A 288,358-nucleotide genomic window follows, 5' to 3' on the forward strand; every position below is an offset into this window, starting at 1 on the left:
CTAAAATATTATAATTTTTTTTTTTGGAAAATATACTACTATAAACAGGTGAAATAGCCGTACACTTTTTCAAGAAAATGGATCATCAATCACGAGAAAGAAATAGGGAATAACAAATATCTTCCCAATTATTAGCATTATGATGACATTTTCAATTTTTAAAATGAAAATATGCCCTTTTTGCCAGTATGCGGTCCCCGAATATATTATTTAACTTTTCTCGTTGTTGGTGTTATTTAATTACAAAGACTTCCACCTCTTTGACTGCATCTATTCCCTCATGAATCCGAATAGACTTATTTTTGATGTAGTTTAAATTGAATAATGCATTGTTAGAATGGTTTATGCATTGTACATATTAGAAAATATAAAGGGTTCTTTTATTATTAATCATGTAAACAATGTACTCATTTATTTCAAACACTGCTCTAACATTGAAGTCTTAAGATGGCGAAGAGGCGCCAGCCATTATAGGCGGGATAACAGATTGGCAGACGAAGGCGCGAGAACGGTCGACGGCTTCGGACACTCCTGAGGCAGACCAAAGCACAAAGCGGTTGTAGCACCGGATAAGTAAGTAAGTTTAAACACTGTATCAAATTATTGATTATTTTTTTAAGTTTACTCCTCTAGAAAAATCTAAAACAGATTATTGAGTTGGAACCATTCACTCAATTAACAACTTAGTATACGTATAATTGTTCAATAGAGTATATGCAAACTCTTAACTAGCCAATATACTTAAACATTTGTTTGATTTAAAAATTTAAAGCATTTGGAAAGTGATATATGGTAAACATTAAATAGATGTAATTCAAGTGCAACCAAATTTAACAATAAACCAATGTTCTTTCGAGTTTAAAAATGTTTGTAATTATAGAGTTATTTCTCTTTTTAAAGACAAAAATAGAGGCAGATAAATTTGATTAAAGAGTATGACTTATTTATTTGTCATGGTACTTCGTTCACAACTTAAAAGATACATTAAAAAGACTCACAGTTTGTGCCATTTAAAATCTCAATATGAATATGAGCCATCTTTATTCAAGTATCCAGAAGAAATATCAACATTTCTGAGCCTTCAGTTTCTGCATAAACCACACCAGCTGCACAGTGAGCCATTTACATTCGGATAGTTTACTAGTTAGATGGAAATGTGGAACTTACCGTTCTTCATTTGCACGAAGAGCATTTCTTTAAAACCCTGGCGTCTCTTGGATTTCAAGCAGTAGCAACCACCAGTACATACTGAAAAGAGACTAAGCACAAAGACCAAGAAGTATCTTTTTCTCGCGATTGTTTCAAGGGTACGAACACATAACAACCTGATTCACAACGATACGTTGTACATAATTGCTCGAAGCTATCATCTGTAATATGCCTGCATCTTTCATTCAGCTGTTCCAAATGTTGATAAGAACATCACTGCGACAAGACGTGTTTCTTTAAAATGTTGAACAATTGTTAAGCAAAGAAAAGTATTAACAAACTTTGATTTTGTTTTCATTAAACGAATAAATAAATCAGATGCATGAAGTATTGAAAGACAATCCGATAACTAGAGTTCTACAGGACTTAACGTATGTTGGTAATAGTTAACTTGCACAAGTGTAAATAATTAACGAAACATTGGATAATTCTTCACTACCTCTTAAGCACAGCTTAACAGCATCGAATTCCCGTGAGGGGCGTGCCGTGGGATTATTCCAAAAGAGACCTAATCCATGACGGGACGCATGCTTCTGTTTGACGTGGGGATCTTGTGGAGGATGATTTAAAAATATTATTAGTATTACCCATTCAGCATGTAATTGAAATATGTCTGATTGTGAAATGTTTACTTTTGTCAAATACTGGCTGGAATCCATTAGGGCACAGATTGCTTTCAAGCCTTAATTAATCGCTTGACGCGTACTGAGTAGGTCGTCCAACTGAGTAAATGTACTCATTCTCAACATCAGATGCTGAAATAAGATAGAACAATGTAATTAAATCTGTTTCACAGTAGATCATTTGTGATTGGATAAAAATGAAACTGTAATTTAGGCTAATCGAATTTCTCTATTTTTGATAGAGTTTGTTTTTATCCCCATGAGAAAGGATTTGTTTTATTATCGCGTTCTCTTGCTCGCTACGTTTTGCCTTCGCTCTAAACGAACTCATTTTCACATTTTCCATCGTTTTAATAATAGCAGCTATTTACTCAAAATAATTGAAACGAATGACTTAAAACAAAACTAAATTAAATAATTGATTTCTTCCACTTTTTTCTATCAGAAGAACAGATCCTTTACAAAAAGTTGCATCGTGTTTTTGTATAGAAATTGTACACATTTTAGCATAATCATGCATCATGATAATTTAATACTTTACTCTGCAAAGTGTTTTGATAGGTCATAGAACACAAGTCAAATGATGTTATCTTAAAAACAAGGAACTGTGGTTTGTTTCCTTTTTTAACCAAGAACTGCTGTTAAGTCATAGTTTTACGATGGTTATTTTGTATCTGTTACTACCTCCGTTGCATAAGATAAATGGTTGATTAAAGATACTACATGAGTTGCATTCATTTGTTTACCTCTCTTATTTTTTCTTCGTGAAAAACAAGAGAAAATGTAGCTACAATTTCTCATCATGGGCTTCAGTATAACAATCACACACTTCAACTCCTACGAATGAATGATGATTGCATGATGGGGTTGGGCTTCCTTCATCGATCGAAGAACATACGGGCGAGTGCGGATGTAGAAATATTTATCAGTGAAGTGTAAGTAAGAAAAGGATCGTTAATATGTGTATAGCTGACGTTGATTCGGCGTTGAACCATTACTTGGAAGGGTAAAACTTCCGTTGCATACAGATAATTCCGCGGCAAGGTGAGTGCAGTATTCAGATCTTGTCCTGAATGAACGGATGAGCCAATGCATGATTCAATGAAATTCTTTTAGCAGGATCAAGGGCAAACACTTTGTCTAATAAGTCTTTCAGCTGGGACACTTTCCGTATCTGGTCGTCGGGAAGATTTTGACCAGCGATCAATTCCTGTTGCAGATCCCTCGTTGGTTTGATCATTGACACTACCACGACTTTTTCCTACATAAACATATAAGAGAAAAAATGAGTCAAAGTCTAAACATTTAATTGAATATACGAAATTGTGGAAGCATTAGGATCTGGATGATTCTTTCAAGTGAATTCATTTAATTTTGTTTACATGTGTGTACATGGCGTACTTACGAAAATGAAAAAAAATGAAAAGATAATTAATGACCAGTCTGTTCTTGTAAACATTAATATTTAAACATGTATTGCAATGTACCTACATTATTTTGAGGTTTGATGAATAAAATAGATGAAATTTGCCATAGCGAAAATTATATTATTTTGTTTTAATTAAAAAAATATAAAATACCACAATTACTGTGTTGCCGAAAACCTATCAAAAATTTCATGCATTCATTGCATTTCCACAAGAATAATGAATAGAACTTTAACAAACAAAAGTAATTAATGTAACTCTAATAAATGATACGGGCAACCAGGCCGTCATTACGAGTAAAAAAACTCTCACAACAGTTGGAAAACGATGAATTTCAATTTTAAGTGTTGTTTAAACCTAGAAAAAAATCCGTTTTCTAAATTAATAATTTGGTTTCAAACACTTATTCTATTTGGCCTAGTTTCATATAAATTTGCAGCCAAAACGACATGATAAAGCATGTGAATTTCTTATGCGTTTGTGTATCAGTGTAAAAATTCACAGGGTAAATAATTATTCACTGAAATAAATATTTAATGGCTCAGTAACATGTGTAATCATGAAATAATCCTATTAAGCAACATTTTAATTGAATTCAAGCGATACAAATGCTTACGTTAATATCAGCATAGTTATTAGCATTGTTTAAGATAAGTGACAAGAAAAAAAGTGTACAAAATTAGTGCAATTTTACCGCAATGCCGCATAGCATTCCCGTTTTCTATGAAATATTACCCAAAGAAATGGGAATGTTATACAAGAACATCACATAAACATTGAAATAAATATATAAATTTTACCGAAAAACATGTTTTTGGAATGATATAAATAATTTTGAAAGAATTTTAAGAACAAGACAGCACTGTTACACATGAAATAATACTAGAATATTCTTACCGATGAAGATATGAAATTACAATCATGAGCATATATTGTAGCTTGGATTACATGACACTTACCCTTTCGGTGATTTTATCTATCTCGTGAGATAGAAAGTTGCAATTCTGGTCGAAATGTTGATCCTTGAATTGTCCTTTGCGAATCAGCTTGTTTGGAATTTTGCCTTTCAGATCCATGAAACATTTAAGCATTTGATTATTGGACTGGCCACTAAACAGTATCTTGCCCGTGTACAGCTCATAGATCGAACAGCCGGCCGACCACATGTCGATACCATAATCATACGTTAGGCCAAGAATAATTTCTGGTGCACGGTAGAAACGGGATACCAAGTACGGTGTAATTTCGTTATCTGTGATCGAAGATGCCGATCCAAAATCACACAGCTTAAGCACCAAGTTGTTTTCGTTCACCAAAATGTTATCCGGTTTAATGTCGGCATGAAGAATTCCCGTCTTTTTTAACAATTTCAGAGCAAGAAGTAACTGTTGAGTATAGCTGCGCACTGCTTTAATGTGCAGGCCTACATTTTTGCCATACTTTTTCAATACCTCGCGCAGGTTCATTGACAATGGCTCAAGAACCATGCACAGATGCTTTTGGTGTAATACGAAGAGAGAGAGAGAGAGAGAGAGAGAGAGAGAGAGAAAGAGAGAGAGAGAAAGAGAGAGAGAGAGAAAGAGAGAGAGAGAGAAAGAGAGAGAAGAAAAAATATATAAATATATAAAAATCGAACAATATTGTTAGTTATCTATACGTACTTGCTTATGGAAAAAGTGTCTGTACAAGCGAAGACAGTGGTACCGATCGCTGGGATCAGCGTCGTTCAGTTTCTTCAATATTTCCAGTTCTCTCAAGCCCGTTTTATGCCTGCATTGCACGTAATATTAAATATATTGTTGAGTAAACAACAAAAACAACATCTAATTCAAGGCAAATTAATTTTACTTACATGATCTCGTTGTTGCGAATGATTTTGACGGCAACAAAAGCGTTACCACGTGCTTGGTCCCGCGCCTTCACGACCGTACTGAACACACCTTGTCCAGTGTAGTTAGCGACCACATACCGATTGTCCAAGATTTCACCGATGCGTACACGATAGTAGCCTTCCGCGTCGTCCCAGTTGTCCGTGAGGGCCGGATTCTCGTGCGCCTGTTTGTTTGCCACAACCGTGCCAGGTGAGTCGAAATTCGAGTCGATGTCCTGTTCGGCAAACATGTCCCATTCGGGACGTTTAGAATTTTCTTTCGCAGAAGTTTTTGGTTCCTTACTCTGCCTGTCCAGATCTTTCGGTGGTTCGGGTGATTCTTTCGGCTTACGTTCTACCTTATCCATCAGGGCTTTCCGCTCGTTCGGTATCGGTGGGGTGAGCGATTGGTCTGTTCCGTCGCAGTCGTTATCCTCTGCGCGCTGGCTAGTAGTTTCACGGCTCTCGTTAAGGGATGACGGAGCTGTACTAATCATACTGACCTGTTTAAGCTCGGGAGGCTCCACTTCCGTCATCGTATTACTGTCTTCATTCAACACACCCAGTTTCTGAAAATATAGTATTATTAAAGATGTATATCTAGATAAGCTGTACAGAAGAAAAAAAAAACAATATTTACCTTGAGCAGCGCTTCACGTTCTTTTCGTCTTTTTTCAATAATCTTTTCTTCGTCCTCCTCGTCGTCGATATCAATATCTGCGATTTCACTTTCACTGCTCGACTCTTTTTGTTGCTTTAATCCTTCACTTAGCGAGTCTTTAAAGCGATCGTCATCTGGCTTACGGCCCTTTCCACCAGCACGGCCATCGCGCCCATTTCGCTGCATGCCACGACCGTAATCTCGAGCTCGGTCTCTATCACGAAATCGCTCGCGATCCCTTTCCCGGTCCATCCTTGTTCCAACACCTCGCATATCCCTATCTCTACTCCTACTACGGCCGCGAAAGCGATCACGCGAACCCATGCTTATAGGTCCAAGGCGGCCACGATCGCGCTCAATCGAACGTCTTTCTCGACTTCTATCACGGGGAGAGTATCCTCGTCGATCACGTCGTCTCTCCAGAGAACGATCTCGCTCCCGTTGACGAGCTCGAGCCCGTTCCCTGTCCCGTTCCCGTTCTCGATCCCGGTCTCGTTCTCGTGCCTTTTCCCGTTCATATCGCTCCTCAGCCATACGCCGTTTATAATTATCCTCTTCTCGATTGCGGCGATCGTCTCTGGTTCTAGTTTCACGATCGCGATCGCGGTCCCGTTCAATTTGACGGGCACGTGCCTCCGCCGGATGTATTTGCTGGTCTTTACTTCTCTTGGTGTCGGCATCTGCGTTGTTCCCTCTTTGTCCTGCATGAGCATCCTCTTTATTACCTCGAGACATGCGGTTGGTAACAATCGACGGCTTTTTCCGCAGTTTGTCATCATCCGGCGTCGAGTCACCGTCAATCGTGATGACCGTTTCGTTGGTATCAACCTTCTTTTTCTTAACCGGCCGTTCTCTGGAGTTCATTTCGGCTCTTGACACTTTGCCTTGCCCGTCATCTTCCTCATCGGTTGCATACTCACCGAGGCGCGCTTGTAGCAATGCTTTCTGTCGCATTAAGTCTTCCAGATTGAGCTCATCATCCTCAATGACTGCAACGTCTGGACTAGGAGCATCTTCTACCGCGGTACCATCGCTTTCGCTTTCTACCGACACTACGTCCTCTTTACGCTTTTCCAGATTTTGCGTCAACATTTGTACCAGTTTATCAGGATCGGTTGAAATATGCCCCTTTCTCTTTTCCACTATGTCCTTGGTGCTGCCGTTGTTCTTAGAGCGCGCAACATGTTCAGCTCTTTTATGTCGCTCATCGCTATGCTCATCGTCATCCATGGGTTGTTTTGCTCGAATCGTTTGCTCTACTTTACGGGGTTCCGCCGAAGCACCGTTTTTAGCATGTTCGCCTTCGGAGCTACTCTCTTGATCATCTTCCTCTCCGCGGTGCTTCCTTTTATGTTTTTTGTGTTTTTTCGGTTTGTGCTGCTTGTCCCCTTTCTCGGATTTGGATGATTTTTTGTGCCGCTTGTGTTTCTTGTGTTTACGGGAGCTGCTGTTATGCTTTTGTTCCGACAATTTGTTATGTGGGCTCTGGTCCTCCTCGGTGTCGCTATCATCAGACGCGATGCTGCTGGAAAGAGCACAATCATGTAAATATGGACCTCTGTAAACATTCACAGCATCGAGATTATTCACTAAACTTACATCACTTCCCGGGACGCCATTTTTAAAGATGCAAAGAGTTTGTTGATAAATTGTTTATTTACTGAACACTTTCTCTACCAAATCAATCAACACTGTTAATCTTGTATGACGTGACGTTATGACAACGAATGAACAAGCGAACTGATAGCAGATGTTGAAGAAGTCGAATTGGATGTTAACTTAGTTTTCTGTAGGAATGAGGTGGATTTGATGAATGTTATCTCTAAACACACGAGTTTGCAGAAAAGCAGAAAAATATTTTTACAACGAATTAGCAAGGTACGTCCATGAAGGAATCAAGCAGCCATTTTGACAGCTCACTGATTAATATTGACACATGGCGTAGTTGTACGTCAAATCGATGGCGGTCGGGTTGGACAGTTTGTACTCGAAAATATTGTTCTGTGTCAACTGCTCGAATTTTAAAAAAGCTGGTAAAATGTTGTTTTTAAACGATTAATACACAATACACAAAGTTTATTTTATTTCAAGGTGGTCTCGGAAATACTCTTTCATTTTGAATCAAGAACAAACAGCGTATTTCGCAGAAACTTAGACTTTACCCACATGAATAGCAGCGATCTGCCGATAGAAGAAACGTGTTCTAAGAAACATTGAGGTTGACTTAAATCTCATTACCTACATAAAATTATGTCAAAGAATAGTCGAAATTATAAAAAAATCACTATGCTGCTACGTACATGTTGGGTTGAAATTAAGCTGGTTGCGTTTGGAGCGTCGCACTCACCGTGTGAAACAGTAATGACGTTAAAAGTCTAAATGTTTCAGGGCCTTTTAAAAAGCGCTGAAGCAACATCCTTATGTTAAATTGGTAAATCAAAAATGCAAAAAGTAGAAATTGGTGAAATAAAAAAAAATATAGGAAACTTCTGTATTACAGGGTATGTAAATGTTTTTAGGGAGGTGCAAGGACCTGGGAAACGAACAAGTGAAACAAAACATTTGCTATTTTTTTATGTTCTATATATCGTTTATTCTAATACGTGTTTCGTTACACCGAAGAATCGATTTACCTGAGCTGTTGATCGTTAAAAGTATGATTCACTTCAGCAACAACGGATTGATAAAGCAAGATAATTTAAAGACATTACTGCATTTTATAATCACTAATTTTATAATCACGCCGCATATAATCCAACATTTTTGGTTAACCAAACCAGATGGTGTAATGTTTTGCATATATATTTGAACATTATCCTTTGACTGAACAATGCTCCATATTTTCATGCATATTTTTGGCATATGACTTCTCTTGTCTTAACGTTAAGTAAAATAGCCTCCAACAAATTCTTCTTTTTTTCCTTCTTAGGCACACCAAACGTTATCGGTGAAGGTCTGCCTGAACTACTAATGAGCTTGGTTTTTAATTATTGATTTGCTCAGAGCCGGATAGTCAAGTCCTACGTATGTAGCCAAGGTCCATTCTGGGCTTGAACCTATGACTGGCTTATTGTTAAAGTCGCTCGAGTTGACGACTGTTCCGACCGGCCTAATTAGAAACAAATTGGTTCTAATAATCCATTATATCCATTATATTTATGTTATAGGAGTTATGTCTTCAATCATGTTCAGCAATTATAGTGTCTAGTGTTCAACATCGGAATGCAATCTTAAGTGAATTTTATTTTATGTTTACATTCAACTCCATGAATATCATCAACAAACATTTACGTCTGAATTTCAATTTGAAATATCCAAACAGTAATGGGCTACCGTAATGAACCATTAGGGTCAGTTTGATATGTGATTGATTGATTCATGATTCAGTATAGGTTTTAAAGTTTTACAAACCAATCGAGATAAATTGGTTGAAACTTGCTCTTCAACCCGCTACAAGTGAATCGTTAAGGGTGGCATTAGGCAAAACACTGCATTGGGACTGTAACCGCGTCGATTATTGTTGTTCCATTAAAAAGTTGCTCGGAAGGTTTCCTCGACAAGATGCTCCCGGCGATTGCCACGAGTTCCCGACCGGTACTGTTTCGGATACGCAAAGTAAACAAACAGCCGACGGGAAGCATGGTTTGTGTCGGGTGCAAGTGCCCGTTTCTCTCGTCCTATCTCTATTGCACACACAAAACAAAACGTTTTTTTTTTATCATTCATCCTTCGGATGTAAATTTTTTTTTTGTTGGGCTACTATTATTATTTCGGTTTCTGGTGGATAGCAACGCTATGTGTGGTCTCCGTTTTGTTCGCTCAATGATACGAGTGGCCCCGAGAGCCAGCGTACGATGAAAAGGTGAGAGATGTTTGCGCTGAGCGTTCTTATATGCACGAAAACACTCTCCCTGATAACGGAAACAGATGTTTCTTCAACGCAGATCCATTAGCAAGGGAGCTGATGGAGACGCCTAGTGGCGCACGTCGAGTAATGCAGGCGAGGCGACGTTGCTTCGTTGAATTTTATCGCTTTACTCGTTTGCATAAACATTCCAACCGGTGGCAGTATCAAGCCACTGGCGAGATTTGGCGGTGAGATCACACAACGGACAGAGAGCCAAAGAGAGTTTGTGAGAGAATGCCAGCGACAGCGGATTCAAACGACGTAGCGCATTCGATAAATAAAACGATCCGCACGTCCGCTGGATTCATTCAGTCTTTCGGAGTCGTTGGTAGCACACGGAAGGAATTTATACATATTCTGCTCCTTTTTGCGTGCGTGTACGCTACGGAAGCATAAGATAGCAGAATTGTGTGTTTCTTCGCGAATCAAAGTTTACGGCAGCCAACCTTAAAGGGGTGCTAGAGGTTCAGCAAACGGTGTACCTTACCGAACCATTCGTATAGTAAGAAAGTGGTGTATCGGCGTATCGTACATTTTTGTATATCATGCTTTCTCAAACGTTGTTTGGTGCTGTGTCTAGCTTTTGGAGTGTAATAAATTAGCTTGAATAGATTGGCCGTTGAATGCCTCTCTCCAGGTCGATATTATCTATGTTGTGCGCGAGTGTGTGAGAAACTGTGTGTTTGTTTGGCGGTCCGGTTGGACACCGCAGTGTTTTACATATTTTGTGAGTGCCAACGATAGGGTTGAACGCCAGTGCACAGACGGGTGGTTGGGATGAGAGTGTGTTTTGAATGTATTAAAAACATGCGGGCACAATTTCGGTGGAAAACAGTACAGTACTGATTGAGATAATAAATTTGAATGCATGCTCGCGTTTGCTCAGTTTATTTCGGTCAAAGCACCATATCTGTACGTTGTACTTATGGGAATAGTTTTGCATAAGTTTTACCGCTAATACCACTGGAGTTACCGCACTGTTTGCGAAGGGATTTTACACAGCAGCGATCGACCAGCATACGGCAGGAGCAAGTACGCTCGAAGTGGTCCCGAGCTCGTTCATCATTTTTGGAGTACACTGCGGTTTGCCCTTCGGTGGCCATCATTATACGCTGCTGACGGAGTGAAATTTTATCCAGTGCAGGTAATGTGGGGGAAAGGTTTGGCTGTAGGGCGCAAATCGTTCAAGCTTAACACGTATGCTTACCATAAAGTTACTGAGTCGCCCTCTTCAGTGTCTTGTTCGCATAATTGCTCATATGAGGCGTCCATTGATGTGGTGTTAATGACTTCTTATTCACTCGTGTTCTAATGTTGATCTAATCGATCAATTTTTTAATTAATTTTCTTTATTTTTACTCTCGTCGTTGCAAAATACCATTGTTTAAAACGATCGTTCTACGAATAGCTAATTACCAAATGATTCCATACTGGAACTATGGCATGGTTTCCACAGTTTTGTGGCACGTGACTTAAAAAAAAGCTTATTTAGTAAATGAAGCGGATCGGTTACATGCTATTGCTGGACCAATCGAGGAACGGTAGTCGGTGGCAGGAAAATGAGTGATTACGGTGATTAAATTTCTTGTCTGCAACAGTGTGAGATGCTCAAACTGTTGTATTGATGTAACAGCTCAAAGCGTTGCGATTTAAGATCGAATTCCTGCGATAAATTCCTCGCAAATTTCGTCACATTGCTCTGTTGCTGACGCTTGTTTTAAATCTACAACACAATCAACAAAGCAGCTTTCAAACTGCAAGCAGTACTTTAGCAAATTACTTGAGTGAAATCGGTGATGAAAAAGCTAACTTATAATTACGATTAATTAAATATGTATGTTAACCAACGAATCGTTAGAAAACACAGTCACTCTGCCAGGAAGTGTACCTCTGCGGCAATCGTTTCTTTGAATAAACGATGAAAACTCGTTGATGGAAAAGTTAATATTTTATGACACTGTTCAGACTGCTGGCTTGAAATAAAATCACGTTCGGATACACATAGATCCATACAGCCGTACGTGATTTTTGTTATATTCTTGCGCTTTTCGTAGTTTTTACATTGCACCGCAATGGTTATCCTAAGCCACGATAAAATTCAGTTTAAAGCAGGAAAGCCCGTAACCATATCGATGGATATGAAATATGTACATCAATGCAAAAGAAAGATTAGAGCTAGAACTAACAAAACATTAAAATCGTCTCAGCGACATTCGCAACGAAATATGATCGTTGGTAATTGGAAGCTTGCAGAATGCTGACATTTAATCTAGCTCACAGGACTGTAGAGTGAGTAAATATAATATAAGTTATTTGTTAATGCTGTCCAACGGAGTTAATTATGCTGCAGATTATTACGCATGACGTGTTTAGGTTGAGATTGTACAATCACCTGTGTTGCCTCTGCATGGAAAACGAACGGGTACACGAGAGTCAATTAAAAGGGGGTTCAAGGCAAAATGTATAGGTTTGCATAAAAGGAGCATACACGGAGCGAAAACATGCTCACACACGCACGGTACTTCGAGTTGATTAAAAAAGAGAAAAAATAAACATTAGAAAAGCATTCTCTCTTTGCAAATAGAATCCAGGCAAATACTTTACACGAACCGTGCTGATGTGTTCGCATATAGCAAAGCAAATATTTGAGAATTTTTATTAGAAAAGCCAGCCAAGCAAATGAGTGTAGCAGGTAGTTTGACATTGAGAAAATAAAACAAACGGATGTTGTATTCTTATTTTGCGAAATATGGTAGTGAACGTTGTGGGTAGATGAGACCATAAATTGAAATGATATTTATTGATTGTTGCATTGAATTCATAGCAAGTAATTATGTGTACTTTGCCGCACACACTCGTTCTTTGCATATTGTTTTTGAGCTGTGAAAGTAATAATGTTGAGAATGTTGAATAAAACACGTGGAAGCACGTTATGGTTGATAAGAGTTCAAAGTAAGTTGGAAGCACTACGTTAAGCCAGAATTGTACATCCTTGGTGCAATCGGTTCATTGATGTGGAATTGGACTGCCAAAAGGTGAACAGTAGGTGTTACAGCGAAAGTCATTTTCGATCATGTTGTTGACGCCGTCCGAATTTATTAGTACGAAGAATTGAAAAGCTTCCGTACCAACAGATGTTCGTGGGGAACGTATCGCGTTACTAGCGAATCAGATTTATGAGCGGGCGTATGCTACCAATGTAGCCAGCTACATGTGGGTAGACAAAACCAGGAATAATGGATCCGGCAAGGTGGATTGGTGTTAAAGCTGAGAAGGTAAACAGTTATAAAGTTTACATTGCTGATATTTTTATTCTCATTCATCGTGAATGCCTCTGCTGACAAACATTGTTTGCGTTTGAGCTTATGTAAGAAAAACAGCACTTTATGTATTTCTTTTTTTTTTACTATATTTCCTGAACCGAATATGGAACCGTGTGACAGTTCAAGAACTTCGAATTGTTGTATCTTGAGCTGGGATACAGTATGCAACAGATATACAATTCATATGACACAAGAATCATTGTGTGGTTTTGACGTCGGTCTGTTTGAATACCAGATGGTCTAGTACGGAATAAAATGTATGTCACAAACTGTCACCTCTGTACTGCTTGCCCTCGTATGAATTCCTAAGGGAAGAACATAACATAGTCTTGTCGTCAAGCATTCAGCACGGCTATTTTCCACAAGGAACAGAAAGTGTAATAACAGTGTATAATGTGAAAAATGTAACTCATTTTCATTTACTTCAAATGCATTCATCATAAAAAAATCAGTAGCTACAATTAAAAATTAAGTTAGATGATTTAACATACGCTAGTGAGGATACATTATTTGAAATGCATAATAATTCTTAACAAAATATAAACAGAAACATGATAGATGACAAAACACTGAAAAGATGGAGGACACTTCTTGAAGCCTAGAACAACTGGTTGCCATTGAGGCGTGGTATCGCCTGTATGCTTTTTGATGATGAGATGGATTTTATCGCTCTTTCTTTCAGCGGATTCCCATTGATACACATCCTGTCGAACGGTTCACAATAAGGCACCCAAAAAAGCTACACATAGGCCCAAACCACATATGGTGTTGGCGTGTTCAGGGTACACCTACCAACTCTGACCATTAAGCCGTTCTTTCCGCCAGCTGAGCGTGAAAAATGGGAAAAGCTTCGTCATTTTCCGGTACGAAAGCTGTGCCAAAACCAACATTTGCCGGATATTGACTTTTGTAGCCGTATCCTTTATCAAATAATCGCCCGAAGGCCACAAGTGGTCGTCGAGCCAGAGGCGAGAGGTTGGAAGTGAGGAACGCCAATCCATAATCCCTCAACTTTGGTCAGTCCGTTGGGAAGTAGGTGATACAATTGGTCATCAACCCGCTCACATGTATCGTAATCTATCCACGAACTGTTGCTAAACCTTGCGAGGTTTACATTCGGTCGTCCGATCGGTGGTTCGCCAATTACATCAATCTTTTCCGAGCGATAAGATGCTGGTTGGGGTGGGTGAGATATGATGTTTGCTTTGTGTGTAGTTTGCTTTTACTGTAGATTTGGAGTTACGAAATCTCAAGATTATGTTAGCGTGATTTTCTTTCGCGTACCTTAATAAATGTAAATAGAAGCAAATTCGTATGCTTGCATGTGTAAATAAATGAATAACATTGCTTTGACCCAACGGTTGCTTAAAAAAATGACTTTTTTTTGGATGTCGATAAATAAAACTAAGACAGATACGGTAAATTTCCCATGAAAGGCAGTTATTCGAGCTTATCTGCTAAAAAATCTATGACTTCCGGCAGTTATTCGGAAATTTCGCCATGGCGAACGAAGACATGCGTGTAGACATGGTTATGAGTTCTATCCTCGTTTTGAGACTCCTTATCAACTCCTCCTCAGTTTTCGCGACTAAATTGTTGGTGTAGATCTTACGCTTCAAATTGGTTCAGACATTCTCGATGGGAGGACCAGCTGGCGGAAGTTGGGCCGGTTCGCTATTTAGGATACCACATCAATATTCAGCCACTTCATCTCCACAAATGATCGCTTCGAATTGTGGGGCATTGCCAACAGCTTCGAAACCAGTGAACGTGATATCTGCTCCTTGACATGTATGTTCAAGTTCTCCAGGTACATGTTGACTGTTTGGCTCGCTGCACCGACCACCCAGCCAAGCGAACGCAGCGATGCAGTTGTCAGCAGTTCGAAACCATGCTCCGATTGTTGTCTAATAGTGCCAAGATGTTGGAGATGTCCGTTTTCAACGTGGTAGGGTGCCGTTCTTTGATCGCGCACTTTTCTGAACAAAGTTGCTTCACTTTTTTGACCATCACGGTAAAAATTCGGCTAATAGATGTGTCAAATTTTGTCTGCTGACTCATGGGTTATTGATTATTGTTAATGCATTTAACGTTACGTAACGGATACGGGGATAAGGTAATTTTTTTGTCCATTTTTTAAAATGGAAACATTATTATAATAAAATAAAACTCGTTATGCAACATTTTGGTCAATATGAAGCAAGTATAAATGTACGCTTAGTTTTAGACTTTGGGATGATAGTATGTTTACAATACAAATTGCTAATGAACAGAATTATCCTAGTTACTCATCTCAAATAAACGGATTCCCTAAAAATGTGTGAGGGAATCCGAATAGAGTGATAAACAGTAGCAAACTGATAATTTAAGATGAATGGTGTTTTTTTGCTAACGGCGATTTTTGTAGAAAAGTGCTGCTACAAAAACGACGAGGTTTGATAAATGGTAATATAAAATTAAAAATATGTAACATTCAATAATTCAATTATTACCAAATTATTGAATAAATTATTACCGAAAAAATCTAGAATCACCAGGTAACAAGTTTGCGCAATTTATTTGTTGTATTTCTTGTGGCAAAAGGCTAATTATGGGTTTAAGTGTCACAATCAAATGTAAAAAAATCATGAATGGTAGTAACTTGAACCCAATAATTGTCGAATACTAAGGGTTTTAATGCAACATGATTTTTGCTCCTGAATGGCTGTTGATGCTTGTGTGCTGTTTTTTTTTTCAAAATTCTTAAACGGATGTACACATAATTTGGTTGAAACTAATGTTTTATGCATTTACTATTCTTATTTGTCCAAATAACCGGTTTGATTATACGATTACCACTAGTGGCTATCGGTGACAAATCCACAACAAATTCTTTTAAATACATTTTGCCTAAAGTTAATCAAACGCAATAAGTTTGGAAACAATAGAACCAAAGCTTTTTTACATAATATTGATAGTGAAAAGATTAAATTGTAGTTTTAGTTGAGACAAACCTCATCATTGACATGGATTGAGTTTATTGTGTAAGGTATCACTGTTCGTCAAAACTCTTCAATTGCTTTTCGTCTATACTTGATGCTTTTGTCCTAAACTGTTCTCTGATGGACGTGCGAGTAATGCAAAATGATAACGAACAGCTTAAATTGATGCTTTAGTTGAAGTACTTCCAGAAAATGGTCGGCTAAGCTGTATAAGCCATCATGGAGAAGTTTCTTTGTCTTTGCGTTAAAGTGACCACTCTCGTCTGAGTAGCCCACAGACGGGCCAAAGGAAAGCGAACTTTAATCTACTTGTTGTAGTCACACAATCTAATTATTCAATTTTCTTTCTTTGGGTTCCTTCGTAGATGTTTATTTGGGGTGAAGTTCTTGACCTTCTCAGTTGAGCAATCGGACGAGGCTGATGTGTTGAATGTTATAATATTATGGACACGGTGCATAAACGATCGATGTTCTCTTTTGAAGATGCTCTTTGAAATATTTTTTTCTTTATTTCATAAAATCAGATTTACCTTCTAATCAGGTTCGTTAAATAAGGTCCTATCAAATATAATTATCAGTGCTATTCGATTTTGTTTACATTCCTCAAATTCCTTGGTGATGCAGATAAAGCATGACGAAAGCTTTATTTTGTAGTTGTTGTATAAATCAAATTAACAATACGATTAAAATATACAGTGCAATACAATAAAGAAAATCCTTCATACACAGTAAACGTCGAACTCTGTGCTTCCTAATTTAAGTCAATGTCCTTGGTAATTGAGCAGCAACAGGGTGATGAAAACTTAATCGTTCGAAGTATTTTTTATTGACAAAAACTCAATTTAATGGTAGAGCCCATTAACTCAAAACACGATCCAAACAAAAAGCATATTTATACTGCCAGAAGTTATGGCATGATGTTGAAAGTTTTTTTCTTCAATATTCATGAGGCTTTCCCTCCAACGACAAACTGACAACATTCGTCACGTTTCGTTAACAAATCATGACCTCGGCCTACGGTATCGCTACGACGAGATTCGGCAGTTTTTTCGACGAATTCTTTTTCGTGCCAAAGCTTACTTACTGAGGCTAAAGTGATTTTACAAACAAGCATCTTCTCGCCAATGCTGAGTGAAAGTGAGCTGATTGTTGAGTGGAAGCAAGTGTTCGGCAATCGATGGCATACTTCCCGCTGTCTACACCGTTCAATCATTAGCCCCGTTGGCTGCGAGATAAAATTCGGATGATGCAGAATGTTTGTGATCATGACGCAAATTGAAGGATTATTTGGTAGAAAAAGGTCACGTTAGGTATTTGTTTATGGGCAGTGATTATACGGAACGCATGACTACGAACAAACTAATTCTAATAACTAATCCATGATTACTAATTCTTACGGATAAGTCAGATATTTGTTTAATTCAGTGTATTATTTAATAAAGTGAGTGTTACAATACCACAGGACTGTAGTAATAAACTAAATAAATAATTAATAATGTGTATTGTCAAAAGACTGGCTTTATCACCAGACACATACGAAACACAGGTGATAAAATAATAGCAATAATAAATAACGTAGGTATCATGGCAAACAAACTACATAAACCACACATATTGTGCAAGCGATACAAATACACCCTATTGTATACGTTGTTTGTCAGTCGAAACTGTATCGCACCTGCAAAAATGTGTGCTATTTTTATTAGGTTTTGTTTCATGACTTGTGCATGGTCCGAAATGAAGAGTTATGCTATGGTTAGGAGAGGTAACAAATGAAAAACAACTATCGAGTAACATTATACCTACCCAGAGCAAACACTCCTCTGTATTGCTTTCGTTCGTTGAATTAGTTTTTTATTGTTTTATTGTTATAAACGAGCAAATGCTTTTAGATTTAATGAGGAATAAGTTGGAAAGATAGGAGAATATAAGTTTAGACCGGTTTTTTTATATACACAAAGTCTGTATTGTCTGTTTTTATGTACAAAGACATCCAGGAATAATTCGATTCCATGTTCATTCCATGTTCGATAATTCAAATTCCGTGTTTATTATCGTTCATTAATTTATGACAAGAACATTTATAAAACATTTATTTTTTAAAATAAAAGTTTTTATAATATAGGTAGGACGCATATAATATAATATAGAACGCAGTAGCTCATCGTCTACCATTTGGTAATTGGAATTAATGCTCTATGATTTGTCTCTTGATTTACTCATTTGTTATTACAATATATTGTAGATTGTTTTGCATTAATCTTGTTGTAATTTTATGGTTAACATGCCATTGAATGGGATGTGCCGTACAATTCAAAGTATCATCAAAATCAAAGTTAAATGCAATAATTGTCTAATTATAAGTCACTGATAGTTAAGCCCACTAGTAGTACAGGCAGGCCTTGGCCGACAACGCTTGCAGTGCCATAGAATAAGAAATGCAAAAGTTATAAATATAAATGATAAAACAGATACAGATAAAAAGAAATGGTAGTAACAACAGTCAGTATACCAAACCTTGAATTTGCTATACCATAGGATTCGTTGGATCATGACTAAATTTGAAGAGCTTTTTGAGAAACCAAATACGTGACAAACAATTCCAAAAATGAACATCCTAATCATTGTAATCTTGAAGCATTATCCACTAAATACGAAGTATTAGTCAAGAAGGTATGCATGTTGGATAATTGTTGAATGCGTCAACAGTTTCCAATATCTAACGAGGACATAGCAAGTGACAGCATCAGTATAGCCACTCGAAATTTGCCCATGATCCCACAAATGATTCTCGGAAAGGTACATTCTGGAGCTTTGTTTTCGTTCGTTATCAGAACAACGCACGTTCTATAACTAAAAATAGCTTTTTCAGATCTAAGTTTGCTGGACCATTTTCATAATATTAATAGGTTTTGCAATATAGTTTGCTGCATATTGTTAATTTCTCATACATCCCCGTAGGGGGAAGTATAACTAAAACTACAGTAGTTGTGTTGTGAACATATTTATATGCTTCGTTCAAACAACCTTCTGGAAAAGGTACCAATTGTCACAAAAGGACTACAGCTTTATTGATTCGGGTCTAATCCCATAACTAACAATCCCAAATCCTGCCCTCATATAGTCTAATGTGAAGAAAAATAGCACTACCCCACAATAAAGGACCGGAGAGTGCAGTAATGAAACTGCTGGTGGGATCAATTTGTGCAAGAACAGTGAAAAGCAAATGAACATATAATACGGTTTGCCTGATGAACTATCTCCTAGAAAAAAGCAAATCAAGTAACCGAATTACTAATGTTAATGTAATCACCTTTCACTGATTAGTTTGTAGAAGTGCGACAACGGACATGCTCATCTAACATGAATTTCGTTTTTACCATCTAGCAAATAAGTAATTTATCATCAGTCTATTATTTGGTTCATTCTCGCTAACTAGAAATTGAGCAAACTGATTGAGTTTTTTTTGTTACCTGTCTGTATGACATAAAACAACGGAAGCATTATTTTGTTCACATATTTATTAAACATGTAGTTAATACACCTTTTTCGAGTCTAATATATATTATATAGGCATTATATATAGGCATACATATTTTGAACATTATTTAATTACAAGCAAACATTTGACTTGACTTTTAGTAGTTAAACTAAAATGCTGATGGTTATCTGAACTCAATCGTAACTAAATATTTGCGTTCTCAAATATTTACGTATGTCTTTATTTTGCAGGTCCTTTTCTTTGTTGTTATTTTTTTGCGCGTATTATTTTAGAACTTGATTTTAATTCATTGTGTACTTATTGAATAGTCAATGATGAATATAAAATTAAAAACTGTTGGTAAATAAATTCTAATCATTTTTATAAGTGAAGATAAAAACGAAAGACCAAACTCCATGAAGCAAACGGATCAACTTTAGGGTTTCAATTGTTACGATTGAATAAGGTTCAGGTAGGCTTCAGTATTGCAGTTTGACGTCAAATGTTTACTAAAAGTTGTAAAAATATTCAATAACATCTTAACATTGTTACCATGGGCTCAAAAACGGTGCAAAAAGTGACATTATCACATCGAAATATTGTTCTATGCAAGGGAACCAATGTTCTGACGGTTTAATGCTCAAGTTAACCAACGCTTTATTTAGAAACAGTCGCTAATTAAATCGTTTTTTTATGTTCACGAATCTGACAGCAACGAAATCAACATTTTTCCTGCTACGCATTTACGCATAACAACCACATAACTATGCTTTATTCTAAAAGTCAATGGACTCTAAATCTGTATAGGACTGTTTTCGTTTATATGTATAAGTAAGGGCACGGCAGCTTTATGATTACTACCGCCTCTTGCAGATGTTTCCCATTTAACGTGGTCCTCAAAAACGAGGAAGAGAAATTGGACAAAATCAAACTTTTTCTTTCCACATTGTTTCGTCATGTTTTATGCAATGTTAGCACGTGATACTAAGTTTTCTTTTATTCGTTTTTAAATAAACCACATCTTTTGTAGAGCTGTCTAAAAGATACAGGTTGCGTGTCATTTTTTCTCCTTGATCGGTGGAACCTAAATATTTATGTTTTGCAGCGAATTATTCTATCGTGTAGGTTGGGTGTGTTTACGGTAGGAGTTTTCGGTTTTCCAAGCTTGAGATCTTAATGTCTTCATCCACCCAGAAACCACACAAAATCCACATGCAGGAAACTCCATTCAACCCGTTTGCAGTCGGTTTCGGTTAAAAGTTTTATCAGATCTCGTCCTTTTCCGTGAGATTCTCGGAAGTGCGTATGATGGTGCTTTACGTCGTGGATAGCAAGATGGTGGTTAAATTGCTGGTCGAAATTCTTGTCCATCGTGTTAGGTTAACCGTTGGATGTCGATGTTTGTTCATCGCATAAAAAGAGCTTGAAAAAGAAGCAGACTAGAAAATGGTAGCTACACGCATGTCATTTCGATTGTCGGACTACAAACAGTGAAAAGCTGAAGCGTTTACGTTTCTGAAAAGGGTTGAATATGTTGCGATCTCAGATAAGTTTCTCAAGTGCTAGACAAAAACTAGTGGTCCGAGATACTTAGGATGGAACATGAGGCTGGTTTCCCTTTCTGTGCTTTTTGTAACCAATGACGTATGTTGTTTCAATTAAAAAACTTTATTATTCTGTACGATTCAATTAAAAAGTATTCATCGATTGGGTTAGTAGTCAACAAACATTTATATTGTCTGTGAGTTGGTATGCTTTATTTAGCCCTCTGCTTGTTATCTTTTGTGGGAAGCTTGTAGCCGTGGCCTTTGAAGAATTTTATTGTTTATTGAAAAAATAAAAAAGGGTGGATGGATTTAAAAAAAAAATGTTTGTCGATATTTTCAAGCTTCGCTGCATGCATTTTTCATACCGTTAGATCTCATTGTCTTTCAAAACTATAGATGTTATTTTTTCGGATTTTTCGAAAGTGTTTTTATAACTTGTTTTAAAGGTTTTATAAGTTTTATAAGAATAATAGTTGAATTTCATTTTAGAAACACAAAAAAAACATTTTTTTAACAGGTTTTTTGTTTTGAACTTGCAAACCAAATTTTTAGAACGAGTTTTCAAAAAACTGTAATAGAAATTTTAGTAACGATTCACGGTGCGTTTGAGTGTGTGCTACATTACATATGTTTTAACACTTTAAAATTATTTTATTAAAGTTTAAACGGTTCAGATAATTTTGCAAATTTAGACAAGGTGATGGTATTTGAAAATATATATAAAGAAAGGTATAATAGTGACATACTTTTAAATCCTTTCTCGTTACTTCTGCATCAATTAAGATTCTTTCTAGGGATTAAATTGCACAGGGTTGACTTCATCCTGTTAAGAATGTGGTAAAAAGCGCAAATTAGATTTCATGTCATCACGATGCTTCACAAGAAATCTATGAGAGTGAAGGTGGCGAGAAAATCGTCTCGTTTGTAACCAGTGTCAGCTTTTACTGCTGTTTCTTTTTTAATAGAGTAATGCCATAGCGAATCTTGGCGACCAAATCGAACGGCAGAGCTTGAACATTTTATTTTTTCAGATCGTGCCTTTAACCGTGATTCTGCCATTGGAGAATTTTTCAAATTGGTCTCAACATACCATCCCACGTACTCGGGGGACTGGTTTACGAGTGTTTCGTTAGGGACACAAAAACAGTGCCAAATGGTTGCCGGGTCTGGTTATATCTTTACAATCTAATTTTGTGTTTTTATTACCAACTGGAGAATGGCATTGTTTTTCTTTTGGTTTGTTTTACGCAACATTTTATCTAGACCTTAGCAACAGGAAAAGGTAAGCGTTAATTATATTAATATCTGGTACTTTTGAAGTTTCAATTATTTACATTCTTCAAAATTCCTCGCAAGATGAGAAAAAGTGTGAAGCAAATTGCACAATAAAATAACAGCCAGGGGGGTCAGGAACAGGAGGCCTTACGTAAGAATGAACTTTTCTTTTACTTTTTTTATAAATGTAAAAGTGATGCGTTGTCCAAAGGTTTCTCTAAGTCTTCTTCTTTTTCAGCCCAACAACTGCAGTCGATCTAAACCTATGTATATTTAAATGTAAATATGTAATCTAATAAAGTAGCATATAATCAGGGGTTTGAAGAATATATGCAACTCCAGCGAGTACTTTCACATTTGAACTGACTCGTGAATTAAGTGTGCCTTTCTAACTAAATATATTTCAAACTGAATGTGATTTAACAATGTAATTTATATGGAGGAACTTTCATACTATATATAGTTTGGTTCTTTATTTTAATTCGAAAAAATATAATAACGTACTTGACTAACGATCGTGAATCATCCCCTTCCAGAATTTCTTGAATTTGTCTTTATCGAAAATATGTGTACACACTCTTCCTCCCGTCACTGCGATTGAGTCATTGAGCGTAGCATAAACTTAGCGTGTTTTAAATAATATAATCTACCTATTCTGAGATAACGGTTTTTACAGGCACGAACATTTAATGTGTTATTAGTTTCAAAAACAATCCTTCAAATGCGGCATATCACAGTAAATATCAAACAGCAATTCATAGATCATGTTAAATTAAATATTTGTATTAACTTTAGGTGATTTGCTCAACAATTTAAAAGTAGAATAATGTAATTTACAAAACCTCTGAATGGTAAAGCGTTTTCTGTCGCACGGTAATCAGTGTTTAGAGAAGAATATTCCTCGAACCAGGCATTACTCGAAAATTGCTCATTTGGCCCCTAAGGTCAAGGGCAAATTAAAACCGAGTTGATTATTTTAACATCGCTTGCTCGCGATTCGATGGAATGCTATCAAATTTGGATGCTCTGATCATTCATTCCCCAAGCATCTGCTGTGATGGTGAGGTGTCCGGTACTGTTCGCAAAATAGGCCGCAAGTAGAATAACGAGGCCCTGGGGTAGCTTGCATAGGACAGCTCCCATCCAGGGTTTTTTTTTATTTCGATAAATCCCCACAACGCTCAGTGCAGGATGGAACTTTGTGGTGTGTTTCTGTGAGTAACAAGTTTCAGCGATTCCACGACCTCTACTCTCGGTAATTGTAATTTAATCCTCTGTTTCTGTGGTGTTGTTTCTATTCAGGCAACGGACGGCCATGCTGATCGCAGTTGTAATTACCGGGAGCTTTGTTCTGTCAAATTGTGCAACTATACCGTCAACTCTAAATTGTGTTCACAACGTTGCAAGGTGCAAATTTGTCGGAGCTTCCGTGCGGATACTCAATGACCATCAGCTACCCACATACCAGCTGGCGATAAGTGGGTATGACGGGAAATCGAATATCACGGTTTCATTCATAGACAGTGTGCTAGAGTACGTCCCCGAATTGGTCTTTGCATCACTTCCAAATGTTACTGATATTCAATTAACCAGGACGCAGACATGCATTCTGCATGAGAGAGCTTTTCACGGGCTAGAGCGTGTTGACGCCATTATGATAGCAGAAAATCCTTTGCAGGCCCTGCCGCAAACCATCTTCCATGGATTATATACGCTACGAACACTAAAGCTTATCGATATCGGCCTGACAACAGTTGCTTCCGAATGGTTTCGTGATCTAACTTTGATGGAATCCTTGATCGTGTCAAACAATCGCATAACAACGTTAGAAGCCAATGTGTTTCAATATTGTCCAAACATCCGGGATTTAGATTTATCAGCTAATTTAATTGAAAGTTTGCCAGAAACGGTATTTGATTCACTAAGTGATGTGGAGTCTATCAAACTGGATAGTAATCGTTTGGAGAATGTACCAGAAAATCTGTTCTCCAACACAGGCGATCTACGAACAATAACTCTCAGTAACAATTCCCTAACACTTATTTCGCCTATTTTACTGCGAAACCTAAGCAACCTAGAAGAGCTTAACTTGCAATGGAATCATATAGAAGATTTTCAGCTGCTGTTTTTCCCGTCGATTCAACCATTTGCGCTAGATCTGCGAAATAATTTGCTCACTTATTTTGATCGAGCCATGCTCACTGTGCTAGAAAATCTTGATGCCATATGGCTCAATAATAATCGCATTAGTGGCATCGCGCCTGATACGTTTCATGACGCGGTCAACACGACGTTGATCGAACTCAATGATAACTATCTGGAAGAGCTACCAGTGGAGCTACTGGCTGGGCTCACCCATTTGCGGGTATTTGCGGCAAGCAATAATAAAATAAAATCAGTCCCAGAGGAGCTATTCCTTGAGAATCTGGAAGTGAAGGAGATACGCCTATCAAGCAATTTCATCGAAACTTTTCCATCGAAGTTTTTCGCCGAGCTTCCCATCCTAGAGGCATTGTATCTCGACCGAAACAACCTCATAGAGATACAGGAAGATGCTTTTGTGGATTGTCCGATTCTACGTGTTATAGAATTGAGCTATAATCACCTGGTCTCAATGCCACCGCGTATTTTTCAAAAACAGCAAGAAAGCATTGAATCGCTTGAGGCCAAGGCTAACCTTTTGTCAAATATAGAGTTTGTGAAGAACTTAAAGCATCTCAAAACCTTGAACCTTGAAGGAAACCAAGTGAGCGAGCTGCAGGGAGGAGAATTCAACGGCTCGTCTAATATAACTCATTTGATGTTGGCGTATAATCATTTGCATCGGTTGTCGAATGAAAGTTTCCAAGGTCTGATTAACCTAAAGGTGTTAAACTTGTCAAATAACACAATTAACTACATCGGCTCTGATACATTCGTCGGGATACGAACTCTTCATGAGCTTTATCTTAACGGAAATGATATAACCAGCTTACCAGAAGATGTATTTGTTTCTCAGGAAGCGCTCGAGAAGCTTTCGCTGCGAGACAATGGGCTTGAAAAGATTTCAGTCAGGATAATACAAAACCTACCTCGGCTAAAACACCTCGATCTGTCTAACAATCCGATAGCAAACATTCCAGAACAATTTCTGCAACGGAACATGAACCTAGAACGACTGTCGTTAAACGAGGTACGCCTGCAGCAACTCAGTAAAAAAATTATACCCGAACCAAAGCTGATGAAATATATCAGCCTAGTAAGGTGCTCCATCGTAGAGATTGAGCCGGAAGCATTTTGGTTGTTTGGTTCGGTGTACTCATCGGAGGTGTATTTGCGCGAAAACGAGCTAACTATTCTTCCGAAAGGGTTGTTCCGCACTTCTCGGATGTTGTCAGTGTTGGATTTGTCGTTCAATCGTCTCACTCATTTGAACCCGGATACTTTTGCTTCCGATAGCTCGTTGCATGAGCTTTACCTGGAAGGTAACAATATTCGCCAGCTGGCGGCAGGAGATTTAGCCATTTTCCATAGCCTCAAGATACTGAACCTGAGAAATAACTGTATTGAATGGATTCCCGAAGGTACGTTCGAGGGGTTGGATAATTTGGAAATCCTGGATATAGGCTACAATAAGCTGACACAGCTACCGTTACATGTGTTTGCCAACCTAATCAACCTGCAAATCATTAGCCTTGATGGGATGCTGCTGCAATCACTTGACAGGGATTTATTTATCAACCAGTCCAATCTAGAGAAGGTTTTTCTACAAGATAATATGTTGCGTAAGTTAGAGATCGATTTGTTTCGGAACAATGTTTTAATGACGCATTTGAGTATCGCCAACAATTCTTTCGCCAGCTTTCCATTGCACAATTATAAACAACTTAATGAATCTCTGCGTTTCCTTCACATGTCAGACAACATGATTGATTCTTTCATTGTTACACCGGCTTTAACTGAGTTAAAGGCATCACGCAACAACATCTCACTCATTTTGGCAATGGCCAATGTGGAACCGTCTCTGGTTAACATCGACCTGTCATCTAATCGGCTTTCTTCTATGGAACAACTCAAAGATTTTAAGCATCTGGAGTCATTAAATGTAGCTCATAATCCGCTAGTTATGTTTGATTTTACACAACTAGGTGTGTTCTACAAGCTTAGTCATTTCAACGCTTCCTCTTTGGATGTGCCATCGTTAAATCTAACAACCGATGGTATGTTGCTACCAACATTAACCAGCCTAGATTTGTCCAACAATGGGTTACTTACGGTATCGGTAGAATTTTTAAGAAGTTTTCCACGGCTTGAAAGTCTCTATCTTCAAAACAATCCCCTACGCGATTTTAATTATCAATTCTTCTTTGAAGTGCTGCCATCGTTAAGCCTTCTTGGACTAGACCCATGAAAATGAAATAGACGAAATAGTAAGAATCTAGAAGGGTAGACATTGTATAGTCTGTAATTGAGACATTATAATGAACAAAAAGCTGGGTTTAATTGTTTTCTTTTGCATAAATCGCAAATAACATCATATACATATGAATAACAGATAAATTTGAATAGCAAATGAAAGAATGCCGCGATATTTGTAAAAGATTTAAACTGGTTTAAAATAAAACAAAACTGCAGAAATATATGTGTGTTATTTTGTAACGAACATGGTTATATAAGTTTAACAAAAAACGGAATGTGCTTTTTTAAGATTTTGGTAGTTTTTCGGTATGATTTTAAGTCTGGCGCAAGAAACATGTTATATTTTTATACCTTGTTAAAGAGTGTGATGAATCACCACGATGCATTTTTATTAAATCATTTTGGCCGTCTTACTAAATCATTAAATCATTTTGGCCGTAAACAATGGTCTAAACGGCCCAAGCTGTTCCTTCCGAATAGAAAATAAAACAAAGTATACATTATTCTTCTTACATCAATTTTCCATCTTATTTTGTACTGCTTTTCTAGTTGTACTCATGCACTGAAAGATTTCATTGTGAAATAAGAACAAGAACATTTGATTGCCATACGACAAAACAAATTAAGCAGAAATGTAAAGATAAAAAACTGTAGATTATAAGCAAGGGTACTTTATAATTGGGTTAGTTACCCGAGAACATTCGCTTAACGTCTCTTCAAAGAGATTAATCACAGTCTTCTATGGTGGCCATAGCTTCCTCAAACCTATCTTCAGACGAAATAATAAATAAAGTGAGACATAAAGTGAGGCACTAACAAAAGAAGGAGATATTATTATGACATAACTTCATTCTATTCTAAAAATTCTAAAAATATGAACACTGTAACATTTTAGATTGGTTTTAAAAATTATTGCAAGTAACTGTTGTATCAAAAAGACGCAATCTTAATTGAGAGTCACGTGCATTCAATTTGTTTTTTTTTGTCTTTTACAAGTATATGGTTTCAAAAGCATTTCTTGGTTTTGATGTGTAAAAAGAAGCTAGTGCAAAAAATCAACTTGTACAATTAAAAAGTGCAGTATGCCTCAGAGTTCCGTTTTTTCGCTCCACGGGGATTCCAAGATACGCTGTTTTCAAAAATTGAAACATAAATTGAAAAATTCAAATATTTCATTTACCTTGTTACCCCACCTTGTTACTGCAATTTTAAAACTATAAAAAGAATGAATAACTTGGCTCATTGTACACCATCCCCTCCCCGTCCACGCAAACCAAAAAATATACTTTATTTATGTTATTCTGCATAAAATCGCGATGTTCGACTCAAGCAGATATTTGAGTTTCGCTAATGTCTTCGAAACGCATTAACCGCGTAATTCGAGTAAAGACTGTAATTCATTCAAAATTTAAAATTGATTTCGTTTTTCAATTTACATTTTCACATAGCGAATCTAAACATCGTGTTTGAAACTTTACAATTATCCAGCGGAAAAAACGAAATATATTACGGAGGTTATAGCAATTTCTGATGCGACCAACTACAAAATGGAATGCGTAAATCTTTCCTTAATGGAGTCGTGTGTATGAAGATAAAACCGTAAATCTTCCTTTTTTTCACGAGATAGCCTTTCGCGAGATATCCAGAGAACGCGTGTTTGGTTTATGTCTGCATGGCTTGAATTGTGTATAGGTGTTAGTAGCTTCTCGCGGCAATATTCAACAGGAAACTATGCTCACGGGAAGTAAATGCTAAACAGGAAAACGTAGTTTACTTTTTGCAAGAGAAGAATATAAGGAATCAAATATACTATAATGTTGACAATATGCAGGAAATACAACATACAATTGAAAATATATTAATGCTTCACTTTCTTCACGGGATGTATGTATGTATTAGCAAGCTCGAAGAGGCGTACTCGTAATAAGTTTATACAGCGCAAGGTCAAACAAATAAGATGGCTATACATACTCTATACATCACTTTCCCTATAGAGCTCGGTCCGGCCCACACTGGACACCAATTAGTGACAAGACATTAAACGAATACTTGGAACTGTATAAACATCATTAGACACAAATCTGTGGGCGATAAATTAGTCGCACCTGGTGGGAAGCACTTATCATGCCTAATGCCTCTAATTAAGTGGAATAAAAGGTATCATTTCTAAAATTCGACTCTAGCCTATAAGAAGTTAAATATTAATGAGCCATGAAGTGTGTGTTAGTAGATTAATGAACTTTAGAATCATATCTCGACTAAGAGATACATTTTATTCAGAAGGAATAATTGTTTGTATATTGGTTTTATTTAGACGACGGTTCTCATATTTCAATTACCAACAACGAATCTTGTATACGCGAAGGTCTGAAATAAACTGCATAAAAAGTTTGAAAATGATCGAAACAAAGGAATAGCGTTAATAGTTGTATATAATATGAGACTTTCAGTAAAACTGTTTCGGATTGTTTAGGTGGTATGTCATCAAATAAAATCGTTTCTCCACCGCGGGTTGTGTGAAGTAAAGATATTAAAATGAATTCTGTTAATCGTTTTTTAATGCAAATACAGATACATAAATCGTATAAAAGACTGTCACTACTCTAGAGAATGAATGTGAAATCAGATAGTCACTTATAAGCACGGGATAATAAAAATATATATATAAAGCCTGGCTTTGAGTTATGGGGTTTCAGTTGACTGAACTTCAAATATCATGCTGCTTGTTCAAGTACCAAAGCCTATTAAACGCTTGGAATGAGAAAATATTGAAATAAATCCATCAGCTCCATCTTTCGTCGCCGTCCTTTGTGTTTGATAAATACGATTCCTGTACAGCTTTTTCGACGCGAATCACGTTTGAGAATTTAACGTTACAAATTTATATGACTGGAATTTTAATCATCTAATTTGAATAAGTGCTTGCAATCGTGGAAATCTTAAAAAGAGATGAGCATTTCATTGATAATATGATCACTTGGTTGAACATAATTGTTCTTTGAGAGTTTCTTTTGATCATGCGTATACTGTAAAAAAGCTTGAAGACAATAGATATTTTTTTAAACTTTAAAGAAGTTTTTTGAAGGGTATACTGTAAGGAATTCCAATCCCTAAGTCAAAGTAACGTGTTTGAATTTCTAGATTATGTTCACAATCCCCATCATACTTTTACAACTTTTTTTTAATTGTTGAAATTTGTGGTAAAATAGAGGTATTTGTACCCTTTTGTTCATCTTAATGCTTCATCTTCATTACTTTACATTTACATATCATATCTGAAGTACAGCATCATTCCCAAATAGGTCAATGAGACTGATACATCCACCTTAGAGAACTTTAAGCGACAATTTACATCTTCTGTAATTGAAAAACGGCGGCATCAGAGGAATATTTAACTAGGAAATCTAGCAGAAATCTATAACATTTTAAGGAAGCATACCAAAAATCCGCTCTTGTTAACTCATTGCACTTATCTTATGCATTTATGCGCTAGTAAAATAATTGATAAAGGTCGCACTATTTCGTATTTATTTAAATTGTCCCATCCGGACCTTATCTCCTAATCAAAGACTGACTATCAGACCTACTTACTTACTGATCCGACGCTACAACCGCTTTGCGGTCTTGGCCTGCCTCAGAAGTGTCCGAAACCGATCACGGTCTCGCGCCTTCGTCTGCCAGTCTGTTATCCCGGCCTTAATGGCGGACGTCTCCACGCGATCTTGACACCTCAATTTGGGCCTACCACGCTTCCTCTGTTCTTGTGGACAGCCCAAAAAGATTTTACAAGTTGGATGGTCCGTTTCCATGCGTACAACATGGGCAACCCACCGGAGCCTGGCGAGCGTGATATGCTTCACGACAGTGAGGTCGCCGTACATCTCGTATCGTTTTTTTTTTCTCCTCAACTCAGCTTTCATGCTATTGTCGTGCAAAAATATATTGGTATTTTTTTCAAATTTTTAAAAGCTTTCTTACATGACTTTTTACGAAGACGCGAATTAAGGGTATTAACAAGATGATAAAGACACTTCAAAATAAATATTTTAAAAAAATTGCATTTAAAAATCATCCAAAAATACAAATAACATATTTAAGGAGGGTTTACAGTAATAAACATAAATTAATAATTTGTAAAATAGAACTTTTTCCGAATGAATTGAGATTTTTATTTAACCTTTTGGTGACCCCATATTTCTTTGCAACCTTTGATATGATGTTGTCCATGTGAGGGCTTGAAGTAAGTTTATCATTGAAAATTATTCCTAGATCTACTCAGATTTTTAGATACACTTTTTCTGTTTGTCTTAATTGATACAAATTTAGAGTGGATTTCTCAGTTTGGATTGGATACTAGCCAGTTTTTTATATGGATTTTGACAGTTGGTAGCTGAAATCATGTCAACATACCATATAAAACCACACCAAACAGTCTAAGATTTGTAGCCTAGACTATTTCAACATGATAAATATGTAAACCAACGCCGATTCGTGCCAAGCTCGATTAGTTCATCAAGGATATTTTTGTTTTGTTTTGCTGAGGTATAAATATTTTGTCAAGAAAGGTTAGAAATTCGTAGGCACTATTTTAAAAGTTATTAGAAGTAGTATTACTCATTTCAAACAGAAACGACAGAAAACAAAAAAGATTTCAAAATATATTTTTGTTTGTACCCAAATGCTGAAATCCAATATGATCGAATATAATTGTCATATGGATACAACCCGGATGATGAATATTGTTCCAGTGCTAGGTTGAAATGCCAGCTTGTTGGCTAGAAAAAGGAAAGTGGCGAATAACGGTTTTAAACACTGTGGTGAATTAACGGTAAGCGATACTCTAAATCCGCCACTGATTCTAATATGATTTTCGAAAATGTGAAGAACGTTCATTGGACGAAATGCTTCAGCATTAACTGTACCATACGAAACACATGCTTTACTAATAATTAGTTAATGAAGGATAATTTTTTTTCTTCTATCGCATACGCATGGAAGTCTTTAAATAATGTAGAAATAACATTTTCCAGAAACCGTTTTTTGAAGTGAATTATGTTTTTTAAGATAATGCAATGTATTTGCTAAAAATGGATTATATGAGGTTATATTTCGTAATTCAATAGGTTTCGAATAACCATGTATATTTTCATTTATTGTGCTATTGTCTCCTAATATGATTTTATTCTCTGGTTCTTTCAGTTTCTTTCCACGACCTGTTAGATTTTAGATGTATCAACTTACTGTCTCTCTCTTTCTCTCTCTCCCAGTCTCTCTCTTTCTCTCTCTCCCTCTCTCTCTCTTTCTCTCTCTCTCTCTCTCTCTTTGTACCCCTGCAATCATAATCATGGTTAACTTATACTTAAAATGTTTAGTTCTTTTCAAATAAGTCGTTAAATTTTATAAAATAATTGAATTTTATGACAGCTTCAAGATGCAACGTATTTCTCATTGTGACCGAAAATAAAAAAATATTTATTTTATGTTTTATCTACTAATTAAAAAAACTAAAATAAAAATTTATTTCCTTGTGTAAGGGATATCAAACATCAAGAGAAAATATGTTACTCTGAATTGTTTTACAAAACTCTCAAATGATGCAAATGTATTCAAATGTATGGCAACTTATGCAGCCGATCTTATTAAACATATGTAGCACACATGGACACCATTTTCTGCTGCTGTCAATATCGAATTTGCTTTTTACCTGTGAATATTTGCATCTGCTGTGAAACCTTAACATGTGACACGGAAAATTAATTGTTTTTGTTTTGCAGAAATACGTAGGAGATTCAGACGATGAATTCATTGAAAAATGCGTAGGTGTTATTATATCTTTATCATTGCCTTCTTTGAAATCTATATCGTACACGAGCAAATTAATTAAAAAATGTTCCACCATGCCAACATCCCATAAACCCAGTACGACCAGTTAGTTAAAAAATCTGATCTTTAATGGATTGAAACTTCTATATTTAATATTTTTCTGTACATGCCGGTAAAAAAATAGTATAAAAATAGTGTATGTAGTTTTATGTGTGAACGTTATGGGCGATGCAATTAATGAGCAAATAAAACAAAAAAAAGTCAAAATTGAATAGGTAAGAATATGTACAATGATTTGGTTGAATTAAGTTTTTAATTATACCCTTTACATGTCCCGAGACTTCATAAAGAACTATATTGCGAATCAATTGTGAAACATATTAATGTATACATATGACATTGAAATCCCATTATAATTCCCGAATGAATTGGTTTGATGTCTTGAATGGACAACATCTTTAACCTTCTATTAATAAGGGTCTGTATTTATGACGTTTCTCCATAATTAAGGAGCTCAATAAAAACATACAACATTGTATGGATATCACTAGGATTATTTACGGACTTTGACATTTTTTTTTCAAATGATGCTATAAATCATGTCTTTTTACTAAACCCTTTATGGGTTTACAATTTGAAGTAGGGTTAAAAAATTGAATTGATACATTTTTGACTAACAATAGAATAAAAACGTGCATATTTGTTTCCTTACAAAATAATTTAATAGTGCTTTACATACATTACAGCTTCAGAGTTTCACAGATTCTTATTAGCTGCACATAAGTTCTTCTATACATTCAATCATTAAGAACCATCGCGTTGCATAAATTTTCTCTCTAGCTATATGAAGAATCTAGACAATTTAGGCTGTTATCACGGCAAAAGTTTGGATTAACAAACAATGATACGTATTTAGTTTAAACACATATTAAAAACGACATTTTACACAATTGACCAAGTTCTTATGAATTATTCACACATAATAAGGAATACTTTCATACGCAGAAAACACATACGATACACATACGTTATACGTTACGTTACAAGCAAATGAAGAACAGCGAGCAGAGCTATTAAGTTAAAATAAAGGAGAGAACGCACTGTACCGTGGCAATATTGTGTATGTGTTTGCCACAAACATAGATCTGTGAAATCATGGGATGTTTGCAGTGTACAACATACAGTGTACTAAAAGTTTGTAGATGTATTATAAAAAAACATTCTATAAGTATAAAGAGAAAAGTGTATGTCCAAATAAAATGCAACATTTTGTGATTGTTGTAATCTTCCCTACTGTATAACATTTAATACAAATTGAAGCTTTGAAGCAGATTTATTGAATTTAAGCGCACTGTAACATAGTATAGTGCTAAATCTTAAAAGATTGGGACATGTTTAATGATTAGTTTATTGGATTTCAATCCAATGGTTTTATTTTTACATGATATGACTGATATAATAATAATTTTTCAATTAATTATATAAATAACAAATACAATTGTTTGATGCATTTAAGTTGGAGAAGATTATTTACCTAGAGCATTGATTCGCGATGCCCATGTAAATAAACAAAAAAAGCGAAATGCAAAAGCAAAAAACTATAACGAAAGTGACAAGAAGCTTATCCTGATTATATTTTATACAATAAACGAATTCAACGAATCGCAATCTAACAGCTTTCCATCATTCCACGAAAAGAATTTAAGACACCTGCATCATGTTGTTTCATCATCGTTTTATGTCCAAAATATGAAAGCAAAACCTTCCTAATCTAGCCCCTATGAAAGGTGCGTAAAGCAACATTAAGCATCAGCACTCTCACTTAAAGGCAACGCTTCTCTTAACACATTGATAAATTGAGTGTCGGAACTGGCAAAACATCGTATTACACACTTCTTCGAAAATAAACATTATGGCATGATCATACCATGGAAAGGGGTTTGACAGCAGTTTGATATGCTGTATATAAAATTGTATACATTGCATTCACGACAAACCCCAGTGCCCAGAGCCTGCGGCGTAGGCATACGGCGAAGGCGTAATCCATGCTTACATATGTTATGCGTCCAGATCAGGTAGCATAATCATCATCGTTGTAAATCGTTCTCATGTTGACAATACATCAAGCAAACTGCTGTACATGACAGTACATAAAAAGTGCAATAACGTCACAAGGTTAAGGATAGTGTTCAGATAATACTGAATATGTTGATTGGTATTCAGATTTTATTTCCTATACCCTTTTCCGCAACAATATTTTTATCGGAGGAAAATTCCTTTAGATGCTGTTGCTATGCTGTGACAAGATCCACACAATCGTTACCATGGTCGAGAGGGAAATGACCACTTGAAATTCAGATGCTTCAAACTAACGAGAAGATGAATGCTTCGCTTATGTGTGTGTCCGAAGGAAGTCAATAGCAGTAGCAGTGCATTACCGTACATTTTGACTAACTACTTTTATATCCTTATTTTTCAGATTCTCCGAGGTTCTGAATAGAAAATGTAAGTATTAAAGATTTATTCATTATTTTTTCGCTTGCTTTAACGGACAATTTATTCACCTCTGAAAAACTATTGTAAATAAACAAAATAAGATTTAATGCAATGTAAATATTTATCTCTTAAGCACATATATTTGTAAATATTGTAAATAACCCTTTTCCAGATTGTTTTAGTTGTTTTCATTATGAAGTATCAACAATGCACTTACCTGAATGAAACAGTGAATCAACTACTTCGTCGTGCGTGGATAAAATGATTATCAAGTGATTCCCAATTAAATCAAGTGCTGCTAAACCACGCACGCTCATTGATAGTAGTTTGAGGTTAATTTTAAAAGCAATAAGCACCCGGGTGGGTCATTAGTACAAAAGGCGCAATCTAGTTTCATAATAAAACTGCCTTATTTACACACGCTTGAATGAATGAGACTTCTAAGGAGACATTTATTGCACGAGTCAGCCTACGATCCAGTTGCTAAACAATTTAGATGTTTGCCTGCTATTCCGATCCAAAGTACTGATAGGCTAGATCAGATACGCGATAGGCTCCGTTACCACACGCGTTGCTCGTGTCATCCAGGTCAAGTGTAAAGATGGCTACACCGCCCAGTGAACTATCGAGTACATAGGTGAACTTCTGCACCAACGTGTCCTCCGTTTCGATTCCAATCCAACTTTTTCCCTTGAAGTAATAGGTTGTAGCCGTAACGCTATCGCTAGCGGAATTGTATTCACCAGCGATATTGCAAAATTCGTAACGAGCGATAAGTCCGGGGCGTTTTGTATTGAAACCTGCCTCGCCAGGTCCAGTGCTCCGAGCGCCCACCGCACGCTGATCCTCGCTTGCCAGGACGTATGTGCGACCGAAAGTGGCTACCACGAGGTTCACTTTATTCCGGCGAGCACCAGCCGCTAGCCAAGATGTTACCGTTGAGTTCTGGGATAAAAACGATTAGTGGTTCAGGGAGCAAATGAACCATGAACATTAAAAACAAAATATATAATACTGACTTTAAATATTTAAAACTTTGAATACTTACCACACTGATAACGTTGTTTGGTGTACTCGAGAATAATGGTGCCAAATTTGCGACAGTATTAGCAGTGTTGGTCGTGAAATTATAAGCATGAAGATTTATCATATCAGCATACCTACACCAGGGTAAAGAACATTTGTTTTGTCAGCTGTTTTATTTCTCGTAAGATTTTGTTGAAACATGTTTTGTTCGTTCCAATTGGCATTTAGTCGGATCATCTCCGTTACGCACCAAAGCTACTTACAAGCTTAGCGAAGTGATATCGTACGCATCAGCGAATTGCGCCGAAACGGACACGGACAGTTGCTTGTTAATCATGTACAATCTCGAACGTAGCCTGTTGACAAACCTTGCCAAAGCACTCTGGAAAAAAATGAAATGATGGCGCACCAAATTAGATTACATTGGGTGGGTGTTTTGATACTTCTCCCACATCCCTATAAGACAAGACAAGATCGGCGCTCTTTCAGCACGCCGCCCAAATTGGCCTCCTATACCTTATCGAAATCAATGTTACGTCTGTCTATTTCCACGCCATCGAAGTTGTACTGTTCCAAAAAAATAGCGACACTGTTCACTAACTTTTCGCTCCGTCCTGCAATAGCCTGCGTTGGTGGGAGGTGAGCAGGAAATAAACAAATGAAAAAGTTTTTTGTCAGATTTATGTTCACCTCTGCTCTTCTCTGTTCGCCCATTCATGAGGGATGCTGGTTCATGCATGACGAAATGGAATACACGTGCTTAAATTTAATACAGCAATTGCAATACATTACGTTGGTCAAGTTTTTGCCACCATCACGATCTGAACTCAGCAGCACGTACAGTTTTACATTTTTGGTCCTGTGTATGTTCTGAAACTCGTCAAATCCAGCTAGAGACAAATGAGGAAGAAATCAGTATAAGGAAGAATAAACGAGTGGGATACTTCTGAGTGTATCGTTTAAAGCTCGATATTACATGCTGTGTCGTAGTTGCTCAATATGCGAATATCGCCTTGGGCCGTTACACCAACCCCATCGTAGACGTAATGAGTGCAACTTGTTGAACTGATGTTTTTGGGAAACGTTGCCGACACGTAGTTTGCTGCTCGGCTGTCGTAATAGCATACGATATCTGTAAAGTTGTAAGGTAAAACAAAAGCCAGCAATAGTATAATTTCTTTACCGTGTGCCAGTCACGGCGTCTGATAAATTGATGCTAATCAGCATCGACTGGCACGTCTAACGCCAATCATCTGGACATCTCTTAATAATCATCTTATGCTCTCTTGATCCCATCGCTCGCCTGTCATTAAACATTTAATGGTCTCATTAGTACTAATCTTCTCGAACATATTAGTTTTGCTCCCATTATCATATCCCACGACGTTTGCACCGTTCGACAATTACAGAAAATACCTCTAGATCTTGTTATATGAAAATCACCTGTGTCTATTCATGCTATTATTTAGCCATATTATGGAGCATACAACTAACACTTGGGATCATCATTACTTTGCTGCCAATTAAACTGAATTGTCCCCTCAAATCAGTACTATTTATATTAGTCTGTAAACCTTTTAACTATCATTGAATTGTTGCTTAATTTGAATTTCTCAATGGTTTGACGAATAAAGCATTAACCAACTTGATGAATACTTGAATACACTCACTTTTTGTTGCACCTATTGTAATGCTAATCAAAACTAGGAATACAACGCTGCACCACATTTTTACTGCCAGTAGTATTTGTCCGTATTCTTTGAGAGGCTTCAAACAACTAACACTCATCACACAGATTTATGGGCGAGAAATTCTTTCAAGCATGTGATGATGCTTCTAGCTTTCCTACCGGACGATGTAGCAATCTTTCCATCTTTATTGACACAGTCTGTTCATTGTTTGGTGAATGAACACGACACTCTTGAGACTTTTTTTTTTGGTAAATGAAATTATCAACATTAGGCAAATTTGATAGAAAAATGTCATCATTTATGGCAGATATGCCCTATATAATGCAGTGAGAGGTTAAATACATTAAAAACATCTAGCTATACACATGTATAAGCCAAAAAAAACAGGAACAACTGAAACCCAAAGAAATATTTCATCGTATGCCTCTCACATGCTCAAATGGAACATAAAAAAAACATTTCCCTTTGAAATTTACATTTGTATCCCTGCTTTTATATAGAATATCTGTAAAAGAAACAGCAAAATTATGACCAAACCATAAAAACCAAACGAACCACGAGCCATCTAAAATATGGAAATGCCAGAATGTTGCTTCCGTTTTTTACAAGTAGTGTTTTACCACTTTAAAAACTTTTCAGCTGGCAAATTTTCTGCTGTAGTTAGTATAAGTAACCCTTTTCTGCAAGCGAAAAAAATACCGAAGAACGATGAAAGTCTGTTAGGACTTTTATCTTTTTTTTGTTCAAATATTTTTGTAATTATTTAACTACGGATCTTTTTCTGGTAATCTTCTGGTAATATCTTTTTCCTGAGCACTTACGACATCCTCATGATTTTAATATATAAATAGATGTATATGTGATTTCCATGTCCCTTGTTGTTATCTTAGTTATTGTTTAAACCTCAACTTTTATTTTTTGTTTAAGTCCAGGTGCTGATTGTGCAGTTTTGATTAAGCAAATTGAAGAAAAAAAATCAACTAATATTTAAGCGTTATAAACTAAACCATGCGTGTTGTTATGTTTTTCTACTAATTAAGTTATTGGTAGTCTGGACAAATAAATGTGTTTTTTTTTTTATTAGAAAAATGTATTTCCAAATCGAACTGAGTCGACTGCTTGAGAGGGGGTTATGACCCTGTGGTGAGGCTGAAAGTCGAAGCGGAATCAGTTGTTTACAAAGTAAAAGTAAACGTGACCCATGGGACTGGCACAGTGATACCATTTTTGAGCTTTTTTTGTTGTTGTAAAAGTGAGCTTTTTCCTAAGCGACTGTAATCAATTCTCAGAATAGGTTCTCTCAGCTGTTCAATTGCTAATAAGTAAAAAAAGATAAAACCCATCGGCAATTTACCTATTGAAACGTTTGTTAATAGACCAATAAAATCGCTTCAATTTTGAAATACTTTCAAAGCCTCTATAAAAGGAATAATATAAACGATAAGATAGGTCTTTTCATAAGAATAGATCTTTGGTAATCGATTATGACATAGAGATTATCTGGCTGACTACGAGTGCATGGAAACACGCTAATTGGCAACGTGATATACATCTATGAAATATTGATTACATTTTGCTTCTTTCCTAAACCTGTGTTCGAAAAAAAAATAAATACGAAATAAAAGCATTGTGTCGTGTTGCACATGTAAAAAAACCCAACGGCTTAGAACAAGAACAATAACTTTGTACATTCTCATAGATCCATTTTTATACATTTGATGTAGTTTTTTTTATTTCTTGATTTTATATATCAATTCGTTGGCGGTAAGTTGGCAGGCTGCCACCAAAATTAAAAAAAAAGTATGTAATACAACTTAAAAGTGGTTTGAATTTTAGACAATAATTTGCTAAATCTATCAAACTTCTAATAAATTTGTCTAGATCCAGCGGTAGATGATAGGCATGATACGTGACTTCCATGAGTATGCCATAGATAGCCACATCCACAAAACGCTAATATATGTCTTTAGCCTTCAATCTAATTATCCTTTTCATTATCTAATTATAAATTCTATTTATTTGACAACATTCAACAGTTGCTAGCATAAGAGAAACTTAAATAAATTAATTATAATATATTAAGCAAGTGGATTATAGAATACGATTCGTGTGCTTGCTCTACGGTTGCGGTCTAATATGGCCGGGTTGTCACCCGCTGTATGAGTGTTTTTGGTCCATGACTGCATCGTTTCATTCTCAAATGTACATGATATCCGACAGATTCATTCTAATTTTCACTGAGGTCGATGAACACCTGTCCCCTAATGACGTATGGAGCGCTCAAAAACATAACAAGCAGTAACTATCAAGAGGATATATAATCTTTTCGCTCGGATATGCTTTCCCCCATATTCTTCTGTTATAGAATGTATGTGTTATTATTGTCTATTGCACTTTGGAAGCATGTGCGAACAAATGCAACGGTAGTTATAAAAATCACAATACAGTACATGTAAAAAAAATATTTTCTATAACATTTTTTCACAAATCACAATCACGGAAATGCGGTGTTGTAGTTATAGTGTGATACACTGTATAAACTGATCTAGGATTTGCGATATATATATGACAAAAGTTGTATATTTAACATTATTTTTTAAATAATTTTGAACCAGACAGACTACTTTTAACAGTATTCATGGTGTATTATTCTAAAAAAAAGAGTCATAAACATGTGAAGCAGGAGAAAATCCTAAATAGTGATAAAACAAATAAAAAACATACAACATACTTACTAGCTATGCTTTTCTTGTAAAAGTGATACATATGATGTCACTCCAATACAGTTTTGTTCTTCTTCTTTTTGTAATAACCTACGACGACTATGCCGGCCTATCTTGTGTTCCGAAACTGATCGATACGGTACGGTTGGGATTCGATGCTGACCTGTCCTATAGGACCAAAATCTAAAAAAAATATGTCGAAAAAACGGCCCCAATAAAATCTCTAGCCGGTCAACGCTAACATGATCTGTTCTTTAACGTACGGATTCAAACGAATAGTTATTGCATTCTTTAAACTTATAAATATGCCTGCTGAAATAAACAAATTCCCCAAGATAAATTGTTTGAGCTAGCGATCAAGAGATATAATGATTGATTTATTTAAACTAAAATTCCATATAGCTTCAATATATAACCGCCGCTCAGGGAGGCTGTGCCTAAAGAACGTTCAAGGAGCTTTAATGCTGCCAATGAAGCCAATGAAGCCAGAACGGGCACACATAAAAAAGGGATCGTGCGATTTGACAAAGTATCCTATACAAACAAAAAACACCAATAACCCTACATTCGTTTCATAACCTTAGCTGTGTGTTCAACTTTGGAGAAACCATGGCTGAACTTTGTAATTGGGTGGTAAAAGTTTGATCATTGTGCCTTTTACTAAGATATCGGAGCATAGCAGTGTAAATTGATGTGTGTCAGGAACTGGGTGCGACCACTGCTCCACGTGTTACAGGTGTATGCTGGCTTTCAAAGCGTAGGTTCTTTCGTGTAATGATTAGTAACTGTGTAACTTGCAGAATGTTAATGATGGAAAAATTCGAACGTATTCTGTTGGTGCGAGCCAAGTGCGAAAACTTGATGAAAATAGTAAGTTTATGAGACAGTATGTGTACCGTAGCTGATATGTGTGTTGATGTTTTACTAATTACTAATTAAGCTGTGCTAATAATTATTCGTAATGTTTTCTTTTACTAGCTACCTTTACTCTGTTGTAACTTTCGAAATCAACAAAATTTCATACATTTCAATGTGATAATTCGTGTGTCCCACTGCCTCGTCGTACACCATTTCAATTGCATGATGACTTGCCTCTTGAAATTCTCAGTTATTGGATAAAATATCTGTCCCTCTTCTTGAATGTACCAATCAGCCCACGATATCCCGTATAGAATTGTTATATTCTATGTATCCTTATATCCCAGATTGAATGAACACAAAATTACGGAACCTTTTCCCACAGGCAACCGGTGTTGGACGTTTAGCAATGGTGTTTCAATGGTTTCGATGTACTTAGGCAGTAGTTTATTTGGTTCATTAATATCATCAAAATTGTTTTGCTCCGACAAACTTTCTTACAGGGCAACTCCTTCAAATATGATGAATGTAACATTGAATGTTGAAAGGTATGTATGCATAAAACATATCTAAACGAATCATCAGATGAGATAAAACAATTACAAGAATTCATAGACATAGATGCCATCATGAATATTTGCTCATAAATTAATAGATTGTTGAGCCTTTAAATCATATTTGCATACCGTTTCTTCAGATGAGTAGTTAGTAATATGCTATATTAATTAAAATTATTAAGGGATTTCCCATTACATTATATGATGCAATTACCAACACACAATAATTGGCAGCTTTCTCATCTTAATTTTTATGGGAAATCAGTGAATCGTTGAATTGTATTTATAATTACATTTTTTTTTATTTGATTAATGGAATTCGAATGGAATCCCAAAAATCAACCGTCATTAAAAATAATGCACTTGTTTTTAATGAGGTCATATGATAGTTCATTGCTGTAAAAGTTTCGCACAATGCAATGCATAAATTCCAGTTCATTGAGCATTATACCGCTTCATTAAAATTTACAAATGAATTACTTGTACTCTGTGTAAGTGAACTTCGTGCACTATCAGCTGATGAAATCGTGAGTTTCATAAATATTCAATCAGTTATCTTCTGCTATCAGAAATTTGCTATTGAGTAGCACGAATTCAGACTGTAAAGCTGAAAAACAAATCTGGTATAGTGAAAAATTTTGCTTATGAATTTAGATTTATAATGCCATGTTGTTATTAAAAATGGTTTTATCTTAAAGGTAAAGACAAATTACTTATAATTTTTGTTATATAACTTATAATATAATAATAAATGAAATACACACAATATACAGAATATTAGGACATTTAGAGCATAAAGCAGTATTTAAAGGTACATTGATACATTGAATTATACACCCATAATTTCCTATCACGTGACGAAAACCATCACAAGCTTTTTTTTAAAGAATGACTCAATCGCATTGGTGATGCGATCAAAAAGATGAAGATTTTTTAATGCATTTCTACAACACAAATAAAACCAAAAATAATTTGAAAATATTGTTTTTCAACCCCCAGCTTAATGCTACATAAATTTAATAATTGAAGTTTGAAAGTAATTTTAACTTTTTTTTAACGAAAAGTTTGGACAAAATACGAGCGTTGTTTATATTGGTTACATATCAGTCTGCCCTTTCATCGTAATGTGTCTTGATGGATGAAACACTTTCGCCTCAGTCCCAATTTCATCAAGGAGAAGTTACAGACTATGGGAGAAGTAATTGGACTTTACGTTTACTTTTGCAAGGATGCACACCATAGATGGCAGAAGACGCGATACGGTTAACCCATGACGGGTGTTGCGGTCCTTAAGTAACCAAACCTTGATACAATGTTTGCCACCGGGTTGTGGTTTTTCTGAATAATTCACAACATTCCATTGATGGTATTCGCAACGTCCGTCCGGAATATAGCACTGTCAATTGCCTCCACCAGAAATGACTAATTTGCAGTTATTAAATCACTTTAGGTAAGATTTAAGGTTTACTCAGCGTTACGTATAGGAGGGGCAAGTTTTGCACAAAACCACAAAAGTGCCATACTCATGCGTGTTATCCCGTGTCAAAGACACCGTTGAGATACTGTTCAAAGGTAGAGCTGAACTAGTTGTTTTGATGTTGAGAGGAGTGAACATTTAAAGTGTTTCCCAGAGTGTCAAATATACATCACTTAATGATTATTAATGTTTGGTTCCATTACTTTTGGCTTTCGTAGATAAGGAGCTTTGGTTTAGACTCAAAATCATTGGATTAAATACTGCTAGATTCGCATAAGTAGGAGTTTTTTTTGGTAAATTTCTATCACACTATGGTGAACTGTGTACCAAGATAGCACAACTTACTGATTACTCGGGATGCAGTAGATTAACATGGGTAAGTAATGCTTTTGAAGCAAATTGTTAGAAGGATTAATGGAGCATGCAATTTTAATCACCCCTGTCGCTTACTATTCAATAAGCGAAGCAGGGCATTTATTCCTCAAAGCTGGTGCAAAGCCTTCCAAACTTCAGTAACTAAAAAGTCGACTAGTAATTTAGTATGATATCAACGAGTCATATGTTTTAAAAAAATGTGTTATCAGTTTTACTGGGATTAGTTTTTCAGTTTAATGAAAATAATAACCATATTGTCATATAAATGAAATACTGGTTTATATTAAAAAATGTAAGGTGTGGCACAACAATAACAAACAAATATTTAAAACATATTTTATTTGCCAAAAGTAGTTGCACAGAGTTTAAATATAAGCACCGTAATATAGTCAATCAAATCGATGGACTTCACAACATACACACCATGCGCTCAAATCTCGAATTGAACGAGCTTCCCTTACCTGCCATAAGCTCAATGAAGCGGAAATAACGATCACATAGTAATGTCTAGATAGTTTTATAAACGAATCAATATTTATGATTATCAGTAAATTTCAATTTTGCTGTTATGAAAGCAAATAATGAATATTATTGTTTTGTTGAAATGAATGATCTAGAATGTGCAATAGACATAAGTGATATTTAGTTCTTAAAGAATGAAATAATTGAATTGTTACGTAAAATTAGCAATTCCAAGTGTTATTTGTGCAACATTGAATATTATCCTAACGAATGTATTTTTTAGGAATAACAAGGTATTTTATCTGGTCGATGAGATGGTACTTGTCACACATTTGTCTCACACACTATAACCACAGACGTTGAATCGTTGACTTGTTTCAACGCTTGAATACACCGCCCTCAAAAATATCTTTCGAGAGGCATTTGGTTTCGCACGGTTGTAGGCTATAAAAATTCTGCACATCGTTCATGATGAAATCTAGAGCCATTCGGTTGTTGCCATTGTCCCAATAGCATACCTTGCATATTTCCAGGTAAAACCGTTCGGCGACTATTTATGACCAAAAGCTAAAACATGTTTTTAGCATCTTGTATCCGGCATCTAAACGAATGCTATCACTATGAAGATTTGTGTCTCTGTTCACTCACTCAACTAAAATATATCTGATCATTTTGCACTCAATGTTTATAGCATATTCAATGTGTATCGAGAAAAAAAATCCTAAACGAAAAAAGAAAAAATGTACCTAAATATAAAATAGGATTTAATTTTTTTTTTTCTAAAAAAATCTGATTTTTTCAATAATGAGCACTGCAGTTTACAACAATACCTTTGCAGAAGTCTTTACCGTACGGTGGTAGCCGTTGCTATTGAATAAAAAATCGACCTATGCTTGCACTGATTTCATATCCATATTAACAACCATATGTTATTGTAGGGTTGCAAGTATTTATGAGAGTTTCAACAACATTCCAATCTGATACTCTCTTGATAAATTTAGTTTAGTTTGTTAATTTGATTTATGAGTTTAATTGTATTAATTAGAAGAGAAAATATCGTATGAAACCTCCAGACATCTTATGATGCACAACCTTATTGATAATTGATAATATAACTAATTCACAGATTTTCGATTGTTCACTCCTTTTGTTGCTTACTCTTTTAAATAATTTGGATTTACATGATTGTATTTTTTCTTTTCCAATATGTTACAAATTTGGATTTTGTTGTTGGTACTTGGGGTAAAACTCTTACAGTCGCTCCTAGTTAGAAGAAGTTGTTGTGGATCATTTTAACGGTACCTTTAGCCAATCGGCGAACATTTGAAGATTGATTTTATGAGAAAATATAAATTTAAAATTTCAATCGTATGAAAGTTTCTTCTATTTAAAATAGGGCTATGAGTTGATGATCCTTAATGATAAACAAAACAATTTTAGCCTTTTAAAATAATTTTAATAGATGGTAGAAAGGTACATTGAATAATACACAGAATAATTATATTTTTGTTCTGCTTTCACAGGTCTGATTAAAAAATAGAAGTTAATATTAGGAAAGTTCCAAGTTAAAATGGTTTAATTTTATAAATTGTAGTCGACAGACTGCCTAGTCAACTTGATAGTGTTAGATTGATTTTCCATAAAATAGGAAAAAAGCGTAATCACAGAGATGCTAAATTTGTGTAAAATAAAAATTTGGGGGCGGTCCCGTGGTACAGTCATCAACTCGTCAACTACGTCATCAACTAGCAAGGATTGACTATCCGGCTGTGTGGTTATGAATTAAGTCTCGAAAGCTTGTATAGGCCGGCATGTCCGCGCAGGACGTTACGCCAAATAGATGAAGAATCATTGCTTCATGGAAAATGTTTGTAGCTTGATGGTCTTTAGTAGCGACTTAGCTTATGAAATCATAAGCAATCCAGAAGAATGCTGATACCTTTTCCAAAAAAAAAAATATGTTTGGTATCTTTTAATCAAAGTTGGTATTAAAAATACCATTTCAAAGTGGGTATAATAACTTATGATTATTTAATTTTCCACAAGAAAAATGTTTCAGGTTTTCGTTGGAATTATGTTGAATGTGTTGGACAAAAAAATCCATTCCATTGCACAAGAGCTACAAGCCAAAAGTTCTAGAGGTGCAAACAACAGAAAAGCTTTAATTCAAAAATTTCTTAAAAAACATTTTATAAATATGCTGTGTAAAACAATTATTTACCAAAATAAAAATTATAGCATAATGAGAAACTCTTATTGTGCGCATAATGAAGTAATCACAATAGAACATAAAACATCTCGTATGATGGACATTTGGGTTCCCTACACATGCTTTTCTTCTTCTTTGGCACAACAACCGCTATCGGTCAAGGATTGCCTGTACTCACTAGTGAAGTGAGCTTAGCTTTCAGTGACTTATTGTTACCATAGCAGGATAGTCAGTCCTACGTATGGGGACACGGTCTATTCGGGACTTGAACCCGTGACGGGCATGTTGTTACGTCGTACGAGTTGACGACTGTACCACCAGACCGGCCCACATATGTTTTTCTACATTTGTTTATTTTAAACTTTAGAGAAAATAAAATCTGTGAAAGGGATGGTCCCATGGTACAGTCGTAACTCGATTGATTCAATAAAATGCCCGTCATGGGTTCAAGCCTAGAATGGACCATTGCCCCGTAGCATGGATTGACTATGATTAAGTGGTTATGAATTGAGTCTCGAAAGCCTGTACATATAGGGGTTCACATGTTCGCGTTGGGCTTTACGCCAAATAGAAGAAGAATAAGAGGAAGAAAAGATATTCTATGTAGAAAAAATCCATAACCTTTACATTAATCAAAGTAAAGCATCTTACTTTTTACCCAAAGCAAACTTCAATCTTCTATACAAAATATATGGGCCTACCCATGTAGACAGTTTTAGGTTTAAGGGGTACAAGTCGAATAATAATGTTTTTTAAAATGATTTTTAACATTCTCTAGTGTAATACGGACGTCACACGAAGCGTAAACTTTGGCGTAAACTGAATTTCAGCCATACAACTCTATAATCTTTTGACAAGAAGTTTACGCTCTCCCATACAAATCAAGCGTAAACTTTTTGAGTTTGCGGCTCGAGTGATGTCTGAATAAAACATATCTAGGATTTCCATGAATTTCAAGTCTGTTCGAATTTTTAATCAAAATATATTAAGGGATAGAAGTGCAAAAACTATCCAGACATACGGATGTAGTACAACGTGTATTTTTTTATCGTAGACATTACAGACACAGTATTGATAAATCCCTGGTGATTAAATAATAATTCAATATGTTACACGGCTGTACAAAGCAAAAAAAACAATAACTTTGCATATGTCCCAAATCAATTGAAATGCAAAAACAATTGTTGTGTTAATGAAATTATCCAACCATCCGAGAAATGTTAAACATGCTCAATAAGAAATATATTATTTACGGTTTAGATTCTAAACGTAATATACTTTTGATAGATAATTTTGATTTTATGTAAGCTAAGCATTTTAATTCAGTATTGTGATAATTTCGTTGGAATGAGTTGGTAAGTGAAATTGCAAAGTTTTAGTTGCAGTTTCCTAACGTTCATTTTTTAAAGTTTGAAAACCCCGTAAATAACTGCTCGAATAGACGAAACTGACAGTACCCGATTATTCGTGGCCTCCGGATAACGCGCATGCGTGTAGTTATGTCAGTCTGCAAATTTGACGCATTTTTCAATATGGCGGTGTTGAAACAAAAGTGAACTTTGTCGGAAAAGAAGCGCGGCATAAATTTTCCTTTACTTTCTACGAAAAGTGCTTCAAATATTGTGTTATTGCGTCGTTGCAGGTGCGAAAGTGAAGTTTTGCACAAGAAACTTTAACAAAACTGTTTGTTAAGCCGTATTGATATCGTCTGCTTCGAGTTTTCTTACTGCGTTTGTTTGTAAACGCGTCTGTTTTTGATGTACATTCGCTACAAAAACGCAAAATTCAACATGTACAACAATTCTAACGGCAGCGTCGAGAATTCAGACTCGACCGCCAACGCTAATAAAGAAGATAGCGCTCACGCCGAAAGTGAAAGAGAGGTGATAAAGGTGGATAAATTGCATGATGCTGAAGGCAAGGAAGATTTCAGTGAAGAAGTGGAGCATGAAGAGGAAGAAGAAACGTTAGACCAATCTCAAGGTGACGCGGTGGAGACTGAGGAAATCATTACAGAAACGTTGGAAAAGGGCGCCGAAGATGCAGAGCATTTGGAAGAAGATGAAGGTGACCAAGTGGAAGAAGATAATGTAGAACCACTGGAAGAAGTTGACGATGCAACCGGTGCTAAACCGTCAAAAGTTAAACAGACGCATCAAGAACTGTCCGATGCCGAGGATGATAAGAAGATCACTATCGAGATTTTGAAAAGCGAGCCTAAGGAAAAGTTGGACACCACAGCAAACGTTTCGCGTGAAGAAAAATCCACCATCGCCCTGGATATGTGCCGGGTGTGTATGGGGACCGAAGAGCTGTCAGATATTTTCCAATTCGATGGGCCTGTCCGTGTGAGCGATATCATAATGAAGGTTTGCACTAACATTCGTATCACGGCACGGGATCATCTGCCGCACAAAATATGTGAACAATGTCTGGGACAGGTGCGTATCGTGAACGAATTCAAGAACCGATGTGAAGCGTCAGATAAAGAACTGAGGAAGAATTTGAAGAGAAGTACCAACAAAAGTCGCCGACAAAGCGAAGTAATTGTGGTTAATTGCCCGATGTCCGACTCGGATAAAGACGACGAAGAACCTGTCGATGATGACGAATATAAGGTGTCACAATCGGAGGTAGAATCGGAACCGGCCACATCGGATGACAGCTTTTCGCCACCCAACAAACGTAAACGCACTCCGAAACGAAGGGTCGGCCGTCCTCCCGGCAGAGGTAGACCGGGACGCAAGCCCAAGAACATGGTCGTTAGTACGCCAAAGTTTGCAGTGAAACGTGGTCCGGGTAGGCCTCCTAAGTATCCAAAAACATCTAGCCTGACAAACATTGTGTACATAGAAGCACCGGAAGACAGCTCCAGTTCAGGCGAGGAAGCAGAAGTGACACCTAAACGACGAAAGCGGGGAGACAATCCGTGCCCCAAATGTGACGAGGTACTTCCCAGTCAGCTTGCTCTTAAACAGCACTTGAAAACACATCCCGGCGATCGGTTCGATTGCGACCGCTGTGCTCTTTTCTTCAGAACGGAAAAGGCGCTATCGAATCACATCGAGCGCCACAAAAAAGCGGATAAAATTCGGGAGGAAAAGCGAAAGGAGCGTGAACAACGCATCGAGCAGCGGTCTAGATACACGCCAAAATCTTCGGATGCTGAGAAATCCAAATTGATCAGCCCACAAAGTTCAGCAACTGCGGAAAAGAAGAAAAAATCCGAGCCGTCGGCTGCCAGTAGCGGCAGAGATCTGTTCAAGTGCGTAGCACCTTTGACGTCCACCTATTGGAGTGATAGTTTCTCCGATTAATTACCCGTTTCGTTGTGCGAATAAATCATCGATTTTGCCAGCGATTGGCCAGCGAATGAGGTAAGATTATTTTGTTTTAATTATGTGTGATAGGATAAAAAGATAAACACATACATTATTGGTTTGATAGAATATTTCTTCATGTTTTTGTACATATGGTGCAATTTATAATTTCCTTTTTTGTCATAGAGCTTCAGTAAGCTAATTTATAAAATTGGTTTTATCCAATTCTTTTGTTTTCTCATATCCTATAACATTTATTGACTCAATACAATAAATCTTTATTTGCTGCGACACAATAATGATTGGTTGATTTAACATTTAATCGTTGGTTGAAATTTAAACGTTTTGTTTTATATAATATTTATCAGTTTTTTTTGCTTGTCTTTTTACATACCACCTTTTTAAGTTAGATAAATTTGTATTGCAGATGGATCAGATTAATTACATCATTTGTTGTTTAAGAAATTCGGTATGATTTTTGAGCTCAACTTCTAATGGATTAATTTGTTCTTTTTTTCAGGATCATAACGTAATTTTAGTATATTGTGGAAATTTATAAGGATTTTAGTCGTTATTCTTTAGTCTATTGTTCATGCGATATCTTTCATTGAATGGTGCAAAATAATACAGTGCAAACTGTATTATGCACTATTTGCTGCAATATTTGATCATAAATGAGCTATACATTCGTTTAACAACACTGTTAAAAATTGAAGTTATCAAACTAAAAAAAAATCAGTTTTTTTTTAAACAGAACTGTTTTTCTGTCTGGCATGATACATTTCATTCTAATAAAAGAACCAATCAAACTAAACATCATAAAAAGAGAGAAAATAATGAGTCGATCACATTAAAAAAAGAGATTTATTGGATTTTTTTCATGTTTGAGTTTTAATCCTGATTAAAAAAAAATGTATAAAACTAGACGGTTTTAGGGATGTAACACTAAGAGGAAGGATTTTTAATAGTAAAGTAAGTAAAACTTTCAAAAAGAAAGTTTGATCCTAAGGCAGATAAGAATAATAATTTCGAGAATGCTGCAGAAAATATAGCATAAAGTAAGAACAATTGTATTTCATATTCTTTTTGACGTTAATACTTTTGATACATGATAAAACTGATTTTAATAATAGAAATAAGGATTCAAAAGAGACACATATAAAAAGCTCTAATTTTGTTTACCGTCTATTTTTCAATGCAGGCTGCGTGTGTTCACAAAATTTTCAATTTAAATGCACGATTTGTGATCAGAGAAATGCAAATTGTTGTGAAGTGTCATACTACTATTACATTTGAAAAGGAAATATATGATACCACAATAAATCAAAAGTAGGATCCTATTTTGATTAAACACAAAAATACAGAAAATGGCATCGAACAATTAAGTAAGCTAAGATTGATGAAAATGGTTAAAAAAATTCATGTTTGATTTGCTATGTGTAATAAAATGCTTACAAGTCATTACTGATGGCAATTGTATTCTTTCTGTTGCTTCTGTATCGTATGTAGAGAAATTGGAAAGAAAAATAAACACATTTCCTTACTACTACTCATCATAAAGTTTAGTCAAGGATAACAAGCTAATAGCAGACTCACTTAATGTTGTTTTCCTATCATCCAGCGTTGTGCTTTTCTACGGTGGTCGTCATTTACAAGGGTTAAAAATGTTTCTGACGTCGGCAGGTTGATTGGTCGATCGTCAAGCAACTCATCCTAACAAATATTTTACCCGGTATGTTGATGGCAACAAATCTTCAAGGTTGTGCCGGTACGCAACATCAATTGGGGTTAAGATCATCATGGGTCCTATCTGCGGACTTCTGGTTCATTTGTTGCTCATTCTTGTAAGTTTCCATCGATAGGAGATGAGCGTTAAACGGTTCTGCCTACTCACAAATTACCTAAATAATGGCTTTCTTGCAAACTTCAGATAAAAGTAATAAGTACAATCAGAGAAAAGCTCAAAATGCATTTTGTAACAGAATTTTATCGAATACGTTGCTCAGTGCTGTTCGTTTTTTGTTTAGGCTACTTGAGTTCTGTTGTTTGGTCATTTTTCACAGACAGACATTGGATTGATGTACCCTCTTTGGCTCGTTAAAAAATTTGAAGTATAATTACCTATACAGACCTATTTATTCCTATATTAAATATGTACCTATTTTATTCAACTTGGAAAACTAATTCCTCCCTGCAATTATTAAAATGCCATTGCAGTTTATCACAAGGACAATTTTATCATGTATGGGTAATAACTTGTCGATTGTTGAGATTGGGCCCGTTTTAGATTCAATGAGTTTTAATTTAACCCTGACATTCCATTAAATTTCCTGTGACTGTGAATAAATTAAATAATCTTGCGTTATCCTTATTGCGCAAGCGATATTTGGCCCTCTTTATTGCAAAATTTCGCTGTTATACTAACCGAAAAAATTGTGTTGAAGGTCAGGGAGATTATAATTAGCCACTTTCCCAAACTCGGTCGAAGAGGAACGATAGTTGCTGTTGCCTAGATACAACGCCAATACAATATATACAAAGCCGGTCTCGTGGTACAGTCGTCATCTCGTGCGACTTAACAACATGCCCGTCATGGGTTCAATCCCCAAATGGACCGTGCCGCCATACGTAGGACTAACTATCCTGCTATGGGGATAATCAATAAGTTACTGAAAGCTAAACCCAAAAGTGCAGCCAGGCCTTGACCGACAACGGTTGTTGAGCCAAAAGAAGAAGAAGCATGTACAGTTAGTCCAAAAAGTATTCGTCTAGTTGAATAGTTTACCGGAAAAAGGCGAATTATGGCCGTAATACGTATGGGGCGATAAAAATAATGATGAGGTTTGATAAAGGGACCATCAATACACACGTACTGCTAAAACATAAGCATTTAAATAGTGCAATAGCAACCAAAATACATAAAAAACTAAAAAAAAGTCGTTTGATGGGCGCGCAAAAAGTATTCGTCCATCTAGCTTTTTAATTAGTTACGCTGGACAAACACTACGTAGAAGTGAATTAAATTTATTATTACCAATCTGCTGGTGACTTTCTCCTAAAATAATGCATTTCTGTTGTTTCAATTGCACTTTAAGCGGTCAGAGAGGCACTAAAGGCGGGGGAGTTAAATGATTGGAGCATGATGGCGAAAATCGTATCTTTAACTTATGCATAACCTATCCTACCCATTTTCGAAGGTTACAAAATGTGTGTGAGGCCTCGTTCCTTCATTTGATCAGAGTTTGGCCATTTTTCTGACACTAATTGTGTGACAAACTGCCATGTAAGCAGCCATCCTTGACGGTTAATCTAATGAAAAAAGCGGTTTAATGTCCAAGAAATCAAATATTACTTAGTAATCAGTACATTTTGTGATGGCCAATAAGATCAGGAAAAGAGATTGGTCACATTTGGTTGATGGGTCATGCTGCATTTCATCGTAGCTGGTCATGCTTGAATGAGTGAGTTGTTACAAAAATGTTTTGTTTGAATAATACCATACACAGACAGTGGCCAAATCTGTTAAGGTGCATCAAAAAATTCAGGAATTTATTTCAAATTAGGCTCTACTAACATATTAAAAAATGTTTATATCGCTAAGGTCATACGGCCGACGTCTACCATAGCGAAATCAGTCTACTTAGATGCAGCAGCCAAATCTCGTGTAACGGTAGCATCATGGAGTCATGATACTTGGACTCAGTGAGGAAAGGTGAGCTAGAAAAATGGTTCAAAATTATAGGAGACGAGGTGAGGAAACATATTAATGCAGTTTTTAAGTACTTTGAGTCCCAGTTCTGAGAAATTTTACTTAAAATGTATCACACGTTTCAAGAACTATCAGACATTTGGCGTAATATGCGTATAAAAATAAAGGTTATGGAATCAAAAACTGTCCTGATCTTGTTTCTTATGACTATTCGTGACTACTTGCATAACGCAAGAACTCATTGGAACCTTTAAAAAGGCGTATTTTTGACCCACTCATCCTACAAGACTTGTTCCAATTATTCTCTGGTAGAAATATTGCATTTCCGGACTGCGTGTCCAAGTTCCATTGAAAAAATGGCAACTGATATCATATTGAGAGTCTACTAAATCATTTTCATCAGCTGGTTTGGCGTTTCGGGCAAATGACAATGCCCTGTATGTTCTCCAGCTCGACTGTTCTTCAAACATGTGATACATTTTAAGTAAAATTTCTCAAAACTGGGACTCAAAGTACTTAAAAACTGCATTAATATGTTTCCCCACCTCGTCTCCTATAATTTTGAACCATTTTTCTAGCTCACCTTACCTCACTGAGCCTGAGCCCTAGTATCATGACTCCATGATGCTACCGTTACACGAGATTTGGCTGCTGCATCTAAGTAGACTGATTTCGCTATGGTAGACGTCGGCCGTATGACCTTAGCGATATAAACATTTTTTAATATGTTAGTAGAGCCTAATTTGAAATAAATTCCTGAATTATTTGATGCACCTTAACAGATTTGGCCACTTTCTGTGTATGGTATTATTCAAACAAAACATTTTTGTAACAACTCACTCATTCAAGCATGACCAGCTACGATGAAATGCAGCATGACCCATCAACCAAATGTGACCAATCTCTTTTCCTGATCTTATTGGCCATCACAAAATGTACTGATTACTAAGTAATATTTGATTTCTTGGACATTAAACCGCTTCTTTCATTAGATTAACCGTCAAGGATGGCTGCTTACATGGCAGTTTGTCACACAATTAGTGTCAGAAAAATGGCCAAACTCTGATGAAATGAAGGAACGAAGCCTCCCACACATTTTGTAACCTTCGAAAATGGGTAGGATAGGTTATGCATAAGTTAAAGATACGATTTTCGCCATCATGCTCCAATCATTGAACTCCCCCGCCTTTAGTGCCTCTCTGACCGCTTAAAGTGCAATTGAAACAACAGAAATGCATTATTTTAGGAGAAAGTCACCAGCAGATTGGTAATAATAAATTTAATTCACTTCTACGTAGTGTTTGTCCAGCGTAACTAATTAAAAAGCTAGATGGACGAATACTTTTTGCGCGCCCATCAAACGACTTTTTTTTAGTTTTTTATGTATTTTGGTTGCTATTGCACTATTTAAATGCTTATGTTTTAGCAGTACGTGTGTATTGATGGTCCCTTTATCAAACCTCATCATTATTTTTATCGCCCCATACGTATTGCGGCCATAATTCGCCTTTTTCCTGTAAAATATTCAACTAGACGAATACTTTTTATACCGATTGTATGTAATTTACCTTCGAAAATTATTAGTTATTTATTTGGCTCTACAATTGTTGTGCCATCTATATCTGCTACGTGTGTGAAGCTGCCAATCTCAAGCGTTCGTCTATCTGAACGTTATCCTGGCCTTAATCGCGAATGCTTCCACGCCATCTGGTCATTTCAACTTGGGCCTACCTCACGCTATGGCCTTTTAACGGCCCAAAAGGACATTACGAGCATAATCGTACGGTTCTGCGAGTATAATATGACCAGCTCACCGGAGTCTGACGAGCTAAATACGTTGCACGACAGTATTAACATCGTATAGCTTATCGTTGAACCGGTTCCTTGATTATCCTTCCTCACATACGAGGAGCAAAATTTAGAAGCATCTTCCTCTCTAAATTGACTCAGAGGGATACGTCAGATTTGGACTGTTTCCATGTCTCTGAGGTATATGTTATATTGTAGTTCTGGTACTATAACTATTTTCAGCTTCATAGTATTCACTACTGATTCTTTGGGGAGAAGTGCTTCCTCAGGCTGTCGCAACAAGGATGGATAACTGGTTAGTAATCAGCCAGAGGTCCTATCGCGGTGGGCTCTGTACTTTAATGAACTACTAAACGACCATTTCAACGAACAACTAGAGGCTCCACTAGCAGATAGTTTCATGGTAGTGCCACATAGCATAGAGGAAACACAAAAAACAATCCGGCTGAAAAATAACAAGGCACCCGAAACCGACGGAATTGCAGCTGAAACTGGTCAAGAATGGAGGTGCACGATTAAAAAACGAGATTCATCAAATTGTTACTGAGATGTAGGATAGCTAATCGGTACCTTGTGATTGGAATCTCGTCATCATATACCCCATATACTAGTAGGGAGACAGGTTGAACTGCAACAACTACAAGGGTATTACGGTGTTGAATATCGCCTATAAAATATTCTCCCTGATCCTTCAGGATCATCTAGTCCTGCACGATGAAGAGATAATGGGAAACTATCAAAGAGGATTCCGACACGGAAAATCAGCCACTGATCAGATCTTCACCATGCGGAGAAGATGGCTGAATACAGAAACGACACATACCATCTCTTCATTGTCTTCAAAGTCGCATATGATAGCATAGCCAGGGTAAAACTGTATGACGCTATGAGCTTTTTTGGAATCCCGGCCAAACTGATAAGGCTAGTTAGATTGACTATGACCAACGTCACTTGCCAGGTGAAGGTGGATGAAAAACTCTCAGGACCTTTTGTTACCACCAAGGGTCTGGGCCAGGGGAACGGGCTTGCTTGTCTCCTATTCAACTTGGAGTTAGAGAGGGCCATCCGCGACTCGCGGGTCGAGACTTTGCGAACCATCTTTTATAAGTCAACCCAGATCCTGGCTTACGCTGGTCTGGCAGGTGACAGAAAACCTTGGATTGCTTATAAACAAGGCAAATTCAAACCAATGGTGGCAAAATCAACGACCGTACCAACAACAAATTCAAACTTACATAGGCGTGACGTACAGATAGGTGAACGCACTTTTGAAGTCGTCCTACAATTCACCTATCTTGGGCCAAAGGTCAGCAACGACAATAGCATGGAAGCTAAGTTACGCAAGAATGTTGGCTGCCAATCAGTTTTTCTACAGCTTGAGAAATCAGTTCACCTCAAAGAACCATTCGCGACGGACGAAGCTGGCACTATATAGCACTTATACAGTACCGCTAATCACATACACCTCTGAGACATGGACACAGGCCAAATCTCACGAAACCCTCTTAGCTGCGTTAGAGAGGAAGATGCTCAAAAGGATTCTTGGTCCCGTTTGTGTGAATGGCCAATGAAGGAGTCGATAAAACGACGATGCCTAAACTATCGTGCAGAGTATTGACAGACGAAGAGACAGCGCGAGACCGTGAGCGGTTTCGGATATTCCTAAATCAGGACAAGACCGCAAAGCGGTTGTAGCGACGAATAAGTAAGTAGGTAAGTAGCTTCCTCAGGCGAACGGCTAATGGTCCAAAATATATGGTATTATTTGTAGATGGAAACAATTATTACTAAAGAATTACTTAATTTTAGTTGGAACATTAATCAGAGCAATGAAAATATTAAAAGGTGGTAAATAATATAATTTCTTGTATGATGTATGTGAAAAGAATAATCCAGAGTGAATAAAAAAATATTGACCATTTTATAGTTACACAAATATCTGAAGATTATCTTATATAAAAAGCAACAATTGCATGCCTTAAGCATATTCCAATTTTGAGAGTTTTTAAAATCAAAATCCATGCTTTAATTCTGTTTATTAACTTTTGAATTTTACAGCTTGCTCCATTGAATCAAACACGATATCAGCGTGAAACGTGTATAGACATAAGTATTTAGGTAATTTGATACGTACTCGAAAAGCTGGGCACGGGCACTTATCATTAAACTTTTATGTGAATGAAACGATTCCCATCAACATTGCAGGTAGTTGATATCGTTGAATTGGTAGCACTTTATGCTTTACTGTAATAGATTTAACGATGATGGCGGTTTATCAATCCGTCTAATGAGGGTTTGCTAAACACATCTCTTCACAAGGGTCGGATTTTATGTGCAGCTAATGTATTAAAGTGCGAGCGGAGATAGTGTTAAGTAAATTTTATTGGAATGCATGTTTATGGGTTTCATTTGTCTATCATTTGATAAATAAAACGCCTCATATCTACTTTGTTTCATAGCGATCAAAATAAAAGAAAAATCCATTTTTAATTTTCACTTTCACAAAGTCTCTTTATACATCTTGTATTTGATTATTGATATATTTCATCGTTAGACGTTTTTCTTGATATCTCAGTAGCACAGAATATAGTGCTATTAGTTTCATGTATAGTTTTTCACATAACATGGTAGACTTTCAGGTGGAGTGTTCATAGGTTCTAATACTTTTGACACACTTTTTGGACTTATTCGCACAAGATGTGAAACTTTTGGTGGGTTGATGATAAAGCAGGTACCCTAGAACAGTGCTTCCCAACCTTTTTACGATCGCGGACCACTTGGCTTTGAAAATATATTTGCCGCAGCCCACATTCATTTAGAGCATACATTTTTTTACTTAGTTTAAAGTTGTTGATCAAAAATATGTTTTAATATTATTCTAGACATGCCTGTTGAAAATTTAATATTAATGGTGGGGATAAAAATGCACAACACGTATAAAAATAAGGTTTTCTTTTTTAAAAATAATCAATATCAATACCCGTGCGAAATAGTCCAGAAAGCTTCAAAAACTGTTCAAACAGTAATAATTTTGTATGAGATTCAAAGTACGCATATAAAATCGATCGTAATTCGAACTTCTGTTTTTGTAATGGCAAAAACTGTGTAATTATTATATTTCATTTTATTTCAAAACTAATTCAAGAATAAGCAAGGTTAGACTGCCTAACACGTTATATAGTTTTCTTTGTGTTACTTAAATTTAAAATACATAAAATCAGCGTTGGAGATTGCATTGAAGGTTGCTATTTAAATAGCTTTTTATAAATGCAACCTACAGTTTACTGTTACATTGTCATCTATCGATACTCATTATACACCACACATGGTGCAAAAACAAGGATTTTGTTTCCTTTCCGCTTTACCGCGAACTGATGACTTTTTCACTGGGGCCCGGTAACCATCTGTTATGTATACGGTCGTTTTTCGTATTCCATTTAAATTGTCCCCACCCATGCGCACTCTGCTGTGGATAAAATTAAAATTAAGGTTTTTAGTTGAAACAATCAAAGATATTGATTAAATTATGCGATAAGCTTAGTAAAAATACAATAAAAAAACATACCTCAAAAAGTTGTGTAAACTCGTTGACTCTTTCACGCACTCTGTGTATCTCTGTCGCTTTCTTTCTTTCTTGTTTTAGCCTGCTCACGTCGTCGTGACATGGCCCGGTCAACAATAATTCTTCAGGATGCTCATTCCCTCGCTATAGCCTCCCATCCACGTAGACACCCGATCTCCGACAGGTTTTGCTTCACCTGATCTAGCCAATAAACTCGCTGTTCTCCTCTGTGTTGTGTCGAACTGGGGGTCGAACACCTTCTTGGTGGAGCTCAAGTCCGGCATCCTCATAACATGCCTCAGCCATCGTATCCAGCCAGTCTTTGCCATCGTCAGGATCTCCTCCACATACCGTGGTTTTTATTGACGTTGAACCAACTGTTACAATGAAACCATAATAAAATTTTGATGAAATTGCGCCAAAAATTTCGTCGACAATTTGCTTCCATCTTGATTGTGGGTGAAATGGCTCAGAACCTTAGAACAGAACCGTCATTTTTTTACGAACCGATAAATAAACTATGTTCCATAACCTTCCACATGCCCTACACGAACGTTGCCCAGCGTTCATCTCCATCATAGTACATAAATTGAGGAAATCTCACCATAACCGGAACAGTTTCCATTCAATTGAGCTTTTAAAATACATACACCACTGCCTGGTTCCTCGAAGGAATGGCGAAAAACCTTTACAAAAGGTAAAACTGAACGACAATTTTCTGTTTCCTTTTATTGTGTGTCACGCATGGATGCATTCAGACAGTCTTCGGGTTAAACGACAACAGCCAAAGAACTTGTGTTTTCTTCGTGACGTGTCTTACCATGCGACGTTAACATTCGTGGCGCCACAATACATTTTTATTTCTAGAACGCTAGTATGCAGTCTAACCAGCTGGTGCAAGGTTGGTTTTTGTTATTGGCAACTCCATATGCGAACACATTTCTGTTCCTTCAATATCAAGGTTAAGATCTCACAGTACTTTGCGAAATGTGTGATATTTTTGCTACCTAACAGACACTCATAAATGTATTGTTTAAGTAACATTTTCAATTATATTATTTCAAATATGTAAGGCGTCCAAATAGTTGTGATTTTTTCCCTATGCACAAACCGTCGAAAATGCATTTTTTTACAATCACATAAAATAATAAAAACTAAACTTTGAATTGACATGGCATGTTTTAGATAGTTTATATTTACTTTCCTGCAATGTGCGTTCCCTTCATCCAAAATCAACAGAAATGTTCATATCAAGCACGACGAAAGAAGCGGAATAGGCATGCATAAGTAGCTGGGCCTGGGCGAGAGTTTGACTTGTTGGCGTGCAAAGTAAATTGTATCATGGCAAAAGGAAAAGCGTTGCTTCAGGTTTCCATGCGAACTATTCACGAACGATCTAAGGTTCAATTGCATGTCGCGTATTGAACGCAGGGCGGAATCCGTTTGATGTTTGTTATTTCATGTAAAACGGTCCTTATCGAAAAGGTGTGCTTCGAAAATAGGAAAACATATATACACATAGTTGCTTACCTTCAATTTCGGAAAAACGAAATTGATTTTCTTGTAAAGTTTCCTTTCGTGTTTTTTTTTTGTTCAAGTAAAAATGCAATTTAGAAACGCTGTTCTTATGAAATGAGACAGCATGTTTTGGGGCAGTATTAAGCGGTTTAACACATCACAGGTTGTGTGTACCAATTTGATACAAACTTACTGATCCTCTACTGTCCCATTGGAGTGACGATTTGCTACGCAGATTGCTGTATGGCAATTATATTTAGGTTCATGACGTCTAAGTTTTTTTTTGTTAAAAAGACCTGAAATTTTATCAAGCGTCTCGAGCATCAGTAGCGAATATGTCAAACCTTTTTTTTTAATATACAGAATTACAGAGTTTCGAATGCGAAGACTGCGTTAAAAGGTCTTGAGATAAATTGTATCCTGAAACATGTGAAAATAATAATGTGTCGCTGAAACACGCCCAGAGCATTTGCATCTCTCATTCAGATGGCCCAAGACTCCTAGAGGATAGAGGACCACCGGGCGAAATAATGTGCGAATCAATTAAAAAAGGCTATTTCTGCTGTAATGTAATAAGTAATAATAAGCAGTAATAATCTAATAAGAACTTTAAAAAAATACTACTACATCTCCGTCGCCATGCAATATGAAGTAAAATGCTCATTATTTACTTAAATTAGCGTATTGCTTTCCATCTACGTTAAAAGTTAGTTTTATCGGTAGTTTAAAGCTAATCAATGAATCGATTCGTATTATAATTTCGTACATTTGTCTTGTGCTACAAAGTATCGTAAAATTTGTGAAACCAATTCGCGTGAAATTGTTACCAGAATACATAAAAAAATCAATTTATATCGCCAATGCAAAATCTGTATTACTCTTCGAATTTTCAAATCGATTTCCAATTATCCTAGTGTTTGACACGCTCCCTCTTTCAAAATTGAATTCACACTCTCTCTCTCTCTTTGTGGTATTTCAATCGTTACAATTTCATTTCTTTTCAATTCGTTTGAAATGGTGGCTCCCATGCTGGCTTATTATAGAGAGCTTTAAATGCATAGACTAAAACCCTCAAATTCCAGCATCCTGTGATCTGATTGTGTGAGTCCCAGCTTTAATCCAGCACTTTGAAGCCAATTGAATTGAGTTGACCGAGCGCCAAGTTTATTATGGTTCTGCCAATTTCATTTCTTCTTGTCACCTCTCGTTATTCAAACCCACAATCAAGCGTTGTTAAGAAGTGTTTTGTGTATTTGCATTGCACGCTCGGATTAGCTATGAATACGAAAGGACATGTCAATACGATTACTTCCAAAAAAGAGGATTTCAGCTGGCTGTCAAAAGTACTTCCTAACAGCAGAGCCAAACTTGTGCTAATCGGGTTCGCTGAAATCAACCACTGGGTTTCTTGACCCATTTCAAAACGGATATAGTAACAGTGAACGAAATGTATGTTCTATCCTGCTTCTGGCTCAGCACATATTCCCAACGGTCCGCTGATACGCGAATGAAAGCTATTCCCCTGGTGAGGGTTTTACTAACAGTTTGTTTCATTATAATCCTGTTTCCCATCGTGGTCTCATATGATTGTGATATTCGTTCAACCGAACCACGGTGCATACGGGATGGGTTTCTTTGCAGAAAATGGATTCAGACCTCGGGAACGGTTGGTACGATCTAACGCCGCCTGGCGGCGTTGATTGATCCTGGCAGTATGGAGCACCAGTGTGTGGAAGAACGTGTCTTAGAATGGTTGCACTACATCTACAGCAACGATTCCGCCAGGGCTATCGTGCTGAACGCCGCCGAGTTTAAACAACGGTTACTCTACATACTCGCGACGCGATTCAACATGGACGAAACCGGAGCCAGTTACTATCTGCATGCGTTCGAGTATCAGAACATTACCGAGCACAACATCACCGAGGAGCATGTGAACGACTTCCTGCGAAGGGTGTTCCAATCCCTGAACTTCCTAAACCGAACGATTCCGGACCATGCCGACGTGGACGAGGTGGAAGCGACCAACTGTAGCGATTATTGTAAAGGGGCCGTTCGGGAAATACTGCTCGAGTACAAATTGCTACATGGCTACATTTCACTTGTGGTAAGTTGCTGATTAATTTCCTTTTGCTAATACATTTCTACGCCGCCTAGTGAATGAAAAACTTCCTAAACCCGTCAATGCTTGTGCCAAACTGTCCATACTAGTGAAGACGTATTGGACAATCGTTTAACCTGGGCTACCTATGGAGGAAAATGGGTTTGCTTAATAACGTTAAATGACCAACGTTAAAGCATGATATCCGATTTAACGATTGACTGTAACTATCTATATTATTTTATTCGTGGAATGAAATTATCCTGGAACTACACCGTAATGTTTTTCATTAAACGAATTTACTATGTAATTGGCTTCAGTTGGCACCATCCCAAAGCTCATTGCCATCTGGCCAGGGCCAAACGAATGTACATATGGTGAAAACGCTAGCAAACAGATTTGCATAATAAGACAAGAGACCCACGTGGTTCCCTTTTCCATATACTTCTGAGATCCGAGTGAAATGTGCTGAGCTCCTATCCCTGCCAAAAGCACTTGATGTATTGCCCTCCAGATAGTTCACAGATCTTGCCTTTATGATTACTTCTTTGGTAGTCCATATTCCACTGGGGGGCAAAAGCAGCGAGCAATTTTGTATCCGAGCTGATGTTTACCTCTCTTCTCGTCTTGTCGTCACATGTTGTGTGTTTGTGAACATAGATGCAAGAAAACACTATTGCATCTTTGGGCATTAATATCAATTCTCATTTAGTTTATGTGTTAATTGCTCTTGAACATATTGATATATCTTTGCTTTCGCTACGTTGAATCGCAATAGTTCTTTACATTTTAGATTATTAAATGCTCTTTATTTGTTTATTTGAAAATGCATATGGAAGTAACTATCATGGTTGATATCGTTTGTAAAGAATAATTTAAACTGCAAAAGTCATCTAACTTGAAATAAAAAATGTACAAAGAAAGTCAAAATGATCCTACCAGTAGACGGCTTGATCAACATTGCATGCAGTAACATAAGTCTTTCTGTCATACATGTCATACAAAGTTTACCTGCACTCTTGGGGAATAAAAACACGTGTGCTAAGGAACGCCTGCCTGGAAAGCAGCTTTTCTTTTCCGTACTTTTAGCCCTCGGGATGGTTACCAAAGTAAAATCTCATGCCGCCCGTTTCTGTAGAAGCCAAACACTTTAGCTTTCCATCCACACACAGACACACACTTTAGCATAAATCGCTCGCTATGCTTTCGCACACATTAAACAAGGATGATGTTCTTTTCGTTGGCTAATATTTGTACCACGATAATTTCGGAACAGAATTTGTTTTTTTTTTGTATGGGCATAATTCAATCACGGTAGAAATTCATTCAATTTCATCTGTGTGTGTGTGTGTGTGTGCACGGTTCAAAACAAAGCTTCCTACAAATCAAGGCCGATTAAACTTCAGAAGTAAACTTTATTACCAACGCAATTACTGTGGAACTTTTTTGGCATGCGACGACGGAGGTAATGCAAATTGCGCTTGCGGTGAGGGTGGTTGATTTTCATCTAAATTATCATCAGCCGCAACAATGGTGCATTTATGCTACCAACACATCGGACGCTCATGGAATTTGGTTCGACATTTGCGTGTACAATTATTTCCGAAGCGCTAATGTTGTGGTCAGATAGTATTTAAGATCGGTGTGATATGTTGACCTATTTTTAAATAATGATACAGGAACGCTTGAATTCCGAGTGTGTGGTTTGAGAAACGGAATAATTTTAAATGCTCATCAATCATACTTTTGGTTGCCATTTTTTCAGATATGTTTCTTTGGCACAATAGCCAATATACTCAACATTGTAGTGCTGACTAGGAAGGATATGACCAAAGTGCCGATTAATCGTATTCTAAAATGGCTTTCCGTGACAGACATGTTTGTAATGCTCGAGTACATCCCGTTCGCATTTTATATGTATCTTATACTTCCAGGTGAGTAGTTATATTTTAAAAAAATCCCGCTATATAAACATTTCAGTAAAACCGAGCACGAATAAAGTAAATTTTCAACGCGATGAGCGTTTTGATTCATTAGATTCTTTTTATGCTTTGTATAACAAAATGTGATGTTTCTTAAATCATGTTTTTAAGAAGTCTTTTACGTTTCAACTGCAACCTAGTACATATTTTAAGAGATCTAATCGTTTGGCTCGAATATATGTAGGGTGTGACGAAACCTCATAAAACGACGTGAGTAGGATTAATGTTAATCGCTCGGAAAACCTGTCTAGAGTGCTGCATAACAAACGCTTTTCTTTGTTTCGGTTCAATGCGCCTCCCTTTTCTAGGTAGATACGCATTTCGATCCATCTTAACACATTACACTTATGCTTATCAACAAAACAAACCGTATCCCTAAGGGCAAAGCTTTAGAATCCTTCATGATACAGTTTTTTGGAGAACATTTTTATACATGTCAGTACATTGTTGACAACTTTACATTTTACTCCCTTGTGCTTCAGAAATATACATTTCAATGATAAGACCAGAGAACAGATATTTAGTAATGCTCGTTTTTTTAACCAGCACAGATGTCTCTAACAACAGCTGTCCTAGTGTTATTTCCATATATTGATTTACAATTTTCGGCGGCACATGGCAAATGAATTGGAAACATGACAATGATAAATGAATGAAATATAATGTATTTTGTATGTTATGGCTTGACAACATGCCCGTCATGGTTTGAAATCTTGAATGAATAGAACGAAGTATAGCATAGAATCATAGATAGTTAAACTTTTGATACGTTCAGTGGCAACATAAATCCGTTTATTACAAAAAACCACTTTGTCGATGGAATTTGGCTAACAAATATTTCTGCAACAACAATTTCGTAGATTCAGAGCTAAAGGACGATCTAGATTGACTAAGTTTCTCAAGCCAAAATAAAACAAATAATAAGAAAGTTAAGACGATACATTTAAAGGATAGTCAAATCCATTCAAAATTCTTTACTCTTCTAATCTAATGTCCAGATAATATTAATAGAAAAGTTGAATGATGCTCAACAATGAAAAGCAACAGATGTCTGATGCCTATAGGGCTCATTTCCTGTAACGGGCTCATGTTACGTTTCTTAGCTGTGTCGATTATAACTTTCCAGCTCTAAGAGTGCTGTTCTTTCCGTTGAAAGCTATTATTATGATATGCTTGTCATGTTCTTTCCATTGAATCGTTCCGAACAGTAGATTAGTGTGGTGAAGAAAATGCCTCAGGTCTGCCTCGAGGAACATGGTTCTTGCAAGCATGAGGAAAATATCGAAAACGATAAAACATCTGTCGAGTTTGATGAATTAATTATCTCATCCCATGGTTTTAGATGTAGATTTTTCTCATTAAAGTGAGCCTGCAAGACAAAGTCTGACAGAATAAAAGATGATTTCCGAGAAAACATTCTTCTCTTTCTATTGTATTTTTGCTAAAGACAAATACATCAGTTAATCATATTACAACAAGCGTAATTAGGTACTCTATGTACAGCAAATAACTAAACTATAGAACAAAATAATTCGAGTCAATCCTTTACTAATCATGGCAAATTATTTTATTGCAATTTATTCAAAATTCACCCCAAGTTAATCATTTTTGGGACGTACAGGATATAAGATTATTAGGAATATGAGATATAAGATTAGGAATAAGATTATTGGGATTAAGAGATATCCTCGCCAATGAAGAGAGTCACAATTGTAGGATCTATTATGTATGATGGGAAAATACGCTATTGACCAAATTATCTTAATAGTAAAGCCCAAATATTTTTGTAGATCATCTGTTTTCAATTAAAATATAGTTACTAGTACATACAAGTATATTGAGTTTTAATTGGTTAGATTACATTAAATTATAATAAATTAATAATATTATTTGAATGTATTTTATTCTTCCAAGTTAAAAAAATAATTTTCTATTTCTTTTCCGCAGATCGTCGAGACTACCCATATTCTTGGGCCGTTTATCTAATGTTTCACATGCATTTTACTCAAATATTACATACGATCTCAATACTGTTAACAGTTACGCTAGCAATTTGGAGATACATTGCAATCAAGTAAGTTAATTATCAGAGTTAATTACTCATTCCATTATTCATGACCAGGAATAACATAAACCAGTCGCATGATTCACGTGTTGATAAAAGTCTTCATCGTCTCTGCAGGGTGTCCAAAACTCTATCAAAATGCTCGCTTACCTTTTATTCACGCAGTATCACAGACTTAGCTCAAGCGATACCTTTTTGCATCGTTGTAGATAGCCATCAACTTTAGGCTATTTTTACACGAACATCAAAGGCTTATACTAGTGATTCACTCTTTAAAGAGCATTAAAAAAGGTCGAAGGCTGTAGGCAATTGATTATTTCTTTAATGTAATTTTCCCTCAATTGACCGCAAACCGCCAGATAGATAGGATGGAAAGTTCAAATTTTCTGGCATAAAGATACAATAAATATGTACGTGACCCTTTTCTCAACGTAACGAATTTTCTGAAAATATGTTTAGAGATTGATACTAAACTGTCTCGCGACAGAGGTACGGATGTGTTTCAGAATCTTCCGGAAGCAACAAAGATGAAAGGAGCACCATTTGCTACAAAATTTTTTGAATCATGTTTGATGCCCTACTTCTCAAAAGCTCCCACCATAAAATCGTTTCACACCGAGCGAATGAGGCTAATTGATGTCATCCCTTTCTTGGAATAGCATGCGACTGTACTGGCCTGGTAATAGCAGTCAGCAGCATCATCTGCCGATGGTGCTTTACATTCCTTTTCCAGTTTTAAGATGATAGTACATATTGTGCCATAAGAAATAGCGGTGAAGCAAAAAGCAACTAATGGCGTTGTTAAGAACAGTATTATGCTGCTCGTTAAAGCAGTTATTGTAGCTTAGAGATGCTGCTCGGCGTAAGAACAAAACACCTGATGCACGTTGCTGATGGCCAGTAGCTGGCTTAGTCATTGTCATTTGCAGATGCCTAATTGTTTTGCTCGTATGGTGCAACTGAGATCTATGGATATAATTATATATGGATACAAGGGTTATATGTTACAAAATCATCTAAAACCTTTTAGCCTTACTTTGAATGCGTTCCTGTTTGTTTTGAATTGATTTATATCAAATAAAAAAAAGTTAGTATTACAGGGGTTTTCAGGGGTTCTCATAGTAGTGGGACACTTCCTTGACTCTTTCTTATTGGAAATGAATTTCATTTGTTGGAAATTGGACTCTATGGCATCCTTTTTGGACAGCTTCCTTGGGAATTCGTATTGCATTTGTCGAACTAGGGTGCTATAGAGTCCAATTCACATTACATTAAGTTCATTTCGCTTAACAAAGAGTCAATAAAGTGTCCCACAGTTATAAGAACTCCTGGAAAACTCTTGAACTTGGAAAACTCTGTATTTCGAATATTCATGGCGTTATTAACACTAGGTTTACGGAACCCTTCAATATGAAGGAATTTAATCTTTCAAGTGAAATACTACAATAAAAATACCTTTTGTTTAATCTTGATTTTTACTTTTCGTAAATTTATCATAATATACTATAAGTTTGTAGCATACGTTTAATTTTCATTACTTTCAAAGATTTTCGGATACATATGTGGTATGCCTATCTCTACGGAATCCGTCAAATTGACGGATGGGTTAATCAACTTTTAGTTTATTTAGTTGAATTGTAACTTTTTTCAATAAAAGTTAATGTAGGAATGAAAGAGAACGATAAACCACTTATTATCATACATAACATCTTGATGAATGATCTAAATAAAGTGTTTTCAAACGGAATTCCTGATCAACCTATTTATCGTGTTTTTCGAAAGCTCCCGAGGGAGCTCGGACATCGGGCAAAATGTGGCATTTTAAAAGATATCGGTTCATGTGTTCGCTGAAACAATAACGTCTATTACAATAAATTAGCATTGTGCAGGTATTTATTTATGAAAAACAAAACAAGTGAAACGATTCATAATTTTAATAAAACAGGTTTTTCATGATTTTAACCAATCTAAAAACGTATTTTTATCCACCCGTCAAATTGACGAATGTCCGTAGAGATAGGTATTGTAGAAACGCCCGTAAACCTAGTGTTAAAAGCGAACCCGACGATGTTGTATGTTTCCATTTGGCATGAAACAAAGAATTTCAAATTAAGAGGACGGGCTCGTTCTTAGTTTATCAAAAAGTGTATTCTACTGAAATACAAATAATCTTGGCTCTCATCTAATGGTGTACACCTCACATCGCTCATACTTAATCCGCTCGCTAATATTACGCATTTTAAACAATGTTCGTTTCCCATTATCCATAAATTTAACCTTCAATTGAAACCGAAGCTTAACCGTGATATCTGTATTCTTGTTCAAACAATGCTTTAATTTTCCAACCAATTTTACTCAATTGCTATCTTCTTCTTTGTTTCAATACCAGGCATCCACACGGTTCGCTCGCTATTTATGCTCAATCAAACTACGGGCAGGCTATAGCATTGTGCTACATCTTGGCGCCAATCCTGTGCTTTCCTACGTACTTTGTCTTTACAATACGACAGACATTCGTTTTCGACGGCGACACCCAGATGATACTGTTCCATTTGGATACGGATGAAAATACAATTGTCTATCGGTAAGCTGCACTCTAATTATAAACTGAACTGTCCTGAATGTTTCTTGCTACAGCATTTGAGGACTTTCATGCCATTTCATGCTTTACCCGTACAGATACAATTTCTGGATCCATTCGGTAATTATCAAGCTGCTTCCATGCACCATCCTAACCGTCATCAGCTGCGTACTTATACAGGTACTTTGGAAGGCAAGCAAACGGCGCTTGAAATTGAAGCAAGGGGGAAATTATTCGAAAAATGGAGCTTCCTCCGTCACGCCACAAAGTGGAGGTGGAAGCAGTGGAGTTTTACCTCCGATTAGCAATGGAAATCGGTAAGTATGATAGTAAGGGCAGGTGATTAATCTGAGAAACAAACTTTTCGTAAACATGTTGTTATGCTGTAATAAAAATACATAGTTTCTTTAGGTACGGCATGAAGTGTTGGTAAAGGAACAAATTAACTAATGAATGGCAATGTAGCGCCAGTCCAAAATCTGAAAGGTCAAACTTGATGGTTTTGGCATCAAGTCCTTTCCACAGCTGGAAAAAGTATTTCGCTTTTCAAAAATTCTTAAAACAACTTTTTGCTAGTTAATGAGGTATGCTTTGTTCCTTGTAACTCGGTAACGGGTAGGGTTCGTTTGAGTTCTGCTATAGTTTGTATTTCTTTTCAAAAATGTTCCTTTCATAAAGAAACTAACTTTGTTGTCTAGACTCGTTCTTTGAACAAGAATTAAATCATTTAGTAAACAAAACTTCTCTCATTTGTTCCTTTTGTATACAAGTATTTGTAGCTCAATGAGTTACAGAAATCTGACAACTTTACTAATTTGTTGACCACATTTTGTAAGCTACAGGGAAAAATTATCAAAAAATACCTTTTTACAGAACAAAGTAAAAGATGAGGTAAAATACCGGAGCATTCATATTCGAGCGATCTGGCTTAGTGAATGTTTTTACCGAATTGAACCAATAATTGAATCTTAAATGTTTACCTAGCTTGAATTAAAGAACATTATTTGGCCGTATATACAGGGTTTTTAAGCCGGTCTCGTGATACAGTCGGCAATTCGTACGACTTAACAACATGCCCGTCATGGGTTCAAGCCCCAAATGGACCGGGCTGCCGTAGGACTGACTATCTTGCAATGGGGGAGGGGGGGGGGGGGTAATCAATTAGACACTGAAAGCCAAGCCCACAAGTGGGTACAGGTAGACCTTGACCGATAACCAGCCAAAAGAAGAAGAATCAATTTTTCGAATCTAGGGTTTTTATTTGATTTCGTAAGCGTGACAACGTTGAACGCAACTGCAGCATTTGACAGGACAAGCGCATCAGTTGTTTTCAGAACGTCATCATGCTTAAGGCAACCTTCGCACTTTATATCACAGGCGCGGTACACAATATCACAATTCTAGTATTGTGGCTTCAAGTAAGTATTCAATTACATGTGTTTAAACGGATTTAGGTCAATGGAAAGCTTGAAAAATTGTTTGTTTACCAAATTTAGAAAAAAAATTGACAATACTTTTTCACGGGAATTGTAAGGGACGAAAACTTCACCTAACTCTGTTCTTTCGAGTTTCAGGTGTGTGCATTACTTTGAAAACGTTTATAGGCGGTGGTTAAATGATTGCTTTAAGCCGCAAAACCCTTTGTGATATTGTGTAATGCGCTTGTCACATAAAGTGCGAAGGTAGCCTTAAGCGTGATAACGTTCCGTAAACAACTGATGATGTTGTTCTGCCACTTGCTGCGGTTGTGTTAAATGTTGCTAAGCTTGCGAAATCAAGAAAAAAAAACTTGTAGGGTAAATGTACCAATAGTGGTGCAATTTGTAGTGGTACCGATGTGTTTTAATGGATTTAAAGAGTCAGGAAGGACAATTTCTGAATATTCGCAGATCACAACTATTTTTACCATGAAATACATCAAATTTACGAAAAATTACATATTTTTGTGACTGCTTCGTTGTACCTATAATGGTGGTATGGTTCCTATAGTCGTCGTATTGTGTTCCTATAGTGGTGGTATACAAAGATGCTTCAAAAACGGTATATAATATCAATGAAACTTAGTTTTGAAGCTGTTTTCGTATGAATAGCAAGGATTACTGCCATAATAAAGGTTTCTTGCGTAATTTGATCGTAAAAAATGTATAAATTTGATCGATGAAACTATTGACTAAAGTACTGCATCACACTTGTCGTCAACCTACACCCGGAAGAGTGTGCTTGATTTGAAGTCAATTTTTCATTCAGGTATATAAGTGAATTTTGGCCTGTTTTTTATAAATTACCTATATAAAACTCATTTCTGTTGATTTTGGTGAAAACAGTACGATATGTCAAAAATATCCTCTAAAAAATCTAAAACGACCTGTTTTTATTGATTTTATAACTATAACCACTATAGGAACATGCCTCTTTTGTGTACCTATGATGGCACTATGGTAAAAAAACACTTACAAATGCATAAATATGGTCAAAAGGCAAATAATTTTAGTAAAACAATAACATTTCATAACAGTTATGTTGAAAAACTAGTAATTGCGTGGTTATGTGGTCATTTAGAATGTTAACAGAAAAATGAGTTTCGCTATTAAATCCTAAGGATTTTGGAAAAATGTTGACACATTTCACAAAATAATGGATTTTTCGGTCACTAAGTAACGGAATGGCCCCATTTCACTTTCAAATCCTTTGTAAAAGGCTAAAGAACATTTCACACTAGCGAAAATAACTTAATTACTTGTAATTTGCCGTATGAACCGCATTTTAGTGCAATACCACCACTATTCGTACTACCACTACTATAGGTACATTTACCCTATCTGTAGTATCGTTAATACAATCTAGTAAATAATTTAAACCCTCGATTACTTTGAAAACATTTCATTCAAACAATTAATTGTATTTGTTTCGAGTTGAATTTTGAATTTGATAATCTTCACGAACGATTAACACTGAAGGATACTATTTTAAGCGTTCACGTTTGGCTCTTGGTGTCCGTGATAATACACTTTATGGAATGCTCTGTTTAGTTGTTTAAATTGAAATACGTTTAATTTCATTCAATTAGATTTTTAATACAAATCGGACAACATAAGATACGGGAACACAATTCCAATTAGCAAGTTTTGTATTTGTTCTCTTGAGTTGTTTTGGTATGCCGGTTTGAAACGTTCCTCTTTAATGCTTCCATGAGTCACATTCATATCAGCACTAAATATTTTACGTAAAGGAAAAATTCTATTTGTACGCTTTGGTCATAATTCGCATAATTCACACATCTTAGTATTAAAATTTGTTGCGTTAACATATTTTTTTCCATGGCCCAGCCCCCCGCGAACGGATCGTCGGGCAGATCGGACAACCACTCTGTTAGTGGCGGTGCTACTGCTTTTTCTCTTCACCGAATTTCCCCAGGGCATTCTGGGGCTAATGAGTGGTATACTGGAAAAGTGTTTCTTCCGCCGCTGCTACGGCCTTTTCGGCGAGGTGATGGACCTGCTAGCCTTAATCAATGCTGCCATCGGATTCGTGCTGTACGGGCTTATGTCGAAACAGTTCCGGACGAGCTTCAAGTCGGTTTTTTTCAAAACTCCAACCCATAGGGCCGAGATTACACGCATGACCGGCATCACAACCACCTGTGTCTGATCGTGTCACACCCGCCACGTGCACTTTCCCTTCCGTAATGTTCCCACCAAGCTTGAGTGATCGATGGGTCACCAAGTACCTTCACCTTTCTGTCATAGTTGCCCTTTGTGCCAGAGCTTTCGTGACACTGCTGTACAGCTGGATGGTTCAAAGGTTATCGCTAGGTTCAATTGCTAAACGAATTTTGTAGGTTAAGTCTGCGGAAAATTACCATCCTAAAAGTAACGAAGTGCACAATGCAGTATTTGCAACACAATCGATTGCTGCAACAGTAGCCGATTGCAGTATTCATAGACGTAGAATACCTAGAAAATGAACCTGTTGTAGAGCGATTTTTACTGCTGAATGGGCTAGACGAAAAAAATCAGGATAAAGTAACCATGGTTGCTATTTACTAGCCATGGGTTGGAGTTGTGATTTTATCAAAAACCAAAACACAAAACGAACAAGAAAATACGACTAAGGTGTATATAATACTCGTTAAATTGTACACAGGGCTTCCCCCTGTTGGTAAGAAGTATAAAAAGGAATTATAATCAGCGATAGAAGATGTACAGCATAAGAGCACTAAGGTTGGATTAATTCATCAGATGTTACATGTTCATCGGTTCATAGAGTGATTATCGTTTTTGATGCAAACTCAGAAAAAAATGCAAAGGAAACCATTGTTTTTTTGAAAAAAAAAAAGAGAAATAAAAGTCTATATTGATAATCGTATTGAAACCTGATCAGAATGCAGCGTAGTGAATTGCGATTGACATTTTTAGTTCGAGTTTCCCGGGAATCGAGTTGTCTCGAGGATGGTTTCAATCTGAAAGTTGTAGCAATTATTTAACAATCGTCAAAACCCACCGTTACAATGCAAACCAACTTCACATCGAGAAAAGAAGCCGACGTTGCTCGGTGTGTAGAAATGTTTGCTTCGTGCAGGCTCACTGTTGAATGTCATATCCTGTGCAAGGTCCACTGAGCCCCAAACCTTCTTTAGGATATTCGTCGCATGTGGCCCGAATACACCATTACGGTTATTATGTTGATTTAAGGAAACTGCTGGAAGGAAAAGGTTATGCAACCCGCCACACTTTTAGCTCTGCGTTCAGATCGTAACGATTCTGGACCAAAGTAATGTGAAACCGGTGTGCTTATGTGCGCGCACTTTGAAGCCCATAGCAACGTTCCATTTCAATTATTTTCTGTATTGAGTTACGAGAATAATGTTTATTATCATTTTTTAATTCAAAGTAATTGCTACAACTTCAGAAACTTAACGATAAGAATCCGTGATAATTGAACTATTACTCATCGAAGTATATATTCAAATGTCATTCAAGTTACTTATAGCTTTGAAAGGTTGAAATGACCTTGCAAAACGAATACTAATGTCAATCGTACAAAAACAGAAACCAAATTTTCATGTTATTATCAAGATTTTTTTAACTAGTTGCGTACGTTGTAGGACCAAATGCAAAGCGGCACAACAATGGCATAAGAAATGTTAAAGGCACATCCAAATGCAAACAATGAATGGATGTCCTAGTTAGAGCTTATGTAATATGTAAACCTAGAAACTAAGCAAAACTAAACAAAAAAAAACTCAAGAGAAATCCTAACAAAAATCGATTCCAATTAGTCAAAAACGAATTTAAAACGACGAACGTATTTTGCATTTAACAGAGTAGTGCGATTTTGTGACAAATATAGTCAAAATATAGATGAAGATACTAGGGAATGTGGTGTACGAAGGAATAAGAGTCACTGTATTTTGAAATGTAGCTGCCAAGATGCTGTGTAAAGAGGCGTAAAATTATCTATACATACAAGGAACAATTGTTTGCTTTTATTTTGTTTAGAACATGATGACAAATTTATTATTTTGTCTACGATTATAATTTGTGGTGTGGTATTTCCAATTGATTCACTACCATTTAACTTTTGGTTCTGCTTGCTATTATCGTTTTGTATCGTTTGATAAATGTTGTGTACAGACCGCTGCCTCATCTTGTGGGCTCATCGATGACAGCATGGCTAAAATAAAGCGTTAATAAAACGGCACTAAATAAAATGATAATACAGGCGCGGATTACCCACTACGCAAACTAAGCGGCCACATGGAGTCCCGTGTTCTCGAGGGGCCCAGAAAAAAGAAACCCATTCCATAAGGTAAAATGCTACTCATCTCATCTTTCTCTGGCTGACAATCTTTGATTTAACCACCTGCTCGACACTTCAACCATACCTAATTCGTTTGACCGTTTGACGGGCCTCCACTTGTCTTAATCCGCCACTGCGCTAATATGCAAAGACATCAAGAATGGTATGATCGTGCATATGCATACATAATCTAAATACATAAATAAAAGCAGAATATTGGACTATTGTTTCAGTGTGAAAAAACAACACATTTTAACGACGTCTTGTCTTTGCGCAACATGCCACGAAGATGGAATTTCGAGAGTCAAAAACATCACGCCTCAGATTCGGATTATCATCATCACCATCTCAGCAGATCATCATCACTTAGTGTTCATCATTTATTTATACGACGCGTACTGCGTTGTTTGTTTTCTGTTCTTATCTAACGCCAGTTTGTCTTCATTACACTGCATGCAACATTATATCTAGGACTTGTGTAAATGACAAACAAAAAAACTACACGCCCAGTGGTGAAAGCTCCACCAACGAAAGACGGGATAAAACAAAACAGTCCGAAGCAGTTCAAGCTAGACGTTAAAATTATGCAACACCACAACGGGTTGATACTGCTTTCTAGATTTCAAGGAATCTGAGCCGGGCTATCCTTGGAATAATAGCGTAAAAGCATTAGCTTAAAAAAAAAAACAAGATAATAAAGTTCCAGCCAGCAGTGGACCCTCCATTGCTAATCCTTTCAAGAAGTCTACATCTTTTCCTTTGTTGCAATGCACGTCAGGGTAAATCACCGTCGGAGCCATCCTCTTCGACAGCGCCCTCATTCCGCGTGTCCGCCAATCCACCACTGGACATGTTGACAACAGTTTCATCCTGCATCCGGTGATCCTTCTCGGTACGGTCAAGACCCCCGGTGTGTCCTCCTGTGTCTGGTGCGGTAGGAGCATGAATCTGCCCAGCAGCAGCCACCGCAAGAGCTCCGTTAAGTCGGTCGGCCATTTTTAGGTACTGTGAATGAAAAGGGGTAAGCAATGATAATGGATACGAACAAACCCAGAGCAGACGATGACATGAGGTCAGCAAAAAAAATAAATAAAAATTATTATCCGACGCACGGGTAAAAGAAAAAAAAAACTTCGAACGAAAAGCGACCACAATAAAACGCGTGCTCACTCGCCACGTAAGTGTGCCAAATTTTCCCTTTTCCTTCTGTTTTACGCGCTTCAAAGTGAACCATGGTTGTCGTTTACTACCCCAGCATGCAATCAAATGTAATCATACTTGCCTCACGATGGACCGTAATGTGTTGAGTCATGTCGAGAAAGTTACTCAGATACAGCACGGATTGGTCCGATTTTCCGACTTCGTAACAATAGAGTGCGAAGTTAAGATAGATTAGCGGGTTCTTGACGGCGTCCGGAAGCATGGTTGACTTCTCCAGCGAAAGGTAAGCGTTTCCGGGATCATTTAAATGCCGCAGACAAGCTGTAGTAGAGCGATGGCAGGATAGAAAAGTTTTATCGAGGGTTTTATTTATTGATGTACTCTGGCGTTCGTTCTTGGAAAACATGATTTGAAACTCACTTCCCAGCAACATGTAGCACTCGGCATGCTCTGGCCGTAGAGTTATCGCAGCAGCTAGCGTTTGAAAGGCACTCACGTATTGTTGGGCTGTAATTTGAGTTCAGTAATGGGAAAGAGAGAGAAAAAAACACAGACTTCCTTTCTCGAGCAATATCCTTTCTAGTTTTGGAGCCTACCTGTTACCAACACCAGTCCAAGATTGTAAAGCGCGTTAAAGTTCAACGGCGAAACCCAGGTTGCTTTCCTAAGACATGAAATTGCCTGCGGAAAAATTTGAAAAGTTTATTGAATGAAGGTTATAACTATTCCAGTAATAAGTTGTGCTGTAAGAGTAGTAATGAAAGCAACTTACAGCAATAAATTTTTGCTTCTTGAAAAAGCATAAACCGATGTTACTCCAAACTTCCGAGCTTTCGTCCGTTAAATTCGATATTCGTTTATACTTATTAAGGGCACCGTCAATGTCATTTTTTGACTGTAAAATATTGTAGTATTAATTAATATGCTTGCAATTCGAAAACATAGAAGAAAATGTAGAAAATATTTCATTAAATCCCGGGCTATAAGCGAAGCAGTAAATTGTGCGTCGAGTATTAAGTGACAAACTTTAATACCGTTAAAAAAACTTAAAACCATTGTTGAACCATGTTGTTGACCGGTATGAACCAGTTTTAAAGCTATTCACTCCGGTAAACTGAGTGCTAGTAAACTTATGAAACCATAACATTATGCTTGACCAGGAATTTCTACTTCAAGGACTTTGCGACGGTGAACGTTCATAATCTACGTTTTGTTCGGTTGCCAAGCCTTAGATCGTAACCACGCAACCTAAGGACCGGTTCTATGAAATAAACGTCATATCTGAATCAAAACTGGCTTTGTTTCAGTTGGAAAATATATGGCTTCATTGGAAAATGGCTGCTTGCTTGTTTGAAATTTGAAAAATGTTATCCCAAAAAAGTTTTTTACAATAAAGATTTTACGTAATTGATAAGTGAATAGCTAGCTTAGCTTGTAATATCACTCCAAAACTACCAATCTGTAAAAGGTTTTTTAAGTGTTGTAATTATTATAAAATTTAAGTTTGTGTCAAGTCCAGACAAGTTGATATATTTTTTATGCGGAATTGTATTGTTCCTAAACTTAACTATTTACGGCAAACAAACCTGTTCAGTATTTCCCCGAGTTACCCGAATTTTCAATTTTGACAGTTCATATGTTAAATCAGTACAATTTTCTCCAACAAGTGTCAAATGCAAAATAAATTGAATTATCGTTGATTGTTTGAAATCTCTAAAAAGACAGAAATAATATAATCTTGTATACGATTTATATTAAAAATGTAATTTAGGACATAACAGCAATAAATTTAATCAAAATCAACCATATATCAACAATAGTTTAGCTTACGTGACTTACGTGACATTTGACTTACGCGAAAATCCGAGTTACGCGAATGTCTCCGAGACGCATTATTCGCGTAACTCGGGGAAAGACTTTACCTATGGCCGGTCTATGATGGTTTGGTCCCATAGACTAGTGGTCAATAAAAATGTAAAAATACAAGTAGAATTCTACGAAAATGCCCAAGTTGTACGAAATGTTCAAAGGGACATCAAAATTAGACAGAGACACAAGCAAATCGTTAGCCATACATTTCCGAACATTAGACGATTGATAAACACAAAACAGATTATTGCGAATAGAGCTTTGCAAGCGTGACAACAACAAATTTTCTTATTGCGTTTAATAGAAAAGCATTGACCTACGTACTTGTAATATTGATCCCAATGCTAGTAGGGCGCTTGTATGCTTGGAATCGGTTGCCGTTGCATCAAGTAATTTTTCGAACGCCCGCTGGTACTCGTTGATTTTCAAGTACAGTATACCTATCTGCGTCATCAAGGATACGTCATCTTGTGTTATTCTGGAAGAAATAAGCAAAGCAAATAAAGCCGTAAACCGCAACCAAAAACTAGTTTAAAAAAAGCCTTCGAACTTACTGCAAACAATTTTCTATCATTTCAATCGCTTTGATGCTGTCTCCTTCTTCGATGTAAATTTCGGCCAAAATCTTATAGCTTTCTACGTGCTTACCGCAAGTGACGGCTTGCTTGAGATATTCCTTTGCCTCACCGACACCCGCCTTTGGCTGTCCGAAATTTTTGTAATACAGCTCACCAATGTGATGATAGATTTCGTGGTCAGGTCGTTCAAGTAGAGTTTCCGCTTTCAAAAATACTTCTAAAGCATTGCGAAATTTTCCCATAGAATATCTCCAGGCAGCAGGGAATAGAAAAAATAAGCATTAAAGTCACAATGCATTTTTGTACATATTTGGATTCAATATGCGCCTTTTCGACACTCACAGTGTTTTGGCGAGTTCCTTGTAGTTTTCTGGTTCTTTTTTGTTCAGCGCAATCGCTTGTTGAAAGCAGTGTACGGCTTCGGTTGAGTTGTTTTCCTCTCGCAAAATAAGACCCTTCATGTAGTATAAGTACTGCTTGTCGTAGCAAATGCCCAGCTGACGGTCAATCAATTTTTTGCACTGCTCAAAATGCTTCCTGGTATACAAACCGTGTATCAGCCAGTTCATGTGGCGATTGGTTACACTTTGAGGTTTCATTGCTGGAAGGCAAATAGTGACACAGTTTTTTCTTCAGTTTTGAGAATTCGTTACGGTATAGTACCTCTGTGTCATTCTTTTGCATAAAACTACTGTTTGGTTATGTTTTTGTAGATTCGAAGAAATGTGTTACCAAACAGCACTTACCTGCCTGTGAAGAAAGTTGCTTGTTAGTTGACACACTCACGGTTCGTTCGTGCGCTCGTCCGTTACAGTACACATAACGTTCCGTCATCTTTCTTTGCCTGTTAAAACGCTTGAATTTGTTTTGTTTGTATTCTTTTCTGAAAACAGTTGTGGACAGCACAAAGCTTCGCCAGGTGTCAATTGCAACTGATGGTAAATTTGTTTTGGTAGTGAATTTGGAATTTGTTTGGATACGTTGCCCCTAGCGACCACGTTGCGCAATGGCGGTATGAATGATGACGTATCGTTCCACACCAGTAATGTTTTTTAAGAACTATTAAAGTAACATAGAGGTGCAAGTATGATTCCCTTGTTTATTAATTTGCCTCATCTGATATTTCACACAGCATCGCCTCTCGATTCTGGCATTTGCATCTCGTCAATTGTGTTTCCGAAGCATTACCATGCGCAATGCAACTCCCCGCAATGGCCTTCTAAAAAATATAACATTTTCTTCTCAATTTATTCGTTCCAGATACAACGGCGTTGTTCTTCCAAGTTTTAGACAGTTTACAGTTTTTTTTTAAACAGGATTCGCAGTTTTTAGTCAAAATATATTTCCTTATCGTATAGTTTTGCTGAAAGTGCTTGGTTTTGCCACTTAATATGGGCAAAATGACCCATTCCTTAAAGCTCAGATTGCATTTAATTCATACTATCATTTGTTCGATTTTAACACTCCTTTATCCCTCTTCCGTTCTCGTCTTCACTCTTCCTCATCCTTATCCTTTCCTTAGTAATTAAGAAACATTGTTAAGCCCTCGAGGCGGACATTTGTAGAAATAATTAAATAATTAATTAAATTAGAAAGAAACGATTTCATTTCGCTTCTTTGAAAGATTGTTACATTAAATGCATAAAAGTTAATATCACCATACATTTAATTATATGGTAAAATAAAACTTAAACCCTTTGACAGTCCCACGAATTTTAGGAAATACACGAACCAATAATGAAATAATGGCAAAAATTTAAAAGAAAAAATAAAATAATATTGGCCCGTTCTGCAAGCCGTTGCTTTACACATAAGATGATGAGCAAAATGTGTCATTATCATTGTTTTATCTCCTTCCCGCTCCCCATACACGACGATTGAATCGAAACCGAGAGCAAACCACAGTCTCACTCGGGCAAATCATTTAATGGATAAAGATGGATTTTTTTGCAGATCTGTTTAAGGATATCTACCAACCTTACCTTCCGGCTGCCGAACTATCCGATAGTAAGGACTAACTACATATTCGGCTGCGAGGTACTAAATAAGTCATGAAAGCCTGTATAGGCCGACATGGCCCCGAAGAAGAAGGAGAAATAGAATAAAACAACAGATAGATAATAAATATAACTGATTTCAAGTATGCATCGGATGAGGAAAAAAATCGGAGCTAACCTGGAAGAGACTATTTGTCATTGAATGAACTTGGACAATGTAATCGAAAAGTTACTGAAGTATACATGTTGTAAACTTTGATCATTGCTTTATGAAGAAATATGTTTAGTATTGTTCTAGATATGCCAGTTAAAAATTAAATCTTAACTGTGGGGGAAAATTTGTATTATATGTATTGTTGTAAGCTTTTATTAAAAAAATCAATTATTTTGTGGACATGCCATGCCTTCATGCCTAGGACTACAAGGGGTTCACGGAAAAAATAAACGAGAAAACTCTCGTTAACGTGCATATAATCACAATTCTGTACAAATGTAGGGCAACTTCTATTTGACCATCTGATGAGTTTCACTGTTTTTCATTTACTTGCACTAAGAATCAATTGAACCGGTCGCGTAGTACAGTCGTCAACTCGTACGACTTAGCAACATGCCCGTCATGGGTTCAATCCCCAAATAGACCGTGCTGCCATACGTAGGACTGACTATCCTGCTATGGGGGGAAATCAATTAGTCACTGAAAGCCAAGCCCATAAGTGGTACAGGCAGGCCTTGACCGACAACGGTTGTTGAGCCAAAGAAGAAGAAGAAAAAGAATCAATTATTTTCCGTTTTTGCCTAACGTTCTTTTGTTATAATTTTCCGTGTACATTAACATGAACATGTTCGTTGCGTTGTGTCTTAACATGTAAATATGTGCACAGAAAATTCACAATTTTTTTTTTTGCAAAATAGTTTCAGCCAGTAAAATTGCCAGAGAATTTTGTTCTAATTAAAAATGATGTCTTTTAGGTATAGACCTAGAGATATAGAGAGATATTATTAAAGGATAGTTTTGAGAAGATTTTTTTACCCAGTGTCGTACAACTGTCAATAAGTCTTTTTAAAAATTAAGTAAGTAACGTTTGTATTATAATAAAAGCCGATTGATCGTAGGTTTATTGTCACCTCTACTAATGGAAAATCACATGCTATTTGTTATTTGTTTATTTAATTCAACGGATCAACGGAATTCATGGCCCACCCGAAGCATTTACATACATAATATTTAACATTTTCAGTGTCAGTAATAGCATATATGATCCAGTAAACATAATTTGACACCTCTTTCGATCGAACTCTAACCGTCAAGGCTAAAAAAGTCCAACAACTTTGTTCAGAAGCGCGCGTGAACAAAGAACGACACTCCATCGCATCGAGAACGAACATCGTGTTTCACTTTTTGGATGTCGTATAAGTCCGTTCCAGTTACTTAAACATGTTGGTACTATTAAACAACAATGGGAGCATCCAAAGACAGTCCGGTACCGAACGAACGATGATTCTAAGCAACAAGAAGCTTTTGCTTCGAATCTCCTGTTTAACTTCTCCTCTCCCTCATGTAATGAATCGTGACGTTTGACGATACCCCCCTCCCCCTATCAGCGTTACGTAATTGATAGATGACGCCTAAGCTGAAGAGGAAGACCGAAGGAAAAGAAGCTACATCGCTGCGTTCGCTTGGTCGGGAGGTCAGTGCAACAGGCCAAACAGCAAAAAATACCTGGAAAACTAGAACATGCATGTAAGAAAGCAGCAATATCTGCTTCTACTATCTGTCTACTGGAACCGGAGCTGCAGGCAATGGCGCCACAACTCGAAGTGAACATGTGAAGAGATGGAGCGGACTTGAAGATGGAATATCGATGAGGTATCTTAGTCAGCGAATCGGCTCAATATTTCCTGTCCGTCCCATCGGGAACAAACAAAAACTCAAAAACATGTCCACACGCATGTCTTCGTCCGCCATGCCGTAATTTCTAGATAACTGCCTGAAGGCAGCTCGTAAAAGAGTAGCGTTTTATTTTGGAAGTAAGCTCGAAGCTTTCATGGGAAATTTACCAAAAGCAGTCGTCTGTCGTAGTTTTTTGATAACCATCCAAGTCCAATTTGTAAGTCAAACATAAAATTAATAAAATACATTAAAAATGCTCCAGTCCCATATCATGGCTTCTGAGCTCTCCCCGGTGATAAACAACAACACCATAAGAACGCCACTTATTAGTCGTGGGAATTACCATGGCACCGATTGATGTCGGTTTGGGAACATAAATAATCAGTTGAATTTTATAAGGTTGGGCGCCTAATTTATTTGCGTTAAGACGGTGCGCGGAGAACAGAAGAAGAATGCTGAATGAGGTGGAGTATCGAGGCGAGAACGCATCATCAATGGCAGTGGTCTCCAACCTGTAGTCCGCGGACCACTCAGCTTGAAAAGGCTTGGTCCGCAAAATGATTCCTTTTTTTACAAAAGTTTATAACAATACATTTAAGGAAATCCATCCCCACAATCAATTCAATTCATTCAACAAGATTCAATTTTTATCGGTCATGTGTAGAATAAGATTAAACATATTTGTTCATAAAGCTTGGAACAAAATCTACAACATACTACTGTGTCCGAAAAATAATGTTGTTAGGCGAAAAAATTAAGTGAAATGAAAGATTATAACTAATAGATGTTTTTTTAACCAAATCCAAGCAAAAAGGAAATCAAATTGGTTTAAATTTTATTACATAAATAAAGTGTATCACTTTTACTATGTCACTCTGTACATGTGTTCCGGAGGTCACTGTTCGGTTACTTTGTTTGTCAATAGACGTCTACGTGTGAGAACTCATCGTGCAATTGTCGTGGATATTTTTCGAAAAGGTTGCAAATATCCAAAACCAAAACTTAAAGCACATGCTGGCACTGCAAGCAAAGCTGGCACCCCAATTCAAATCCTTCTATAAAACTGAAAAGGTTTAGGCAAGACGCAGAAAACTGTGCTTTTCTTGCAAACACTGCATTAGCAAATGCACTCACAGAAAAGTATGCCGCCCCCAACATCTTAACGAGTATGCACAGCCCTTATGAGACCAGAGCAATACACAGCACCGCTTGGCTTAGCGATGAGCAATATGGTTTGCCTTCAGAAGATTGAACAACTATTGAAAAGGTTGGAGACGCTATTAGACAGTCTCGGAACGTGAAGCTATCGACTTCGATGAAATGTTCAACGCTCCTGTGGATCATCTACATCACCGAGTCTACCTCCTTGTAAGTAATTTAAACGGCTGCCCTTAACTACAGCATTTCCCTCAAACAAAGAAGTGCGCTAAGGTTATTCATGACCTTAGGACAAATAAAAATTCAACCTTGACATCCAGCTATTGTTCCATTACTCAGATCCCCATGACTGATCGACTGGAGACTTTGTATTGACGCCCTTTAATTTTTACAACTGGTTAGTTTTTTTTGTTTAATTTTTACATTTAATTTTTAATTTTTACAACCAGTGGTAAGTCCACTACTGTGATTATGCTTGACGTTGAGAATGCATTCCATGATACCGTGAGATACCGTGTGGTTATTTACAAACTCCAGCGTTTCCGGCTTCCTCTCTACCCGATAAGAATGATTGACCACTATCTGCGTAATTGCACCATTGTAATTTGTTGTATAGATATGAACTTGTCACAGTTTTACTTGCACACAACAATTACAAATATGTTAAAGGTTCAGACGCGATAGACAAACATCGCCAGCATTAATACTGGGCAACACATCGGAAACTGTCATATCGGGATCGTACGCATTTCGATGCCGTGTTCAAAGTTTGACATATGGTCCCGGGATGCGAAGCGATCGATCCGGGAATTGATCGCCATTGAAGATCGTCATTCACGTTCTGGACGCACAAACCTCTTTACGTAATATGCCGTGAATTCAATGCTGAGTATCTTACATTCGAACCAGGAATGACGCGCATTGAGTTCCTGAATAGTGTTCGTAATGCATGCTAGCTTCTTGTGTTACTCTTGCTAGCTTCTTGTGTTACTCTTTGCATTTAGGTTAAGCCTTGGAGTGTAATTCCGTTTGAAAGGACCGATAAGGCTACTGCATTAGCAAAACAATAACTATAAACAAAACAAAAATCTATACTGCTTATTGGCAAACCCGTTTTAAACAGGAAACGTCGTTGTCTCACACCATCTCAATCATTCAAGAAAATAAGAAGAAGAATCGGCGATTGAAGTGCAAAGAATTGAAGAGCAAAAAAAGCCAAATGGAGCAGCGAGACATTGAAACGGCTAAATGTTAGTTGAAAGGGTATTGTTATGAACTAAATTGAATTTACAATGGAGAAAGTAGATAGTTCTAAGTGATAAAATTGAGTAATGATTTACTATAAAATGAGAACATTCCCGGTTTAGATAACAAGGCACCTCAGAACTAATATTTTTACAATATTTCAACAGTTATATTCGGATGCCAACTGGTGAAAAAAAAAGATGACTGGTGAAAAAATATGGTCAATTTGAGATATTTATTTGAAAAAAAAAAAAAAAAAGTACAAACAGTAGGGTTTATAGTTTATTTTCAATTGATTCTTAATGATTTTGATTATGGGGTTTTTTTTAATAACATATTAGCATAAATTTATATTCCAGCTTCACTTGATAAGATCTTGTTAAACATAGCATAATAATACGGATCTATTCATTGTTTAAAAAGTATTAGTCAAGGTACCAAATGCCGTCTCAATATTGCTTAAGTTTAAGTTTATATTCAACAAGACAAGTTATAGTATAAGACGAACCAAAAATAAAAAGTTCATTAAAATTTGACGCATTTAGTGTCGTCAATTTCACTGCCATGATACCGGGCTCGTAAAATTCATCAACACTAATTAATAGAGCAGGGTGTCGTAAGAGCCAAAAGAGATTATAGTTAGCATTGCTCGATGATAGAGCATCCTGTCAGGTACGCACAGGTAAATCCACGAAGGCACACACTTAAAAATATTTCACGACCTTGGTTAAAAAAACTGCCGAAATTCGTCGGCTCTTTCGATTCTTGCTGATATGTCAGTTGAAAATTTCCCATTGTCGATAATAAGTACCATTTAAAACTGAAATATCAGTTAAACAAATATTTTAACCGAAACTCGGCAACACAACATGCCAATTACGTACGTTAACACTGCTGTCACCGAGGTCATCCGTCAAAATAACCGAAATTTCGGCTATGCTATTTGAGTTAGCCGAGGCTCGGTTTTCTATCTGTCATTCATCATTTTGTCGATGCAGAAACCTTTCGGAGTGATTTTGTGTTATAAAATTAATAGTGTGAAAAATAAATGAAAATATGACACCCAGCGTGAAGAAACCGATCATCAGTAGCGTACGATCGGACACGGGTGGGCTACGAAGCTCTGTCAACGCACGTAGCCAGTGCACATAAGATCGTCGCTCGAAGCAGTCTTTATCCAAGGATTACCGGATGCTAGTCCGATTGGACCAACCTTTGCCGGCCCGTTCGGACTTCCAGGTTTCATTTCCAGTCACCTTCACGAGGTAAATATCCAAATACTCGACCACGTGACTTCCAATCAGGGTTCACTCAGGCTTGTTTCACTCTGCCCGCTTTACAGAACCGTGTCTGTACCGGTGTCCGCTCTATACCCGGCCCATCTTCCTGCACCCTTACTACATCCATACGCTGTACACCATCTGGTTTTGTACCGGCGCCCGTCCCTGCGCTTCCCATCTCACCACAACTCTCCCAAAGGGGGGTGAGGTGATTTCCTGCCGTCCAACTACAGATACGATGGTGGTATCATGCTGCAGAAAATGTACATCGGCAATCAGCATGGGCTCTGGCTGTTACGGCTGTGGCTCAATAAATAATTGTGTTTGTTTTTATAACTCAAACTAACTTTTTACGCAAATAAAACCACTAAAATTAGAAAAAGATTGTTTTTATAATTAGCTGAAATCTCGGATTGCACTAACCGAAAATCTCGGTTAAACGTAAACGTCAAAACAAAATGTCAATTGCCTTTTTAACCAAGATTTCGGCAACAGAAATTTAACCGAGATCTTTGCCGAGATCTCAGTTGTGCAGATCTTGGCAAAAATTAACCGAGATTCGGCAAATTTTTTTAAGTGTGCAGCACAGGACAGTCGATGCTTCCGTTGAGATGCCTTGATAATCTGGCAAGATGTATTCGATCAACGAGATGTGCAAGTCTCAGCAGCAAACATCTAGTCTAGTAGTTAAGGCGCTGATTCGATTCACGGAGCGCAAAACGTGTTGCCTTCTAGTGGATGGACTCTAGCCGGGCAAAAGCCCGAGTGGATGAGGCTCTTGTTAGCGTACTATCACCCAATGTTAGCGTACTCTAGCTGTTGACGCCTTACGGTTGACAAATTGTATTTCACAATTTGGAATTAGAACAATTCGAGTAATGAGTATTTAAAGGATATGATAACTCAGGATAAAAATAAGAAAAACTAGAAAAGTAATGAATTGAACAGGGAATAAACATTCCCACTTGAAACCTCGGCGAGATAACACCATATTATTAATCATTTAGAAGGCGCAACACCAGCAACGATCTGATCAGTGCGTAGAACAGCGTCATGAAATGACCACAAAGCTGGTGCGTCATGTTAACAACCAGTCCAATCAGACGAATTCTTCTGGCAATTAGTAGAGCAAGTTGTTAATGGAGCTAGAGTCTAGCATCTAGAAATACACCTAGAAATTATCGAGGTCCTGGTATCAGCTTATAATTAAACAGTGCTTGAGATCGTGAACGGCTAAAGATTAAGGTCACACAATTATCGAAATAACCTGTTCAATCACGGAAATTAAAGAATGTCGGTAGATTTTAGCAAGATGATGACCATCACGTCATTTATGTAAAAAACAAGAAGAGCTGAGGTCCTAGATTGCTGCCCTAAGGTAAGCCGGAAGAAGCTCTAATGGACCTGAAGCACTTCACTGAAGTTGTCGTATAGTATAGCAAAGTAAAGTATAATGAATGATAATTGTTAAGTGGCCCACCAATACGATTTGGTTACAAATGTTACCCGCAGCTCAAAGAGGTTGCTCATCTCTGCTGTAATTAAATAATTAATAAAATGTTTACTAATAACGGCAGAAAAAACATCATATTGCTGTAGGATATTTTTATTAGTGGCATCTCACTTTTTGATTGACTTTTGTCACTACAGGTTGCATAACATTAAAGTTTATCGTTTCTTGTTATTTGTATTTCTATGCTACTGGTTTGCATACCTCACAGTAACACACTTTATTTTACTTTTCAGAATAAAACATACTTTAATAGAGTACATAATAAATGATTGCTTTGCATAATACGAAAAGGCTTCTTAATTATTAATATTCCAAGTTATTGACATATGAAATAGGTAGGAAGGTACATTAATTGTAAACAAATAAAAATCATTGAAATTCCTTAAATTTATTCTAATACGCAATAAAGTCGGAGATTGAAGTTATTTGAAGCTATGGAGTAAACAAATTTGAAGTAAAAGTTGAACAACATTTCATTCATATACCAATTTGAACACAATCGTAATGGAAAACGCAATCATGCATATATAGTTCATATGGTACCTAACATGTGCGTATAGTAGTTGATTGTTCTACATTAACATCAATTTTAACCCTTAAATGGATCCAAAATATCTCATTAACTAGAAAAGGTGTAACGGGACAAACAATGGTCCAATAAATTGGCTCAGCAAAACATGGTTTTTCTTCTGCTCCAGAAAGTTCTTGATTGTAGAAATCGGTCAACAAACAATCATGATTGTCGGTGCTAGAAAAAGGTTCAGTACACTACAAGACTTCTATCTCTCGTAAAGGTATCGTAGATCAGTGCAGTTCACTTGTTTTACTTTCGTAGTGGAAGGTGTATAGCATAATATAAGAGAATAATATTCATCTTGTTTAGACACCACACATGACATTTTTACTTTACCCATTCATTGTTCTACTGTTTACGCGCTACTGGATTACTGGAACCCGACCTACTCTTTCTTGGTTGTAATTATATCCCTTGTTTTAGAGTTGTATTAAAAAAATCGTAGACATGTATTGCCAGAAATGACATTCAGTTCTACACATGATCAATACATGAATAGTTTTTTTTATCATTGTTTTGCAGTTCAGTTTACTTGGTAATAATAATTAATATTGCTACGAATATCAGCTATAGCGCGTATATTTGCGTTATCTGCTTTTGATAGCGTAAAACATGTGGTTCATCTTACTCGCTAATGCTCAACGTCTGCTTCTTATTCAGTTTTATTTTATCATTAAAATGCTCCACTATTGCTACTTTTACTACTAATAACATCTTAATATTTAATCGCCTACAACACTGTAGGAAAGCATTCGGAAACGATTTGTTTTTACAATCAATCGACTCAGTACCTTCACTACAGCAATACATACACTGCTACTTGCAGGGAAACATCGAACGATGAAAGTACGTACTGGTTGCATAAACTAGATCTTCTTCTATTGATTGAATCAAATCTTCTAGGAATGACTCAAAATACATCTCACGGCCTTTTATGAGCTTTTGGTACGATATGATAAAAGCCTATTTGTTATAAATCAATGAAAAGAGGATTTTCCTGTCTAGTCATTCATTGCGCTTTCACAAGGAACTTACCCTTTTATCGCTTATGGCAAAAAAGCTCTTGTAACATTTTATGAACTTTCAGTGCTATTTGCATGAATGAAGCTTTTGAATGATTATGGGAGCTTTACGGAAGATACTTTTTAGTTACGACGTCTGCGCACTAGGTGCAGAAGGCAAAACTAAAATTCTATGATTTTTGCTCTGGAATGTAATCAGAATTGTCCTCACTGTTCTAAAACCACTGTTGTGAACGATTGTACTAACCATTTAATATAAATGCGTCCGCCTTATCAGGCATGAAACGAATTATTGAAAAATTAATACTGCAATACCTACGGCAATGTATAAGTATCCATTACATTATTTTCAATCGGCTAGGACATCTGTAAAGAAGAAAATAAGAGCAATTATAGTTTTGTTCAAAATGTGTTTGAACAATGATAATTGAAAAAGTGTTTAGGTTGTGAAAAGTTCTAGCTATAAACTTAACCTTCTAAATACTTTCAAATATGATAGAAAGATTATGAAACTACTTACGCAAGGCAGTAAAACGAAGCGTCTTAAGCAAGCTGTAGATGTCTAGATTATGGAAGCAGAACTGGTAAAAGTTTGGAAAGATGTGCTAGACATGCTTAAAGATTGGGCGACTAAGGCTATAGTTTCTAAAAATGTCTTGAAGAAAACTACATTGTTAAAGTAGATACAAAATTTTAAAAATACATGAGGGTTACTTAATCTACTAATCAAAGGGGGAAAAGTTAAGAATCGGCGAATGAAATAACCGAAAACATTTAAAATTATGAAAGAGGTAGACATGTTTTCGTACGTTTTGCCAAATCTATCTACTAAAAAAAGAGTAGAATTCAAATTACTGTAAGTTCTAATGAATTAGGTAAAAAGTGAGAAATATTATAATAGCTAACGAAAGCTAATGAAGTTTACCGAATTCAACCAAACGAATAATTTAGAACTAGTATAATTCAATTATTTCTGTCAATTCATCGCATACCATTCACCATTAGTCCATCCCTGCTTCCGTATTTATAGAAAAATACTAAATTAAAAGAGTCCTGTATTTAAATGTGTACTAAGCTTCAAAAGAGATGAAGCATTATAAATAAAATTGGAAAAAAATATTCCAACGTTGAAAGGGTTTTGCGCCGAGTAAATTCATAGTTTCGATATTGTTTGCACAGAGGGTTTCCGCCCTAATCACGTCAATTAAAATTCTCATTTGAACTCACTTTTTAGCTTAAAGAAAGCAGCGAAAAACTTAAAGCAAATTATTTGCTACAAGAATTATTGTTTAGTTAGTATGCGGAACACAACAAGAAATTTGCGCAGATACATAACCACACACCTTACCCCCAAATCAAGGTAGCGAAACAAAAAGCCCACATCTACTGTCTTGTTACTGCATTAAACAGGATCGCGACATGGGATTGCGTCGACATTGTTGATTGAATACAGCTACCTCGTGGTTAAGATTATCGATCGAACGAGACATACGTCTACGTACGTGGTACTGTTCATTTTCTGGACTTGACTGCCGACGTCTTGAGTGGCAACTAAGCGTGCCAAATGTACAGTGCCGAAACAATGCCTGTAAGTCGGTCTCGGTAGAGGATAGTTTTAGCTGACCGCCGAACGGATCGCCCGAATAACCACTTGTGCCACCCGTCGGTACCGAGTGTTGCTTCTTCAGTAGTAGTACCTCACGCAACAGATCGGGCTGGTGTCGGTGATGGTGCTGGTAGTAATGATGCTGTTGATGATGGTTCGGTTGGTTGTATTGGGTGTTGGTGGAGGAAGTTGAGGAGTACAGACTAGAACAGTTCCATGCATCTACTGAAAGCGATAGAGGACGCGATGCGTGAAAGAGGGCCAGTTTCTTGGACATACCTGCGCGTTCCTCCTGGAACTCATCTTCATCAGACGAATCAATTCGATCCTCAACGAGTGACGATTGGCGAGAGAGTGACTATAAGGGGCAAAATATAAGAATGATTCGTTCGTATTTGTAATTATTTCATTAGCAACAAGTATATTACTTACCGCATTAAGTCTGCGTCTGGGAGGCGATCGTTTATTCCACAGAGCCTCCAGTTGATCAAAGTGCTGGGATTGTGCGAGTGCTGCCTGCTCCGGTCCAAGAGTAGCTTGCGATTCAACATTCTTAGCTTCGGCTAGCTTAGAAATTTCTTCCATGCTGGCGGACACTGAGAACCGTCGTTTGAGACGCTCGTCAACCTGAGCCATCATAACCGAGGATGTGAGGTGAGCATACTTTTTCTGCCATGTGTATGTATCTAGCGACACCTCCTTCTTGAGCAGACGACGAGCAGGGCGCTTTGGCCCGGCCGGTCGAAGGTCCTCAACATCTCGTGCCGGAGCCGAATAGGTCGGAAGCTTTATGTAGCTGGCCGGCGAGTTGTGGAGGCAGATGATGGGTAGACAAGAATTATCCACCAGCTGCACGACTATTCGAGAACATTCAAGACTAATATCGAAACGAGTGAACTGCACGTGTAACTGCAGAGAGGTCAATGCTAAACCGCGTTTCGTTTCCCATACGATAAGTGTCTTATCGTCACTTCCGGAGACAGCTGTAGTACCATCAGCCGACACTTTAACGCAAGTCACGGGGCCGAGGTGACCAGCAAGCGTATGTATTTCCTCACCAGTATGAATATCCCATATAATTAGATTCGAGTCCTTTGATCCTGATATCACCTGGCTCTTGTTGGTAACTGACACGGCAACGCAAGTAACTGCATCCGTATGTCCGACTAGAACCTGTGCCAGTTTACCTCCCGTAGCCTGCCACACCTTCAGTGACATGTCCCTTGATCCAGTTATGACGTATAGTGAGTCGGCTGTGATGATAAAGCAGGTAATCTCGTCCGAATGTGACACTGTATACTTCTCATCTTCACGCGTCAACGACCAGATACGCAGACTAGAGTCTCCGTTAGTGCACACCGCAAACTTCATATTGTTTGTCACGGATAGACACTTGTGCGGACCCTGAACACTTTGCAGAATCATACCTGAGTCGGATATCCATACGTACAACAAACCATCCCGATCGGCAGATATAATACGTCTTGCATCCATCATGAAAGTCACAGAACTGATCGAGGTACAGTGGCCTTTGAAGGTTGCAGTCACTGTACCCAGCCCTAGGCTCCAAACGTTCACAGTTTTGTCCTCTGAGCCAGAGGCGACCAATTCACAGTTTGGTGCAAAACTCACACATGTTACCGTTGCTGAGTGGCCCTCCAGTATACTGGTCAGTTCTGGTGAATTCAGCTGCCAAATCTGAACGCACCGACTAGACGCTACAGCTGCCATTGTAGAATCACGCGATACATCGAAACAGATCACTGGACTTGAAGTTGATTGTAAAGCCAACCGGTTTCGATGAAACTTTTTAAGTGTTTTCTTCTTCTTTGGATAGAAATTGACAATGGAATCTTCGTTGCGGAATGAGTAGAACGTGATTTTGTTACCACCTGCCGTAATAAGGTAGTCGTCCTTCTCCATCACATACACCGCTGTAACGGCGCCAGGATTCGGGGGCAGTGAACGAATCACACGGCCCGAATGCATGTCAAAGATCAGTGCTCTTGTGTCCTCACCTCCAACGATCGCTCGCTGACTGTCCATAGCTATACAAAGAGCTCGTACCTATGAAAATTAAAAAAAAAAAGCTCTAATAAAACAGTTGGCACAACAAACACATACTTTTATAGCATTTGCTGTCATTTTTTTAAATGAACGATTTGATGCAAGTCTTTGTTTGAATGAGTGTATCTGTAGGGTAAACGTATCTATAGTGGTAGTAGTACCAAAGGTCGTGGATTTGCACAAAAAGCACTCCATACGATAATCTGAGATTAATTAAGTTATGAATGTTTTCTTCAGATCTTAATTAAGTTCTCTGGTCTTTTAAAAAGGGTCTTAAAATTAATTGTGGCTATTCCGTTACATAGTGACAGATAAATCCATTATTTTGTGAAATGTGTCAACATTCTCTCAAAATCCTTAGGATTTCATAACGAAACTCATATTTTTGCTAACGTTTTAAATGACAACATAACAACGCAATTATTATTGTTTTAACATAGTTTTCATGAAATATTATTGATTTACTAAAATCCATTGCCTTTGACCATATTTTGGCATTTTTATGTGTTTTTTTTTACAATATTGCCATTATAGGTACACAAAACAGGCCTGTTCCTATAGTGGTTAGTTATAGTCATAAAATCAGTAAAAGCAGGCCATTTTAGTTTTTTCTGTATATTTTTAACATGGTGTACTTACTGTTTATAGAAAATAAGCAACGGAAATGAGTTTTCTGTAAGTAATTGACCAAGAAAGGACAAAACTCTCACATCTATCTGAGTAAAAATCGACTTCAAATCAAGCACATCCTTCCGGACGTGGGTGGACTACAGTCGTTATACAGTACTTTAGTCGATATTTTCATCACTTTGTTTACCACCACTATAGGAACACAATACGACGACTGTAGAAAACATACCACCATTATAGGTATAACGAAGCAGGCCCAATAATATGTATTTTTTCGTAAATTTGTTGTATTTGATGGTAAAAATGGTTGTGATTGCGAAGATAAAACATATTCCATTTACTTTGTGTTAAAATATGCATAATTTTACCTTGCTGTCACTTTAATTCCATTAAAGCACATCTGTACCCCTACAAATTGCACCTCTATTGGTACATTTAGCCTAATAATATAACAATTACTCATTTAATTTTTTTGATTGGCCCCATGGCCACGGCCCAACTATATTCGAAACTTTGGTATAATGCATTTAACTGAAGTTATTCATTTGCTTAACGTTGATCAGTTACATTCAGTACAATAATTAAGAATAACCTTTAAAATTACCTACAAAACATGTATAATCTTAAGAAATATTTGAGAAAAAAAATACATTATTTATTTGAAATTTAATCAATGTGGCACCAAGGCTTAGCAATTACGAACCACAGAATAATAGGTCAGTTGCTTTAGCTTTTGCTTTTTGGATTGCTCGCCTCTTTGTACACGATTCTCCCGAATTCAATGCATTCCAAAATTAAAGCTAATGTTTTGCACAAAAAAAAGCTACGAATCAGAGCAACCAACATTATCTGCAAAGCAATCAAACAGGAATCAAACGCATAATCCTCATGAACATGCCATAATCACCCTTACCACATCAGCCACGGAGCTTAGAAAACGCAAGCTGATCCCTTTGGGTTTGTGGTAAACAGTGTGGCTTATGGAATGGTTCATCCTTTCCAGAAGCAATCAGTTGAATAATTCAATCCGTTGCTCATTTCTTACAACATCTAAAGCCCTAACCACACGCTAAGCTCACTTCAACCAACGTCATCCCAGAACAACGACCCTCTCACTCATCATTGTGTTGAGTTGAAACGTGCTGTACGTAACAGCTACCTAGCCGTACATTATGCCTAAGGGTAACAAGCTTTAAGAATGTTATATAGCAGCTAGAAGCCGCTATCGGTGCAACATGTTTTACATTTTATTATTACCTTTGCCTTTACCTTTATGGTTTGAAAGAAACTCAGCGTCAATCGTAAAAATCACCAACCAATTATTTTTTACGATAGTGTAAAGCACTTTACTTTTGCCTGAGCAAATATCTTTCTCTACCCATATGTTCACACTTCCCAGTTCTATAAAAGAGAGAAAGCTTTTAAATCCCCAATCCTCCAACACATTTTCTGTTTCACAGAAAACGCAATCGTGCACTTTAGCATCAGTGAAAAGATACAATATTTGCAATCACATAGCCAAAAGGTACCGCTGAAGCGTCACGGCATTGTGCTCTTTAATATTATTCACGTTGCGGTGGATTTCTTTTCGGTGACTCCATATAGAGTTTCTCTTCCATAAACAAAAAGCTTTTCGTTTGCCTTTCCTGCACACATACAATTAAGGGAATCCTTATGCTCTCGCTCGTTAGAAGTTAATAAATTCAGTGGTAAGTAAGGGCGAAATGGAAAACCCCACGAAACAAAACCAACGAACCGTACATCGCTCATAGATATGTTGCTGCTGCTGTGGGGTTTTCGCTCAGGCCCGGAAAAACATTGCCCTCAGTTCTTGTTTGGCCTGACTGCTTTTGCTTCCCCCTTAAACTGCCTGCCTCCCGCACACACCGTTGTTCAAAGACTGTCTTTCTCACGCCTTTTTGTCAACGCTACGCACCACGAAATAACATTTAAATCCGATTCCGACCTGGCTGCGTACGATGCCTGTTTGCATGATGGCTGGGGATTGCGATTCGTCTTCACGTCCTCTTTCCTGTGAATCCAGCCACTTCCGACAAACAACATTCATCCATCCATCTTCCCGACCTTTTGAGCACGAACCGAAACGATGCTCCCAAAGCACGGATACGCCACTCGTCAATGCGAGAACCATCGATCATCATGGAAAAGTGTCACTGTCTGCCCGCGCCCATGATCTCCTTCCGCTGATGTTTTCCGCTGTATTCTGTCAACCCGTTTTCTTTTCTGGATACAATGGTGCTGATGTGAGGGAAAAAGCGCCACACGTTATTCATAGCTTTTGATGGGATTACGCAACATGAACAGTACCAACATCTTACACCAATGATCATCGCGAGAAGCGCCCGGTAGTAGGGTAGACAATAGAAACACACGGAAGCACAGTGCGGAGGAAGATTTCCGATTATTTTTAGCCGTTCGGCTTGGAATGCCATTGCTGCATTCCACAGGCGGCTCGGAGTGATGCGCTGGCTTGAGATGAGGAATTGATTTCTCATTTATACCGGAACCGGAATAACCGCATCCGACACCGGAATGCCATCGTCATTGAGCTTTCACCCCTCCGATGTGCTTATAATCGTAAATATTTATTAGGTGCACTGAGAAGCGAATGACGTGGCATGTTAGTCTCAACCATTCCAAAGAACGCGGAGTAAAATGTTAATCAAACGCCCTGTAACATGGGAATGCGGTGAAGAAGTATACCAAATTTCGTCCATTGGATACGAACTATTGCGTTAACTCGGTACGCTGAACAAAAAAAAAATCGTTTGATTGTAGTACATTATCCGAATCATGCTATAAGATCCTTCACGCGTCGTCGCTTGACGATTGCGAGGTTTACTTTACTTTGTGACTGAATCTTTTTTCCATTTCTGTGTTAGACATAAGTTCCCATCGCCCACGTTGCTATGGAACTGGAATCGTGTAAATATTTGTTCACATGTGTACGAATTCCAAAAGATTTTTTCAGTAAAAGGAAAGAGAGTTCCGATAGCTATGATGAATGATGGTTTTGGCTGGTTTGGCAAGCTTACAACATACTGAAGATGCTGTGCAAAGTATTTATTTAAAGGATTCTAAGGTAATCTTATGGCAGATTCTATCTCAATGATATCTTCTTCATATTTTTAGTTGAATATAGCGAAAAGATTAAAATTCTTTACACGTTTCCCGCTATTTCTTTGTAAACCGTGCTTAATGTCATGGCACTGTTGCGGCTTGGTCTACCTTTTTAACATTTTGCTTTAGATCACACACTTGAAGAGCGCAAACTTTTCCACGTAGTTTCCGTTTATGGGATTAGTACCATCAGTAAGCTGCTTACCTTCGATTTGTGTCCTTTCAAGGCGTGAAGCTCCGTACCCGTGGTCAGCGAGCGTAGATACAAACCATTGTCGGCGCAATGTGCCAGCAGGAATGTCTATGGAAGTAGGCACAAAAGCAATAAAAATGTAAGGGATGACATCCTTCGGGAAGTTGGCATCGCATAAGCAACCGCTTTGTTTCCGGCAATCGAGACATTCCGTTTGTGTTGTTAACTTACCGAATCGCACGAAATCTGCATATTGAGAATGGGCTGCGACATCTGGATGCAGTTGAGTAGTGTAAAGTTTTCCAGAGACCACAGACATACCGTTGCATCGTGACTGGATGAAACGAGGACTTCACTGGGGTAGCTCATATGCAGTGCTGACACAGGACCACGGTGATGATCAAATTTGGTTACCTAATATTACACCACCCGAATGATGACTTATCAAAATACTGTATACAAGCGTTTGTGGACAGAAAAGTAATCAAAACTATTTTCCCCTCATATCTTACCAGTTTTCCTGTTTCCAAAAGTGAAACTATAATACTGGAATCATCACTTCCGCTAATGACGTACTTGTTGTCCAATGCCAAAGTCGCACATAATGCCGGAGCAATGTGTTCACTAGAGTAAAAAGGGAAAACATAAAAAGATGAACATTCAAATGGAATTCTCTAAACAAATTATCATGAAAATAAATTGTCAAAATGCAAACGAGCTCATAAAAAATTAATGCCGTTTTCCACGTGAATTCTTTCTGAAACAAAGCTTTATAAACCGCATGACACAACTGCGAGGGCTCTATTTTCAAACCATTGTCATTGGTGTAATCGAAATTTGAGCTTCGCATCGCATAGCGATGTAAAATTACCATTTCTCTTCTCAGCTATGTTAATTGAAAACTTAATATTCACTTTACTACATATGGCTGGGGTGTAAAAGTATACCATCTGCAGCAGAATACTTAGTTTAGTATTTGCTTGCAGAGAAAATAGAACAAGAGCGATAACAACGGCTTATCAATGCAAATGGAACTTTGGCTTGTGCTGACAGCGAGTAACCGCTCATCCGACATGTCAGCAGATGATGTCGCCGGAATAGAATACAGAGTGTGCTACAAGCACTTTTGGTTTCGGTCAAGGCGAAGGATATTCGTTTTGCGAAAATGCTCGTCTGCTCGTAATGAACAGTGTGGACTCATTCATGGAAGAACTACATTTTTATTTGCTTTCTCTTGTACTGCCTTTGCCATTCGATATGTTCTTGGCTTGTGAGTTAATCCTTTTGAAACCATTGCCGGCATATGCAAATGGAAGGAAACAGTGTCATCATTTGCAACACAAATAAACGATAGACGAAATATTGTTCGTCAGATGGTTGATTATTCCACAAGGACACATTTTACATGAGCTTCTTGTGAAGTCTGTAAATTAATACAACTCCCATATTTTAATCACATATGTAATGGATAGATAATAAAACAAATTGATTTTTTTTACTATCGCGCTCTTTCTAACTCTCGGAACGAGTACCGGCTTCGAACGACGAAATCCGTTCGACGCTCATGAGAGAATGAGAACCATGAGATACAACTGTCAAGCACTTAAAGACGATTATATCTACGATTCAAGGATGGTTAAATTTTGAATTTTGTTTTTTTTTGCCATTGGTATTGGATTTCATTCGTTACATCTATATTGGACGATTTGTTATCAATTATAAGGCAGCTTTACTCACTTTCTTGAAATTTTAATTTAAAATAATTCAAATTTAGGAGAGACGACAGGATTGGATTTACTTTATAAAAATGTATAAAAATACTGATTGATTTTATTTAAAAGAGTTATAAGCGTTATTTACATGGTGAAAATGTGATATTTTGAAAATGATGAAAAATGATATTTTTCTATAAAATTTGATGAATACTTTTATACTAAACTTATATACATCATATATCATATATCATATCATATATATCATGTCATATGTATATATATATGTATAATATATGTTATATATATTATATATATTATATATATATATATCTAAATATATGTAATGTTCTTATTTAACTATATTATTATAGATTTTGGTATGTATATTTATATTCCGATATATTTTATGTTTTTTATATACATTTTCAAAACTGATCAAAAAAATTTTTTATTGGCCACAAAACATTTTCAAAATGTTACATATCTCTAAGTTCAATTCACTTCAATCAATTAAAACAAAATTTAAAGCAAAAAGTTTTATTGAACAACATTCGTTCCAAATCCGCAGCGCAAAACCTCGCGGATTTCTCCCCATACAAACGGGAACGTTCGACCCCGGCAGGTAGATGCTCATTCTTTCATGCGCTTCTTACGGTCTCTCAATGGTACGTTATTTTAAAACTGAGCGCCAAGTGAGCGCCTTCTGACAACCGCGGCGAACGGATTTCGTCGTTCGAAGCCCATACTCGCCCCGTCTATCTTCTCAAAATTGAGAGTGAAATTTATATCCTTTGCCACTGTTTTCATCAAATATCGTGCTGATTTGATTTATCGTCGCGCATATTAACATTCTTCTTTACATAATCCGCCCAAAATATGTAATGTAAAGCGATGCTGGATAACTGATCAGAGAACGATTGATCGATTTTCATACCCTAACGAGAAAACAATATCGCTCGGTATCACTTCACGGTTGTCGCGTATCGGGTGTAATTCAATCATGCGATACGAAAAGCGATTGTTTTTCCACACTGCTTTCTTTCTTTTTACTTAAAAAATAAAAACAAAATTTGCGCAACAGTTGGAACACATGGTTTGCCAATAATGCAACAAACGACAAGTAGAGAGGAAAATGGGTGAAAATGATACGCTTTTTGTGGGGGTTTTCTGTGGCGCTTTCAAAGATGAATTAGGCTTACGTTGAAACAAATTTTTATATGTTGCTATGCGTGTAAAATAAGGTGTGCCCGGTTGAAAGAAGTCAAGCCAGGATGATTAAGCATCATGTTAAGAACACATTAATTTCCCGAATTTCATGTGTTCGTGCATGTGTGTTGGTTTCCTTTTCAGATTTCGACATCAACCATCGTAGTGGCTTTAAAGAGCGGCGTCAGGAAGGAAGGTGTGATAAGTTGTGATGCTAATGGTAGAGAAGATACATTGTACGCATGAACGATGGAACGGATGAAAGCTGTGTTTTCATTTGCATATCGACCTCGAAGGAAGTGTACCGTTTTGCTGCCGTAAGCAGCAATGTCTTTCACTTTTTGCTTTGCGTTATGTTTAGGCTTGAGGGTGGGTCCAAACTCCACTACAGGATAAATGTTGTGTGCTACATCTGAAAATCATTATCCTGTTTTACCAACACGTACTTATTGTGTTCTTGTCCGACATGTGGTGCAACTTTTTGACCACAGAGTAAAATATTTCTGCACAGGAACACAAAAAGGTTTGCCACCGAGCCACTATGCAAATGTTTAGCTAACTGCTGATACTATCGAGTTTCAAGAACTTGGCCAGCTGAGCAGCTGACAAAACCTATAAATGAATGTTTAGTACCACTTGGCACGATGCAACCAGTATGAACATGCAAAATTGTAGCATTACCGTAATCTCAACTTCATTGCCAGGGTTTTCATGTCCCAAACGATAACGGATGTGTCCTCGGACGCTGTGACCAGATACTGCGACAGGACTTTCATGTACGTAATCGGACCGCTATGACCTGTTAGAGAGAAAAAAAGAATCAGGATAGAAAGGGAGATAGAAGAAATCGAAGAAAGGGAGACGGCGATGGCAGGCGTGCGTGATGGTCAACACAAAACTAAACACAGAGCATGTAGGTACAAACCGGACATGATACGAGCCGATCTTGACATAATACGACATTAGTGATTGTGGCCGACAACAATGTGTCATGCATAAGATCGTAACTGCTAGCCTGGTAATACACTTGGCTGGAATGATTGGAAAATAAATCGTGCATGGCAACCAGTCCACTTATGTGCAGATACAACTACGGCATACGAAGCCAGTTTCATAAATTCTGTCGCACCATCATCAGATTGTTTCAGAAAAATAAATTGAATTAACACAATCCTTAACAAAGGAATGGTAGATGAACCTATGAACAAAGGAATAGTAGATGAAATTGATTTACGATTGGGGTAAATTTAACATTTTAGTATTATTATGTCATTTCAGTAAAAAAAAACTTTTTGATGGATATGATTACAATCAACTTAAATTAATTACTTTATTCAACCTAAACGTGTCTTATCATTCGGATAGAGATTTAGAAACAAAAATATCTACAATATAAAGATAACAAAACCCCTTAATTTTGAATCTTTCAAATGTCTGCACTTTTTTCCGTTCAATCTAGTAAGCAAAGTATCTTTAGATAAAATAAAACTAAGCACATGATAGTTAATACAATAGGAGACCGCTAACTGGATGTGTTTTACTGGAGTATTTTTTAACTAGAAGTGCGCTAACTGGAGTGAAAAACACATAAATGTCAAAACATTAAACTTCCGCAATCTTACGAGGAGAAATTCATAGCAAATGTGCCTTTTTGTCACAAATTTAACCTCTCAGTTAGCTGTCACCTACTGCATAAACGTACAAAAACAAATCTTGGTAATGCTTAAGTTATTTGATGATACAATTGTTCAAATTTTTGCATAAAGTTCCCTTTAGTTATATTTGTAATGTTGTTCATCGAGTATCATAAAATTTTGTTCTAGATGTTATAAATTGTAGTCATCTTTATCTTCATCGTGAATTTTAAATCGCAACTCGTCTGTTTAGATCGAAGGACATTTATCAATTACTGGTTTGAGATATCATATAACTCGATTACACTTGGAATTTGGTGCTCATTTGAGATGGATTCAAATCTACTCTAGTAAGAATAGCTTATTGCAGGCGAGAACAGACAGTTTTTCTTCCATGATTTTTTACAGCAGTTTTTTAATTTTATATTTAAAAAATTACTACATAATAAACACACAGACATTAAAAATTGTTAATACAACACTTAATCTAAACACATTAATAAGGGTGAAGATATGCATAAACACAGGACTTTTTAAAATCTCAAAAAGCTATATTTTTACTGTCAAAGTGGAAGTCTTTAAATGTATTCAGAATATAATTAATCCATCCAATTATCAATAAAGAAGTTGGAAGGGAAAATCTAGAAAAGCAACAAATACAAACAAACCTACAAAGGGCAGATTATCCCATGCAGTTCACTCTACAACTCCATTGACCGGACCAACGAATGAATCTTTGATTAAAATCCTCACGGACATTTTCCTAAGTCCGTTTAAAGGGCAGCAAAAAGTGCTGAGAAACGTAGTTCCATTATGATCTTTCTACTTTCTTTTATAACTTTCAACAAACACAAACAAAATGATAAGGCAAGGATGAAATATGCATTTTCCCTGTTTCTTAATCTTTATAAGAGGCATAAGAAATCAGCAACGTTTTTCAGTGAGTCAACAAAGACTCTTTTCGCTATGGGGCAGTTGATGAAAACATCAAACCGAATGTTTTGTTTACTTTTTTTGTAAATTTTGCGCATTGACATTTTCATAGAATGGGCAATCAGTTCAGTAATAGAAAAATTGTTAGGTTTAGAACACTTGAAATCATGTCATATTTGATGCAATAGATGCGATAGAAACCCAAAGTTTTTAATATCATAGCTAAATTAATGGATTCAATATGAGCAGAATTAAAAAACCATTTTTAAATGCCAAAAATGGGAAGCCAAGATATCATAGCTGTAAACGAATAAAAGCAAACTAACCAAATAATATCACATACCTTTAAATGTATGAACTAAACTGTTACTCATGATATGCCACAGCTGGGGATCTCCGACTTTTGGTGACAATATCAGGTGTTGTTTGGACGGCGAAACTTCGATGCATCGCACTGGACCTGGTCCAGGAACTGTAATGCAGCGAATTTGACTGGGCAGGGGAACTGGAAGCCAACCAGTCAACGGAACAAGCAATGGCACGGTATAGCCATCACACCATGCTGTTGCTGATTGCACAGTTACACTTAGTAGGGCTTGCGGTCCCTCGTGTGCTGACACAGATTTTAGCCATGAAATCAACTGTAAATATAATATTCTCAACATGAAGACCGCAGCAAATGTGGCGAGTTTTGTCAAAATTCCAGTTCCGTTCAATGGTTCAATTCTTACCTGGGCCCCCAGCTGCATTGGGTCACGTGTCAGAACATCACTCGACTTCCGAATTGTGTAATACACCAGCTCGATATCCCTGTCTAGGATGTAACATCGGACGTGTTCAATCAGGCAGCGCAGATAACTGATAGACACTGTTTGCACCTGTTTACCAACAAATTGAAAAAATGGATATTCAAAGAGAAAATTAATTAATACCTTCTTTCATTCCGCTCTTCAATGTGCCAAATACTCACGGCAGCCAGTAAGAAGTCAAAGTTGCACACAGCAATTTCCTTCAGCTTTTTCGTGTCCTCAGATTTGATTAGGTGGTGCCAGGCTTCCTCTACATGCCGTATGCTGTACGAAATATCAGGCCCTAGATTTAGCACTTGCGTTACATTGTCGTCTTGTTGTGTTTGCATACCTGTAAAAGGATTAATTTTGGAAGAGATTTAAACAATATAATAAAGTAAAAATAATTCTGATTGAAAAAAATAATAACATATATTTTTAAATTTAAATTGTGTTGTGCCGAATGATACAAGCAAATAAATTATGACCTATCTTTTTATCAATAGTTAGTTTAACAAATGACATTTAAATAGGGGCAAAGCTTGACTTACATATATTTATGATACAAGAATTATATACGAGAGCCTTGTGCATTACAAAAAGGCCACCATCTTTATGCATCGTGCGTCAAATAGTCAAGAACATAGAACATAGGTGACAAATAAATGTGTCTTTTTACACTTTCTATTCACACTATATCAAGAACGAGCTACGATGCGAATTCCTACGCTAAAAACGAAGACATGCTCCATCGTCCTCAATTACGACCCGACATTCAACCGACGGAGACAAACGGAACGTTGCGTGTTTTATTATTTCTGCTCTTCGTCATTAAAAGGGGCACAAATAACAAGAAGTCATGCTGAACCGAGTATTCGGATGTTGGATACCGTCAGTATCATTGCACGGTCACCGTCTTTTAATGTCAGCTCAATTCAAATTGGCCGCCGGTAGTACGCTGCTTTAGTACGTTTTATGCTGTTCTGTAATTAAGGCGCCGTTGGTCGACTTGTACTTTTCTCTGTTACGTCCTTCACCCTGGTGTTTTTGATTACGTGTAACAGCCCAAAGGAAGCATGCTGTTTGATCCCATTATTCTATCTCGTGCATGATAACATTTAAGCCAGGGATACAATTTGATCCCTTGGGTGTGACATTGAAAATGCTTTGTAATTTGATTTCGTAGCACATGTTACACAAACTTACATTTTCATCATTGGGTTAGATAAAAACCGGGCTTTGTACTACTGTATACTGCAGACTATGAATTTGTGCCAGAGAAACACAAAATATAAGGACAGATTTTATCCCATAACTGTGACATTTCATTTCGATTAACAACATTAAGGCATTTTTGCAACATTTTTCTACAAAAAAGATTCAACTAAAGTATATTATTCAAATTAGCTTAAAATTTTGAAGTTATTCAGGTTTTATTCTAATATAATATTCTCTATATAATAGGAGTAAGCACTAAAAAACCATTGGTACGGGCCATTCCCCACAATCCGGTTACAATTCCGAGGCAGAAATAAAAATTCAATTAATATCAATTTACAATTTCACACCTTTAGCAAATCTCGTAACAGGTTGCCGGAACACAATAGGTTCACCTTGCATGCCCAGCATAATGAATGCAAAGCGGCCAAGAAGGGACACATAAATCCTCTTCTAACAATACCATTCAAACCCCTTTAGTTGAAGCCACCCTATTGGTGCAAAGTTCCAGAAGCTTGCTGCGTTGCCCGGCCTAGGGCAAATGTTGCTGAGTACCCGAGATAAAAAGTGTGCCTTTGTGGAAAAGTTTTCTTATGCCATTGTTTCTATGCTATTGTTACTTCAATTGTATGGTTGATAAAACGAAAAATTCTCTACCTTTGCCGGGAACTTGCCCAAGTGGGGCAAGTGAGTATAAAGCAACTGTCGAAGTTCTCTCGTCATAATAAAAAAAATCTGTGGAAGTGTTTTATTGTGCTGGCTATTAATAGTGTACGTATGTTATTCGCTCTTCAACTCTTTTAAAACGCGTGTAGCAGCGAAAAAGATGCAGTTATAATTGATGATGAAGAACTCCGTAATAGTGATGTGAATAACAAATAAATAAAGTACATTATACAAAATTTATTGAGATACATAGCATGTTATTGATAATTTTTATTGTTCCTACTTACAAAAACTACAATTAAAATTCAAAAAAGAAAATTTCCAGATATTTTTTTATAAAACTGCACAACTTTAATGAAAATATTGGCTCGAATATGATTATTTAAAAAAATTATAGCTATTGAATAGCTATCGATGTTCAATGGTTGATGGATATATTTTTGAAGTTAACTGTTGCCGCAATACTTTGCGTTTACTTGTTTCTTATATTCATCGTTTTCATCAGAAAATAAGCACGAAGAAAATTATTTAGACACAACTTCATTCGTCGCCACTCAAGTTGTTCGACACTCAAGATTACACTATGGTTATGACGGCATCACTAAACACGCTGTAGGAAGTTGAAATTAGCGCTATCGATTTTTCATTTAACAATAAAGAGCTCTCGAACGACAACCAATTAGCCATCTAAGCATCCCCTGCTGAGGGTGTACCATACCATTTAAAATCATGCCGCAACAGTAAAGGTACTTGTGTTACACTACCAATACGATGGCGACAGTGATCTCTCTCTGTCTCTGAAATGGCAGTCAGTAGTACTGTATTTTTCGTTTCCTTTTCATTCGTAAAACAATGCACTGATGCCATGTCCGGCACAACCTAGTCACTACCCGCATTCAATACCATCATGTACGTCGAGTGGTACTTACTCGATTTTCTGCTGTGCTGTTCGGTCGACATGTCCTCGCTATCGTCACCGTCCGGGGGAAAGAACAGATTCACCAACTCCGAGTGAATGGAACGGGTAATGTCCGGTGTCATGTAGCGAACTCTGGTTATCTCCGCACATATGCTGTGCCGCCAGACGATCAACAGCTTACCGGACATAAGCTTCTCCCTTAGTATGAGTTCTGAAAAAGTTAGAAATGGTTCACCAGGTAAGAACACTCCCAAAAAGGAGGACAAAAATTATACGTACTCATTTGATTGCGTATTGTACGGAAGGTGGAAAAGTTGAAGTCTCCTTCATTGCTTTTGATGACCAGATCCGCGTCTTGCGTTGGCATTAGCAGCTCTAGCAACTCCGTCTCGGTTAACCCATACTCCGAGCACGTGATATAGATGGCTAGCCGACTGAAGCCCTTCACGCCAAACTGCTGCTCCATCGCATCGAACAAACCGTTTACAAGTTGTGCGAACGTAGGTAATTCGTCTGGTGGCGCCTCGGTACAGGAAGGTACCACACCCCAGTGTTTAATTTTTGTTTCATTTTGCTCCAACGACAGGTCGAAAAAATAGTCTGCACACTTAAAACGCTCCTTCTGCATTGGTGTCAACCGGAGTGACTCGATCGGCACAGTGGTAGATACGACCAGAAATACGTTCCAAGGGAGACTTATTGGAAGCCAAGACAACGCAGCCACAATATCGCAGTCCAGCGGGTTCAGTCGGTGAAGATCATCGATGAACAGAAAGAGTATCTCGTTGTGCAGGTCTTCGCAGTGCTTTAGCAAATTTTGAAACCAGTTGTTAATATAGAGTGGGTCAAACGATGCATCCTTGGGCAAGTAGCCTTCGGGGATGTTTAAGATGATGGCCAGCTGTTGACAGATGACACGCAGCAATTCCAAATTGTACGCTGATCGGGGAGTAGCAGAAGCGTATCGTATCACCCGGTGTACTTTGGTATGCTCGAACCATCCTGTCAGTTCGGTGTAGATACGAGACAGTAGAGTACTTTTACCGCTACCGTGTCCACCGTGAATGAAGTATGGCGGATGCCGGCTACCCGAACGGAAGTTCATCTGCACATTTTGTTTTATCCGCTCCGGAACTTTCGACGAGATGTACTTATTTGCACTCAGGTGCTCATTTAAATACATTAAATGTGTTGAGTGCTCGTGGAAAATTTCCTGATGAAATATCACAAGGTTCATGTAAAGGAGAACAAAAAACTCATAAAAACGTTTCAAAACAGTGGCGGCCCGGCAGGAAGAAGCTTAGGAATCTTTTATTAGCTGATATGACCGCGTTAATTGTTAGGCTAAAGAACTTCGTGATTCAAAAATTACCATTGAAAACTATACCAATCGATATTTTTCAGTTCACTTGTATGGATAATATAATGACTAACACAAAGAGTTCCTATCAATTCGTAAAATAGTTAAATTGAAAGATGACTCCACACGAAATTTAATTCAGATATGTACATAAATTGAACCAACTAGATAATCTGCAGACACGACAGCTGCTATAAATTTCCGTTTAATAATCTGGTTCTATGTCAACGAAATTATGAAACACATGGCAAATTGTATTCATCTATAAGGGTGGAAGAGTTCATGGTTCCAGCACAATATCAACATTGGTAATTAAAATATTTAAGCAAATTACAAAATATTGATTGCAAACTGTAAATATTTGTGATTTACAGTAAATGTATTCAAATGCTTCTGCTGTTTCACATGCTAACATGTTTCAGCAAAACATGATAATCAATGACGCTTTACGTCCAAAAGTTTCAAGCAGCGATAGAATTCATGCCATTATTTCCGGATTAGCGAACATATGTACTCAAATGTACTCCTTGCGTAAATATACTGTTTTTTGCTGTACCTTATGTTCCTGCCAACTCACCTGTACAGTTTTCTTACGTCCTTTGCCCCCGTTTGGATCCTTGGCCAAGTCCTGATCGATGGAAGCCTTCATCATTTCGAACATTTTGTTCTTGAAGCTAGTCAAGTACAGATCGTGACACTCGTGCTCGGGGTCGATTCCATTTTCCGCCCAATCAACGCTGTACGTTCGTAAAATCAGTAATGAAAACATCGTTCCAAATGGTAGGTTACGCCATTTGCCATATAATCGGCCGATGGATGAAGAAGGTTGGGGGAAATGAAAGAATAAAACAAACAAACCGGTTACCAAATGAATATTCATGTCTTTTTTCTTACATCCCTTGTTTGGCCGAAATTGTAGAGGAACTCGTCGTACGCATGAGTTTTAGCTGACTCAATGGCTCATATCACTCGAGAAATTCGGAATTGAATGAGAGAAAACAGGTGGTATGCGGCCGATACTGATTTCCTATATTCCCTATGATAGGTAGACTTACGTTAATGTTTGGTGGTTGCTGGCAGGTAATGCTTCTATGAGGTTGGTTTCCAGCTGCTTCACTTCCGTGCCTGTATTCGAACCCAAGTGTCCGTCTTCTTCGAGCTCGGTGGAATCGTTCTCTGGCTGGTTTTTCCAATGGCGGAAAAGTGTCAAAATGCGTCCCGACGAACACGCTAAGCGCAGCGGCAAACACAAACGGTAGTGGTACAGCAAACGTTGGAAAAAAGAAGATGGATGAACGGTTAATGGTGTGCAACACAACGGTGCTGATTATCTATTTATTTAGGTCGATTCCGTTCTAGCCGTTACGGTTTCGGAAACAAAAAAAAAGAATCCTGAAATATAGTGAAGGTATAAATGTGCTCCTTCGAGACTATTTTGTGTAGGATAGCTAGAACTGATAGGGAAAGAATTTACCGTCGACTAGCAAAGTGGCGAATGTTATCGAGACATGCAATCTGCTCATTACAGAGTTCTGGAAAGCTGTTCACTTTTTATTCAAACATTAAATGTGGTCGATTGGCTGGATAAGAATCGGGCAAACGATCATTCTAATAAATACAAATAAATTAAAATAATTAATAAATTTAATGAATACGAAGACATTTATCAAACCTCCCCTTAAATCGTTGGATTCTTTTGCAATATGTTATAGTGGAACTGGTTTTTTTTTCTCCATAAAAGTATTAAATCATGCATTTATTTCAAGGACTTCAATGTATATGCCTTTAAGAAAATCGTAATCAATAGCTAGGTGTTTGCCGTTTCTATGTTCTTCCAGTCCGCCATACATATGTGAAATGAAACATAATCAAACGTTAGTGAACGTTTATCGATTACCGATCGTGGAGACAAAGGGGGTCGCCAGGGCCACCGCTCCACCATCGTTTGCAGTTATCAATTACAGAATCCGGCTGGACAAATCAAGAGCACTGACAATATCTGATCGGCAAACAAAACAAACAATCTCGATAATGAACGCTAAGTGGACACGTTCCGTGCATTGGGAAATGACAACTGATTTCCATTACTCTCTATTAACCTTGTTATGTGATGGGAAAGCTTGATTGAATGATAATCCGCTACAATATGTTCAAGGTGAAATATATATTGGAAGGTCAGCCGGTTTGAATATTCATAAGCCTCGAAAAGTGAACACGAATTAATTTAGTGTTAACTGAATATTCACAAATTCCTCGTGGTTTCATTCAACACGTTTCTATTTAATAGTATAAAATAAATCATGATCTTCAAAAAGGTAAATTTTAACGTTGTACGTTTACACCAGCACACACAGGTACGTTTCTACAGACAGCCATTGCGTCTAACAGATGAGGCACGAGGAAAGCAATTGACAGCAAAACTTCCAAAACTCTATTGAACCACTGAATGGTCCCAAAACTCCTTCCTCGCTCGACAAAAACCACAACACAGAACCGTACATCGTTGACATCCCTGCTCGAACAATCCACTTACCTAAACCCTTTTCAATTTCCCGTGCGATAGCTCTGGTTTTCAGTCGTTTCAGATTATCACAGAATTGTTCCCCGTCCAATCCATCTCCGGCTGATGTTTCTTTGGTCTCAGCAGCGCGAAGCACTTCGTCTATTTTTCGTTCTAGCAGCTCGCGTAACTGCTGTGCCTCTGTCACCCATTCTGCCCTATCCAGTGTCCTGCAAGCGGAAGTAATAGAAAGAACGCGTGGTATAAAGGTAAGTAGAGCGGACTTGGCTGGAAGATTGAAAAACGGATTACGCCACTATCGATACAAAGATATTGTGATGGCTGGGTGAGGAACTGATGCGCGTCCTTGGGAAGGGAAAATAGGTCTTAAAATGAAGGGACAGTCAATCGAAAACGCTAACTGATTTGATCTGAGGTAATAATTTTGATAAAGTGGTTCCACTTCGCTTTACAGCCACAAACGGGACTCATAATTCAAAAACTCTTACTCTCCACAAAAAAATGCCTTGAACTGTGCTGGAGGCAGAATGCCGGGAGCAGCATAATTTCCATGGGAAATTGTTGACGTAGCTTAGCTAATTAAATGTTTCGCATTCTATTGCAATGCGGGCCAGAATGAGGAAGAAAATCGCATCGAAAGCATTAGAAGAACCGGCAGATGGAACAATATCAAGTATCTGACAAGACCAGAAAGGAGCGGTTCCCTTTCAATCACTAAAAGCAGGCAAACGACATTTAGTAAATTTGCTCTTTCCGAGCGAACTTGGCAATGTGCGTCTGTATAGGATAAATTGGTGCTATTGACTTTTCGTAATGAATTTATTCCCTAGGAAAATGGTTTCCTCTTGAAGTACTTGTGTATGCTAGGCTACACAAGTCTCGCACAAAATATGCGATATTTAATAACTAATTAGATTTTTCAGGAAAGTCTTTATCAATTAAATCACCGTAGAATATATTTACATGTTGTTTTATGAAATTATTGCTTTATACATGCGTTAAGAAATCAATTTTCTGCCAGAAGAATAAATGAATGCCTCATTCAAAATATGACTAAGATAAACAATGATGATTGATAACGGTCGCTTTAATATCTCCAGTATCCTTCGATCATTAAAATATAGTCTATCGTTTCCGAAGCCATCGTCCGATTCCAATCAGCAATAAAAATAATCAATTCATCATCCGGCACTTTATGTCTCTTTTCGATACCCGAGGGTGCACAACGACCAAAAATCGAACCATAAGGCTAAGGAAATTGAAATGGCATTCTACCCACCTGTAGTTCGTGGCGAGCCAGTAGCAACCTTCTCCATGCTGGGTGTCTTCTGTCTGATGAATGTTCGTCTTCGGGCATGTATACCACTTCCGCAAACACTGAACTTCGTCGTCGGTGGATAGCTTAGAAATGGCCGTAAATATGCTGGAGTCGAGTTTTGTTGGCAGTAAAAAATTGCCCAAACGTGACCCCAGCAGTACCTGTTAGTATGGGCGATGTTACGGGAAGATCGAAAACGTTGATGCAGTAGAACAACGATGAAAAACGGAAAAAAAGGAAAGAGTAGTGAAACAAACGTTAGTTAAACCGGAAACACCAATCACTCAACGTTGATAATCGGAAACCGAAGCTAACTCATAACTCCTCAAAACAACCCCTCGGGAAGGACAAGAATGGATGCGCTACGGTAGAAATTGATAACCTTGCAGCTGGCTGGGTTTACAATCAATTAATATTGAATTGTTTTATGGTTAAATTGAATTGTTTTGAATAAATCCAGAATAGGGAGGGAAATACTGTTAAATTCTTTATATCTATGTTGTAAATGTTAATGTGTAAATCTATTACATCAAAAAGGTAAGCTAAGCTTCGTAAATATTACATCGCGTTAAAACGTAGTAAGATATTAATGTTTTATACAATATATAAATTTTTGTTTCGAAATGGAAGCAATAGATAAACAACTTAATATTTTTATAGATTATTTTAACCATTTCTGTTCGCTTTATGTTTATTATTTAATTTAACTGTTAAGTAAACAAAATCTCTTTTTATACAAGTTTTATGTTTAATAAAAATATCTTGTAGGAATGCCAAGATTTATTCTTTGGAAAAATCTTGTGATGTGAGAGCCAAGTAAAGTAAACTCTTAAGCGTGGGTTTATCAGATTTGTGCATTGCTAATTTCACAGTGAACATTAATCATTGTTATTATAGCGTATTCATTTGGACTCGCATCCATTTCTTTCAATTTAACAACCTCCAAGCAGGTGCACGATGATGGTGCAGTTTTCTTCCCAGTTTCACTTTGCAAGTTCATCGTTTCAAAGTGAAACGGGCAAGAAATACTGTAATGTACACGGCATCAAAGCACACGTAAAGCACACTTTGCTGACAAATCAATTCTACCGCTTGGATAAAACATGGTCAAATAACTATCAATCCTCTTTCAATGAAAACATTCAAAATACCAGCACCGTCCATTCGATTCCACCATTAGATTTTGTTAAGCTACGGTGAGACGCTACCTCAACTGAGTAGGCAGCAATCACTGTCATTGACGTAGAAACTTACGATTAGAAATACACTTTTCGAGACGCAGTGGCATGTTTCTATTTCCTCCAGGTGATCATCGAGCACGTACGGATCTAGGTCTACTATTGTTAGCCCATCACTACCGGTTCCGAAGTGGATGTCAACTATTTCAATCTACAACCATCGACAAACGATAGTGCAGCGGAAGAGAAGACATGTGCAAATGTGTCATTGGTTGAAGTAGCCGGAATAGTTTAGTAATTCATTCAAAGGCTTTTCATTTACCTCTAGTTGTCGGTCGTCATACAAGGCTTGAAGATCTGGACCAATAATTTCCAGCAGCAGACGACGTTCCTCTTTGAAGTCTGTAACGAATCAGCAGTAAACCAGTTTTGATTGAAATGAAATGAAAACCAGTGCAATCGCCAATGTTGTTCCATTGGTTTCAACTCGATTCAATACGGTAAATAGAGGAATTGTTTTTGATTGGATATCTTAAAGCATCCAAAAGTATCATTTCATAGTCCTTGCATCTTACAAAAATATGGTTATCAAACTTACCATCTTTTAGACTTGCTATATAAATCTTAATTATCCTAGGAGACGGGAGCTTCGTGTGTTCATTGTGATGTCCTCTTAGAGCGTTAAACACTGCTTCCTCTATCGCTGTCGCCATATTGATAGCATTTGATTGCTAATCTTTTGACTTTCGGAATCCTCACATAAACTATGCGACAGATTGCTCTAGAGGCAAGAGATGTTTGCTACTTGGCGATTTCAGTTTCTTCAGCGTTTTATATTTTAGCTTTCAATTATGATTTCTTCGTAATCAACTTTATGAAAATTACATCCACATATTTTCTCCGCATCCTCATTCGGCTTTATCTTACTAACGATGTCCACCGGTTGTGACGGTATTGCTTCTTCTGCTGTCGATGTTCTGCAAATAGAAGTGAATAAATAAAGACACTAGAAAGCGGAAGTAAACAAAACATGCAATGGAAATTGATATACGTTTACTGAATGACTAGGCGAAATCAACAGTATTTGTTGTGCACTATCTTTTGATGATCATTTCCGGGAAGAAATTGTCTAGATCTCGCTAGGCAGAGGAAGACCAAAGGCACGAACGAACGCACCTTAAATCCCTTTATCTTCTTCGATTGTTTACGTCAAATATGCCTTATAATTTTATTCAACAGCATTTTTATTTGTTGTTATTTACAAGCTCTGTTTTTGAAGACTATGAATATCTAATTTGAGCAAAATATGATCCTAAGATATAGTTTTTTTTTACTACAGTTTCCACTAGCCACTCAAATTTCAATTTTAAGTACTGTGGATTAGATAATCGATTGGTAATATGGGGCAGTTCCATGGTATTGTCGTCAACTCGTACGACTCAATAATATGGCCGTCGTACAAGGCTTAAGTAAGGACTGTCCCGTCGTAGCAAGAACTAACAATTCGGCTGCGTGGTTCTAAATAAGTCCGTAAGTGCTACTACAGCCGGCATGGCCGTGTAGATCGTCACGCAGAAAAAAAAAGTTTTATCACAGTTTCCACTTACCACTGAGGTGCCAATTCCAAAGACTGTAGATTCAAAAATCACATGCCAGATGAATGTGAGAATAGTTAAAATTACCGTTGAAATGTGTACACATTGCTAACAGCAGATCTCGGTATGATTCTGCTAAATGTGTTTTACACATTTTTCTATTTGCCGAAAAGACCTTATAAGATTACTTTTAAGACTTATTAAGTATTACGAGGTCGGAATAGTTAGTCCTTGTTGCGGGGACCGGCTCATATGAGGCTTGAACCAACGACGAGCATGTTGTTGAGTCGTGTAAGCTGATGATGGATAAAAATATTATTGACGTCTTTTTTAATAGTTTTCTTGATGTTAACTTTTATGTTTTTATGTTGTGTAAATGTTTATTTCTGATAACAAACAAGTAAACTTTGTGGGTCTAGCCTTCGTTATTTCATTCCGTTGAACCATCCTGTCCTTAAATCTGACCCTAGAAAATACCTCGGTTTCTGTGCAAGTCGCTTGTCCAGATTTTTTCTTGCGATTATGAAGAAATTCAGCATATTTGTGTAGGGTGTAGAAATATATCACGTCTTTAGCAGGCACCCGGCTATGATAAATGAATTATACGACAAGAACATTTACAGTGTGCTTTGCTCAATTTATAGCGTTTCATTTTTTAGTTCAATGAACTAACAAACATTTTGTGTTACACTGAAGAAAGTGTGGCGACAATGTGAGGCAGTTCGCTTTGCACTGAAAATCAAATAAAATTTTGATGATTTGCTTTTACCACAATGGAGTTATTTCAGTTTAAGAACAAAAGACATCAGTTTTGGAAGTACTTTAAAATAATATAAGATAATAGAAGTAAGTACCTTTTCATACACATGCAATCATGTTTTATATGACAATGCCATTAATGCAACGCCCAAAGTTTGTTTGAGTCATCATATAATATCCATAAACGTTTTTAGTTTAAATTAATCACCCACTTTCCTAAACTCGATCGAATTCGGGAGCTATCGTGGCGAATGTCAAAATGACACACAATTGTGGTTTTCTTGGATGTTTTTTGAACAAATGGCCATTTTGAGCATATCTGAGATAGATACATGTAGTCCCCTAGATACACTGTACCTCTTATACGCGGATTCGGAGAAACGCGGTTTTCTAAATTTGACAGTTATTTGAATAACTTGTACTGATTTGACACATCATATGTAAAATTCAATATAATTTCCCTTTTGATCGAATGTTAAAGTCTATTTCAAAAGGTTCCAAGCTGTTATTTTAAGTCAGAATCGTATCAAATAATGAATTAAATGGCTAAAACCACTCGCTACTTGCAAAATTATACGAAAATTAGTATTATTTTGGCTGGAAATCACAAGAATCGACTTACGCGGAAACTCGAGATACGCGATTTTTTGCGGCCGTTTTCGGTCCCCATTAACCGTGTATCTCGGGGTCCGCTTGTACTCATAAAATTAAAGATGAGATGGAAATAAATTAAAGCAATCGTTGTATCTAAGCAATTTTAACTATCGTGCCTCTTCGATCGAGTTTGGGAAAATAGCGAAATACCTGAAAAAATCTCATAAACTGTCAAATAATGCCTAAGCTCATTTGGAAGAGTGAAACGCCGTCATCTTAAAATTGTAGTGGACCATGTCATAGCGCTGTACTATTAGTACCGCGCTTCTCCCAAAATGAGTAAATCTGTTTACTCCACTGGTACCTCTTATAAATGGCAAATTATCGTCTAACAAGCATCACAGTTTGCATTGTTAGTACAGTTTTGTTTAGCGCACGCTTATTTTATTAGGATTAAAACAGATTAGCCGGTCTCGTAGTACAGTGGTCAACTCGTACAACTTAACAGCATGCCCGTCATGGGTTCAATCCCCAAATAGACCGCGCCGCCATACGTAGGACTGACTATCCTGCTATGGGGGGGAATCAATTAGTCACTGAACGCCAAAGCCCACAAGTGGGTACAGGCAGGCCTTGACCGACATCGGTTGTTGAGCCAAAGAAAAAAAAAAATAGATGTGAAAAAAGAGCAGCATGGGCAAAAGGAATGTTAAATAAGATTTGCTACAAAAAATGATCATCATGTTCTAGCATTGTTTTGACCCTGAAACTAATTATTTTACTTCTAATTTAGAACTATCTTCTTATTCTTCTTCTTATGGCTCAACAATAGTTGTCGGTCAAGGCCTGTCTGAACCACTTGTGAGGCTTGGCTTTCAGTGACTTTTGGATTACCCCCCATAGCAGGATTGTCAGTCCTACGTATGGCGTCTATTCGGGGCTTGAACCCATCACGGACATGTTGTTAAGACGCACGAGTTGACGACTGTATCACGAGACCGGCTAGAACTATCAGGGGTTCTAATTATAGGGCTAATACTATAAAGCGGGGAAAGTGGGGGGAAATGTGCATTCTAACCAATCATATTCATTTGAATTTTGCACAAAACATAATTATTCTTACTTTATTATATGCCTCCACCATTTATCTATCCATGAAATACATTTAAATTTAGGCAACAAAGCCTGAAAGTAATGTAAACATATTTAAAAAGTGTAAAATTAAAGTTGATGTTTCACGTGATGCTTCCCCGGGGCGTTAAAAAACTGGGGCAATATATGCCACAACGACAGCGTTTAGTTAGTAGTCAAAAAACTTTTGTTTTCAAGTTCTGTTCTATTATGTAAATTCTTAATTTTCTAAAAATTTTGGCGAATGGCAAATGCCAAGCTTTATCCTCACCAACTCTCTCATATGCTCTTTACGCTCTAGATTGCACACTGCTGTGTTTGTATTCGTTGCTAGCGTGCATTTTGCCTTCTTTCTCTATTGCTTTTTATCATACTCTCTCCACGCTGGATTTGGCGCGATGTACTTGAAATGATCCAAGTAATTACAGTGAAATCTCTCTAAGATGTAGCCTCTTAAAGATGAATTGTTTCTTTAAGATGAATATTTTAAAGGTCCCGTCATATTCCATACATTTTATGTCTCTTAAAGATGATGAACTCTCTAAGGTGAACATTCCATAAGGTGCATATGCGATTTGGCAGTCGAAATTTTCTAAGAAAAATTTATGAACGACAGTTCGCAAAAATATTGGTTAAAAAAATAATTCCCAATTTTTTTGGTGGTTCTTGGAAACTTCATAACAAGAACTTCATTAGTTTTCTTTAACATGAACATCTCTCTAAGTTGACGGTCGCTTGAAGTTTCATTTTAGAGAGATTTCACTGTCTGTTCACAAAATCATAAAAATTACGTGATGGAACAATACCTGATCATATGTGTAGTACTCTTCTATTTTTTTGCCGAATCTCGGTTAAAAATAAACCGAAATTCGCACATCTGCTATGATCTCGGTTGAACCTTTTTAACCAAAAATCTCGGCTAAAAATGACGAATGACGATTACGTGTTTAAGCGAGATTCCGGTTTGAGAAAACTGAGACATCAGTCAATTGGAAGATAGTCGGATATCGCTAATAATTGTTTTTTTTTATAGCCTAAAACTGTTGCATCGTTTTGATAGCACTAGTCAATTTGGCCCGGTTAGAGGATTTTGCAACAGAACCTTAGACGTGTATATTGACTGCAGGGCATGTTTAAAGGTTTCACATGTAGATAAACAATTCTGTTCTATTTTGATGTCTTTTTACTAATACTCTATATGACCGTGTTGCTATCTTGGTACAGGTTCCTATTAAATTCTTATCCCGGTTCATAGCTCATCCATTTTTTGATCTAAAATATGTGGTAAATGTTACATTACATTAGTAACCATGGTCCACTTTCTTTCTCAGTATGTTTGACTATCGGCTGGACTCGTGGGGCAGTCGTCAACACGTACGACTTAACAACATGACAATCATGGGTTCATGCTAATACCACTTAACAACATGCCAATCATAAAAGAAACCCTGATCTAGGAATGTCTATATTCCGTATATGTTATTGTCCCATTACTTTTTTTACTATAGGAGTTGCTGTTCATTTCAGGTTTTCAGTTCAGTTTAGTTTTAATGCTGACTCTACTGCTGAACCATAAGATAATTTTTCCCGCAAGATATACTTTCAATGGATTAATAAATATTGAAATTCAATTATGTATTTATTTTTTGCTTTGTTTCAACTATTTAACACAACTCGTACAAAACCTTATCCACGCATCTACGTATGGAGGCCCGATCCATGGGAAATATAAACCCGTTATATGCATGTTTTTAAGATCTTCCTTTGGACCTAGTTTTTCAGTTCTAATGTGTTCACTATAATGCATTGTATCCGAATTTTTGGATTAATCTATAATGAAAATTTGTATTTTTTCAACGTTCATAGTATTCGATTTTGCAATCCTTTCATGCGAGCATTTGATTTCACTTGAATGATAGTTCGAAGCAAGTACTTATTTGTCTTACTTTTTGTTTAAATGTTTTGTACCACACGACACTACTACGTATGATCAAATAGATGGAACGGGTATAATCTCTACCACAGAATTATTTAGAATCACTGCGAATAATTTGATGATTTTTGATACACTTACAACACGTTGGTAGAAGAATATCTTTCGATTTAAATACCTCAATGATTCAATCAATCTCGTAACTTGAGCGTCACCTCTTACTTCGTTTTGTGTAGGGAGATGTAAAAATAACACAAAACGCCGGTAACATCGATTTATTCTGGATAGAAACATTGAACACCTACAGCTCTTAGTACAAGTTGTTTTCGCAAACATCATAATTCATCAAAAACTGTCATATAAACATGAAAATATGAATAAATAAGTAAATATTACGTAAAAAATCGTAGTATCTTACATTATTTTGTTCCTCAATGTGAAATATTTCCTGCATTAATGCCAGAATTTGACCAAACTATGTTTTCCTTGCACGATGTAAACAACCTGACGGATGGCAGATCGATTACCGAATCTCGGCAAACACAAAAATTAACACGAGATCTCGGTCATTTTAACATTTCACACCGGTGCATTGTTAAAATACGAACTTGGCAAATCATTTTGCCATTTTTTTTATTCGTAAAGCACATTGTAGGCAATGAAATTTTAACTGAAATATCAGTAAATTGGGCTGTAACTGATTGATTTCGGCTCTGATTTTTTGTGTATATAGGCTGAATCTAATTAATAAAATAACAGACATAATGAAATAGAATATACTAAAAACACTAAATTTACTAAAACAATTATTCTTCTTCTTTGGCTCAACAACCATGTGTTTAGTTTTTTTTAATTTTATTGCTTACACGTTCCATTCGACGAAAGCAATTTTTTTAAAGCTGTGCCTCTTAGCATAATTGTGAGGACAATTACAACACAAAAACCTCACCAAACGTCAAATGTCATTGTCAAATGTCATATGTCAAAAGAAACTGCCCATTTTGCCCCAAGCATGATTGTACATTTTGCCAAGTGAAGCATATTTATACTTTTTGTTTATTAATATAAAATTATGCATTGGATTGCCTTGTTTTTTTGAGATAAATTGTTTAGCAATTTTGTATCTATATAAATATACCATGTATAACTTCCACGAATCTAAAGCCATGCCTTTAAGTTTATTACCGAAAAAATATAAATTAAATAGTATATCAAACATCACACATAACGAAGTTTGTCTATTATCAAGTATAATTCGCATAGCCCAGTTTTGTAATCTCTGTAATCTTTTCATTTATGTTTCACTAGTCAAGAAAAATATTGTTGCTGAAAAGTCGATATGTGGAGAAATTAAAGATTTATAAAGTTTTATTTTGCCAAATTCGTTTAAGCCATTCTTAAGTCTACCAGTTACACAAAACTTTTTTATAACACTCCTTCATGTCTCCTTTAATTTTTAGCGATTGGCTGAGTGCACTTTCCCTCTGAAAAATGACAATGGATTTTTTCTTCTTCGGATTCAGTTTCAATTTTTAATTCGCAGTCACTCTTCTAAAGATGTAAGATCTGTTTAGAGATTTTCAGAAGTTAATTCGGGATTACTATGCGACACAAAAATTACCGTTTCATCTGACAACATGTTAACATTGCAGTGATGAAGTATTTTTTTGATATCATTTATGTACTTACATATTGGGCGCAATGCACTACTTTGTGGGATCTCAAGCGTATTCCCTAATGGGCTTGACCACCTATCGCCAAATGACATTCTTTGAGTTCTATCTCTAATGTACCTTTCAAGTCATCGTAGCTAACATACCATGGTATTTAAGAGATTTTATTGAGAGGTTTCTATAAATAGAAGTCTAGAATGTGTTTTAAACATGTTTCTATAAAAGTCCTCTTACTTACAAGATCCATCTAACAATCATTATTTATATAATTGTGTTTAAAATGTATTTTATGTATTTAATGTGTTTAAATCTCAATTAGAAATGGTTAACTGTATCGATATCAAAAAATGTGTAAATATTGAATTCAATTTTTTCAAAATAAAAAAACTACCACCCATTTCGCGAAGTTTTAGTATTCATATTTTGTACCATATTATGTTGCTAGTCGCTAGTATCGGAAATGTTAGGGGATATTTTAAGGTCATTAAATTTGCATAAGCGACAGTCGAGCACGTGGTGTATGTGAATTTAGTATTGCGCTCCATAACAGCTATAAATTGTGCGAAATACGCTAGCTTCGTCATGGAAGGAACCATATGGGACCGTTGCAACCTTGTTACCGACCAAAACTTATTTCTCCCAAACGAATATAGCATTCCGGTTTGCATGAACCACAAGCAAACACTATAAGTAAACGGTAGTCCGTTGGTCTACGCTCAGCCGTTCAGTGCAGCTACGCTTTCTCCCTAAATTTTCATTTTCTTCGAGGAAAATGTGTTGCTATCTTTAAAGCTGATGTTCACAGATGTGAATGTTTCATCTCTTGCTACCATATGCACCAGATAAAGAGAGTACATTTATGCATTTCTTGAATTGATCTCTTGCAAAACGCCAATTATTCTTAATCTGATGCAACTGCTTTCTTTATTTCCACCGCAAATTCTACATCTGCAAATAATAATTTGAATCGTGTGTCAAAGCAACCACAGAACATGTTTGAATATACTGATTGAATATACTATACCATTCAAGGTGTGTAAAAACAATAATTTTAGTATTGTGCAGTATACAGCTAGGTATGGTTTCATACGCGCTCTTTAGTCCGCGCTGACTGAGCATTACCGAGTACAGTGCTCTTAATGTTACTGGGATGAGTGTGGAACGGAAGTTAAAGAAAATCGAGCAACACTCACCAGATCGTCAGAATGCATACCAAAAATCCTATAGTAATGCAAAAAACTAACAGCAAAGCAAATTCCTAGGGCGCAAAGCAACACGCTATTGTGTGGCTTTTTTCATGGTTAGGTTTGGATGATTGAAAAATTCTTCAACTTTTTTAGCTATGACGCTACACAGCAAGTGTTTTGTTCCTTATTACAATTTGCTAAGGGAGGAAAAATTATCATGAAACTTTATTCGGAGTTTTTATATTCACAATGGACTTTGAGGGAAGGTTTAAAGATTTTTTGTCTTTTTTTAGAAATTAACATGAACGTTTGTTAAAACATTAAAATACTGAAATTTGAAAATCTACTGCTTTTATGTTAAGATTTACCTATGTCTGTTTAAAACCATTATTAGTATTTTACAGCATGTTCTATTCTCATCTGATACATTTGTTTTGGTATGGTATAAATTGGCTTATACGTTAATGGAAAACGTAGATTTATTGGGTTGTGAGCTTTTATTTTTTTATTAAGCTACACAAACAACGACAAGAATGATTTATTAGTAATTCGGATTTGCATCGGCCCTTGGAGTAGTACTTTTTTTTATCTCAAATGATTTTTGTTGTTTTTAAAACACTCTCAACCATACTGAATATTTTTAATAATTAGATAAGTAGAACACATTATTAAGCTTAAAAGCATAGCGGTTTCACTTCCAAATGACTTCGAATTCTCAGATTCTTGCAGTCCAAGCGAGTTTTTGATGTGGGCTCGGTTTGATTTTTTCCGCTTGCTTTTTCTTTTGGTAATTTTCTACCCTTCCTCTAATGGCGAAGATCTGGTTGAAGGTTTCTAGCCAACTCCTGAGAAAATTCATCATCCAGCTCAGATCGGCCTAGTTTCAAGGCGACACGGCACTGTTTGCGCTTCATTTATCAACCGCTCAACAAAAGAATGCAACCGGAAAAGCGTCCGATGACTTTGCAGAAAAAGACCAAAAAAGGATCTAGACGGTCAACTAAATGACAGTGGATTTGAACAGTAAACAGTTGAAAAAAAAAAAAGGAATTCTCTAAGGGGTTAAGCAATGGTAGAAGATGAACAAAGGGTGCCGCAAACGGCGACATTCTAGACATTTCGTTCAACTTTTGCCAAACAGTGACTATGGAAGAAAAGATAAGAAACTACGACAAATAAGAAGTTTTTATCACACTGCCACGGTTCGGTGCTTCAAAAGGAAGTGAAACGTGTTCGATCACCAGGCTCTTAAATGGCGGAAGTTGAGTGACGAAGTAAAGTTATTTTCTTTACTTGTCCCTGTTCTGTTGAATAATAACTTGATATCATGTTGTCGTAGTGTTTCTTGTCCTAAATAAACATATTAAGCTTTGTATAGTATTGGACAGAAGCCCACAATTTGTAAATTTCATTTATGCGGTCCTGTATTCGCGTTGTGATGTACTTGATAACATAGAGTTTTCTTTTTCCTTGTTGTTTGCCAGAAATGTAATTACCAGCGAAACGAATTATTCCCTAGGCAATCGTCTTAGCGATCAGTAAATGAAAATGCCAAATTAACAAAGGTATATGGAGTTATTTAATTCCTGTGGCCAACCTTATTATGTTGAATATCCTTGTTGGTGGGTAATAATTTAAAAGGTTGTATGTTGTAAATTATCAAAGTCATATCTGTATTAGTGGTTAAAAAATATCTTAGTGCATACAGCTCAAGTACATTTCATTTGATGGGATTTAATTATGCTACCGTAAAAATGTTTTAATTAACTGCTTCTGAAAATGACAACATTGTTCCTAACATGAAGCCTTGAAGTATTGTAGTATATATAATTAAAACTTTACAATACAGAAATCAAGACGCTTTAAAAATCCCAGTGAAAAAAACTAAGTAAATATAGGTAGTGTAGTTAAATAAACATTTTTATTTAAATGTGTACACAATGCCCCTGTGCTTGCAAACTCTTTACAAGATATGTACACAAACGCACCTGTTGCTCAGATCTAACACGCTACCAATAGAAACGCTATCGTATCATTAAGGTTATTAAATTCATGTTCTGTTACAGACACATCACTATTCCCAGAGGGAGCTGTAGTATTTTCTAATATATCGTAGCGGGCTTGTATGATCATAATATAGGGAGTTTATGATCATGCAAAGAGATTAAAGTTCTAAGAATAGGTAATAATAATTGGAAAATAGTAAAAAATTGATGCTAAAATGAACTGGAAACTACTATTGTAATCTTGCTTTCTTTTAAAACCGGGCAAACATTGAACAGCAGCATTCGTATATGAATCCATTTCATAAAACAGGAAACCTGTGAACTAGTCAAAACACTTATTTTGTTACAATGTTGTTATTTCCATCTTTTTCAACATTTGTCGTATCTCATTGACTATGTGGATGCAGATTACGATGGAACCTGAATGAGTTTTCTTTGAGAATAAGTGCAACCAACATCAAATGTTTTTTGGATTGCGTGTGTCCCAACAAGGACAAATAAAATTTATCTTATTCCAGAAAAAAATAAAGGCGTCAAGAGATTTATTGCACGTACATTTATTAGCACTATTCTATCTACTCATGTTCGTTTCTGCGTCTAACATGAAAACATCATTAGTATCGTGCAGAAAAATTTAAAAAACTTTTGAGTAAAACACGAATAGACCATGAACCTGTTGATGATTTTGAATGCATTTAAGTAAATCATTTTGAAATATAGACAGCGTTTTAATGTAGTGTTCATAAAAAATGATATCAAAGATTACTGAAACGTTAGATATGTCTCTATATTTATAGTTCATTCAGAATATTTATTTATTTAATTTTATTCTCTCGACGGCAAACTGTATCACTGAGATTCCCAAAATGAGATAAAATAGATTTTTTTATGCAAATTGACACGAATTTTCATTAACTTATTTTAATAATAGTAGAAACAATTTTACTTTCTTCGTAACGCTCCTACCAACGATTCCACATTATTTTCACTCATTAATTTTACATCATGTTGAATATTTATGCAAACTATTTTCAACCATGATGAACATCTTAAAATAAAATCATGGATATATTTCATTTAATTTCAATAATGTTTTATACTCATGTTGGGTTTGTGCATCGATTTGGTTCAATTTGGCCCAATCGCGCAAAGATAATTAACCTAAATGGCCGATAAAATTCTGGCCAAGTCGTAACGAACCTACGGCACAGTTTTATTGCTCACCATTTAATGCCAAGCGCAAATTGGAATAAAATCGACAATACCAAACACCCGTCCACAATGAAAGCAAAACACGATTCATTACAGCTGTCTTAAGCAGCATCATTATTCGCAGCAACGAGGTCATCGAAGGCTCTAGGGAAGACGTTACGACAAATGATCGATCCAGCCACGGATCTAGATTAATAATTACTTCGTACTACTTAATGATACCAGTTAATCCATCTTCGTATCGCTTGGCTGTATTTTTATGTGGAAGGGCAGTATACTTGCTCACCGGAAAAGTATTTTATGGATTTCGAAAGAAATACATTATACATAGCATTAGGTTGCAGAGCTGAGATAGGTAGTATAGACAAAATGGTTGAATGTGGCAAAGTTTATAGGAAATATGAAATGTGTAAATTAAAGAGCAGAAAAGTTAATCATGGTATGATAAAATATGATTTTTTCTGGTCACAAAACACTGCTGCGACTTCCGGAATCCCCTTAACTACTACCACAAAGGCGTCCAATCGTAATTAAGAGCAGTAAAGCCAAAAGAACGTTGGGTGTGATTAATAATTATAACCAGCTAACTGGTTTGTTAACGGCCCTAAACAAAAACCCTTGGAAATCAGTTTTCATGCGACGGCGAGCAAAAACAATTTCTTCACTGGTGATAAATTAATTTCGTTCGTCATTGCTTACAATTTACGAACCCAGTGCCTAGGTCCCGTTCGCTCATAATACGGAAGCCTCTGCGAACCCTAACGCAATTATGACGACCTACCATTCCCTCATGTTTTACGCTCGTTAACGCCCCATCAAAAATGCGCTGCTGGCAACAACAAAAAAAAGGTACCGCAATGGGTGGCTTAGGTAAATATTTAAACACTATCCTCCAATGAACCCTGCAAGGCACCCCCTACCCTGATAATCTTCACTTATCGGCCTTCCCAACGATAGATACCTTTGCCTAGAGTACAGCAAACGATTCTAATGCTTGTGGACACACGTCTGCGAATGTGTTAGAAACCAAATAATGTAACAGTCTCACACGAGGCAAGCAAACAAACAAAACGTAAAAAATCAACATACAGGATGAAGAATATGTTGTTTCACATGAAAGGCATCGAGTTGCGGTTACTGTGTAATAGCAAGAACGTGTTTAATGTAATGCAGTAGCAAAACAATTTTTATACACTTCAGAAAACACAGGTTGCTACAAGGCCGGTCGAGATCGATTATCTTTCAGACCGTCATCCCGTAGCAAGAACGTGTAGGTCGCTACACCAAAAAGAAATAGCAATAATAGTGAACTACAAATTTCACAAAAAATATATACCTGAATTTTTAAGGTAAAACAATTTGTGTTGTTGTGTTGTGTTGTTTTACAGAACGCATTTATATAAAGTGTTTCTGTTTTTTTGTGATAAAATCTACATAATGGAATCATTACATCTATTGAACGAACTTGGGTGATCAAGCAAACCGATATAAAAGAATATCACCAAGGTAACACCAACACCTTGATGTGTACGTACAGTGTACATTGATAATGGATCGACCATATCCGTCCATGGCTTTGTACTGCACACCATGTGGGTACGTGGTCTGGTAGATGTTACCAGATAAAATTTGTAAATAATCGATAAGACTTCGATTTAGATGGACGAAAACATCTCTGAGTATCAATGAAAACAATTTCTCTCTTCTTTTTGAATTTCATAACATATTAATAATATTGCGTAAACAATTATGTAAACAATTGTGCACAAATTCCAGCCTCTCACTTTAACGGCAATCTAACAGGCTTAAAACAGTACGCACCTAAGCAAGCTAACCCTTTTCTATTCATTTCGGTGCAGCATCTCGTCGTCAATGTCATAGATACTGTTTGTTTTTGTCACTACAGCTGATTTGCCACAGCTGTCAAGTCTAATAGTAATTTAATTGAAAGCATATGGAGTGGCATGGTGCTTTTTAGATTATGATGGAGGCGCTTGGTGATTCGTACTCCTGCTGCAGTAGTTCGATACCAGTAGCAAGACGCTAACTACTTGGTGAAGGTTCCTAGCAAACGTCACTTACTTATTTTACTATCCGACGCTTAGCAAACGGCATTGCCAACTCATAAAATAAAGAATAGTTGATTGTTCGTTTTGTGATGATCATTTGTTAGTATGTTTTAGTGCACCTTCCAGTATAGTTTTAGTCATATTTATCAAACAGATTAGTTCTGCATATCGTTGAGGTGTTACAAATTTTACAACATGATGTGAGTTTATCACATCATTTAGTCAAGTTATATGCTCGTATCATTTAGGATTCTCTTGTTTCTAGTAGAAGGGGAAGACGTGAAAGGCATTTGACAATAAAGATAAGTGCTGTTTGATCAAAGATATTAAAGCAATGTTTTAATGTATCGAATCAAATTAAATATTAACAATTATAACTAGCTTATTTTCAAACTAATAAATTTTAAAATTCGATGACAATATTTCAACTACTTTGTACTATTTTACTATCATTATATCCTCTATTGTACTCAAACATTGCTTCAAACATAGCTCATTTTTAGAGTGCTCGTGCTGTAAAGGACGCCATGGTTTATTGATCAGGATTTTTTTCGAAAACATAATTTATAACAATTTTTTATTGGTTTGTGTTGGTATCTGCTAGTTTTCCAAAATAAAGCCAATTTCATTACAACTGAAAAATATGTATGGTACAAATACGATTTCCATATATTGATTGGCATCAAATCACTTGCACACCATATCTGTAGTCAAAGAAACTCCTCGAAGTAGCAGTAATTGGCAGGGAAAACTCTCGCCTTGATCAACAAGTAAATTCAAAAAGGCGCGTAAGAAAAACTCATCAACATACCACACACTTTTGCATACGAAACTTTTTCACCTGGCAATAGTGTTATATGAAATGATGCTTAATATCAAAACTCTCATTCAAAATCAAAGAAATGTTCCATGCTAATCGAGCATGATCTTGATTTGACATCGGACCCCACAAATCTACCAGGAATACAAAATATATTGCTCTTTATGCGAGATTTTACCTGTTAACAGTTAAGTTCCACTGTATTACCATATCTACTTATTGGCATAATGACCTACACGGTCAGGCTGGCCTTTTACATTTTTCGAGACTTATTTACTACAACGCAGATGAATAGTCAATCCTTGCTACGGGGACCGGTCCTTATAAGGCTTGGACCCACGACGTAAATTTTGTTAAGTTGTACGAACTGGCGACTGTACCATAGGCTCGCCCCTGAGTATTTGCATACAAACATAATTCATTGCGATAATTTGAAGTTTAATCTTCATCATGTATGAAATTCCCTCAAATTACACAGATTCACTAATCACCTTGCCTCTCACAATTATCCTCTTATTTATTATTATCTTTTAAAACCCTAATATAATTAAAAAATCATTGCAATTATGTTTAAGATATTCCGTATCATTAAAGTACTGTGCAAGGAATTCCGTATACGCAACTTTTACTGACATTACGCCTCCACGTTTTTGAATTCTGTTTATAAACAAATGCAAACTCAACCGCCGAAACAACACGTTGTGTGATAGACATATTTCCAAGACAAACTGGAGCTGGAAGAACGATAGGTGATGTTAAACATGAATGAGCAACCTTAAATCAACAAACTTCGGCCGCTGTGGTTTATTTAAACAGTTTCAAGGGCATTTAATAATAGACCAACTAACTTTATGGTTACAAAATCTAAACAATACATTGATTACATTCGGCAAAGATTATCATCTCAAGCACATTTTACCTACTTGTTTAAAATATATAGGCACACCTGTTAATTTATTGAACTCCAATAAGACTTACCTTATTAATGAAAAAATATTCCAAAATGATGATTTTGATTTAGTTTCATACACCGAATACACGAAAACGTCTTAAAATACAATTGATGAACTGTATAATTGAATCATGGAACTAAATTAGTAATAACAGAATTCTTTTCAATTGAATGCATCCATATCAACAACATAACTATGAACAATAAGAAGGTACCTATTGGATGACACTTAACAATTACACTCACATAAATCATATTGACAAACATGCGGGTAGCAATCGACCAATTAGAATATAAAAATTGAACACGTACATATTTTGCTAGCTCAAATATAACTTTTCTATAACAGTTGTTTTATGTTTAAGATGATAACTCATATTATTAAATCCTAAACCATAATTATTTTATTATTTCCATGATTTTCACTTCCACTTAATTGGACATTGTTGCCAATCACATATTATCATATTTTACATACAATAAACTTCTATAAACTGTATAAATGTGCACGTCACATGCTTTACAAAAAAACAGATAAAAAAATTGCTGCCACAAACACACAGGTAAATAACTGGAAAGGACAAAACCCCATAATCCAGTTTTTGTTACTCGAACGTATAACTGAGCTGAGCGAAACCTAGATGTTTGTTTTTTTTTTTCATTTTCTTTCTTCCGATGAGATCAGCCTTTTTGTACACAGAATCAGATGCGGTTAACTGCACGTGAATCGCTTCTATTTTTCAAAAGAAACTCAGTGTAAGCAATATAGCTGCCAATCACGTGTAGTAAAATAATTATGAACATACACTAAAACTATTGGGAACACTCATTAACTTTACACTCATAGCTGCATATAAAAATTTCAGGTGTAAAATACACTCACAATAATCATATATACACACCCACATTTTTTAAATCATTCATATACACTCACGCACAAGTTTTAAAAACCAAAAAAAACCTATCACACTAACCACAGAAGTATAGTCCTCAGTTTTTGGAGCTGTGGAAAAAACCCCAACCAACCAATATTCAACCACACTGACGGAAAGCTTATCTCGAACTGACCTGCTCTCACGAAAAACCGATACCGATACCAACCTGTTACAGCAAGCTTAGTAGCATCGGCTGTGTGTGCAGCTATCTCGTTTGTGCGATAAGAACAGCAGCAGAATAAGAGTGAGAAAACTTACACTGAATAGATGAGCAAAATGTATAGGAGAATTACATTTGCCGAGAGTTGAAGAAATTCGAGAGCATCAAACGAAAGAGAATTTTCAAAACAAGAGAACCTCACGCATGAGGATACTCCAAATTGGAGCATATGCTCTCGCAAGAAACAAACGTACTCGCCATGAAACTTTCTAGCTTCCGTCTCTTTCACAGTAGATGTGTACGTTACTTTTTAGGCGAAAGCTTTTTTCAAGGTGTAGTTCACTAGGTTTGACAAGTTTAAAACGATCAACAGATTTCAATATCCATATTTTCCGCTGCGCGGTTGCTAGAAAGATTAATTAACAAGGTATCATAATTGTTTATGTCACTAGCTTTACGAACGGAGTTTCACTAACATAAAAGAAATAAATAAAAAAATTAATAATTTAAAAAATAAATAATTTATTAAATTATCATTCAATCAATAAAAAATGATTAAATACAATAATACAATTCACTTGCATATGTCATTGGATAAATAAACTTGTAACGTACATTGTAATTAACAATTAGTAAATAATTTATAAAACATTGAGTTTTTTTAAGAAGAAAACTTTTTTTGAAGCGAAAAGACTACAAATGAAGAAAACTACAAGAAGTTGTGTGTAGTTTAATTCATACGACCAATATTTAAAACGATTATCTGCTTTCACACCCGAGAGAATGCCAGATAACATTGAACAAGACAATTTCCCTGCAGCTACCACTCTGTTTACTTTCAACCACCTTTTCAGTTTATCTCTTCTACACTCAACCTTGCGTAATTTGTGTTGACTCAAATACACCACCACTTTACCGACAACTTTGAAGAAGGTGCACCCGCGAAAGTCTGCTCGATAGTGAGACATAAACAGATGCAGGTCTCCACCAGCATACCACATGCACTGCTCATTACACGGTGGTATAATGCTGTAGGTAAAACAAAAGCAACGCCCCAAGTATGTTTACATTACAAACTGCCTCCTCCAGCAACGCGTACGTTGCATCATTTTCAGTGCTAAGATTTTTACAGTTTAGAAGATGTACACAAAGTTCACTAGCACGTTTGAGTCTCTCAGTTTTTCTTTGCCATGCTATTAACAAGTGCTACGAGTCGCATATCATGCGGTTGGCACACACTCAATCTAAACAACCCAATGTCATCTTCTTAGCAGTACCAAGCATACATCTAATTAACCATATTTCAACAGAATGATAACTCTTGGCCCGAGGTTAACTAAGACGGTTACATTTTTAACTCCGAGTACGAATATGACACATTCGATAACACATTTTCATAACATAATTTCGATCAACATCATCGAATTTTAATCTTTGAAACATTTTTTATTACTTAAGATATACTCATCAGGCATGAAATATCATGCTGTTGGTGTTTTAACGAAGTCTCCTTGAATCCACACACATCTGAAGCAACTATTTTGCAAATATTTACATATTCTACTCGTAAACCATTTCACCATGCAGTAAAGCAAGAAAGCATGCAATGTATGTGTGTTTGTGCGATTTTAATGTCGTTCCTCGCACTTTCATACTTGCGCATCACAAGTGTATTTTCCACTTCGTGGATTTTAATTCTTCGTATGGGGTATATTTAGACCCCAGTATTGGAGAACGAAATAAGAGTGTTGTCTTTAAACATTCTTTGTTTTATCCGAATGAAATAAAACTAAACAGTATAGTTGTACGAATCCCAATAAACATGGCACACATGATTGAAACAATCAAATATACTCCTTCTTATTATGCATGCATATAATTCATATAATATGCCTAATGCATTTGGGCTTTCTTTCACATCGAAGAGAAACGATAATTATACTCAGATTTTTAATCAAAGTTCAGAAAACATTTCGATACACTCTTGTTTATAAGTTATGCGGAATGAGCATCACATTTCAACCTGATATTTCATATGTTTTCAGGTCAACTGTGTTGTAGCTGACCCATAGCACTGTTACAACTAAACGGTAATAAAACACACACTCACACAGTTGGTCTAAATTTAGTACCACGAAGATGCTAGATTTAATTGATTGAATATGATACAATTTCCTTTCCAATTTCCGGTTCGTCTAGCGTAGAACGGATGAAACGTGACGTGTCCCGCATGAATATTCCTGGAATGCTTCACCTTCGACTAGGCCAACTTTTAGCTTCCGAGTTGGAAACTCCCGCCCCAGCAGGTTACCACGCTACTGTTTTCCACACGATGCCTTACCTACACTGACAGTAAATCGATTTGAAGCTGAACGGCAATATAAATTATGAGCAGCATTTCTCCAGTTGCTCAAGTTTTCCTAGTCCTAGCAGCAGACTCGCTTAATCGACGCCCCAACGGTTTGCAATAAAGCATCCTGTTTATGAAATGGGAAAACCGAGAATTAAATGAAGCGCACGATTAATCTCTATCGCTGCGTGAAACTCAAACAGAAAATCTACCATCTAAGGTCTTTTTCATCAATACCACTACACTTTTCAGCATGTTTTCCAAACCAGAATAAAACATGTTTTCGTTTTATTATTCCCTATGTCTCTATTTAGGCTAAATAGGCTTCCTTGTTTATGTTGATGTATTTCTTTTTTTTCTATTACTTTCTGGATCGCTAAGCTTATTAAATAGAGATAATCTAGCATAGGAGATAGGTAATATCAGCTATTAATGTAGAATCCAGAGCACTACATGAAAACATTAGGCAATGTTTAAATCAATTGCATTTCACCAATGTTATAATATAATCATATCTTAGCAACAAAATTCGCGTTTCTGTTCAGATTGTACTATACACAAAGAGCTATTTCATTCAAAATTTTGGCTCTGCTCTGCTCAGCGCTTAAGGCAATAAGACAGTTGATTGGTTTGACGGAAATTAAATCAAATCGACGCTTGGTGCCGCAAAAGTATAAAAATTACTTTCATAACACGATATTATAGAAGTTTCGAATTTCTTCCATCCGATTTCTAGATTAATGCGAAAATAGAACTTTATCACGTATTTCACCGTTCACCTTCGCTCAACACCATACAGCCAAAAATTAACTTAACAGACAGAAATAAAGCCTGGAGTGGTTCTTCGTAACGAGATGTTTGCGATCCATAACGGAAGACGGCAACGAAAAAGGCACAATTATTTCCACGGAAACATGATCAAATCACAACGAGACAGTTCCAACACATTCTTCCGCAAACACATTTCAGTAAGTTTTACAAAATAGCTCAAACGCTTTCATTGTCCGCTGGAAACTGAAGTGAGATGGAAATACCTTGTTGATAACATTTATTTTTTATGGTTCGGATTGTGAAGAGAAATGTATCGATAGTGTGTGTTAGAGTTTTGCAATATGTTTTCCCCTAATTATGTTCATTACTCTTAATGAATTACAATTTTAATTGGTTACACTCACTTTACGAAAGCAAACCTTCTACATTTGCGAAAAAAAAAAAAGATTCAGATGAATTTTAGTCGAATCATTGCAAAATATTGTTGTTTTCGCGGTGGTAACTACTACGACAATAGATTCAAATATATTTTAATGCACTTGGATGCGATTATAGGAATTATCGAAGAAATAATACTGGCGTGGGTTTGAAGCAAAACGGCAAAGAAAGCCTCTGGTGTAGAGCTGACCGACAGAACATATTTATTTACTGTGACATCAGGGCCCCCTAGTAGTTTATTTAAAACATTTGATGCATGTAAACTGTTATTACATAAAATGTATATAAATATAAATCATATAAACAATGAATTATTTAAAATGTTGAGTCCTCTTTCCACTAGATAGTGTTAGTAATATAAAAATATGTATGGTATGACATTGAAATAAATAAATCAAACCTACTATCGACCATATTAAGCATAAGAGCTTAATTAACATTTTTTGTTCGTATTGAAACATAAACCTCATTTGTGAAATTAATTGTAAATTCTTTTTTTAGTGGCAGTGACAATTGGGCTTACAGGACACATTTTTATAATCTCCTTTCACAAAATAATGTTCTAGCCATTGCTATGGTCAGCATGTTTAAAGTATGTCCCAGTGCACTTCTTGATTTTGATGCCTTTTTTGATACTAGTATTCATGCTTATATCATCGGTAAAATAATGCTTCATAGGCGCAAACTAAAAAGAAAGCTCAAGTTTGGGTGAAAATCTTCTCACGCGGAAAAAAATTGCGTCCTTTTCTGCTTAAAACCCTCCAACGATGTAGGGTACTTGATCCAATCATGCCTTACCGTGATGGAGCACACTCCAGCACTTCCCATACCGCACACTCCAACCAAGGAAGCGAGGCTTCAAGTACCTCAAAAACTGATCCGCATGATGAGCCACAGAATCGTTACAGCTAACGTCATAAAAGGCTGCCTAGCCACGGTCCAGGATACCATCCCCGAGTCCTCCGTTTTTATCATCCTCAGTCGGATAGAAAACGATGGGCAGAACAGATACTAAATTATTCATATTGAACCGTTACGAAGGAAATCCATTAAGCTGAACTGAAACACCACTGTACCGTAACGGGATCTTTCACTCTAACAGATAAGGTACAAAAAGCGCATACCGGAATGAACGGGCACAGAATAAGTCTGATTGGACGTGAGAATCGATACAGGCAGTATCCTATTTCCGACTGAGAGCATCATTTTCACGAAGGTAAATTCGATGCACCCGTCGGTTTGCAAACGGGTTGAAACATGGTGAAAATGAACAACAGTTTTGGCACCACAGGTAGATATCAATTTCCCAGCTCCTGGTATACGTATGTAATGATCTCATATGAGGAAGAATTATTTTTGAAATGATCATGAAACTAAATACATTACGCAACATTAAAATAGGTACATCAGTTTTTTTGCAATAATTGTTTATTTACCTTACCCGTTAAATTGTTTTTTATTTCAGAATGTTAGAATAACATGTTTTACACCATTGAAGCATTTTAATGTATTTAATATGTTGATAGAATATTTGTCAATTATGCTAGAATATTCCTAAAAACAGGTGCAAAATAAAAAATGTACCAGTTTGACTTTTGATATTTTTTTTATTGTAGCATATTAAATACATTATTAACATTCTAGGAATGAAAATACATGTTATTGATACAAATTATTTGTATTAATCGCAAAATTATGGGCAAAATATAAATTACAGCAAATGATACTCGATCTGTTCTAAACGCACACAAATAAGGGGTCTAGCATGCCCCTGCTGTTTGTTTTTATCTGATTTCATGAAATATAACAAGCCAGTGTAACCAAACTGTGTTTCATCGGGAGTAAGAGCTGGAAAGCATGCTGCCGACTTAATCACTGCAAGAATATAATAAGAGATTATCTAAAATCTATCACTAAGTAATACAATACATGCTTACAATGACATTTTTATGCTTAAAAAAAGTTTCCAGGTCTATTGTGTGTGTGTGTTAAACTGTTTTATCTAGATAATTTCAAGTATTTTGGTTGTCAATTTTTGCAAACAAAAACATGAGGATGCTATTTTAATGTCTCGCAATGTATATGATGAACAAATGGTTAATAGATATTTTAATAAGAATCGTTTACAGTAGTTGATGAGTGTTAAAAAAATGTGACATACTAATTTGAAAGTCAATTGTTAATGCAATGTAGCGAGTGACTAATGCAGTGTTTAAATAAAAAGGTATTCATTTAGAATTGATTTTCCTCAATTTAATTTTAATTTTTCAAGTAAACATATTATAATTATAATATTGACAATAACCAAAAACAAGTAATTCAGAGTATACAATCCCAACTAGGGGTATCTTGTATTATTACTATTACTAGGAGCTTTTACGATACTAACCAGCTGTTTTATATGAAGTTCAACAGTTGGCGGCTAAAATCATATCAACACTCCGTACAAAATCACACCCAATACTAGCCTCACATTTTCGGATTAGATTGTTACAGCCTGAAAAATAAGTAAACAAATGCCGATTCATTGAAGGCTTGATAAGCTCATTAATGATTTAATTTTTGTGCTGAAGGATAAATATTTAGCATGAAAGTTTAAAATATGTTTCAAACGATATTTTGAAATGTAATAAAGTATTATAATTTATTTCTTCTTCTAATTTGGCGAGAAAATGTGTATCTTCCTATGTTTGTTTAAACCGATGTTTAAACTCCCATATTCAGAGGTTTACTTCTTCATTTTAAGACGTGGACTATCCAGAGTCATATCTCTGATAACTCATTTCAAACAGAAAAATAGAAAACAAAACATATTCCAGCGATTGTGTACAAGTTGAAAATTAACATGGCGGAGCAGAATTGTTAAATGAATGTAACCTGGATAATGAATATTACTCCAATAACAGACTAAAATTTCAGCTCGTTAGCTGGAAAAAGAATAGTCCTGACTATTATTATTACTATTATAATTCCATTATTACTGCTTTTAGAGCTTAAACGAGCATCAGATGTTATGAAGATAGTCTTCGAGGTAATTTGTTAGAAATATTTTATGAAACTGACCATAAATCAATCCACCCAATCCATTATGTTTCCTATAGTATATCATATTATAAATCTGTTGTATACTCTAATTTTATGATATGTTGTTTTATTTTGTTTTACGGCATGATCGATACTAAACTATTTAACACATACTTTTTAAATGTTTAACAATTATAATACCAACGTTAATCGTGTGTTAGTTATCATCTCAGCAAGACTGAAAGGATACCTTTTTGTATTATATTTGTAAATTTCATCAAGGCACATGAAATGAATACTAACAATCGTGGGGAACGGGAACATAAAAAATACTTTTTCTTTCCACATGCTTTACTTTGCTCGAATTTCGGGCCGACCAAAAGTTAGGGAACATTCATACTATTGGTATATATAAACACACTTTATTTACTAGCTTAAATGAAGACCCAACGGCAAGAAACAGGATAGGCTTCGTGAAACAAGTCGAGCCCAACGTCCGGTGACCATAGCTTACAGGTAAACATAGTCGCACCCTTGTATACGAGTATTAGCTGTGTTGCTGGAACGTGTTGCATGAACAAATATTTCCTTTTCGCACCCTATCTGTCAACCCCTCAGCCTGTCGGAGGAAGTTAGAAATGTTTAGTATCTCTAGATGATGCTTAAGCACTCCCGAGGGATCAACAAAATTTTGAGCCATTTCTCTATTCGTTTCTACTGTTTTGCTACGCATCGTAAAGTGCAATGAAGCGAATGAAACAAACCTCACGAGGTGAAGTTTTGTTCATGTTTAACACACACGTGATATAAATTCATTATGCAAAATTTATTACGTGTGCAAATTGGAAAGGATATTTAGCTTATGTTCTATAAAAATATCATGTTCTTGCAGATAGTGTTTTTTCCAAGCTAAATGTATTATTGTGAGAGTAATAATTTTAAATGGAAAACTGGTCCCGAGGCAAAGTAATCAAGTAATCATCAATGGGTCATGGGTAAAAGCCACGCACTCTCATATGAAGGCCTGCTGGAAATCCTGCTATTAATACACTAATCGGTACAAGATAGCCAAGCCCTTTGGCTTAGGCAGGCAATCATTGTCTGCTGTTTTTGCCTCAAATAAGAAGATGAATGTTGTTAAATAACTGGTGTACTCATACCTCAAATCATGCAACGAAACACTTTAATAAAAACTCGCTAAAACCATCAGTATATCCCCCTTATAACAATTAATAGATAATATTCAATAATTTTTAGTTATAGCTTTCATAAAGGTTCCGACGCATGTACATGATAGCTACTGTCGTTGCAAAGACTTTCATTTTCATTTCGCACAACATTATTTACGCACGGCAAAGTTCAAAGAGCTCAGCTATGCTGTTAAATAACTGCGTATTCACAAGTTCACAACTTGTTTAAAACATACTCCAAATCGTGAAAGTGAGCAAAGTTTCCCATTTGAACAGATACATCCCCGAAATGAGCAACGCGACCCGAAACTTTTCAGAGAGGAAGTTGCCAAATTAATCACGTAATCAAAACACACACACCGACCAACAGCGACACACGATATAGGGCCTGGATCGAAAACACATTTAAACAACAACAGCACAACACATACATCATTGCCTTGCGGACGGCCTTGGTCTCGCTAACGGCTGTTCCAGGAGGAGGTTTGATGAGATTACCTTAAATTTTAATGCTGAAGAAGCAACACGGTCAAAGTTTTATCGTACAAGGACGTAACAATCGGCGATGAAAACGCGCGTTCGAGCTTCCGCTTCTTTTCCCGTTTCTCTGTCAGGGAACGTACAGCGCCACCTGCGTCACGTGCGCTATCGAATTCAGCACGAGCCAACCCATCTTGGTTCGTTCTCATTACACACCGGTCGGCTTTGGGCCTATTTGCGACGTTTGTGTCGCTTTTGGAAATGAATTAAATTATACAATTACCAGTTACCGCATCCTGTGCTCCAATTTTGCCGCCTCTCGCATAAGAACGAGGGCGTTTTACATGACGACAAACCGGAAAATGAACACCCCAAACATAATACCGGGCAAACTGTTTACGCGGTGTTTCTGATGTTCATGCTACGAAAAAAATTCTTTTCACTTCATTAAAGCACAATTGCTGCTGCCAAAAAATGCTCTTATATTGTTTGAGTTGTCACTGTTCCTTAATTTTTGTATTTAAAAATAATTTAATCGTTCAAGATAGAGTTGTGCCATTATGGAAACTCGAGGATAAGGATTTTATTAAATTCAAACAGAAATTACTCAAAATCTGAAGACAAGAGACAAAAGTGTTAGCAGTGCATTTGAATTAAGTACAAAATGTGAATTTATACAAGATATATAAATTCTGGATTAATTTTTTAATAAATAAAAAAAAACTTTTACGGTAACGCCTGCATTCAAACCATATTTTGCTAAACGCCTTCAAAGTGTCCGGATAATTGTAGCATGTGATTCTACTACTTTTTCCAACCCAATTGATATGAATGCTCGTTACAATTTCGCATATTTTCGCGTTTTTCTGCTTTCTTCCTAGAATGGTGCATCGTCTAAAAAATACCTGTTTTTTGACCCAAAAAACACCGCAAGAAGTAAACTCAAATCATAACACGCGTATTGGTACCGAGCAAGCTTGCCTTGATTATGTTTATACCTGATGCTAAACTTGGTCGTGTTTGGCAATGCCTGGTAGTGGATGTTTACTCGATGTCAGACAACAATCGATGTGTCACGCGATTTTTTGTCCTCTGTGCATGGTTTGTCTAAACTTATTAATTTAAGAATATTAATCCTCGGTTATTTAATTTGATAAGTTCATAGGATATAGTGAATCACTAATCCTTTTTTTGTGTTTTGGTATCAGATGCCTACATAAGAAATTAATCCATTTTTTAATTTGCTATTACAGTTATAATCTTCCTTTCATATAGCTTTTCAATCCATTAATGAAACCTTCAGCACTATCTTGTATTTTTGTGTGATTATTTGTCGTACAACGTAATGAAATGTCCGTCATGGATAGTATCATTTATTATTCAGCGGAAAATGATAAAGGCCATATTGCTCAAACAAGAAATCTGTAAGTTATGCATTAAGATAAAATATATGTATATTTTTGAAATATCAAATTAAGGCCGAGAAGTTTCAACTTCAGATGGTCTTCCCTCAGCTAATCTCAGCGTTGTACTCATAAGTCTGTTAAGACCTAAACAGTAAAACAGATTATATATATATATATATATATATATATATATATATATATATATATATATATATATATATATATATATATATATATATATATATATATATATATATATATATATATCTTTTATAATACTATAATAATATATAATATCTATTATATACATATTCATAAACACATTCATTGGATGAGGTCATGATGAATGCTGTCAGCAGCATCTCTATCAAGCATCACTATCCGTAGTTTTGGTTTTGTTGGGATGATTGCATTCCATCTTATCCCATGAGTTTCGGATCCCTTCTCAACCCCCTAATTCGTTCGACTATACCTTCATTACAGACGAGTTGACATACCGATTGAGGAAAATTACAAAAATACTTCAGTAAGGTGCGGAACACTCAGTCAAATAAAATACACATAAACACATGAGCATATAGCCCGCATCCAAGCATATGACGTTGTGCCTTTCGGTCCTTTTTGGTTCTGCAAACCAACAAAAAAGTGAAAATCTTACATGTGGAAGCATTGAAAAATGAAAGTGACACAAAAATATTGCTTCCTTAGTTTTTGCCTGGTATCGGTACCAAAATCGATAATGGTACACCCATTTCACCTTTGACTCCATTACACTTCTCCTCTGTTTTGATTTACCCATACCGGTCCGCGTTGACTATTGAACCCCAACAGATTACATTTTCCCAGTTATTATAGTGTATGGTTATACAATTATTGTATATTCTATAGAGGCAAAAATTACCAAAACAAAAAGTATATGCACTGTTGTTTGCAACATTGTTCCAATTCCTTTGCGCACACTGAACAGATTTGCTGAATGCCACTTTTAAGGCCGAATGCAAATTCAATAGCATTTTAAAAGTAAAATAAACTAAAACCGCGTTAGCAAGGCATTAAAGGCATTAAGACTCCTCGTATGATAAATCCTAGCCCAAATACAAACGGCTCCACGTTAAAGTGACTCTGAAAATGTATTTATTCTTTTTTTATTTTACTGTTTCACCTCGATCGAGTGTAATGTGAAGGCAAATCTCAGTTAAAAAACACAATTTTCTATTGAATGCTAGTATTAGTATATTTTATGAAATATGATCATAAATATTGATTCTATCATTGAAATATTGAAAATTGAACAAAATGTGTAGAACATTATTTAACTAAAATGACGAGTTTTTTTTTATTCATACAGCGTAACCTGAGCTTAATCAAAAACTAATGTTTAAACACGAAAAAACACGATATTTCTCTCGGCCTGTCAAAAGATTGCAAACAAATATTTTTGTTATCCATCCAGCGATGGATAGTTTGGATTGTTAGAAAAAGATTCATCACAGGCTGCTAGACTTCCCCTGCTTCTTCTTTGGCATAACAACCGCTGTCGGTAAAGGCCTGCCTGTACCCACTAGTGAAGTGAGCTTGGCTTTCAGTGACTTATTGTTACCATAGCAGGATAGTCATTCCTACGTATGGGGACGCGGTCTATTCGGGACTTGAACCCACGACGGGCATGTTGTTACGTCGTACGAGTTCACGACTGTACTCAGACCAGCCCCTACCTCAGTGAAAAAGTGTGTTTGACAAATATTTTCTAGCAGAATATGCCATGTCTGAACGCGACCAGGGTAAGTGTACCAATTATGCCCATAGCAACCAATAATTTTGCTATAAAACAGTAAATTTATATTCTGCAACCATGGACGGATTTTGTAATTCAAAATAACATTTTAAAACATTTATGCTTTAACTTCTAGGCTTTAACTTCAATTTATGCCAGAAACTTCCATTTATCTAATATCACCCTTTTAATATAAGCAACCAAGAGTTTTGCCACCTCTTACCATTTTACTAAGAGTAGCGCTGTAGAATATAAGTGATTTTCCAGCATCTAAGCATAGTTTTATGTGAAAAAACATCATTATGGTGGAAAATGCTAGCTATTTAACGACTTTACAACAAAATTTAACAATTCATCAAATAACAATTTATCAAATTCATCAAAAATATGCCTTTTTCCATATGTCCCCAATTGGTACAGCTTAACAACGATGTACCAATTATCGCACTAGGGCAAGTGTAATTATGGCCTTAAGGAGCACTTTTTATTGTATAAAATAATCAATTTCATTTTAAAACGTTCGAAAGTATTTTAATATTAAGTATAAACTGTATTGTAGCGTATTGTATTGTATTGTTTATTGTGGAAGTGATTGGCCGAGCGAGGTTGCCTTATTACTTAATACTACCAGATAACTTAAATCTAACATAACATATCTTATAAGTAACCAAACAAATACATAACATAACGCACAGTACAGTATACAGCTAGGTTAAAAATGAGTCGTGTGATGCCTGTTAAAATTATCGTATTTGGCGTAAAATTTCAGAGCCATCGCAGTTATGGGATAATTTTCACTATAAACACGTCTAGCCAGTTGTGTTTTAAGAAGTCGATAGTTACGAAATATTCTAGAGGGTACATTTATGTTAATTCTAGCTAGTAGTTCGGGTGCGTCAGTCTCACCTATGATTAGCTTAGACATAAATTTCTGATGAGCTACATCTTGTCTCTTTTCAAGCGTCTCTAACCCAAGCAGTAAATACCTAGTTTCATAAATATTCTGAACTTACTTACTCACTTATACGGCTGTAGCAGATTTACTGATAACAGTAGGTCACATTCAACTTAAGCAAAGTAATCATAACAATCCAAATCAATGTCGTAAAAAGATATCAGCTTTTCGAGAACTTGCGAAACTTATAACCACTAGTAGGTCGGTCAACTCCAACAGAAAACCACCAGCCACAATAAGAACATAAACACTTACGAAATATAAAACCGTCAAGCAGGAAGCGCATCGCAACGTTTCGCAAATCAGAACGCAATTGCAAAACCAATTGCGCAGGGTAACCCAGAAAGAACACCCATTAATTAACAATAACGTTCGATCATCTTTATTCACAAAAACATATCAGCGAGTTTCCTGAGAGACGATCAGAAGAAAGTAGGTCAGTTTAAAATATAAACATATAACGCAATGTATGGATGACAAAGTGTGTCATCATAGAAAATAATTGGTTATAAATAAAGCTTAAACTGATGGCGACTTCAGTTCACAATTTACAGACACGTAGATCACTCGTGTTCTGGTGTATCTCACCCATTTGCAGATTCCGTCGAAGGCTCTGCTCAAATTGGTAACCACGTATGGTTATCAGCTGTTCAGTCAGTTGACCGATCAGCAATGCCCCATCTTCAACAAAAGTGCAAGTTTGCACATTAATAGGTTAATACTCCCGCAGTGTTTTAAACGCCGCCTGGAATCCGACCCGTTGCGTAAAGTAAAGTTCCGTTGTTTTATTCGTCCTTTGCATAAGAGTAACTTGACCATCCTAACGTAGCAAGCGAACGATACGATACAATCGTAATTGAACTAACCCACGGTACGTTCTCGCTCGACACCCCGCTTCGTTCTGCACTCTTCTTCTGTATTCCGCGCATGAGCTTACCGTACACGGTTCTGGTAAACAAAAGTGCGCGACGAACCTACCACACGACGCTACAACCGCTTTGCGGTCTTGGCCTGCCTCAGGAGTGTCCGAAACCGCTCACGATCTCGCGCCTTCGTCTGCCAGCCCGTTATCCCGGCCTTAATGGCGGACGCCTCCACGCCATCTTGCCACCACAATTTGGGCCTACCACGCCTCCTCTGCCCTTGTGGACGGCCTAAAAAGACTTTACGGGCTGGGTCGTCCGTTTCCATGCGTACAACATGGCCAGCCCACCGGAGCCTGGCGAGCTTGATACGCTGTACGACAGTGAGGTCGTCATACATCTCGTATAGCTCGTCATTATAGCGGCTCCTCCACATACATACATACACACAAACGGGGCCAAGTATCCTTCTGAGCATCTTCCTATCGAACGCGTCTAAGAGGGTTTCGTCCGATTTGGACAGTGTCCATGTCTCAGAGGCGTATGTGAGTACTGGTACTATATAGGTACTATATAGTCCCAGCTTCATCCGTCGCGACAGGTTCTTTGAGGTGAACTGCTTTTTCAGGCTGTAGAATGACCGGTTGGCAGCCAGCATCCTTGCGCGCAACTCAACTTCCATGCTATTGTCGTTGCTGAACTTTGACCCAAGATAGGTGAATTATGGGACGACTTCAAAAGTGCGTTCACCTATCTGCACGTCACGCCTACGTAGATTCTGATTATTTATTGGTAGGCCCGCTGATGTTGCCACCATCAGTTTGATCTTTGCCTCGTTTATCTGCAATCCGAGGTTCTCTGCCGCCTGCTCGATCCCTTGGTAGGCTTCTGCTACATAGGAGAGCCGCAGACCAATGATGTCTATATCATCAGCGTATGCCAGGATCTGGGTTGACTTATAGAAGATGGTTCCCGTAGTCTCCACCCTCGAGTCGCGGATGGCCCTCTCTAGCGCCAGGTTGAATAGGAGACAGGCAAGCCCGTCTCCCTGGCGCAGACCTTTGGCAGTAGCAAAAGGTCCTGAGAGTTTTCCATCCACCCTCACCTGGCATGTGGCTGGTTACTAACCAGATCTCCATCCTTGTTGCGACAGCAGTTTACCTAAGGTACAACGTTATTTCGGTGACCTGCTATCGCTTGATAAAACTTTCGTATCGGTCCGTACGCCTCTCTGGTTTGCTCGGGTCCCCGCATGTTTTGCTCTTCCAAAGCATGCTTCTTGGAGCGGTGAACTCGTTTCTCTTCGCGTCTGAGCCGTGAATATTCCTCTGCGCATGGCCGCGTTCTATGCCGTTGCTGCATTGCTCGGTATACAGTATTCTTACGTTCGGTCATTCCTCGTCGAACCAGCCAGATTTGGTGTTGCCACGACGTGGTGGGAGTATATTTCTTGCACAGTTCATTATTTTTGTTTTTAGAGCGTTCCACCTCTCGCTCGTAGTTTCATATCTGTTTTCTGGTAGTAGAGACTCGTCTAAAGCGGCTTTGAATTCCTGTTGGACAGTAATGTCCCTTAGAGAGTCCGTGTTGCGCCGAGGCTGCGTGTTTTCTCCGCCCCCATTGGCACGGGGGCGGGCGATTCTACAACGTATCACTAAGCCAACCAAGTAGTGATCGGAATGGATATTGGCTCCTCGATATGTTCTGACATTCAACAGACTCGACTGTCGTCGGCGGTTTACTAACAAGTGGTCGATCTGGTTACTTTGTTGAGGGTTGAGGGTTACTCCATCCGGGTGCGCCCGTGTAACCTTATGGATTTTTTTGCGCGCAAATTTGGTACATCCTACAACCAGATTCAAGTTCGCTGCGGCGAACTGGACCAATCTACTACCATTATCGTTACTGTGCTCATGCAGACTGTGACAGTCAGTGTATTGGCGGTACATTGGCTCTCTACCGACTTTTGCATTGAAGTTTCCAAGGATGATTATGAGATCATGGTTCTAGCGAGGCGGCCGTAAAACAGGTCCTTCTCCTCTTCCTCTTTATCTTCGGTAGGGGCGTGAACGTTTATGAGGAATTTGCCTGGCATGCGCAGGGTGCATAGCCTATTGTTTATAGCCTTGAAATCCATGTTTGCGGGTTTCAACCGGGGACCTACGGCGAAACCCTTTCCGAGCACGCGGTGGCGGTCGTGGCAGCTGTAGTAAATGTCGTAGCATTGCTTACCACACCTGTTGTGCACACCGTTCCCTAGCCACCGAATCTCTTGTAGAGCTACGAGGTCCATGCTCAGTGTGGCTAGGGCATCATCAAGTTTTTTCAAGGCTCTGGCTTCGCTTAGAGTGCGTATGTTCCATGAGCTCATTTTGAGAGTAGTCCTGGGGCACTGCGTAGGCTCGGTATCGTTGGGTCCGTTTCGAAAATTACTTTGGTGTTCTGTAGTCGGTTGCTTCATGGGACTGGGTGACTGGCCCCGCGCCCACGTGACCGTGGTTACTTTTATGATTATAAAAGTAAACATTGTAATTATGATTAAAGTAATAAAACTAATAAAATGTATGTTTTAGTCTTTACAAAGTTATTACGGGCCGCATTATAGGTTTTCGAGGGCCGCATTCGGCCCGCGGGCCGTAGTTTGGAGACCCCTGCTCTATAGTTTAGGACCAGCTAATACGGCTATAATGCCTATCATATTACGTCGGCATTCAAAAAATTTCACTCGAACGTTCATTTTGTTGAGTTTATTATCATTTGCCAAGTTGCTTTTCTGCCGGCAGTTTCGAGTTGATGAAGCTTAAATAGGTATCATATATGTCAATCGAGTGGGCAGATTAGAGTGATTTTCCCCCGACAGCCCAAGCTGTCGGAAATAATAAGATTGATGGAAAAGATTCAGAATATTAGTTCAAGCTTTTTATTTCACACTTCACATATAGGTTAATGAGTCGAATGCAGAATACAAGGAAGGACGTGGGTATAGAAAAGGACAGAACGTGACGCTACGAAAAGCGCGGACACACTTCTGTTAGTTTGAAGTCCGGTTGATAGTAGGTTTATGGAGTCGGGTTAAAGGATCGAACTGTAGGATATTGTCAATCCTAACACCCCCGCTCAATATCCGGAAGGTGCCAACCCCAGTTTGGCTCGATGCTTCTGGAACACACCGGATGACAAGCCCTTGGTCATCATGTCTGCAACTTGTTCACCGGTCGGGACATAACGAACAGCAACACGCCCCCGCTGAATCTCTTCACAGATGACATCGACATGCTTCAAGCTTCATCTGAACCCTCTCCAGGATCAATTCTGTCTGCACAGCTGTCGTAGGTCTCATCCTCATCCGCATCGTTTGTCTCTGCATCATGTACAACGCCTGATGCCTCCGAGACGCCGCCTGAATCATCGGGAACATCCTCGTCGTTACCTTCTGCTTCGGACTCACTTTCGGATTCGTATCGCACTCTACGAATCGGGAACACATCAGGTCTGCAGCTAGGCTTCGGACTATCTTCCGAAATAGTTGTTGTTTCACCTTCTAGGAAGACCACATCTCGAGCTACGACGATCTCCTTGCGATTAGGGTTCCATACTCGATAACCATTACGAGCATACCCTACAAAAACCCCTTTCCAGGATTTTGCGTCTAGCTTCTTCCTTCGCTCCTTTGGAATGTGGACAAACACAGTTGATCCAAAAGCTCGCAAGCTTCGGACATTTGGTTTTCTTCCCTCCCACATTTCAAACGGTGTCTTACGCTGATCAAGCGCACTGGCAGGACTGCGGTTGGTCAAAAACGCTGCCGTCTCTATGGCAACTCCCCAAAATACTTTGCTGATGCTGCGGTCCTCTAACATGGATCGAACTTTCTCGACGAGAGTTCTGTTCATGCGCTCGCTCACGCCGTTTTGTTCAGGAGTGTAGGGAATTTCATGAGCTTGCAAAAACTCCTAAATTCGCGACTGATGTATTCTCCTCCATTGTCACAACGCAGGCGAGAAATACATGAACCAAACTTTGCGTTTACCAGCGCTTCATACTTACGGAAGTTGTCGAATACTTCTTCCTTTGACCGCATCAGAAACACCATCGTAAACCGACTACAGTCGTCGACAAAAGTAACAAAATACTTTTCGCCTTCTAGCCCATCTGGCGTCACCGGGCCACATACGTCCGAATGAATCAATTCAAGCACTCGCGACGATTGTCGACCCTCGCGCGCGGAAAAGGTTTTACGCGTTTGTTTCCCGATGAGACACGGCTCACACACGAAATCGCCACCCGATTGTGAAACTTTCGCATTTATTCCGCAAACCATGTCATTTCCGATTAACACCTGAAGATTTGTCGCACTGAGATGTCCATATCTACGATGCCACAATTCGAGATTCTTTGGCACTCGTCCACACGAATATAACGCTGTACACGACGCTTCGTTAAGATGGAAATCTATCACGTATAGTTTCCCGCGACGCATCCCGATTGCTATAACCTCAGAATATCGCTCGATCTTAACAACACCATCTGCGAAAACAACCTTCAAACCGGCCATCTCCATTTTCCGAACGGATAACAGATTTACCTGCGCTTCCGGAATGAACAACACATTCTTTAACCTGATCGGAAACGACTCGCCATTCACTTCACTTAGCACACGAATATCACCACATTCCTTAGCGACAATGAACTGCCCTTCCTTCGCCACTGCGATGCGCATCGGTTCCTTCATCGGGTAAAGCTTCTCGAACAGCTTCCGATCGTTGGTCAGATGCTCTGACGAACCAGAATCAATTATCCAGCTCATTTTCGATGGTTCATCGTACTCACTACTAAGGAAACAAATATCTTTGCTAAGATGTGCACTCATTTGCGATGTGTCGTTCTTCTTCTTCTTTTCCGGACAGTCAGCGATCTTGTGCCCTTTTCGTTGGCATCCGTAACACTTCCAAACTTTCTTTTTCTTTTGTTGCTTCTTCGCTCCACCAAACGATCCGCCAGATCCACTTAATGCAGCCGCTTCCACTCTCGAACCACTCGATTTGCTGCTGCCTTCGCCGCTTCGCTTGATCTCTTCATCAAGTAATCTGCACTTGCAGAACTCCAGCGTCAGCTTGTCTTCCGGCATCGTTTCTAGAGCTGTAATTACTGTCGCATACGCTGGCCCAAGCGTCAAAAGTAAATAGCAAACGATATCGATTTCCTCCAGCTTTGCTCCGGTTGACTTGTAGTCCCGGACGATTCGCTCAAAGGTTAGGAAATGATGCTGCAACCTTCCTCCGTCATGCCGTAGTGTGAGAAGCTTCTTTTGCAGGTAAAGTCGACTGGCGATGCTTTTTCGTTGAAACACCCGCTCCAAGGCCAACCAAATAGCCCTGGGTGTCTGCTGATCTTGGATATACTCAAGCATGTTGTCACCAATCCGAGAAATCAGCAGCGACTTGCAACGCCTTTCCTTCTTTAACCTCTGCTCGGACAATTTCACTGCAGCCTCCTTGACTTCAGCACTGTCCTTCTCGTTTACCGCAAGCCGATGATCATCCGCCGCTTCCTGCTCCACGCAAGACATGAGCTCGTGCTCCTCCAGTAGCACCGACATTCGGTATTTCCATTGCGGATAGTTAGATCCATCGAACAGGGGTACACGCACATATTCCATATCTTTATCCATCCTTATACGCTTTGTTATCACCAGCGAATACCTGGGCCCATAACCTAATAAGATTGATGGAAAAGATTCAGAATATTAGTTCAAGCTTTTTATTTCACACTTCACATATAGGTTAATGAGTCGAATGCAGAATACAAGGAAGGACGTGGGTATAGAAAAGGACAGAACGTGACGCTACGAAAAGCGCGGACACACTTCTATCAGTTTGAAGTCCGGTTGATAGTAGGTTTATGGAGTCGGGTTAAAGGATCGAACTGTAGGATATTGTCAATCCCAAGGTGGATTAAAAATATCAGGTGGTGGATAAGGGCCTTTGGGGGGTCGCCATAGTTGAGGGACTTTACGTCATTTTAAAACCGTTAACCATTGGTTTCCGCACACAAAGCTTAGCAAATAGATAAGATTTCTTTGTTATTATGTACATTTTTCTGTGAATATTGATTTTATCGAAAAAAATAGATATATTCACAAAAGATTTGATGATTTGTTTATGCACGAAGTTTAAAGTCATGTGACTAAGAGTTCTAATCTCACGTAAATTGTCCAAGCGGCTCGTAGATAATGAGGAATTAATGTGAAGATTGAAAAAAATAATGCTTTCTTAATTTTTGTCATCAAAAATGTCGAAAACACAATGAATTATAGAATAAATTGACGGAATAAAACAAAATAACACACTTTAATCCATGTTTTAATGTTAAATAAGAACTCGCGAAGTCCAAAATATATTTTTCAAGAATTTTTAATCGAAAAAATGGGCTAAATAAATCTTATGAACAAATTTAATAAATGTTTACAAAGTTTGAATCCTGGGCACTTACGTCAAGTGACGAATTGTCAAAATGCACTAGAGTCCACCACCTGATATTTTTAAATCCACCTTGTGTCAATCCTAACAGGAAACACATAACTCAACTGTCGTGATCGATGGACATTTTTTTTCACTATCTAATTTACTTCACCTGTATTCCAATTTGTCCTTTTTTACTTTATTTGTTCGCTTTCGATCCTCCCTACAACCTTGCTACAATCGCTAAACCACAAGACTGACGTCCGTCCTCTTGCAACTTCCTTTTCTTTCCTGTTTCGCCCGGCCTGTCTTGCGCTTGACGCTCTTTCGCCCTTTCAAGCAAATTGCTTGATTAATTAATATTTTCTTGCAAGTGTATTTATGTTTTGAATATTATTATTAGCCGTTCCTATCAATATTAATCCTTCTAATTCAACTGATATATTAGTGTTGTGGGCAGCCGTGCCGACCCCTGGACTTGCCGTGGTAGTTGTGCTACCACTCGTCAATGTCCAGGGGACGACAGTGTGTCACGCACACTGTCGTAGGCACACTAAGCGCGGGCCGCTTAGTGTGTGTTGTGCGCTCGGACAAGCAGGTGTTGCGAGCAGCCGGTCGAGCAGGGCTCCCGGCAGGGCACGGTACGGCTGGCGCGCGACCGAGTATTTTATTGTGTATTGTGCTTGTCAGTATTATTTATTATGTGTACTGTTATATTAGTGTTTCAATAAAGTACCTGATGCAAGCCAAAGACACAATAGTGGCGACGAGGATGGGATCCTCTTGCGTAAGGAGGATCCCTAGAAGAACCCGCGGTCGCCATCGCGATCGAGCGCGTCGGTTGGAGCCGGCGCCATCGCGATGGCACGGGTCCCCGCGACAGTGGGACGCCGTTCGACAAGGACCGCTGCCGCCGCCGCCGTTAAGACCGTGGCCCCGGCTGTCGTCCCGCCATGGGGACAGAAGGGACAGCCGCACACACACACTCGGCGATGTTTGATTCGCCGGGCTGAAGGCCCAGGGAGCGCCGGCAATGGAAAGGTCGAAGCCTGATTGCCGGGCCATCTGCAGCGACTCTAGGTGTCGTCGGGCTGCAGCCCAAGGAGCGCCGGCAGTGTAAGAGGCGAATTGTCTTTCTGCCTAGCTGCCGGGCCAACATTGGTGACGCGTGAGGTCACTGAGTTGCTGCCGCTATGTTCGACGGAGAGGGGGCGAGATGCCATGCCCCGCTGCTGCCGTTGTGTTTGACAGAGAGGAGGGCGAGGTTCCATGCCGCCCCGCTGCAGCCGTCGTAGAACAGTGAGAGGGGGCGATGTCGCATGCCGCCCCGCTACTGCTGTTGCGTTCAACGGAGAGGGGGCGAGGTCCCATGCCGCCCGCTGCTGCTGTAGTGTCAACGAAGAAGGGGGGCGAGGTCCCATGCCGCCCCGCTGGTGCCGTTGTATTCTTCGGAGAGAGGGTTAGGTCCGTTCCGTCCCCAGTTGCAGCACCGACGTGTTGTTCCCGACGCTAAGGGCGAAATGTGTGCCGTCTAGTGTTGGGCATTGTGCGCGAGTGCGCACTGTGCGCACAGCACACCTCATTGTGCGCACTGCACAGCACACTTTGTACTGTGCGAGCACACTTCGCACAGTGCGCGCACTTCGCACTTTTCGCACTGTGCGAGCACACTCCGCACGGTGCGCGCACTTTTCGCACAGTGCGTGCGCCTCCGCACTTTTCGCACACTTCGCACAGTGCGGGCACTTTTCGCACACTTCGCACAGTGCGCGCACTTTTCGCACAAAGTGAGCACACTTCATACTGTGCGAGCACACTCCGCACAGTGCGCGCACTTTACGCACAGTGCAAGCACAGTCCGGACTTTTCGCACACTTCGCACAGTGCGAGCATGTTTCGCAAATTTCGTGCAGTGCTTCACTTTGTACTGTGCGAGCACACTTCGTACCATGTTACAGGAAGTCAGGTAGTATAGTATTGAGCATATTTTGACAAACCGCCTTTAAGCATTAGCATCAGTTAGCATTAGCGACTCCGATCCGTTGGTGCTACGAGTTCAAGTCGGGGCGAATCAATGATCCTTAAATCGCTTGCACACATTCATACCACACACATGCCCATCGCCCCCCCCCCCCCCCTCTCGCCCTGTACCCTGTCTTCTCTTCAGTTAATCACAAAATTTGACTAGGGCTCCGAGTGAAAATTGTAATTTTTGCATCAAAACATGCGCTGCTATCGCAAGCCTGCGACGCGAATAACAGTTTTCGCGTGAAACCAGCTGTCTGTTTTATTGCACAATCCCAAAGCAGTGGCTCCGAGTACAACACACACACGTTTCATCTCAGCCAAATTCAAGAGAAACCTCAACCCACTGGAGCGTCGTTTACCTACGACCTTCACAGTTCATAGTTGTTTTAACACTTTGACCGCCGACCTGACGTCACAGTTTTTGAGTGAGCACGTAGCGGATGGCAAGAGAGCGATGAGAGCGACAGTTTCTCGTGCCATTGTTATCACTCTTTTGTTTCATTACGATAAGCGGCGTAGCACATGTCGTTCTCGTTCTCTCTTTCCTACTTAATTCGTTCTCAAGAGAATCACTGAGCGTCAGATGCAAAGCTGAACGGTGAGCAAAACCGTCAGGCGAATTTATATGACACGGCGCTTAAAGTGTTAGAGAGCGGTACTTGTTCCGACGCAATGCGTTGCGATTTTGCCAAAATGTATGGGATTTGACAGACGCATGCGTTAACGACGCACGACGCAGCGTCAAAGTAGAAAAATTTCTATTTCGACGCACGTCGTGATGCGTCTGTCAAAATGGTTTAACCATATCGGGTGAAAATCGATATTTTTTCACGTTAAATTGTTTCGAGCGCAGTTTTGGGTGTAATTGGACTACTAAATAATTTTATTAACAAAACAAAATAAATGTAGAGAAAGTAATTTCGTAATTGCTGCAAAACAGGTGTGTGCGGGTCAGTATGCAATATGCAATAAAAAAGCGAAAACATGCTTTGCACTGTTTTGAGCAGAACTGGAAATGATTTTACAGTTATAATTTAACATTATAATCACATCAGAACCTATAAAAAAGAGGCATTATTGCTGTTTGTTGATATTTCTCTTTGTAAACTTTGTTGACATATCCATGCAGAACGCAGCGAACAGATACCAGCGTGCGTCACGCAATGCGTTGCGATACGCTGCGTCGAAACAAGTACCAAGCCCTTAAAGAGACGCGTGCTTGGTGTCAGCCGATTTTTCCTGATAATTTCTCCGGCTACGGACCGCTGTGGTGATATTGTGTTTCGGGGCCTTTAAATTTTTGTTTGGATCTGTTGTATGCTTGTGGTTGTGTAACGGGTTTTCGATGGTGGTCAAGCGCAGCGTTCTGTGCATTCGATTCCCGTGTAGCGACCTTGGCCGCTACGATATAGACCGTCGATGACAGCTGATAACGGCGGCCGTATCCGTACAGGCGGCTAGAGAACACGAACCGTGAAATAGGAGAGGAGGTGAGAGAAAGATCATCGTGAGAATGGAGAGAGGACAAGGTTGACGATCGAAGGAGCAAACGGGCGATGGCGGTAAAAAGATGAAGGAGATTCTGGTGTCGGTGCTTGGCTAGATCGGAAGTGTAGTTAATTTAAATAAAAGTTCTGGTGTTGGGGAGCATAAAATTTAGCATTTTATTTATAATAAATAGTTCTAACCGTTTCACCCGCTGAAAATGTCTCCGCAGTTTCGGTGTGCTCGTGCACCGACCATCCACACTGGCAAAGAATTATGTTTCTCGCTCTACCATGCCTTGGTCAACGATGATTGAATTGTATTGATTTCAGCTGTGAGCGTGTGTTTCAGCGTTCTGCGCTTTCGCCATGCGTAAAAGGGTGGAAAAGAAGAGCGAGGAATGAAGTGCAACCTCTCTCTCTCTCTCTCTCTCTCTCTCTCTCTCTCTCCCTCTATCTGTCTCTCTCTGTCTCTCTCTCTCTGTCTCTCTTTCTCCCTCTCTCTCTCTTCCTCTCTCTTCCTCTCTCTGTCTCTCTCTGTCTCTCTCTGTTTGTCTCTGTCTCTTTCTCTCTCTCTCTCTCTTCCTCTCTCTGTCTCTCTCTGTCTCTCTCTCTCTCTCTCTCTCGAATGATCTTTCGTGCACGCACAGCACACTTCATTGTGCTACTTTACCCAACACTAGCTTGCATAAATCATAAGAAAATATTTTCTTTCAAATAGGTGAGTTGAGGTGAGTAAACAGGTTTCAAGCGCACATCTTCTAGCTCCTGCGTGCAGCGCTCCGTGAGGTGCGAAACTTCGCTCCTGGGAGCGCATCGCACAATCGCTCCTGCGTGCAGCGCTCAGTAAAGTGCGAAATTTCGCTCCTGGGAGCGCATCGCACAATCGCTCCTGCGTGCAGCGCTCAGTAAAGGGCGAAATTTCGCTCCTGGGAGCGCATCGCACAATCGCTCTTGGGAGCGCATCGCACAATCGCTCCTGGGAGCGCATCGCACAATCGCTTCTGGGAGCGCAACGCACAATCGCTCCTGGGAGCGCATCGCACAATCGCTCCTGTGTGCTACCTGTTTTCCTGTGGGCAGTGCGGGAGCGCGCACAATAAGAAGAGCGGAGCGATTGAGGTACCTCTTTCGCTCTTGACCCAACACTACTTGTCGCCCGGTTGAACATGACTTCATCAGGCGTGCGTTGGTCCAACGTTGGATTCGGGGTGGAACGGTACGTTTGCAGGAACAGATCTAAAACCTCCTCAAGCGATGCCTTCTCGACTCGATTTTGTTCAAGGCCCACTTGAAGGTATCCACGAACCGCTCGGCCTGGCCGTTCGATTGGGGATGGAAGGGTGCGGTCGTGATGTTTTCAATGCCGTTAGCGTCGCAGAACTCCTTAAAGATTTCGCTGGAAAAATGAGTCCCGTTGTCGCTGACCAGTGTGACTGGTGGTCCGAATCTGGCAAATATTCCTCTCAAAAGAGCAATTGTGAAATGTGAGGCTATACTTGCATTTGTTATACTTGCAGTGGCCAGTAGACGAAACTGCGCGCTATCGCCTTCATCTACACGATCTACACGATCAATTTCGAACATCATTAACTATCATTTTTTCGCGGTCCCAACACGTTCGACGACGCGACGACGATTGAAATGGCCCAGTTGGAGTTATCAACAGGCGTTATTATTTTTACTTTTTCTAGCGGTTCGAGCTTATCGTCGACTACTGCCTGCATTGCATACGCAACTGGCGGTTTTGGAAGGAAAACGGGTCGACTTTTTTCCTTAAGCTGCAATCTGGTTTGCGCTTTCGTACAGAGCCTCGTGCCATTAAAAACCTCCGGAAAACTTTTCTGCAGTTTCTCAGGGATATGCGTGTGAGTTGAAATGGTTGCATAAAACGTATTCATCGGAACGGAACCAAGCTCGAAAAGATCCACAAGACGTGCTCCTAATAAAAGAAGCTCACCCGTGGCCACGAGAATGATCGCTGGCTTAGTGATATTATTTATGGATACTGTTGATAGAAATTGCCTCAAAAGTTCTTCGTTTGAGATAGTTTTTGCACTTACTGAAGGCTTCACCAATGATGGTTGCCCTAGTTTCCACCATTCTGTTTCGTCTATGACGGTTATGTCCGAAGTTGTATCTAATTGGAGGATTATGACCGTTCCATTGATGGATACACTGACGAATTTACGGTTTGCTTGTACGCTGCACACCCTAACCCTAACATTTGCTCTTCCCTTTCACCCACAATCATTGCATTATCGAGCTTAAAATTTGCAATGCTGTTGAACTCCGCCGAAAGCTGCCCGAGTGTTACATCAGCGCGCACTTCAATTCGAGAGTGCAATTTTAGCCGAAAACCTTTACTTGTGTCCTCCTTTAACCCACACACAAAAACGAGACACTTAAGCTGGTCTTCGCTCATCTCTTTTAGCTAGAAATCAACACACGCTCGATTGACACGACACGCGTACACCAGAAAATCTTCAGAACGAGATTTGTTGAGCTGTATAACGTTTACTTATAACGTTTACTTAATAGTGATTTTACCTTGCCAAAAATTGATTTCAGCTTCTCGATTGTGGCTTCTAGCGTAAAATCACGAGGATAACGGAGTAAAATAAAATTATCGTATCTTTCGTGCTCCATTGCACCTAGCTTACGCATGCGCAGCCTCACCTTCAGGAATCCTTCATCCACACAGCATCATTGATGAATAAATCCTTGTATCGTGAGTACCAGTTTGATGTTTAGTTTGAGCGCTGCTAGCATCTCCGCTAATTGATTCAGGGATATTTGCAGTTTGTATAAAATAATAAAGTAGTTTCTACTGTTTAAATACTCTTTTTTGGTAAAAAAAACAATGAAAATAATTGGGTGTTTCTAATACCCTGATATGCACAAAGGTTATACGTGTAAAAAAATATTCCACCGTATGTCCTCGGCGCGGAACAGTGTGTTCGAGAAATAGGCCGTAGATTCAGCATTAAATGTGATAAACTGTGAACCCCTTAAAATCCCATGCATCTCGAACCTCGTCGGACCACCATGATTTGGAGACAAACGTGGATTTGGACATGTTTGGACAGTGATGGGCAAAACCGATTCGAAGGCGGAGCCGGCTCAGCACCAACGACCCCGGAGCAGGCTGCTCACCAAGGGCCCCGGAGTCGGCTCCAAACCAATGGCTCTAGAGCAGGGTGGTTTTTACAGGTATTTTCTAGCAGAACATGTCGCCTTAAAACGCGGCTATCATATTTCAAATAACATGTGGCTTAATATGTAATGCATATATATATATTCTCTGATTATAGGTAAACACGACGAATATTGGTTGAAACCATGGATTTTACCATCAACAACGAACACCGAATATTAGTTGAAAACAAGGATTTTACCACCAACAAGGGAACATGGTTTGAACCAATATTCGTGATTTACCTATAATCTTTTTTTTTAAATATATTTATTTGCGTGTACAGATTAATTTCTAATTACTAGTGTGGATATTTACAAAAAAAAAAAACTTTACATTTACAAAAGTAGTGCACACTTAAGGACGACTAAATCTATCTCAACATCGTTGTTTTCAACGATGTGGAAAATGTAGTTAGCAAACAACCTAAGAATAAATATACGTATTCCCAGACTAACTCCTGCTAGTTCTGGAAATCGCAGACTATTGAACAAATAGGGGCGTCCTGGAGCTATTGAAACTATTTCTTGCTGCAGCAGTGCCCAAGCCGCCGCTACTCTACTACAGCAAGCAAATTTGTGTTCCAGACTTTCCATTTGGGGACAAAACGAACATTGATTGGAAGCCCTTCTTCCCATCCGAAACAAGAGCTCTCCATGTGACACTTTACCATTTGCTAGCATGTATAGAGTAGCTCGTTGTTGTGCTGATAAATCAAAGCTTTGCATATTAGCCCAGATTCTGGTCCAACAAAGTTGTTGATTTTCATGTGCTACTTTGGCATCTGGTAGCTTGTCCACAAGTACGCGACGAAGTTTACATGAAGAGGGGTTTGCGACATATTCAGCGGGTAAATAGGCCAGTTGTCTCACCACGATTTTTAGGCAGGGATACCAGCTTGGAATGGTGGCCAGATTTGGCGGATTACCAGCTTGGACGATATGAGGCTCGCTGTATTTGAGGGAGCTGCACTCTGCTCGGTATCGGTTTGTCAAGAGGGCATATGCAGTTATTGCTGGTATGTGCAGGTTCAGTCCACCTCGCTTCCGTGGCAAAGCAAGTTGCTGCAGTGGAACTCGGATTCCTCCATTGCCATGCCAAAGAAATCCTCCTATTATGCTGGAGACTCTTGCCGTGTCTAATGCTCGAGCACCACATATTGAAGCCACGTACCATAGCTTGGGGAGCAGAAACGTGTTCAACAGTAGAACTTTTTGCACGATGTTTAAATTCCTCATGCGATGCAGCCAGACTAACGAGGCGAAGTGCTGGATCACGACATCCCAATTGTGTCCCATGTCGTCACGGATATTATTAGAAAATAATATACCTAGCAGACGCAATCTTTCCACGGTATGCAGCCATGGAACAGATATCCTTGATGGTGTGGTCAGTCCTATGTCGAGCGCTGTGGTTTTCTGCACGTTGAGACGGGCTCCAGAGACACAGCCAAATGCCTCAAAGAGTTCTCGCACACGCTCGATTTTGTCGGGAGATGTTGTCACCACAGAGATGTCGTCGGCATATGCATTGACCAGGTCATCCTGATCGCAACAAATACCTTCTAATCTTGTGATGAGGGGTTGAAGGTAGAGGATAAAAAGGTGCATGGAAAGGGGATCTCCCTGACGGACGGAACGAAGGATCGGGAAGGAAGGAGAGAGGATTCCATTGATAAGGATACGGGAGTTGGACCGTTCACCAATTGTTCTCAAAAGCCCCACTAGCCCCGAATTGAAACCCTAAGAGAGCATGTTGTTGAAGAGAAAGTCTCTATTGACGCGATCAAAAGCATGTGAAAGATCGAAGGAGACAAGCTTACCACACTTTCGTTTCCTCTGCAAATCTACCACCCTCTCCTTAACGGAAAGAACAGCCTGAAAAATGTTGCATGGTTTATTACAACACTTTTGCGCTGTCGAGACTATCTCCCACCTACCGATGATGCCATCGATTCTGTGTTTGACAATCCGCGACAGAAGCTTGTAATCTACGTTAAGGAGTGATATAGGTCGAAATGCAGACATGGTAGTCCCACCTCCCCTCTTCTTAACCAGCACTATGACCCCGTCAACGAAACTTGGAGGAATCTCTCTTAAGAGAGCCTCATTGAGCACGAGCAGAAGCTCGCGCTGAATGGTGCTGAAGGCGCGGAGATAAAATTCTCTTGGTATTCCATCCGGGCCGGGGGACTTCCGCGAAGCTGATCTTTTAATTGCATCGAAAAGCTCACAAGAAGTGATCTCGTCCATGCAACAATTGTTGGTTTCACAGTCCTCGGGAATAACGCGTGTGCTTGTGAATGTGTTGTCTGTAATTGTGTTGGGTGTATCGTGTGTCGTGTAAAGATTTCTAAAGAAGCCCTCAATATGAACATTTATTTCATGAGGCTCAGTTAAGTGCGAACCGTCACCTAATGTAAGCTTGTCGATCACCGTTCGCCTTTTCCTCTGCTCCTTTAACTGGAAAGTTGAAATACTTTCGCCACATAGACGTGTTTCGTTTATGCGGGCGAAGTCCTCAGAAAAACGCCTCTGGAGCATTAGCATTTTTCCTTTCACATGATTGATATTTACTAACTCACATGAGTCAGAAAGATATCTCTCGTATGCGGACTTCAACTCTCTGTAAAGGAGTTCATGATGCAAGCGGAAACTTTGATAGCGTTCATTTGTTTTCCACCGGAAAAACGATTTTATTTTAGGCTTCGCGAGCTCAACCCACCACTGCATCCACGAGCCGTAATTTCTTCGCTGTCTGGTTCAATAGTTCCACTTGCATCTGAACTCCCACAGATTTTGTTCGGATAGCACGTGTGGTCTCAGTTGCCAATAGCCGTTGCTGCGCATACGACTCGGCGCGATTGGTAGGCAGAGACGAACGGTGAGAGCCTTGTGATCCGAAAAGGAAAGGACATGCATACCGGTCGCTCTTAACTGTGTTTTCAGTGAGGAAGAAACATAACACCGATCGATACGTGATCCAGAACCACTGGTGACATAGGAAAACTCCACCTCGTTTCCTCGGAGAGCCTCCCAGCTGTCACACAAACCCATGTTATTTACCGCGTTTCGCAAAGAAAGGCTGAAATTTCTCGCGCCCGTCACATCCTTCGATTCCAACACACAGTTGAAGTCGCCCGCGAGAATAACATGATCACATGCATTCCGCAGATAGAATGGTAACGTTTGTCCGAAAAAATCCTCCCTCTCCGCTCTCCGCTGACTCCCTGATGGAGCGTAAACATTGCATAGGGTGGCATTACTCTCAAGCCGAAGACAAATTAGACGTGAATCCAAGCTGCGTTCAACATGAGAGAATTTTAGGTGGTCACGTAAAGCAATCGCCGTACCCTTCTCCACCACGTTAACATTGCTAATAACATTGTATCCAGGAAACGAGAGATCTGCACAACACACTTCCTGAAGAAATATGATGCCCAAGTCCATCGTCCGAATAAATGTCCTGAGGGCTTCTAATTTTGTCGCATTAGATATTGCATTAATGTTAATAGTTGCTAAATTATAGCTACCATTAACACCACGATTTGTTTTGTTTGTATCCATTGCGACAAAATTAAAATCATGGTTGTGTAGTGGTGAGCCGCTTGGGAGGCCGACCAGGCTTACGCTTGGTCACGCTCGTAAAGCTAAGTGTTGATGAACTTGAGGCGTCACTCTCGTTATCCGTCTCCGGAAATTGTTTGCGTTTTACCGCAAACTGTTCATCTAAGGAGCAGATGGGAAAGGAGGAGGAAGGAATTATGAGCGGTGCTTTGAACATTACCGCCGTGCAGTCCACTCTCATGTGTTCGTTTGCCGTGGCGGCTAGAACGGTGGCATCAGTAGCGGCAGCGGCAGCAGAAGCAGCAGGTGCAGCGGCAGCAGAAGCAGCAGGTGCAGCGGCAGGAGCAGCGGCAGCAGCAACAGCAGCAGCAGCGGCAGGAGCGGCGGCAAGAGCGGCGGCAGGAACAGCGGCAGGAGCGGCAGCAGGAGCGTCGGCAGGAGCAGCGGCAGGAGCGGCGGCAGGAGCGGCGGCAGGAGCGTCGGCAGGAACAGCGGCAGGAGCGGCGGCAGAGGCTGTGGCTGACGTAACTGCAGCATGCATAGCAACCACCGTAGTGCTTGAAGCAGAATAATTAAAATTCGCTTTTCCTTGGGGTTGCTCTTCCCTGGCTTTTTTGTTCGGTTTCGGGCTTGACGGCCGAACGTTAGAAACCGGCACGATCGGGATGACCAGTCGGTTAGCTATTTTTGATGCGCCTGCTGGACGTTGCGGTGCTGTGTTTTGAGCAGCACTTGACGAGGGCGGTGTTGTATTAGTAAGCGTAGTGATTCTTACCTTTCCTCTACGTCCGCGTCCTTTAGTGTTAGTGCCTGCCACTGATGGTGAAGTTGTAACTTCTGTTGGTGTGGGAGTCTGCCGTACGGCTCCAGCGTATGATTTTTCGTTGTTCCGAAAGTGACACACGCGGTTTTGGATGCAGCTGAGACCGTGGTGTACGGCTTCATTGCAGTGACGACACGTTTGTTGGTATCCTCGGTAGATCACCCCTGTCACCTCTCCGCACACAGTGATGAAAGATGGTATGGGCTTAGCCAGTTTAATGCGGACAATGCGCACACCCGACGGGATCCCAGCTAGCCGCGTTTCTGCGCCCCAAACGCCGGGAACAATCGTGAGTACCTCACCAAAACCGCCCAGTTCAGCAACAACATCCGCGTCGGGAATCCCTGGTGGCAGATCGCGCACTTTCACCTCTGTCGCATCATCCACCATCTCGATTGCGATCTTGTGCTGCTTCCCCTCGTGCGTGACGAAGTGTTTCCCGTTGTGCTCGTTCACTATGGCCAATGCACGTTCGAGTGTTGGCATGGTAACATATACTGCACTTTGTGCAGTGTTCCGTTGCACCATCGAGACATCCGTGCCAGTTTTAAGAACGGTAAACAGAAAATCTGCCGTTTCGTCTAGCGTTGGTCTAATAGGAGCTTCCGAATAATCGATACGGAAGGTGTTACTTCCGTACCGCTGAAACTTGCTCATGATGGCTTGCAAATTGGTCAAAACACGTCCTCTCACTTTGACGTTTACAAGCGTACTGTCCATAGTGGAACGCGATTCAACCGTACTGGCACGCGATTTAACCGTACTGGCACGCGATTTAACCATGGTTGCACGCATTCAATCGTAGTGGCGTGCGATTCAAAGCAGGCGGTTTGCGATTCGATGCAAATGGCACGAGATTCGAACGTAGATGGAAACAGGTGTATATCGTGCCCGTATCCCCTCAGGATCCGATCATCGAGTGTAAACCGCCAGGCACCTTACACCAAGTGTCAAAGTGCTGTATACAACACAACAACAATCCTGCTCTTTGTATGGGTGTTAGAAAATCATTATTAAATTAAGTTTAGTGTAACATTTGAACGATTTTTAAGTCTTAAAATCTATTCTCATACCACCATAAGGTGTGTGCAAAGTTTCGTTGAAAATGATCCAGCCATTTCGGAGTTTGCTCGCAACAAACACCGTGACACGAGATTTTTATATAGATATATATATAGATATTGATATATATATATATATATATATATATATATATATATATATATATATATATATATATATATATATATATATATATATATACATATATATATATATATATATATATACACGTTCTCACTTTCCTCTGAATCTTTATCCGGTTGCTATGGATCGCAATCCATGAGAATGGATCGCAATCAACTACGTCTGAATCGTTGTCAGCTACGTTTGGATCGTTTTCAGCTACATTTGGATCGCTCTCAGCTACCTTTGGATTTTGGGGTAGTTCGCCCAAATTTCATTGTAGCGCAACCGTTTATTCAGTGCCCGCGGGACACATTTGCATCCCAAGGAAAGCATTAAATAATTAATGCATTCAATTGTAAAATCCAATCATATTTTTTATGTGAAACTTACATACATTACCATTCATACATTTTTTTATTCTTTGATCAAGTTTTCCTAACAAATCTGCACAATCTTCTTCTTTTTGGCGTAACGACCTTCGTGGTCTTTCAGTCATGTACCAGCTTTCGAGATTTAGCCGGATATTCCTTCTATGCTATGGAGGGACGGTCTGGTTGCGAATCTATTCTGATGCGTAGAAGCCGACAAATCTGTCAATTGTTATTCATTGCCTAATAATGGGTTTTCAACACAAGTTCTCAATTGGGTTCAAACATAGAACAATATTAAATTGTTGCTTTTCATATTGTCTGTTATGATGTGAATCGTGCGGTACGCCAAGCGGTCACTAAATAAACTTTACGCCGCAACGAAATTTGCGCGAGCTACCGTAAAATCCAAAGGTAGCTGAGAGCGATCCAAACGTAGCTGAAAACGATCCAAACGTAGCTGACAACGATTCAGACGTAGTTGATTACGATCCATTCTCATGGATTGCGATCCATAGCAACCGGATAAAGATTCAGAGGAAAGTGAGAACAGGTGTATACCCGACAGACAAAGAGAACGAAATTTTCAGGCGAGGGGTAGGTAGAAACACGCGGTGGGGGTCCGGCCCAAGCACGGATCCGAAGTCCGCCCTACTAGCAATGAGAATGAAAAAGTGTGCGACTTTCTGGCGAGGGGCATGTAGAAGCATGGGGAGACGGTTGGAAATTCGCGGAATTGCTCGGAGGCGCGAGCGTGTTTTGGTTTCTACACAGTTTTTGCACTCACACAATTACACATGTGTGAATGTGTGCGTTCACTTTCAGCCTGCGCGCTCAGTTTGGTTTTCTCGCAGCGGCATGCGGGTATCGGTGTTTCGCTCGCACTAGTGCAGCGAGTGTTCCTCTGTGCGCTCCCCTTCTTGCCACCACACGAAATCGTCAGTTCAGCTCAAGCGTTCACCGTGAAAGGCTGCGCGCGTGTTAGCCTAAGTCCCGGGCGATCGAAGTTTCGCTAAGTGTTGAAGTGTTGTGCACATTGAAATGAAGCTGCGCTTTTCTTTCACCATTTATCTTAAATGTGTGGAACGGATCCGAAGTCCGCCCGACAGACAAAGAGAACGAAATTTTCAGGCGAGGGGTAGGTAGAAACACGCGGTGGAGGTCCGGCCCGAAGTCGGATCCAAAGTCCGTTGTTTTGGGCTCGAAATTAAAAATGGCGAATGGAGCGCTACCACGGAGAGAATGCGCTCTCTTGCTTGCCTTTAAAATACACGAGGCGCTCTCGCTGTAAAGAACGCTCGCTCGCGCTGTTTCATCGTATTTTCCTCATACCCCTTCCTCCCCGTTTCTTTCGGCTTGCGCTGCGCTGAACTGGTACCCCTTCCCACTTGATTCCAGCGAATTGCGCTGCACTGGACTGACACCCCCTCCCGCTCGTTTCTTTCGTAGCGCGCTGTGCGCTTTCCTTCATTCGGACTTGGTACACCTGAATCAAAACAAAAACTTGAACACATCAAACTTGGTTTATATTTTATCACTTTTATTGCAAATAAAGGGGCATTTTCACACATAGCTTCACACAATCTTGCCACAAAATCACACAAATTCTTAATATAAAAAAATCGTCGTATTTCAAAGAGCCGTCAAACTGCGTGGATCCCGTTGTTGATGTTCGATACAGCAAAAATAAACATTGAAATAAAGCAGCGCAATTCACACATTTCAGTTTAATGGTGAAAGAAAAGCGCAGCTTCATTTCAATGTGCACAACACTTCAACACTTAGCGAAACTTCGATCGCCCGGGACTTAGGCTAACACGCGCGCAGCCTTTCACGGCGAACGCTTGAGCTGAACTGACGATTTCGTGTGGTGGCAAGAAGGAGAGCGCACAGAGGAACACTCGCTGCACTAGTGCGAGCGAGACACCGATACCCGCATGCCGCTGCGAGAAAACCAAACTGAGCGCGCAGGCTGAAAGTGAACGCACACATTCACACATGTGTAATTGTGTGAGTGCAAAAACTGTGTAGAAACCAAAACACGCTCGCGCCTCTGCGTAATTCCGCGTATTTCCAACCGTCTCCCCATGCTTCTACATGCCCCTCGCCTGAAAGTCGCACACTTTTTCATTCTCATTGCTAGTAGGGATGTTTTCAGTTTGAGTTTGAGAAGTTTTCGATCGCTTTGCGCAGCGCATGCCCCTGTCAAATGTTAACTCTCCGGTCCAGACAGACCATTGGCGAAATGCTCATCGAATAGGGAAAAGGTGACAGCAGCATTGTTCGTAGCGACCGAACTGAATGACATGGAAGTAGGAAGGGAAGAGGGGTTACGACGCTTCTTGGCATAAGACTAAAAAAGTTTAGGATTACGATACAACATGTATTCTTTTTATTAACATGGATAATTAAATCTTTATGACTAACCTACGTGGGGGATGTAGAGTGGGAGATTCACGACACGAAGCGTCGCTTTACCACCCTAAACGCACTCCACGTGCCTCTTTCTTTACAACCCCCCGGACCCGCTGGTTAAAGCATGAACAACAGGGGGAAGGAAAGGCAAAAAGTCAAACTGCAAACCGTTAAGGCTACACTCGGCGCAAGTACTGTGTACTTCATATATACAGCTTCCGATGTACCTATAAGACCTCTCTTGACCTGACTCCACCGTAGGCCTACTGAAGAAGCATTACCGTGTGTCAGGTCATGGTCATCAGGGCACCGCCCTTCAACCACCGGCACTACTAGGGAGGTTTGTCCGACGTGAACTGGGTGTGTCCCCCGCTTCATCGACAATATATTCCCTACAAACAACGAGAGCGCGATTTACAGGCGAGGGGTATGTAGAAGCAAGGGCAAACGGTGTGAAACACAAGGATGTGGGAGCGCGTTTTGGTTTCTACACAGTTTTGGCAATAACACAGTTACAAACGTTTAAATGTGCTCGTTCACTTTCCGCCAGCACGCTCAGATTGATCTGCTCGCAGCGGTGTGTTGATATCGGTATCTCGCTTTCTGTACCGAAACTTCCTCTGTGTGCTCTCGTTCTTGCTATGAAATCCTCAGTACAGCTCAAGGATTGCAGCGAGCAGCCGCGCGTGTGTCGGCCTAAGTCCTGGTCGCTTAGTCCCGCTGCGCAAAGTGATCGAAAACTTCTCAAACTCGAACTGCAAAAAATTTTCACAGCTCATGGCATGGATGTGAAATATTTCGCATTCAAAATTGCTGCAAATTTATAAATGAAATATTTCGATTGTTTCAGCGCTGAAATTTTAGGATTGAAATATTTCTTCGATCGGAATCCAAGCGTTTTCCCTGACATCCCGCACGACAAAATCGAGCAGTTTTGTAGCTCGGATTTTCGATCGCTTTCCGCCAAAAGCGATCGAAAAAGCGATCAGAAATGTCAGGGAAAACGCTTGGACTCCGGTCGAAGAAATATTTCAATCCTAAAATTTCAGTGCTGAAAATTTCGAAATATTTCATTTATGAATTAGCAACATGTTTGAATGCGAAATATTTCACAGCCATGGGCTGTGAAATATGTTTGCAGTTTGAGTTTGAGAAGTTTTCGATCGCTTTGCGCAGCGGGATTTCTGCTCGCTTTTTCGATCGCTTTTGCCAGAAGGCGATCGAAAATCCGAGCTACAAAACTGCTCGATTTTGTCGTGCGGGGTGTGAACGTCCACCCCTCGTCGGGGCTACGTCGCTTATAAGAGCCCGCACGACAAAATCGAGCAGTTTTGTTGCTCGGATTTTCGATCGCTTTCCGCCAAAAGCGATCGAAAAAGCGAGCAGAAATGTCAGGGAAAACGCTTGGATTCCGATCGAAGAAATATTTCAATCCTAAAATTTCAGCGCTGAAAATTTCGAAATATTTAATTTATAAATTTGCAACAGGTTTGAATGCGAAATATTTCACAGCTATGGGCTGTGAAATATGTTTGCAGTTTGAGTTGGAGAAGTTTTCGATCGCTTTGCGCAGCGGGAGGTTACTCGACGAAGCGAATTTTTTGAAATAGATTTCACGGCGAAAAACAGCAATATTATGGGTGGTTTTGCTGATTTTGGGTTGTTGTATCGAATAGCAGCCACAAAAAATAAATTTTATGGATGGCTACAAAAAACGAATCTTGCCCTCCCCCCTTACTCCTTGCTTGTCGGTAGTGGCGATCACACCAGCTGTTCATAGGCTGCTAGTGGTGGGAGTGATAACACGCTTGTCTGCTGTCCTCTTTATCCGTTCTTCTAGATCACAGTCGCTTTGTGTGACGTCGCTTCCCACCACCTCCTTCGTTCCCCTCTTTCTCCCAGCGGCTATTGGCGAATTCTTGACCTTGTGTGAGCGCGCTTGGCTTGTGGTTATTGTTTTTTTCCTTCCCGTTTTTTTTGGCTGCTGATGCATTGCGCGATGCCTGCAGCCGTCGTTCGAATCTGGATTTGATCACCGCGCAAAGTTGTCGTGTGGATGTATAAATCGATCTACCGTTGGAGCTATTTGCTGGTTCGATTGAATAAATGCTTCGTACGGGGTTTAAATTGTTTGTTAGTGTAGTTAGTTGCGCTTGTGCAAAAAAAGAAGAACCAATCAAAGGACAGTTATCAATGCACTAGTACGCACATGTGAAACCAACCAATGCTTAGATAAACTTAACGGAAAGTCAAATGTTCAAATGACGAATGTTATCATTGAACACATGTTGTCTTTCCATTTATTACTTTTTTATCAATAATGCTCAAACCCATCCAATCCTCCCCTACCCCTCTCCCTCCCTCCTTCCCTACCAATGGGGATTACAAGTAAGGATGCATTTTGTACTGTCTTCTTGTATATTACCGGGGTCTACTCTTCGGAAGAGAGAAAGGAACGTCTCCCCCGCCTCTCGCTCGATGCTGTAAGCGAGGAAGGCCCCGCCTCGACATGGCTGGCGCACGCATCGCTCGCTCGCGTTGCCTGGCTTGCTCCTCCTCTCGCCTTTTTTGGAGACGCATCATCGTTGCGGATGGTGCGGCACGGCCATGTCGCTTTCTGGCGGGTGGCATAGAGAGTTGTGTTCTAGCCCGTCGCTGAACTCGCCATTGACGCAGCATGCGTAAGTGACGTTTATGCTGCATGCATTGTCGATAGCGCTGCGGCTGCGCTCGGGGATTGGCTGTGGCGACCGGCCCTCGGGAGCCTCAAATGCCGGCGATGCAGCCGGACCTTTCACGCGCCAAGGTGCTCCACGCGTCCCCGCATTCTATGGATTGCTTGGTTGGTGTCGGCTGCCCCTCGTTGTCGTGATACCCGAACACAATACCACAACATACCCGTCCTAAGTTCAAGCCCCATATGGTCCAGCTCAGGACTGGCTATCCCGCTATGGGTAAATCAATTAGTAACGTCAACTCGTACAACTTAACAACATGCTCGTCTTCGGTTCAATCCTCGTATGGGCTGACTATCCGGCTGCCGGCATGAACGCGCAGGGCGTTACGCCAAGATGAAGAAAAACAGGAGATCCGCGCCCAAGAGTTGTTGAGGCAGGTAAAAAAACGTTGGTTGTTATGTAAAATAAGAAAAATATAAATAAACTTTCTACGATCCTCCGCTCATAAGATTGATGTAAACAATACTTTTGATTTCATTTTTAACAGAAATTTCTTTTCAAAGTGTGGCGGGAAGGAAGAACATTTACTTACAAAAAATGCATGTTGCTTCCTTCCTGTATGTCCTTCCCGCTCCCCCTCCAGCTCGCTTCGCTCTCGTTCCCCATCGTTTAGAGACCATCGTCGCTCCGGAACAATGCGCGCTGCTGCACGCAATCCACGCATTCATCTTTTCATCTCACCTCTTCGTCTATCACCCTTCCCGCTCCTCCTTCCGCTCTTGTTTGCCCACCATTTCCTTACTTTCTTCCCTTTTCTTTCCTTTTTGATTCGTGTTGCTGTTCAATACGGCTAGCATAGTTTAGTATACAAGCTACGGGCAGGGCGGATTAACCAGTACACAGTGTCGGATAAAGGGTATCGGGGGCCCTAGGCCATAAGACGAGTTAAGGTGTTCTAGCCCCCCCTCCCCCCTGGTAATGGTGTTCTAAGAGGGGGGGGGGGGGGGGTTCAAATGATTCGCCAGTCTCGGGGCCTCAACGTCCATCCTTCCGGGGGCCCTTGGCGCTAGTACTCTGTCCATAGGCATACCATATATTAGCGATCTACGGGGCCCCTAAATCGGCGGGGCCCCAGGTGACCACCTAGTCCGCCTACCGTTAGATTCGCCACTGCCAGTACGCAAATAAAGCGGCCATGTGGGGCCCCCACTCAAAAGTAACATTACTTTGCAAACCTTCTCTGGTTTAGCATTCCTCATATATGTAAAACGAAATTAGTCAGCAAGAAGAGTTTATATAAGTAATAAGTTGCTACCCCTGTATTGTGTTAATTTCCAAGCCCGAACACATGGACTTTTGATGAAGTAGACGTGGCAACCAAAACAATCCGTCCCGATCAAGCTGGTTCTAGCCATTTCCGAAGAACTAACAAATATAGATGAAGTAAAGCCACGAACAAAAAAGGCAATAGCGATTTATTAAACAAATGGAGAAAAAGAACGGAATTTCATCGCGCATTGGCACAATCATAAAAAATACAAATTATGTCTGATGAAGCCAAGCTCCGTGATTGACGTGAGTCTTATTATTTTATTCCCGAGGATCGTAGTCTTCTTTCTCAACAAAGCGCACAACATTCTCTTCTGCAATCATGCACTGGAATCTCACTAGCATCGCTTTCTGTTGCTTCGGCGACCAATCCAGCATACCAGCGTACAGTGGTGCCAATTTATTCTCCTACCCAGCCGATCGCAATTCCATAGCAGTTTGCGAAACATTAGTTAGCGTCGCCAACACTTCTCGATTGTATTTCAAATTGGCTTCATGCCAACGACGCTTGGGAGCAACGGACGCAGTCTGAGGAGGAAGAGTTGGTGGTTTGGCTGGCTACTGGCTGGTTTGGCTGACTGGTTCAGACTGATCAGATGTAGAAGCAGCCATGATGATGACATCTTCTAGCATAGGAGTGTCGATGGATCGCTGAGGTGAGCTGATGTGTCGATCTGGTAGCGTGTTGTCTTCTAATTAAAAACGAAAAGAACGTTACTAAAATAGTTCTATCTTACGATAATTGTTGCCCGACCTCTCCGCCGCACCGACCAGCCGCGAAGGTAGCTGGTGCCTGGGTCCGCCGTGGAGACGAGCAGCAATTCGAACTAAGCCCCGCTTCACTAACACCGCCAGGAACTCCGCCTTCGAGATCCCTTTGGCAAAAGTTCGCGCCTCACAGCGACTGCCTTTCAGCTAGTTAGCATTGGTATTACCAATATGCAGAAATCTTCGATAGATGCTATTGAAACGAAATTGGCCAGTAGTGTTAGTGATGCGGTTAACACCGGCATCTCTAGCATTGAGAAAAAATTAAATGCAAAAGTTGCATGCAATATGCCACAAAAAAACTTGGTAGAAAAATCTGATGCAACTTCCCTTATTTTGCAGAATACTGAACACACTGATTCAATAGGTACAACAGAATGGACAACTCTAACTCCTAAAAGAAAAAGGACAAATAGTGGAAGGATGGAAACTCCTAGAAATACTAAACTTCCCAATGTCTCAAAAATAGATATTCAAGTAAAAAACAATACTGGGACTTTAATAATTATACCAAAGATAGATCAAACTTGTGACAAAACTAGAAGCGACATGAGAGCGAATTTGGATCCAAGAATACATAAAATAACAAATTTCCATAATGGTAAGCCTGGTCAAATTATTGTTGAATGGGCTTCACAAGAAGGGATTGACCATATAAGAAAGGAAATACAGACATCTTTGGGTGAGAAGTATCTAACTTCCTTGCCAACTAGAAAGTTCCGTATTATCGGTTTGTCGGAAAATTACAAAGAAGACGAAATGGAAGATCTCATCAAAACGCAAAATAATGGCTTTTCAACAGCGTACATCAAAATTTTGGGAAAATTTGAAAAAGCTGACTATAAATACAAAAAGTATAATGTCATAATTGAGGTGGATCACGACACAGCAATTTACTTAGACAGAGAAAAAAAGATTAATATTGGATTTGATAGAGTCTACATACACGAATCTTTTCATATCATGAGATGTTTTAAGTGCGGACAATTTGGTCATAAAAGCACAACATGTGATAATGAAGAAACTTGTTCCAAATGTAGTGGTAAACATAAAACATCAGATTGTAAGTCGTCATCTGAAAGCTGCATTAACTGTTCCACCCAAAATATGCAAAGAGGATTAAAACTGAACACTGCTCATTCAGCCTTCAGTAAAGAATGTCCCACGTTTAAATGGTTGAAATCAAGAAAACAGCAATTGAGTAAGAAGCAATTGCAGAATAAACAAAGTAAGAACATACAGATGTTATACATGAATGTGGCTGGATTGTCGTCTAGTCACATAATGTTGAATCATATTGTACAAACAATTCAACCTTGGTTAGTGTTTATAACCGAAACACACATTGTGGAAGCTGAAGCTTTCGAACAGTATGGAATTCCTGGATTCACGGCAATTTCATGCTTATCCAATTCTCGACATACTGGAGGTGTGACTATATTTATAAAAGAGTCGATAACTTACAAAATTTTAATTAATGAAGCTCGCGATGGAAACTGGTTTTTATCAATTTCAGCGACAATAAGTAAGAAATCATTCATATTTAGTCTAGTGTACCATTCACCAAGTTCTAGCAATGCCCATTTTGTTAATTTACTCGAATGGTGGTTTGATAAATTTCTTGATCTTGGAGAAGACAACATTCTAATAGGAGATTTTAACATCAATTGGTTGAACTCCGCAGAATCTAAACCACTGAGACAGCTAATGGAATCTTTGAACATGAATCAGATTATTACTGAGGAAACTCGAATAACTCAGCGAAGTAAATCTCTAATAGATAGCAGACCATGAAACAATTGTTCTAACTTTACAAAAATGCAACGTTTCATTAAACAATAAAAAAAAACATTTAAAAGTTGGAAAAGATATAGTAAAGACAAAATATGTTCATCTGTGAATGTTAATCTACCAATCACAAATTTATGTTTGCATGATAAAGCACACCGGCTAGAACAAGTAATAAAAAATAGTATAGCTCAACTCATTGATGTTGCTGTAGTAAATAATAACAATTATCAAAAGTGGTACACCGGGGATTTACAATGTAAAAAGCAGCGCTTGGACAAACGCTACTTCACATTTTTAAAAACCAATTCAGAGTTAGACTGGTTATCTTATAAAACCAGTAGAAATTGCTACCTACGTGAGCTCAGAATGACGAAAAGAAATTATTTTGAGCGAAAAATAAATGAATCAAAAAATGATAGCAAACAATTGTGGAAGTTGTTAAAAAGTTGGTTGCAAACAGGTTCCAATGAAACAGGTAGGGTGCAATTTAATGACAAGATAATCGAAGATGAATCAGAAATTGCCCGGTTGTTTAATGAACACTTTGTCAATAGTGTTATGGACATACATAAAAGCATTCCTCAATGCAATGAACCAGAGCAAATTAAAAATATGGAGCAAACAAGAAAACGATTTCACTTTCAGCCGATTGATATTCAAACACTCCAAAGAATCTGTTTCAAATTGAAAGGAGCTTCTGGACTTGTTGATATAAATGGTAAAGTGATACGAGATTGTCTCAGTGTCACAGGGGACACGTTACTTAACATTATCAACGATTCTTTGATTACGGGACAATTTCCAAATACTTGGAAAGAATCAATAGTGATTCCCATCCCTAAGATTAATGGTACAATCATTGCAGAAGAGTTCAGACCGATAAATATGCTAAACACCCTAGAAAAAATTTTAGAACTCGTGGTGAAGGAGCAATTGGTTCAATACTTAAAGGAAAATAAATTATTAGTTCCAGAACAATCAGGATATAGAGAATCTCATTCCTGTGAAACAGCTCTGAACCTTGTACTTGAGAAGTGGAAAACCAATTTAAACAAAAAACATATCACATTAGCTGTCTTTTTAGATTTGAAAAGAGCCTTTGAAACAATATCGAGACCTTTGTTAATCAATGCCTTAAAAAACTTCGGTATTGTGGGACAAGAACTTGATTGGTTTAAAAATTATTTAGAAAGGAGAACTCAGAGAACTCGTTTTAAAACCACAACATCGGAATCTCTTGAAAACTCATTGGGAGTCCCCCAAGGAAGTGTGCTTGGTCCTATTTTGTTTATTATGTATATAAATGACATGAAAAATGTATTAAAATTTTGTGATATTAAACTCTTTGCTGACGACACGGTGGTCTTTCTCTCTTGTAGCTCTGTAAAAGAAGCAACAACGAAGCTGAATGAGGATCTGGCCTCGCTAGATCAATGGTTGAAGTACAAAAAATTGAAATTAAATGCAAAAAAAAACTAAAATGTTGGTGCTGTCCCGTACCAAGACCCTCTTTAACTTACAGATCAATATTGATGACGAGGCCATAGAGAGAGTTAAAGAAATAAAATATCTTGGAGTCACAATAGATAAAGAACTGAAATTTAAAAGCCATATTGATAATATCATTAAGAAAATGGCGAAAAAATGCGGGATTATTTGTCGACTAAAAAAAGACTTAAGTGTTTTTGCAAAGATACAGCTTTACACATCTCTTATGGCTCCACATCTGGATTTTTGTCCGTCAATTCTTTTTATGGCTAATGCAGGACAAATGACAAGAATGCAAAAACTGCAAAACAGAGCAATGCGAGCTATTCTAGGATGCGGATGGTATACGTTGTCATTGATTATGCTGGATACCCTAAAATGGATGTCGGTGAAACAGCGGGTAATGTACCAAACAATGATTTTTGTTTATAAACTCCTGAACAGTCACTTGCCACAATATCTTTGTGATCGGGTTGTTCGAGGATTAAATGTGCACGACTACAACACAAGAAGAGCAGCAGATCCGAGAGTTCCTAAGGTTGAGACAGCATCAGCAATGAACTCTTTGTTTTTCAAAGGCATACAAACTTTTAATATGATGCCCAGAGTGGTTTGTAATGCAGAGACTATACCCCAATTTAAGAGACTGTGTGCAACTCACATCAAGGCCACTATTGTATGAAGTATGACTGTTGTGACAATAGTAAGGAAGTAGATTAATTTAGAAAAGACGAAATCCGCGAAAGCGTGAATGAAATATAAATTGATAAATAAATTTTTTAGTCACTTGGTGTGTCAACCTCACTTGTCATCACCAGCTTTGATAATGATGATGATTTTAGCTTTTTTTTTTGCTTTTATCTCTTTCTATTTATCTTTTTAAAATTAAATTTAAAAAAGTTAAAATAAATAAACAAGTTAACATAAAAACAAAAATAAAGGAAAAGAATGAGTCGATATAGCATTGAGACACTCGCGCGAAAAATAGTATATATAATTTGATAACTTTCCTGGGGGTAGTGGTCTGGTCCAATGCAACCCGAAACGTGAATCGTCATAAATTGCACAGTAACGGAATAAGGAAAAAGTACGCTGTGAGATAGTTTTGAAAGTGGTTCTCTATCGCCATTAGTTGGTTGTAGGTTGAACCGGCTATACAAGAGAAACGAAAGCAGGTACCATGTATTGAGACCGACCATGACTGCTTCATAAAGAGGAGAAGAAAGAAGTTTTGTAGCCACCACGTTCTTGAAATACTTAATTGCCTTATGATTTGATTATTTGCTTAATTACTAATTTACAACAACACAACTATCGATAAGATACAATCGTTCCTCTCAATACTATATCGGGGTAAGAGGTGGGGACTCATCATCATCATTATTATTAGTTTCCCCAGGCTTTCGGGGGGCTATGCAGATGGAAGGGGAACCTTTACCGCAGAAACTTTCAAGAGGAGAAGCTCAAGGAGTAGAGAGTGAGCGAGCAGAGATCGGATTCGACTTCGCCTTTCTGTCCGCCGAGGATTACCACTGGAGTGGTCCAATAGCGGATCAATAAGCTTTCGAAGATTATATCGTTTCGGGAGTGAAATAATATATTGCGTTTCGTTTCTCTTGCTTAGCTCATTTTGTTTATTTTCAGTTAGGAAAGGGATGATTTTACAGCGTGTCTTTCTAGCGATGGATAACATCCATTTCTATGAAAAATATTCTTCCTTACGCGAGGCGAAAAATATATTAGGATCGAACGCGATCCTCTACTACCGCGCCCTGGACACCTATCTCTAACGCTAAATTATGTTTCTAATTCTGTGTAGTGCATACTAGGTTTTTATTAGGAAATTCCTGCCCTTAGTCGAAAAATGTCCTGATGAGGACGAAGGGAAAAATATTTATTCGAGGATCGAACGCGATCCTTTTTAATAGTGTACCGCATTCCTGCCGCATGCACTATCTAGTACGCTCGGATACTAGGCGCTTAGAACCATAGAGGATGCTCTATTCTAATTTACTTATCTGCCTATCGCACGCGCTACTACCACCATCACACACACAGCGCGTTCGCTCGCTTGTGCTTGCATCTGATAAGCCTGAGCGACAATAATCCTTCAAAATGTTTCTTACCGTATGTTAGCTCCCGAACTAGTCGCGTAGCGATATAGTAATCACTTCCTCGTAGGAATAAAAAAATACTTAAAACGTTGAGTTTCGCTTTGGGTGGAATCTTTATTGTATCGCGGTTTTTATATACCTTTAAAAAGTTTTTCAACTATCGCTCGCTGTTGTGATGCTACTGGTGCAATCGCGATGGCGAGGAACCCGATTTCTGATCTTGAGGTCATTCGCCTTCCCTGTACCCGAACCCGTTACAGTGCCCTCTATAAGTGAGATTAAGGAATCTCTCACGATCGCAAGTCCTGATAGTTTGGCTGTCAGCTGCGGTGACAGTTCTGCTCTGTTTGTTTACGATCGTCGCAACACCGTATCTATCCTTGCGCCACCGTCTGTAGTTGCTTGGAGGAATGCGATTGCTTCATATGCGAACCACTTGGGTCGATAAACCTCGGCAGATCCTGAAATATGAACAAAAAGTTTAAAATGTTAATAATAAACAAATCAAATAAAGATCAATAAGGATAAATGAGTGATGCTTTACCAGAACCGGTCACAAGGCTGCTCTCATAGAGCTTCTTGTAGTGCCTGTAGGATCCGTGGAGTAACCGCCACTTCTATCGTACAGTGGCGTTTGGAATTCCAAGATCTTGCCCAATCGTCTCCCAAGCATCGAGTTATTTGTTGCAGTTTTTATAATAGCTGCCGCTCCTGTCCCAAAGGCGCTTATTTCGACACTGCTGATTAAATTTAGCACAATTTCTTGTGGCATTTAATAGTCTGAAATATCATTATAAATTTCAATTAATAAATATTTCTACCCTTTCCTGATTCTAATTAATCTGACCCGAAAGATACTGACAACTGATGATTAAACAAATACTACCAACTGATGATGATGCATACATATACAAGCCATTGATTAATTGATGCTATGAATAAGATTAGCAAGTGAAATTGGTGACACTAAAGCGAGATCATGTTTTGTAATCTACAATCTACAATAACGATACAGAGGCAGGCACAAAAGCTAATACACTAAAGGCAATCATAGACAAAAATACATATACATTGCAATCTAATGTTCAATACCTCGAATGCTACTTCTTGTAGCGTTTCTTTCCGATTAGAGGCCATTGTTTGATCCGGCAAATCGCATTGGTCATGGGCACATGTTTGTGTTTTCAACTAGTGGAGCCAACGATTGGAATTGGTGGTCCCAAAATATAGTGTACAGCCGTGTGTGTGAGCTATACTTACCTTCTTTTTTCTATTTTCTCACCTATCAAACTCGTGTTTAAGGTCATCTTTGTGCAGACACCTATTGAAAAGAACATTAGAAACTATTTTCTAATGTGAGCAGTTTTTGTGAAACTGCTGCACTAGCGTGCCGAAAACTGGCACAGTTACCCTACTTTTGGAACTGTCGCGCGAGACGAGTAGCTCTGTTTGCAAAATTGAGCAACTTTTTGTCGCGCGCGACGTTTTTGTTGTATGTCTATTTGAACGGTTATGTCAATGTGTAAAAGTTTCAATAAAGCCATGAAAAAAGAAATATATAAGCGTGGTTGTGTTTTTGTTTAACTTTCGATAACAAAAAAATACGCAGCGAGTGTGAGCGATCGCTGAACGAAGCAAACGCACACAGCGCAGCACGAAAGGATGCTCGCGCATGGTAGCGAGCATTGAAAGAGCGCACCTTATATTTTGTATGGAAGCGGGAGAGTACTGGTACAAGCCCCCGCGCCCTTGTTTTGAAACACTCAGATAAAATTGATGGCAGTATGCTTGTGAGTTTGTGTTTCGTCAAATTTTATTTTTCCAACACACAACACAAACGGATGTCATAATACAAATCTTCCGATTTTGACAACTTGTCTTTACAATTTGTGTTTGATAATCGGGCCTATTGTAAATATATAATTATATTCGTGTTGTTCGTCGAGCGTTTATTCACCAAAAGAGGACGAGATCCTGACATTCGCTACGCTCTGCACCTCGCCTGGCTTGCATCGCCCCGGATGATACGCATTGAAGTTTAGGTTTACATGTGGTGATCGAGGAGCTTAGCTGGAGTAACGCATCCCATAATTCCTCCGGGGAAAAAAAGACGAGCGTCCTCGATCGTAACGTTGTCGGCGAGGCTGTTTTGTTCTAGGCCGTGGAAAGCAGCAATCGAATGCGGTTGCATGGATCGATTTTACGACTTGCATCCGGTTCTCCATGAACGGGATAGTGTTGGCTCAGTGGTGTCATGTCTTACGCATCGTACCGTTGTTTCCGCTTTTTACAAATGTTATGATTTTTACCTATCTAATTATAATGACCGCATACCCTACTTATACTTACATTCATCTGTTTTTTCAAGCTCTGCATTTTGTTATTTTCGTGTTCTTCTTAGTTTATTTTTGCTTCTTTTAACGTTTCTACCTATTTTGATGCTTTTGTCATTATTCTTAAGGCAAGTTGTTGCATGGAACCTTTGGTCTAGTTTTTTTCGAACTCCTTTTTTTATGTATGTTTCTTCACCCTCTTGTATTGTTGGGGGGGGTTTCTTTAGTTTCGTTATTCTTTTCCATTCTCTGTTTCGTTCTTTTCAGATTGCTTATTACTTTACTGAAAATTTTCTGAGAAATTTCAACAACATTTCTGCGATCCATTTCATTTGATTGGTTGAATAGAATTTCATTGGGTTTGTATCCAGTAGAAGAATGTACACTATTATTGTACAAGGATACAGCGATTTGTGTCATTTCTACTGTTTTTAGCTCAGGGAATTTGTGTTTGTTAGTATTAAAAACCTCGATGATTGTGCTGTGGGTTTTTTCCACCTGGCCATTAGACTCAGAACATGACGCGAATTCTAATTCTATTCCCAATTGTTCCAAATATCCTTGTAATTGTAAGCTTCTAAAAGAACATTCATGATCGCATATGAGTTTCTTGGGAGTTCCAAAGGTCGAAATGTATTGTGCTAGACCACTTTGAATATCTAAGGTATTTCTTGATTCTATCTTGATTCGCTGTAAGTGTTTTGTAAATGCGCACACAAAAGATAGGAAATAGTTATTATCCATGCCAAAGATATCCATGTGTACCCTTTCTAGTGGAGCTTCTGTTATTGGTCTGGCAGAGATTTTTATGTAGTAAGGGCGTCTTTCGTATTTGTGTTTTGCACAGATTTTCCACATATTAACGTATTTACGAATTTTTTGCATCAATCTTGGGAAGTAATATGATCTTTTCAGTTGATTTTCTATCTCTTGAGCTCCTCTGTGCGCACGATCATGCTCTCGCTTAATTAATGCGTATTGATCCTCGTCTGTTGCTACATTTTCTACAATGTTTTGAGCGATAACAAAATGTGAAAGCGTTTCTACTGAATATTTTCTACATGCGTTTTGGATGGTATTGAACAATGTTTCTGGGGCGTGTATTGCGCTTTGTTTGCCATCGTGGAATTTTCTAATGAATGATTCTATATCGCTGGGGCTATAAGAGCTTTTTGAAATTGTTATTCGTTTTTGATTGGGGAACGGTACGTCTTGAATAATCCCTTCTGGTTGTGTAACTTTAAATATTATTTGATTTCTAAAGTAGTTTATTGGTCGCTCTGTGAAGTGAATAAAAAAATCTTGCGAGCTTTTAACAGAATGTACTGTATCTGTATCAGAAGGATTAGGGGTAGTTGATTCGATTTTGGTAGAAGAATCGATTTCATTATTATTTGTCTCAAGTTTTCTGCTAAGGGCGTCAGCGACCAAATTGGTTTTACCTGTTTTATATTCGACATCGTGGTCGTAATTTTCTAATGCAAGGCGCCAGCGTATTATTTTGGAATTTTTAGAACTATCTTTAATGAAAAGTTAGAGGCTTGTGATCGGTTACCAATTTAAATTTATGGCCAAACAAGTATGGTTTAAATTTTTCGACTGCCCAGATAATGGCAAGAGCCTCTTTTTCTGTAGTTGAATAATTGACTTCAGCGTGGTTAAGTGTTCTTGATGCGAATGCTACCGGGTGATCTTTTAAATTATGGATTTGAGATAAGACTGCGCCTAGAGCATAATTTGATGCATCAGTTGTCAATACAAATGGTTTTGAAAAGTCAGGATAAATCAATACAGGATCCATGGTGAGAATTAATTTAGATTTTTCAAATGATTCTATGTACTCGGGATCGGAAATATTTAACTTGATGTTTTGTTTCAGATATTTTGTCATTGGCCGTGTGATTTTAGCGAAATCTCTAATAAATTTCCGATAATACCCAAGTAATCCTAATTATTGCTTGATTTGTTTTTCGTTCGTTGGCAATTTCCAGTTAATTATTTCGGTGATTTTGTTAGGATATGGCTTAATGCCATTTCTGGTAACGATATGACCAAGGAATTCGCAATCTCTTTTTAAAAAATCACATTTATGGATATGGATTTTTAAGTTTGCCTTTCCGAGCTTCTCTAATACGAGATGGAGATTTGAAATGTGATTTTTTAAGTTACTGCCAAATACTATCACATCATCGAGGTATACGTAGCATGTTTTCCCTATCAGATCCCCGAGAATCGAGTTCATTACTCTTTGAAACGTTGAAGGTGCATTTTTTAACCCGAATGGCATTCGTAAAAACTCATAATGACCAGATTCGGTACTAAATGCAGTTTTTTCTTGTGATTCTGGGTTCATTTCTATTTGATGGAATCCGCTCTTCAGATCTAATGTTGAAAAATACTCGGCACAACCAAGATTATCGAGGATGTCTTCCACTTGTGGGATTGGGTATCTATCATCTATAGTAATGTCGTTTAATTTTCTATAATCTATTACGATTCGAAAGTTTTATTTTCCCATCGAATCTTCCTTTTTAGGGACTACCCATATAGGGGCATTCCATGGATACTTAGAATGTGTGATAATACCGTTTTGAAGCATTTCCTGTATTTTTTGTTTTACTATTGTTTTTTGGACATGGGGATACCTGTAGGTTTTAGTGTAAATTGGTCTATTGGTTGTTGTTACTATTTTATGCTTAACTTCTGTTGTTGCCGAAAGACTTTCATTTTCTCTTGGTATTATTCCTTTATGTTTTTCAATTACGTCCAACAACATTTTTTGTTCTTCACTATTTAGGTGATCGATTCTCAATGAATCTTTCAAAAAAGGGCAATTATTATTGATTAGGGTATTTAAGATTTGATACTCTTTTGACCCAGGTTCTATATGATATTTGTGGTAGCGAATGCTTTGATTCAGAAGTGTAAGTGTTCCTTCTTTGTAGTTTAAAACCGCATTAAGAGAGGAAAGCGTTTCGGTACCAATTAACCCATCGAAAAACGGGTGAAATTTGTTTTCATAAAACTCAATAGATGGTAGATGTTTTCCTAACAGGAACTCACGTCCTTTCGTGTGCACTTCAACCTCACCATACATGTTTTTGCTTCTAGTGTTGGGGCATTTTTGAACGGTTTTGAGAATGCCTGGCCTCAACAGGTTTTTGTTAGCTCCTGAATCTACAAGAATATTCAAAGACTGATTATTCGAACTATGGTATAGTTTCAAATAGGGTAGAAAGTTGTGATTGCCTTTTGTTATTCCGCAGATCTCAGACCCGAGGCAGACCAAAAATTTTCATCAATTTCACTTTCATAAGTTTCGTGATTGTTGACGGACCTTTGCGTTAGCTTGCTTCTGGTTGTAGTAGTGTCCATTGGTTCGTCATGAACGACCTTACTTGCATGATAGGATTGTTTTTTTTCTGTATGGGGTTTCTCGTAACGCTGATTGGATGTTAATTTATAGGTATTATTAGTTGGTTTGTCGTTTTTCTCTATGACTTTCCCAAAGTCTTTCTTTGTTTTTGACATGCACAAAAAGTTATATACCTCTTCCACATCTTTCGGTTGTGCAGCTTGTACGTGACCATAATATTCTTCACTTAGCCCGGCTATAAAAGCGGCTAAAGCGTCCTCGTTTATGAAACAGTTAATAGCTTCCCAATTGTTTCGATAAATTGTATTTTGCTTAGCAATGATTTTTATTTTATCTACCAAATCGTTGTGAATAGAATAATATTTGTGGATTGACATATTAGTCGACAGTTTCAATTGCCATAACTGCCTTTTGTAGGTTGAAAATGCAGAAACCTTTTCACCGAAAGCTTTTAATAGTATGCTTTTTACGGTTTCGAAATCATGTAGGCTGCCTTGTTGGCATAATACATCGTTTGCCCTACCTATGATTTTGTTACTAACCGCAATTTCGTACAAGTTGAAAATATCAACGGGAACAATTGCTCTAAAAACATTTAAAGTCGTTTCAACTTTAGCAATCCATCCCATTAATTGTTTTCTATTACCATCGAAAGACGGCAGCTCTTTTATTGGATCGGGAATAGTAAAAAAATTCGCTCGACTAGTGTGCGCGTGCACATGTGGTATCTCTTTAGACTCATCAGGGCATTGCTCTTTGTTGTTCCTTTCGCTTATCGCAGCCTCCAACGAGTCTTGACGTTCTGCTAGGTTTTGCAGGTAACCTTCCATGGCAGACAATTGCTCGCAAATTTGTTCCATGCTATCCTCACGCAGGGTCAAAGAATCTAAAGACAGTTCAATGGTATTGGTTTTACTTGATTCGGAAGATATCGAATCCGTTTGGGAATCAGAATAACTGTTTCTAGCCTACCACATGTAACACACAAACGCGCACACAAACACTATACACTCTTTTTTTTATTTGAAATAGAGCGGTAAGAAAAAAAACAATTGCTCAAGGGTCGGTGCCTCTGTCGTAGCTGTACTTTATTCTTACAAATACTAGTAAGAGTTAGTACTTACGAGGGTCGTGCTGGGAAGCGTGTACCAGGAACACGTGGTTTTCGTGAGAGGTCAAGGGGGATCACAACTCACGCGACGGATTCTCCAAAATATCGCGGATGCCGTAGGCGGATTCCAAACGTAGCCTTTTTTACTCAGCTACTACCACTTAACACCAATCACTACTATTTTTGTTTAAAAAAAAATCACCACTTAGCATTCACTGGTTGGTTCCGAACGGTTGCGCCAATTATATTCGTGTTGTTCGTCGAGCGTTTATTCACCAAAAGAGGACGAGATCCTGACATTCGCTACGCTCTGCACCTCGCCTGGCTTGCATCCCCGCTGCGCAAAGCGATCGAAAACTTCTCCAACTCAAACTGCAAACATATTTCACAGCCCATAGCTGTGAAATATTTCGCATTCAAACCTGTTGCAAATTTATAAATTAAATATTTCGAAATTTTCAGCGCTGAAATTTTAGGATTGAAATATTTCTTCGATCGGAATCCAAGCGTTTTCCCTGACATTTCTGCTCGCTTTTTCGATCGCTTTTGGCGGAAAGCGATCGAAAATCCGAGCAACAAAACTGCTCGATTTTGTCGTGCGGGTCGCCCCGGTTGATACGCATTGAAGTTTAGGTTTACATGTGGTGATCGAGGAGCTTAGCTGGGGTAACGCATCCCATAATTATATGTAAGCGATTCATTTCGCCAATGTGTTTCGTGCAATAAACACACACTTACACCTGTTTCCATCTACGTTCGAATCTCGTGCCGTTTGCATCGAATCGCAAGCCGCCTGCTTCGAATCGCATGCCACTACGATCGAATGCGTGCCCCCATGGTTGAATCGCGTGCCAGTACGGTTGAATCGCGTTCCACTATGGTCGAATCATATGCCACTACGATCGAATCGTGTGCCGCTACCATTGGATTTCTGAAAGCAAGAGCATAGTAAACTGTTTGTTTACGTTTGAAAGCTATATCTTTCTTCGCTGACGGCATTTCGTTTGTAAAATAGTACTAATAAAAGGCAGTTATTCTCTGATTATAGGTAAACCACCAGCATACAGTAGTCCGTTAACGCAAATGCTTTGTCTCCCAAGAGCATATACGGGACTCTGATGGAAGAATTTTGATTTAACGCCAAAAAAAAGCGGAAAGCGGAAAGCGATCGAAAATCCGAGCTACAAAACTGCTCGATTTTGTCGTGCGGGATCCCGTTGCGCAAAGCGATCGAAAACTTCTCAAACTCAAACTGCAAACTACAGCCCATGGCTGTGAAATATTTCGCATTCAAATTTGTTGCAAATTTAGAAATGAAATATTTCTTATATTTGAATATATTTGAATACGGAGCACGGAATATATTTGAATATATTTGAAAGCGTATTACCTGACATTTCTGCTCGCTTTCTCGATCGCTTTTGGCGGAAAGCGATCGAAAATCCGAGCTACAAAACTGCTCGATTTTGTCGTGCGGGATTCCGCGATCGAAAACTTCTCAAACTCGAACTGCAAAGATATTTCACAGCCCATGGATGTGAAATATTTCGCATTCAAAATTGCTGCAAATTTATAAATGAAATATTTCGAATGTTTCAGCGCTGAAATTTTAGGATTGAAATATTTCTTCGATCGGAATCCAAGCGTTTTCCCTGACATTTCTGCTCGCTTTTTCGATCGCTTTTGGCCCGCACGACAAAATCGAGCAGTTTTGTAGCTCGGATTTTCGATCGCTTTCCGCTTTCCGCTTTTTTTTGGCGTTAAATCAAAATTCTTCCATCAGAGTCCCGTATATGCTCTTGGGAGACAAAGCATTTGCGTTAACGGACTACTGTATGCTGGTGGTTTACCTATAATCAGAGAATAACTGCCTTTTATTAGTACTATTTTACAAACGAAATGCCGTCGGCGAAGAAAAATATAGCTTGCAAACGTAAACAAACAGTTTACTATGCTCTTGCTTTCAGAAATCCAATGGTAGCGGCACACGATTCGATCGTAGTGGCATATGATTCGACCATAGTGGAACGCGATTCAACCGTACTGGCACGCGATTCAACCATGGGGGCACGCATTCGATCGTAGTGGCATGCGATTCGAAGCAGGCGGCTTGCGATTCGATGCAAACGGCACGAGATTCGAACGTAGATGGAAACAGGTGTAAATACGACTGCGCAATTGTCCTGCTATTCTCCCTTCCAACAGCCCGCACGACAAAATCGAGCAGTTTTGTAGCTCGGATTCTCGATCGCTTTCCGCCAAAAGCGATCGAAAAAACGAGCAGAAATGTCAGGAAAAAACGCTTGGATTCCGATCGAAGAAATATTTCAATCCTAAAATTTCAGCGTTGAAAATTTCGAAATATGTCATATATAAATTTGCAACAATTTTGAATGCGAAATATTTCACAGCCATGAGCTGTGAAATATGTTTGCAGTTTGAGTTTGAGAAGTTTTCGATCGCTTTGCGCATCGGGAGGTTATGGGCCCAGGGAACGTTCCAAGAAAGGTTTCTCGGAAAGTTTAAGTTGTGTGTTGCTACGTGTGTAGCACTCGATTTATTGAGTCGCAAACGGTAAAGATAATTTTACAAACTGTCGTTTATTCAATCAGATTTCAAGCAGATTTCAAGCAGATTTCAAGCAGTTTTAAAATTGGTGCTTTCTTTCCGTGATCTAATTTGCAACTAATTTTGCGGTTAGCGATGGCGCCCTGTTCTCGATCAGCTGTGCGAACTTGACCCTAGTTGAACCGCTTCCTGATTGGTCCTATTCTGGGAGAACTAGTTTGTATATTTATTAAATGATCGACGGACCTCATAAGCCCTCTCGATATATGTAAGGGTACAATAGGAATATACACCTGTTTCCATCTACGTTCGAATCTCGTGCCATTTGCATCGAATCGCAAACCGCCTGCTTTGAATCGCATGCCACTACGATTGAATGCGTGCAACCATGGTTGAATCGCGTGCCAGTACGGTTGAATCGCGTTCCACTATGGTCGAATCATATGCCACTACGAACGAATCGTGTGCCGCTACCATTGTATTTCTGAAAGCAAGAGTGCATAGTAAACTGTTTTTTTACGTTTGAAAGCTGTTTCTTTCTTCACCGACGGCATTTAACTAGTGGAACGCGATTCGACCGTAGTGGAACGCGATTCAACCGTAGTGGCACGCGATTCAACCATGGTTGCACGCATTCGATCGTAGTGGCATGCGATCCGAAGCAGGCGGTTTGCGATTCGATGCAAATGGCACGAGATTCGAACGTAGATGGAAACAGGTGTAACATAAATAGTCACACGCTTTACAATAACACAATAATAACAACAATAACAATTACAAGGACGCTAAAGATTCTGGCGAGAGGCGCGAAGTAAATTAATGCGACTCAACACATTTGCCATCGTCATGCCGGGCTCATACGCATCAGATTCCGCATTCAGAGCAAGACATATACGCAAAAACGGGTCTCGGGAGGCAAAGGCGGTCCTTGTCTCTGGGATGGCCAGCATCGCCCGAGGGTGGAGAGTTCTTGCAGGCACGTACAGCTTTAGCTGTCGCACAAGCTAACCCTGTCGTCCCATTCTATGTATTTAGTACGCCATCTGACGGGTAAAGTGGGAGTTAGGTCGATCTGCTGTTGACAGATCGATGTTTACAAATATTATTCATATCCATATCCATCCATCCATCTATCTATATCCATGCGGTCTATATCGTGCTAACACCCCACCCCGTGAATCTTTAGCGTAGCAGGATTAACTAAATTAATACTGCACGATATGCAAACCCTAATTGCTCTCTAGTTATGTGTGTTCGTTTATGTACGAGATTCGACACATTTCACCTCGATCGCTGTTGTGACGCGTACTGTTGTGTGTGTGTGTGTGTGTGTGTGTGTGTGTGTGTGTGTGTGTGTGTGTGTGTGTGTGTGTGTGTGTGTGTGTGTGTGTGTGTGTGTGTGTGTGTGTGTGTGTACTTGTACTCTCCTTGCTCTCTATGCCTGCTGTCCGGCACCTACGATGCCTATGCGTTTGCACTTTTCTACTATCAACAACTTCGCCGAACTTTCGCCAATCATATGATGCTAATTATTTGTTTATTTGTTTATTTGTAAATGTTAAGTGATTGGCCATCATTGACCTTATCACTGATCTTATAAACTAAACTTATAATAACATAAAGCATCACGGTACAATGTAACATCAGCACAAAATAAATAACACAGAGTATCACAGCAAGAAAAAAAGGTTAACTTAGGGAATTCCAGTCAAAAGAGTCATACTGTGCATTAAATCTAATAGCCATCGCAGTCAAAGGTTCATTATCGCTATATGCACGTCTAGTTTGGTCAACTCTTAGTAGCCTAAAGTTTCTTAAAATACGAGCAGGTACGTGGAAATTAACTCTAGATAAAAGGTCCGGTGAATCTATCTCTCCTAAGATGATTTTTTTCATAAACAAGATTTGCGCCGTTTCGCGACGAGTAGCGAGAGACTCGAGTCCAAAAATTAAACACCGGGCATGATAACTAGGTCTCGCTGCTACGTTACGGCAGGGTGTGAACCGTAAGACCAAACGGGTGAATTTTTTCTGCACTGACTCAATCTTATTCGACCATAACGACGACGATGGGCACCAAACTACTGAGGAGTATTCTAAGATGGATCTGACTAGTGATTTGTAGAGTGCGACAAGACAATGTGGGTCGGAGAATTCTCTCGACTGCCTGCGTATAAATCCTAGCATTCTGTTCGCTCTATCAATAATTTCGTTATGGTGCACTTGAAAGTCAAGTTTACGGTCAAGGGTAACTCCTAAGTCTTTTACTGCACTGTGTCGTTGTAATTGTGTACCGGAGATACAGTAGTTAAACACTATTGGACAATTAGAACGGTGAAACGACATGGACAAACATTTATCAACAGAAATTTGTAGGTTGTTGTTCAGACACCAGTCGGAAAAAGAGTCGATCGATGCTTGCAGGACAAGACAATCACCAAAACACCTCACAGGAAAAAAAAGTCTAAGATCGTCCGCATACAATAAACATTCAGATTCCCTTACTACAGTAGTAACGTCATTGAAAAATAGAGAAAACAGCAAAGGTCCAAGGTTACTACCCTGTGGCACGCCTGAAGAACTCACGAATTCCCTAGATGTCATACATTCAACTTTCACGCGATATCGACGATTGGTGAGGTAAGATTCGAACCACTCCACTAAAGGGGTAGAGAATCTAAGACGAGCAAGCTTAGCCAACAGCAAGCGATGATTCACCCGATCAAAGGCAGCCTTAAGGTCGGTATAGATGACATCCATCTGGGCTCCCGAAGCGAATGCAGCATGGCAGTGAGATACAAACTCCACCAAATTGGTGGTCACACTGCGGCGGGGGAAGAACCCGTGTTGGCGTGTTGATATCAGCGAGCGGCAACAGTTCAAGAGCGAGTTCTGGACGACGACTTCAAAAACCTTAGCACCTGCAGGCAAAGTAGTAATGCCACGGTAGTTTTCCACTAAGCTCTTATCCCCCTTTTTATGCACAGGAAACATGTAGGACGATTTCCATGCTGCTGGAAACATACGCTGATTGAGAGAGAGTGTGAAGATACGAGCCAGAGGTTCAGCCAAAACTTCGCTGCATTTGGCAAGAACTGCGGTTGGAATACCATCAGGTCCAGGGTTGTAGGATGGTTTGACCTGCTTGAGCGCCTTTAGCACAGAATCTCTGGAGATGTTTATGTCACGCACATTAACATCGACCGCGTCGGAGGGCACGTTGTTGAGAGCAGCATCCAATGAGAAGCCAGGAGCTTCAGTGGCAAACGAACTCATGAAACGATCGGCAAATAAATTGCAGGTTTCCTCTTTGGTGCACGAAATTGTTCCATTAAAGGAAACTATAGCTGGCAGGGAGCTGTTTTTCCGTTTTGTGTCGACATACCTCCAAAATTTTTTCGGTTTTCTTCTTAAGCTGAACTGTATACGAATCAAAAAACGAGAGTGTAGTTGTCTATTATAGCTTCTATATACATTGTGTGCAGCGATGAACCGCAATCTCGATTGTTGTGTTCCACTGTTTTGGTAAAACCGATATCAGGAAGATTTGTTTCATTTTAAACGGCGTAATTGAGCATTACCCCACGGTGGACCCTGCCGTGGACGTTTTATAGGGCAACAGGCAGATAAATGTTCCGTAAATTTCCGATTGAACATATCGAGTGCATGGTTTACGTCCGGGTTTCCATCAAGGAATGACCAGTCAGAGGATTGCAGTAGATCATTTAGAATCAAAAAGTTTGTGCGACTGTAGTCGAGCATGCCTGATTCTTGATGTGATGTTGTGTGATGTTCTGCTTTGGCTAAGCCGTTCGGCAGGCATAGCTCTATAGGCGGATGATAGCAATCAATAGCAATTATGGGGAAGGGTGTTATTGTTGATAGAGAGCATTGTTGCAGGATATCGTCGCATACAAAGATCAAATCGAGGTAGTTATTCGACGCATTATGAATTTTGTTAGTCTGGTATAGTCCGTTGCTATTCATACAATCAAGATGAAGGCGACAGTTGTCCGTGATCCTCGAGCATTCGTAGTCAACTTGGAGCATAAGTGGATTTGTTTCATCGGGTATCCAATTCAGGTTTGACAAATTGAAGTCCCCGAATAACAAACACATTTCATTAGCTTTACACGCTACGTCGTCAATAGTTGAACAGATTGTGTGAATAACCGACGTGTTATTTTCCATGTCAGGAGGAACATACATTGCGCCGATAACATACGTTTTCTTAATGCTGGAAATCTTTAACCAAAGTTGCTCGACAGTGTCTGATTTAGAAGATAAGAGTACTCGCAAATATGAGGCGACAGCTATGAGAACCCCACCACCTTTGGTTTTCCTACTATTTCTGTCATTACGGTCCTTTCTGAAGACGTTATAATGGTCCGGAAACAACTGTGCCGAGTTAATAGAGGAGTCCAACCATGTTTCAGTCAGGATAATGACGTCGTAATGAGTAGTAGAAACATAATCGAATACCTCATGACATTTAGTTTTTAGTCCTCTTACATTTTGATATAAAAATAACAAATCGTCAGTATTATTTAAGGAGGCAACCCCTGCAGGAATGACATGACCGTCGTGCGTTTGTGTGAGTGTAGGATCTGTACTGTAGCAATAGTGCTGCTGATGTTGCGTAGTGTTGGGTTCACAATCGTTAAGTAGCCTGCACGAGATGCTGTTACTACAGACTGCTTCAGTGGTGGTAAAGTTGTTTGTTGTTGGAGGAACAATCATCAGGTCAGTGCGTAAATTATCAACAAAAGTTGTTTCGGCGTTATTTGGCTCATATGCGGTGTACAGCTGATTAGCGAGCGTGCGAGTGTGCGTGATGTGAGTGAATTGTTTATCGGTGTTGATAATTAGTGGGTTTGCGGTGTGGGTGAAGTGCGTGGAGTGTGTGCTGAAAGTATTGTGTGATCCAACAGCTGTGGTGATCGAATATCCTGCGCTGTAGATTGGGTTGTGGGTGTTGAAAGTCTCATTGGCGGTAGACGAAAATTTGCACCTGGTTGTTGAGCTCGGTAGTCGACAAATTCACGCACCGATAGACCAAGCGGCCAAGTATCGGGGGAAAGAGCCCTTTCACGTTGAGTAAGAGGCACTAACACCTTAAATGATAGAAATGAGAGTGTTGCTGTGTTTGTGCCTTGTCGTATAAGGCAATATGCAGTGACATCCTCAATGGACAGAGCATGTTTGACCATTTGCACTATTTCGTCACTGGATGTATCTGGAGCGAGCCGGGAAATATACAATGCGCACTTCTGCACCGTAGACTGAGCGGGGACTATTTTGATCGGAAATGTAGTTGTATCTTTGTTTGTGCCTGTGATCATGGGTGGAGCTCGATTTTTGCGATACATATCATCGATCGGCTTATTATTTTGGTTCTGGTTGTTATTGTTTTGGGTGTTGATGGGTCTGGCGCCAAATGTAAACAAAGTACGGTTGTCAGTAGCGATTTCCGAGAACAAACGTTTTGACCGATTTATGCGACGAATTTTTGCGGGAGGGTGAATGCTACGTGGAGTTTTTAGATCAAGTTGGCTCATCCGTGCAAACCCAGTTTTGATATCATTAGTCAATGGCTCCATAACGGTCTTGATGCTTTCGGCTACTGTTGTAATTGCCGCCTGGAAGCCAGATTGCATGGCTGCGTCTTTTACGAACTTGGTGCGCGGATTCATAAATACGTTGTTGCAGCCAATACAGCACAAGTGTAATTGTTTATATTCCGCAATGCGCAGGAACAGATCAGCAGGAACCGAAGTGCAGCGCTGGTGAAATGGAGAGTCGCACAGGCAGCAGCTGATAGATGCCTCCACAATTTCCATAGTGCAGGCGTTGCAAATACGGGCCATTATACGGGAGCGGTGCAGGTCTTCGTAGCAGCAACAAGAGCGATGGCGGTTAGGACGCGCGAACTCAGATGCGATCCGAAAAACGAAATTTACGCGAATTTTTTGGTCAGCAGAGAAAAACGCACTATTGAACGATAATGGAACGGTGTTCTAAAATACTGTGATTATACAGAAACCGGAAAATAGTGTGATAAACAGCGCGATTTTCAAGAAAATATAATGAGCGAAATGCGAATGCGACTTTTACGTTAAACGTCAAACGTCTTTTTCGATGATGAACGTGAATTTTGTCGACGATCTATCTTAGCGCATGTCTCTGATGTCCGTGACTGTGAAATAGGCGGATGAAATCTTCTCTGTCTTCGTGACGCAGTCGGTGTAAACCTAACCCTACTTTTCGCTGTTTCGTTTCATATGGACCGCTCACTAATACTCATATTTTTCAATTTTAGCGCAATCATCCCGACAAAGTGAGCATCAACGGCGACGTTCTCCGTTGGGCTGTAGCTAACACCGGCCTCGATGTGTTGGCACGGGCCATTTACCGCCCATCTTAATCTGCTTCTTACAGCTGAAGCCTCGCCGGGTTTGCCGATCCGCGCCTCGAGCGGTGCGACTAGCTCCAAATTCTGCAGTCCGATCAACAACTTTGGCTCCGCTTTCAGGTACGATTGGATCGAGAGTCCCTGAAAGTGAGCAAAGTTATTGGTTAGAAAATTGGCGTTAAGGTTTTGTTGCGGCAAACTTAGCTTGTCCACAGTACGAGCGTTGGCAAGCTCGTAGCGCGTGCTATCGCCTATTGGAGATCGCCAAATTTATCCGCTCCGATCTCGAATCTCGTTTCGTGAGGTTGCCGGTCCCGCTCATCTCCAAGGGTTCTGGCTGCCCTGTCACACCGAGAGTGCGTGCCAGTTCAGCTTCCATTAGTGTGACTGCCGATCCTTCGTCCAGGAACGCCAACGTCTCGACGCTTTGCTGCCCGTGTTGAATTGTGACAGGCACAATGCGGAATAGAATTCCCGACGATTTAGGCACAGTATTGTGCGTCATGCATTGCGCTCCTCCAGATTGGGCCGTTTCGTGGAGAAGCGTGTTATGTCGCATGTCGCAACCGGTGAAATCGCAACGGAATCCCGACAAGCACCGCTTGGTTCCGTGTGCGTTGAGACAAAGCTTGCACAAAGCTTTCTCATCCACCGCATGCAGGCGACTTTGCACATTAATGGCCCTGAATGTTTCGCAGAACTTTATGTGGTGTCCCGTTTTGCTGCATATCGGACACCTCTTCTCTGCTACCGCCACTCTCGGTTGGGATTGGACGTTAATGTGGTAATGGTTGGGAGGGTGAGGAGGTCGAACGTAGATGTACCTCTCCTGAGCCTTATTGCGAGGAACTTATTTGCAGGCCTCACCAGCCTCATCTAAAAGCTTATCAATCAACTCACCAAAGTCCTTTAGATTTGGTCGTGTGATCCGGCTCTTGTAGCGTACCCATTCTAGGCTCCTTGAAGTCGGCAGCTTTTCTGCTAACTCCTCCAGCAGCATGGGGTTGTTCAGGTGATCCTCCAGATCCGCCGTCACCAGTTGGTCACATAACTGCTGCACTGCCATCCCATAAGTGATGAGGGACTCCAGGTGCTCTGGTTTGGGAGCTTCTGTCCGTCGCGCTTGGTCCAACAGCTCCTTCACAACCAGCGCCGGTCGACCGTACAAGCACTCGAGGGTTTTGATGACTAGAGACGCTGCTTTGGGAGTGTTCAGCTTAGACAAAACTGCGTCACGTGCGGGACCTTGCAGACACTCTTCGAGACGGATTATATTCTCTCGATCCGTGAATCCGCAGGCTTCCGTCGAGTCGTTGTAGCAGCTTATAAAAACGAGCCACTCCTTCGTCGATCCTCTAAAGGTGGGCAGTTTTTTGGGGTAGATCTGCCTCGCCACCACCTGGTCCTCAGTAAGGCCTCTTCTTCTTGTTTCCGCAACGGCTGCCACTGTCGTAGGGTTGACGGTCACTGTTTCCACTAACGCGGGCACAGCCACATCACTGGTACGTGCAGCGGGGTTAAACTGCTGTTGCTGCTGTTGCAGCTGCTCATGCTGCTGTTGCTGCTGATGCTGCTGTTCATACTCATGCTGCTGCTGATGCAGCTGCTGTTGATCGCGTACCCACTCCTCCGTTTTCAACGAACCACTCGCGAATGATCGGTGGGATCCACGTTCTGCTTCCTCCTCGAACTGGAGACGGAGTTTCTCCTGCTCGAGTTTCAGGCTCGCCATTTTGAGCTCAAACTCCTTGACGGCCATCTCTCTTTCTAACTCTTGCACTTTTGCAAGACGTTCTAACGCCGCGCTTGAATTTCGCGAAGGCGCTTCCCCGGTTTCGCGATGGCTTCCTTCGCAGGCATTGGCTGGCCCGTTCCCCTCGCTTCGCTCTTTGCCACTGGAATTTGACTTCCGCGGTGACGCCAGCACATCCGTAGTGGTACTACTTTTCACACCTATCACACAGCACCATGTCGTCTACGGTATTATGCCGCTCACAAACACCACAATCAAACCCGCGTTTACTCATCGTGGAGAAAAAATTGCACGGAAAAGAACTTTGCAAATTTAAAATGTTGCTACGTGTGTAGCACTCGATTTGTTGAGTCGCAAACGGTAAAGATAATTTTACAAACTGTCGTTTATTCAATCAGATTTCAAGCAGATTTCAAGCAGATTTCAAGCAGTTTTAAAATTGGTGCTTTCTTTCCGTGATCTAATTTGCAACTAATTTTGCGGTTAGCGATGGCGCCCTGTTCTCGATCAGCTGTGCGAACTTGACCCTAGTTGAACCGCTTCCTGATTAGTCCTTTTCTGGGAGAACTAGTTGTCGCACAAGCTGACCCTGTCGTCCCTTTCTATGTATTTAGTACGCCATCTGACGGGTAAAGTGGGAGCTAGGTCGATCTGCTGTTGACAGATCGATGTTTACAAATATTATTTCCTATCTATATCCATGCGGTCAATATTGTGCCAACATTGTGTGTTTAGAAGTTTATCTTCTGTTTTCTGGCGTGAATCGATGGCAGATGCCGGAAAGTTTTCGTTTGCCAGGTTGAATAATCAAAACTATCAGGGCTGGAAGTTTCGCATGGAAATGCTTATGATTCGCAAAGAGCTCTGGTACGTGATCGACGAACCAAAGGTTGAACCAGTGACGCAGCAATGGATCAAGGATGATAAAAGGGCCCGAGCAACTATTGGACTATGTGTTGAGGAAACCCAATTCATCATAGTGAAAAAAGCTGTGTAACCTGAACCTGGGCGAAAACGGTGATATGGACCGCCATCTTATACAGGTTGATGAACTCTTCGATCGATTCACAATTGCGGGCCAGGCAATGGAAGAATCGCTTAAGATCGCCATGATTCTGCGTAGCTTGCCAAAATCATACGGAGGCTTGGTTACGGCGTTAGCGAGTCGCCCAGATAGTGATTTAACCATGCATTTGGTAAAGTCGAAGCTACTAGACGAGTACGAGCGAACAAAAGAGCGATCATGTGGTACGGTGAGTGTAGAAAAGGCCATGAAAAGTTCCACCAACCGCCCTCACTTTTGTTTGAGTTTGCCTCAGCTGTGGTAAGCCGGGCCATCTTAAAAGAAACTGTCGTTCCCGTTCTGATGCAAAACAAAGCGACAGAGTGAGAAGGCCGAGGGAATCGAAACAGAATGGCTACCAAGCCGAATGTAGCAGTATGTGTTTTATGGTGGAAGAAGCACATCGTGATGTGTGGCTCATCGACAGCAGTGCTGCCATATGACGAACAACATGCGTTTCTTCAAAGAGCTGTACAACACAAAAGGACCGAGCGTAATTTTGGCGGATGGTAATGTCGCGGAAGCAACCGGTTACGGTCATGGATTACTGCGCCGTGCAAACGGAAATGGCGGCGTGGTGGAAATAACACGGAAAATTTTTTTATACGTTCCGTCGTTAAAAACGGGACTCATTTCAGTGGAAAAAATTACCGCCTGTCGTGATTTAAGGTTCTTTTTGACATCTTTTTATTTAAAATAAGTTCCTTCTAATTAAAAGGGTTCTTTAAATTATATTTAGCTTGTTCTTCCTTTACGTCTGTCTTCGACTTCTCTAAACACAAGACTGACTCCGTTTCCTTCTTTTGACGTTTTCTTCCTTTTCCTTGCCTGACGTTTCCTACGTTTGGGTTTTATTTCGCCCTGATATTGCTATCTTTCTCTGCTTCTCCATTTCCATCTCCTTCTGATTCGCCGGCTTTTTGAAATCTCTGTTACGTCGCAAAGCTGGTTACGTTCTTCTATGTGAAATTAATTACTTTCTTGATGTTTTTAGTACAAGTTTTACGTTCTCTCTTCTTTTGCTCCTCCTATGCTATTTCCATTCTCTACACCGCCAACGGAATTTTTCAGCGGTGCTTAAAGCAGATAGTTGCGAGGTTCGCAATGCGGATGGAAAATTGATGACCGTGGGGACGCGTTCCGGTTGTTTATACCAGCTACAATTAGCTGAAGCATCAAGCATGGCTAAGGAAAAGGAACATAACAGCAATTGCTTGCATTCGTGGCATCGGCGACTTGGATATCGAGACCCTAAGGATATCGAGGACCCTAATATGATCCTAAGGATAGTAAACGAGGATTTGGGCACAGGAATGAAGTTCGTCGACTGCGGTATTCACCAATCCTACGAAACGTGTATGGAGGATAAGGCAGTACGTAACCCTTTTCCTACAGCAATTGAGAAAAGATCGACGAAGATTTTGGACCTGGTTTACACTGATTTATGCAGTCCAATGCAATCGGCTACACCCGGGGGAAAAAGATACCTGATGACGATGATAGACGACTTTAGCCGGTATACCATCGTGTATTTGTTAGAGAGGAAATCCGAAGCAGCTGAAAAGATAAAGTAGTATGTTCGTTACGCGGAGAATCTCTTTGCAAGCAAGGATTGGATAAGCAATACTGAGGCGAGGCAGCTCTAACGGCTGTATACCTGCAAAACAGATTACCATCACGATCTGTAAGTACTACTCCCTATGAGCTGTGGTTTGGTCGGAAGCCGGAAATAGGGCACCTTAAAGTAAATGGTTGCCCAGCATACGTACACATTCGTAACGTCAATAGAGGAAAGTTTGACATTAAGGCTCGAAAACTAATTTTCATAGGGTACTCGCCAGATCATAAAGGTTACCGTTTCGTTAACACTGAGACCGACAAGATCACGATTAGCCGGGACGTAACATTTTTGGAAGATGGTATGATGTCTACCCATTGTAATAGCCCCGTAAAGAAGCAGATATTTCTTGTCGAGTCCATCAAAGCGTAACACTACGGAAGATAGTCCACTCGTATTTGCTGATGACGAAAATGTCGAGTTTTTCGATGTCGATAATAACGAGGATCCGCTCGCATTTTCACGTGAAGACAGAGATGATCAGATGCAGGAAGCTACAGATACAGTTAAACGGGCTTATAGAGTGAATCGTGATAAACTTCCTAGTAGGTTGTGCGACTACGTAGTGGGGGTTGTGACGGAAAGGGAAGGAGATCCTTCCAGCTACAAGGAAGCGATTTCGAGCGTAGATCGAACGTCTTGGAAGCAATCGATGGAGAGTGAGATGCAGTCTCACATCCAAAGCCAGAGTTGGGAATTGGTTCAGCTTCCCAAGGGAAAACGTGCATTTGGTAGCAAGTGGGTCTTCAAACAAAAGCGGAACGAGTCAGACAAGATCGTTCGATATAAAGCACGGATCGTAGCTCATGGCTATAATCAACGATACGGTGAAGACTACGTAGAGATTTATGCTCCGGTCACAAAACACAGTACTCTTCGATCACTGTTGGCCCTGGCGGGAAAGAATAATTTGTTTCTTCAACACTTCAACGTACGTACGCCTATATGTGATATCGATGAGGAGATCTACATGCGTCAGCCACAAGGGTACGAGGTTCCAGGAAAGGAGGAGTTGGTGTGTCGCCTGCAGAAGAGCATTTACGGACTAAAACAATCGGCTCGGTGTTGGAACGAGAAGCTGTCGAAAGTGCTTGGAAAGCTGGGGTTCATAGCGAGATTGTATACGGCGAACAGGAGTGGTGAGACGGTGTATCTTATCGTCTACGTCGACGACATTCTCGTGGGTTGTAAGAGCGAGGAAATCATAGCTGGCTTTTATGAACATTTACGAAGACGTTTCGAGATAGCTAATCTTGGTCATGTGAAATTCTTTTTAGGATTGGAAATTCGAAAAGAAGATGGTGTATACAGCATCGGGCTAAGCAACTACATGAACAAGCTAGTTAACATCGTGGGGCTTGTTGAAGCGAAGACATCAAAGACACCAATGGAAGAGGGTTTCCTGAAGGACACAGCTGACACCAAGCTGTTGGAAGACAACACCAAGTATCGATCCGTTGTTGGAGCAATACTCTACATAGCTGTTTGTGCGCGACCCGACATAATAGCAACGGCTACTGTACTAGGTAGGAAGGTTAGTGCCCCAACGGAAAAGGACTGGACGGCAGCCAAGCGTGCGGTAAGGTATCTTAAGGATACTAAAGATTGGAAGCTGAAGATGGGTGGAGAGCATGGTGTAACCGACTGCGGTGACTAAATCGCGTTTTCCGATGCGGATTGGGCAGGCGACTCTTCATGACGGAAATCAACAACCGGTAACGTGGAATACTTCTCAGGAGGAGCAGTGTCCTGGGCTAGCCGTAAGCAGGGCAACGTTACGTTATCTACGATGGAGGCTGAGTACGTTGCGTTGGCCGAGACCTGCCAGGAGGTTGTGTAGATTCCTTAGCGATTTGGGGGAAGTTAAGCATAGCGCAACAATAGTGAATGGAGACAATCAGGCCTGTCTTTCATTTGCTCAGTCGGAGAAATCCAGCAAGCGCTCCAAACATATCGAGACAAAACATCATTGTTGTGGACAGACCGCTGCCTCATCCTGAGGGCTCACTGTTGACAGCATGGCTGTCATCCGGTGACGTCCTTAGTGAGGATCGCGGCGCGAGAGAGATCAGTCGTCCTCTCCCCGCATTGCGTGCGTTTGTTGTATTACACATACCAAAGATTAGTTGTTAAAATACATATTCTGTTTGTGCCGTACACACCGTGTTTACGTTTCATTTGTGCGGACACAACAGTGGCGACGAGGATGGGATCCTCCTCGCGTAGGGGGAGATCCTACTAACGAACCGACGCAGCACCGAGACCACCATCGCGGTTCTACCATCGCGCAACCGCCATCGCGTAGGATGGGCACGCTCAGGGCTTGCGCGAAGCCCCGAAGGGATCCTCACTCCGCTGCAGCATTATACCGGTCAAGGTGAGGGGACATTCCGCTTTGGACCGTCGTCATACGGCATCACCGCCGCCCGCTGCAGCGTCATCGGACACACACTGGTGCAGCATCGGCGTCGCGGCACCACAGCCGCCCTTCTGCACCAGCATCATCGCGGAGCCCGATAAGGCACAGTGCTGAGGCATTTCGGCTGCCCCCTGTGGACCTTCATCGCCGGCGCTCCAGCTGCACAGGTGGATCTCGACGGCGACACCACTGTCGCCCCTGTGCAGCACCATCACATGTGTCCCAAGTGCACAGTCGTCGTGCGCGGCATCACGGTCGCCCGCTGTGCACTCGCATCATCATCATCATCACCATCATCCTGCGCGCCCTGCACAGCAGTTCACCGGCAGCGACATCACGGTCGCCCCTGTGCAGCGGTTCCGGCTGAGCGGTTGAAGCGCGCGCGGCACCACGACCGCCCCCTGCTCAGCCGCATCAACAAAAACACCACAGCGGCTGCAACGGATCGAGCGAGCGCAGCACATCGGCTGCCCCCTGTTGCAGCCCGCAACGCTCATCCCGATTGAGCGTATGGCATGGAGGCCGGTCTGCACTCTCCCCCGTTACATAGCGTCCCATGACCCGTGCGCTTGCCACGCCGGTTTTATTCGTAATAAAACCGCTGCGTCGGCTTAAGCCGTACCGGCTAAATTAAAACGGGGAGATGTTGTGGACAGACCGCTGCCTCATCCTGAGGGCTCACTGTTGACAGCAGGGCTGTCATCCGGTGACGTCCTTAGTGAGGATCGCGGCGCGAGAGAGATCAGTCGTCCTCTCCCCGCATTGCGTGCGTTTGTTGTATTACACATACCAAAGATTAGTTGTTAAAATACATATTCTGTTTGTGCCGTACACACCGTGTTTACGTTTCATTTGTGCGGACTCAACAATCATTGCATACGGGATCTATGCCAGCGAGGCGATATTAAGTTGAGGTACTGCCCTACTGATAGCATGAATGCGGATATACTAACTAAGTCATTAGGAACGGTAAAGCACAATATGCTTGCGATTCGTTTGGGATTGATGAGAGGTAATTTGAGGGCTATTAATTGAGGAAGAGTGTTGAAAGTAGGCAATTTCCTACCCCTCAAATATAACGCATATATGAATTGTTACTTGGGCAGGGAAACCTTTCACCAACATTGTCAAAACATGTAAGCGATTCATTCCGCCAATGTGTTTCGTACAATAAACACACACTTAAATACGACTGCGCAATTGTCCTGCTATTCTCCCTTACAACAAGTTAAGCATGCGGCTCATTTGTGCAAACCGTGTTAAACATGTGTGGTTGTTCTTTTCAGATTTAAGAAAAAAATTCGTGTGTCGTAGGAAATTTTCCTTGACATTCTGGCGGAGATCGAGCCCAAGTTCCCACCGGTTAAAGGAAAGGGGCTTAAGCCAAATGAAAATTTGGCTGCTGCTCTGCGATTTTTAGTTGAAGGTAGCTACCAAAATGGAACAGGAAATGATTACAAAACAGTAATTGCCCAGCCTACTTTCTCGGTAGCCTTTGCAAAGTGCTTGAACATAATCGAAGAAACTGTTGGGAACAAATGGATCTCTTTAGCGATGAAACCAAATGAGCAACAAGATGCACGACAATACTTCTTCTCAAAAAGTGGCATCCCTGGTGTAGTGATGTGTGTTGATGGAACACACATAAAAATTATTGCACCAGTGGACGATTACGATCAGCATTTTAACCGGAAGGGCTATTACAGCCTAAACACGATGATTGTAAGTAAAGCTTTCAGTTTTTTTTGTCTTATGTTGTGTATTTTAATAATATTTTTCTTCGTACTGGTAGATTTGCGACCATCTCATGAAAATTCGGTATGTGAATGCCAATTTCGGAGGAGCCAATCACGATTCACATATTTGGAATGAAAGTGGAATGGACAACTTTTTCGAAACAAAACATCGACGCGGAGAAACTGCATTCAAGCTACTAGGTAATACATTAAACCATCCTATGGGTATTTGTGTATGTAAATATTTTTTTAAATTCTCACATGTGATGCTGGATACCCGTCGAAACCATGGTTAATAACATCAAAACGTACTCCTGGTCCAAACACACCAGAAGCTGTCTTTAATAAAAACCATTCTTTAGGTAGAGAAATAGTGGAGCGCACGATTGGGTTGCTAAAAATAGATTTAGGTGTTTGTTAGGTGCTCGACAGTTGCACTACACGCCGGTAAAAGCAACTCAAATAACGAACGTATAGTATGTTGCATCTTACACAACATGTTTGGAAGTAGAAAAATAGTGATTAGAAGAGCTAAGCTCAGATGAAAAAAAGGCAACGCAACTCAGCTAGTGATCAAGTTTCTTTATATTTTTTTAAAGTTCATCACATAACTTTGAATCACAAAAAGAGTTCATTGATCACAGTTCTGTTAATAGAAATTCACTTAAAAAGAACATTAAACGCTAACTAACAACTAAAATCTTAAAAATTATGAAAACAAAATCACAAATCGGTTTTGCGTTCAACAGCCTCTTTTAACACAACTGTGATATTTTCTAATATTACAACTGCCCTATTCAACGCGGCTGTGGACTCTTTTTGAGCTTCAATATTTTGTTTCATGAGGTCAAGAAGCTTCTGATTTAGCCGCAACACCGCTTCCGATTTCGTTTTTTCTTAGCTTTTGCCGTTACAGGATTTTGCTCATTGTTTGGCGCCTCGCTGTCGTTGTTTGGCGCCTCGCTGCCGTTGTTTGGCGCCTCGCTGTCGTTGTTTGGCTGCTCTATGTTACTAATTGACAACAGTTGGTTGTTGTTGTTGTTGTTGTTGTTGACGTTTAAATTTCCCCAAGAGCGGCCTGCGTTTCCTTCTATTGTGGCCTTCAAATTAGTTAAATCGGCCACTCTTTCTCCCACGTCGTTCAATGGCCTTTGCTGGAACCAGTGGCCAACAAAGAAGCTTTGTTCACACGCAGTTTTTTTAACCGCACATTTGTAATTGAACCACACCTATAAAACAAACAGCGAACATTAAAAGCAAAATGTAAATATGTTCTGTTGCTCTTTTAATCTTACCCGCTTCCACGTTGCACCCGTTCTTATCGGCGGTCCCAGGGCGTTAAGGTGCTCAGCCATTCCCTACCAGAAAGCGGTCTGGTCACCTTTATACATCCCTCTGGCGATATCAGGGACCTTTTCCTACTCATCAACCATTCGTTTGTACTGAGTTCGCGATGTGCGGGCGTCTTTGTTATTCCTAAAAGTGTATACAGTATTAGATGTGTTAATAACTTCTGCTTATGCTGTTGGTTGTTCAAGAAGTTGCTAACTGAAGAAGTAGCTGGGATCCATTGCTGTTGAACGCAAACCGGGTGCGCGTGCCCTGCATCTTTCGACTATCATCGAACAACAGCAGAGGAAGGAAATAACAGCAGCTTCTTAAGCCGTAACAGCAGCACGTTACCAGTATCTTCAGCATATCGCCATTTGTATGGATGTGGCGGTATACATATTTTTGTTTAAAATTATAAAATTTGATTATTTCTAAAATAAAATACTTACATTTTGTCGTGAAAGCAACAGCAACAACGCTGACCGACACAACATAAACAACAAACAATCAGAGATTGGCGCCTTTCCGTGGCAAAAAGCTGACGGAAAGCAGTTTGACAGTTTTGGATTTCCGTTTGTGTTTCATAATACATATCTTGGCAGTAAGCTTGTGAGTTTGTGTTTCGTCAAATTTTATTTTTCTAAAACACAACACAAACGGATGTCATAATACAAATCTTCCGATTTTGACAACTTGTCTTTACAATTTGTGTTGAATAATCGGGCCTAAAGTGCTCCTTTTGGGAGTTTTTTGCAGGTGCACGCACACCATTTAAAAAAAAAAAACCCGCGAAAAAAAAAGCGTTTACGGATTCGAATTGTATGTAGGATGTTGACAATCGTTTAACCTGTTCGAAAAATAGTGTTACGCTGTTGAGCTGGCTTGAGAAACCCTGTAAGAACTCCCGGTTTATGGGGTGAGCGTGCTCAGCCCCTCACTTTCTGACACCTCTTGATTTGCTTATAAGGTTGTCCAAGCCACTTCAATGTTGGTACTGAAGATTTCAACCACGTTAAACAAATGCTGAAGGCTGCACGGGTGAAATCAAGTCTAGAAAGCCAGTTCAAAACACAAAGTTTTGTATTCAAAATCGTAACACTATTTTTCAATTTTTGGTATACGCCACTTCAATCTGTCATTTTGCTTGGCAGTCGCCACTATGGTATAGAAAGAAATGCAATACGTCAAAATGTTCAATGATTGATGGTTTGTTTTCCGTTAAAACGTGTTTTAACGTGCAAACAACAATTATTAAATTCATTGAAACAAATTCAAACTATTGATAGTTTTGTTCATTTCATGGTTTCCATACTGTATTCGTTGGGATGATGTAGAAAACATCACTCACTGAACATTTTGGCGTATTTAATTTCTTTCTATCTTATAGTGGCGAGAGCCCGCCAAACTGACAGATCGAAGTGGCTTATACCGATATTGAAAAATAGTTTTACGATTTTGAAAACAAAACTTTTTGTATTGAACTGGCTTTTCAGACTTGAAATCACCCGTGCAGCATTCAGCATTCGTTTAACGTGGTTGAAATTTTCAGTTTCAACATTGAAGTGGCTTGGAAAACCGTGTATGTTGACTCAATAAACAAATGGTTATTGACCGAGTATGCCCGGTATAAGGCAAATATTATGAGGTAAATTCATTTTAACATAAACATAACATAAACATAAACATTAAATCAACCAGAGAATTCATTAAATTACATAAATGACAGCCATTTATCACATTCAATTCAGTTTTAGTTAAGTATTCAGTAATAGAGTTATATGGCTAAATCTATTTCGTGTGTTCTGTTTGTTTCTTATTGCTAAGCTATTGTATTCTATTGATTGTTTTTGCGCTTAAAAGAAGTTCGCAGCCCTTTCACTAAACTTCGTGCTTTTCCGTGATTTAGCTTATCAACTAGAAAAGTCTTCACTGTTTCGTGTGAAACCGTAGCTGTGTCATCTATAAAGCTAGTGCCTCCTACGAATTTAAATAAACTTATAACATAGACGTATTTTCTAATGGAATCTTGGCTTCCGGAAACCCAACACCTGTCCAACTAAACTTGGCAAAAAAAAAATCGCAATCGAATAACAAATCGAGTGTTATCGATAGTCTTTCTTGAACATTGTCGGTCCCTTTTAATACACTTTAAAAAATGAAAGTTTATACATGGCAAAGACGATTTGCCTTTTGTTATTTCCTCTCCATTTCTTCTAGCATGTCAAGGGTTTCCATTTTTTTGATTTGGGCATTTCTTTCCGAATTTGCGTCTTTGTAGCAGAGATTGTCTAAAACTAAGTTCGTCACAAATTGTGTGTGACAAGCTACTTTGGACAGAATGTTCACCTGTTTTTCAGTACGATCCAATTGTGTTAAATTTTCAGGCGTATTGAATTTTCTGTTCGGCTCAGGAAGGGACACAGTACAAGATCGTGGTGGTAAGGTAGGAGGATGCGATGCACTTTCGGTGTTAACCGGGACTTTTGGAAGAAACGTGATATTCTGAACTTGACTAGAATTTGGCATAATTAAGGAAGAGGATTGTGGTGGTATGGTGGGCGAATTTGATTTGAAAATAACATTCGGATCGGAAACGGGAACGCTTATGGGTCGAAAGGAAATGGATTTCACCGGAAAGCTTTGCTTGGACAAGGATGTGGTTCGAGGGGGTGCGATGGGAAAAGGAATTCGTGAGGCTATGTTCGTTTTCAAGATTATTTGAGGATTTGGTCGGGGCAATGAGGAGGATAGTGGTTGCACGGCAGGAGGTATGGAATTTTGATGATTCTGGGATGGATAAGTAGGGCACTTTTCATTTTTCAGTAGAGCTGATCCGGTTGAAATTGCTGCTTTAAGTTTTTTGCACGACGGCTTGACTGGGACGGTGTCGTATAGTTTATCCTCAACATTATTGTTGAAATCAATTTTCCTAAAGGCCGGGCTACATTGATCGTACTCGCAAGCGTAATTTTGATTTTCACTAGCGCATCTGGCGGCGGCTGGTGGAAGCTTTTTTTATTCATCGAGGGAATGGTCATGCCGGATATCAAAATTAAGTAGTTTTTCCATCGTTTTCCATTGCAAAAATGGATGCAATGCGTGCAAGACATGTGTATCTACGTTTTACAAAACTTTTCTCCTCCGATTTCAGTAAAAAACATGGAAAATTAACGTATTTTCTGGAGCGGCTCCAAATTGTTTGGCAAAATGCTTCGGTCAGCCGCCGCCAGATGCGCTAGTGAAAATCAAAATTACACCACAGAGTACGATCAATGTAGCCCGGCCTTAAGAGCATATGCAAATGTATTACTTTTATTTGCTCTCTAACGCTTCTCAAGCAAAACCGCGGGATAGTCAAGCTGTAACGCGGTGAGCTGTTGAATCAAAGGGTTTGCGTTCAATTCAGCGTAAGTACACAAATTTAGACAATACCAACCTGTATAAAGGCCGGGCTACATTGATCGTACTCCGTAGTGTAATATCGACTTTCACTAGCGCACCTGGCGGCGACTGACCGAAGCATTTTTCCAAACAATTTGGAGTCGCTTCAGAAAATGTTATTTTTGTATGTTTTGTACTTAATTTGGACGAGAAAAGTTTTGTAAAAGGTGCACATGTCCTGCACGCATTGCATCCATTTTCATGACAAAAAATGATGGAAAAACTACTTAATTTTGAGATCCGGCATGACCATTCCCTCGATGACCAAAAAAAGCTTCCACCAGCCGCCGTCAGATGCGCTAGTGAAAATTGAAATTACACCAGAGAGTACGATCAATGTAGCCCGGCCTTTAACAGAAATACTGCAAGTAGGCGGTGGCGCGGCGGCAGAGATGATGTTGAGGCACAAGCTGTGTGAGTTGAACGAACAGAATGTTTACAATCCACACATAACCCAACTTTTTGCCTGTTTTCAAGCCATCAGAACGAGCTGACAGTGAGTCTCAATGTGTGCGTGTCATCGTGTTCATTTGCGCTTGTGTGCGTGCAATCTGGACCCCCGTTAACACGTTGTCTGCCACGTCAGCCACTATGTGGCTGACGGGTTTTTTCCGATCGGGCCACGTCAGCCACATAGTGGCTGACACATTACACATTGTAAAAGACGTGTTACAAGAGATAAATTGGCCCGTATTTGATCGGTTCCTTCACAATGCTTTTCTTTCACGGTTATTATTTCTTAAAAAAATGATTAAAATATCAAAATGAGTTTCTATTATGTTTTCATAAATAAATGAGAATGAGAATGAACAATAATTATAAGATCTTGGAGTTCATTTATTCATCCTTTACTTTTGATGCACAATCTTAAAACACTCATCACAAAGTTGAGGTTGATCGGGACAGCTTGGACAATACGAAAACGATCTTTTCACAGTTTCCCTGTCATTGTTGTAGCATCGTTTGCATGCGCGTACCAAAGCGTTGCAAAGCGTTGGAGTCGGAATGTCACCGACTTTTGCGAGAGGTAAAGAATGGGAAGGGAAGGGAGGGGAGGGGGGTTCCAAGAATGAAATTCCATGAAATTAGCCCAACAGACGACATTGTGGAGCGACTGAGGCAACAAAGAGAATTGGTGAATTTGATTTAAAAGAGAAAAAATGCAAAAGCAAATGCATTCGTTTCAAAGAGTGATTCCGTGGCCTGACGGGGCAGTTCAGTGGGCATGTATGGTGGCAGACAACGTGTTAAGCTGAAATCGGTTGTGTGTCATTAAAAAAATGAAAAAAAAACTTCTCGATTTTTCTACTTGGGCCGCCAAACTGATAGATTGAAATGGCGATTTTTAAAACAAAACTTTTTGTTTTGAACTGGCTTTTCAGATTTTAAATCACCCGTGTAGCCTTCAGCATTCGTTTGACGTGGTTGAAATTTTCAGTTTCAACATTGAAGTGGCTTGGAAAACCCTATATAAGGAAGGATGAACTCCACCCCCCTTCCTGCAATTGCTATCGCGACACCCACTAACCAAGCAGATGATCTTTCAAACTGCTACGTAGGGCTCCAGAAGGTTCACCTCCCTCGCGGGTGGGCCTCCTTGTGTATCACTTAAGTCCGCGATGGACACCCCATAATAGTAGCTCGCTCAAGTCAACCCAGGCAACCGTCGTATCTTTCACCCGTACGACGACGCACAGAAACGTTTGTTTTAAAAAGCCCTGGTGCAGGGAGCTTCTGCGCTTGGGAATTGCTACGTCTAAAGGAGAAACTTTTCATAAACGTCAAACTTTGTAGCAAAGCTAGACCAGTGTCGATACAACCTCATTGATGCTTTTGATTTGACTGACTGGCTCCATCCGTACATCCAAGTTTACTCCCTACGCAAGCCTTCGGCAGGGTACTTGCGGTGCGGACAGCTCAAAGTAAACTGTCCAGCACATCACCTCATCAACTCGGGTGATTACGTACATCCTTCCCCCGTAGGAGAGATCTGCACTAAGGTCTCGTGACTGTATTGCAAGTAGTGAGGGGCAAACGGCTCCAAAGCCGGAGCCGGCTCCGACCGACTCCAGACAATATCGGAGCCGGATCCGGAGCCGTGGGTGCACCAACGGCTCCGGAGCCGGCTCCGCGCCAACGGCTCCGCGCCAACGGCTTCGCTCCAACGGCTCCCGTTGGTCGTTGGTGCGGAGCCGGCTCCGAGAAAAAGTCGGAGCCGGCTCCGGAGCCGTTGGTGCGCTCCGAAACGCCCATCACTAATTACAAGTCAGCTCCCCTTCTTCAGTCAGGTAAACCAGTCCAGTGGCACCGCGAGGAGGCAGAAGGTAGAGACTCAGGATAGAAGATCCATTGCCATCGATACAACATGCATTGTAACCTTCCAAGATACAACCTATAACTGACACGATTATAAATACAAAAAACAGAAGCAACATATTTAAAAATTCTACGATTGTACTCAGAAGGAGTTGATCCATGTTTTTAAAGGGCAAGTGTCCTATTTCATTTTTCGAAAATTCAACTGAGATCTGAAAACTGGTGAACATGAATATGTCACTAACTCATTACCAAAAATTAAATTTAGTACATCCGAAAAAAATTTGCGACCCCTGAAAGTTGACGCAGATTGAATTCAGCTAATCCGTCTAGAAAGTAGGATGATGCAGCGTTAACGGCAAGCGGTGCGAAGTAATCCTTATTTTGAGACCACGACAGTCCAGGTTGAATGAAATCACCGCTTAAAACAAACAAATCCCTATCTTTCATGCGATATTGTATTAATTTCATTGTATTCAACAACGAGTCTAACGTGTCAGTATTCGGGCTGAGGTTGGGGGTTAAATATACACCACCAACAAAGAGTGAGTGACTGTTCAGTTTAATTTGAATCCATAAAAGTTCTAACGAGCATTGGGATACTTCAATGTGCAGCGACGAAAGCTTTGCGAAAAAGGCAATGAGTACACCACCGCCGCGAGAGCAGGTACTATTAACGCTTGAACGATCACAACGATAAACGGTATACTTTCTGTCACAGAAGAGAGATGAAGGAATCGAATCGTCCAGCCACTTCTCAGTCAGTATTATGACATCATAAAACGCAGCTTCGAGAGAGAGGCGAAGATTCGAAAGTTTGGTTTTGAGACCGCGAGTGTTTTGATAGTGAAACATTACCGGAGATTTAGAGTGCGAGTGTGTAAGTAATGTTGCTATTGTTGCTGTGATGATCGAGGAGGTGAAGTCGAGACTGTAGTGTTGTTGGTGGTGGCAGTAATGTTGTTGTTTGTTTCCATATGATTGGATACATCAGTGTTGGTCAGGAGATTAATTGTTTAATTGTTTATTGTATTTAAGAGATTGGTCAAACAAGTGGCCTTTTCACTGAATTAAAACTAGATGTTGATTTTTATCCGAATCTTTTTATTCGCTCCTCTGTAACGTTCGTCTTGACTGATCGTTAAGTTTAAAATATAAACTTATGAGGCTTTTGGATGAACATAATTTTAAATAATGTTTTTAAGAGAACTCTATTATCGTTGCGTTCGCAACATCTGGCGCGATTTTGACCGAAATTTTTACTTGGTTTTTCAAATATTGCGCCTACATACTCGGATATTTGGGTTACCTTTTTATCCTTGTTCGGATCTGCCTTTTTGTGCATGTCGAGTATGGCTACTCCTGTAACTGGATGACAATACGTGCTAGTGTTGGGTCATACGATTCATTTCACGACCCGACCCGGAGTCGGGTGCGAGCCAGCCGGAATCGATTCCGACCCGTGGGTGCAGCGGGTGCGTTAGGTCGGAGTCGGAATCAAATCCGACTCGCGGGTGCAACGAGTTCGGGTCGACCCGAAAGATCAGTAGGTGCGAGAAAGCATAAGCGACCCCGACCCGTTGGTGCAGCGAGTTCGAGCCGGGTCGGGCCACGGTGGGTTCATTTCGATCCGCGGGTGCAGCGAGTTCGGGTCGACCCGAAAGATCAGTAGGTGCGAGAAAGCATAAGCGACTCCGTCGGGCCACGGTGGGTTCAGTTTGACCGGGGTCGGGTCGGGTCGGATTGAACCTACCTTGACTCGACCCGACCCAAACTCGTTACACCAACGGGTCGGAGTCGCTTATGCTTTCTTGCACCTACCAGAGTCGTTGCACCTACTTGTACCTTTCGGGTCGACCCGAACGACTCCGGGTCGCTTACGGATGGCTCCGACCCGATAGGTTCGGGTCGACCCGCCCATCACTAATACGTGCCTTGAAGTGTTTTAATTTTTACAGACCTAACCTGTCCGTGTTTTTCCTTTTACTCGATAAAACACGTCTCCGTGTAGAAATCACACTCGTGATTTATACTAGATGTTGAAAACTTGGTGGTTTTTTTGGATAACTTCTTCTTCTTCTTTTAGCTCAACAACCGTTGTCGGTCAAGGCCTGCCTATACCACTTGTGGGGCTTGGCTTTCAGTGACTTATGGATTACCCCCCATAGCAGGATAGTCAATCCTACGTATGGCGGCACGGTCCATTTGGGGCTTGAACCCATGACGGGCATGTTGTTAGAGTCGTACGAGTTGACGACTGTACTACGAGACCGGCTTTTTTGGATAACACGTAGTTTTTATTGTGCTGATGGTGAATCAAAAAATTAGTCCACTTGTAGAGATTACCGTTTTCAACTAAAAGGGCTGTCGGCGCACAGGCGCATCTTGCCCTTTTATCTCCAAACTTAACGTTTTCCTGCTCTTCCTGCTGACTTCCATCTCACTCTTTCGTCATCTTTCCATTTCTTCTCTCGCGCTGTGACCTGGCAGATTGTTGGGCACTCACGAGTTTCCAACACTAGAACTTAAATAACTATCACAAAGAGCAGGTTAAACGCAGTGTACAATATGAAGGCGGATCAACAGAATCTTTTAGGTTGGTGCCAGTCAAATAAAGTGTAACGCTGATTAAATTTATGGGCCATCGCAGTCATAGGGTCGTTCTCGTTGTATGCACGTCTTGTAATGTCAGTTCTTATTAATCTGTAGTTACGGAACACTCTAGGAGGGACATTTATGTAGACTCTAGCCAGAAGTTCTGGCGAATCTATCTCAACGACAATAAGTTTGGACATAAACGTACATTGGGCATCAGCACGTCTACTAGCAAGTGTGTCCAGACCAAACAACAAACAACGAGTATGATTCGATGGACGAGGGGTTACATTACGCCACGGAGTGAAGTGAAGGACAATACGTGTAACTCTCTTTTGGACAGCTTCTATCCTATTGTGTATGTATGTATTCTATGTACGATATTCTATCTTGTGCACATATGCGGAAGATAGATGCTATATACGTGTATTGCATCGTAGTAGTTGCGGCCTTGATATGCTATAGTTATACCTTATCGGACTAGCTATTCCAAAGAACGACATTGGCGTACACTTATCAACAGAAATTAGCAGGTCGTTATTGATACACCAGTCAGAAAAAAAACATCAATCGATCTTTGAAGAGAAAGAGAGTCGGAAGTGTTTCGTACGACACGAAACAGCCTAACATCATCCGTATAAAGCTGGCAATCTGCTTCCGTAATGTCCAGTGTGACGTCGTTGAAAAAAAGTGAGAACTCACGAAAACTTTAGAGGAAACACCATAGATTTTTTCGTGGTAGCTACGTTCAGAGATGTAGTACCTGAACCAATTCACCATCGGAGTAGAGAGACCGATCCGGGCGATCTTAACCAACAGCAAGCGATGGTTCACGCAGCCTTAACGCAGCCTTAAGATCAGTGTATACTGTATCCATCTGAGCTCCAGAAGTGAAGGCTGCTTGGCAGTTGGAGTCGAATTCCATCAGGGTTGTGGTAACACTGCGTCGAGGAAAGAAACCATGTTGTCGTGTAGAAATATAAGAACTACAGTGATACATTAGCGAGTTTTGTATGGCGATCTCAAACACCTTGGCACAAGAAGGCAAGGTAGTTCTCATCAGAGTTTTTATTCCCTTTTTTGTACACCGGAAACATCACTCAGGATTTCCAGGCCGTGAGGTTACTTGCAGATTAGCCAACAATTTAGTAATAGGAGCATTCGTACGATCCGTGAACTCTTGAAAACAGTTCCGATCGGCCAGGATGAGCATAATAATGCTTTCTCCTTATAATCCGGCGACAAACTGACTTTAAACGAAGAGTAAGTTAGAGTACGGACATCGCGGTTAAGTGGCACCAACATAAAAACGGTGACATCCTCGATGCCGATTTGCTCCTTGACGAAAGTCTCCAATTCTAAGATTGTGGCTGTCGGGCGGCAGCGCGACAGGTACAACCAGAATTTAGGCGTTTCTGGTGACAGAAGCAATGTGGCATGAGCTGAAGTTGCCATGGGTGCGGTGCCATTGAGAAGCGGGGAGGCGGCGACAACGGACGGCGGAGAACAGTCCATTAAACGACGTTATGCCGGGTTGCTAAGTTCGGTGGCTGGTGTTGGATGTCGATGCCTTGCGTTTAGTGGTGAATGTAGAAGTGTGTAAAGCAGGACGAGTATCTGTGTTTTCTGTGATTGAGTGAGGATAGCATCGTGCGTTTTAGCGAATGCGCGGCAGCATCCATACGTGTTTTGAACTCAGCTGACAGCTGAGATTTGAGATCGGTGAATGCCGCCGTTAACTCAGCAATCATCACTGAGTGTCCGTTGCGGCGATTCTCCGAACAATTGTGGCAGAGCCACATAATTTGAGAATCTTCTTTGATGAGATCATTGACTGCAGCACTACTCACACCAAGGCACGAACGATAGACCCATCACTTGCAGAAGCCGTTGCAAGTGTAAGTTGGTTCCTCAGATGACGAAGCACGGGCGCAGGTCAAACAATGATCAGCCATGACGATTCAATCGGCTCACAGCACCAGGAAGAATACACATTGTATCACTTACAGAGGCTTCGAGGTTTTGAGTGTATAAACAGTTTGTTGAGGCTTGCACAACTGATAATCAAAACACAGTGCAATGATTGAACCAGGTCGGAATTTGCGAAAATAAGTGCACAAAACGTAAATAACGCGGAGCAAAATGTATTACGTGCTATCAGTGCGAGTGTGAGTGAGAGCATCGCGTATTTAATTCCAATTATGAAATGAATGACCCTTTTCTTTAAGCTTTCGCACACTCTATATAAGCCTCACTTTGATTTGCACTCGTCTTTACACTTCAGCTGCCAACTGTCGAATGGTTGATAATTGTTGTTGTTTGACAAATCGTCATTTATACAAAGCGCTGGGCAACATTTCTTTCCATCTTCCATTATGTATCCATCATTGAGTAAAATTATAGCCTCCACTAGCATGGACTGTGCAGGAACGAAGTCCATATTGCAGAACGATTTGACAAGTAGTATGATCGTTACAGGCAGTTTGACATCTAAGAGCCCTTTTCGGTTCAAATTTTATTTATAATTTAAATGATAAATCGGTCTGGTCATTGCCAGAAAAATGTTAATTGGTTCATACATTTTACAGAAAGTGTTACGAAAAGGCAGTGCTACAGATCAGTCTAACCCGGACGTATAAACGAAATGAAGCGAAATGACAGCGAAGGAAAGTGACAGTTGAAAAGACAGGAAACCAAGGATAATGTATTTAGAAGGTTGATTTTTATCGCTTTTGCTGGGCGACATTGTGGGGGACATCTGTCACTCTCTGCATACAAATTTCATTACCCCGCACCAGCCCTCCCCGATTTTTATACCGGAGCCCCCGGAAGAGAAATGTCAAGTCGAGAAATGTCATTTTGCTCTAAACAACTTAACCTTGTCATTTATTACACCTTGCAGGAAACGGTTGCACGCGCAACAACCCCCTGTTCAAAGCGATCCAAAAATTGGAACCTCTCGCTCATGTAGTTCGTTTTTCTCTTTCCCTCCTACAGCGTTTTTGTCGAGCAGCACATCGAGCAATGCGTCCCTTGCGTTTCCTCTTCCTCTTCGCCTGAGCGCACTGCCAAAGATGTGCATGTGTTGGTGCGTGTAGTGGCCATCATGTGTCAAACAATGTGCGCTTTCATTTTTTGTCTATTGTCGTCTCTTTCACACCTACGTATGCTTGATGTGGAACGATTGCGGCGCCGATAGGAAATGTAAACATTGCGGACTGCTCATCCAAGAGTGCTCCGGCGTTCATTAAATAATAATTTTATAAAGTCGAGTGAAAATAGGATCAAACCGTGGTAAAAGAATACATTAAATGTATCCCGACACTGTCCATAGTCATGCGCGTCAAATGGCACGGATGGAACGCGAACATACTGCGACGCGAATGCGTTTTGCTGGGCAACCGGAACCGGACCCCGGGTAAGAGAACATTCAGCAGTGCGGTCTAAGGAAAAGTGTCCTCAATATGTTCCTTTTGTCTATGTTTTAGATCAGGTATGTCAAACTGGCGGCCCGGGGGCCGCATGCGGCCCGCGTCGATTCTAAATGCGGTTCGCGAGAATATTTTGAGAATTGCTAAAAGCACTGCAAACCATAAATCTGTTAATACTAGCCGGCATCGCGAATAAATGAACTCTTTTTAACAGTCGTTTAAAGTTCATTTTGGTTTAACCGAGTTCATTTGTTGTTCATTCCAGTTAAAATAAACGACCGTCAAAACAGTTAACGACTGCTCGATATCGCATATAGGCAAACACGGGGAAAAAATTCGAGCAGTATAATTAAACGACTGTTAATTTGTATCGCATACGCTCTTGACAGTCGTTTGTTTAACGACGGCATAGGACCAGTCGTTAAAATTAACAAATGAACTCAATGCGTTCGCGATGCCATATTCTAGCAATTTTTAACGACTCTGGTTAATTTTTAACGACTGTTAATTTTAAACAAATTCTTTCGCGATATCAGCTACTATTTGTCAAAGTGTATTAAATTTTCCAGAGAAGAACAATCCTTTTGTTGGTATATTTTTCGAAACTAACATGAATGTACCCATAACATCTCATAAACTTATTCTACACAAACGTACATATCAATCGAGACCTTTAAGAATCATTGAATCGAATGCAAGCTCAGTCGTATTATGTTTCGATTAAATTCTGAATATTAGCATAATTTTGTGCACCCTCGATTGCACATTCTGTATGGAAAAATAGATTTACGCCAACTGACTACAAACGAAAAAGAAATGAACATAATTGATACATACACTAGGAAATTTTTCAACAACTAGTGATTGATTGTCGGAATCGCATCCACGGCTCAAAACCATTTCCGATCATAGCTATTCCGACTTCGAATCCGGCCAAACCAAACCAACATTTCCGTTCGGTGCCGTCCGAAGCCTATAGAGCCGTTTAGAGCCATTCGGAACCGTTGGAGTCATCGGTTGTCCCACCGAATTTGACAATCTCCATGCCCCGACTGCCGAGTAAAGGATTCATTCGGCTCCAATTTTTTTCCGACCTTAGAATGTTACATCATTGATGTTCGATTGAAGCCACTTCTGTTTTTTGTCATAATCATGTCACCATAAATGTTAATAAAAGTGACTGTAGCCAAGTTGAAATTATTTGTACCCAACATTCTGCAAGACGAATTAATGTAATTTCCAACCTCCCCAAAAATCAAAATCAAAATGATATGATTACGCTTAAGCCTAAAGGATTTAGATTAAGGATAAAAATAATCGAAATGCCGAAGCCTTGCAATACAAAGCTTATTAATAGATTAGCTCATACAGTCCTCAATTCCTCAATTCGCGAATCATCTCCCTTTAAGTGTCAAAAATAGAATTGCCGATCTGTATGGGATCACACACCACGACTCTTCGTGAGATAAAATTATCGTAATTTTAAAAAAAGTTATTCGTAAAATACAGGTTCTTGTTATAAGAAATGAATATATCACCAGAACACTTGGAACTTGGAAATTAGCGAAAAATAATGTTTAAACACGTGTTATTTCAATTTTTCTCTTGATGTGTCAAAAAATTGCAAGAAAATATTTTTGTTATTCATCCAGTGATGGATAGTTCGGATTGCTTGAAAAAGATTCACTACAGGCTGCTAGACTTCTCCTACTTCAGTGAAAAAGTGTGTTTGACAGATATTTTCTAGCAGAACTGCCGTAAGAGAACGCGAGTAATGAAAAATGTCCTATTTTAATAATACACCTGTTTCCATCTACGTTCGAATCTCGTGCCATTTGCATCGAATCGCAAACCGCCTGCTTCGGATCGCATGCCACTACGATCGAATGCGTGCACCCATGGTTGAATCGCGTGCCAGTACGGTTGAATCGCGTTCCACTATGGTCGAATCATATGCCACTACGATCGAATCGTGTGCCGCTACCATTGGATTTCTGAAAGCAAGAGCATAGTAAACTGTTTGTTTACGTTTGAAACCTGTTTCTTTCTTCGCCGACGGCATTTAGTTTGTAAAATACTAATAAAAGGGAATTCTCTGATTATAGGTAAATCACGAATATTGGTTCAAACCATGGTCCTTTGTTGATGGTAAAATCCATGTTTTCAACTAATATTCGGTGTTCGTTGTTGATGGTAAAATCTATGGTTTAAACCAGGGGTCTCCAAACTACGGCCCCCGGGCCGCATGCGGCCCTCAAGTGCTTAAAATGCGGCCCCGATGACTTTGCCAGATTTAGAATAAATATTAGGTTATTTTGACTTTTTCAAAAGAAATTGTATTTTTTTACATTTCTTAGACAAAAATCAAGCTTTAGTAACACGAATCTGTTCAAGTATCGTTAGTATTTTGTTATAAAAATGAGATTTAAACGTTCACTCATCAATTATAGGTAACATCAAATGGCCCTCAACATGGTGATTTTTGAAGCAATGCGGCCCGCGGGCTGAAAAGTTTGGAGGCCCCTGGTTTAAACCAATATTCGTGATTTATCTGTAATCAGAGAATCCCTTTTTATTAGAATTTTACTAGCTAAATACCGTCGGTGAAGATAGAAACAGCTTTCAAACGTAAACAAACCGTTTACTATGCTCTTGCTTTCAGAAATCCAATGGTTGCGGCACACGATTCGATCGTAGTGGCATATGATTCGACCATAGTGGAACGCGATTCGACCGTACTGGCACGCGATTCAACCATGGTTGCACGCATTCGATCGTAGTGGCATGCGATTCGAAGCAGGCGGTTTGCGATTCGATGCAAACGGCACGAGATTCGAACGTAGATGGAAACAGGTGTAACATTTGTTACGTTTTCTTGTGCTTTATTTCACTACCTTATCTCATGCGTCTCTTGTACAATACTTCTTTTTCCCATGTGCCCCCGGCATCCGGCAGCTGTTACTTGTCACCCCGAGATGCGTATAGAAATGCAGGTGGACGCACTGCTAGCCGAAGGGGTTCACACCGCACAGTGGGCTGTCCTGCCAACAACATTGAAAGTACAATAAAAATTTTTTCTCATATAAAAACGAGCACATATAAAAATAACATCGCGAATTTGTACATAACAAACGATTCCAGATAAGAAGCGAGGAGTGCAAACAGTCAATTTGTTTAACAATAAAAATGTAAAAAAGTATTTTACATAAATATTGGGGTTATATTTTCCATTCTCAACTTTGCGGCCCGCGAATCACTGAAAATTTGTACTTACGGCCCTCTGATGAAATGAGTTTGACACAGCTGTTTTAGATGACCGAGTCGATGATACTGTGCCACTAGTGTACGAAGCAAGTTTAGGCCCTATGGAAGTGAACGATAAGTTACAATCATTATAAACTGTGGATTGCGAACCGCTTATTATGTTTGTGTACACATTTTTTACAGACAAATTTCTACCGATGAGTTCTAGTGTGGAGAACAGTGCGTAGACCAAAAGCAGCGATGAAGAAGGTAAATTGTATTTATATGGGGCAACAACACAGCTTAAACCGGAATGCGTGATCGTTCCTGTGCACGCCCATTGCCAATGTAATGGACACCGAATCGACGGTAATCGTAGGGGTACAGCAGTTGTACCTGGTAAGAATACCAGTCGTGTGTTGATCGTGGTCCAGTTCAGACGTGTTCGTGCTATGCTCACCACTTAAAAAAAAAAAAACGCCTACAGCCGCAATACCGTGTGTGTGTGAGAAAGTGTGTGCAGAGACTTTCCAAGAATCCGTTTCAGCACGGCGACTGATACAAACGTATGTGAACGTTTTTTGCTAGGTTGACTGTAGTTTGCAGGTGGCCCGTTTTTTTCTGTTTTCCCCCAATTTCTGGGAAAAAACGAACAGCTGGTTTCGTAGTGCAGAATGATGGGGCCCCCCGCCCCACCAAGGGAATTTTTTCCTATGGAAAACAGAAACCCGTTAATGCCGATATGGATGGACCGTACTGGTAATTCGGGCATACTGAAATATTTGGTCATGAGTCTAGTAGAAGCTAAAACCTTCCCAAACAACCCTTTTCTAATTGGGAAAAGTATCTAAAACATGATTGGAAATTTCCTACCGGCAATCAAAATAGAAAACGGCTCTAAAGTACTGATAAAGACCCGCTCCGCTAATCAGTTTGAAAAAATACAAAAAGTGACACAGCTTATTGATGGCACCAAAGTCTCAATTGTACCGCACGCAACGATGAATTCAGTTCAATGCGTAATCTATGATCCGGAATTATCCGGAATGCCAGATAGCAATATCATGGAAGAACTAAAAGAACAGAATGTAGTTGAGGTTCGGCACCGCAACTCACACCAACAAACTCTTTTCTTCTGACAATCGAAGCTCCAAAAATCCCGGAATTTATTCGTCTGGGAGCCTTTCAGGTAAGAACAAGAGTTTATTACCCGCGCCCAATGATGTGCCACAAGTGCTATCGCTACGGGTACACAAAAACCCGGTGCAAAAATTGTGGCGAACCTGAACACGGTGAATGTAATAAACAAGCGAAATGCCCAAACTGCAGCGGAACACACAATGCATACGATAAGAGCTGCCCAGTCTACATGAAAGAAGAGGAAATAATCAAATATCGAGTAGACAACAATCTCACCCACAAAGAGGCACGTATGGCTTGTCAAACAACACCCTACTAGCAATGAGAATGAAAAAGTGTGCGACTTTCTGGCGAGGGGCATGTAGAAGCATGGGGAGACGGTTGGAAATTCGCGGAATTGCTCGGAGGCGCGAGCGTGTTTTGGTTTCTACACAGTTTTTGCACTCACACAATTACACATGTGTGAATGTGTGCGTTCACTTTCAGCCTGCGCGCTCAGTTTGGTTTTCTCGCAGCGGCATGCGGGTATCGGTGTCTCGCTCGCACTAGTGCAGCGAGTGTTCCTCTGTGCGCTCCCCTTCTTGCCACCACACGAAATCGACAGTTCAGCTCAAGCGTTCGCCGTGAAAGGCTGCGCGCGTGTTAGCCTAAGTCCCGGACGATCGAAGTTTCGCTAAGTGTTGAAGTGTTGTGCACATTGAAATGAAGCTGCGCTTATTTGTTATCATTTATCCTAAATGTGTGATTTGCGTTGCTTCATTTTAATATTTGTTTGCTGTATTGAAGATCAACAACGGTATCCATGCAGTTAGGCGACTATTTTAAATACGGCGATTTTTTTTATATAAATAATGTGTGTGATTTTGTGGCAAGATTGTGTGAAGCTATGTGTGAAAATGCCCCTTTATTTGCAATAAAAGTGATAAAATATAAACCAAGTTTGATGTGTTCAAGTTTTTGTTTTGATTCGGGTGCACCAAGTCCGAATGAAGGAAAGCGCACAGCGCGCTACGAAAGAAACGAGCGGGAGGGGGTGTCAGTCCAGCGCAGCGCAATTCGCTGGAATCAAGTGGGAGGGGGTACCAGTTCAGCGCTGCGCAAGCCGAAAGAAACGGGAAGGAAGGGGTATGAGGAAAATACGATGAAACAGCGCGAGCGAGCGTTCTTTACAGCGAGAGCGCCTCGTGTATTTTAAAGGCAAGCAAGAGAGCGCATTCTCTCCGTGGTAGCGCTCCATTCGCCATTTTTAATTTCGAGCCCAAAACAACGGACTTTGGATCCGACTTCGGGCCGGACCTCCACCGCGTGTTTCTACCTACCCCTCGCCTGAAAATTTCGTTCTCTTTGTCTGTCGGGCAGCGCAGCGCAATTCGCTGGAATCAAGTGGGAGGGGGTACCAGTTCAGCGCTGCGCAAGCCGAAAGAAACGGGAAGGAAGGGGTATGAGGAAAATACGATGAAACAGCGCGAGCGAGCGTTCTTTACAGCGAGAGCGCCTCGTGTATTTTAAAGGCAAGCAAGAGAGCGCATTCTCTCCGTGGTAGCGCTCCATTCGCCATTTTTAATTTCGAGCCCAAAACAACGGACTTTGGATCCGACTTCGGGCCGGACCTCCACCGCGTGTTTCTACCTACCCCTCGCCTGAAAATTTCGTTCTCTTTGTCTGTCGGGCAAGCTCAGTCCAAAATAGACTAAATTTTGCACAAACTTGCGCGAACAACAATAGTGACGATAAAGACATTGTTGCTACGTGTGTAGCAATCTATATTTGAGTTTAAAAAAGAGAGGATGACAAAATTCACAAACTAGCTTTTGGTGATGTTCGCAGCGTAGTTTTAAAATTGGTGTTGCCTATCCGTTTTCTAATTTGTGACTAACCGCGTTTCGCGATGGCGCCCTGTTCCAGATCAGCTGTTTGGCAATGAACTTAATTGACCCTTTTAGTGACCGCTGTCGAACTTTATCCTAATTGGCCCTAATCTTGGTCATATATCTGTCTCATATTTTTATCCTTATCTGTTGCTGTACTGTGGCGCCATCTGCTGTGATTCTTTCTACCTATTCGAGCTCATGGGGCATGACAGCTCGATGTTTGTAAATGTTTGTAAATATCCCAATTCGCCTGTCAAATTACATGTGGTCAATATCGTGCCAACACCCCACCCCGTAAATCCTTAGTAAGGCAGGATTTGCTTAAATTCTGCACGATATTTCTACTTCTGGGGGTGATTTAATTATTCAGGTAACTTTAAGTTTGTTCACCGTCCAACCAATTATTGTGCCGGCACGGTATGTGCTTCCCTAACTCTCCTCTCGTTCTCCAGGTGTGCTTCTATTACAGCACTTCAATGCGGTTGCGCTTGCGCTTTCCTACTATCAGCTCATCTATCAACTGCTCTTGCTGGTCTTCCAATGCGTTAACGCTTTGTTGGTGTTTTTTCCTGCTTCTCGCTCCTAGGTTACCAAATAGTTTACATTTTGTTTTCGCGACGCAGGTGGTATAAACATAACCCTATTCGTATCGGCACTATCAATTGTATGTGTGTATTAGTTACTAATCACACCGCTTTTTTGTTTTAGCCCGCTTGCTCCTATGAAATGTGCACCGACAGCAACGTGTTTCATTGTGCTCTGACTGGTACCGGCATCGATGGATCTACAGGGGCCGTATACTGCCCATCCTAGTAGGCTTTTAACAGCTGTGGGTTCGCCCGGATTACCGATTCGTTTATCCAGCGGTGCAACCAGCTGCAAATGTGGCAGCCCAATCAACAACTTCGGCTCCGCTTTCAGGTACGATTGTATAGCGAGTTCCTGAAAGTGAGCAAAGTTTTTGATTAGTGTATTGGCGTCGATTTCTTGTTGCGGCAAACTTAGCTTGTGTAAGGTGCGAGCATTGGCAAGCTCGTAGCGTTTGCTGTCGCCTCTCGCAGAAATCGACAAGGTTATCCGCTCCGACCCAGGATCGTCTCTTGTGATGTCGCCGGTCCAGCTCATCTCCAGCGGTTCTGGAACGCCGGTTACTCCGAGACTGGAAGCTAGCTCTGCTTCGACCAGAGTTATAGCCGATCCCTCATCGAGAAAGGCAAGTGTGTCGATGCTGTTTTCCCCGTGATGAATCGTCACAGGAACTATGCGGAAAAGTATTTCCGACGATCTCGACGCATAGTTATGTGTAAAACACTCCACTCCTCCAAATTGCGTCGTCTCATGGAGAAGTGTATTGTGTCTTGCTTCGCAGTTTGTAACGTCACAACGGAGTCTCGACAAGCATCGCTTGGAGCCGTGGGCGTTTAAGCAAACTTTGCATAAGGCCTGTTACGTTCGCGATTATTAAATTCGTAACGGACGTGTCAAATTGTAAATTCGCGTGGTGCGCGATCACCTTAATCTAGAAACCGGGTACGCTACGTGTAAAAGCGGAATAAAAATGCGTCACAAAGACTAACATGCGGCACTCACGCGTACGTACACTTATGTGCTAATTATCCTCGGAAAAGATACACTAACACCCTAAAAAATGTATGGGCTTCCGGGGGTATAAAAGGGACTACACTTCGAATAAAGAAACCATTCGGATTTTGCAACTCTAAGAAACTTCGCCTTTTTTAATTTTGCATATTCGGATCACGAAAGAAATCTCTCATCCCTCTTCACCCCCTTCTGCGGCATAGGCTCCTCAAATTACTTGAGAGAGCAACTAGCGGGAAGGTTGATTACTGGTGTCGAACGGTTGAGAAGATCGCTGTTACCCGAGCGGGTTTGACTAACAAGGCCGCATCCTTCGCGTGGCCCACAGATCCGTTCGCCGTCGTAACATTTGGTGGCTCCAGAGAGGAATCTTCCTCATATTTGTATGGTAGAGAGATTTGCCCGTGGTATGAAAGCTTCCGCAAATTCTCTAGCCTTCTACATTCTCACCGAAGAGAAATTGCTTCGCTCCTAGACGAACCTATCCTCGCTCCAGAGGAAGCACTCACACTAGGAGGAAGACAGCATCGCTTCCGATAGGATTGCATCCGCTCTCCACCTACGCTTTTGCACTCACGTATAGGCTCCACTAACACGTGTACAGCTCCAGCGAGCTGCGTATGCGATAGCGTGAGAGAGCACTAAGCAAGAGCTCCAAGGGAGAGCCCTTGCGCACCGTTGAACCAGTGCGACATCGCACACCCACACCAGATAAAAATCTGTGCACTATACACGCACACGAATTCATCGGCACATTAGCTACGTCATGACTACGAAAAGAAACCTTACCCCGTTCGTCGATAACGACAATGGTAGCTGCCGCTTATGCAGCCGGATTGATGATCCCAATATGGTCCAATGCGACGAATGCGATCGCTGGTTCCATATGGCATGTGCCAAACTGAACCGGTTGCCTAAAGCAGACGAACCATTCTTGTGCATAAAATGCACAAAAGACTATGCTAAGATTAAGGCTCCAGCGTCGACTGGCTCAGACCAAAACACGGCAATTGCAGCCCTAATCGAAGCGCTTAAAGGTAGCAGCTTAGATACAAACACATATCTCAAACGCTTGATCTTTGATCAGCTACCTGATTTCGATGGCAAGGCCAAAGAATGGTTGAAATTCAAGCGTGCGTATGAGGAAACGACTAAGCAGGCTAAATATACAAATGTTGAAAACATGACCCGGCTTCAACACGCCCTTAAGGGAGAGGCGTATAAATGCGTGCACCGTCTATTTCTCGAGCCAGATAACGCGCCGGAAATAATTACGAAGCTCGAAGAGCAATTCGGCAGAGCAGAACTCGTGTACGACGAGCTGCTTAAAGACGTGCAAAACATACGTGTTGAAAATCAGCACAAAATACCTGATTTGTCCGACGCGATTCAGGACATGATCACTAACATAAAGGCAATAAATATGCCTATGTATTTACAAGACCATCGCCTCGTAAATGAGTTGGCTTGTAAACTGCCTACTGATAGGCATCTAAAATGGATCGAATATAAATCCACCAATATCAAACCGGGTGTTCTTCCATCGCTGGAAGATTTTGGCAAATGGTTGCTGCCTCAAGCAAAGGTACTTAAAGAATTGCCAAAACGGCCAGAAAGGCCAAAACACTCGATGAACGTTCACCAGTCTTCAGCGCACAACACAAAAAGACCGTTCAATCACAACCACTTTGGTAACGCACAAAACAATTCACCGGCCACTAACACATACGCAAGAAATGCAATAGATTACACCGCACAGAATTGCACAGCCGCACGAGAACGCGGCCCACATCCATGCGAAGAAACGCATCACCGTTTGCACTTCACAGCCGATGCGGAGGAGAATTGTCATCAAGAACAAAAAATACTTTACCAAATTGTTCCGGTCGTGTTACGCAACGAAGATAAAACGCTGAAAACATTTGCATTGTTAGATTCAGGGTCATCATTTACGTTGATCGAGGAAGAAACAGCTAATCAGCTTCAGTTAGAAGGGCCGACTGAGCCGATTACGATGACGTGGACGCAGAATTTGTCCATACGAGAGAAAGAAAGTAGGAGAGTAAGTTGCCTAGTGAAAGGAGAGAAGGAGAAAAAAGAACGGGTCTTGGAAAAAATGAGAACCGTGAAGAATCTCCAGCTCCCGAGGCAATCAATCAATTGCAACGTTCTCAGAGAGAAATGTTGTCATCTGAGAGGAATTGACATCAGCGATTACGAGAGCGCAAGGCCAACTATACTAATTGGTCTCGATCATAGCCATCTACTAATACCACTAGGGCGCAAAATGGGTCGAAGCGACGAGCCAATGGCAATCAAGACCAAGCTGGGTTGGACTGTCTTCGGTATGAACGTGAAAGGACACGAAGCGCCTCATAATCAGCCGATGATCCACTACGATACAGATAGTACGATGATATCAAAAGAGATCGATCGTGGAAAGGAAATAATCCAGAAACCGTTCGTGGAAACGGTACCGAATCGAGCTTGGTCCGAGGACCAGCGTATCGCGGAACCAGATGAAGAAGATCGTGGTATATCGATCCCCGTACTTCACCATCATGAAGCTGTGGTTCCAGATTCTTCTATGGCACCCTTGCCATTGTGTGGAATACATCCCCACAACCCCTCACCACTACACACCGGTGTAGATCATCTTGAGCCCCCTGACATCACCACGCAACGATTTGTCGAGAGGGAAGTGCGACAACCCTGCCCAGGCGAATCGGCAGCGGTTCTGATGGAGATGAGGATCAACCCACAACCATATGTACATCCACCGCTTACCAACGAGGAAGACGAGATCCTGTCGAGACGAGGAATTGGCTCCCTGACTACAAAGACTCTTCGACACAGGGGGAGGCCCCACCGACGGAGGGCTTTGCTGCGGCCTGCGATTGGGCTAGCGAGCAACGCAAGCAGCCAGTGAAATAATCGCTCACTTTTTTTATTTTCGTAATTCACGAGAATGAATTACGAGGGGAAGGATGTTACGTTCGCGATTATTAAATTCGTAACGGACGTGTCAAATTGTAAATTCGCGTGGTGCGCGATCACCTTAATCTAGAAACCGGGTACGCTACGTGTAAAAGCGGAATAAAAATGCGTCACAAAGACTAACATGCGGCACTCACGCGTACGTACACTTATGTGCTAATTATCCTCGGAAAAGATACACTAACACCCTAAAAAATGTATGGGCTTCCGGGGGTATAAAAGGGACTACACTTCGAATAAAGAAACCATTCGGATTTTGCAACTCTAAGAAACTTCGCCTTTTTTAATTTTGCATATTCGGATCACGAAAGAAATCTCTCATCCCTCTTCACCCCCTTCTGCGGCATAGGCTCCTCAAATTACTTGAGAGAGCAACTAGCGGGAAGGTTGATTACTGGTGTCGAACGGTTGAGAAGATCGCTGTTACCCGAGCGGGTTTGACTAACAAGGCCGCATCCTTCGCGTGGCCCACAGATCCGTTCGCCGTCGTAACAAGGCCTTTTCAGAAACTATTTGTAGCCGGTTTGGCATATTCATGTTTCTGAACGTTTCACATACCCTTGCAATGTGACCCGGTTCGTTGCAAATCGGGCACTTCTTTTCTACTATCTTGTTCGCGTTATGTGCGTGCACGTGAACTTGGTGACGAGTGTGTGGTTGAGCAATACGCATAGAGTTTTGTCGTTCATGGCCCTTATCGTTAGGAATGTACTTGCAAGCTTCGCAAGCCTCATCTAATAATTGGTCTATAAACTCACCAAGGTTTTTGAGGTTGGGCCGCTTGATGCTGCTTTTGTAGCGTATCCACTCTAGTCTCCTTGACGCCGGTAGCTTTTCTGCTAACTCTTCCAGCAGCATGGGATTGTTCAGGTGATCTTCCTGTTCCGCCATCACCAGTTGGTCACACAACTGCTGCACTGCCATCCCATAAGTGATGAGCGACTCCAGGTGCTCTGGTTTGGGAGCTTCTGTCTGTCGCGCTTGGTTCATCAGCTCCTTCACAATCAGCGCCGGTCGACCATACAAGCGCTCGAGGGTTTTGATTACTAGAGGCGCTGCTTTGGGAGTGTTCAGCTTAGACAAAACTGCGTCACGTGCGGGACCTTGCAGACACTCTTCGAGACGGATTATATTTTCTCGATCCGTGAATCCGCAGGCTTCCGTCGATTCGTTGTAGCAGCTTATGAATACGAGCCACTCCTTCGTCGATCCTCTAAAGGTGGGCAGTTTTTTGGGGTAGATTTGCCTCGCCACCACCTGGTCCTCTGTAAGGCCTCGCCTTCTTGTTTCCGCAACGGCTGCCACTGTCGTAGGGTTGACGGTCACTGTTTCCACTAACGCGGATACAGCCACATCACTGGTACATGCAGCGGGGTTATACTGCTGTTGCTGCTGTTGCAGCTGATGCAGTTGCTGCTGATGCAGCGGCTCATGCTGCTGTTGCTGATGCTGCTGTTCATGCTGCTGCTGATGCAGCTGCTGTTGGTCGCGTACCCACTCCTCCGTTTTCAACGAATTACTCGCGAATGATCGGTGGGATCCGCGTTCTGCTTCTCCCTCGAACTGGAGACGAAGTTTCTCCTGCTCGAGTTTCAGGCTCGCCATTTTGAGTTCAAACTCCTTGACGGCCATCTCTCTTTCTAACTCTTGCACTTTTGCAAGACGTTCTAACGCCGCGCTTGAATTGCGCGAATGCGCTTTTGACGATTTCGCGCTGGGTGGTCTAGCAGCTTGGGACGTCGTAGGCTGCAGCGTTTCCGCGGATGCTGTACGCCCCGAGGTCTCGCCCTCGCTTGGTGCTGCGTTCTTGGTCTCGTTGCCTTTGCAGCTTCCAGCAGGCTTCCCCGGTTTCGCGATGGCTTCCTTCGCAGGCTTAGGCTGGCCCGTTCCCCTCGCTTCGCTCTTTGCCACTTTCACGCACGATTCACATCGCCACTCCTGGAATTTGATTTCCGCGGTGACGCCAGCACATCCGTAGTGGTACCACTTTTCACAACTATCACACAGCACCATGTCGTCTACGGTATTATGCCGCTCGCAGCCACCACAATCAAACCCGCGTTTACTCATCGTATCTCAAATATTCACACGGAATAGAACTGAGCAATTTTAAAATGTTGCTACGTGTGTAGCAATCTATATTTGAGTTTAAAAAAGAGAGGATGACAAAATTCACAAACTAGCTTTTGGTGATGTTCGCAGCGTAGTTTTAAAATTGGTGTTGCCTATCCGTTTTCTAATTTGTGACTAACCGCGTTTCGCGATGGCGCCCTGTTCCAGATCAGCTGTTTGGCAATGAACTTAATTGACCCTTTTAGTGACCGCTGTCGAACTTTATCCTAATTGGCCCTAATCTTGGTCATATATCTGTCTCATATTTTTATCCTTATCTGTTGCTGTACTGTGGCGCCATCTGCTGTGATTCTTTCTACCTATTCGAGCTCATGGGGCATGACAGCTCGATGTTTGTAAATGTTTGTAAATATCCCAATTCGCCTGTCAAATTACATGTGGTCAATATCGTGCCAACAGACATAATCATGGAAAACCTGTCTCGCACCATCGCTGAACTTACCAACGAACTAAACAGTATGAGATTACAAATGGAAGAAATGTCAAAAAAATTAAACAAAGCCGACAATAAACAGCCACAAACTCAAAATCAAGAAGAAACCAATGATACTGACACCACAACAACAGAAAAATAAACTGAATCAGCTTCATCATCTAAACGCAAACGACAACATAAAAAAGAGCTCAGAAGAAGAAGCACTTCCCCCCAAAATACATCTCCAATCTACAACTCCACCACCAAATCTCCACACTACCACTCCCACGCATGCCGTCCCACCTAAACCGCCCTCACACCTGCTACCGGAATGCAATATGGATTCATCTCAAGCTTTGCCATGAAAAAGAAAATTACCGTCGTGTTTATATCTCTACGACCTTTTTACAAAAGCCAACAAAAAAAATTCTCCCCACTCTTCCTCTTCGCATATCATAGAAACTCTAACAATTACCAAACATGTTTCGCCCTCTCATGGAATATAAGACGTCTTATCACAAATCTAAACGAGCTTGCTATATTAATAAACAAAAACAACCCGTTAATTATTGCTCTACAAGAAACAAAAAAAAATGTTCCTCCCAACACCTGCCCGCTCAAAAACTACACATGGTACCCTAGTACAACTACTAATGACAATCTAAATAGCTCACTCATTGGCATCAAAAAAAATATTCCATCAGAATATTTACTAATCAGCTCACAATTTCCAGCAGTAGGCATTAAAATGAAAGCTCCCATAGAATGATCTATAGTTTCCCTATACATTCCATTCAAAAACATAAATGACGCAAACATTTTAGAAGATATAACAGGACTACTCTCACAACTCTCTTCTCCAGTAATACTACTAGGAGATCTCAACGCAAGCCACCATTCATGGGGCAATAAATCCAACTCAAACAGAGGCAATATTTTACAGGAAGTGTTCTACCATCACAATATCACTCCTATACCAAACTCAAAAATAACAAGAATATGCTCTAACAGAGGAACTGGAAACACCTTGGACAACTGTGTTATGCCCTGCTCTATGTTCTCTAATTTCAACCTGGAAATAGTACCAGATGGCCACGGAAGCGATCATTTTCCACTCCTAATTTATTCCGATATGCATGTGCATAATCCAGCAACAAAAATTAGATGGAAATTAGGGGAAGCTGACTGGGATCTATTCCAGATGAAGCTTACCCAACTAATCCCTGAAGGTTACACACCAAATACAGAAAAACTACAGCAGTTTATCCTAACAACTGCCCACCATAGTATCCCTCAAACAAAAGTAAAGCCAAGCAAACGAAATGCTCCATGGTGGAACAAAACGGTAGCTTCTTTAAGGAAAGAAAAGGAGGAAACTACTTCATGCTCTACATAATCTACATACATCGCTTTCTGGTGACTGGTGACAAGTGTAGTTGTGTTACTGTTTAGCTCCTTGTGTTTTCCTGTAAAACGTGTGATATAAAGAGCTGAGCGCTCAAAAAAGATTTCACAAGTGCTGTTAAATGTTTGTAAACTCTTTCGGTGTCACTGTTGATATTGTGTACGTTGTTTATTGTGCAAAACTACGGGTGGATTGTGCGGTCAACAGCGTTGTACGTTGAGACAACGATCGATCCTTCCCGGTGTAGATATTTTTTTGTGTTTGTGTCCGACCAAATTAGTACCGTAGTTTGTTTTGTGTGTGTGACACCGAAGAGTGTGTGTTTATTTTTGCCTGCGTAGATATCAATGTAAGTATAAATAGTTGATAATAGTTTCGCCCGTGATTTGTTTTTCGGCATGGAGTGTTTGAAATGCTCCGCCGTGATCGTAAATGGCGATGACCCGATCGTTTGTGCCGGGAGTTGTGGGTTTAGTTTTCACCGTCGGTGTATTACACCCATACTCAATAAGCCTGCGGTAAAACTTTTAAGTGAGAACCGCAATGTTGTATATATTTGTGACATCTGTTTGGATCAAAAAGCGGGCTTGGTTGATATGGAGATTGATGCAGCTAAATCGAATGATTTGCTTGCACAAACATTGAGGGATCTAGAGGTCAATGTGAGCGTGTGGATATCTAACGCTTTAGAGAGAGGAATCGAGACTCTCAAAACTGAGCTTTGCGCGCAAGTGGAGCGTAAGTTGGAGACAATATTGCGTGAAACGTTAAGTGCTATAGAAGCCTCAAAAATGTCTAAGGTGGCCTTGCGTGCAACTTCTGACACTATGAAAACCAGCGAAACAGTGCAAGAAATAAATTTAGAATCATGGGCGACGGTCACTAAAAAAAGGAAGAGGACAAATAGTGGGGACAGTAATGTTCAAACTATTATTAATAGATTTGACGAGGGAAACAATAAAGTTACTCCCAAAATTAGGAAAAATGACGATATGAAGGAGTCCATGGGAAAAAATAAAAACAAAAATAAGAATAAAACACTGGTTATCGTTCCTAAGGTGGTTCAGTCTTGCGAAACGACAAGAGCTGATCTACGCGCGAAATTGGATCCGAGGCGACAGCAAATATCGGAATTCCGTAATGACAGGGACGGTCAAGTTTATGTTCAATGTTCTGCTCAGGCGAATTTAGATAATGTTAGAAATGAAGTAGAAGGCATTTTAGCAGACGGGTATTTGACTTCCTTGCCAATGGCACGAGTAAAAATTATTGGAATGAGTGAAAAATATTCTGAGTCCGACTTAGTAGATGTTTTGAAATCTCAAAATGAGTTAATTCCCTGGAAACAGGTGAAAGTAATTGGAATGTTTGAGAGTAAGATCTACAAGTACCAGAAACACAACGCGGTATTGGAAATCGACAATGCGACTGATAAATGTTTGGAAAAAATCGATAAAATCAATATTGGTTTTGATCGTTGTAAAATTTCTAGGAGCATACATGTTATGCGTTGTTTTAAATGTGGTCAGTTTAACCATAAGAGCACTGAATGCCAAAATAAGGAAGCTTGCTCAAAGTGCAGTGGTGAGCACCGAACGTCGGATTGCACCTCGTCCATCCTAAAGTGTGTGAATTGTGTTTTGGCTTACACATCTAGGAACCAGAAACTACAGGTACAACATGCGGCCAATAGCTATGAATGCCCGCTGTTTAAAAAACAGGTAGAGAGACGAATGCAACTTTCTCAATAGCAGGGAGGGGTGGAATTAGGGCGGTTCAGAGAGATTTTATATTTCAATGTTGCCGGTCTTTCATCTAACTATGCTATGTTTCGTGAGACAGTAGAAAAAGTTCAACCTTTGTTGGTCTTGATCTCGGAAACTCACGTGACCGAGGAGGAAGCATTTGAGCAATATTATATAAAAGGTTATAGGGTAGTGTCGTGTTTATCACATTCACGTCACACAGGAGGTGTTGCAGCTTATGCCAGAAGTGATATCGTCCTTAAAGTGATCTTAAACGAGTCATTAGAGGGCAATTGGTTTCTCGGTTTAGCGATTTCTCTTGGTATGACGGCAGGAAATTATAGCATATTGTATCACTCACCTAGTGCAAGTGATTCAAGGTTCGTAGACATTTTGGAAGCGTGGTTAGAAAGGTTTCTGGATTTTAGTAAAATAAACATTGTCGTCGGTGATTTCAATATTGACTGGGTGAATGTTGAAAAATCTGCGAAGCTGAAATGCTTAATGGATTCAGTAAATATGATCCAAAAAGTCAACGAATTCACACGAATTGCTAGGCAGAGCAGAACATTGATTGATCAGGTTTACAGTAGTATTGACTCAATCAAAGTCACTACTGATCCGCTATTGAAAATATCGGATCATGAAACACTTGTTTTGACCATGAATGATGAGCGTTGTAAAACGGTTCAACGTAAAGTTAAATGCTGGAATAGGTACAGTATCGGACAGAATGATAGGACCCTAGTGTTTTCAACGCAGCATGCACCCGTTGGGACAGGTTTATGTGTGGTTTATGTGTGTGCATGTGTGTATGTGTGTGTGTGTGTGTGTGTGTGTGTGTGTGTGTGTGTGTGTGTGTGTGTGTGTGTGTGTGTGTGTGTGTACATGTGTGTGTGTGTGTGTGTGTGTGTGTGTGTGTGTGTGTGTGTGTGTGTGTGTGTGTGTGTGTGTGTGTGTGTGTGTGTGTGTGTGTGTGTGTGTGTGTGTGTGTGTGTGTGTGTGTGTGTGTGTGTGTGTGTGTGTGTGTGTGTGTGTGTGTGTGTGTGTGTGTGTGTGTGTGTGTGCATGTGTGTGCATGTGTGTGTGTGTGTGTGTGTGTATGTATGTTTGAATTTGTATTGGTGTGTGTGTTTGTTTCACAAGTAAGTCGTTTTGGATAGATTTGTTAGTAGTTTGTTTGTGTTTTGGGTTAGGTTTTTGATGTAATAAGCAGGACCTCCACCCTCGCGATCAGTGTGTTTTTGATATATTAACAATTTTACGGTTGCTTGGACCGTCAAGAACGCGCTGGTTAAAAACTTGGACGCGGCTGATCCCGTGCTCTGCCTGCGTTCTACTTCTATACGCGATGAATTACATCGTTGTCGAGCAGCGAAAACATCGCATGGATAAAAACTATCAACGGGTACGCGAGTAAGCGTCTTCCCTTCAAAATCGAGAACAGAATACTGCCGCGCTCATGAAACAAAACGCCCATTGAAAAGAACAACTGCGCACCAGCTCAATGCACGCACCAAGTTTTCCATGCGCACACAACGTTCAACGCAGAGATGCACGCAGGCCTTTCAATGGCGTGCACTGGAGAAACACCTGTGAGGGAATGCCGAGTTCATTGCTATTGTGCGCGTGTCCATTTTGCATCGCTGCACATGCACATTCATCAATCAGCACACCGGCGTTTTCGTCCGAGGAACAAGCGCTGCTGTCGATGCAAACTTTAGCTTTTATCCAAGTGCAAACGCACGCTGTTTCACATGATAACACACATTATCAGAATACTTTCAACGCAATATGACATAATGGCAAGCTACATTTTTCAGACACAAACCCGAGCACTTGCAAATACACATTAAAAAGCACAATCTCTTTCTACCACACACACGCACACACACACACACATACACACTCACACACACACACACACACACACACACACTCACACACACACACACACACACACACACACACACACACACACACACACACACACACACACACACACACACACACACACACTCACGCACACACACACACAAACACATACACACACATACACACACACAAACACAAGTAACGTGGTAAAACAAGTGCTCGGTGCGTTCAAAAAACCAGGGTCCTATCTTAATGTCCGATACTGTACTCGAAACTTGCTCTTTGCAACAATGTGTCACAAGGCTTACATTATGTCGCGTCCAACTTGGATGAAGCAGCTGACTTGTTATGGAACACGTTGAAAAATGCAATGAACACCTTGGTGGATGAAAAGACAATTGTTTCAAGAGAAACTAGTAGGTGATATACTTTGGATCTTGCACGTATTAAACGGAAACAATTTATTAGAACTAACACAGATTATGATTGGACTGAGTATACTACACTCAGAAATTTATACAGTAGAAATCTTAAAAACTTACGCAAAAATTACTATAGCAGTGAGATAAATAAGCACAAGGGGGATAGCAGAGAATTGTGGAAAGTGCTAAAAAGCATGTTAAGGCCAGATGAAGCACATGTTTCTATTGTTAAATTTGACGGTTTGATCGAATCTGAAGACTCCATCATCTGTAACAGGTTTAACTCGTTTTTTGTCAACAGTGTTTTGGATATAAATCAAAACATTGATGATGTTAATGAGCCTTATTATTTGTCGCATAGAGAATCTCCACGAAACCATTTTAGATTCCAAAAAATAACTCTTAGTCAGCTAAAGATTGTTTGTTTCAACCTGAGAAAAACCACAGGTATAGGGAACGTGAGTTCAACAACCATACAGGATTGCTTTCATGTGATAGGAGATGACCTTTTGATAGTGATAAATGAATCTCTAGAGAGTGGAATTTTCCCAAAAACATGGAAGGAATCATTGATAATACCTATTCCTAAGGTGAGCGGAGCTGCCAATGCGGAGGATTTTCGTCCTATCAACATGTTGCATGTGCTCGAAAAGGTGCTGGAGACAGTAGTTAAGGAGCAATTGGTTCAGTTTCTGAATGGAAGCGAGCTGTTGATCCGAGAGCAATCAGGATATCGGCAAGGACACTCTTGTGAGACTGCTCTGAATCTTGTACTGGCGAGGTGAAGGGTGTTGATGGATCGGAGAGAATCGATAGTTGCTGTTTTCTTGGATCTAAAACGGGCATTTGAAACAATATCTAGGCCATTATTGCTTTGTACCTTAAGGCGTTTTGGTATTGTGGGGAGGGAGCTTAGTTGGTTCGTAAGTTATTTAAAAGACAGAACTCAGAGAACTTTATTTGGTAACTCTGTATCAGAGCCTATAGAAAACACCCTTGGTGTTCCACAAGGTAGTGTTCTTGGACCAATTTTGTTTATCATGTATATCAATGACATGAAACAGGTTTTGAAGGCTTGTGAGATCAATCTTTTTGCTGACGATACTGTTCTGTTTATCTCGCACAAAGATATCAAGCAAGCAGAGTCTCTGATTAATATCGATTTAAACGCTTTGGATGGATGGCTGAAGCACAAAAAGCTGGCATTAAACATTAACAAGACTTGTTACATGGTGATGTCTGCGGGTGTATTGGACGAACCTCCATCTATTGTGATAAATTCAGAACGAATCGAAAGAGTTAGACAGGCTAAATACTTAGGGGTAATCCTAGATGACAGATTAAAGTTCCTCGCTCACATTTACTGGGTCATCGCTAAAGTGGCTAAGAAGTGTTGAGTAATAAGTAGATTGGCAAAGGATCTCGACTTCTTTGGGAAAGTTCACCTCTACAAATCATTGGTATCGCCGCACTTTGACTTTTGCTCGTCCATTCTATTTCTTGGCAATAAGGGGCAAATTAAAAGGCTTCAAAGGTTGCAAAATCGCATCATGAGGTTAGTACTAGGGTGCGGTCGACGTACGCCGACCACTGTTATGCTAGATATTCTTCAATGGATGTCGGTAGAGCAGAGGATTGTATACCAGACCATGATCTTTATTTTTAAAATGTTAAAAGGCCTGTTGCCTGGGTATCTGGGGGAGAGCATAATTCGGGGGTACGACGTCCACCGGCACTGCACACGCAGGGCTAACGAGCCGAGGGTACCCAACTTGCAGTCACAAAGTGCCAGAAACTCTTTGTTCTTCAAAGGAATTCAAAGGTACAACAGATTACCCGGAGAAATTAAGAATGCGAGAAACTTATTTGATTTCAAACGTAAGTGCGTCATTTATGTTAAGCAAACTGTGTAACGTGAAATACGTGTAGATGTCCTATGTCACTATGTAATGTGTAACTACAGTTGTCATCACGATCTTGATGATGATGATAAGATTTTTTCTTTATATATGAAAATTTAAATTAAAAAAATATATAAGAAAGAGACAACACAGGTTTGAAACACGCGCGCGTTGAAGTGGACATTCGGGATCTATTTGGGAGAATTTACGGTTTGCACACGGTCTGGGAGGTCACAACAGGATTCACTCATTGATGATTGTAAGTGGCCAATTCCAGATACATTAGGTTCACCTGCTTCGGAAGGTAGTGCCCTAGAGCCAACCATTGGCACTAGTGGAACTGGCCATATGCATGTTGCAGTTGTGTTCCGATAAGTAGTGCGCCGGATCCACTAGTTGGTTCTCGGCGAGCTACGTAAAGGATGCTAGGGAATACCATTGTATTCGATGGAGTATGACCCATTTGTTCTTGATGAAACTATGTTGGTCATCTTGGGTGTGTGTATGACTCGGACGGTTCCTCTGAGAGTTTTCCGAAGCCACCACTTGCTCGTTTTTATTTCATAACAACTATTAGAGTAGAATTATCTTATAGATACTTTCGTCCTTCTCAAACCTGTGTTGGGGTAAGAGGTGAGACTTATCATCATCATCATCATAAAAGCAGCAAAATCAAAGACAACTTAAATACTCCAATTCTAGCGGAAGAATACCGCGAAGCAAACAGATTAGCTAAAGAAGGGATACGGAAGGCCAAAAAGGACAGCTGGGATACTGTGGAAGCGTTACCAAGTCGGTTGTTGAGCGTGGATTTAAAAAAGTATATTTTTCGACTAATTTTTAAATGTTCACACTTTTTTACAAATCTTCGACATGTCCCTTTGGTGGATTTTCTGCTTCTGCCTGCATGCCCTTATTTGGTCAAGATTTCTCGCGCGCTCTGCCGATTCCCGATCTTCGATCGTTGACCTGGCGCGCGAACCCTGACCGCTCCGAACATTTCTTTTATCTCTCTCTCTCTAGCTCTGTTCGGTGTTTTATGGCACCGTCGATCAGCTTATCGTTTTAATCGATAAGCGCATCTGCCTTTATAATTATTTCGCACTTGTTATTGCTCTTATGTCAACATACAGACGTGTCAACAGATACCTTTTTGGACGAAATTAACTTTCATACAGACAGCCGGAAAATGTGGAGTAACATCTCGGCTCTATGTGGCAAGCTAAAGATTTCAACCTGCTCCATTATACTGCAACAAAATTCTTCTTTCCTTACTAATCCTAAATATGTTGCGCAATCTTTAGCAAATCACTTTTATGAAAGCTCTGCATCATCTAATTATTCCCCAACTTTACTCTCTCATAAAAATACCTCCGAAGCCAAACCGATAGCTTTCCCAAACCTTAATCATCTCCAATACAATCAAGACTTCTCAATGCATGAATTGGAATGGAGTCTAAAGAGATGCACAGGGAAATCTGCTGGCCTGGACAATATACCATACCCTTTTTTGCAAAACCTCCCATACACATGTAAAAAAAAACACTCCTCCACTTGTACAACAGAATATGGGATGAAGGTACAATACCCGAAGACTGGAAATTGAGCATCACCATTCCTATACTGAAACCAGGAAAGGAACCAACCGACCAAAACAGCTATCGACCTATCTCATTACTAAACTGCATCAGTAAAGTCCTTGAGCGAATGATAAACAGACGTTTAATGCATGAATTGGAATCAAGAAAACTCTTGAGTGTAGACCAGCACGCTTTCAGGACTGGCAGAGGTACTGAAACATACTTCGCTGCACTGGAAGGTTTTCTGACCGCAGCTCAAGAGAAAAAACAAGTGACAAACTGTGCAGTTATTGATCTATCCAAAGCGTTTGATCGCACTTGGAGATGGTCTATTCTTCAACAGCTCAAAAAATGGGGTTTTGGAGGGCGCCTCACAGCGTTCATCCAGGACTTCCTCAATGATAGGTTCTTCCAAACTAGGGTTGGAAGTACAGTCTCAAATTTCAAGTCGATGGAAAATGGTGTACTGCAAGGTGCCATCCTCTCGCTAACGCTTTTTCTGGTTAGCATAGAATCCTTACTCCACTGTATCCCCAAACACACCCAAATATTCATATACGCTGACGACATAATCCTTGCCACTTCCTCAAGCTGCTGCAGAACAGCAAAAAAAAATATTACAGAGAGCATGAGAAGGATCAATCAGTGTACAAAACGTTCCGGACATGATCTAAATCTAAACAAGTGCCACGTACTACACATTTCACGTCATTAAACAGCAATTGGACAAAAATTCCAAAAACCCCGATAAAGATAAACAAAACAAAAATTCCATTCGTTAAATCAGCATCCTTATAAAAATCACATTTTATCAAAGCTTTAGGTCCAATATACCATACAGCTCTGAGATATGCCACCGGAGCTTTTAAATCAAGTCCGATTGAATCGATCATATGCGAAAGCCGACACCTTCCATTTGATCACCTAGCAACACTAAACATGACAGCTATCGCTGCAAGACTACAGGAGAAAAATATGCCAATGTTCAGCTTCATTAACAGAGCACATGAAGAACTTTTAAATCTTACAAACTATCACCTTCCAAACGTCATTTAACAACCTCGTCACGGGTCTCGAGCATGGTACCAACCACAACCAATAATTGATTGGAATATGAAAAATCTACACAAGCAAGAATCCAACAGAACAATAGTTCAACAACATTTCAATGCGCTGGTCAACACAAAATATTCAATTTATCACCATATCTATACAGACGGATCCGTGAAAAATGACGATGCCGGTTGTGGTATAACATCAGTCACCAGTAATTGTGCCATAAAATTACCTAACCATGCCAGCATTTTCTCTGCAGAAGCCATAGCAATACTCATAGCTATGGAAGATCTCAGCACTGAAAAACCCAATGTGATTTTCACAGATAGCGCCAGCGTACTTCGATCATTAGAAGCAGGAGCATCACACGACCCACACATACAGCGCATAGAAGAACTACTCGAAACATCTAAAGTAGCTTTCTGTTGGGTACCTAGCCATATAGGCTTACCTAGAAACGAAAAAGCAGACCATCTTGCTTACAAGGGAAGAGTCGAATCGACTAATCAAGATGATGAATTATCTAAAAAAGACCTAATCAGACTCAGCAAAAACATCGTTTCTTCGTCATGGCAAAGAATATGGCACACAACATCTAGTCGGACTCTACGCCAAATCAAAACATCCACAAACGGTTGGCCAGATACAGACTCTATAAAAGACCAAAAAGTTTTGTCTAGACTGCGGATAGGTCACACACTCTTCACCCACAGCTATCTAATGGAAAAGAGCAGTCCCCCACTATGCAGCTATTGCGGTGTCTTCATTACCGTCAAACACCTTTTGGTTGAATGCCGTGGTTACGAACATAAACGCATAGAATACAACATCTCAAACAACATTGATGATGCTCTATCTTATAACAAACTCCATCAAAAGAACCTCCTCAAATTTCTGAAAGACACAGACCTATACAACAAAATATAATCAAATCAACCCAACTCCACACCAATAATCTACCTGCAAAGAGATGAATGTAGTCGCAGGACTCAAAATCTCTATAAACAAATCTTACTACTACTTACCTGGTAAGAATAGTATTTGTAAACATCTTGTTGTTTGATAAAGTTCTTACCCTATGCATTGCTCTTGTTATAGCCACATTCAGCCACATTCATATTTCCACACTATAGCCAAGGAGAGATTTATACTACATGTCTTCATGCGTGGTAAGCGCATGGCTTGGGGAACCGCTTTTGCTGCGTGTGTCTGCAAGCGGCATAAGATTCTTTGGCAAGTGACGAAGTCATAAAAAGTAGGTTATTAGTAATTAGTTATATTTGGGTACAATACATATTATTATTTTTATTATTATTATTATTTTTATTATTATTATTATTATTATTATTATTATTATTATTATTATTATTATTATTTATTTATTTAATCTTCAACGGGCCGTATGGCCTAATTGCACTGAGTTGAGATGTCGAAGTCGAAGCAATCCGAGACAGTGTTCAAGACAGCCGACATGCGGAACATAGGGTCAGACCGACCAGCAGTGGAATGGGGTTGAGCGAGCCGTAGAGTTTCTCTAGACCTAAGTGTTCGGGTGCATAGATATCGACTCGATGCAACAAAGGCGATGAGTCGATAGAGCCATTTAGAAATCCAGCGATGAAAGAACACTGTGCATTGCGTCTTCTAACCGAAAGAGGTTCAAGGCCTAGAAGACGGCACTGCGCAGTATACGGAGGAAGATTATTGAGATCCTGCCAGGGAAGTAGGCGTAGGGCATATCGCGTGAGCTTACGATGAATCGCCTCAAGTCGAGCAATTGAAGAAGCGGTAGTTGGGCTCCAGACTACGCACGAATATTCCAGAACCGAACGAACAATACAGTTGTAGACAGCTTTGATGCACATGGGGTTGCGGAATTCATTAGTTGTCCGGATAACCACGCCAAGTAATTGATTTCCTCTGGCTACAACGTCATCGATATGCTGTTTAAAGTTCAAACTAGAGTCAAGCAGTACGCCCAGGTCTTTGGTATGATTTTGTCGATTAACTGCAGTGCCGTCCATGAAGTAGGTCCCAGTGACTAGGCTCCTGCATCGACTAAAAGACACACAGTAGCATTTCTCGATGCAGATAGTCAGTCCGTTACGCTTGCACCACGAAAAGAAAATTTCGATGCAGTCTTGCAGGAATGGACAATCACCTGGGTTGTGAATAGGCGCAAAAATTGTTGCGTCGTCGGCAAACAGACTGATACTGTCGGGAGGTAAAGCGAGGGTAACATCGTTGATGAACAATATGAAGAGAAGCGGGCCAATATTGCTTCCTTGTGGCACACCCGGGCTGCTGACTATTTCTTTGGACATGTGCTTATCAATTTTCACGATGTATGTGCGATTAATTAGGTAAGACTTAAGCCACTGTACGAGCGAGCTGGGAAGTCCTAGCTTATCGAGTTTAGCGAGAAGAATTGCGTGCGGAAGAGAGTCGAATGCTGCTTTCATATCTGTATAAATTGCATCGACTTGAGCTCCGGCATCAATTTGACTAGTGCAATAGGTTACAAATTCAACCAGGTTCGTGGTAGTCGACTTTTTTGGCACGAATCCATGTTGATACGGGCTTAGGTAGCTGCGGCATGCATGTAGCAGATTTTTGTATATCACTAGTTCGAACACCTTGGCAATGGCGCACAAAGATGTAATACCCCGGTAGTTGATGGCATCTGTCCTGTCGCCCTTTTTGTAAATAGGAACCATCCAAGATTTCCTCCATGTTTTGGGAAAGTAGCCATTGGCTAGCGATGCATATACTACTTAATACTTTTACTATTTATTTTATACAGGTATCTGGTAGCGCGTTTGGAATCAGCTTAAGGTGCACAATCTCAAGGGATAGTAATGAACAATTCATGTCCGTTAGGATGGTGCATATTGCGAGCCGTAGACGAATGCACTGTTTCCGCTTCATATTCTACACCTTATGTGCCCTATGACGCATATGTTGCTGCGTTATGGATTATGTAGCGAGCCTATGGTGCTCTCCTGTACAAATAATGATCTTGAGCGAAACGGTCTCAACAACCAGTGCATGCATATACATGACTCACGGTGTATGCAATCTTTGCAAACAAGACTGCAACTCCAAAAACAAGCTTTTCTGTCGCATACGTACTCCTCTTAAATTTTTTTTTATTAATATGAGCCCCACATAAAACCAAGACAATTGCTACTTAATATGTTTTCGGATTGTGAATGCAAATATAGAGCTTTTGGATTTTAAGTTCGGTATATTTTTCATGAGTTCATGTTTTGTAATAATTTAATTCATTTTTATACAGCTCACCAAACGGACACACCTGAACTAATACTACTAACAAACTATAATAAATTCTTCATAATTCAATTTAACCAAAACCTATACTACTATTTACAACTATGCTAACTATACTGTACTAATTTTAAAAAATATATATGGCAAGAAACTACATATCTACTATTTACAAATTCAAATCAAAATTCAGATCTTCGTGATCTTCAAGACCTTCAACATCTGCTATGTTCAGGTGAGGTTCTTCATTTTCATCTTCGGCTTCTTCGTTCTCAGGAACGCGTGCTGCGGCGTAGCGCAATTTCAAAATAAAATATTTTTTAATAAACCCTTCCTTCACTACCATGTCGTCCGTGTTTTCAACTTTTGCCATTAGCCATTAGTATTTTGACACAATGTTAGGATAATTTTTTAGCGGTATTTTCCCGTTCTTGGCTGTCCACCTGCAGGAAGGCATGAACGTCTTTGAAAAAAGCAAGTCCCTTGCTTGGTTCAACCGTTTCATTGAATACGGCGACATCACCTCACATTTGAGCCACGACACACAGTGCCGCATATACTCCTTGTCAGCCAACTTCCGCTCCATGTTGTCGAGTTCGTCGCACATCAGTCGAAGCCGCACTTCTGTCGAAGGATCGACACCAGGATAGTCAGTGGCGGTGACTGTGGCTCGGGGTGGAGTAGAGACGGGATCTGCGCGATTGGAAGCCGTACCCAAATGAGTAGCGGTTGACCGGAGAGGACTAGCTGCCTTCGAACGTCGAATTACCCCCGACCGGTTCTTGCTGGTGGATGAGACAGGTGATACAGCAGGAACTGGCTGGTTATCGTAGTGGACTGGCGAAGCGACCGCTGATGTCCGACGGATTGGCGATGCAACGATGGCATTTCGCTGCACCGCCGCTGTAGCGGTAGCACTACGCTGCACCGCCGCTGTAGAGGTAGCACTATGCTTCACTGCCGATGCAACGGTGGCACTCAGCTGCACCACCGCTGTAGCGGTAGCACTACGCTGCACCGCTGATGCAACGGTGGCACCACGCCAAACAGGTGCAAACGACGACCCAGTTGGTAAGATGGCTGGAGAGGCCGGGAAAGTTGGGGGGACAATTGTGATCAGCTCGCTAACTGATACTGTGCCCCGGACATCGGTTGTATGGTTGGTGTTGATGTGAGGACCACAGAGTCCCATTACTTTTCTCGGAGCACCGTTTGAATGCTCCTGGTAAAGTGGCACAGCTGGTCGAAGGGCGGTAGCGCTTTGGACAGTGCTTGCTACCATGGTGCTGGTAGGCCATGTTGACGTTCCACATGTTGCCGCTGTGGCGACAGTGGTGATTGTTCTTGCCACGGCTGTGGTTGTGGCAATGCCGCTGGTTCCGGATACCGCCCCTGGATATGATACATTAGACATTTTCTCCATACCCGCGTCGGACAGACGATATACGCCTGTCGGAATAGGGACATCGTCGTCACTAGACTCCTTTCGTACCGGAAACATTTTGTTGAAACAATGCAACAACGCAAAAGTGAAGTAAGGTTTATGCGCATCCATGATTATCGCGGTCAATTGGTTACATCGGAACCGGCATGGAACATACTTCACGGACAGCAGTTAAACACCAGCAATCAATCGTCCAGCGGCATATAAGCAAAAAATAATGATAAATAAATACTTACCATAACTAAAACACGCCTTACTAACACGAATTTAACAAATCACTCCGCGGAGGAAAATACATGTGCTTCGATGGAGGCACACAGACAGCATTAGGAGATGCAAGGATGGTGTGTACAGTGTTGGCGCCAAATAAAGGACTCGGTGGTGTGGGTGAAGAGAAATATGAGGGCAACGGTAAAAAACAAATACGTACGATGCACACAACTGTGTGTAAATATATTTTTTGGCCGTTATATATTTTTCAATACATTTGCAAATTTGGATCTACACAAATACATTCCCGCGCATTCGAATTGCCAGAAAGAGATTGTTTAGGATATAAATGCGCCAAATGTAGGCAATTTGTTGTATACGCGAAGTAAGCCGTAAAACCAAGAGCAGCGCCATCTCGAGGCAATAACACAACTATTCCACACTTCACAGTAGCGCCATCTACATAGTTAATTATGCAAACTATGGGGTCAAAGGGTGGTGTATTGGCTAATCATAAGGAAACATTTGTATGTTCACGGAAAGAGGGGAAATTAAGCCAGCGTACAAACCCCAAAAGGTAAACATCGCTAACGGAACACAGCACTTTGTAATAACTAACCCAAGAAATACATGCAGAATTCAGTTAACAGCACAGATTGTGGAGTCAGAATTTATTGTTCTATATCTTCAAATCACCCAGCTGGCAAATCTTGTATAGAGTCCTTGGCGGGTAGCTCTTAATTGACACTTGTCAGCGCTCTCAGGTGTATTTGGTATCGTGCTGATTTTTGCTCCCTTTGAAACTCGAATCGCGAGCTTAAGGTAATCTAGTGTAGGGCGCAATCCTACACAGAGATAGATATATACTTTGCCCTCTCGCTCGGCACGCAGCCATGAGCTCGAAAAAGTGCACAGCCAGTGTCAAAAGTGCTGAAGTTTGACATCCAAATTTGAGTATAATTTGTTCAAAATCCGATCCAAAAACCGAGCTCAAAAACTGCTCGATTTTGCGCAGCTGGAAGCCAGTGGCGAGTGAAGCGAGCAGCAGGTGACACCGTTTTAAAGTACAGCAATTATCCGCAGTACGCGATACTCGATATACGCGATTCCTCTAAATTTGACAGCTCCATGCGTTTTTTGAAAATATTTTAATTCTTTGAAATATTTTATGCTCTTTTTGAATTTCCTTAATGTTCTTAATGTACAGTGAACCCTCTCTTATGTGACACCTCTCCAATTTGAAAAACCTCTCTTATTTGAACATTTTTCACAGTCCTTTGATTTCCAGTACATATTTGTTCCTCTAATTTGGAAAACCTCTGAAATCTGTGTCCCTCTTATTTGTGTATGGTGTTGCCATGGTTATTGAATGATGTATGCTCAAATTGGCAATCCTGTTCGCAGTTTCCTATAGCAACAGTTAAGGCTGCATACTAAATGTTCTGTCTCTTTCTTGTTTGGATGGACCTTTCATTCACTTTCCTCCTCTGCAATTCGAAAACCCCTCTTATTCGACAGTCCCATCGCCTCTCAAATAAGAGAGGGTTCTATTGAAAGTATGTGTAGTGTTTAAGATTTATTGAATCAGAATGAACATTAAATAAGATATAACAAGCCTACTATGCAACTCTGATATGTTGCTTCTTCCAATACTCCTCCTCAACGTAATCAGATAATTAGGATTTTAAACCCAATTGTAATAATAGTTTGACTATCTTGATTGCTCCAAGCGGCTTGGTTAGCATGTCAGCTAACATATCTTCTGTAGGGCAATATTCCAGTTTAATTATTCCATTGTTGCATAATTCACGCACAAAGCATTCCCTTGTATGAATATGCTTCGAACGTCGTTTTATACGCTCTGACCCTATGAATTTTATACAACTTTGGTTGTCTTCCATCACTACGATAGGTTGTCGTGGAGCTTCACCAAGATCTTCCAACAGACGACGTAACCAAACGATTTCCTGGCTCGCTTCGCTCAACGCCACGAATTGCTTCCATTGACGATAATGTGACGCATATTTGTAATCGGCTAGCCCAGGAAATAGCTCCTCCTGCCAGCAAGAATAACATTCCAGACGTCGATTTTCGGGTATTCAGATCTCCAGCCCAGTCAGCATCTGAATATACAACTAAACCTGTTGCCTTGTCGTCATAGTATAATCGCCAATGTTTCGTCCCTTTCAAATAACGTACTACACGTTTTGCAGCTGTCCAATCTGCCTCTGTTGGTGAGGCCACACGACGTCCAAGTAGTGATGTACTCACCGCTATGTCCGGTCTAGCACACACTGCGATATACAAAAGTGCTCCGACTAGGCTTCTGTACGTAGAAGAATCTTGCAGTAGGACACTCTCGGTTCCCATCTTTGCGAATGCTTCTTCCAAGAGTGACTTTGCAATTTTCGCGTTACGGAGTCCAAAACGTTCAGCAACTCGTTCGATGTAACTCTCTAGTGAAATACTATAATTTCCATTCTGTCGATGAACTTCTAGACCTAAAAAATAGTTCAGGTCCCCTAGATCCGTCATTTCAAATTCCTTTTTCAAATAATAATAAATATCCCCTACATGAGCTTCTTTCTTACTTCCGACTAAAATATCATCGACGTACACTACAGTGATGCGCGTTGCGTTCCGAACCTGCCAGGTGCCACCCGTTCCAGCACGCAAGCATCCGGTCCGCGATCCTTATTTTTAACCCAAGCAGGTTCAAACTGAACCTGTTGCTCCCACCGTTCTTTGCGATCCGACCTGAACCGGCTGTTATCAACGATCTTATCGATCCGATCTGAACCGGCTGCTCTCAGCGTTCTTTGTGATCTGTGCTGGGCCAGTTGCTCTCAGTGCTCTTTGCGATCCGGCCTAGAACGTACGACATTCTACTCTCTTTGTATTGATGAGCCGGTTTGCTGTACACAAATCATCCAGGTTCAATTTAAACCTGTTTCTCTCAGCGTTCTTTTCGATCCGGTCTGGAACGCACGATCATCTGCTCTCTTTCATACGATGGGCCGATTTAGTACGTACAAAGAAAGCAGGTAAAGTCTGAACCTGTTTCTCTCAGCGTTCTTTTCATTCCGGTAAAGAACGGCGTTCTCTTCTCTTTTGCTTCTTTCTAGTATGGACACACACACACACAAATTCTGTTTATGTGAGTGATAACAGCGCAAGCCATACTCTCTCAGTCAAAGAGATAACGGTACAACACCTGAGCCGTGAAGCCAGAGAAGGATAGAGATTTGTGGGTAGGAAGCTAATCGCCAAAATTTAAAGAGACAATCCTGCACTAGCGGTAAGCGCAATGAATGAAATGTCTCTCTTCTTCCATATAGATGTTATCAGTATAGGTGCGTTATTTGGACTGTATTGTAGTAGTCAATGAATTGCTATGTGTTGGGTGCTAAGCTGCTTCGTTGCGCATGCATCTCCAATGAACTCGTTTGAATTTATACCTGAGATCTTCTTTGTGCAACTAAATATTTAGGGTGCATGACTCGTTTAGCCTTCCGCAATAATTTCTTTAAAGCCGTTTATCGCCCCGTGAAACAGCGCTATTCTTATGAACAATTAAAGTGCACTACCGAACTCTTTCACAACGGTAGTTCACCGTACATCCGTACATACGAAATTTAAAAATCCGATTAAACTTATAAGCTTTTTGATTTTGCAATAAAAAATCATATGCAGTGCAACAAATTTCTGATTTACTTCTTTATTTAGAAGCATGAAAAGGGAATAATGATTAATTTTAGTAGAAACAAAAACAACAAAACTTAAGTTAAGCGTTTATATTTTAGTAGAATAATAGTTTTACACATTCAGTAAACTATTATTTAGCTTTGTTTAATTGAAACTGTGTGATTACTGCACAAAAATATATTACACAATATTCAATGAATACTTTCAAGTTAACCATATATAAAGTGAGCAACTGAAAAAAGCGTAACCATCGCAGGTCATCTTGAACCTGCGTTCCGCGTTCCGTTCTTTTTCTCCAGATTGGCAGGTTCTGGATCCTCAATTTTCGGAACTATTCCCATCACTAGTACACTAAGATGTAGATTCGATCGCCGCTAACATCTTTAGTGTATAAGCAGTGATCCGCACTACTTTGCACAAATTGCATTCCAACAAGAACGTCATGTAATCGATGATTCCAGCACCGAGCAGTCCGCTTCAGCCCGTAAATGCTCCTCCTAAGTCTGCATACTAGCTTTTCTGCTCCTTTCCTTCTCATATCCAACAGGTTGTTTCATATATATCTCCTCTTCGAGATTACCATACAGGTATGCACATCGAACACATCGAAGTGCTTCAGAATCAGCTTTTTCATGCTTGCAATGGCCAATAAAGTCCTCAGGGTTGTCTGCTTCGTAGCAAAAACTTCGGGCAAAAACTTCATCATAATCTTCCCCATATTTTTGACTAAATCCCTGTGCCACCAGCCGCGCTTTGTATTTCAAAATATTGCCAGCTGCGTTTCGCTTCCGTTTGTAAACCCATTCACAACCAACTGGTTTACAGCCTGCGGGTAGATTTACCAAATCCCATGTACCATTTGTTGCATGAGATTTCAGCTCATCGGCCATGGCTTTCTTCCATTCAAAATTGTCCTCACAGTTTAGCGCCTCCTGTATGTTTCTAGGTTCCTTCTCCTCCTCTTTGGCGATTAAAGCTTCCTCAATCAACCGCTTGGGAGGAACACCCTTTGTCGCCGACAGAAATGAACAAGGTGGATTCTAAAAATAGAAATGAACTAATTAGGATTAAGACTAGAACTAGGATGAATTCGGAAGTAGGATGAACTATAGCATAGGATTAGATAGGAAGGCCACGCCCACTTTATAGATTAGGACAGCTAGTGCGATTAGTAGTTTAAGTAGTATTAGTAATTAGGATGCGCGCGTAAATTGCGTGGGCATAGAAGCCACATTAAAATAAGGGTGGGGGTATTCATGATAAGGACATAGGGCATAAGGAAACTAGGATTAGGAAAATTAGGATTAGGCATCGCTAGAGTAAGATAGCGGCGTAGAACGGCTACGCCGATATGAATGAATAAAGTTAGTTCCGTTCTTCCCTAAGAACAGTGTAGCGTTTGCTTACTCCGCTTGCATACGGGGTTGCGATTCCGTCACTGCAGACCTTGTATTGGGATTATTGCCCGGTTAAGGATACCCTTATTAGATCGCAATGATCGTCGAGGAATTTCGTCTAATTGAAGTTCTTGAAATGACTGTTCACCCTCGGACGCGTTTTCATAAACCGTATTGTCCAGTTCATCCAATGGTTCATCATGTATCATTGTTTCGAGTTCCTGTGTGATGGTGGTTTCATGATCTTCAATCTCAGCCACTGCTTCGGTTTGTGTTTCAATACTTTCGTAGTTTTTCATCATTTTTCATCAAAAAACGATAGGCTTTTCGTTCTTCAGCATATCCAACGAAAACCATTTTCTTCGCCTTCACATCAAGTTTAAAACGCTTCTCTTTGGGTACATGTACGTATGCTTCCGAACCAAAAATTCTGATATGACTATATGATGGTTTCTTATTATGCCAAAATTCATACGGTGTCTTCTCAATTGATGATGATGGTAGCCGATTCTGCAAATAGTTTGCAGCCGTTATTGCTTCCCCCCAATACAGCTTTCTGAGACCAGACTCAGCAAGCATGCACCTAACCATTTCCACAACATATCGATTCTTTCGTTCCTCTTTTCCGTTCTGTTGAGGTGAATAAGGAGCTGTCTTTTGATGAATAGTCCCGCTTTCCGCTAAAAACTTCTTCAATTTTGCTCCAGAATATTCTCCTCCTCCATCCGTGCGTAGGATTCTTGGATAGCGCCCAAACTGATTTTTTACTAAGTTAAAATACTCATGTATTTTATACTCAGCCTCTGACTTTGCCTTCAACAGATAGATAACAGTATATCCACTAAAATCATCTAACATCGTCATAAAATATCTGTTACCTCCCGGTGTAGTAACTTCCATAGGGCCTCCAATATCAGAATGAATTAAATCACCAACTGTATGCGACTTACTTGAAGATTTTTTCGGGAAGAATAAGCGATTCATCTTTCCTACGCAACACACTCTGCAGACACGCTGAACATCGCACCTCTTGATTTGTAGTCCATATCCAAGTTCTTTTCGAACAATAGCAGAGATGGCTTCGGGATCTCTATGGTCTAAACGACGGTGCCACAGATGTTCACACAATTGCGGGTGTTTCGATTTTGTAAGTTGTACTTTTTCCACGTAATTTTTCAGCCAATAGAGTCCACTATGTCGCTCGCCTAAAATCATTGTTTCTTGTCCTCGCATAATTTTGAAACCGTTTCTATCGAATAAAATGTTGAATCCAAGGTCACAAATTTTACTCACCGAGAGCAAATTTCCAGCAAGTGATGGAACAATCATAACATCGTTAAGCGTAAACTTCACTCGATCACCATTGTCTGTTTCAGACACGATTGTTCCAATACCAGTACCTTTACACGCTATATTCGTCCCATCAGCTAAGCAAATCTCCGGTTTTCTGGACGAATTTTTGTTTTTAAAAAAAAATTCATTGTTTGTCATGTGTGACGTCGCGCCAGAATCCAGATACCAACAGTTTCCTTCACATGCTGATGTGACGTTCAAACACATGTCCTTTTTAGGGTGAACTTCTTTAACTAAGTTGGCTCTGGCACCTCTCCGGTTGTTTTTCATACAAAAATCTTTTCGAACGTCAGCCATCAGTGGACAATCTCGAATAAAATGTCCCTCTTCTTGACAAAAATGACAAACGCCACGTTTCTTCATCTTTGGCAAAACCTTGAAGCTGGTTCCAATTTTCAACGCCTTTTCATCACTCGGGCCACTTTGAAAATCGTAACATTCTTGCCTGCGACGCCACTCGTCGCGCAATTTATTCTTTACAAAATCCACCGTGATTTGATCCTTCGGGTAGCTTTCGATGACGTTGATGAGTGTTCCGTAGGATATAGGAAGACTTGAAAGCATTACAGCCACAAACTGTCGAGGCTTTAAGCCCTCATCTGCCACTTCCAAACGATTGTGCATCGCCGTCAACTGCTTAAGATGCTCTGGAAGATTGCCGTCTTCTGGCAGCTTCAAAGAACACATCTTTCGCATTAACGTCATCATCGTATTCATAGATTCTACTTCGTGGATGCTCATGAGAGTGTCCCACATTGCCTTCGCGGTATTTTTCCGGCAAATGTGGACCAATTGATCGTTTTCCACGGCCAAACCGATCATATGACGCGCCTCTCCGTCTTTTTCAGACCAGGCCGCCATCTCTCCAGATGCGCTAGTGAAAATCAAAGTTACATTTGGGAGTACGCACAGTGTCCCCCGACCTTTAAGAATTGAATCATGACAGCCGTTTGTGTTGGAAATACAAACGGAAATCCATAACTGACAAACTGCTTTCCGTCTCAGAAAGGCGCCAATCTCTGATTGTTGGGAGTTCACCTCAATCTGTTAGTATTTTATTTAAGAAATAATCAAATTTTCTCATTTCAAACAAAAATATGTAGGGTAAATGTACCAATAGTGGTGCAATTTGTGGTGGTACAGACGTATTTTAATGGATTTAAAGTGTCAGGAAGGACAATTTCTGAATATTTTAATACATAACAGTTGGAATATGTTTTATCTTCGCAATCACAACCATTTTTACCATAAAACACATCAAATTTACGAAAAAATACATATTTTTGTGATTGCTTCGTTGTACCTATAATGGTGGTATGGTTCCTATAGTCGTCGTATTGTGTTCCTATAGTGGTGGTAAACAAGGATGCCTCAAAACAGTGTATAATATCAATATAACTTAGTTTTGAAGCTGTTTTCGTGTGAATAGCAAGGATTACTGCCATAATAATGATTTCTTTCGTAATTGGATCGTAAAACATGTATGAATTTGGTTGATGAAAATATTGACTAAAGTACTGAAAGTATTGACTGAAGTACCTGTCGTCAACCCATACCCAGAAGAGTTTGCTTGATTTGAAGTCGATTTTTCACTCAGTAAAATAAGCGAAATATGGCCTTTGTTTGGTAAATTACTTACAGAAAACTAATTTTTGTTGCTTATTTTAATGAAAACAGTACGACAAGTAAAAAATGTCGTTGAAAAAAATCTAAAATTACCTGTTTTTATTGATTTTAGAACTAGGACCACTATAGGAACATGCCTGTTTGGTGTACCTATAATGGCACTATCGAAAAAAACACCTAAAAATACGTAAATATAGTCAAAAACTAATGAATTTGAATAAAACAATATCATTTGATAACAATTATGTTAAAAAACTAATAATTGCGTTATTATGTGGTCATTTAGAACGTTAACAAAAATATGAGTTTCGTTATGAAATCCTAAGGATTTTGGAAAAATGTTGATACCTTTTACAAAATAATGGATTTTTCGGTCACTAAGAAACGGAATGGCCCCATTTCATTTTTAAATCCTTTGTAAAAGGCTAGAGAACATTTCACACTATCGTATATAACTTAACTACTGTTAATTTATCGTATGAGACGCATTTTAGTGCAATACTACCACTATTGGTACTAGCTCCACTATAGGTACGTTTACCCTATTCCGTCATATCCATACAAATAGAGATATGTTAGAGATGCTGGTAACGTGCCGCTGTTTCGGCTGAAGAAGGTGCTGTTAGTTCCTTCCTCTGTTGTTGGTTGAAGGTAATCGAAAGATGATGTTTACATTGCTCATGAACCCCGTTTGCGTTCAACAGTAATGGACGCAAGCAACATCAGTCAGTGACTACTTCAAAAACCAACAAAATATTCATATGTGTTGCGACGATTGCTTAGCAAAGTTAAATTTTGAAACTGAACCCGATCTTGAACTGATCACAAAACGACATTTGGCATTCATGACATACCGACTGTCAGCTGGTGATCGACGAGGTTACGTGGTGTTTATGTCAACATTCTCTACTCCGTTAAAGCATCTATTTGCACGAGTTTGCCGTTCACTTGTTCTGTTTCTGGTTTTATCCCTGTTGAGTTTTTTGGTGGTATTGTTCCTGATCAATTTCAACGTCTATTACTGCTAGTTCACCGGTTAGACGCCTTTGCATTTTTCCTGTGGTAATGCGGACTAAAGATTATCGGATGAATCCATCTTTCTCTGGGGAAGTTTCTTCAACTATCGCACGAAACCATTCTTTTTGCGAACCCTCAGTTATAAAACGCAGAACCAAGTTTTTCTTTGTTTCCAGTCGAGTTTCCTAGAATGAAATGATTATTTAACGCTTCCCTATCTGCTGACTCTTGAGGCATATATGTTAGTGGGCGGGAGTTGATTAAATTATCTATAATTTGTGTGTGTGTGTGTGTGTGTTTTTTTTGTTTTACAAGGAGGGGGAATCTTCGAAAGACTCCCGTTGTCGCACGGGTGTTGACATGGGATTCTTACCCAGTAAATCCCCTCCTTGGGCCATATACCCTTCCCCATGGGTTCACCTTTCGGTATGCTTCTTGGGGAAGGGCTTATGCATTAGCATTTCATCCTCGCTACTGCACGATGAGCCAAAGTTCGCGAGACAGATTTGACAGTTATCACGCGAACACAAAACGGTCACGACGACGACGCGAAACACTAGACACTAAACGACACTTTTTCCGCCGCGCACTCACGCGTTCACTAACACATACACTCACGACGAATTTAAATATCGCCGAGCTGCTGGTCTTGCTTCCATTTTTGGTGCAGCTTGGTCAGGATCAGACGCATTGTTGTTGCCGCTGCCTCCCATGAGTCGGTGTGCTGCAGCATGACTTGTACCAGGTTAGAACGGCCCACCTCTACTTTGCAACTCTCGTTCAACTGCAGGCGTTCCTCGGCGAATCGAGGGCAGTGGAACATGGTCGTGGTCCACCGTCTCATCTTCATCCTTGCACGCAGGGCACCGAGATAAAGAGGCGCGATTGAACCTGTGCAGATAGCTTCTAAAACAGCCATGGCCGGAAAGAACCTGGGTGACAAAGTAGTCCACATCACCATGTTTCCTGTCTAGCCATGCTGCAACGTCGGGGATCAGCAAGTAGGTCCATCTTCCGTTCAACGAGTTACTCCACTCGTTCTGCCATTGCCGCATCGATGCTTGCCTTGAGGCTTTCTTGGCAGTCTCAGTGAAAGATTCCCCCGCACGCGATTTCCGGAAGTTCTTTGAGTCCTCCTCGAGGGTGATGCAAAGAGGCATCATGCTCGCAATAACGCATACCGCTTCGTACGAAATGGTACGGTACGCGCTAGTAACACGCATGGCCAACTTCCTGTGCACCTTATTCACGGTGTTCTGGTGCTGCTTCTCCTTTAGTATATGCGCCCAAACCGGCGCTCCGTACCTCAACACCGAGATGTCGCAGTTAGCATGAAGGCGCCTAATGCTGCTACTCGGTCCGCCAATGTTTGGAGTGAATGCCGCTAGTGCTGCAGGCTTCCTCGAGGTGGCTCTTAAATTTCAGTCGGTCATCAATGACTACCCCAAGATACTTCAGCGATCTGGTAGACTCGACTTGTACAGTTCCTGCCATTATCGATGCTTTTTGGTGCACCTTGTGACTGCTGATGACGATGAACTCAGTCTTCGCATGCGCAATCGCTAGCTTTGCGTCCCGCATCCACCGGTCAATCCGACAGACTGCGTCGGTGGCGAGCATCTCTACCTCCTCAATAGACACAGCTGAGACAGTGATAGCGATGTCGTCTGCAAAACCAGTGATTTCGACACCAGGAGGGAGGGCGAGGGTCAGTACTCCATCATACATGACGTTCCACAGGGTGGGACCAAGCACTGATCCCTGGGGTACGCCTGCGGTGATGGCATTGGTTTTCACTCCTTCCGCCGTATCATACTGCAGCACGCGACCGTCAAGATAATTCTTCAACAGCCTGCACAAGTGCGGGGGAATCTTCATGCGCTCTACCGCTGCCGCAATTGCCTCCCAACTAGCACTGTTGAAGGCATTCTTCACGTCGATGGTGATGAGCGCACAGTATCGAGCTCCACATCACTTCCGTTGAAACGCCGCATTACCTTTTTCCAGCACCGCCAGTATCGCGTCCACTGTAGATCGTTTTTTCCGGAAGCCGAATTGACGATCAGACAGACCGTGTGGTCCCTCAGTGTATTTTGTTAGGCGGTAAAAAATGTGTGTGTGTGTGTGTGTGTGTGTGTGTGTGTGTGTGTGTGTGTGTGTGTGTGTGTGTGTGTGTGTGTGTGTGTGTGTGTGTGTGTGTTGTGTGTGTGCATTTTCATCCGCTGGGGGTACAAAGCCTATGCATTTTCGATCTCGCTACCTGAGAGACAACACAACCATTGGATTTACACCACCATTTTTGCGACCGGCTCTGCTGTTGGGGGTATTAAAAAGACACACGATCGAAGCAAACGTGCATGTGATTTGTAGAACATTTCTTTCCAATTCAGGTAGGCTATTGGAAACAAAACTTGAATTGAATTCATACAAAAGAGGATTCTGGATTTGTTTATTACGGCGCGCGTATGGTGCTGCACCTGCTCGTCCAGAATCCGGCGGCTTGTTGGCTTAGAGTCGGTATCATGACGCCGTGCGACCGGCACTGCCTTGGAAAGGGTAGGGCTCGGTAGGTTCATGTCCTTTGGTCAAGTGTATTCCGTGCATTTGTCGGGCCACGGCTGTACACCCGGCAGCAACAAAGTCAAGACAAACTCGTCCCCGGTACGGATGGCGATTCAAAGGTCTTTTTCTTATTATTATTCTTGTCATTACGGCCTACGCGATCATGCCGGCCTTTTCAGGACTTGAGTCGCCGGATAGTCAGCTCTTGCTACGGCGGACAGTTCATACGCAGTTAGAACATAGCTCCTATCCAGCGGGCAACTTGCATATTGCCACACTGTCTCCTGCCCGTTGCATACGCTGCAGGCAGGGGAAATGATGCACCTCCACAATAAAAAAAAAACCGTCATGAACCAGCGACGGATCTAACGGTAGGCGGACTAGGCGGTCGCCGAAGATCTCAAGTCTGCAATATGCCGTATGTCTATTAGCGACAAAGGCCCCCGGAAAGATGATCGTAGGGATCGCATGACCATCCCCCCCCCCCCTACCCGCTGGCAATTTAAGTATACTGTTCAATCTCCCAACAGCTGTTAAGCAGTACTCCCTCCTCCCTGTCATCAGTTACCATTTACAGGGGCCTCAACTCGTCTTTCCGCCTAGGTCCCCCGATTCCCCTAATCCGCCTCTGTCATCAACACCTTCCTTTCTTTTACCGATCGATCATGACTTTCTGGAAGAACACACATTTGGCGACAGTTGTGCACACACACGTAGTGATGGGTCAAGTACCACTTTTCACTGTGTGGTGCTGTGGTACCACACACAGTCTACTGTGCTGTGTGTGCGTGGTACCACACTTCTGCGTGGTTGCACAGTAGCTGTGTTCCCGCACAGTTTTTGTGCACGCTGTGGTGGTGGGAATTATCGTTGTAGGTTCGGTACGGGTTCGCGTCGTAGGCCTGGAGGCAGCGCTGTGTCAGCACTTCGCGATTGGCGCGGTAAACTAATCGAACTTGACCTTGCGTAACAATTGAAATCAATCTGCGTCAGGTGAAAAGCGAACTTCCAGCTATGCTAAACCGTGGGAACGACGTTATGCCACTTTAGCATACGTTAACCTTTCGGATTGGGGTTTTGCTGACCGGCCAGCTGATACACGGTGCGTTTGTTGGAGACAGTAAAGCCTTACCTTGGGTAGGGGGACAATGCTGCTCATAAGTGAGTTGAAGGGACAAGATGTACGATCCTATGTCCGATCAGAACTGACCTTCTGTCCGTTCTGATAGCTTTATTTATACTCCCATTTTAAGAAAGCTAGCGCACATTTGTTCACCAGATGTTTACGTTCGTAACTTTCTCTTTCGCAACTTGATGCGCTTTGACAAACGCATGTTTGTCAAGAGGGTCGCCTTCCTGGTGGGCTTTTACAATTTACAATGTTTTGCTTAAGGTCTAATGCGTTTCTTATGCTAATTGTTCTTCCTTATGTATGACCTACTTTGGAGGTCTTCCTTGTTTATGTCCAGCTTGGGTGGTGCGACCACCATGGTAAAACACGGAACCGCGTGTGCAGTAAAACACGGAACGCATGTGCAGTGTTTTACCCGGCTGTTAGCATTTGGTTGTCGCAATAAACGGTCAAATCGAATTGTAATCCTGATGTCGACTCCGACACGTCGGCATGCGAATTCTCGCATGCGTTTCTCCCGCATACGTCTAGGAGAATGCGTTTTTCCCACGCACCAGCTCGACCAATCACGGGCCGACACGTTATCGTTCGGCACGTGGCAACGAGAGAATGCGCTATCCTGCTTCCTGCGAGAAGCATCTATAAAGCGATCGATCAGCGGATCGAGCGCTCTCTTATCATATTGATCTCAACGTGAACGGAGATCACCGCAAGTATACTTTAATTGCAAATAAAACGTGTTTATCTTTATCCGTGTGTAAGTGCTTCGTGTACGGGTTCTTTCGTCGAAAGAAATTACGGCTTCGTGCAAAAACATTTGGTGACCCCGACGTGATTTAACGCGAGTGTAGTGCTTCGTGTAAGTGTATAAGTGTATAAGTGGCTTCCATAAAAGCTGAAATCCTAGAGTCACTATGGACCGACGGTAGAAATGCTCTCCTGCAGCTCGAGGGTCTCGCGGGACCGCATCCAAGACGGGTCCCCTTCACCGAGGCGTACGCGACGGCGAAATGCGCTTTGGCCGAGCTGCACCCGGGAAACACATTTGCGACGCCAGCACTCGACGCTACGATGCTGCCGGCCACTGCATAGAAGAACCATCTCCCACGGCTAGACCTACCCAAATTTTCTGGATCGCCATCGGAGTGGCCCGTGTTCGCAGGGCGATTCAACAAACGCGTGGCTGGGTTGGAAGAAGATGCAGACCGCTATGCTTTCCTTATCCAATGCTTTGAACGGTGTGAAATAGCCCGTGACAGCTGCGAAGCATTTGAAAATGCTGGGATGACCTTCCAAGACGCGTGGAAACGTCTTGAGGAACGCTTCTACAAGAAGCGCGTGGCATTTCTCGGCCACTTTCAGCAGTTGTACGCATTACCCAAATTGACAGCAGCGTCTTCAACGGCATTGATGCGGCTTATCGACGCCGTTGCAACATCGACATCGTCAGCGCGCCAGATTGCTGGCAAAATGGATCAAGCCGCGTCAGCAGTGGAAGACGGAATGATAGTGAGCTTCGTTTTGAGCAAGTTGGACGAAGAAACCGCTGCTCAGATCACTCGCCGCCTGGATTCTCAGCAGATCCCTACGTGGAAAGTACTCCGCAACGAGCTAGATCAGCTGGCCAACACCCTCTACTACGAACCAAAGGCCAAGCCAGGAAACAACTTCCGGACGGAACGTCCCGCTACGAACCACGCACCGGCGCGGACGGAGCGCGCGATGCTGTCCGCTACTGTGCTCGCAGAAGGCCGACATGCGAATATCGGAACAGTAGGCAATAGAAACCAATCATGGATGGCGGTGCGACGGTGTTATGCGTGCGATAAAACAGGGCACGGGTCCACGTTGTGTCCGGAACTGCGCGTGCGGTCGTTTTTGGAGCGTACCAATTACATAATGGCCTTAGGTAAGTGCATCAATTGCTTCTCCCGACAACATGCTGCAGCAAAATGCCCTTGCGAGAAACGATGCCAAGTATGCTCCAAGAAACACCATACGATGCTGCATGTCGAAAGCAATGGGAGTGAGAAGTAACTATCAGGTTATCATCGCACCCCATTCACCATGCCCATTCGTTCCTGCTTCGTGTCGCTCCGTGATCGCATCTGCTCCGGTCCTCATCGTGCCTGAACGGTGCTATGTTCCTGCTTCGTGCCGCTCCGTGATTGCACCTCCTCCAGTCCTCATCGTTCCTGAGCGGTGCTACGTTCCTGCTTCGTGTCGCTCCGTGATCGCACTGTGCCGTCCAGTGACTGCACCGTATGACCTCGCACCTGCTCCGGTCCTCATCGTTCCTGAGCGGTGCTACGTTCCTGCTTCACGTCGCTCCGTGATTGCACCTGCTCCAGTCCTCATCGTTCTTGAGCGGTGCTACGTTCCTGCTTCGTGTCGCTCCATGATCGCACTGTGCCGTCCAGTGACTGCACCGTGTGACCTCGCACCTGCTCCAGTCCTCATCGTTCTTGAGCGGTGCTACGTTCCTGCTTCGTGTCGCTCCATGATCGCACTGTGCCGTCCAGTGACTGCACCGTGTGACCTCGCACCTGCTCCGGTCCTCATCGTTCCTGAGCGGTGCTACGTTCCTGCTTCGTGTCGCTCCGTGATCGCACTGTGCCGTCCAGTGACTGCACCGTGTGACCTCGCACCTGCTCCGGTCCTCATCGTTCCTGAGCGGTGCTACGTTCCTGCTTCGTGTCGCTCCGTGATCGCACTGTGCCGTCCAGTGACTGCACCGTGTGACCTCGCACCTGCTCCGGTCCTCATCGTTCCTGAGCGGTGCTACGTTCCTGCTTCACGTCGCTCCGTGATCGCACTGTGCCGTCCAGTGACTGCACCGTGTGACCTCGCACCTGCTCCGGTCCTCATCGTTCCTGCTTCACGTCGCTCCGTGATCGCACTGTGCCGTCCAGTGACTGCACCGTGCGACCTCGCACCTGCTCCGGTCCTCATCGTTCCTGAGCGGTGCCATGTTCCTGCTTCACGTCGCTCCGTGATCGCACTGTGCCGTCCAGTGACTGCACCGTGCGACCTCGCACCTGCTCCGGTCCTCATCGTTCCTGAGCGGTGCTACGTTCCTGCTTCGTGCCGCTCCGTGATTGCACCTGCTCCAGTCCTCATCGTTCCTGAGCGGTGCTACGTTCCTGCTTCGTGTCGCTCCGTGATCGCACTGTGCCGTCCAGTGACTGCACCGTGTGACCTCGCACCTGCTCCGGTCCTCATCGTTCCTGAGCGGTGCTACGTTCCTGCTTCGTGTCGCTCCGTGATCGCACTGTGACATCCAGCGTGGTGGCCTCTCGTCTATCGTGCGTGCGCCCTCCCCACGGGGGGAGCTAACGCAACACAGTCAGGACACAAGCACGACCACCTAATAGCGTGAAATATTTGGGAAGGAAGTCTTCTTCCCAAAGGGGGGAGGATGGTTGTCGCAATAAACGGTCAAATCGAATTGTAATCCTGATGTCGACTCCGACACGTCGGCATGCGAATTCTCGCATGCGTTTCTCCCGCATACGTCTAGGAGAATGCGTTTTTCCCACGCACCAGCTCGACCAATCACGGGCCGACACGTTATCGTTCGGCACGTGGCAACGAGAGAATGCGCTATCCTGCTTCCTGCGAGAAGCATCTATAAAGCGATCGATCATCGGATCGAGCGCTCTCTTATCATATTGATCTCAACGTGAACGGAGATCACCGCAAGTATACTTTAATTGCAAATAAAACGTGTTTATCTTTATCCGTGTGTAAGTGCTTCGTGTACGGGTTCTTTCGTCGAAAGAAATTACGGCTTCGTGCAAAAACAGCATTCATGCTTTAAACGGGTATGCGATAGCATGGATGCTACACCTCCACCCTCCGGAAGAATAACGTAATGTAAATGAAGTTATTCTCACATTTTAATTACTCTATTCTTATGCACTATTTGTGTTTGTCCCTTTTGATCCTTAATGGTTACATTAGTTCCATCTATTTTGATTACTGTATATGGCCCTTTATAGATTGGGTCCAGTTTTCTCCTATTCTCATTCGTTATTGCTATTTCATCATTAATTTGTAAATCTATTGGATTTACTTTTACTTGCTGGCTTATTCTTTTATCTTTTTCTCTTTCCATAAAACTTCTCGTTCTATCGTGTGCCAATTTTAGTCGATATTTTAGTTCCTGCGAGTAATCTTCGTAATTGTAGATTGGATTACTGTTGTTTGATATTTCGTGTTGTATTTTCTCTCTTCTTCCAAAAACTAACTCAAATGGAGTGTATCCATGCTCTAAATTTGGCGTAGTGTTATACGAAAATGTGTAATAGCTAATCCATTCATCCCAGTTGTCTTTATGCTCATTAGTGTATATCCTAAGATATTCGTTAAGGCATTTGTGGTTACGCTCTAGCGCTCCTATAGTTTGAGGATGGTAAGCCGTGGCAAATTTGTGCTCTATTTTAAGTATATCTGTTATGTTGTTAAATACATCGTTTTTATACTCTGTACCCATATCTGTTCTAATTTGTGATACGTTTGTTCCGTATATCAGCATAAATTGTTCTACTATAGCTCTAGCAATCGTGCTGGCTTCTTTGTTTGGTATCGCAATGATGGTTATGTGTTTTGTGAAATTACATTGTATTGTTACATTGTATTGTTCCCTTTGTATGTCTTTGGAAAAGGTCCTACTGTATCTATAGATATAGTTTGAAACGGTTGGTATGGTGTATCTGTTTTTACAAATTTTTCAATCGTTTTTTGTTGGTGTTTGTTTAGTTTACAAAGTTTACAATTGTTAACGTATTCCTTTATGATTTTTTTCATGTTATTCCATTTAAATTCTCTTCTAATCTTTTTAAACATCCTGGTTTGTCCTAGATGACCTCCCGTAGGTGTTTCATGATTATTTTTGAGTATATTCATTATTTCCTCCTGATTTGTTATCTCTTTTTGACTCTCATAGATTTTTATTTCGAGATTTATTAGACTTTCGTTGGCAATTTTCTTGGCATCTTCTACGCTGATTTTTTCAAATAGCTTGTCTTTATTGGATATAGCGAAATTTTTTAATTTGGCCGCCTTGGCTTTTCGCTCTAGTATCCGGAAAAATTGCACTAATGCAGAGTTTTCCTTTCTTTTATAGAAGTCCTTTACTAATAAAGGCTCTTCCTTTCCTATATCGCCCTTGAGGTAAAAGTCTCTTACTAATAGGAGAACTTTAGTTTTATTTTTGTTTAAAACCTTTCCTGCTAGCTCAATAGTGTTTTCGTTTTCCTTCACCTCAACTTGTAGTTTTGGCACGTCCTCGATTTCCTCGAATGAAAGAGAGTGATACATTTTCGGCTGTTTTTGCGCTAAAGTATCTGTAACTTTATCTGTAGCGTTCTGCTTCACCATTGATCTTGTCAGCACGTTGATGTTTTTAATGTCATCTGACGTGATGTTGATACGGGATAGAGCGTCTGCAACTACATTCTGTTCTCCTTTCACATGTTCGATTATAAAGTCGAATTCTTCAAGATCTAGACGGATTCTTGTCAATTTGGAAGAAGGGTTCTTCATTCCAAACAAATATACCAGAGGTCTATGGTCCGTTTTTACTCTAAACCTTGTGCCGAAAAGATACGGTCTGAAGTGTTCTATTGCCCAATGAATTGCTAGTAATTCTTTCTCTATGATTGCCTTATTGCTTTCTCCCTTTGTGAAGGTCCGACTTGCGAAAGCGATTGGAAGTTCAGTACCATCGTGTGTTTGCGATAATACTGCTCCGCAAGCTGTTGTTGATGCATCGGTTGTTAATATAAACTCCTTCTCGAAATCAGGATATTGCAATATTTTAGGATTTATCAGTGCGTCCTTTAGGTATTTAAATGCCGTTTGGCATTCCGGGGTCCATTCAAATGTTACTTTTTTTTTGCGCAGCAGATTATTAAGTGGTTGTGCTTTTTACAAGCAATTTGGCACAAACCTTCTATAATAATTGCAGAAAGCAACAAACTTCTTACCTCGTCTGCGTTTTTGTGTACCAGGTATTTTTTTCACTGTCGTACTTAGGGTCATCTTCGTGTGCTGTTCGATCGTCACCTCCTCAATGTCGTAATGTTCCTGCATCTTTTCGTGCTGCTGCTGTTGCTGCTGCTGCTCGGGATGATTCTGATGATGGGCATGATTTCTTCTTCTTCTTTTTATATTTTTGTGAGGCTTTGGCTCCAACGGAGTTCTTTCGCCTCATGATGGACATGATGATGGTGCGGCTGTGCATGATGATGATGATGAGGATGGTTAGGATGATGTGGCTCTATCACGGCTGGTTCATCATGGTCGTGGTGGTGCAATTTTCTGTTGTGATGTTTGTAGCTTTTTCTTGTTCACTTAATGTTTTACACTTAACTCCACGGCACAAACACTGTATTGCTATTGTCTGTATTAATTACTCATTTCTCGCGCTGCACTTGCGGTCTCGATTTCACTTTTGTTTTTGTTTTTAAAACTTCCGACACTGCACTTGTTGCTTATTGTCGATGTTTATAAACACTGCTATTGCTATGGTTTGCACCTGATAGTCACTTGTTTCTCACGCTTTTGCTCGTGGTATCGATTTCACTTATGATTTTTGTTTACGCGCACTTATTTGGGACGATATGTCGATTGCTTACGCGCACTTGTTTAAACTGTCACGGTCGCCATGTGGTGATGGGAATTATCGTTGTAGGTTCGGTACGAGTTCGTAGGCCTGGAGGCAGCGCTGTGTCAGCACTTCGCGATTGGCGCGGTAAACTAATCGAACTTGACCTTGCGTAACAATTGAAATCAATCTGCGTCAGGTGAAAAGCGAACTTCCAGCTATGCTAAACCGTGGGAACGACGTTATGCCACTTTAGCATACGTTAACCTTTCGGATTGGGGTTTTGCTGACCGGCCAGCTGATACACGGTGCGTTTGTTGGAGACAGTAAAGCCTTACCTTGGGTAGGGGGACAATGCTGCTCATAAGTGAGTTGAAGGGACAAGATGTACGATCCTATGTCCGATCAGAACTGACCTTCTGTCCGTTCTGATAGCTTTATTTATACTCCCATTTTAAGAAAGCTAGCGCACATTTGTTCACCAGATGTTTACGTTCGTAACTTTCTCTTTCGCAACTTGATGCGCTTTGACAAACGCATGTTTGTCAAGAGGGTCGCCTTCCTGGTGGGCTTTTACAATTTACAATGTTTTGCTTAAGGTCTAATGCGTTTCTTATGCTAATTGTTCTTCCTTATTTATGACCTACTTTGGAGGTCTTCCTTGTTTATGTCCAGCTTGGGTGGTGCGACCACCATGGTAAAACACGGAACCGCGTGCGCAGTAAAACACGGAACGCATGTGCAGTGTTTTACCCGGCTGTTAGCATTCATGCTTTATTTTATTTTATTTTATTTTTATTTTATTATTTGCTCGGCCACGTTGGGTTACAGCAATAGTGCTTACTGACTATAGTATAACAATTATTCACGAAGGAGTTGGAAGGAGTTTATGGTACGGAAAAGGAGCGAAGACGGGATCGGTAGACAGGATAGGATATGTTGAAATCGAACAGATCATAAGTACTATTAAAAGACGACATAGCTCTTACAAAAGGCTCATTGCGAGCAAAACGTGTACGACATATAGGTAACTGGAGACGAAAACGATAACGTAAGGTGCGACAAGGTGCATACAAATGTAAGCGCGACAGAAGTGAAGGGGTATCAATCGTATTGAGCAATATGCCAGCGACGAAAGAAGCCTGAGCGACCGAGAAGCGGTGCTCCAACTTGGCAAGGCCTAATAAAGTGCATCTATCCTCATACGAAGGAAGCGGAATAGAGTGATGACCCAGCGACCTACGAAATACGATCCTTGTAAAACGTCTCTGGATCCTCTCAATCCTTTGGAGCAGAGATAGTTGGACAGGAGACCAGATGACACAGGCATATTCCAGTACGGAACGGACCCAACAACAATAAAGGGACTTAAGACAAAAGGGATCACGAATTTCAGTGGACATGCGACAAATATAACCAAGACTTTTGTTGGCCTTGTTGATGACATAGTCCGTGTGCTCCTTGAAAGAAAGACTCGGGTCAAAGAAGACGCCAAGATCCTTAGACAAGGACGCACGGGGAATAGGGGCATCACAGACACTATAAGCATGAGTTATACTTGTAGAAGATCGGAAGAAAGACAAGACGGAACATTTTTGAGGACACAGGACTAAACCGTTAGAAGCACACCATGTAGAGAATTTACAGAGCCAGGATTGAAGGACTAGACAATCAGCTGTAGAAGATACAGGAAGAAAAATTTTAACGTCATCCGCATATAGCAAGAAACCGTTAGGAGGAAGGATCGAAGTACAGTCATTGAGGAAGAGAATGAACAGTAAGGGACTAAGGACACTACCTTGAGGGACTCCCGAAGAACTAAGAAAGCATTCAGAGAAAGAGCCACAGATTTTAACTGCATATGAACGATTCTCAAGATAGGAGTTGAACCACGGCAATATAGAGCCACCGAAACCTAGTTTTCGAAGCTTAGCAACAAGTAATGATAGAGGTATACTGTCAAATGCCGCTTTGAAATCGGTATAGATAGTGTCTACTTGCTTACCACTAGACAGATAGTGATATAGAGAAGACAAAAAACACATTAGGTTGGTGGACACTGAGCGATTGGGCATAAAGCCGTGTTGTTCCGTAGAAATATAATTTTTTACACAAGGCATTACAGATAAATGGACAATTGACTCGAGGATTTTAGAACACGCACAAATAATAGAAATGCCTCTGTAGTTTGATGCTAGTGTGCGGTCACCTTTCTTATAAATGGGAACAAGCCAAGCTAGTTTCCATTGACTAGGAAAAATCCCTACACTAAGCGAGCGAGAAAAAAGACGAGTGAGAATAGGAGTGAGGGTATTGCCACATTTTTTCAAAACACAGGCAGGGATGCCATCGGGGCCTGGTGAAAACGAAGTTTTAAGTTTGGATAAAGCGGATTTTACTAGGCTTTCACTTACAACGACTGAATTACATGATATCACATCAGAGGGCGTGTAAGACAAGCCCACGTCCAAAGGAACCTTAAAAGTACTAGGATCGACAAATACACTAGAGAAATGTTTGGCAAATAGGTTACATATATCAGGATTGGACGTAGCAGAGGACAGATCAAGAAACAGGGTGGATGGAAGGCTAGCAGAGCCTCGCCGAGAGTTCGCAAAACGAAAGAATGACCCAGGATCAATAGTGAAGCGCATTTGAAGACGCCGAACGTAGCGACGATACAGATGGCGATTAAGAAGACGATAAGCCTTAGCCGCATATTTATATATACAAAGATTGTGTAAAGTATTATTTAAACGGTAGGCGCGTTGAGCGCGGTTTTTGTCCGATTTTAATAGACGTAAAGCTCTGTTCGACCACTTAGGATTAGGAGCGGGTTTAAGGAGAGGACAGCAGGAAGGGAAGGCGGAAGTGATTACATTAGTAAACGCTGCTACAGCTTGATTAATGTCACAGTCAGCATTAATAAAGGACCAATCGGTATCGGCTAATATACGATGAAGCTTTTGGTAGTCCAATTTTCTAAAATTGAACATACGAGCCGTAGGTATTCGTTGGGAGGGTGCAGGGCGAGAGTGCGTAAGGAGCACGCTTGTCTCAAGAGCAGGATGATGATTGTCTAGCGCGACGAGTGGAACAGGTGAAGCTATGACGGGGGAGCAGCATTCCAAGAAGCCAGCATTGGCAAATAGAAGATCTAATTGTCTTCCGCGTATATTTTTTATGCCGGATAATTGCAGCAAACCGTTTACCGACATTCCATCAAGCAGAGAAACATTTTCACGAGATACACCAGTAGGAATGAACTGATTAACGCACGATGCCGACGGTTGCCAGGAGAGTGATGGTGAATTAAAATCACCAAGTAACACCATAAGATCATTTGGTTTAAGTTTGCCAGCAACGAAACTAACACTCTCATGTAAATCGTCAAGGACTACTTCGGAAGAACGCAAATCGGGTGGGATGTAAACGGCGCCGATATAGATTGCAAGGTTTTGAAGCTTAACAATTGTCCAAACAGACTCCAGCGAGTCGAACGGCAGTGATAAAGTTGACGTGTTCAGCACGGAAGAGCAGGCAATGAGTACACCACCACCACGGCAACGGTTACTGTTGAGAGAATTTCGGTCGCAGCGATAGATGACATACGCATCCTCCGAGATAAGAGAGGACGGAATTGAGCCATCGAGCCATGTTTCAGTTAACACCAACACATCCATATCAAGCTCAGATAGAGAGAGGCGTAACTCGTCTAGTTTTGTGCGCAATCCTCTTACGTTTTGATAGTAGATGTTTAGTCGATCGATCGAAGGAATGAGAGAGCGAGATGCGCCGGGAGTGCTCTCGCTGCAAGTTATTAACGGCGGAAGAGAGTCGGACGGATTGTGTGTATTAGATGCAGGGTTAGCTTCCATCAATTCGGGTAAAGTCGGTAGTTCATGAAAATCTTCAGCCGGATCAGCCGGTTTACGCTTGCTGAAAGTACTGCGTATAAGGCAAGCTCATAGGACCATGATCGGGCGAAATAGTGAAATCAGCGTTTCGCAGTTGTGTGGTGTGGTTGATAGAAGGCGGCGATGAATGATGATCCGATTCACGGGTAACAGGCGCAGAAGGTGCATGGGATGCTGCAGTAGTGGGTCGCCAAACATTGACGGAGCGGGGATTAAGGTCGATGAACTCCTTAAAAGAGATCCCGCGAGGCCAGGTTGAAGCAGCCAAAGCAATAGCCCGGTGCGAATCCGGTACACCAATTTTAAAAGATACGTAGGAGAGCGTAGAAAGATCCCGGTCGCGTCGTACAAGGCTGTATACCAAGATGTCGTCTGTCCCTATGTTGGAACAGGCCATTTCACGGATCGCTTCAATCGGAGTATCAGGAGCAATACGGGAGATAAAGACCCAAGTACGGGGTGGGCGTTCAGGAACGGTCGTAATATTGTTGTAGGACAACCCTGTACCCGATGACAGCATAGCGCGTGTAACGGTATTGGTAGGCGACGAGTCGGGAGAGCGATCCATCAATCGACGTTTGGAAGGATTCTCACCAACAGCTTGATGGGTGAGCTTAGAGGCCGCAACTGGATTCGTGGTCGTTGAGTGCGTAGCAGGAATCGCGGAATGGTGAGCACTCGATGTAGTAGTATGCGTGGCAAGATGAGAGTTGAGCTTGTTCATTAGTGATTTGAAGGAAGTGAGAAACTCACGGTGCATGAGATCAAGCCCCTTGATGCCATGCTTAACTTCATCAAGCGTTGTGAGTAGTGGAGCCTGTGAGTAGTTGCGTTCCATTGAGTGAGAAGCAGTAAGTGAGTCGATGAAATCTTTCACGGAACGAATTGATGATGCTGATTCCTGTTTCATCAAAGCTATCTCGTTTCTAAAACAATCCAGTGAAGAGGAAAGTTCGAGTCGCAAGCCAGCTGATGTCGCCTGCACAGAACGTGAGGTATCGCGGAAATCGGACTGCAACGATTCCAACAGGTAGGCAGCATCACGAGAAAGGCCGTGCGAAAAGCGTAAAGTGTCAACGGCCCGCAAACGCTGAGCACAATCCGCGCAAGCCCAGAATAGATTTTGTGACTTCTTAAAATCACGCAGGAGCGGGGTTGAAAGTCCAATGCACTTATCGTGGTAATAGTGTTCACACAGACCGAAGCACGGAATTGGATCGTTGCTAATAGCACCTTCACATTTCTTACAGATCACGGACGCCATCGCAAAATAGCGCAAAGTTCAACTGCACAATGAGTGGTCAAAACAACCGCAGGCGGATCGCAATGTTTATTTGTTGAACCGTATTATTCACAGGTGCCGCACAAATTTGTGATACGTGAACGCGCGAGTGCAAATTAACCGAACTAAAACAGTTCAAGCACTTAACCAAGAAACCGAAAAATCGCGGTAAAAATCAACTTGGAAATAGCAGAGTGAGAAAGCACAACCAGCCGCTATGAGTGACAAGTGACTTTAACGACAAGTGACAAGTGACTTTAAACGGGTATGCGATAGCATGGATGCTACAACGCACACAGCTACTGTGCGACCGCACAGTTACTGTGTTATCGCACAGTTACTGTGTTATTGCACAGTTTCTGTGTTATCGCACAGTTACTGTGTTGCCGCACAGTTACTGTGTTGCAGCACAGTTACTGTGTTACCGCACAGTTTTTGTGCGCGCACATAGTAACTGTGCAGCGTACAGTTTCTGTGTTACCGCACAGTTACTGTGTTATCGTTTAGGTTGTGTGCGCTCACAGTTACTGTACTAACGCACAGTTTTAGGGGTAAAGTTTATTTTAATGTTTTAGTGATTTTACTGATTACTTTTGACTCAACAACCGTTGTCGGCCAAGACCTGCCTGTACCACTTGCGGTGTTGACTTTCAGTGACTATTGGATTACTCCCCATAGCAGGATAGTCAGTCCTACGTCTATTTGGGGCAACACGGTCTATTTGGGAGGTCATGTGCTTGAACCCATGGCGGGCATGTTGTTAAGTCGTACGAGTTGATGACTGACTGACTGACCGACTTAGGGATTTAGGTTCTCTTTTTATTTGTGTGGTTTTTTATGTATATAATAGTCATAAAAGCATGTCGAATTCTGTAACAAAGTGATTGTTTCTAACAACAAACAAAACAAAAGTCGATTTTTTGCAAATTATTTTCTATCGGGTTTTCCAGATGTTTTTTTTTTTTATTATTTCATTCCAGCCAAGCTTTTTTATTTCATTTCTAATCGTTCATATTGCATTGAGATTCGCCAATCATTATTGCTGATCAATAAACTCTGATTCTATCTGACAAACTATAATTTACCTTAATTCCTTATTTACAAATTGTGATTCCTTAATTTACTTTTCTATTCTAATTCTAAATTCCTTCTTTACTATTTGTGGGGGATTTGGGGTTAGATGTGATATGCACTTTTAATCGTCCGAACACTGTACATGTTTGTAAGATGTTGTTAATTCACAAGTTTATTTCACTTTAAAACAGATTGGTCAGAACGCAACTTTTTGGGTCTGAGGTCAAAACGCGACCTGTTGGTATGGGGATCAGAACGCTACTGATCGGGTCAGAGTTTAGAACGCGACTGTTTGGTATGGGGATCAGAACGCTACTGATCGGGTCAGAATTCAGAACGCGACTGTTTGGTATGGGGATCAGAACGCTACTGTTCGGGTCAGAGTTCAGAACGTGACTGTTTGGTATGGGGATCAGAACGCTACTGATCGGGTCAGAGTTCAGAACGCGACTGATTAAGCTGATAAGAATTCTCTCGGTCAGCGCGTAGCGATCTCTCGTCGAGCAGCGCACAGCGACAACGATTAAGTTCCCTCTCTCTCTCCTTCTCTCTCTCTCTCGCGCGCACGTATGCTAAACGGAATACGATTTCCTCAACACTATTCTATTCTGATTGGTTTTCCTTAATTTACAAATTGTAATTCCCATAGATTCCTTGTTCCTAATCCACTAACAGAACCTGCAGATTATTGAGGTTTTCAGTGGTTCTCATAGTTCTGGGTCCTTTTTTAACTCTTTCATATGGTAAGTGAACTATATATGAAGGGAATGGGACTCTATGACACCTTTTTTGGACAGGCTCGTAGCAACTTCCTGATAGATTTGCCCAAAAAGTTTGCTATAGAGTCCCATTACTTTCACATTAATTTTTATTCCCATAGGAAAGAGTCAATAAAGTGTACCACAACCATAGAAACCCTTGAAAACCCCTTCATACCTTTTCTAGATTATTCGTCTTCTAAGTTATACTTTATGAACAAGATTTTGATAACTTTGTTAGTCATTCTTCTACGTTATCTATTTGAGATATCAAGCTGCGGCATTTTTCCTCAAATTCTACATCATTTTCAAACCCTGTTTTCTTAAATCTAGGGTCTAAAATAGTGGAATGCGCAATTATTTCCTTATTTAAATAACGAAATTTTCTATTGAAATTATCAAGCAAATTATTTACAAGGATTACTACTTCTGGGCATAAATTCAAATTACTATAACTTCTTATCTTACAAAGTAACAGACGTATAATTACACTAACTTTCGATAATGTAATGTTTTTTTCTGCCGAAATTTCTTGTGTGATGCTGTGGAACACTTTCAGTACACTCGCTGCATCTGTCATTATCACCCAATCGTTTTCTTCTATTGGGTTAGTTACTCCTGAGAGTGCAAGAGAATAAATTATCGGTTCCTTGTTTTCGTTGAACCTTTCCAGCATACAAAAAGTAGAATTCCACCTTGTTGAAACATCAAGAATAAGTTTTTGTTCTTTGTGGTGGAGGTTTTTTTGTAGCTCGCCTAGTTTAGCTGTGGCTATCGAGCTTCTTTTATAATCCATTATTTTCTTCACTCTCTCCACTGTATCACTAATTGAGGCATTGATAGAATTTTTTACAACAAGATGTAGTGAATGGGCAAAGCAGAGAATGTGTTCAACTCCACATAACATGACTGCATTTTTCATATTGGCAGCATTGTCTGTAACTACACATACCACTTTACTTTTTATGTTAAATGTTTCTTGGACAACAGTTACTCATTTAGCAATATTTTCCGATGTGTGTCTACCTGTAAAATTTCCACACTCTAAAAGTTGGGATTTTAATAGTCCACTTTTCTCATCGATGTAGTGAGCTGTTGCTGCCATGAAGCTATCGTTATTGATTCCGGTCCAACCATCTGAAGTTAAGGCAACAGATTTGGCTTCGGTAAGATTGTTCTTTACCTTTTCTAAAAGGTCCTGATAACTTGCATCTAGCAGTTTTTCGTGCCGGAAGATTGTAGCTAGGACACAACGTTTTCACTAAATCTTTGAAATCTTGAGCTTCTACCAATTGAAACGGCAGCGCATGGTTACAAAACACGTTAAGGAGCTTTTTATCAATATTAGTATTTGCACTTGTATTCAAAGGTTTTTGTATTTGTACAAAATCGCCTAAGGTTCCTTGAATGCTTTTTCGTGGTATGGAACTACCGCTATGCTCTCCTAAATCCTCATTAGTGTCCTTTGTTTTTATCCGATGAATTAGCAGATGAATTCGATGTCCATGTCAGGTGTTTGGCTTCCAGATGACGTTTTAAAGTATACGTCGACTTGTGTTTCGCGGATAATATTCACTGACAAATTCTACATTTGTATGAATTTGATGAATTTAGTTGCACAAAATAACTCCAAACATCACTGTTTCTTCGGTCAGCAGACATCTTCCTAAAGTTGAAATATGCGTTGGATATGTATTTTAATAGCTAAAAGAACATCATAAGCAATAACTATAATAAATATACTTACGGGTTTGGTTATTCAAGGAAAAGAAATCAATTTTTATTTTCTGGTACAGATTTTTACGGATCATGTATTAGCGCTTCTTTTGCACTCGGATTCTATCCACATGAAAACAATGAATGCGCGCCATATTTTTGCAGGTTAACATATTCAGAGTGACCAAAACTCTACCCACCAGGGTACAATACACGCTCGGCAAATCTTAGGGCGGTGGCAACGCTCATCGGATGCGATTTTATCGGACGAGATTTATATGGGATTTGACAGATAACGTCGGACGTGCGATTTCGTCATCCGACGTTATCTGTCAAATCCCATACCAAAAATTTGACAGGCCGTCCGATAAAATCGCATGCGAAAAAGCGTTGCCACCGCCCTTAGGCCCGTGTCTGTGCTCCATCGGATGCGATTTTATCGGAAGGCCTGTCAAAATTTTATATGGGATTTGACAGATAACGTCGGACGTGCGATATCGTCGTACGACGGAATGAAAATTTTTTGATTTCGTCGGACGCCGCATCCGATTTTATCTGTCAAACTAAATGTGTGGTGTTTTGTAGGAACAATCTCAAATTTATTTTTCATAATCGTTATATTATTCAGATCATCCAATTAATCGCAATATTATACGAAAACCCGTTTGACAGCACGTGCGATAAAATCACATGCGATGGAGCACAGACACGGGCCTTAGGCCGCAAATACGCGACGCGCGTTTCCGCGGGCGCGTTCAAACGCGTAAAACAGTTCCGCAGATATGTCCAACATGAGCATTTATGCATTTCCTCGGTAGCGCGTTCGAATGACATTTCATTTCTATGGATGTGTAGTTATACGCGTTTCCTCAGGAGCGGAACGCGCGTCGTGTATGAACAGTGTTCGGTCAAAAGTACCCAAGCGGAAATTTTCGGACGATAATTCATACACTCTTATAATTTAACAAGCAATATATGACAGTATGTGTGGTTCTTTCATTCGTAACATTTCGCTCTCCAAGCCAAGCGTTGAAGCAGGTTATGTGTATTTCTTTTTGACTATTATGTAGTTGCATTTAAATCAGTTGTATTCTTTCGTATCGTATCATTCATATAAACACCAACAATGTAAATGTAAATGTAAAAACTATTTCACTTCAAAATGTCTAACGCTAGACGTGCAATGAAGATAGCAAATACGACATTGCACGCGGTTGTAGTTATGTGCCGAAAAAAGTCTGAATCTCGTACACTATTTCGTTTGTCAAATCGTGCACGAAATTTCAATCGAAAACACAGCCGAAAAGTGACATTTTCACTCGCTTGGGTAGTGTTGGCACGTTTGCCATGCGGTTTGTCAGCACATAAAATGTTTGTTTATAAAGATCGGTTGTCACTTGACCATTCGCGATAATCCGGGCTGGTTATCGAACCGAGCACCAGGTGGCGTTAGACAGGAGGATAACACCGACAACAGAAGATAAACAGGGGGAGATAGAAACAAGGCGAGAGGGAAATCAAGTTACGTCCGATAGAGAGAGAGAGAATGAGAGAAAGAGAGAGAGAATACGAGAAATTAGAAACTTGGTCACGGTCGAGAACAGGGGTCACCAAGGGTCATGCTATCTCGATACGCATTCAAAGAGCAGTACGCAAACGATCAGCTGAGAGACCGGACTATTTTTAAACCGCGCCTACACCCGAAAACCATTATTCGCTTGTGAAATCGCCGTTACAAAAACCCGGAATAAAATTAATTGTTTAGTGAATTCTAAAGCTTGTTTAGTGAATTCTAAAGCAACAAATTTTAAAAATAGTCAGCATTCAAAGAATATTCGATCCGTTTGCAAATCTACATTGTGCAAAATGCCGAAAGCCGCGAAAGGATACGATTGCATTGCATGCGATCGCATGAATAGTGCGTCGAATATGGTGCAGTGCGATAAGTGCAACGGATGGAGCCATTTCGACTGTGCAAATGTTTCGTGGAGCGTAAAAAACAAAAAGTGGTCATGTGAAAAGTGCAAAGCCGCGGAAAAGGTCGACGAGTATCATGTTGAAGGTGAAAGTAAAATGGTGCCCGGCAGTAAGCCTCAAGCTAGCTGCGATTTGGTTCATCAAGAAAAAACCAAAGCAGCCCATGGCGTTGACGATCAGGAGCCGACAAGGAAGTCAATCCACACCGAGCAGCAAGAAGTGACCGTGTGAGAATCCGAGCAACGAGCACCAGAACGTGGATCGCGCCACACAGTTAGTGAAATGTCGAGAAGTTCATCCAAATGCACGTTGATGAAGCTTCTGACCGAGCAAAATGAAACGGTGAAGCGTCTCCTCGCGGAAAAGGAAAAGATGATGGCCGACCATTTGAAGCTGCAGATTGACTTGCAGTGTAGAATGGACGAACTCGAGAAACGGTCCAATCGGAGCGATGGAAAAAGTGCCTCTGAAATCTCATCGGTCGTTAGAGGTGAGATGAAGACCACGAATTGGGTGCAAAAGCAAAATGCGTTCTTACCACATGCCGCTAGCAGCTGGAAGCCCCAAGCAACTATGCAGGAACACCTTAGACCTTCGACGAGTAACCAAGAAAGGTAAAGTGATATGGTGAGAGACAAGTTGCACAGAGAGAGGACAGTGAACTGTCTGAGACCAACTGCAGATCAGATTGCAGCCAGACAAGCATGGCCACGAAAATTACCTGCGTTTAGCGGAACGCCTAGGGACTGGCCACGATTTTATAACAGCTACGTGGAGTCAACAGCAGCATGTGGATTTTCAAACGTGGAAAATCTAGCTAGACTGGAAGAGTGTTTGTTTGGCGCAGCACGGGATGTGGTTGAAGGCTGGTTGGATTCACCTTCATCCGTGCCGTTAGTAATTAAAACCCTCCAGCGTCTGTTTGGCAAACCATCCCTCGTGGTAACGGATATGGTGCAGAAAATCCGACAAGTGCATTTACCTAGACCCGAACGCTTGGACGACTTAATTACATTTGGGTTGGCTGTTCAACACTTATGCAGCCAGCTTAGTTCCGATGACCAAAAGCACTACTTAGCTAATCACGAGTTTATTTATTTATTTATTTATTATTATAAAGTATCGAGCCTCCATGGCCTACATACACAATTAAAACTTATGTCTTATAAACTATGTGTTCCTAAAATTAGACATAATGCATTCTCGTATGACACTAGAACATTTTGGTATACTAAAGGACAGGTCTATAACATTTGAAAATAAATTAAAATTCTTGGACATCAATAGCAACGGATCCCTAGCACAGAAAAGACGATAACGAAAATCAGTTATTAAAAATTGTCGAGTTCTTAAAGGTCTAGTAGGGGCATAAAAATTTATCTGACTTAGCAATAGAGGTGCATCGATTCTTCCAGTTAATAGTTTAAAAATAAAAATTCCTTGGGCAACCATTCTTCTCATTTCCAAAGTTTCAAGCCCTAACAACTGACACCTCGTATAATAAGCTGGTAGTACGTCGTTATGTCTCCACGGAAGCCGCTTAATAGCTACCCGGGTAAATTTTCGCTGGATCCTCTCAAGCCTCTCAATTCTAGTAACTTGCTCCGGAAACCAAGCAACTGAAGCGTACTCAATCAAAGGACGAACAAGGCAACCATAAAGTGATTTTAAACAGAGAGGGTCATGAAACATTTTGCTATTTCTAATTATTTGTCCAAGAGTCCTATTGGCCCTAGCAATTACGTCGTCAAATTGTTTGTCTAAATAAAGTTTCGTGTCTAATATACAGGGTTTACCAGTCCAATAAACAACTGTCCACTTGTTTATAACAATAGTCGTTTTGAATAGACACCGCTGTCTACCACTTGCTCACACGTCAGATGGTGTAAGCTACTCTGTCCAATTCAATAACACAATTTTCGCCTTCGATTGCACAACGGTCGGATTCGGCACGGTTTCTTGTGGTTGTTGTATAATTAACAAAATTAATGTTTTGATTTATTGAAATGTATGGTTTATACTGCATATTTCTTGAATAAAAGAAACGTGTTTGAAAATGTTTTGTTTTTGCAAAATTTGTCAAAACAAAACAAACAATGCCGGATCTGACAGTTGCTACTCGAAGGCGAAAATTGTGTTATTGAATTGGACAGAGTAGCTTACACCATCTGACGTGTGAGCAAGTGGTAGACAGCGGTGTCTATTCAAAACGACTATTGTTATAAACAAGTGGACAGTTGTTTATTGGACTGGTAAACCCTGTAATGCCCTAACAGTTTCAGATCGAGGCAATGAAGTGTCAGAAAGAACATAATTAAAACATAAAGGAGCTCTCGCACGAGTAAACGAAATAACCGAGCACTTAACGTCAGACAAACAGTTTAAGGAACACCAATTATTAAAAATAGAAAGAAAGCCTTGCAATCGGAGACAGTCATTAGAACTACGCACAGGAAAGTACATTTTAAGGTCATCTGCGTATAGTAGAACCGGGCAGTCAGGTATAGCGTAGACAATGTCGTTAATAAAGAAATTAAATAATAGAGGCCCTAAAATGCTGCCTTGAGGAACACCAGATACCCTGCTAAATTCACTAGAGATGCAATCCCCAATCTTAACACGTACTGAACGACACGATAAGTAGGAATTCAGCCACTTAACTATACTGATATGAAAACTAAGCTTTAAAAGTTTGCTAGTCAAAGTATGGATATTGACGCTATCGAAAGCAGAGTGAAAATCAGTATAAACAGTATCTACTTGGAACCCTTTGTCTAGCTGCCTGTAAGTAAAATGCAAGAACTACACTAAGTTTGTGACGTTGGAGCGTCCAGGTAGGAAGCCATGTTGCAAAGGTGTAAATACGTTAATAGCGCCATGCATTATATGTTAATGAACCAATAATTCGAACAGTTTACTGGGGGCACATAGCATGGAAATAGCTCGATAATTTGAGATAGACGTTCTGTCGCCTTTTTTGTAAACAGGAAATATCCATGACTTTTTCCATTGGTCAGGAAAGAATCCATTGCGAAGTGATTTATTAAAAATGGTTGCTAGTGGTGAAGCCAATTCATCAATGCATGAAACGATCACTATACCCGGAATGTTATCGGGTCCAGAGGCTGAGGAGGGTTTCAGCTTTGAAGCCATTAAACGTACATCATCGATTGTAAAAGAAGGCAATGAAATGTCTACGGAGTCCTGAGCCACAAAACGTAACGCTTCCTCTACCTTCAGGTTTTGTTCGGGAAAGCTCGTGCAACTACGCGCAAACAGCTCTGCAAAACCATTACATATTTCTCGCGTGTCGGTAAATAATCGACCATCAAGTGTCATGCATGATGGGAGGGAAGTACGTTTCATCTTACGGTCCATAAAGTTCCAAAATGATTTTGGACAATCCCGAATGGATATCTGGACACGGCGGATGTAATTAGCATACAATTTTCGGTTATGAAACTTGAAGATCCTTGCAGCCTCCAGGAAATTGCATCTATCGGCTTCATTGCGTGTACGACTGAATATACGATATGCAGAACGACGCATTCTTTCTAACCTTTTAAGGTATCTAGTGCACCATGGTTGTGAATTTGTAAATATTCGTTTAGGTACGAATTGTTCAATGATGTATGACACTGTTGACGTTAAGTATTCAGAAGCAGCTTCTAATTCCATGTTTTGAAGTCTAGTCCAATCAGTGTCCCTCAACGCTTGCTTTATGCTAACAAAATCAGCTCTGGCAAAATTATAAGCAGATACAGCACCAGGCAAGACTATGTCGGAATTATCGTCTGAACTAGTGTGGGAGTTCTGCAGCGTGATTTCCAGTGGCTGATGGTGGTTATCAACCGGAATAATCGCGACAAGGGGGACGGTGACTGAGTGCATAGGCACGCTATTTTCAAGCTCATTTGAGACGAACTCGAGATCCAATTGTCTTCTTAGATCATTTACTATCCCACTAATTTGTTTTAAGCAATGATAATTTATCACATCCAAAAAGCGATTTTGACCAGGCACAGATGACGCGGGTTCATAGTGCCTATCGATAGCACGCCAGGCGATCATTGGTTGGTTGAAGTCACCCAACAGACACATCGTATCGTTGTCGTTCATAGAAGCACTCACACTATCAAGAGCCTCGTCGAAAGCAGTCATAATTGCAGTATTTGTACTAAGATCAGGAGGGATGTAACTTACACCAACAAAGATTTTACTTGAAGGCAGCAGGATTTTTACCCAGCAGTGTTCAATACACGTTATATTGGTGTGCACAGGAAGGCATTTGAGACGTTTGGAAACAGCGATCAGGACACCACCACCAATCTGTCTAACACTGTTATGAGCATTTCTATCGCTTCTATAGATAGCGTATTTGTCACAGATTACCTGCTGCGATAGTATTGTATCATCAAGCCATGTTTCTGTGAGAACACTAACATCGTGATCAAGCTCACTAGAAGCAATGTAAACATCCTCAAGTTTAGTGCGTAGTCCATGAACGTTTTGGTAATATATGGTAAGGTCATTATTATGCCGGTTTAGTGTTTGACCATTGTTAACAATAGTGGTCTCAGCGTGCGTCGATACAGTTGAATGTGGAACGAAAAGAAATGGTAGTTGAGTATAGCACTGAGTCGCGGAATATTTCACACCACAACATTTATTAGGTTGTTTAATTATAGTACCGGGTAGATCAAAGTTGTGTTCAGGCATTCTGGAGGTTGTTCGTCCGTGATTGGCATATTGGTAACAGGTGTGTAATTTGTTTGTGAAGGCATTACAAAGCTCGGCAGAGCTTTGGAGTTTTTTCGATCGACAAATTCCCGGATCGGAAGGCCACTTGGCCAGGTTTCTGGATTCAGTGCTTTAGTACGGAGCGATGCTGGTATTAGCACTTTGAATGATAAGAAGGTAACTGTAGATAGGTCAGTGTCCTTACGCCACAAACAATGGACCAAAACATCATCAGTGCCCAAAAAGTGCTTCACTGTTTTTTCGACTTTTTCTTTTGTGGTGTCAGTAGAGAGACGCGAAATGTTAAGTGCGTGTGTGGGTGAAACACTTGCATTAGTGCCAGTTATAATTAACGGTGGTTCGGGAATGTTGGTCAATTCCTTGTTGACTGATCTATTGTGGTGCTGTTTGTTGCTATTGTTGCTGTTGTTCAATCTTGTTTGATCTTCTGGTGTTTGTGTTTTGGTTACATTAGAAAATAGCCTTTTCGCATGGATCACTCGCCTCATTTTAGAAGGCTGGCTACTAAGCGGTGTTGCTGAGTGAGCTTGATTAACAAGAGTAAAACCGGAGCGAATCTCTTTTATGAGTGGTTCAAGTGCTGTTTTAAAGCAATCAGAAGCAGCCATTAATGCCGTTTGCAAGCCCATTTGTACTGCCGCATCTCTGATAAACTTTGATCTAGGGTTAGCAAAAACGTTGTTGCACCCAATGCAGCACCAGTGGAGCTGTTTTTGTGGTGAATTGCATAGAGCGCAGCAGATGAAAGCGTCAGTAATTTCAGTAGCACAAGCGTTGCAAGTGCGCTCGATTGTGGTTGTAATGTGATTTAAGGTGTGTGCGTGAGGATGCAAAACGAAGAAGGAATGATGGCGTAGTTTTCTTTGCAAAGACGCGTTACGAAGTATCACAGAGTTGGCTCAAGAAAACAGCTATAGTACGGTTTTAAGCACATAAACTTCAGGCTGTGTAGGTACACTGGAGGTTTAACGATGGTTTCCTCAACTTTTAACAAAAATCCAGTAGTTGAACAATATGAAATAACGTAAATAATAGGAGAACAATACGAGAGCGCGTATAACCAATCGACTGACGTTTCTGCGTCTGACGATTGATCTGACGAGGTTTCTGCGTCTGACGAGTTGCTGGAAGAGCTTGTCGATAAACTACCAGCGTCAAGGCAGTTGGATTGGGCCACATACAAACGAGCAATCCAAGCCAAACGCCAAATAGATCCTACGCTATATGAATTTGGCCTATTCATGGAAGACCTGGTAGAAAAGGCTAGCGATGTAACTAAGTACATTCCTCCTAAATCCAGCACGTCAAGGCCTGCAAGGAATCATGACCGTTCGCACGTCCTCCTACATGCACCAGCAACCAACAGCATCGAACAAGACAGGAATACCAGTCCTTCAAGCTTCACCTCAAGTGCTAGAAACCAACAACAAGGTCCAGAGAGAGTTTCCTATGGGACAGGTGAATGTCTAGTCTGCCACGATCCAGCACATCGCGTTAAACACTGCGATAGCTTTAAACACATGAGCCTTGAAGCACGACAAGCCTCCGTGAGGAAATTCAAACTGTGCTATGTCTGTTTGGGAATGCATGCGTCCAATCTATGCAGATCCAGATACGTCTGCCAAGTTTCGGGTTGTCGAGAACGACACCACACGCTACTTCACGAGGGTCCACCAGATTCCACACCCGCGGTAGCTGACTGCAGAGTCCATTAGATGAAGGAGAAGCCGTCTGATACCTTATTCCGGATTGTGCCTGTTTCAGTATACAACGGCACAGTAACCGACGAAACCTTGGCGTTCCTGGATGAAGGATCGTCTCTCACACTGGTGGAAGCAGCGTTAGCGGAACAACTTGGGCTGAAGGGGGATCCGGATCCGCTAGAGCTTCATTGGACTTCCGACGTCAAAAGAAATGAAGCTACTTCTCGTCGCGTCAGTCTGCAGTCTGCAGTCGGCAAAAGGGGGTGAGCGGCGCTATTCAATAGCGGCCGCTCACACTATCTACAAGCTAAGTCTTCCACCACAAAACCCAAATTTAAAACATCTGATAAGAAACCTTTACTACTTGTAGGACATTCCACTTCTCACCGTCGACCACCCCGTTCCACAACTGCTCATCGGGTTAGTAGACGTAGGATTGCTAAAACCGCTGGAAACACGTTCGGGGCAGCCTGGAGAGCCGATCGCCGTTCGCAGTGCGCTAGGGTGGGCCATTTATGGAACGATAAATGCAAGTAATAAGGAGAGATGTCAAAGCGCTCATTATCACAACACCCATCTGATTGAGGATAGCCACCGATCCTCCAGCAACAAAGAAAACAATGATCAAGAACTGAACGAGACCATGCGGCAGTACTTTGCGTTAGAGGAAAATGCTGTGTGTTCCTTTAACAAGTTCCTGTCAGAACCTGAAGATGTGCGTAGAGCTAAAATAATATTAGAAACCACTACAACTAAGTGCAATGGCCGTTACACTACGGGCTTGTTGTGGAAAAGCGATGATTTCCGCTTTCCAGACAGTAAACCGATGGCGATGGCAAGGCTTCGATCCCTCGAGAGAAAATTAGAAAAGGAGAAAGACCTGAAAGAAAACGTACATAATCAGATACGATTGTATGTTGAAAAGGGTTTCGCACATAGGGCGGAGGAGTCTGAGTTGAACTCGGTCGAACAAAAAAGGGTCTGGTACTTACTACTCAATGTAGTTGGGCATCCCCGAAAGCCAGATAAAAAGCGTTTAGTGTGGGATGCAGCAGCCAAAGTAAGAGAAGTATCGTTGACCTCGGAGCTGTTGAAAAGGCCCGGCCTGTTAGTGCAGCTGCCCACCGTTCTTTGCAAATTCCGCCAACGCATGGTGGCATTTGGGGGAGACATTGAGAAAATGTTCCACCAAATCCGTATAAGAGAAGAGGACAAGCACTCACAAAGATTCCTCTTTCGTTTCGATCCAAACCATGAACCACAAACCTACATCATGGATGTCGCAATATTTGGAGCTTCTTGTTCTCCATACTCAGCCCAGTATGTAATGCACCGAAATGCGGAAGAACATACCAACATATATCCAGAAGCGGCAGCCGCTATCAAACAAAGCACATACACTGGTGGACATAAAAATAGGAACTTTTTTCTGTGACCGAAAGACATAGTTCTTGTCAGAAATATTTGGTAGCCCTGAAAAGGACTGTTTAAGTGGTTGTTGGGAGGAGGTGTTGCGGTGTTCCACTGAGCGAAAACACATTCTAACGGTCAATCTGGTGACCGTTATTCGCTATCACTTCCTGACAGCGTTTGGCCATATCGCCGATGAGATTACGGCATTCGCTTCTGTCTATGCGTTCCCACATAACCTTGCAGCGTGTCCATAGATCATCGGCTGAACGTGCAGGCTGGTTCTTAAGCTGACGCTTGAGAGTTGACCACAGATTTTCAATCGGGTTGAGGTCAGGACTCAACGCAGGCCACGGTAGAACTTGCACATCCTGGTTTGCCAAATAACATTTAACACGATGTGTGCTTAGAGTCGTTATCATGCTGAAAGATGTAATGCTCTTCGTCTCCGAATTGTTGTCGGGCGTATGGCAACATCTCACGACTAAGTATTTTTCTATACCCTTCCGAGTTCAGTGTCCCGTTGATACGGAACAAAGGACCCGTACCGTGCCAGGAGAAGCAACCCCACACCATTACGTGGCCGCCTCCGTGACTAAGGGTTTTTATCGTATTTTTCGGATGATACGCCTGATTAGGAAAGCGCCAGACGTATTTAATGCCGTCCGAACCATCCAGATTGATTCTGGACTCATCCGAAAAAATGATTTTGCTCCACCAAAAGATGGATGCAGCTAAATGTTCTTCGGCAAACCGAATGCGCGCTTCTACGTGGTGCGGCTGCAGCTTACGAACCTTCCTCGGTCTCCGGGCACAGAACCCAGCGGCGTGTAAACGGCGAGACACCGTTTTCGCCGAAACTTGCAAACCAAGCTCCTTCTTGATACGAGTGCAAGTTTTGAAAGGATCCGCCCTGATCATCTCAACAATCCGCGCGTCAACGTCGGCCGTTGTTTTTCGCGGACGACCTGTCGATTTACCCGTAGCCTCGCTACGAATGGCGTTGTCCACAAACGTCCGCGAACGGCCGAACGCCTTGCAGATTGTCTTGATTGGCACGTTCTCACGATACAGCCCGTGAATGTGTTTTCGCTCCTCTGGTGTGCAGTGCTTTCCGCGACCCATGATGATTTTGTGGAATTTTTAAACAGCAACCTTGACCACTGATGGAAGAATGAAGCACAACACGGTTTGGCTCTCCTTTTATACTGCCGCAAAACGCTGCCGGCACTCAAAACTAAGATAAGTAGCGCACCAAAAATGAGAGTATAAAAGGCAAAATTCGGCTATTGCAAATTCAGTACGCCTCGAACTATTGGCGATGACACACCAAGTGTATGCAAAAAAAACACACAATTTTTTTTTCCTATTTTATTGTCCACCAGTGTACATGGACGACTACCTCGATAGTTGCGACACGTTGGAAGAGGCAATTAATAGGGCAAAACAAGTGCGGCACATTGATGCGCAGGCTGGATTCAATATGAGAAATTGGGTGAGCAACAACAGTGCTGTCCTCGAAGGTCTGGAAGAATCAACGAGCGATCGTGATCTGTTTATAAACTTCGGTCAAGAGGGTAAGCACCCACGCGTGCTTAGAATAATATGGGACCCTGTATCAGACTCATTCAAATTTTCTGCAAACTGGCACGAAGAGCTGAAACCATACATTGATGGCACCAAGAAGCCTACTAAGCGCATAGTTCTGCGAATCATCATGAGTCTGTTTGACCCATTGGGACCTGTGGCGCCAGTGCTCATCCATGGCAGAATGATGATGCAAGATCTCTGGCGTGATAACCTAAAATGGGATGATGAACTAAATGAAACACAGTATAACAAGTTTAAACGATGGACGGCACTCCTTCCCAGTATCCATTCCCTAAGAATCCCGCGATGCTACTTTGGAGTGAACGCGTCAAACACCCATGCTCCCCTACAATTGCACATTTTTACTGACGCTAGTGAGTTGGGGTACGGCTGTGCGGCCTACTTCAGAAAAGAGACTCCTAGCGGTATACGTTGTGCGCTGGTTATGGCACGAAGTAAAGTAGCCCCCTTACAACACCTAACGATCCCCAAGCTAGAATTACAGGCAGCGCTACTGGGCGCAAGACTAAAACGCATGGTATGCGACAGCCACGACCTGGAATTTAAAGCCACGTACTTCCACACAGATTCTGAAGTAGTGCTTTCGTGGATCAGAACACCTACCCATGAGCTAAAGCAGTTTGTAGCATGTCAAGTAGGCGAAATATTGTCACTATCAGCCTCAAAGGAATGGAGATACGTCACTACTAAAGAAAACCCTGCCGATTGTTTAACAAAGTGGGGGAAGGATACTATGATAGATCCACAAGGCAGATGGCTGAACGGGCCTATGTTTCTGTATCTGAATGAGAACAACTGGCCTGCGCAAAAACCGATTGAAGCTACAAACCAGGAACGAAAAACATGCTACATCTCAGTGCACTCAAGCCCAGCGTCACCCCATAGAGAGCTAGTAGTAGATGCATTCAGAATTTCCAGTTGGAAAGTTTTAGTGCGAACTGTCGCAAATCTTTGGCGTTTCGTTCCCAATTGTCGGCGTAAAGCAAAAGGTCTGCCAATACAATCCCTCAAAGCCACCAAAAGGTAAATCGGCAGTATCAAACAAAAAATAGCAGCAGAACATACACCCCTAACCAGCGAAGAATACCAGAAAGCCGAACGATTTCTGCTGCAAAATGCACAGATGGATGCTTTTGAGAAAGAAGTTCAGGTGTTAGCTAAGTCCAACTCGACTCACGCCCCACGTACCACTCAGAACGAAACCGCACCTCAAGTATCACGAAATAGCACGCTTTATGGTTTAACCCCCTTTTTAGATGAGTTTGAGATCCTGCGAATCGATGGGCGCATAGCCAAAGCTCATCACATTCCCTTCGATACAAGATACCCCATCATTCTACCGAAAACACACTACGTTACAACACTTATTTTGAGGGAGTATCATCAACGTTTTGGTCACGCTAACAACGAGACTGAGGTAAACGAAGTACGGCAACGTTTCTACATAAAACACCTGCGATCCAGCGTGGCCAGAATTGCCAAAAACTGTCAACGATGCAAAATCAAGAAGACGCAACCATCACAGCCACGAATGGCACCGTTGCCATAAGCAAGGCTTACTCCATATGTACGTCCGTTTTGTAAAGTGGGAGTAGATTATTTAGGGCCGATCGAGGTGGTTAAATCGAGGCGCAAGGAAAAGCGTTACATTGCAGTATTCACCTGTTTAGTGACGAGAGCGGTGCATTTAGAAGTAGCGCACAGCCTTTCTACTGAAGCCTGCATTATGGCGATAAGACGTTTCGTTAGCAGACGCGTAGCTCCCAGCGAGATATTTTCCGACAACGGGACCAATTTCGTTGGAGCCAATAATGAACTCACGAAACAACTGGCGGACATCAACTACTCTTGTGCCGAAACATTCACCGGTGTTCAGACGAGATGGATATTTAATCCCCCTATGGCACCCCATATGGGAGGCGCATGGGAACGGATGGTGCGAAGTGTTAAGGAAGCTATGCTAGCACTGGATGACGGTAGGAAACTGAACGACGGGATACTTCTAACCGCATTAGCCGATTCAGAAAGTCTGATCAACTCCCGACCGCTTACCTATATGCCGCAAAGCTCGTCAAATGCAGAAGCGCTTACACCCAACCACTTTCTGTTAGGGAGTTCGTGCAGAACCAAGGGGCAGCTGCGTCCCAACGTAGATTTAGCAGAAACACTAAGAAGCAGCTACAAACGATTTACAGCTTTAGCCGATGCGATGTGGGAGTTGGTTAAAGGAGTATTTGCCAGCCCTGAACACAAGGTCCAAATGGCGCGAAGATACGCGTCGGTTGAATGTTGGCGATCTTGTGTTCATCGCTGAGGGTCCGCGGAAGAATTGGTTGAGGGCGAAGGTTGAGGAGACGATAGCCGGTAAAGACGGCAGAATAAGGCAGGTGGTAGTGCGGGCGGCAAACGGCAAGTCACTAAAAAGACCAGTAGTTAAAATCGCTGTTCTTGATGTTGAGTGCGATTGCGATACAGTATAGGAAAGTTACCACCCTTCAAACACTTCATCTTTATTGTTGTGGATAGATGTGCCGAGCCCTGGATTCGCCGTAGCAGTTGCGCTGCTGCTGGTCGACATCCAGGAATCGACACTGCGCTCACGCACACTACCACGCCGCACTTAGCGATACGCGCTAAGTGTGTGTGGTGCGCACCTAACGCAGGAGTGTGTATCAGGCTACCGGTCGAGCAGGGCTCCCGGTAGGGCTCACGGTGCGGCTCGTGCGCGCGGCCCCCGTACTTCATTGTATTGTGTTTTGTGTTATTATTTATTATGTAATTCGTGCAATAAATGTGTAAATAGTTGAAAACATAAAATTTATCGTCACAGAGCAAACGCGCTATTTATTTAATAAATCCTCGAAAGCGTAAAGGATTGACGGGGTGGAGTGTTGGCACGTTTGCCATGCGGTTTGTCAGCACATAAAATGTTTGTTTATAAAGATCGGTTGTCACTTGACCATTCGCGATAATCCGGGCTGGTTATCGAACCGAGCACCAGGTGGCGTTAGACAGGAGGATAACACCGACAACAGAAGATAAACAGGGGGAGGTAGAAACAAGGTGAGAGGGAAATAAAGTTACGTCCGACAGAGAGAGAGAGAGAGAGAGAGAGAGAGAGAGAGAGAGAGAAAGAGAGAGAGAATACGAGAAATTAGAAACTAGGTCACGGTCGAGAACAGGGGTCACCAAGGGTCATGCTATCTCGGTACGCATTCAAAGAGCAGCACGCAAACGATCAGCTGAGAGACCGGACTATTTTTAAACCGCGCCTACACCCGAAAACCATTATTCGCTTGTGAAATCGCCGTTACAAAAACCCGGAATAAAATTAATTGTTTAGTGAATTCTAAAGCTTGTTTAGTGAATTCTAAAGCAACAAGTAGTGAAATGTGATTTAGAAGATATTTATCTTTTGTTTCTTTCATTATTTTTAAAATCATAAGCTTTCTTTGCACAACTTGAAAATGTATGCAACAATTAAGCCATGAATTAAGATGTTTCAAACAACACGTCAAAACGTCATTCGATCATCCACACTCAATTAAGTGCGTATCACCGAGTCTATATTGTATATTGATGATATGATATTGAGGTCGATGGACACTTTTACAAAGTACTCATTCTCAAACACAACAATACATTATCTGCAATCGGCAATCGAAGTTTAGTTTTACCCGCATTTAGTATCAAACTCGGTAGAGTGCAGCTATGAAGCACTATACTCAACAGCTATTGACGACAAATGACAACACTGCGTGCCGCTAAATTACTCTTAAATAACTGAAATGACGAACATTAAAACTGCAGGGATGATTAAATTTAATATAGGTTGACAAATTTAAAAAAAAACAAAAAAAAGATGTCACAAGGCATTTATTTTATGCAGGTATATTCTTCACTATGTATTAAATATGTTACTAGCCCACTTTGTTTTAGAAAGGCCCAACAACACATATTTTTGATTTTTTCTAACATAACTGGTATGATATGTTATTGATTTTCTAAAATCCATTGGCTTTCGACCATAATTTTGCAATTTTAAGTGACATTATAGGTGCACAGAACAGGCAAGTTCGTATCGAGTTTGCAGTTATAAAATCAGTTAATACAGTACATTTTAGATTCTTTTCCGGGATATTTTTAACATGTCGTAATGTTTTCACAAAAATTAGCACCTGAAATGAATTTCATATGAGTAATTAAAAAAAAAATAAAAATAAAATAAAATAAAATAAAATAAAATTAAAAAAAGGAAAAAAATATCTAAAACTAGCTTAGTATAGCATAAAATTTAATTATAATCAAACACACCCTTCCTGGTGTGTATAAACTACAGTTTTTATTCAGTACTTTTGTTTTGAATATTTTCATCACTCATGTTTATAAAGTTTTAAAGATCAATGTAAGAAACCAATATTACGGCAGTAATCCTTGCTATTCTAAAGAAAACAGCTTCAAAATTATGTTCCACTTATATTATACACATTTTTTAGGTACAGTATCGGACATAAAGATAGAACCCTGGTGTTTTCAACGCAGCATGCACCCGTTGGGACAGGTTTATGTGTGGTTTGTGTGTTTGTGTTTGTGTGTGTGTGTATGTGTGTGAACATGTGTGTGTGTGTTCATGTGTGTGTGTGTGTGTGTGTATGTATGTTTGAATGTGTATTGGTGTGTGTGTTTGTTTCACAAGTATGTCGTTTCGTATAGATTTGTTAGTAGTTTTTCTGTGTTTTGGGTAAGGTTTTTGATGTAATAAGCAGAACCACCGCCCTCGCGATCAGTGTTTTTTCGATCTATTAACAACTTTACGGTCTTCTTTCGCCGTGGTCTTCTAAGGACGTCCGGTTGACTTGCGCGTTTCGGTTGTCCAAGCGCGTTTCAGTTGTCCAAGCGCGTTTTGGTTGTCCAAACACATTTCGGATGTCCGAAGCGCGTTTGCGACAAAAGTGCGCGATCGTTCCATTACAAACTCGATCGTTTTGCGCTTAATGCCAGCAGCCGCCATTCGCTTTATTATATGGCGCTGATCATCGGTACAATGTTTACCTCGACCCATTGTTACTAACATTGCTTGCTTGGACCGTCAAGAACGCGCTGGTTAAAAACTTGGACACGGTTGATCCCGTGCTCAGCCTGCGTTCTGCTTCTACACGTGATGAATTACATCGTTGTAGAGCAGCAAAAAAAGCGTATGGATAAAAACTATCAATGAGTAAGCGAGTGAGTGTCTACCCATTTAAATCGAGAACCGAATACTGCCGCGCTCATGAAACAAAACGCCAATTGAAAAGAACAACTGCGCGCCAGCTCAATGCACGCACAATGTTTAACATGCGCACACAACGTTCAACGCAGAGATGCATGCAGGCATTTCTATGGCGTGCACTGGAGAAACACCTGTAAGGGAATGCCGAGTTCATTGCTGTTGTGCGCGTGTCCATTTCACATCGCAGCACATGCACATTCATCAACCAGCACACCTGCGGTTTCTTCCGAGGAACAAGCGCTGCTGTCGATGCAAACTTTAGCTTTTATCCAAGTGCAAACGCACGCTGTCTCACATGATAACACACATTATCAGAATACTTTCCATGCAATATGAAACCATAGCAAGCTACGTTTTTCAGACACAAACCCGCGCACTTGCAAATACACATTAAAAAGCACACTCTCTTTCTACTACTACACACACACACACATGTACACACACACACACACACACACACACACACACACACACACACACACACACACACACACACACACACACACACACACACACACACACACACTCTCACACACACACACACACACACACACACACACACACACACACACACTCGCACACACACACACACACAGACACACACACACACATACACACAAACACAAGTAACGTGGTAAAACAAGTGCAAGGTGCGTTGAAAACACCAGGGTTCTATCTTTATGTCCGATACTGTACCTTTGTCTACCACCATTATAGGAACACAATACGACAACAATAATTATGAATGCGAAGATAAAACATATTCCAGTTGCTATGTGTTAAAATAATCAATAGCCCATAACTTTTTCCACACTTATGATTTAACCAAATTCTACAGATAAAACAGGGTTCGGTCAAAAGTATGTCAACTAAGTTTATCTTTGTTTTCGATTAAACGTAAAAAAAATCATTGAAAATCGCAAATTTGTATTATTTATAATTCAAACAGCTAAAGTAATAAATTGATGATGATAATAATTTGATGTGGGAGGTTATCTCTTAAAATTTGCAAACAATTGACAAAATTGTAACAAATTGTTGAAAAAATGGTTTTTTACACGTTATATCAAACATACATATGAGCGGATTATGTGCATTGCACATTACAGGCTAATACAATGCAGTGTCCAAAGCATAGGATGAAAAACACATGTGTTATTTCTTGGAAAAATCCGTTTGGGAAAGCCACCGTGTTACGTGGACCGTTTTTTAAAATAAGGACTAATTACTAATTCAATTTTCATCGCAGACTCCCCCTATAACGCACTTTACTACAATTGCCATTTAAGAAAAAAGTATAGATTTTGATCAACTTTACTCTAAATAATTAAAAAATTATAACATCTTTACGACGACTTTGAAAATCAAGTCGAAACTTTCCGGAATAAGAATCAAATCCCGAACATTGTGATTTGATTTCCAGACAGCCTCAAAATGTCGTATATAGTTTTCAAATTTACATTTACATTGAACCTTTTTGGTTTTTAACTTATCGTAAATTCCAAGCACACAATTTTGAGAAAAGGAGTCCTGCTAGACCGACAGAACACCGGTTCAAAAACATCGGGGTTTGAGTATAGTTTTTTTTTTGTTTTCGTAGGCTGGAAATATATGGACCGAAATTTTGCGGGCGCGTAATTGTAGTCTGTGTATTTTGAGCCGTAGATGCATAGAAACGAAGAATTGCTACGTGAATTGACGGTCTTTTCCATACGGCGATCAAAGCATTCGTCTTACACATCTTCAAATATCTCTGTTTTCTTGTGATTATCACTGTCTTAATAATATTTTTGAGCAAATATGCACAATCTATTTCGACTGTCCGGAATTTAAAACAAGGATGGTAAACAAAAAGTATCGCGTCGACTTCCAGACAGTATTCAGGGCACAATACTATAACAAAAATTATTGTTTTTAAGTTGATAAGTATTTCCACAATGGATTTTGATGTATTTCAATGCACGTGGACACGATGAATAGGAGTTATCGAAGAAATAGTACTGGCGTTGGTTTGAACCAAAACTACTAAGAATTTATACGGCGTTTAACTGACCGATAGAAAATATTTATTTACTGTGGTATCAGGCCCACCTAGGGATCAGTTACATTGATTTTAGTATATCATGGTAAATCTAGTATATCAATTTTTAAAAAATATACAGCGTTGTGTTCTGGAAATTCATTAAAAACATGCCGAATGTCTAGAAGTTGACGCTGTCCGTGATTTGAATCATAACGGTATACCGAGGCCTAACTGGTGTTTGTTAAGTTTCTAGTTAACCGAAAATGTTATCTTACTGAGATGAATGCTTAACGCTAAATTTAGAACCTATATTTATTTATTTACAGGGTTTTTCATTTCATAGAGCAAAAGTATCAGCTATTATGACAAGCGTTGCAGATGATATCTCAACCGCTTCGGATGAAAAGACAAAATTTTCACGTATATGACATCCGTCGCAGATGATAGCATGATCTTATCACTTGATATTATAAATCTGGTACGACGCTAGCAGCAAAATACATGCATGTTTGTATTTTGCTGGTAGCGTCGTACCAGATTTCTAGTATCAAATTATACAATTGTGCTATCATCTGCGACGGTTGTCATATACATGAAAATTTTGCCTTTTCATCTGAAACGGTTGAGATCATTTCAAACAGTAGAAACGGTAGATAAAGTCTTTCCGTGAATTACGCGACACTCGAATTACACATTTTTTTAATTTTGACAATGCATTTGTCACATCGGTAACATCATTTACAAAACGTGTCGAATTGAAAATAAAATGCATAATTATTAAAAGTTTAAAACAGCAAGAACACAAAAATAATCGAAGTTTTTACACCTGTTTATTCCTCTTAAAATAAGCGATAGTCAAAACAGTTAACGACTGCTCATCATCGCATATACACAAACAGAGGGAAAGAATCAAGCAGTGCAATTGCAGAAGGCGACAAATCGCCAGACCAACAATCGGATATTATTTTAAAATACTCACGCCAAATTTTAAAAATTAATGACTTTTTAATTATGAAACTTTTTCTTATCTAATTTCGCTTAATTATTTGTGTTTTTTTTTTTCATTTGAGCTTAGATGAGCTTAGATGTTAATGGCGTTGAAATTATTTCAATTAATTTATCTTTAAATATACAATCACTAAATTTTTTAGCGCAGTAAACTGTAAAAGTATTCTTAAAAAACTGCCAATATATCACTTTTGATCCATATTCCGCTAGGATTTTGATGTTTAGAATGGTAGGCTTAAATCGACTTTAGAATCAAAAACACGAGGACGCTATAATAGAATACCCCGAGCCGCAATGATGGGTGATTTTTGACAGCTCTACGGTGACATCCCCCGAAATGCTATTTCGCGGGGGAACTCAGTGGTACTCAAGTTGAAGCCATCTTGGGCACTCAATTTCCATCATGGCTGCCGCTA

General features: G+C 40.1%; 7 protein-coding genes across 16 annotated transcripts; 3 read left to right on the forward strand and 4 right to left on the reverse strand.

Annotated features, from left to right (window-relative positions):
- Positions 1-921: 921 nt before the first annotated feature.
- Positions 922-7,692, reverse strand: LOC120948862 (serine/threonine-protein kinase PRP4 homolog). Of its 4 annotated transcripts, XR_005750993.2 has the most exons (8): positions 7,390-7,692; positions 5,770-7,315; positions 5,112-5,698; positions 4,921-5,029; positions 4,219-4,755; positions 2,579-3,093; positions 1,842-1,964; positions 922-1,759 (listed from the first exon to the last, which is right to left on the reverse strand). XR_005750993.2 is itself a non-coding variant. In XM_040365657.2 (6 exons), the coding sequence occupies exons 1-6, from the start codon at positions 7,407-7,409 to the stop codon at positions 2,890-2,892; spliced, it is 3,000 nt and encodes a 999-aa protein (XP_040221591.2). In that variant the 5' UTR covers positions 7,410-7,692; the 3' UTR covers positions 2,042-2,889. The 4 variants fall into 4 exon arrangements, 2 of the variants coding, with proteins under 2 accessions (XP_040221591.2, XP_040221590.2); XR_005750994.2 differs by lacking the exons at positions 922-1,759; positions 1,842-1,964 and having other exon boundaries at positions 2,042-2,708; positions 2,831-3,093; XM_040365657.2 differs by lacking the exons at positions 922-1,759; positions 1,842-1,964 and having other exon boundaries at positions 2,042-3,093; positions 5,770-7,312.
- Positions 7,693-10,013: 2,321 nt separating this feature from the next.
- LOC120948034 (G-protein coupled receptor dmsr-1) lies at positions 10,014-75,103 on the forward strand. Of its 2 annotated transcripts, XM_049610959.1 has the most exons (9): positions 10,014-10,841; positions 35,005-35,030; positions 41,823-41,867; positions 61,959-62,424; positions 64,184-64,352; positions 66,348-66,474; positions 68,855-69,049; positions 69,145-69,363; positions 72,373-75,103. In XM_049610959.1, exons 4-9 carry the CDS (start codon positions 62,032-62,034, stop codon positions 72,692-72,694), a joined length of 1,425 nt encoding a protein of 474 aa, XP_049466916.1. In that variant the 5' UTR covers positions 10,014-10,841; positions 35,005-35,030; positions 41,823-41,867; positions 61,959-62,031; the 3' UTR covers positions 72,695-75,103. The 2 variants fall into 2 exon arrangements, with proteins under 2 accessions (XP_049466916.1, XP_040219936.2); XM_040364002.2 differs by lacking the exon at positions 41,823-41,867.
- Positions 23,354-26,923, forward strand: LOC120948030 (protein artichoke-like). The gene is made up of 2 exons (XM_040363999.2): positions 23,354-23,518; positions 23,607-26,923. The coding sequence occupies exons 1-2, from the start codon at positions 23,496-23,498 to the stop codon at positions 26,692-26,694; spliced, it is 3,111 nt and encodes a 1,036-aa protein (XP_040219933.2). The 5' UTR covers positions 23,354-23,495; the 3' UTR covers positions 26,695-26,923.
- LOC120948035 (chitotriosidase-1-like) lies at positions 35,445-37,845 on the reverse strand. Its single transcript, XM_040364003.2, has 7 exons — positions 37,718-37,845; positions 37,024-37,179; positions 36,840-36,937; positions 36,564-36,671; positions 36,311-36,429; positions 36,070-36,181; positions 35,445-35,966 (listed from the first exon to the last, which is right to left on the reverse strand). Exons 1-7 carry the CDS (start codon positions 37,833-37,835, stop codon positions 35,529-35,531), a joined length of 1,149 nt encoding a protein of 382 aa, XP_040219937.2. The 5' UTR covers positions 37,836-37,845; the 3' UTR covers positions 35,445-35,528.
- LOC120948031 (uncharacterized) lies at positions 47,913-51,198 on the forward strand. The gene is made up of 2 exons (XM_040364000.2): positions 47,913-49,776; positions 50,240-51,198. Exon 1 carries the CDS (start codon positions 48,157-48,159, stop codon positions 49,714-49,716), a length of 1,560 nt encoding a protein of 519 aa, XP_040219934.2. The 5' UTR covers positions 47,913-48,156; the 3' UTR covers positions 49,717-49,776; positions 50,240-51,198.
- Positions 75,104-75,211: 108 nt separating the features above from the next.
- On the reverse strand, positions 75,212-79,667 carry LOC120948032 (Bardet-Biedl syndrome 4 protein homolog). The gene is made up of 9 exons (XM_040364001.2): positions 79,200-79,667; positions 78,796-79,054; positions 78,430-78,702; positions 78,200-78,353; positions 76,779-76,901; positions 76,603-76,687; positions 76,427-76,513; positions 76,128-76,327; positions 75,212-75,850 (listed from the first exon to the last, which is right to left on the reverse strand). The coding sequence occupies exons 1-9, from the start codon at positions 79,285-79,287 to the stop codon at positions 75,620-75,622; spliced, it is 1,500 nt and encodes a 499-aa protein (XP_040219935.2). The 5' UTR covers positions 79,288-79,667; the 3' UTR covers positions 75,212-75,619.
- Positions 79,668-87,614: 7,947 nt separating this feature from the next.
- LOC120949217 (protein qui-1) lies at positions 87,615-129,216 on the reverse strand. Of its 6 annotated transcripts, none has more exons than XM_049605293.1 (21): positions 129,132-129,216; positions 128,184-128,294; positions 112,825-113,203; positions 112,549-112,628; positions 112,303-112,437; positions 111,010-111,209; positions 109,743-109,939; positions 108,265-108,439; positions 107,787-107,946; positions 106,129-107,062; positions 105,860-106,060; positions 103,229-103,398; positions 102,990-103,136; positions 102,602-102,899; positions 100,373-100,490; positions 97,283-97,394; positions 97,002-97,184; positions 96,783-96,878; positions 91,172-92,806; positions 91,019-91,097; positions 87,615-89,499 (listed from the first exon to the last, which is right to left on the reverse strand). In XM_049605293.1, the coding sequence occupies exons 3-21, from the start codon at positions 112,937-112,939 to the stop codon at positions 89,483-89,485; spliced, it is 5,052 nt and encodes a 1,683-aa protein (XP_049461250.1). In that variant the 5' UTR covers positions 112,940-113,203; positions 128,184-128,294; positions 129,132-129,216; the 3' UTR covers positions 87,615-89,482. The 6 variants fall into 6 exon arrangements, with proteins under 6 accessions (XP_049461250.1, XP_049461248.1, XP_049461247.1 ...); XM_049605291.1 differs by having other exon boundaries at positions 128,184-128,273; positions 129,060-129,216; XM_049605290.1 differs by having other exon boundaries at positions 129,060-129,216.
- Between the last annotated feature and the right edge of the window lie 159,142 nt (positions 129,217-288,358).

The sequence above is a fragment of the Anopheles coluzzii genome, chromosome 2 (assembly GCF_943734685.1).
Source record: "Anopheles coluzzii chromosome 2, AcolN3, whole genome shotgun sequence".
Classification (NCBI taxonomy): domain Eukaryota; kingdom Metazoa; phylum Arthropoda; class Insecta; order Diptera; family Culicidae; genus Anopheles; species Anopheles coluzzii.

What these genes read in the sequence shown, in the direction of transcription:
- LOC120948031 (XM_040364000.2), top strand. Translation starts at nt 48,157, where the DNA reads ATGTACATTCGCTACAAAAACGCAAAATTCAACATGTACAACAATTCT.
- LOC120948032 (XM_040364001.2), bottom strand. Translation starts at nt 79,287, where the DNA reads ATGACGGAACGTTATGTGTACTGTAACGGACGAGCGCACGAACGAACC. An exon ending in CATTGGGATCAATATTACAA is followed by an intron (nt 76,902 to 78,199) that starts GTACGTAGGTCA and finishes AATATTTTACAG; the next exon opens with TCAAAAAATGACATTGACGG. An exon ending in ACATTACGGTCCATCGTGAG is followed by an intron (nt 75,851 to 76,127) that starts GCAAGTATGATT and finishes TTTCATTCACAG; the next exon opens with TACCTAAAAATGGCCGACCG.
- LOC120948862 (XM_040365656.2), bottom strand. Translation starts at nt 7,409, where the DNA reads ATGGCGTCCCGGGAAGTGAT. An exon ending in ATTCGCAACAACGAGATCAT is followed by an intron (nt 5,030 to 5,111) that starts GTAAGTAAAATT and finishes CGTGCAATGCAG; the next exon opens with GCATAAAACGGGCTTGAGAG. An exon ending in GACACTTTTTCCATAAGCAA is followed by an intron (nt 4,756 to 4,920) that starts GTACGTATAGAT and finishes TTACACCAAAAG; the next exon opens with CATCTGTGCATGGTTCTTGA.
- LOC120949217 (XM_049605295.1), bottom strand. Translation starts at nt 112,939, where the DNA reads ATGGCGACAGCGATAGAGGAAGCAGTGTTTAACGCTCTAAGAGGACAT. An exon ending in TATAGCAAGTCTAAAAGATG is followed by an intron (nt 112,629 to 112,824) that starts GTAAGTTTGATA and finishes GATTCGTTACAG; the next exon opens with ACTTCAAAGAGGAACGTCGT. An exon ending in CCAGACGCAGACTTAATGCG is followed by an intron (nt 91,098 to 91,171) that starts GTAAGTAATATA and finishes TGCCCCTTATAG; the next exon opens with TCACTCTCTCGCCAATCGTC.
- LOC120948030 (XM_040363999.2), top strand. Translation starts at nt 23,496, where the DNA reads ATGGAACTTTGTGGTGTGTTTCT. An exon ending in GAACTTTGTGGTGTGTTTCT is followed by an intron (nt 23,519 to 23,606) that starts GTGAGTAACAAG and finishes GTTTCTATTCAG; the next exon opens with GCAACGGACGGCCATGCTGA.
- LOC120948034 (XM_049610959.1), top strand. Translation starts at nt 62,032, where the DNA reads ATGGAGCACCAGTGTGTGGAAGAACGTGTCTTAGAATGGTTGCACTAC. An exon ending in TGGAGATACATTGCAATCAA is followed by an intron (nt 66,475 to 68,854) that starts GTAAGTTAATTA and finishes TTTCAATACCAG; the next exon opens with GCATCCACACGGTTCGCTCG. An exon ending in GAAAATACAATTGTCTATCG is followed by an intron (nt 69,050 to 69,144) that starts GTAAGCTGCACT and finishes TTACCCGTACAG; the next exon opens with ATACAATTTCTGGATCCATT.
- LOC120948035 (XM_040364003.2), bottom strand. Translation starts at nt 37,835, where the DNA reads ATGAGTGTTAGTTGTTTGAAGCCTCTCAAAGAATACGGACAAATACTA. An exon ending in GAGCAACTACGACACAGCAT is followed by an intron (nt 36,938 to 37,023) that starts GTAATATCGAGC and finishes ATTTGTCTCTAG; the next exon opens with CTGGATTTGACGAGTTTCAG. An exon ending in GTGGCAAAAACTTGACCAAC is followed by an intron (nt 36,672 to 36,839) that starts GTAATGTATTGC and finishes CCACCAACGCAG; the next exon opens with GCTATTGCAGGACGGAGCGA.